The sequence below is a fragment of the Trichoplusia ni genome, chromosome 8 (genome assembly GCF_003590095.1).
Source record: "Trichoplusia ni isolate ovarian cell line Hi5 chromosome 8, tn1, whole genome shotgun sequence".
NCBI classification, from domain to species: domain Eukaryota; kingdom Metazoa; phylum Arthropoda; class Insecta; order Lepidoptera; family Noctuidae; genus Trichoplusia; species Trichoplusia ni.
Window position 1 is genome coordinate 10,594,602 of NC_039485.1, and position 272,288 is coordinate 10,866,889.

Genomic DNA, 272,288 nt, shown 5'->3' on the forward strand with positions numbered 1-272,288 from the left:
TATCTATTAATACCTTATTGTCATACAGAATAATTGTATTTGAGCTACATACCCATACATTACATAAGACAACTAAAAACAATTGATCGAATAAAAATACACACACGTTACTTAACGCATACATTCAAGCACAAAATCGATTACAAACAATATACTCTTTGCATATTCAAAACAGTTCTAGGTTTAAATAAATTATAGTTCTTTTTATAGCTTGAATTGGTTATAAAAAGCTCACATGTCGAACACAAGTAATTGTACCTTCGTGGTCAGTGTGATTGAAACGTAACCTATCGGTTGTTCTTCGAGAATATATTTTTTATGTCCGTGACTGTACCAAGCCGTACATTATGTGTGTTAGGTGTAACAATCGATAAAATGTGAAGTTTGATGTAGGTAAATAGCATGTTTGGTAGAATTTGCATACTACATCGAAAGAATTAATACCGTATTTTATAAAACGCCTTCATAATTCACCAAAAAAATTATGAAACTTTTATGGGAGCGAAAGACAGTTATTTCACACAATAATACTACGAGTACTTTATGGTGTGACGGTTGGCCCCTGATGGGTGTTACAGAATTAATGGCTTAACCGTGACTTTGATATATTTACGTAACCAATGAAAACAGAACCAAATATATCTCCAGTACTTTCGAATTTAGAACAATGCACATACACGTTCAGGTATCAAACAACTGACAAAAACTTCCTAACTTTTACGTCACCAAACTTTTTTTGTAACGAATTCAGCAAAGAGGCAAGTTGATCGAACCTTTCAAACTTCTTTCGAAAAAAGGTCAGCGACTTTTACGTTGAACCTGCATACGTAACGTCCCGTAGACGTTAACGTGACGTACGTGTGTCAATGTTTGTGGCTATGAGGCTTATTCTTAGAATGAATTATATTCAATTGTGTTAACATTTATCGTTGACAAGTCGTGATTCACAGGTTTCATAATCGGATTTGTGAAGCTTGTGGTTTTACCCCGGTTTAGAACCAGTTCATTCTGGTTCAGATTTCGTCAACAAAAGAACCATCTTGTCTTTCTGATTTTAACTCTACCTACATGTATGTTAAGCTACTCTACGGCCTTATGTATATCAATAACAGTTTAATAAAAATGCGGATGATAAAATATTTCGAATGTCTCTGCTGGATCACTTTCGATTCAATATCAATTAAAACTAAAAATACGCGTATTATTTATACCACTACTTCTAATACAGGCTTCCTGCTATAATAATTGTTATGACTGTACATTTGTCGTGGTATCAGACGATTATAATAATTTACGCGCATATAATATGACACCAACTGCGACAGTTGGCAGCCACCACCAGGTCGACTCGTTCGTAGAACTCGTGTTGAAGACTTCGTGAGAAACAGAAGAGCATCAAGTATCTACCAATACAAAAAATACTACCTAGCTATCAATATATTGAAATTTAGAGCAATGAAACAATCGAAAGGGAATTTCAAAGAATATTGTTTTTTTTTGTTAAGCGGAAGATTGTTTGTCTCTAATCCGTAGTAATGACAGTTGTTTTACAAAGAGTATTGAACAGTGGATACATTTTTCACTTACGCCCCTTTGTCGGTATGGAAAAAGTTCACTTATGCAGAATTAGTGAAACCATTTTTTTTTTGTGTAAGTTCAAAACTGGACTTTCCTTCAGATCTTATAACATTTCGACCGTGCGAGTCATTTGACATGTCTTGCCATGTCGTGTCATGCATCAGGCTTTTGTTAGGTTTCCCGGCTAATAGTACTCTATCCGTAGATAAAATAAAAAAAGTTTGTAAAAGAAGACATCTTAGTCACATACAATCAAAACTAGAAATATTTGAAAGAATTCGAATTACAAAACCGATAAACCAAAGTACCTTTTAAAAAATTAGCCGGACAAAGTACATTACGATTCGTGCGACACGAACATATACGAAGATACCCAAGCGCTTTGTTTCCATGCCAGTGGATACTAAAAAAAATACAGCAAGTCTTAGTAAAAGAAATAATTGAATACTGAATTTACACAAGTTTTTTGACCATCTCGCACAAATCTCATACATTTTATGAACATCATTCTATTGCTGGAAAGATGCCAGCGTTATTTTTAGAAACGATTTCAAGGATTCAATAGCGTAAAAACAAGAGTCGAACTAACTGATCATCGTATTGCAATGAATATAAGAAATCGCTTCATTTGAAATTGGAATTATTTTCATTGTTTGAAAGATATACGGCAATTTAAAAATGTTTTGATGACGCAGACACAATACATTAGATTAGGATTTATAATAAAAACAATATTAAAATGATTCTTAAAAATTGTTTTTTTTCTGTTAACTATATTCTCCGAATTGTATACAGACAGGGTCCATTTAAGTAATTTGAAATAAACAGTATAACGTGTTACATTCAATTCAATAAGATTATGTTGAAGATAATTTAAAAAAACCACATGAATTTTTAAAGTAATATTTTTAAATGTAACACTTACATTTTTTATATTCTTTGAAAGGTTTAGAGAAAAAAATACAAGGCAAAAAATACCTACATACATATAACTTTTTAACACACGATCGAATTTCCCAACCCTGAACGAATTTTAGCGCGATGTTTACTACACACAAAGCTACTTATAAAAGGGCCACAAAAAATGGCAAAACGGTGGCCAGTGGACATTTCATATAATTATCCCGTCATTAATGGACCGCTGAAAACAAAAGCCCCTGAAAAACCCTTTGATTTGCCGCTCCATCACATTTCCCCGGGTCAAAGGCTTCAAAACTCAATAGGGCCTGAAATTCGAGTAAATGTACTTTCACATGTTGCTTCAATAAACTTCTATAAAATTTTCTACACGTATGGTAAATAAGAAATTTACTTGACACTTCGTTTTAACATAGATATAAACAGCCATGTCTTTACTTTTATTTTGTGAGGGTTCATTTCATAGTGCTCATATTGTTTTTTAACTGCCTGTTTTATTTAAAACTTTTATAATCTTTTTAACCCGGAAAAATAAGATATCAAGCGTTTTCATGTTTTTATGACCCCTCGTAAAATAAACTTTATTTAATACAAGAACAAGTAGCTGTGCTTAAAAGACATGGGTCCAGTTTAACTGGCAGAATTAAATAAATTATAAATCCTTCAGAATTGTTTTTATGGCCACTTTTAAATATTTGACACTTCTCATAGTTAGGATGGAAAAGTATTAGATTTTTTTTTGTTTAAAAGCAGTATTGTTTCGAAGAAGGATTCATATCATTCCAAATTCATTGGAGATGAGTGATACTTTCTGATAAATCGACGACACGCTGCCACTAAGATGGCCGACCTGGCAACATGACGGCCAATTCGAAAATGGAATGTCATAAGTTTGGCAGTTACTTACGTATCGGTCGCGATGGCTGGCGTGAGGTGAGTGAATGGACGCGGCAGCGCTGGCGTCATGAGAAGCAGTAGCAGACGGCGTCTCACTAATTTTACCATCTGGCTCGCACGCACCACTAAGTTTAGCCGCCCCAAGATAGCCCCGGTCCACGACCCATCGCGCATAAACTTTTCACAATTAGACTATTATTTTTGGTAGCAAAGTCAGTCGGTCGATTATTAATAGAGGCTTTTCCGAGTTTATATTCGTTACGTGTGTTGTGGTGTTAACTTTTAGTGAATTTATACATAGACGCTTATAAATAGGATGTGCTGAAGTTTCGTCTGACGGACGGGGGAATACCTTCCTGAAATATCGTACTACGGCGGTGGTTTGCGTGTTTTCGGACGCATTGGTAAACGATTATTTATACATTGATTGTGAGGATTTCGCTCGCGGGAGTGAGCGCTACGCGGCGGCATGCGCGACCCGCTCCTGCGCTCGGTCCTGCCGTAGCCCTGGCTCACAGGGCTACTCTAGTGTCTGACCTCGGAAGTGTAAGGTTATTAGACCACAATATCAACTTAACTACATTAGTTAAAATACAACAGAACATTCAGAATTCTAAAAGAATTACAATTTTCATTTGTTTGATAACGTGTAGCTCAAGGTATTGGATCTCGTAGACCTTGGCTACGCTACGTCTACCGAATTAATCGCTAACAATAGGCTTGTTCAGAGAGTTGAAAGGATATGAAATGTAAGAAATTAGATCCTTACTAAATTTATACGTTCATTCATATGATTTATTGACTCATGAAATTAAAGGTAAAAGCTCAAAATAATTGAACGTTGGTTTGAGTAGTAATAATATCAAAATGTTATGAGATATATTCAAAATTTGAGCAGGTTACATGAACGTATTCAAATTCATTTCACATTCAATGTATATGTTTGGCGGTTGGTTACGCTGTGTGATTAAAATGTACATATTTATTGACTATAATTTATTATTTTATTTCAATTACTGTATATTGACGACCTCCGTGGTCGAGTGGCGTACGCACCGGTTTCAAGGTGTTGCTAGCTCTGAGGTCCCGGGTTCGATCCCCGGTCGGGTCAATGTAAAAAAAACACATTTCTACATTGTCTCGGGTCTCGGTGTTTGTGGTACCTTCGTTGTATCTGGATTCCATAACACAAGTGCTTTAGCAACTTACTTTGGTTCAGAACAATGTATGTGATGTGCATTTATTTATTTATTTATTATTTATTTATTTATTGCCTCTTTACGCAAACCCGTTATTACTATCCATGAATACTTTTAAGCATTGTGGTTTTTTATTATTGATTTTCGATGATTAAATGTGAAGAGTATGGCCATTGTGATCATAAAGTGATTCTTAAAAACAAAAGTGTTATCACGGGCCTAATTAAATAACTTTTTGTTAAATTATACGCGGACGAAGTCGCAAATACAGCTTGTAATGAATAAACACACAATTATAAGACAGAAAATGTTTCGGTCGTTACCATTCCATAGAGATAGATCGAGCTTTAATATATACGTGGATATAAATAAACTTCACCTATTGTTACATATAACATTTATTTTTATCTGAATAAGCTTGAACTCAGGATAATGTAAAAGAAGCGTCGGTCCATAAGTCATAACGGTCATTAGTCACCGGTTCATTCATCTGTGTAACTCTTCCACTGAAAATTAAGATTGATGGATACAACGGGCTTCGGTACGGATGTAAGCCAAAATATTGTGTTGGATATTAGAAAAATTCTTTCTTGAGGTACAGGTTTGATTTTTTTTGCATTCGTGAAACCACTGCGAAAAACCAGCGTCTCATTTTATTTACTAAAGAAAAAATTTTTTTTTGCTCCAATCATGCAATATGTTTATTATATAATTCTCACTAATATTTTTAAATACTTTAATATTTTTAGAGTTGAATATTTGTTCTGCACTCGAAAAAACTCCTTATCACAAGTTAACTTCGTTTCGTTGACTACAAAACTTCAAAACAGCCAAAAAAGGACGCACAAACATGATCGTGATTATTTTAAAAACCTTGTTTAACGAACTATGATCATACACCAAGGTTTATTGGTACAGGGTTACCGTCATTATCATTACACATTTATTAAAACTACTTCGCAAACTGTCCACCACGAACTGCCCTTTCATCATTTATAGAAATAATCGCAAGTATGTAAAGCGGTGATTGTTAACCTGAACGTTACCGGGGTCCTATAATGACCCGTTTCGTGGCCTGCAATTTGCGCCTTCTAATGAAAGACGGTACAAGGAAACGACTCCTTTCATGATCTGTAATCTAAGATTTTTATAATGTACTGAAGGACAAGTGGTTTTTGTCCAAAAAAGAAGAAATGTGACTTGGACCCTTTTGACTTCTAAATACCTAATTGTATTTTTATTCGGCACGGCCATGTTATTTTTGAACTTGACGATCACTTCTATCTTTTTTTTTGTTTTTCTAAAAATCTATTTCAAATTCTTACTTTTTTAACATATTTAAAACCTAACCTAATGTTAGCTGTATTAATTAGATTGAAAAGAGAAACTTAAATTCAAGATTGAGAAAACATTAAATTCTAAATCGCAATTCACTCAAAACATCTAAAGATCAAAGGCTCTTTACAAACAGCCATTCCATAAAATACAATACAAAAATAATCACAGCCAAACGACCCAAAATAGACCAAAAAATACATAAAACAGGACTGTCAAAAAGCATTTATGATATGACAACGAACTGCAATATAAAGTGGGAACTGAGAACTAAAGGGGGGTAGCCCACACCACCTAGGCTGACCCCCTCCCGCTAGACGGCCGAAGTATTTTAGTCTGGCCTGATGTGTCAATTTGAATTAGCCGGTGCAGTAACAGCCGAATGGCTAATTGAGACGAGGAGCGATAATGCTCCGGAATCGGATGTGCAGTTGTGGTAGGGCGTGGCGGCGTTTTGGGTTGATATGTTATTGGGAATTTGCTGATTTTGTGTGGTTGATATTGACTTAGGGTGGACGTTTGGTTTTGAGAAAATCTATTGTACGGTCAAGATTTTTCTTAAAGGAATCATTTCAAATATTAGTATACCTGGAACAGTAGGTTGGGACAGACCGTGTTGTTTTAATAAAGGTACCATTGAGCAGATATTTCCAAACAATTTTTCCCGTACCTATTTCTTTAGACTTAGACTGGCCTGTTGGTCTAGTGGTTAGTGACCCTGACTGCTATACCGGAGGTCGTGGGTTCGATTCCCACCCAGGACAAATGTGTGTGTGATGAGTACGATCATTTGTTCTGTGTCTGGGTGTAATTTATCTATATTATGTATGTATTTAGAAATATATAAGTATATTTATCAGTTGTCTAGTACTCATAATACAAGCTCTGCTTAGTTTGAGACCAGATGGCGTTGTGTGAAAGTTGTGGAATATTTATTTATTTATATATATTTTTTTAATTTTGCCTATAACATCATTTTACAAGACTGTTTATATAATTTGCAAATACGGTGCCTTGAGTAAGAAAAAAAAATCCAACTCCCAATAGAATAAACCTGAGTACCTACATATATTTTATGACGTCACAGTCATCTGCAATACAATAACAACACCGTCCTGCAACGGTGTTACGACAAAAAAAAAGAATTGTGACAGGAAGCGAACGCAGCCGGTGAACACAAAAAATACGGCGCGGTCATCGACCCGCTTGTGTACCCTCAGAACATCCTTCCTGAAACATTTTGTACCAAATGTCTTTGAATTTTACCTATTTTGAAATAATTCGATTTGAATTACTTTTTTATTAAAATCGTTAGTCGACTGTTTGTGTTGATTTTGTCCGTTTATCATGTTGTTTCCGTATTATTTCGACTAGGTCTCTCCTTCTTTCTGTTTTTATTTTTTGACGTCGCTCATTTGATTAGGCCTTTTTATTTAGACTTCCTTGTATTTACGAATACTGTAAACTTATCATGTTATATCATAAGATGCTCAGTTCTAATACCTTTTTCTTCGCTTAATACCCGATTAAAAATTTACCTAATCACCTAGTAAAATAGAAATCCATGTACTAAAATTAAAAAACAGTACTACCGTGTTAATTAATGCCGTCACCACCAAAAATTAATACATAAACCTATTGACAGTGCATAAAATTACTTGAAATGTGTTTCGAATCAATTGTCATAGCGGCTTCATTATTTCGTCGCTGTCACACACCCTCTGACAAAACCGGCGCCTGCGCACCGGGTGTCTGAAAGTCATTTATTAAACGTAGGAAGTATTAATTTGCTATGGATTTATTGTATAAACATTGAGGGGAGATATTCATTTATTAGTTTCTTTACAGTTGTGTGGTATAGTTTTAAGATAGTCTTTCTGTAACTGTTGAATGTATATCGGGGTGCGACGTGGTAGATGATGAAAATAAAAGATCTGTTTTTTTCTTGTGATGTTAGATTGCACCATGTTTAAAAATCCAGAAAAACGCTATGCTGCAAAACAACTGATTTAAGCAAAGGCGAATAGGTATAAAAAGTAGTTAATTTAGGAAAAGTCAAATCTGAAGAATGAAATACAAATTTTAGAAAAAAAACTTCTCACTTTTAAATATCTTTAAACTGATAACCTGAGACCTAATTACACATTTCAAGATTAAGACCAAAGTACATGTTAACTGCAATTTACATCGTCCACAAAAGGACAAGACAAAGTAAAACAGCATTTTAAATGCTCCTACAAGTCGATAATTATCATAATTATTTTGTTTCACGTCCGTTATTAAAGTTCTCTTTGAATACACAAGTACTGTATGAGTTTCTTTGACTAATTGTTTGTAATAGCTCGCTTTATCATTCTCTATTGATTTATACAAATGTGTCTTTACTTTGTTAGATCCGTTTTTTTTTATGTGATATCCTTGAAAAGGTCGATATTATATTTTTACGATTTATTGTTAGATAGATGAAGGCAATTTAATAAAATTAAAAGAGGCGATTGATCCTTAATGAAGTGAATGTTTAAAGGTAGCTCCAAAAAACCTACCCGTTTTGAGTCAACCTTAAATATTGACGTTTTGCAAACATTTACACCAACATCTAGTTGTTTTTTTTTTATTACACCACGCAATTCGTGAACAAGCTCGTTGTGTAGGCACAAATAATTAATACTTACAACCCAAATTCATCTACAACTTCGTCAAACTGAAACAAATCTCTCGATACCCGACAGGAAGGGAACAAAAAACATATAAAATCCGACATGCGACACGCGAGCACCCTCAGTTCCTCTCTCTCCCCCTCTCTCCCCTCTCTCCCAGTTCTCCGCCGCCCTCCGCTTCAGCCGCATCCGGCGGGACACCTGCGCGCGCGCCGTCACGCCTGCGCACTGAGTTATTAGTTTTTAATACTCTCAGCCACGGTTATGTTTAATGAACTTTTTAGTGATGATTGAATAGAAAAATGGGTTTGTAATTGTGGCTTAAGAAAGGGAATGTTTACGACAAAATTATATTTATTACTTAACGAAATGGTTTATGGATATTTAGGAGTGTTCTTAGTGAACCTATTATAAAAACACAGACTTTTTATATACATAAATGATAGCGACTGTCCTTTTCTACATCCAAAAAACGGTTTCGCGGTCAGTTTTCAGAATCCACGTATAGGAACGAACGAATTAAAACTATACTGTAATCTACTAACCTATTAATTAAAAAAAAAACAAGAGAAGCACCCAATTTTATTCTAAATTTAAATCATACTCTCAACTCAAAACGTTGCGCATTCTTTAAAAACAAAAGCTAGAAGCTACCAAACAAAAGGCGTCGTTTGAACTAGGAGCTATGCAAACAATTCTGTCTCTTCTCCTACTGTATTATTCAAGGACCGCTAAGTGGTAAAGCCATCCGGTTCTCTACTCATATATTATTCAGGCTCTGACTTGACACGTCGGCGCTGACGCTTCGCCGGGGGGAGGCCACGTCACTTCCATCCCCAATTATGCACACGCTGAAATGTCACAGGCACTTAGCGCAGAATGACCCTTAAACCTATTGGCCTTTTATTTTAGTATTTTGTGGATACGGGTTAGGGGATTAGCGGGATTGGATACATTTAGGGTTTTTATTGGGTGTCTTGTCGAATGAATTTGTAATGTGTGAGTTGTTTGTTGCGGTTTTGTCGGGTGTTTTTGTTTTGTTTTTTTTTTGGTTGATTTTTTTGCCAATTCATGTGTTTCGTGGTTGGGTTTATTTATATATTTTTTGTAGTTATTGAAAGTTCGACCAACAACAACAACAATTTAAATAAAACTGTATCACCCTCCATAAAAAAAGCTTTTTCCTATCAAATGTCAACATGTCATATGTGAACAATGCAATAATAACAATCATATCTATTCTCAAGACGACGAAATTATAATTGTGTAATAAAATTTTGCCCAAATCTATCTCAAAATAAATATAAAAAAATCCGCCTCCTAGGTCCACAAAATTCACAGCACTTTACACACTACACTTCTTAATTAAATACAAAACAAAAGAGCATCCATTACTGACAAAGCGCTACATTTTATTTGGGCCCGCAATACTTTTAATTACATCTGACGGCTGGGCCATATTCCGAACTGCATCACTTATACCGGGCTTATTTCGGACCACGGAACACTGAAAACCGCTTAACCGTAGAGTTTATTAATGAAAATTGAGCGACATCCATTGTAAGCCGACTGTTTTAGACTAGACCTTATACGAATGTAGGACAAGATATTTCTGAACTAGCTGATGTCCAGCGAAAATTAGTGAGCTTCTAGATTGTTGTGGAAAAGGGAAATTAGCACATTTGGAAGTGGAGGAAATGTCGGGTATTTTTGTTGGCGAAAATTTTAAAGTAGCTGTGTATTTTGATTTCACGTTTTCCAGGCTTTATTAACATACAATGTTAAATGTTATGCTTTGTTATTAATTAGATAACTATTTATTAAGACCACTTTTTTAGATTTTTGCCAATATCATATACGTTTCTTATACTATTTTCCAGTCTGCTCCCAGTCGTTTTGGAATATCAACTTTTATGTGGTCTTTGCTTATGGAAAAATACACCAATAATTATCAATAATTTTATCGAGGCCAGTCCAACCTCAATTGAAAATTAAACCAACAAATAACTGCCAGAATGAATTATGAAATCATAATTAAAATAACCTCAACCCAAAACAAATAATTTGTTTTCGTTTTGCATATTTACCGCAATCACAACAAAAGGATTTGCGTTGTGTGACAATAATGAATATCCACGTGTGACGGTCACATATGCGGGCATGTGACTGACCCACGGGACTATGGAGGTATTATTGCTTTCATATTAGCATATGGTACGTCCATACTAGCCAGTTGTACGGACAGGCTGTCAAGAGAGTATTAATTTTGCGATAGTTTTTAAAAGAATACTTTTTGATGTCATTTTTTATTATTTAGATAACTATTAAGTGATATATAGAACATGTTGTTATAACGTTTATTTGAAAAGTTTTCGAGTAATGATAGAGCATCAATTAAATTTATCATCAAAAGTAATTTATTTAAAATGAAGCTACTATTAGGCAGTTTTTGAATATCAAATATCAATGGACAGGATCTTGATTCGCGCAGTCTTTACCGTTTTCTAAGCGCTTTTGCTGCGAGAGAAAAAAGGGCGCAACAAATTGCTGCAGAACTGGATTCTCTAGACTAAACACATTGCTCAAGACTAAATCTTGCCTGTCTTTATGTAAAAGAAAGCACTGCATTCGTAAATTGGAAAAATAATATCTGTAGTTGGTAGCTAGAGACACTCCCATTTTGAACATCTTTTTTTTATTAATTTGGCTCACCAGTTACTATGATACATACATTCAACAAATGTATAGTATCATAGTTTAGCAATAACTTACAGTTAAGCACAACATGCATAACTTTATTAGTAACTGAAGCTACAAATAAATATTTTTTGATGAACTTTGATCTTTCCCTCCTCCTTTTGTTCTTCGATGTACGATTATACAACTAATTTCTCTTTGTTTTAATAAAGAATCTTACCTTAAATAATATACGAAAACACTGAAGTTTTCAAGTAGGCGATAATGAACGCTCGTCGACTATGCACGACGGCTCTCATTAGCTGAATAGTTTATTTCGTAGCTTTCAACGGCTTCCCTGCTAACTAGTTAAATTGTACCGTTTATGCCAAGATTGTTGCTGAATAATTATACTTAAGCGGTGTTTGTTTACGGCATTGTCCATTTTATATGGGAAAATCAATGGTGGTTCTGCATTTTAGAGTCGGTTTCTGTTGTTACTGAAATGTGATTTGATCGTAAATATTGTGTGTGAAGTAACATTAGGTACATAAGGCGATGCTGCAAATACTTATCTGCAAATAGTATTTAGTGAGAAGCGAATTATAAGCAAAAATCAATTGTAGAACTGAAAGAAAAAAAAAACATAAAAAAAAGAAAATATTAAACATAAAAAAATACTATTTATCAGAATATTTAGTACGAAGACGTGAAAGCAAAGCATACACTTCTAGAAAGTCCTCAGTACTCCTTTCACCTATCAAAACTTCCGCAAAAAAAACCTAGCAATCTCCACATCTCAGACGTCTCTATAGTTCCGGATATAGCGTCAATTACTCTAGCTTATCTGAAGTCTGAACAATCATGTGTTGCCGAACTACCGTTTGTCTGTTCATTACATTGAAAGCATGTCGGGGAGCCGGCTCCGCGTCTATAATTCAGTGCATCTTCGTTCTGTGATCGTGCTGGGTAAATTATTTTATAGTGCTATTGTTTTCTGGTTTATTTGTTGTTGGATGAATTTGTTTTGGTAGTAGATTGTTTGAAATGAAATATACGTATTGACGTGCCTATAATTTTACTGCAAAATTTTTGGAAAGTTTTTTAAAAGGCTTGTGCAGAATCGTATTTTTCTTCTTAGGAACTAAACGTGCAACATCTTCTAATATATTAAATTCACGTGACACGATGTTAGTTACCGTACTCCTCCGAAATGGTTCGACCGATTTTTATGAAATTTTGTATACATATTAAGGAGGTCTTAGAATAAACACAACATCAATTTTTCATACCCCTAAGTGTTGAGGGTTGCTCACACTAAAAAAATATATTTTATTTATTGGACGAAATTTTTTGTTTTTATTTTTTTATAATATGTCATTAAAAAATAACACAACTAGAAATAATTTATTCGGCAAAACATCGTTTGCTGGGTCAGCTAGTAATTTATAAAATAACTAACACGAAAGGAAAATAAAATATCCTATCCCAAAACAAGTATAACAAAATACTTGATGACTTTGCAATGCGTATATTTTTTTTTACCTCATACTTAACAAGAATTGAACTCTGATAGTCTTTACATCAATGTCAACCGATATGTAATAGCTACAATTCTGAAGCAATTTCAGTACATTTTCAGTCGATTAGTGTCTAAGGTAAGTGGTGTAGCATTTTTTATTCAGAATAGGCGCTTTTATCAATTGCAGTGACAACGATTTCAATTGACAAGACATCAAATGTTGAATGGAACAATAGAAATAGGTTTTATGCATTTCAATGTTGCAGTAAAAGAATCTTATAGTGGAAAAAACTTGATTAAATCAAAATTGAATGTGGTGATGAGATAATAACCAAAACAAAGAGGTACAACAACCGATAATCGATTAACAAAAACGGTAGTAGAAAACCCTCACTTACGAAACAGTCACTTTAATCATTCAATTTTAAAAGTGGAATCGATTCCCAATCAATCGATTAATTACCATTCATTTCAATCTGAACCGTAATAAAAATAGCACACAAACAAACAGTAAAGCGATTAGAATACATTTATCGCGACCCAAGACCCTATTTTAGTCTCACACGTTTCATGTAGGATATTTCAGACAGTTGGTCAAGGATTCATGCCTTCGTATCGGATGTACGGAACTCCGTACGGATCGATACTCCGATTTATAAATAAATACCAGCAGCACACATTGTCGTCATTACAGTTGCTCAGTCGGACAGTTCGTGCAGGCGAAGCGATCTAACTTTGTATGACAGTGCAATTTTATTATTACTAGGCAAGGATTTCATTGGTTAAATGGTATGTAATATTCGTCTTCAAGACGGCTGGCTTCTAGACAGTTTTTCTTGAGAATTTCACACATTGATTAAAGGTATTTGATGTGGTATTAAAGTTGATATGAATTGTGTCTTTGCGTCTTTAGTTCCTTTATAAACTGAAAGGAAATGTTGAAGTAAAAGTTTTTTTTTATTATTATTCACTAATAAAGACTGAATATAGTCTTGATTAGTGTGTAGTAAGAAGTAGTCAATAGTATTGAGATAATTAGTATGTACTCAAAATATCATAATTCAGAGTGAGATGTGACTTTATTTTTATATTAATACTGTAGCAAGTAAAATCTAGCAATTAAGTGCTATTCCATTGCTGTTAGTCCTTTCAGTCAAAAGTCATAGAATTACGAAAATAATAAAAAGATCAAGTTTTTCATTCTGAAAGAAAATATGCTGGGCGAAAGTCAGTCAATCTTTCCATGGCTGAGAAATACCGTTCAAATTGTATTATTTTCTGTTTTCCTAAGATGTGATGGCGTACTAATACGTAATTACCTTTGCACAATAATGAACTATGCAAGACAAACACATTGTTACGACGTCGGCACAATGCCAGTAGTAAAGGCAAACGTAACGCATGTCTGAAGCGAGGTAGTGGGATTCCTACGTCAACGGTATACATATAAATGTATATTATGTAGTACCTGAAATAAATATATACTATTGTATAATAAAAGTTAGACGCATATTGTAAATATGAGACATATTTATTTGTTAAGTAGCTATGCAAGCGAGTTCGTTCGCGTGGAACAGTGACTTTGGGCAGTATTTTTTGGATACACTTTTGATTCTCTACATTGGCATAGCTTTTATTTTTAAAGAACCATTTGATATGAAACAAACACTTACTGTTGAATTGAGCTTGTCACAATAAGCACAGAAAAAAGCAATTAAATCTAATAAGCGGTGACTGGGTTCATCGCGGACAAACGCACAGACAAGCTGACAAAAAATTGTAGATTAGTAATCATTTTTAGGTTTTACCCAATCGTAATACAATAAACAGAAAAGAAAATGAATAAAAGCGACAAAAAGGTAAAAGATTTTCCCGTTTCTATCGTACCTATATTTAAGAAGCTAATTATTTCGTACTTAATTATTAATATTTATAAACAAATGACGCAATGGATATTAACAATATGCTTAATTAAAATAATCTACTTAGCAGAAAATTTACCTAAACATGATAATTCGTTTTTGTTTCCTTTAAGTATGATAATTATGACAACATTAATTGAGGTTTAGGCGCAGAAGAGTTCCAAAGTCATTAAAATTCAACTTTTTCTATCAAATAATGTTTTTATAATAAACACTGATTTTCAGGTTAATCTAATGTTCTTTTATCCTAGATTCTTGTTTTATTAAGATTGAAAGGATACTAGCAGACCTTAGAATTATTTCTTAGAATAATTTTTACATGGTTAATGTAAAATTGGATCTTTGATAGCAACTGATGGAGAAAAATGAAAAATCATCGAAGTACCTACCTAATACAAAATGATTAAAACAAAACTGTAAGGCAAATGGCTTTAACGGGATTGGGCCGGTCATATTGGCTGTATGGACAGCGACCGCTGGGCAAGGGCATCACACAATGGAAGCCAGAGGATGAACGGTGCCACCTTATTCAGCCTACGGCAATTATGTAAACGCATACGGCGTGGGCTGTCCCTTGTAAAACACTGGTACTTAGCTGAATCCGGTTAAACTGGAAGCCGATCATAACGTAGTTGGGAAAAGGCTAGGCGGATCATGATATTGATATGGGTTGGTTCCGCATGTCTGTGGATGAATTTGTGGGGGGGAGGAGGGGGGCGCCGCCCGGGGGGCACAGCAGGCAAGATAAAAAATAAAAACATTAGTCAGTGTATACAATATCACATACGCATGTTTGCAACCTTCAAAACTTGTGTCGTTACATAAAAATAGTTGTAGGGAAATTCTAAAGGGAATTGATATCGATAGCATACATTGTTAGCAGAAGTCATTTGTATCAATGTTTAGCAATGATATTCATGATGTTTATTACTTTATGTCTTTCGTTTCGTTACAAGGACATTGTAAGGGAATACAATTACAATTACACAATTACATGTGTCGACGTCGCTTACAATTTTCTTTGGAATCCTTTTTTTTTATGAGTTTCAAATAATGACAGTTGATAACATCGTTAAGTAATTGTTAAGACTGAAACATTTTAACTTCAAACGTTCGACGTTTCGTATCTAACTGCATTGAGAACAAAAATGTCGAAACCAACTAAGAAATATGTTATTTTTCCTTCCTATTATATTTAATCTCCATTACATTCTTAAGATATCCAATTATACATGTACTTAACTTTTAAGTAAAATGTCACTAATCTTTCTAAAATTTATTAAAACAAAAATTACAACAACTTTTGAATATTTATACTAAAAGTTCATCGTCCTATCTTTGGTTATATTAACGACTTAAACCTCGTCCGTTAACATTGTTAGTGTTACAGCACGGTAGGGACTTAAAAGTGTTTTATAACACTATAAATCGAACTATGGTGTCAACTCGTAAACTTTCAAAGCCCTCATTAACAGTTCGTTACGAGATTAAGAAAAGTTCATCAGCTATTATTATTTAAGATGCGTCCTCGAAAACTATTAATTAGCCTTTTGGCCATGTCTTTTCATTGTGATATTGTTTATCTGTGAGTAAAAGTAGGGATGTAGATTAATATTGTAACATAAAGTTATGTAAAGTGTGTTAATACCACTGCTTAAGTATAATTAGTTTTTTGCGAAGTTTCCGAAATGAGTTGTTTTTTTCAACAGTCACAGCTTCTGCAAAAAAAAAGTTTATAATTTAAACTTACTCAAAAAATGATTTTTTGCTTATGTTATCTTATGTTGTGATTACGATTTTAAATTATTATTTTTATTTAATGTAATTTTTCTTTCATCCCACGAGAAACAAAGATCGACATTTAAAAAATTCACTTAAAATTAGTCATAAAAAAATCTTATCGCGTAACAATTATCATACACAATCTTTCTAAACTTATTTTCATGAATCATTTGACACTTCCTAGAGTATATTATGTACAGACTTACAAAAACTGTATTCATGAAAAAACAAAAACCTTATCAACCACGCAAGTACTTGTTTCATGTTCCGGCCATTTTGTCTTGGGTTTGAGTGTCCTTCGGTAGTTATCTAACCTGTCTAAGATCAACGGACCGTTGATATGTCAGTGATAAGAGAATTCTATCGGATAATATCATCTCTTAGGGTATCGTAGTTTGTGTTCCGGTTCTTAGTTGAGAAGAAAGAGAGTTCCTAGTAGTTTTTTGGTTCGCAAAAACTAAACAGTAACAGGTCTTGTACCTCCAAAATAATGTTTTCGTTAATTAAGAATAATTGTATTAAATATTTACAAAACATATTGATTAAAATTAAAAAAAATATTAATTTAAATTTATCCGCGAAACCGTACCGGCCTTCGAATTCTATTCAGATTAAGCAAAACATTTTTAATAATATCAAGAATCAATATGACTAAAATGTGTTTTCCAAACAAGTTTTTCCAAATACTTTCAAATATTTTTTACATAATGCTCTACCCGTAAAGTGTAATGTATCATGATGAACCTACTTCTTGTTCACCCTTTGACTTGTAAAAAATCCCTCAAGCATAAAGTCCGCCATTGTTAATTTTTCATAAATAAGAAGCATTAATAAATAAATGTACATTTTGGCGGATCTGAATCATTACAAGAGCACTCGGTACTCGTCACTCGGTAACCTGAACAAGGTGTGTCGGATGCTGGGCCACATGGCCACAAGACGGCTGCGGCACGCCCGCTCAACTAAAGAATTATATGGATAGGGTTTAGGCAAGTTAAGACTATCCTACTTATGTTATAAGCGCGAAAGTTTGTATGTATGGATGTTTGTTCTTCTTCTAAGCAAAAAATACTAAACGGATTAAGAAGAAACTTGGTATACGGATAGTTTATAACCAGAATTAACTCAGAGGATAGTTTTTATCCCGATATAATTTTCCCGTATTATAAGGTTCTTTTGAGTGATACGAAGACTGCTGGTAGTATTGTATATTTTGATTGTTGTATGCATTGATAATTATATATTTTCTCTAAGTATTATAATTATTGGTATTATTAATAAGTTAATTACGTCGTTCAGTTTTGCAAGTCTTGATTTACTGATGTGTTTAATATTAGAGAAAAAATGATACATTTACAACGAACTCCAATCTTTTTGCTAAAATCGATACAATTCTTTTACAATGCTGAGAAACTTGTTTTTCTCGATCACATCTTAAGAAATTTCTCGGAACTGTTATGTTCTGAGACAGACCCTTTTAGTGAAAGCGTTTTCCCTTAAAATATTAAAAGTATAAAAGGGAGGTATAATGTAGTTAACTCATTTTGAAGTTGTACAGTTGCGATGTTTAAATTCTTATCGAAGTCCATCATAAAAGACTGTTTTTTTTTATATTTTTGGCCGCGGACACCAATGGGATTTTAAGATTCATGTTGACACATTTACACTCTTATTTAAAAAATATATTTTACACCCTATCAAGAACATGTGAATTGGAATTATTGATAAAAGGAAAAATGTACACGGCCAAAGTCATATCCACATTATTCAACACAAGTAACAGTGAGTAACATTAAAAATCGTTGGGGGCACGTGTGGAAGGATTTCAGGCAAATGCAAGAGTAGGTACCGACCCGTACATTATGTTTCGGTAATGTATGACTTTAGTAATTCCTTTGTCGAAAGCCTAATTGATTTGTAATAACAGGAACATTTTGAAGGATAGGAAATTGTAACATATACGTTTGTGAAATTGCGCATTTTAAGTTTAAGAGTTTTTAAATTAAATTTAATACTTCTGGCCGATATATACTGCTTTTTAAAACTAGTAACGTAGCGTAAACATGAATAATGATGTAGTATTGAAAGATAGAAGATGAACAAAGAAACAAAAATTAGTAGTTTGAAAAAAGGCTTTATTAATGAAGCTTAAGTATGAGTACTTGAGACGGTTTTAAAATTTAAATTTAATTCCAGAATTTGTTTTTAGTAAGTTAACTATTCCTAAGACAATGCTAATATTTGATCTTTTATATTAAAACGATTTCTTCCAATCGGAGTGTGCATAAGGTAGAATCAAAGACAACATTATATTATTAAACTAGCTGTTGCCCGCGACTTCGTCCCCGTGGGTAGAAGATAAGCCTTGTTTTTTTTTTTCACATTTTCCATTGTATCTTCGCTCCTATTAGTCGCAGTGTGATGGTTTATAGCCTAAAGCCTTCCTCGATGAATGATCTATTCAAAACAAAAATAATTTTTCAATTTGGACCAGTGGTTTCTGAGATTAGCGCGTTCAAACAAACAAACTCTTCAGCTTTATATATTAGTATAGATAGATTATTTTGTGAGTAGTTTGCAGCATCATATCTCTTTTTTATCTCCCGCATTAAGGAATTTAGTCCCTGTCTCGCAGAAGGTTTCACAAATCAGCTCGCATACGTAAACACACCCAGAATTAGGACCTACGATACGTGGCGCACTGTGGGTTTGTCGTGATGACTTCGACCACTCGGCTATACATGCAGTAGAATTCTTCCAGTAACATGTGTATTTCCATTTATCTTTTCCTCATTAGACTTTGGATTAAATTATGAATAATATTCCAAATCGATTTAGGTAGCTTTGTTAACATAAAATCATTATAGTTATATCACAGTTTCCTGTCTTAAAAAAGGCGGCACCAACAAACACAAAAAGAAGCGAATCCTTTTTAACGTTTGTTTACAATACGTGCGCAGGCGCAGATGTGGTGTCCCATCGGAACACTAACTGGGGCCTGCAAATCTGCAGTTTATGACTACCATCAAGCTGTGCTCACCATGCTTCGATAAACATACTTAACTCTTGCTCTAATAAAACAACTGCCGGTTCAGTTTCGCTCTTTATGATATTTATAAATTTAAGCACAATTCTAACTGGAGTTTTAAAAATAGATTTGAAAATCTAAATACCCACGCTTTTAATTGTCACTTAATTCAAATTATCAAAACGGTCCAGCCTTTTTTATAGTTGTAAATTGCATGAGTTTGAAGCTACCCTGAAAATTTCAGTCTGCTAGTTTATCAGGAAGTGCCCCAAAATTGAGTTACAAAAATCCAAACGGAACGACAAACAAACAAAAAAAATCAAGAAAGTGAGTGTATAAAAACGTGAGACAAAACGGTGAACATGGGAAAATCATTTTTATTTATTTAACACCTTAAAGTTTCTCCTCACTAGATATATCTATCTATACATCTATAACCATCGTGAACAATTCTAATCTTAAGACAAGGTCAAATGTAGATACATGGTATCTGCAACAATTGAGTTTATTTCAGTATCAGTTGATATCAAAATCTTTGATCTCTGATCCATACACAGATGTGTTATTACAGTTTATACATACTCGTAGATTTCAAAACAGGAAAAAATACTACGATTTATGTACTTTGCAATATTCGCATAAAATTTTATCAAGGTGCTTGATATGATACATCTTCAAATAAGGTGAAACTTCATAGAAAAATTTTAACCTGTCGGGAGTTTATTCGATTTTATTAGTTATCTTCAGTGGACTACCCAGTGGTTGACTTACTCTATTTGAATGGAATATTAAAAAGGTCCAAATGACATTATCAGCCTACGCAGCGACTGCACCTGAACTGACCTTAGAGTCTCGACACGGATAGCGCGACCCATGAACTTTGCTAGCCACGCAATTTAACATAATACCTTGCAAAAACTCCTTATTATTAAGAAGCAACTTCCGACCAAACAGTTCTAGGTCTAAAATCTATATTATGCTACAGATACAACTTTCAAATTATTACATATTTCGGTTTATGTGAAACAGATAGTTATAAGGTTCTGTTTTTACCCTTCGGGTATGGAATTCTAAAGAATACTAAATTTTACAGTGATATTATCAGATATGAACGAAGTCAATCCTTTTGGAAAACGACTTTTCATAAAGGTTGTACTGAATATATTTATCTTAATAAATGATAACTCACTATCTGACAGAATCTACATCACAAATTGATAACGACATTTTGAATCATCTTAAATAAATAAAAAACAACCGGTTGGGTGTACGTACATCAATTTATTTTAAGAAAACTTAACTTACTTATATTTGCAAATTAATTAAGGACACATTCGCGTTGTCAATAGTTTTGCAAATATTTTTATAAATTTAGGCTATGATAATGCCGCACCATGGAAAACAGCATTTATTAATAAGTAGAACTTAAACTAAAAATTATATATAAACATGTACATAGCAATGTGAATTGTCCTTGGAATAGATTTCTGTGAGAAATTTAAACAAGGAAAATGAAGGATGATTGAATTTGATACATAACAAAAAACTAAAACAGTAGCTAATAAATCTACTGAATCGTTCTTATGATAATAATTGGGAGGAGTGAAGGTGGCTTAGTAATGTAAATAGGGTAACTATTAACAAAGTGTAGCCGACAGCGGTTGATGCCGAGCTGGGAGCTTCAGTGGTGGCATCTCCGTCTGGTGCTGGAGTAGTAGCAGCAGGTGCATCAGTCGCAGGCGCATCGGTAGGGGGGGCGGCAGTAGTAGGGGCTGCCGTGGTGGGGTCATTTTCATCTTCATTCCTATCCGTTATGACCCAACTACTTTCCGCATCTAAGAAATGTTTGCTATAAATATCTTCCCAGAAAAATATATCAGTGCCGTAAGGATTCACAAGCGATGATTCCAAAGAAGATCTTGTTCCTATGTCAGTGTCGGCAAGTATGTGCAGGAAATAAGAATTTACAGCAGTAAACGGTCGCCAAACAATATCAGATGTGGTACTAGTTGGTTCACTGTAAAGAAAAAAAAAACATGAGCACACTGATACATTTTACGAAGGGCCGATTTTTCAATCGCCAGATAACTTTTATTCGACGAATATGTTTGACGTTTTGTCAGCTTTTGTATAGAAAATATGTCAAATGGCCATATTTATTCCTCAGATAAAAGTTTGAAAAATCGGGCCTAAAAGACATATATTTTTTTTAGACTTATTATGATTCGAAAATTTACTTGAATTGTACTGCACTTACCCAGTTTTAGCAAAGTTACTCCATCTTTCAACAAGGATGTCACGAACGGCTAGGTCCCTTTCAGGCGCTTGTCCGGTGGTACCAGTATAAAACAAATATGCCAGTTCGTCGCTATGTGCAGCCGAATCAAGATTTAAAGGGTCTTCAAGTTCTACTCCAAGAGTTCCTTTATAAGAATATTGATACAAATATGTCGGAGTCGTTACACTTGACTGACTTGCTCGATTTCTTGCTTCTCTAACACTAGAAATCATTATCATTGTGTGGCCATGATATTTGATATATTGACCAATATGTGACAAGTTTATACTGTCATCTCCGAAGTAAAAATGTTTTATGCGTTCAGCTACACTTGCTTCATCAGCGTCGCCGCTAAATTGTAAGTCAGGTTGTAAGAAATCAGTAAAGGATTCTTCCATTCTTGTTAACCAATCGTCATTGAAGGCCTCTTCGGCCCTAATAGTACCTTCATTATGTACAAAACCTATTATGACAGGAATTTGCAAAAAAGTGCCATCATCAATGATTTGCTTAGGAGTTTTAGTAAGAAATGGTTCTACATTTTCTAGATCTGGTTTTTCTATACAAGGGGAAAAAGCTAATGAGTTATCTGTTAATTCTAGTTCGTTAATGATGCCCATTAAAGCTGCTACACTGGTTCTGGTAAAAATATTTGATAGTTCTTTAACATTAGTCACTACATGTCCAAGACCTTCAGCTACTTGTATAGCATATTTTAAGTTATCTCTAGATACAGCCCAAGGAGCCATCGCGTTTCCACTTTGAGAAATGGCTCTATGAACTAATCCTTCTGCCATAGGAGATAAGGTAACCAAATCAACAGCAGCTGCTCCGCTGCCATGACCAAACAGGGTGATTTCATTAGGGTTTCCTCCAAACTGTGCAATATTTTCTTGAACCCATTTTAATCCCGCAATGATGTCCTTCAATCCAGCGTTACCAGGCGCATTTTCCGTACCGAGACACAAAAATCCCAAAACAGATTCGCGATAGTTCAGGGAAACCACAACAATACCCTTGTCGACGAAATTTTTGAACGATAGGTCTTCTTCGTGCGTTTTATCGAATTCTTTCCCTTTAATCCATACCATGACTGGTAGCTGGCTGGTGACACTTATTGACTCCGTAAATATGTTGGCTACCAAACAATCTTCTGTACCCTCGTACCCAACTCCCAAGGGCCTTACACATTTTATATCTTTCCGATTTGCTATGAAGTCTGATTGAAAGTTAGGAGCAGGTAACGGGGCCTAAAATTATAAAAAAAAAACTGTTATGTTTACGAAATCAACATATCTGATGTTTTTGAATCATTACAACATAAGGAGATTGAAAGGTTTTCTTTAAAATCAAAATGTCCACTTAACACACAATTATCTCGGTAAATTGAAAATTGACAATAATCTAAACTGATAACATAACTTAGGAATTAGTTACCTTGAATCTGTGAATGCCAGATGTAGAGTCAGCGTAGGGAATGCCGTGGAATTCATAGTATCTTCCATCGGAGGCCACAGATCCTATCACTTTTCCCTGACGTATGGTCACTTCTGGAGTTTGCAATTGGCCTAAGGCCAATGATAACACCGAAGCAATAGAAAATAGTAATAACATGGTTCCTTTACCACTGTAAGATGAGTACTGGATTTGGTTTGAGAGAAATCGAATCTTCTCGATAAGATTATTTTGGAGGCGTCTATCTCGTTCTTTACAGATCAGTTAGATACTGTCAATGATAGTAAGATAGTGAACATCATATCTATTGAATTTCTATGGAAAATATTGATGTCATCTTTGCAAGCATTTGTGATTTTTTCTTTGAGTATCTACTATTGAAATATTGGAATGAGTAACTTCAGGTGCCACAGTAAATGTTTTTTAATCCAATTTGATTTTCAATGTTACTCATAGTTTTATCTGAATATTGTTGTATGTATGAAGATAGTTTTTACGGTTACATTTATGCCTATAGGAGAAAGTAAAAAAAAAAAACTTTAGCTAATACGTATTGCTTGGCAAAGACTAATTTTAATTATTGTTTAATAACATTTAAACCTTTGTGATGAAAAAAACGGGCACTTTGATAAAGTTAGGGCGACGTGTCTTAATAAAGCATTGAAAATAACATTGTAGTAAAATTTACGGGTTTTGTACTTAGTGAATAATAACGACTTTTTATTAGTTAGTACGATTATTTTGATGAACATCTTATTGGAATTTAAATAAAAACAACAAGCCTTGAAATTAACATTATAACAATTTAAGGGCGCGACTGTAATAAATTAACACGCATGTCATCACAAAGAAGAACACAAAATGTGTGCCAAATAAAGAGGTCAATGACCTAATCCGAATAATTAAAAAAAATGTCCCTTTAAATACCGTTATTCTATAAAATGGAGACCTTTTGATCATTTGAATGTGGACCTTATGTTAATAGACTTAAGGGCCAGAAAATATGCTGTTTATTGTGGTCGGATTTTTTCAGTGGTTCCCTTAGAGGGGGTGCTACGTGCGCGGGGAGGGTTGGCGGGGCGGTTTGAAATGTGCGCAACACGTGTATGCGCCCGCGCCGCTCAGAATTCATGAGAATTTCTGATTCATTGACTCTTGTCATATTGGAGTGAATTTTGTTTTGTTGTAATTATTTTATTTCGCTATCCAGACGTGATGATTCATTTTATGGCGCAAATTAGGTATATTAACGTTATGCGTTCAATTAATACCTCATGCTTGGGTTCAGTTTTTTAAGTAATTGGAAACATTCTTTTATTTTATTCTTGCTTAAAATTGTGTGTTTTTCACAGTGCATACAATTTAACTTCTACTTACAATCGTTAGGGAAATTCGATAGAATTATTTGAACAAAAATATATTTTTTTATTCCAATTAATTTAACTCACAAAAAATATGCTTATTATGCTAAGAAAACAATACTCATCAATCGTTTTATAGATTAGGTACAAAGTAGATCACCGAAATTGTAGATTTCAGATAACCAGCGTCTTTTCTTCTAAGAAACAATGAACCAAAGCAGATGTATACTTATTGGTATATATATTAGACTGATTCAAATAGTATTAAAATAAACGTACAAGTACCTCATACTTGTCTTGAACACTAAATAAATTCATCCTAGTAATAATAATTTTTCTTATCAAAAGCGACTGAAGAATTGGAGTTTTTATACAAAATAAACAACAATTTTCTTTTAAAAACCGAAAGTTTTTGAAGTGGAATTCCAAACCGTTTAGGTAAAAACAAATTTACCCTAAATTGTATTATCTCGTGTCTCCCGGCTTGGCTCGGGATGCGATGGTCCTGAACATGTGTTACACCACGTGGGTCTAAAGAAAACACCAACATTTAAAAACATCATACAAGACAATCCCCAACAAAGCAAATTCAACCTTAAACTCTGCATTTTAAAGTTCAGTATCTAATGTATTTATTTAAGTACGAACGATTTGCATGATTACTCAGTGTTACCTTGTGGGAGACTCCAATGAGACAGGCGAAAGGTTAACATTATGCGTACCACATTGAACAACGTGTTGCTCCGAGTCGAGGAGAAAAAATGAGATTTTAAACAAAAAATTGTATGGACGCGATATTCGAGACCGATTGTACCGTTTAAGATACAATGTATATCTTTGAATTGATATTCTGTGTATTAGATATTGCGTCGTTAGAAGATATAAGTTCGGAATTTTTGAACGGAAGCCCTCGAAGACGAATATTTTCCCCCGTTTTTGCCACATTATCCATTGTATCTTCGCTCTTATTAGTTGCAGCGTGATGTTATTTAGCCTTAAACCTGAATTTTTCAATTTGAACCACTAGTTCCTTAGATTAGCGCGTTCAAACAACACAAACTCTTCAGCTTATAGTATTAATATAGTAGTATAGATGTAGATTTACTTACCCGTATTTATCGAGGTCGCTCGACTAGTTTCGGATCCAACTGGAGTCCTTAATCATGAGCTGACGAAGCGGGGCCGCAAGTCAAAACCTACTGTATCACAAAAACACTACTATTTGTTTTAAACCATTTTTGTGACTTAAATAATATTCAATAATTGATTTTTCAACTGTGACGTTCAAATACATATTTATAAGTATTTATGTTCAATTTATATAAAAAAGTCGATACGTATTTGTACAATGTACAATAGATTTATTCCAAACTATTTTTATGACAAAAATCTATTAGAAAAACAGCTTAAATATTACCATCGTCAAAGAAATCCATCACCCTTACCTCTTAATTAAAATAACCCACGATTTATTATAATTACAATCACTCCGTAAACCCGATACTATGTTTAATAACAATAATATTGCATTTCCTCCATGAACCGTGATGTTGTTCTAATTAGTTTACAGTTTTTATTGGGCGGCCGCTAGGGGGCGCTGGGCACGTACACTGGGTTTACAGTACGGTCAGCATCAAAAGTCAAATATTATGTTGCGTTACTTTTAGTATTTGTACATAAAGTATTCAATGAGCAACGGTAGGTTCAATTATCCGAAATATATTTTGAAATATTTCTTACAATGATAGTAAGATTTCAGTTCTATTCCTGTATTACAGCAATTTAGTTTCCAGCAGCTTCGTAAATATGACAGTGTGAAACTTTTGTTGCCGACGATACTTTGGGGATTGTTTAACCGTTTTGTGTACACATACGTGCTAACTGTAATAGCGGAAACTGGCCATAAGCTGCCATATATAGGATAGTAATTTCACTGTAAGTTTGCCGGCTAAGGAAATTTTAGAAGTTCGTGTACCTTTTCTGTTTTCAACGTTGTTTTGACGTAAATTGTTGGTTTGCTTAATTTGTGGCGACTTGTCGAATGTATTTAGAGTTAAAACATCATTCGTTGTGATGATTAGTGGAGTTTCGAAATGGATTTTCATGTTTTCTTTAACCATGAGTATTTATTGTCAAGGGCTAAGATGGCAAATCAAATGTCATTGATGAGATAAGATAATCTTTCTTTTCTCCCACAAGAGTTATATTAAGTTAAATAGGTATAGACTTGCATGCATAATTTGTCAAATAAAAATGTTGATCTTAGGTTAAAACCGTGTAACTCTAAAAATCTCATTTTCTGGAGGAAAAATTAAAACAAACCGAAAATTTAAAACATATTTATTTCAAGAGCGTACTTTTCTTATGTTATTTTCTTTAATTGATATCACAAAAACCTTTTAATTTTAAGACCTTTTGATTGCCTTTTCCTTAAACTCCTTAAAAATGGCTTATAGGCACTTGTAATATTTCGTTCTTAATTTCTGAAGTACCGCTCATTAGAAAAAAATATTTGTATGATTTTTAACTAATTCCACTTATTGTATGAGAGGTCGGCATTTTTTTTTTTTTTTGGCGAAAAGCATTATTATCTTAATGTTTTATTATATTGCCTACTTCACAAAGAAATATCATCAATAATAGGGCAAATCATTATAATTTTTGACTTTTGGCAGGGGTAAGTGTGAAAATTAAATATAAGAGGGGAAAGTGATGGATGGAACTGGAGTCAATTATTTGCAAGATTTCCTTTCGTCTAACCTTTTCACCAGCTGGTTTTTGTTGATTTTTGTTTCCCAAGCTATCAGACTTAGCTGAATATTATTTTTTACAATTATCATTGTATTAGTAAGGTACCTACCAAGAATGTCACAAACAAATGATCTTATGTATTGAAGATATTTAATTAAAATTATTCCCATTTCCCAACGCCAATTCAATCCCAGATTTTCCATCCACATTTCCTGATATTATTTTTCCAATCCATGTCACTTCCAGTGCACTTAAAGTACATTAAACTCGAATCTCTTGTAGAGTGCGCTTGCGCCGCTGGCGAGGGGAAACGATCAAAAATAGAATCCTCATGGATTCCACTGCATGTATGTGCCATGGTGCTTAAGCTTCAGCACGCGCCAAGCTTAACCGATGTAATTTATGCGAAGTACTTGATGGTTTTTTTTAATAATAATGAGGAGGAAGACTTTAATACAGTCGTAAATGAGAAAGACAATATGCTTTAAGAAGCTATTTAGTAATCTAGCAACACTAAATAGCTCCTTTTGTTTTAAACACTAGTTTAGCTTCTGTTTCATACGCGAGCCTTGCAGACGTTCATTTTTTTAACGAGTTTCGAATGACTCTTGAGAAAACATTTGATTGATTATAGATAGTGATGCAATCGATACATCGTCTGCTTTCGCGAAGTAGCAGACAGAGGACCTTATACATATTTATTTATAACAAAATATATTTTAAAATAATTCCTATTATATTAACAATTTAAAAAGGAACCGATGCCTGTTTTCGTTTGTTCGGCAATATCAAAGAGAAAAGTGATTATAGTTTATCAGTTGACAGATTTATAAAGTAATTTGGTGACACAAGAGGCATATAATTAACCATCCTAATCACAATGGTTGATACAATGAAAAGCTTTGTATAATCAAAGGCTTAAAATAATGCTTACATCAATTCTGAACTTGGTGTCGGCCTGAACGATATTATGGCAGTTCAGATGAAGCGATCTGGTAGATGTATGATCTACCAGATTGTTTAATCACGGGTTCTGTTGTTGTTTTTCTGTTTACCATTTGTTGATATAGCGGCAGCAGATACATCACTGCTGAAAACTTTAAGTTTCTAGCTATCACGGTTCTTAGTTTAAAGTCCGGTGATAGGCAGCAGGACAGACAAGGGAGCATCAGTAATAAGATTCTATTTTTGAGGGTTGATACCCTAAAAGTGTAATAACTAAGTATAAATAAGGTAAATATTTCGTGACAAGAAAGCCTTTCAAAATAGAAGCCGAACCCATGTTATTTTAAATACGGGACCAAAAATATTTCCATTTAATTCTACTTTTCAGCACCGTTTTGTTCATGACTTTTATTAAAACCTAATTATAAAATGACAGGTAATAAACTTAATGAACCTAACTCAACATCATACTTGCAAAACTTTTTATTTTCGAAGTTAAGTCAACTTGCTGACATTTCTCCCACAATTATCAAGTACTAAACAAGTTGAACACGAGTATTGAACTTTTGCTCGGTTCCTGAACTATTAAACAAACTTAGTTGGTCAACGATAACCTTATGACTTCCTGACTTGTGAAATTGAACTGAAAAAAAATAGTTTTAATAATATTTTATCGATAAATACTCGATGTTTTTTTACACCTTACAATATTATACACCGACATTTTTTAGTCGTCTTACAAAAGCAGCCCAGTTCATGTATCCAATGACTAAAACACCTTCATGATAAAAAAATAGGTATTTATAGGATTCTTCCGAGCCTTGTAACAATGGTGAGGGGCGCGGGCGGCGGCGTTTTGATCATTTTTAAGAGTATATTTTAGATTTCTCTTGTTTAATTTTTCTTCGTACTTATTATCTTAGTTGATGATAAAAAAAAAATCGCGCCTAGGGGTATTTTACGACGGATACATGAACTGGGTTGCTTTTGTAAGACGACTAAAAATCACCGTGTATACTTTTATTGGAGTAGCTAGTGGATAAACTACAACTGCACAAGTTGATCGATCACAGGTTCAGCTAAGCTTCATAAGGCTAGTCTATCCATGTCATAACAAGTTCCTCCATTTTTCGAAAGGTACGTCAAATCGGAGGATGTTGATGTTGTTCCTGGCTGATATTTATACATCTTTGACAATCGTTACGGGTAGTCAGAAGCTAGAAATTCTAACAACCAGACTTACTAAGGGGTAGCGTGTTGCCCAAGTAACTTGGTGGAGGAGGCCATATAGGCTATGGCTCCTTGTACATCACTGGTACTTACTGCATCCAGTAATACTGAGAGCCAAAAAGTAAATAGTTGGGAAAAGAAAAAAGAAAATTGGTTGCGACTGTCGACTCTACCGAGCTCGATTGAAGTAAGTAATTTGCTTCAACTGCATAAGTTGCTCCTTCTTATTCTTATGATCACTTCTGCACGGATAGTCAAGTGGTTGAGGTCACCACGTGAAACCCACAATGTGTATGAAAGCGGATTTAACGCCTAGTTATTTGCCAACAGTCAACTAAGAGGTGGTGCTAAGAAACAGGAATTAGGTGTATAACTTAGAAAAGAGGCTGTCAGAAAACAAGCCTGTCAGTGGCAAGTGAAATCATCTGTGAAAACGATTGTTCAGCTTTTACGGTTCCTAGGTAAAAACGGTGAAAAACGAATTGACAATCAGCACGAAATAGAAATAATATATGTATATTGGAACACCTAAAAACAAACCCAAATTAAAATATTTTTTCTTATCAGATGCTAAAACAAATGATATTCTCAGCATAACTACTAATAAAATAGAGACCTACATTAGGTTGAAGAACGCTTCATAATTTAGTTAATTTCACACTATAGTGCCACGTGGCGCTTTCCCAACAATTACTGGAATGTTTCTTTGTTTTGTTTGTATTTCTTATCTTTGTATTTGATTTGATTCTCACTTTGAGTGATACGTCTCATTAATTTTGTATAATGTCGCTTTTAATGACTTGTTTAAGTATAAATTAATGATAAGGAATAGAAGTTCTATTTTTTAGTTTAAAAAATAGAAAAATATGTCAGTTTCAGAGTATGATGTATAAATGAAATCTCTGCAAATAAGAAATTATGCGAATTGAGAATGATAATTACATTTTCATTACATTTATCCAACTAAAAAAAAAAAAAATGATCTTCCAATAAAATAGATTTCTTCGAAAAAAACACTGTCCATGAAAACTCCAAAATTTTCGCGAATCATATTAATTGTAATCGAAGTCGGTGGACTATGTGCTCAATGTTCAATATTAATGGAACAAAACTCTTCAATATACTGAGATATAATTTTCTCAGAATTCTAAAGTTTCCTTTATCATAATCTAAAGTTTATAATACATATAAGCACTCACAAAGTTTGAAATCAACTCGTATTACACTACCAATACGATATCTAACAACTCAATTCTTCGTTATCGCAAATGTAAGCAATTTTGCAATTTTGCTTCGTATTTTTAATGTCTTTATTACTTCAATACAAACTGGCTAAGGTGTAGGTTATCACTGCACTTACTTGAATAATGAAAGGTCGCGAGATGATTATTCAAGAGGATAAAAAGACTCTTCCTATGAAAGAAAGATGTTGCTCCGAAAAAACATTTTAATTCAATTTGAAGAAAGAGAAAGGAAAGCATCAAGAGGATAATGACCCAAACTTCATTCAAAGTCTAAATCCTATTACTTTTTTATTATTAAACATTTACAAAAATGCTTACAGTCAATATCAAAAATGATTTCAACACTCTAGAATCCTTATTCCTTTCACTAACACTTTTTCTACTTAAATCTCCGATACAATTTCCTGTGATATAATTACACTAGCACATGCAAAAAGCAATTTTAACCACAAAAAAATAAAACTCAAATTCACATTTCGCGATACTGTGTATGTATTCTTGTGAGTTTTCTAATTGAGTTGTTTGAATTTGATCTTTGAGCGACTGGAAATAAAGATGAGATTCGAGTTTTGTTTTCAGTGTAGTTATGAGTACCGCCGTGGGTGTTTAATGGTTGAGGAGTGAGGCTTGGAGACAGCTGTCGTTCCCTCGGGCACCACTAAGGGTTTTGTTTACAGCACACTCTAATGACAAAGATCTCAGCGGTACCTACAGAATTGCTTTAGCGTTGCTTTACTTTGAATATTTAGTCGCTCGGATTTATGATGTTTGGCGGCTTGGTTTGCGTTGAGTATGGATATTTTTGCTGAGATTTTTGCTAAAATTTCAAGGTAAGGATAGGTCACCAGCTAGGTCGTAGTAGCTAGCGGTTAGCTACTACGCTTAGATAATGGTATTGTAATATAGAAAGCTCCATATTTAACGGGACACAACATAACATACTACATTTAATATTTTTTCTTAAATAAATAGAAATGACACATACACACATTCCTTAACTCCTCAAATATTTGTCAAACAAGCTCTACATAAATTACCCTAATAACATTGGCACTATAAATTGAATTCACTTATACACAGAGGTTGTAAATGCTATTGCCATTTGCTTAAAAGCTAAATCAAATACAGAATCACTGTGAACAATCCACACAACTAATAAACATCTATTAGGTGACATGATAGTACAGGATCCACCACAAGCTTGTAAGATGAGTCGGTTTAATTTGTGGGAGCAAGACAGCACTCTACAATTTGTAGAGTCGCATCTCTCTCTTGAAATTGTTTCAGTATTAGGTACTTAAGATGTGAGGCGTCCAACGTCGAGAACAGCGATTACTCCTGCGATCACATTTATATTAGTGACAGGACTCATCAGTATTCTGAACGGTACTACCGACCGATTAAGATAGGCCCCCGGCGTTTACCTAATGTTACAACTTCATGTATTGATTTCAGGGGCCTCAATTTGTTAGACGTTGAAAGATCATTATTTGATAAGCCTTTTTCTGGTCACGTTACGATTTATAAGGAAAATGTGTTGTAGATCAAAGGGCTGTATAAACCAGATTTATGTTTAAGAGTCACTTTGTATGATTGAGTAAAGGTAGAGATCTATTTGGTCCACGTATAGACAGCGTACATAAAATGCTTAAACATTTTTAATATGATCAGTTTCATGCGTTGACTACATGGGGTCAATTTGTCTTGCACTTTATTACTGTATTATATATTAAATTACATTATTTTTAGTAATGTATCAAAAGGAATGATAAAAACAGTTGAATGCAAGTTACCATGTCTTTTGTTCCTTATTTTAAGCGTTCCACAATTTTTCAAATTGAATAATGTGGCCGGAATTGGCTTGAAGATTATCAGTAGCAGATGGGACTGGATTATTCTGAATTGGGTATAAATTATTAGAGTATCAAATGAGACGACTAGCTTTAAATTTAGGATAAATTTATTTTCTATCAAATAAACTGTATCAGGATTGTATTTGAGATATTAAAATTACATACTTTTCCTGCGAACAGAATGTAAGTAAATATCATGATTTCCTAAAATTCAAAATCTTAATTTTTAAAACAGATCTTAAATTTGCGTTATGCTTATAAAACGAACACAAAAACCGCTTGAATAAATCTTCTTGTTCTCTGACGTAATTATCTGTTGATATTAAAAACAGGAATACCCCCAGTCTTGCAAATAAGTAAATTATTTAACATCGATTTTGTGTATAAGACGTGGCACGACAATTTTTCATAAAAATCGTTAAACTTCAACGATTTTTCGTTTTCTAATTCTAAAGAAAACTACATTGATCTCAATTCTTTTCCTGAAACAAGATTCTCGTGACATCGCTCGAACAATTCTAAGTAAAACAACTCACTAAGCCAAATAATTTTCATTAACTTTCCCCATTCAAAATCTGTGTCGACCAAATTCATTCAACATTTAGACGCTTGTATTTACAAAGTTCAGTTTCTTGTAACAATTTGTTTGTTAGTTTATGTTCGAGAAGATTCATAAATAAAAATATTTTCACTCTAGCGAGAAACTCAGAGTAATTTGTTTAGTCATTATTTTGTTAAACTAATACCTGAACTAGCAACTGACGGCACAAACAGAGCCAAACTTTCTGTTTTTCATATTTTCCTACAGGAATGAGCCGTAAAAGACCCGAAAAGTGGTTTGAAATCATGTCTTCTCGAATCTAAAACGCCTATATTTTTTTCATTCATTTAGATCATCGAATATTAACCTTTTTTGGCAATAGCCCAAAACAACACGAATCTAATCTGCATAAACCTAAAATCGTTTGACATGATCGGTAAGGTTGTGACTATAAATTATAATTATTATTCTGATCAGTTCGGTATACCAAATAAATAACAAAATATACATAATTCATGGTTCCGTGATTTCTTTCCGTGCTGGCCGCCCGCATAAGCACACGCCCTAGCTGAAGAAAGCTCTGTAGGGCGGGCGACTTCCTCGACAGCTGCGCCTCTCCCGGCCGGCAGCAGGAACTAGAGGCCGCGCGGCGATTGGCTGCATCGCGTGACGTCACCCCGCCGCCGACCAATGGGGGGGATCGCGCTCTTGCTCGGCCGCAGTTCTCGTCGCCGCGCCTTCGTATGAGCTGTGTGTCGCTGCCGGTCTCCCCCCGCGCCCCGCGACGAGCTGTCTCACCCGCATTCTAGTTGTGGGTGTCGCGCCGTGCAGTCCTCGCGTGTGCCGCTCAACTTAGTGCGCCGTTTGTGAGTGCTTTATATCCCGCACGAGTGTCAGTGTGACGGAGGATCCCGTGCCACCCCGCGGAGGATGTTAACAGCGCACGGTGAGTGATGTGGACGAGTCGTCGGTCGCTTATCTCTCTACGGCGCCACGTGAACGCGCTCTATTTATAAAATGTAAACACGCAGCTAATTTGATTTGAGACTATATTGCGGCATTGCTACTTAAAAGCGAGAGTACGCGTCCGGACAGAGCTACACTAGCGTTTGCAAATTAACAATAAAGACTCGGCGCGCGACGGTCGAGATTGCTCAGTTCCTGTAAGACGGACGTGCTAGTGACGTGTTGATGTCGATGATTTTACCATATTAAGTCTAGACTTGCCTGCCTGTACATTCGAAAAGTGGATATTCCTCTGTTAACCTTGGATTGGTTCAGGGCTGGCGATAGCACGATAACGTGACCTTGGAGCGAAGTCTCGCGAACGCCGGCCGGCGCTGGAAGCGCGCGAGCTCACGGAAAATGTCCAGACAAACAACGATAATGGTGTAGCAAACACAATGATAATTCTGTTAATGTGAGAGATTCGTGCAGGAAACACAATGAGAAAATATATTAAATATGTACTGACAGCGGAGACGTTATGGAAGAATTTAAATATGTTCTTTTATTGTAATAATCAATAATAAGATGCAAATTGGCCGAGCATAACAACAAATCATTAAATGACATTGATTCCTGTCATTGCAGTTTTGATAAAGCAAAAGAGATGTTACTACTAATTTTGGATGCGTTTCAATTAACTACGTACTGACTGTTTAAGTGAGTAATGAAACGGTCCAATGAGTAATTTAAATGAACATGAATTTGTTTATGGTAAAAGAACATACCCAAGAAATTGTAGTACAGTATTTAATTATCTGTCTCAACAAGCGACTTGCTACGAGTGTTCCCTTTTCTAAATGGCTGTAATTTCTACAACACGGTTTTCCCTTATAGCTGTTGCATTTTTTTTATAATGGCATTCGAGTCGAGTCTGTCCGGTTGAGATACCTCGATACGGTCAGGTTCGAGGCGTTGGTCCCACGCCTCGTTCCACATACTCAGTTCTTTCGATTTGCAATCGTATGGTCAGTGGGCCTGACACCGATCGAGTGATTTACGTCTCCACCGAGCACCAAGAAGTTCACTAACCGAAATACTCGGCCTATCAATTGACAAGGTCCAACTGCAAACTAATAACAATTTTATGACAAGTATAAAAAAAAAACATTTAAAACAAAACTTGTCTGAATGTTTACTAAAAACCTCATCGTGCTCCACCAAGGTCAAAAGACGTTTCAATCCGAAAAAAACTGGTAGCAAAAACGAAACTTAACAAAAATTAAGAAGATTTGGGATTCTCATTCGCACTTACGCACATTCGATGTTGAAAGAGCAGTTGCCATATGTACTATACATATGCGCATTCTGTCTAGCATATACAAGTTGCGTTTGTGCGAGTAGGATGGAGATAATTCGCATCGAGTGAGCGAACCGGCCATGCGAGATGCTCAGCCGTATCATAAATATTAATCAGGCGCTGGTGTCAACAGCCACCGCGTAACGTGACACCGCCGCGATCCGCTGCTAGCCTGGTACTCGAGGTAGTGGCCAGACACACTACTCCAGACAAACATGACAATTGGACGTAGGACTTATTACAAGGCTAGGCATAAAACGCTAACAAATGGAGTAAAAAGCACGTTACGCTTACAGTAGCAACTGCAATTATTTAAGAATATATAAGAATTTTACTTCTGCGTAAGGTAGTTGAGATAAAATGTTTGTCGTCTCTTAACAAGCTCTTGCTGCTACGAACAAGCTTGTAAAATATTGATAATGTTATCATCAACACATCCGTTTGTACTAACGCATTCAGCCATGACCTGCCCTACAACTCTCAGACATCTACTGGTGAATGCACTACAATTTTATAATACACTGATGATTTATACCAAATCGTACAATGATTGACTTGAACAAAATATTCTTACTTGTAAAATTAACATAAAATCTTCGTCTTATTTTAAGAATTTTAGTTTCTGAAAATAAATCAAAACAAAGAAAGTATTTGGAGCCGCGTGTATTGTTATTCTGAACTTTGACATTATGAATATTTCACGAAACATTTCTTTCGCGATGTATTTACTCACTTTTACTGATAAAATCATCTTTGTATCGGAAGTCTAAGGCGTCGTCGGTTCTTCGTACCTTCGACCTTCAAGTTTGACATTTTACACAAAACCACTAACTGGTTTCTCTTATTTAAGTAGAAATAAAACAAGTATTAGACACTTAATTTACATGTATGCATATTAACAATGGGCACAGCGGTTCACACTAGAAATCGAATTAAATATTCTAGTTTAAAACGATAACGAAAGTTAGCAAAATTGAAAAAAAAACTAAGCGCAAACGCTCTACATTTTTTTCGGTTTCATTTTATAACATTCGCTTACGTTTACATTAAATAACTATAATTGCACAGGAATCAATTGAAGTATATTTATTGCTCACTTTAAACACCCCTTACAATAATTATAATACAATTTAAATGAATAACATTATCATCATACTATCAGCAACGTTGGTATCACTTGCTCTACATGTTTATTATTATGATGACGACAGCACATAACAAGTACCGACTCTCGAATGAGCCCGACGATGCCGAGTTATGTCTTCAGAGCCGTTTTGTTTAAGTAGATGCGTACTTAAAATGTAATTAAAAACGAGTTACCACTACGACAGCTCAGCTTAGGGATAATAAAGATTTAATTGCACAGGTGCTGAATAGAATGAAATAAGTGAAATTATCTAAAATAAAACAGAAAATATCTCCAGGCTAAGATGGCAGACGTTTCACACGAAGAAGACTTTATCGGAAGACGGATTACAAAAGTTTCAGAGGTAATTGAAACGTTTTGAGCAAATTAAAATTAAATTCTTCAATGTTGGCGCTTTTGTCTTCAAGATATAAAGGAATTTGTTTTGTGACCACAAACAAAAGGGAGAGTAAAAGTTAAAACAGAAAGTAAAGGTGTTTAGGGAGATAACATTCACGATGATTTTCGAATAGCAAAAGAATGAGGCGAAGAGATACAAGCAAACGGGTGAAGCTACACCAACTTGAGATCAAGACACGCCGGTTGCTTTTTGCTCGACAACGATGCGTGTGAGCACATCTGCGAAGTTTTTGCTTCTGTACGTGTGTGTACCGACACGTTTTTTGCTAATGTGCGGGTGTGCGCCAGCGGTCCGCTTGTGGGTTCTCGGCGTGCGTGTTCAACTGTCTTTTTTGTTTTTTCTTCATTAATATTGTTCATTTTATTACCGACCTCTACTACTGAGTAAATAAGAAAATATTTATTTAATTCTTTACTTTCAACATTACATATCATTAGTACAACAACAGCATTGCTTATACATATAAAAATGCATACAATGCTATCACCTGTTACCATTCTAACATGTATGAAAGCCTTACCTACCTGCATAAAAGATAAAGATAATTGTTACATGAATGTCACCTTACATTAAAAAGATAATTTGAAATCACAGAGAAATGTAAGTGTTTTAACGTAGGTATTTGCAATGGTGTAGCATTGAATAAAGAAGTGATTTAAAAAGCAATTTCCGTGATTTGAATCAATTACGATAAGATGACTATTTAACTCGAATAAATAGATAAAAGAAGTCTCCGATGATTAAAAGTATAATTTGGGACTTTGCTAGGAAACAATGTGTTAGTTTTCGTGTAACAAACCAATTCTTAGGACGCCACTCTACTTTTAACTTTATATCAATATCTACATGGTATGCTTTTGTTTGGTGAATTCAAATTGACATATTACGTTCATTGATTGTGACACTCGTAATAAGAGTCACGAGTTGTTGCGTAACGCGAACGATCTCGTCCACTCTATGTAGAATATTAAAGTGGATTTATTTTCTTTGCATTTAAGCCTAATGTTCGTAATTTTTCATAATTATTTAAAATTTAGTTCCCTTTAATATCATTATATTTTTTGTTCCATAGCCTGTTTTTTTCTTTCTCTTAGGTGTTTCAAACTATTCGAAGAAAAGCCTCTTTACAAAGTTTTGCCCTACTGCTTGCTTTAAACGGAATATTTAATATTCGTTGATCTTCCGAACATTTTCAGCATTCCAGTCTTCATTAGCATCCATAATCCCGTACTTAATATAATTCTGTAAATTCTAAGGTTTCGATTAGAATACTAGACAAAATTCTTTGAATTCGTGAAATCTAAATACTCTAATAATATATTCCATTTACTGTGGATAGAAACCGTCTCTATCCATTTATTTCTCATTGCTTTAAGCCAAAGTAACTTATCTCAAGTTTAGGTAAAAACTATGATTGCATATTAATTATTATTTCTAATCTAAGGTTATATAACTTCATCAACATCAGTCACTAGTGTAGCGGCAGAGTTATCTGCTTGTATATTATTTATCTATTAAATAACATTATTAGTAATTTATATACTTTGTAGCTCTACCTTCAAGTAATAGAAATCTATAACAATTTTCTGTTATTTCCCCTATCTAAAAGAAAGAGCCTCAGGTTTACATGGTGATGATGAGACTGTTATATAATTTTTTTGTCTATTACCAAGTAACGTCAGATGTCGATGTGTGTAGTTGTAGAGTTAAAATCTTCCACGTACGCTGTCACCCAAGAGCATTCGTTGACAGACGCGCAGCGAGTGATGGATGGGCTCTTATCACGTCTGATAACCTTCCGACGTCTTCCCCCGGCTCCCCACCTCTGAGATGCTATGTTTTAGCGAAAGTGTGCCTATAAATATCAAAGAAATATTACCCATATCCTGAAATACATCAAACATTGATGGACAAATATAGAGCTTGACAGATCGTAGACGGAGATCTTCGGTTTGGCAAAAATCTATTCTTGTAAATGCAACGTAATAAGTGATATAATAACTCAACGAATTATACATTATATCACACATAATTTCTGAATCACATACTAAGACTTTGATCAAAAATGATTTAATTACGCAACGATGATAGAGAAAAGACGTGAAAAGTCAAAGATTTTTAATAACCTCTCCATTAACAGCTAATCTTCTTTAAAATTAAAGACAACAATGGAATTAAAGAAAACTAATTTCCATCACACGTTTACTTTTTTATATATCAAGATTGGAAATCAAAAACGCTTATGTAATGTTGGAGGTGTATCACCAGAATTAACTCTAAAAATGAAAACTGCTGCGTATACTTGACAACTCATTTTGCGAGGTAGGCCTTCTTTTCGGTTGCTGCAATTGCAATAACCTTACTGATCGTAGGTTTAAACTAACTTAAAGAAAGGCTAAGACTATTTGCCTCTCTACAGGAGATCACAGAATGCAAAATCGCGTTTCTTGAAAAATTAAAGAAGTCTCTTACTAAAATAGGTAAATTGGCGTTGTCAGTAGCTTGATCTACTGCATTCAAAGGTCATGTGTTTAGTTTGATAACCTCGTAACAAGTTTTTTTAGCGCTGAGTTTTTTTGCTACTATCAATATTTTATTCATGCATCATAATAGATGTTTAGATTCAATTCGAATTATATTTTTCTCATCCGTTCTATATAAACAATTGAGTGATTTTTTTAAGTCCCAAAGTTTATCTGCCTTTCTTTGTAATTTTTTGTTCTTTATTTTTTTGTTACCATCTACTTCGTATCAATAAACAATCCGATACTGGAAAAGGGACTTTCAAATGACCTCGCTCTGACCTTATCACAGCCTATAATTATACTGAAAAGGCTCTTGGCAGAAGTGAGAGGATATTTTTTTTATTTTAATGAACATCCTAACAATATTATGATAACCAAAAATAAATGCACAATACTTTTTGGAAAATTTAATTACCTTTAATTATAATAGAAAATTTTATTGTTTAATCGCAAGCAAATCCACCTAAATACTAATGGGTGATGATAAAAGTGTTATTTAATGCATCATTTTATTACGTAATTTAATTTAATTATTCTAAAATTGTCAAAAGACTAGCAACAATATCAAGAACGTATCCGCAATATATTTTATAATATACAACATACGTAGACGATTAAGTCGTTTTACATAGTGCATAAAAAATGATGCACAGTTGACGGACTCAACAAGTAACGAAGTTCATATCACAATTCTACTCTACTAAATTTAAATCACCTTTATTCTGTTCCCAATAAGGTATATTTTACAAGAATAAATTAACACTGCGACATTATTTAAACATTCACAATACAAATTTTATTCGCTAATCACGTTTCGATTCGCAGTACTAACAGTCGGCCTACCACCTCGTTTTAAAGTAAGATTGTTGCACTGTGTAAAAGAGACGAAGCACTACGCATTGTAGAGCGGCATCTCGCTCCCACAACTGCATGATTACTTCAAGAGTCGGTAGTTGGCCCCAGTATCTTTGTGTTCTGTATTCATTAGTGAACTTGTCGTGTGTTATCACACGCTGTGGCTAATGGCTCGGTATCAAATATTGACTGTTTTGCTATCGTATTACGTCATCCAGTAGTCGTACAACACTTGAGCAGTGTCTGTCGATTTGAATAATCATAAATGCCAATACTAAAAGGCCGCGCTCTTTGAAGTTGTTACATGAATGTTATAGTTATCAGCGGAAAAAATGGCTTCTGTAGTGCGTAATGGATTCTACTCTCCACAAATGCTTGAAAACATTTCAATTTTTATCCTCATTTTAATCCGTAAAAATATAAGGCGATTTTTTTTAAGATTACCTTATCTTAATTATAAAATACGTAGAGATAACGTCTACCATTCACATTTTCGACGAAGATATGATATTCTGATGATAAATCACTTTAAATTACTTAGTTACAAGTTTTTTCGTTTAGCAGTCCGAATTGACACGAGTTCAGTTATATAAATGTATGAGTTTTTTAACCGTTTCAAACTAGTTTTCCGAGTTTCGGATTCTAGATTTGAATGCACCGTTCACTATAATGAAGTCGGCAGATCGGATGCAGTCGGCAAATTTCGGCTATTCTCGTTATTTTTCGACCAATCCTAGGATAGATATTGAGAGATAAGCCCATCGGCTTATTTTCCGTAAATTTTGGATAATTTCATACTTTATCTACAGTATTTGTATCAAAAAATTATCAGTTAATTAGTATTATGATAATCATAATCAATTAAGCCGAAGGAAGTTAGGTGTGGTTTAATATATTGACACAGATAGTGCGAGCCATTCATAATTTTTTACAACTCATTTTTTTATTTAGTGGGTTATAAGTAGGTTTTTGACCTAAATACATACTAATACTTATACAGGCGATAATAAATGTTTTTAATATTATGTTTTTAGTTCAACAGGTAGATTTTTAACTACAAAATTAAATATATTCGTAAGTAACCAAGACGAGAAACATATAATATCTTTTTGAATGAAAAATAAATATGTAGATATATTATAAGTATGTTGGGAATAAGTACGATAGCAATTGTTACTTAATTTAAAGATTACAATTGAAACAATGACGTGGTTTTAATTAATACAATGATATTTATTTTTAGAAAGATAAGATTCTATATTTAATAATTACGTCGGGTTTTTGTAACAAAAATTGGAATGATACTATTATTTTTTAATATTTAACATGACTTTCATTATTTATTTGACTGTCAGTCAGCCAAACTATGGAGTATCGAAAATATTGATTGAAAAATTTAGAAGTCGTTGCTAAATTCTTCTATTATAGATGCGAAAGTAAAACCATATGTCTACAAGCTATGCTTAAGAAACTAACCGATATTGATAAATAAAGGTAAGCTTCAATTAAAAAAACGTAATTGCGTATATTTACAACGATAGCCGAAATTAACACATTATTATAAAGTTATAATCTATAACGAGTTTTATTTATACTTACTTTGCGTAAATATAACCAAAATTAACACATTATAAAGTTAAAGGCTTTGGCTAATTTTATGTATGTAAGTATACCTACTTATTTAAAACAAATAAAAGCTGACAGAAGCTAGTGATTAATCAAATAACTTTCATTTTTGCTCCAAAACATTAACTGACGTTTGACCAAATAGTTTTTAATTAATATTCATACAAAAGACCTCAAAAAAAGCTACTAATATCGTACACTACGGAAGACGTAAGACCGGTTATTCTCAAAAATTCCACTGTTTAAACCTTGAGGTAGATTCTATTATAATTATGTATACTGTAACATTAATGTCATCAGGTGATGACGTAGGAAAACAAGAAATTGCGATTCAAAAATCGTTACAAGTTTACTACAAAAAAAAATTTGATAAGCTGATATCAGGGGTTGCTCAGATATGCCCAAATGATTGCACAATTTTAAAGCAATATCAATTTTACTAATCGACTACTATATTTTTTGTATAACGAGTCAGATTGAGAATGTGGTTCTGTAGTATCAATAGTCGACTGCACGGATAGCCGAATAGTTCAGATGATCAGGCCAAATACAATGCGCGCGACGTGTTGCAGGTTCGATCCTCGCGTAAGACAATCGAGTGATCCACGAATGCTTGTTCATTTCTTGTAAAACCAATGTTTATCATTCAATTCTTTAGAGTGAAATTCTTTTGTCTAAAGTAAAGGAATATGAACGTCACTAGCTTTTTCACGACTAAACCTAGTTCCTAATACGTACAATACTTGATATCAGCCAGACTTGGTATAAACCGACGAAGTGGTTAGAGCTCTTCAAATTGAACTATCAGCTAAACAATTGACCCATATTGAAATGAAACTACTTTTACAGATTTTATCGCGGTTTAATTTTAGATTTTTTAGAAGGTAGAACGAGTAACATCTTCTGTCAAGACGAACGCCATCTCAGTCTGCCCGTGACCATGATACCTGCAAAGGTTTCGAAACATCGGGAACTAAAATCTAAAATTAAACCGCGATAAAATCCGTAAAAGTAGTTTCATTTCAATGTCTAACATTCGCGTAAACCTAAGAAACCAATTGTCCCATATACAATATACTATGTACCTCTGTTTACTGCATTTAATGTTCTGTCATATCACAAGCAACAAATCCGGCAAAGAAAAACAAATGAATTACATTACTAGTACTTGTATACGCTATGTAAGTACATAGTGTAAGTAATTTCCCGCCCTTGCGGTAAGGTGATACATTTTCTTAAGGTCATACAAATATTGATACGCTGATAAGCCGACCCTGCATTGTCTTTTGCAGGTTGCTTTTATTGATCTTCCGCGGTTTTCATACATGTTTACTGAACCTATACGACACACCCTTGGCGTATCGGAAGAATGTTACTAGGACTATTAATAGGTTAGGTCCTATTACGTTACGGTATACGGCCTTTCAAAACATTGCATTTTTTAATTCTGAATTTATAAGTAATCTGAGAACGGAGCTATAGAGAAAGATTAAAAAAAGATTGGTTAGTTTTTTCTTGTATTATTGAAATATTTTTGAATCTGTTTTAGTCTAGATAAATTCATTCGAACGTAAATAATTATTGACATAAACAAATACATCATGGCACGTCATAATACATGATTGCGCACTCAAGTGCATGCTGCGCATGATTTTAAGTGTTTTCCAAGCAAACATGTTCTCTTTTCAAACACCAACGATACACGTAAACATTCTCCTTTATCTCAATGTATTTTTTTGCAATAATTTGCACTGGCCAAATTATTTAGGACATATTGCAAACGCTGCAAGGCAATCAGCTATCCCTTTCGCCCAATTAAAGTAAACCTTAAACACCATTGGCCATGATGATAGACTGGATTTTCAATCAAAGAGAAAGGCTTGAAATCTGAAGAGAAAAAGACAACTAAAGATTAAAATGAATCGGATATTACGAAGAACACCCTTCAAGTTCCTATCATAGAAATAAATACGCTATACTTACGCTCCAAAGATAGAAAACGCTAAAAATAACTTCAGCATTATAAAACCTGTGAAACGCTAAGTTCACATCATTAAAAGGGGAAGTGGAAGCGGGTATAGTGGAAACTGAAATTCCGCCGGCTCTTACATGGCGAGCTGCGAATGAATGAACGCTTCGGATGTTTTCGGAAACGCTCGGCAGTCTTCGGCTGCCAAGGTCACAGGCTAGGGAGGCCGACCCATTTTCAGGAGAATCGATGGGACCGAGAAACGCCACCCTAAAATTTGGGTGTTAGGGCTTTCGGCGTTTTCAATGTCAAGTGATTCATGACGACCGTGCTTATGAGTTTCACGTGTATATTACTGTATGCCGTGACTTCCAGCTGTTAGGGCCCGATGACTTGCTCGCCGTTTTGATTTGCGTCCACAATCTTTTGTTTTTCTGACGGTCCTAGTATAATGTTCGGCAATTCGTCTCAAAGGAAATCAACTTACTGTTTCATTGTTCTTTTATTGAGAACGTAATTAGATCCTTTGGGAGTCTTTAACCGTTTTCACTGTAAGTTGGTGAAACTTTTATTCCCTTCAGTGTTTTACTTTTATTTGTTTGGCTGTTTTACACTTTTCTATTACTTACTGCAATAACTGCCAGCATTCGTTACTTAAAAACTTACTCTAAAAAACCCTGAAAATCCTTTCTACATAAATAAGAGGTATCAAGTGGAATAATTATACGACACTCAAAAACTGAAGATATAAACGTGTAACTTTAATATCAAAACAAAACAAATATTATCAATAAACAACAACAAATATTATCGATAAATACTCGTGTCACTTATCTTTGATTGTCGTGATAACCGAAGACTTCCTACTTCGGGTGTTGTGCGCTTGAGTTGCGAAACCGCCGTGCATTGTCTATTCACTTCCTCGGTCCTGACCTTGCGTCGCACTATATCGAATATCGACATCGTAAAATATGTAAATATTTACTGTAAATAATTGATTTCAACGTTAAATGTGATTTGTCAACCTTTTGTGGGCAATTGATTTATAATGATGACGCTGTGTAATGTTTTATGTTGATCTGATTATGTTATAGGTTTGACAATTCTCATTTTTATTAAAATATTTTATTAATGTTCGCGATTTTTTTCTAATAATCTCGAATTGTTTTTACATCACATTCACGATATGCGGTATTAAACAACACACAAAAACATTCTCATACAAATTAATGTAAAATAATGAATAATTAAGTATTTGGCGGCAACATCAACTCGAGCCAAGGTCGCGTGTCTGCGTACTATGAAAACCAATAAAAAAAACAACGGCTGAGTAAATCGTTTTGTTGAAACTGAATCACGTTTTAATACTGTAAAGAAATAGTTTTTATTTATCTTACTATATGTTGTTTATTAATTAGTTAGACGCATTTTTGTTAATATAATATTAATTTAGAAGAAAAACATTATCAAGATTAATCGTAGAAAGAAAATTTCAACGCAAACCGTCGACCTGCACCATAGCGTTGTAAACTTATTTGTTGTTCCACATGCCACATAAGGATTTCCTTTACATGGCTAGCTCCGCTTACATCCCAGCCAACCTTATATTCTAACAAAAAAATATATGTGAGATTTCCGTTCGTAAAGAAACAGCTACCAAAGACCAAACAGTTTGCACGTGGGTGGTGCTATGCTCCATGAATATTAAGCGATAACGATCACTTAATCTATCGCTCGGAGTTCAGTGGTAGGGGGGCGCTCATGATGCATTGGCGCCAACAAGCTGGATTAATATAATTTTTGTTAATTAAAACGGACTTGGAACATGTCTTCACCAATTGGTTCGCACCAATTTTGGATTCTGGAACGTCTAAATATAACATTTTCACTTGTCATGAGACTAAGAAATTTGGTTGTTGCTAGTTGCTGAACGCTTTTAATTTGGGTCATAAGTATAAAAATGATTGTTTCTAATAATCCTTGGATGTGAGTAAACAGTCGACTTTGAGTCACTGTTTGTCCTTTGAAATTATTATTAACGACACCATCGATGTTTTCTTTGATAAATATTAATTATTACTTTTTATTTCAATTATGACGGTGTTGTTGTTGCATATAACGACAGTTCTTGTCGAAAAATCCTTTAGCTGTCTGACTCTACATGGAGAACATAGTTTGAAGTTCTATACCTAGTACACTGGACTCCAGTGTATCCTCAGCAATTGCCGGGTTCCGCTTTGATTAGGAACAGCACGTGCACTCAACTAGCGCCCGCCCATTTCCTTCGTATTTACTTAGAAAATTGTCAGCTGCAATTGTTGACTCTACCTTGCAAACTACAGCTGTGACTCTATGATTATAGTCTTAATATTTTTGGAAAGAGTTTGTATACTTTGTTAGCATGACCAAGAGTGCTTTAGATAGTAATAAATATCAGGAAATATAGAAGTGGTGGGAAAATAACCTCGTAAAGAAAAATGAAAATTTATTTTATTACTAAGTGAAAGATTTATCGCAAAATCATTTGTAATTAAAGAAAATCACGGTCTATTTCATTAAACAGAACTTTCCTACTTATTTTTTTTTTTGAGGTACTTAATATTTTTTTGCAAAAAACTGTATTAATTTAATTAAAACGCTATAAGATCTCTTATTTTATTTTCTTTTCCAACTTTTCTAAGGTTTTTATCATAGGATTAAACTGATTTATCGGTGTCCTTTCGTATTTATTGCAAATATTTTCTCATTGGCAATACTGTTTCCCCGTATGTTTTGTCCTTTAAATTCTTGGCTAATTTATGTGGGTAGCAATGTTAAGCTGAATGTTATGAGGTAGATTAGAGCATACCATGTTATTATAACTCAGATAATGGTATTAATTATCATGCAAATTAGAATGAATTTTAAGTCTGTCTCGGACCAAGAAGAAAACTCGGATGATTTCAGAAATTTTGCGATACAAGTTGAGTGCAGTTGATATATTTTTTGTATTAAATTCACACATATTATCATTTTATTTACAATGCGAGATAAATTTGATGAGAATCTTCTTATGTTAATCTTGTGCAAAATTTGATAGTGCATTGTTTAAACGACAAAGCTAAATTAAAATACCGGCAAAATGCAAAACAAAACAAAACAAACTTTATACAAATTGTTATAGAGTACTTATTTATTTGTCATTCAGAGTATGTTTACGAGTGAACAAAAATTGTAAACTGACGTAAAACGACCTCCGCGTTTTTCAACGAGACTGTACTTTTCAACTTAGTTCAGAGCGGTTGATTTGCGGAAACATAATACGTTTTTTTGTAAGTCGGTGTCGTAACTTCACGGTCAATGTCGACAAGTCGGCCTTGCGACTCACTCGAGCACGTCTCACGCTAGATATCGTCCGAATAGTGGACACTAGTTACGTAACCCAGCTATTAATTTGCTAATGTACCCTCGCGTAGAGAATTTAAATCGAGTGTTAATCGAATCAAATCGTGTTAGTTGCGACGCTCATTGGTCGCAAGTTTGATTAGCAAAACTTAAATCGAACCATGTATACTAATGTATGTTTATTTTGACGATTTTTATTCGCATGTGTAATTCAGAGATAAACAGGTCTTTGTTCTGTGTAACAGCTACCGTCTGCGGACAAAAACTCTATTGATTACAATAAAGTTTTTGTACGAAACAACCAAAGTAACTTAGGGTGTTGTTTTTCTGTATAAAACGACAGTTAACAAAAAATCTACGTAAATCAAGCAGTAGTTTACCACGTTACAACGTAAAAAACAATTTTAAATTATTCAGAAAATTTAATTTTAATTTTGCTTGAGCAAATAAGTTGCTATGCTCTTCGTACATTACAATGACCTGTCTAATGGCCCGCTGATTGCCGATAACCTCAGTTACGACGTTCTATGTCAATCGTGAACAATATAACCAATAAATTGCAGCGAGTCATTGACACTGTTACATTACATGAGTAACATTAGTATTATCAAGTGTAAGCGTCACAGCCCGCGTCTACGGTCGCCGTATTTTTAGCTTAGGCCGCACTAAAAATAGTACAACAGTTATTACTGAATTAATATTTCTAAAAACGGATCGTCTACGCGCGGTGATAACGCGTCGAGTCCGATACTACGAGTGACGTATCATGCCGCCATGTTGGATTGTTTGTTTTCGTTTCTTGCTGTCGGATTTTTTTGTAAGTTTATTTTTTAAGTGATACTTACTTCTTGCTTCAATGTGAATTAAGTGAGTATGTGTTTTTATTGCCAGTTTTCGGTTACCAAAATTCTGATAGTAAACGATAATACTTTTTTAAAAACAAATGAGTTCGATTCGAATTAATAATCTAATCAGTTTATATCTCTAATTACATTGTTTTTTGTAAATAATCCTTTTTTTAATTATATTTATAGTAGGCATAATAATGAACTTTGAGGAATTTCATTTAATATAACTATTTCAACTTGATTGTAACTTTGATAAGTATTTTATATCCATTCTAGCTTCTATGCATAATAATGAATAAAGTCCAAAGGTGAAATATGGCAGATTCTGATTTTACAATATTGTATAATGTGACTGTAATGAGTTGACAGATCAGTAACATTAAAAATAATGTGTGTGTATAGTACCATCTTTCTTCCTTTCTTTTATTTAATTACTTGGTGAAAGGCAGAAGTCTTATCATATTAGTTAAACGAAAGATTGTACGGTTATTAAGAATTTCATAGTCATACGTTCATATAATATACCGTTAGATATTGTTGAAAGGTTATAATAAAGATTATTATAAAGTCATCGGTATTGACGATCAAACTTCTAGTATCACGCTCTTTAATAGTTGTTTTTTTTTTGTGTAACTGTAAAAAAAAATTATAACAAGTTTTGGACTAACACGACAGTAAATTAAAGAAGAAAACCGATCGTTCTAAATTTAATACAAAGGACTCAATCGTTTTAAAAAAGTTCCACTATTTTTCAATGCGACCTCTTTAGTAAATTTAAATATTTAGCAGATCTTCGTTACTATAAGCAGTGTATAATCTGTATCCTACTGAATTAAGAGTAAACATGACCTATCTAAAGTCGGGGGCCATGACTTGTACCAGTGTCTAGATAACTAGCATTGTGTACGTACAAAATTGATAATATTTATTACTCATATCAACACTTGTCAGTCTATTGAAATTCGGATCATGTATCATGAATATATGAGATTATTGAAGTTATAATCGTTTCACATATTTAATACCACAAAAAAACGAAATACTTAAAACTACTGTTTTTCGGCGTAAAACTCCGTCATTTTAACCGCCACCCAACTCTCATTAACAGAATAATTCCTGGCGTTTTGAAAACCCTTTCACCGATACGTCATCAAACTATACGATATTTAAAACGACACGTAATACGAATGAATGCTTAAATATTAACCGGTTAGTGTGAATGCCGCCATGACAGTTTATCCGAAATTACCTTTTGACACGCTACACTGAAGACGTAGCTTCTGAAACTAGAACTAGACTCATTAATAGACAAAAAAACTAGATACAAATGGCCTCAAAGACGTCATCTACAATCTGTCTAAAATATCCACATATCGTATCGAAACATAAGTGGATTTATGCATTTGTTTTTCGTTGTAAAAGCAACTTTAAGGCATGTACGCAAGGTTGAATTTGCGTAAAATGTGCATCTGTTAGTGCTACCGTTAGACAATAATGATTATTTTTTTTGGGCTTTTGTGTACAGGCATTTCATATATGAGTAGTTAGAATGCTTAAAATTTCGTAAATTCAACGATAAAATTCCAAATTGATTGACAATAACAATCTTATCTTTTTAAATTTTTACTTGACCATTTCACGACTGAATTACATTTTTAATTCCACACATTTTACTTGACTTTAATTTTCGAATCGTTGCAATTTAAATATATAAGTTTTTGCTTTGACTACTGTATTTTATATCTGTTTGTATTAACAGCTAGAATTAAACGTGTATCTAACTTTCAACCTAACCTGTTTAGTAGGTCGCTAGGTTTTTGGAAACGAGCTTTTGACACGCAAACTATCTCTTAAACCTCTTTAGACACGACGTATTTTTACCTGATTATAGTTGGTTTATTTTCTTAGCAATGTAATCTACGTATTCGGGTGTGAATTGATTTAAAATGTAGTTTTAAAACGGAGTAATTATGAAATTAGATTGAAATATTTAAAAGATTATATTTTAAGCGTTGATAAAATTGATTATTTTTTATCAATTACGAAACAAGAAAACCCAGTCGCTGCTAACTTTTACCAGTTGAAATTTTAATCGCAATAATTTATTACCATGACAGTAGTTTTAATTTTAATTATCTTGTTTCAGGTATGTTTTGATCCAATCCAAATGTATGCAAGACACGGTCATCTGGTCCTGTTTTTTTAAAATTGGCTGTCGTTTGACCTCCGTGTAGTCGAAGTGATTCCGAGCGTGTGACGTCACACACTACGTGAGTATGTTTTGGAACAATGCACTCCATTCAATAACCGATTGTAGAGTTTGAAAACTTTTTTTTAAAGTTGAAGGTTCAAGTTGTGTAATAGATCTGTTTATTTTATTCTGAATAACACCAAACAGCTACTGTTTGGTGTTATTGAAGTTTGGGAGTAAAGGCCCAATGAAGAGGAAGCAAAATAAGTGTCCCGTAACCCGTCTTCAAACAATTAAAGCAGACACGTAGACGTTAAAAATTGACTAACGTGGTTGAGACCAAAGCCATACAATGCCGAATACTTGCAATACTTAACTTGCACTAGTATGTACCTAGTTTACTAATCACGTATACTGGCTACCAAGTCTATTTTGTCATTCTTCTTGGTTAATATAAATCATATCCTAAAAAAGAACTTTCTTCGTCAAAAAACGTATTTATTCTGAAATCGCCGGAAGATCTAGCTTTGTAATAAAAGTGCGATTGTGTTTTGCAAGGAGTTTTACGAGAGTTCAATAATTATGCTTCTAATTGCATACAGATATAGTAGTTTCATTTTAGAATACATTCTAGTAAATATTTCGATCATGTGATTTTGCTTAATCGTTAAATGTTATCATTTAATTGTTTTCACTTATCACGAACTCTAGCGACCCATATCTGTTGTCAAAACAATATCTTATGCGGTTCGTTTCAATATCTAATTATCTGAGCAGCAATGCTTTATTTTTCCCCAATTCTGTACAGTACAGATAAATCTGAGTTCTTGAGCACTATCTGTCAACAATTGATGTCACAGAACAGATAATGTCAGAATACTGAAACAATTGACACTAGACTCTACAAATTTGCAAGTACAACGGAATAACAATGCACACACACACAGACATATACATGTATATATTAAACGAAAGATAAAAGTAATTTAATCTAATACCCATATCTAAACATTTTCTACAATCTATATCGTAAACAAATCATGCGTTTATCTGAACTTGAGATTAAGATGGATCGGTGATAAAGAAGTTAACTTTTGTCCCTGGTACTGAATGATAGTTCAAAGGTTCCGTAGCTGACTTAATTTTATTAAAATAAGATATAAATTAAATATTTTTATTTGTTTTATGTATTTTTTTGTATTAAAAACTCATCTCTCTTAGCTCAGAACAAAAAAACATCTTTGACTGGCTCTTTCCCGACCTATGGTGGTTCAGGTGGCCGAAAGTAGAGAATCTTGGAAGGATTATAGATAAGATTTTTTTTATGTGATCACTTTGTTTTCTTTTACTACACGCTTACATTCTACAAGCATACTAGCAAGAAAAGGAAATGAATACAAACTCTATATTATAGAGACAGTGCAATATAAAATTCAAGAATCTAATAATCAACTAACAACGATAATTTAACAAATCTAATCATTAAAGCCACATTTATAACGAACATTCTATTATCAATAAAATTTATAGGTATTGTTTTATTACAAAAAAAACGATTGTTGATGATTATATCTCCTGAACTTCTACACATGACATCATTGTCAACACCTTTTAAATTTAATGACAGTCATGATTACATAAGACGCGATTATGACATCAATTTTAGTTTATAATATCTTTAGTATACAATAATAAAAAAAAGATATTTTTCAGCTTGAACTTAGAAAGAACTTAATTTTTTTCTAGAAATAAGGCTCGTTTATGAAATAAAATTTAAGGGGGAATAAACTCAAAAGTAACAATCTCTGTGTTAATTTTCATTTAAATGGTATTTAACTATATTTGCTAAGAAAAACAAAAAATATCTAACTATAACAATTCCATCAGGAATGACTGAAATAATCAATTAAAAAAAAACACTTTTGATCCATTAATCACTAGTTCTTCAGTTACGTCACATCCGAAGGCCAATGACAATAACATTAAACAGCTGGTTTTTTTTCAAGGTATTAACATACAGGTACAAAATAATAACTCAGTATATAAATTTCACTCGCATACTATACTAAAACTATTATTTTTGTAATAAACTATTAATATAGATAAAAATGTTAATAGGCTATAAACTATAAAAGCCATGGAATTAATCCCTGTCGTTAGAGCCGCACCAGCATTTTATTAACTATTCATAGCTTTAATTTTCAAACTACCCTTTGATTATTAAATCTAGTGTAGATAAAGTTGGTAGTTTCAACCAGCCTGTAAAGGACGGGTATCTTAGTGGCACGGCCGGATTTTTCTGTACCGCTAGGGTTGCTACCAAGGAGTGAATTATTTTAATTGGATACGATAGAACATTTTTTTGTGTTAGTTTATTGATACGATGGACAATTACCAGTGTGGAACTCCAAGCTGGATTCGTTGAAGTTTTATTAGGGTATGTGAATTCTTACCACTGTAATTTCTAACGAAAAGGAATGATAACAATTTAACTATAGTAAATTAATGTTTTCTTTTGATGTGCAATAAAGTGGATTTGTATTTGTATTCGTATTAATAAATATTTTGCACCTAATTGTAAATCCATTGTTCGCGAGTTCGAGTAAAACTGTTCCTACAGCCAAACTTGTTTTTATCACATACATCAATTGTTGAAACAAAAAAAGTTGATAGGTGCTTATAATTAATTACTGGTACTTCTAGAAACAACATTTAATTACCTTTAAAATGATACAGGTTTAAAATTTTACAATATTTTGTTTTATTATTTGAAGCCATTTATGCATTTTAACTTACAAATTAGTTTACTTTTAAATAAAATTGTTATTAAGATTAATGCTATATTATTTAGTTGCTGGTTGACAGCCCTAAATGACAGTAGACTAGGGCACCAATCAGGCGCGCCGCGTAGAGCGCGAAGTGCGCAGACGCATCGCTTCGCAGATAGTAATTTAGTGTCGTTGCTACTTGCTACCGAGCCAGCCCCAACCGGTCTGCAAGCAATTAAGTGACACAGTAAAAGTATTAAAAATAATAACTTTTAACGCATACGTTTTACATCGCATCGTTAAAGCGATATTAGTTATCTTAGGCATAAACAATCGGTTCTCTTTTGTCTCTTTCTTATTGGCGAAGATTTATACAATCTCCATCTTTGGATTTTGGTAGTAAGAAATATGTATAAACGTTTGTTGAGTTTTAAGCTCAACGTGTTATATTTAAAAAACTATTCAGCTGGGTCCGGCAAGACTAGAAGCTGACTTCAAATGACTTAGAAAAGACCAAGCAAAAACATATTCAAAAATTTTCGTACTTTTTCTATCAAACCAATATCAACGTACGGTTGCCTAGGTAACGTGAAGCCATGAATAATATGTAGACATCCGACTTTCCTTTTCAACGTAGTTTGAACGATGTGGGATTACGTTTCACTCTTGCGTTCGGTAGATTAGGTAGGTAGCCAATCGGACTTAATAAAACTAATTGAAGTCTGACAATGTTGGATGTAAATTCTAGGAATACAATTATTAATTTGCTCTTTTATTAGTGTCTTTTGTAATGTATATTTAGGTATTCAGCTTTATCTGTTAGGAGTACGAGCTACGACTCTACTACGTTTTGTAGAGTCATATTTTTTTATCAAATTCTTTTGAGAAGTTTAGCCGAGGAATGGCTACATATAGACAGATAAAATTACTTCCACATTAAAAATATTAGTAGGGGAGTATATGAATGATGTAACTTGCGATGATTTCGAAAAAAATGCTGATTCATTTACCTACAACACGAATGTATGCTTATACAAAGTAGGTATTAAAATGATATCGTTCACTTCCACAAAGGTCATAGGCACACAGTAAACAAACCAATTAATGTTTTTTTTCATCAACACAACTCCGATTTGATTAGGGTTTTCGTACATCGATAACATCTTTACATATTGCACACAAAATTTTCGAAATATATTCATAAGCGCTAAAATATTTGAAAGCAAAATTTTATAAGATCATAAACTCAACGGCTTTTATTAAATTAATGCCTGTCATTAAAGATCTAAAGCATTTTTATAAAAAAGCGTGTCATCATATATTTTCACCAATACCCTGTATAGTAACCTCGCCTTTGTAAAATACTTTTTAATTTATAATTTTGGATAGATTTTTTTTATCTGTACACAAAGTTGCTTATTCCGTATCATCATCTTCGTTCGGTGTTGGTTAACTTTTTAATCATTGTGATTTAAAACCTAATTCCTACAACCTGTCTAGTGCTAGGAACCTAGTGACAGGTGCAAAGCCATTTATGGGCTGGCCAGCTTTTTCAGCTTCATACGGGAATTATGTAAAATGAGTCTTAGCCCACTGACATAAAGTTGTATGCGATTGTATAAAAAAATTGTAGAGCCGTTGCGCTTACGCCGTTCCCATGCGATCTTCACGTACAGTACACCTTTTTTTTCTTATCTGAAACGGGTCCACAATGAGAAGATTCTGGTTTTGCAAGGCAACTTGCAATGTCGATATTCGATATTATCGACTGGATAGGTATTTCAGTTTTGTTAAAAAACACAACATTCATGTATTCGAACCTCTTTCGATGTCTCGCAGTTGTAGTTTGCGTACTATGATATAATTATCTTAATTGTCTACGCACACAGCCACGTAATAATTGTTGCTGGTGTTAATTTATGAGTAAATATTTAATGTGATATCCGCAAACTTTACATCAAAATATTATTATTCCTCATGTACCTATGGTACAACAAGTAATTTACCTCAAGCAGATGGCAAAAAGTAATCAATTATAAAAAAATAATGTCATTATATTGCAGTCAGTAAAATAAACAACTATTTTCACAAAACATAAAAAAGAAACACGAGTCTTTGACTCTTCATAATCACACTTTTACTCTCTGGTTGTAATTTTGCATCATTCGAAGTTAATTCTCTGTGGAAGACCACATTACAAGTTTACTGCAAGCCTTATCATTGGCATCATAAATGTGAGAATTAAATATAATTTTAACGATTTTAGTCGATTATGTTGTTTTAATAGTAAAAACTTGATGCACTTGTGCGATGATCGCGATGAATTAAAATCTATTTGAAAAAATGAACATGATTTTAAAATGCTACGTTGCAGACCCTGCATAAAAAAAATGTAAATGCCCTCCGTGACTAGGACAGCTTCTTGTGACCTTGACGGCGGCCATTACTTTTTTTCGCGCGTTCAATGTTGCCAACACGACGCCGTGCGGTGCGTTCGCTATTTCGTTTTTATTTTTCTTATAAGGAAACTTGTTATGCAACTTCTTTTTATTTGAAAGAGGTATTACGGCAATTAATGGAGTTAATTTCTTTAATTATATAACTATATTTTAATTCTGATAAGGTCTAATTACCCAAGGCTCAAATAGCTAACACTGAAAATCGTAATCTTGAAAAAGGAATCACTTTAGATAATAGTGTTATCATCATATCGTTACATATTATCCAACAAAATGGGTAACTTGTGATAAACTTGTGATTTAATCGCATTTTGAACCATTTTGAAAAATATTTAGGTACCTACGTATAAGTAAAAAGCTTAAAAGCCTAATAATCCTTTAACTTTAGTTTAACGAGGTATAATTTATAAAATTAAATCAAACCTCTTTAGTGAATTTATTTTTAGTACATAATGACTGTGTAACGTAAGTAATATGTTTTGTGTCAAATTATAAATAGTAACAATGTTCTATTTATAACTTGACTTCTAAAATCAGCGGTTTGTTTATATTCATACGTGAATGATTCATCGATTTTCTAAATTTAAAATACGTAGTGTTGACTTGAAACGCGGACCACAACGTGAGCCATTCATAATTTTTAATTTTAAATCGAAATTGTTTCGCAATATCTTTATGGTAACATAATTGGTGTACGTTTTAAAAATAAGTTTTTGAGAATACGTACACCTGTTTTGCTATCAAACGAAGTAAATTACAGTGACACCGTCCAATTATCTTATCATATTATTTTGGCAAATAGCGCGTGGAGGTAAATAAATATCGATTGAGATAGGAGTTTGGCAAGGAGCATGTGATGTTATTATCTATAACGCCTGACAGGGCTGGGTAATCCGCTTCCTCGTGCAGATAGCACGTAAGACAGATTTGCCGACGAATTTTGCTAATCGAGCGTTAAGATTAGTCTCACGGAAATCTTAGTTTATTAGTTACATCGCTTTACTTACGTTTAAGGTAAATACACTGAAACTATCCACGGTATATAAACCTTGAAATAGTGTGAAAAGTACTAAGTATTTTTGCTTTTGGGTAATTTACAACTATTACACTTAGATTCGACAACTTTATATCTCTTTTATTTAATTTACATGCTAAAAACACAAATAAAGACGTTTGCTTATTTGGAAGTAATATGATTGACATTGGCCTTAATTTAAAACTCGTTTGAAACAAACATTATGTTACTTCAATCAATAACAGAAAAAAACAAGTCAACGCAAAGTCACTGTGTCGTTGAACGCGACTCTACATAATAAAACCGCAAACGTAATTCACGAAATAGTTGAAACTCGCTCTTAATCTTTCCACTTTCTTCCGACACATCGTTAGCACTATGTTCAAGGACAGACACGATACACACCTACAAGGGCGTAGTCGAGTTCCCCATGACTATGACCCCAGCAAATTTCGACTCTATGTAAAGTGGATAGATGTTAGTTTTGCTTAAAAAAACTAAAGACTCTCGGCCGCAGATTGAATAAACTGCTTGACACAGATTCGCGTTTTGGGTCAGACGGGTGCGAGAGCCCAGTAAACAAAATGCTATGCCCGTTACGACATCTCACGATTGGAAAGAAAGATTCCTTTGATAGTTACACACATTAACTTGGTGTGTTATCAACTTAAGTTTATATAATTATGAGTAGATCTTTTGATACGTAATTAATAGAATTGGGCGCAACGTGTTGTGTTATTTACTAAATATTAGGTTTTATTTCGAGTATATTGAATATTTAGTGCAGTGCTTTAAATATATCGTAAAATGACCTTATGAGGTAAATTAGCCAATTTAATAGTGATTAGTTAATACTGATTTAGATACCTACTGTCTAATACAAAATTGTATTCACTATTTAAACCAATCCATTAAATAGCGAATAAAATCATTCAGTAGCTTACAAAAAACACAACAGGGAAAATCAACACACGTAATAATGATACAAACTGTGTAATCTTTGAAGATAAGTGTTGTGCAATGTATAAATAATGATAACATTCCGCTAAAATCTAAATAAAACTAGTAGCTTCAGACTGAATTATAACTATCTCCCCTTATTCCATATATTTTCGAATATTTGCCCAATTATTGAGGCTTCTGATCAAACATTTACTACATCAATATTCCACAAGTAAAACGTATTTGCACAAAGTAAACGAAAAGAAAATAAATATTTTTCAGTCTCGTGTAAATACTGTTTTTGATGACGGTTGACTGGCCACTAAACAAATATTCCTACTGTCATATGATAAAATAAATTATACTAAAGTGAAAATAAAACATCTTCAAAGAATTTCTCCAAAGAAATAAACAAATTGAATAAAATAGAATAACACAATGTTTTGACGCCCTTTCACAGGGGATTTGTCTAGACTTTACAAGGATATCCATCTCTCAGTTGAAATATTGTATCAATGTATAAAAGTAATTCTGTCAGTTGTCTGTTATATTTTTGCGCCTGAACTACTGCGCAGATTTTTATAATAGTAGTATGGAGTGAGCTTAGATCACAAAATATAAAATATGTAGTTTTAACCGAGATAATTTTATCAGAATATAGAGTCGCGTTTAAAAGTTTTTTTCTTTTATAATATAATTGTTACATAAAGCAACTAGACACTCTTGAATGTAAAAAGCATTAAAAACTTTTTTCAAGTACTTATTAGTGTTGTAATGTTGGTCACCCTATCTTGATATCCAGTGTCGGTGGCGATACGATCGCTACTGGCGCCACTCCGCTCCACACATTTGCATCCGAAGAGAACATCTCTTAATACAATTTGACATTGTAATCTTCAACAACAAAGGAATGACCTGACTTCGCCTTATCAGTAACTTGTTCAACCATTTTATCGTTTCACCTCGACAACAACGAACGCTTTATATTATAAAAGGGAAATGAAATATACGACTGAAAATGTAAGTTTGTAATGAGTATCTGGCTACATCTTTTTAAAGGAAGAAATGAAATAATAAGTCATTTTGAGTAAGACCTTCTTCAAAGCTGTTTGAAGTTGAGCAAGAATGTTAACAATTTGTAGAAATGGAAATCCACAGCTTCAGTTTGTGAATTCCCGGATTGTGAAGCAACAGGTTGATTTGATACAGACCAACACGACGAGGGATTTGCTTACAATCGAATACTCAATTATGATTTGCTATTCAGTTAGACATGTTAATGGTATGAAGTCCAATATCTGTTGAGGAAGGTTATACAAATAATAATAAAATTGTAGCTTATTTTTTACTTTCACAAGTTAAGTTAATATTTGCACGTCATGAAAAATGACAGACATGTCGTGAGCCACCATTATTTAAGATCTTGCATGCATGTATTATTTTAATTCTGTATGTGTACACATGTTTGAACAAATAAATTTTCTTATTCTTAAGGAAAAACCGTTAAGAATAAGTAGTTAAAATGATTTCCAGTTGCGGAGGGGGCAAAAATGTAGAGTTATTTCGATATCATAAATTAAAATACCTGATGAGCATTAAACCAATTAAAATAATGATGCATCCTTTTGAATATCATATTTTTTTTCAGTATCCCATAAAGACAAAAATTTATATTTCTAATTATCACTGCGTCTAATGGCAAATGTGTCGTCGAACATGCCATGAAATAAATACAAAAAAAGGCGCTTGCATAAACCTTTATAAAACCTACCGTAAAACTATATTAAACTTTATAAAATCTATAAAATAGATGCAATGAGTAAGATAGAGATAAACGGTTTTTGATTGGCTTAGCAGATGTAAATTCTATTAGCATTCAATTAAACTTAGATTTCCTTCTTGGACTCCGCTAATCCTACCACTTAGCAAAGATGAAGTTTATTTGATGGTTTAAAAGCCTTTCTTTCGACTGTTACATAGAAATGCTTTTAAATATATTTATAGTCAGGATAAGAATATAGTTAAATTATATGATAAAAGTCAGTAAAACTAAATAAGTTAAAATAAGTGTCAAAAATATAGATAATTTGGAATAAATGAAGTAAGTTAGCAAAAATATTTTTTTCCTTCATATAGAGACGTTTTAATATCGTACCTCGTCTACAAGGGATGATTATTTTTAAATAAGTATAGAATTAGTTTTTTTTTTAAGAATAGATGGCGTTAAATGAATGGAGAGCAATTTTATGATTATTATAGATTGATGTCTAGGTATGCCAGTTTTCAATGAACGAAACTCTACATTTATATCACGTGAAGTATTTATAGGAGCATATAAAACAACATGGTCCTCGATTCCGTTTACTACACTTGTAATAGCTGCTAATGTCCTTATAGTTAGAAAAGCACGATCTAACGTTTGATTCATCATTCACGGTGCGTCGCGCGAATCACTTGCATATTTCATGCGCAGTCACACGTCTTCCGTACAATGGCTTACTACTGGCATAAGATTAAGTGCAGTGTCGATGTCACCTTCACGTTTAGACAATTTTATGCGAATCGTAATTAAAAGGATGGTCATTTAAGCCTTGGGATAGGTCTGAACATGGAGCTTTTTGGCGGTAATTATTATTCTTTATTTCTCGTAAAAATTACTCATACCATTCACATGTTATTGAATTTTGAGAGATGTGATACGCGGTCCCACCCCTTGAGCAGTTGAAACTTTAGATTTACAAATATGATATTATAAATAAATAAAAAAAAGGCTAAGGCAAGACTATAAGCTTTTCAATTACTTACTTTGAAGTGGTAATTAAGTTAAAAAACTGGTCAAAGAATTAAGCCTACTAATAAAACCATAAACGGTCTGATAGAGTCTTATAAAAAAAAATTGAAATAAGTTTCGATTTTCATTTATTTCTGGCAGTGCAGTGGGATTTGTCAATGTTATTATAAAAATAATATCTCATGGGTTTATCGTAAGTACGAATTAATAACCAAAATAGACAAACAGTGGAAATACGTAAAATTCCGTAAAGTATATAAGCTCATTTAGTTTTTACGATATTAATACTTGTCTTATAAAACGTAGACTGAGACCCGTCCATATCAATTTGTCAGTTCCAGGATTGAATTACTTTGCCTGTTTTTCGCAAGTCATAATGGCATGACTTTGGTTCGGATTTGCTCAGCTTTGTTCAACAAAACTTTCCTCTTTGCTATTTTTCATAATTCAATAAAGATTTGTGTCACTTACGTTAATCCCAAACAAGAAATACGTTTTTTAAGGTTACTTCCAAGGAAGTTCATTAATATTATTTTAGTGGTGAAGAATTAAAATATTACGGACGGTTTTCGTGTTTCAAATCGATAACGTTTAAATGGTACGCCTATTGACATTAGTCGATCGTTTTCGTTTGATCGATTAGCATTTATGATGAACTTTCTTGTGTTATTGTAAAATTAATGTGTGCTACCGGCAATAATAGGTAAATGGAACCAATCGTTAGGTGGTTTAGGCAATTAGTAATTAGTTTGTATTTTGTAATTCGTTAACGAGTTTAGAAATTTAGGTGATTTTCATCTCGCTGCACCACAATAATTTAAAGAATTTCTGCTACAAGTACGGCAAATTAGGTAAAAGATAATTCCTTCTATTACAATATTATTTTTATGAACCTAAAACACAACATCATTAGTGACCTATAACGTAACAGCTTTATGTTTTTTAAATACATTCAATAATTCAAGCACTATTGGTCTCGACCTTGTCATTCAAAACCAACAGTGTGACAAATGTTTGACACAAATATCGGTACGAGCTACAATAATTACAATCGTACCATCACGACGGTAAACGCAACAGAATGTAATCTCCAACACCCACACATGTTTGTACACACGCAAACACATGCAAACATTTGTGGTTTTCTTTATCAGTACGTACGGGACAAGTGTGGTTGTGTTGGTGAGGTGACGTCATGCAATTGTCATCGCTGTCACGGCTAACAAGCGGCACTCGGTCACCGTTCTTGGTTTTTGTTCTGCGTGAAAATTCTTATTTGTTTATCGTAACAAATGTGTGTTATTACTGTGTTTTTGTATTTCATAACTATATTACTTGAAGAAAGTTAATGAGATTATAATCTTTGGCCTGTTTTCAACTGTCAATGCAGTCATTTATTAAACTCATTGTACCTAGTTTAAGCTTGTTGGAACTACATTTTGTCCCGCTGACGAACAAGGACAATAAATTAATTATATTATGGATACAACTCGATTCCAACATTGTTTCAGTCAGTTATATGTAACATTATATTGGAGGCATAACTTCGTTTAGAAGTCCATTGCGCGGCTATCACGTGCTTCTGATTTGCGTATCTGATTAGCACCAGTAATGAATACCGTACCTCGCCTCCTGGGAAAAGAACACACTGCGAATTTTTTTGTACTATATTCATTGACAGAACTATAAAATTGTCTGTTTTGCTAATTTATGTAGATTTCAGAGTCAGACATTTCGGCATTGACTATAATTGATAAAATTGTTTTGACAGATGCCAAACGAATACATAGCACACCTCGTGAGAGAGCACGTGCTAAAGTGAACTTAAAAAAATTACTTTCTTTTTCACTGAACTTGACATGGGTCGAACGGTTAAGTGACACAGCTAAACAAAGCGTTTTGCTGATGTCATAGACACGCGACTTAGCGTAGTAAACATACCTACGATTATAACGATAACTGTTCGGTAACTTGTTAATTGTTGTTATACGCAATGAACCGCAGTTTTTTAGAATTTCGATTTTTAATTAATCGATACCTTTAAGGTCTTATCCAAAATAATTAAGGGTTAAGCTGGCTTTGAAAATAAATTACACCCATAAGTCGCATATTTTCGGCGGTATACATAATTTAAATTAATTTATAATATCCAGGGTCCATTATAATCCTAAAAACCTCTTTGGGCTGCCTTCCGCAAAATTTCAAGGACAACCCTTGATTCGGGTTTTCGATTCTCTTTTTCACTGGGAAGTGACACGGTCGTCGGTCGGCAGCGAGACCTTGCCCCCCCTCCCCCCTCCAGCCGCGTGCCGCCGCCGTCCGCTGACGTCACCCGCGCCATCTTGCGACTGTGACGCGTTGCTTGGCAACCGAACACACGCGACGCACTTAGACAGGTAGTATCGCGAATTTTATCATGCAAATCGTTTTTTTTTATTGTAACCTCTTCGCCAGTGATTCGTTAGTATTTTTTGTACCGAATTGCATCTAATAATACTTAGATTTCACGCTTATCTATTAGCAATTTGTGTACGAAACATAACCAATTTTTATAGTTTCCGTTTGACTTAGGATTTATTTTTAATGATAAATCAAATAAAATGACGATAATATTCGAATATAAATTCTCGTGGATTAATTTATGCTTTATGAAACCCATATTTCATGTTCATAAGACACAGCATTCTTCATTAAAACCGCTACAGTAAATTTAAAAAACTTGTTTTGCATCATTATATTTGCAGTTCTGCACAGGTGCCTGTTATCAGGTTTTTTACCACTATACATGTTGACAAACAGGTATTAATAAATTTTGTTAAAAAATATTCATATTCTCGTGTATATATATATATTATTTTCATAAAATAAATAGAATCAAATATCTTGTTTCGTATTCTTCATTTGGTGTCAATGGTCTAGTCTATCAAATGAGACGAGGATAAAAAAATGGATTTGTATGTTTAAAAGATAGAAAATGTTCTTAGCTATTATTAATAAGGCTTTAAAATAATGTTATTTGAGCATTTTATCGAAAGGGTTGATATTAAAATTTCTAAATCAAATAAACTTAAATTACAATTTAAAAATGATTAGAAATTAATTGTTTATTAGCAATTAGAAGGCAAGGTGTACCTTGAAAGTTGGAGAAAACATTCATCATCATCTAGGCAAAGGTAATTAAAGATGCGTCTATCATACACTGGTATGTACTTACTATCTATTAAGAGATTGTTGCTTAGAGAAAAAGACAGGAACATAATTATTTTAATTCAACTGTTTGAAATCTGTTTCTTTTTGTAATGTACTACAGATTAATAATTTTATTCTATAAATATATTTTACAATTATAACAAAACGTGTATAATCTTATTTTTTTTTAATGTTATGTTTGAAGAAAATTTAAATAGACCAAAGAAAACCAAAACGATTTGGTGACAAATAAATAAACGTAACAACCGTTACTTAACCTCGATCTTTATATCAATACTTTATTTGTCATATCACAGGAATCAATTTCTTTCATTAAAATAAGAATTTAATGTCTAATTAAGTCCTTCTAATTACCTTAACATTGAGTAGCACTTGTATTCAATACATATAAGTATTAGGCTCTAATTAGGTACTCGTATTTTTATGGAGTTTCTCCGTAATTAAAGAAATTGCTTTGGAGCTCGTTGTGTAGGTGGCACAATATTAATACGAGTAAGACGTGGTGACGTAGGCAGCTACCGAACTTACGCGCATAATTCGTTATGTAAGTGTACATGAACCGAAGTACCAACATACATAAAAATAAAAACTGACATTTTTAGTGTCAATGCACACTGGGACTAACTCAAGAGTAATGAAGACTAAATGATTAAAAAAAAAGAAAACTAGGAGAACAAAAATAAATAATGAGTAGATTTACAATAATAAATGCAGTAATATAACCTTATTTTTGAGGCCACAGTCTCAAAACGAAGGTTCTATTGCTGCAACCAAAAATTAAAACCGGCTAAGGCACCCTACAGTCCCTGTCACCGGACTGTGTCTCATAAACAGTAACAGTCAGATAGCTGACATTTTCTATTTTTCTGATATTTAATATCCCTGTGGCCAATCTGTCTTGCACTTGACCTGTTTTCTCCATAGCGCCGATTCAAGTACAATAAACGCGTTGTAAAAAGAAAACAATATTACTCTTTAAAAACAACTAGAAAGAAAATACCGTAAGAAAATCACATTTACATTGTTATGAGCTTTAAAAGTTATGACACGAAGTGTATCGTGCAGCCCCTTTAAGTAGCTGAATGCAATTAAACTATTTTACCACGCATTTATCACGGGTCGTGACCGTTTACATCGCCACATACCCTTTTAAGGCTACGTCAATGTATAAAAGTAATAAATATTCTTACCTTAATACCTGTTATTTTTTTTAGACAAGTCATTTCTGCTGTATTATAAAACGAATATTCCACAACTATCACACAACGCCATCTAGTCTTAGATTAAGCAAAGTTCGTTTTATTAGTACGAGATAACTAATACTTATATCTTTCAAAATACATACATGTTAAAAATAAGAACAAATGATCGTGCTCATCAACTTTGTCCTGGATGGAAATCAAACCCACTATTACTTGTAATGCTTCAAAAGGAAACTAGCTGTAAAAGTATAATAATTAATTTTATAAAAATAAATAAAAATACTATAAATATGGCTAAAATAAAACCTCTTTGCATGGTTTGTACCTGCTTAACCAGTACTGCAGATTTTCTAGCTTTTAACTATAAGTGTTTTTCTATAAACGCCAAGTTTGATATATGTGTGAATAAATAAAAATGTCTTCGGAGCACCACAAATAAATAGTAGTACCCACCCCTAATGTGCAATGACTGTATAGGCAAATCTCGTGCGTAGCTGGAGCCATTAAAAAACCTAAGCAAAAATCAATTAACGAAAGGAAACATAAAATAACCTTGGTCTTATTCAATAATAAGAAAACGTTCTATTTATTGGCTCTCATTATAATCGAGTACAGTCCACCACTCATATTATGTCTTCATTTCACATGAAAACCACCTTATTCCTATTACTTTAAGGTTGATATTATTTAAACATTGTCACCATTTCTGCGATGACTGCACTTTAAGCACTTATGTGGACAGAACAAAGCTTTATTGACTGATAGTAAGATAGCATGATGTAATTAATATCCCAGTTAATTATAAATTAATACATTGTGTTATGAGTAAATGGCGTCTTTTGTAGTTAATTTAACGACATGTTTGACACAAAAACCTCTAGCACATATTAAAAGTAAAGGTGTATAATTTTGCATGTCCAATTGAGAATATTTAAAGTTGTGCATTTCATCAATTCCCTTGTAAGCTCATTGGCTCTTTGTTTTTAGAGGCGAGAAATAAAATAGAATTAAATTTTGAATCGAAGCGTACTTACACAATACTGCGCATGAAAACAATTTTAATACCTTTAAGTCGATACTGTTCACGAATATGTAAAAGAAATTAAACCTTAATACCAAGGCATACGTATCAATAGGCTTTAGCTAATTTATTGCTTTTCTATGTTCGGTTTATATACCGTCACCCTTGCCCATCCACCTGCAAAAACTGTCCACAAGTGTCAACAGTCTCCGGTTGTCGATGTCCAAAATTTGGCAACTTGTCCACTTACTACTGGCATCACGCCTGCGATACTCGCCAAATATGAATATGATAAACAGTACATAAAATTGTACAGTAATTAATTGTTCGACTTAATTAAAAAAAAAATAAGCTCAAGCGTGGGTTTTTTTTTTGGACTTGGCTTTACACGCTGCCGTGTATGAGTTTACCGTTGAGAAAAAATAACTAACACCGATTTACCTATCTAGTCCTAATTTCTTATTAATTGATAAAAAAACCTTAAAAAATAGTTGTATTTTAATATCCATATTTTAAGGGCAAGTCTCTCACTACTTATTGTGTGATAAAATGATCGTATTACCAATTATTGTTTTAGCTTTAAGTCTTTAGAGTTTACTACAGTGACTTCGTAGAATAACATCAAGGCGAATATTGTTCCCGTTGAATGCCTCTCTCTGTACTACACATAACAATCAGACTGCCGCTTCCTAATCAGAAAATTAGACGGCGAAATTTTACCTTCATTTTGTAGGTAGTCATTTTGCTTTAAAATTGCATAAAAATAAATTTATTTTTTTATCTCAACTCCTAAAAATGGATGTTAATTAATTCGACCATACATCTGATTTTAGATTATACCTGTTGCAAATAAAAATAATTCTGAAAATACATATACAAGGCCTGTAATTTAATTATTACAAATTCTATAATATATTTATCCTGTACTTACTAGGATAAAACAGCAATAACAATAATCGTTGAAATTCCACTTACGTCATTTTTCAACTATCCTTATAATGTTATAGACTTTTTATCACGCGTTTTAGAAGGAACCTCAATTGGGGTAAAAATTCTGTATTTGTATGAAAATATATATAAAATTTGAAATTAAAAAAAGGAATCTTCAAACACGAATATCCTTTAAAATCCCAAAAAATCTGGTTTGTGATCCATCTCCAAATGCTCTTCAACAAAGTTTAATTTTTAATTAACCATGTGGAATAATTTTGATTAATGTTTTCTTAATAAAAAAATAAGGCATCCTACTCAGATTATAACACAATTATCTCCTTTAAATTTCATATCCTATATATAAAAAGTTCATAGTTCAAGCTCCTACTGAAAGCAGTAAACTCTCCATACACACTTTAATAATTATAATTATTTTTATACTATAATACAGCGGTTATAATTACATCTTTTTGCATGTCCAACTACGGCGTCGTCGGGACATTAGCCTTCTGACATCTGAACTACGTCATACGACCACGGATAGACCCAATTGTAGACATTAATATCCAAGTTTTCCTCGTTAGCGTGTAGTATATACATTTATTTAAATTACACGTTACAATTTGTTTCGTATGGTTTGTTTTTCAACACTAAAACGATGTTTATCCCAATTTTATTAGGCAAACGGTCAATTTTTGTACATACTATATATGAAACTATTAACTAGAAGATGATGAAAATACGCACATTATCAAATATAGCAATAATACCATGTATGATTACTATAAACTGAATCCAAACAAGGTCTTTAAGTTCAAAAACGATTGCAGGATAATAAAATTTATTTCACGTCAAAAATCCCGTTCTTCCAAATTACCTAGAAACGATATCATGACCATTGTATTAGTATAGTTCACTTGTTTTGAAATTAGTGCGTATTTCCAAGAAAATACAAAAAAGAATAATTGCTTATTGAGATGTGAGTCCGAGAAAGGAGGAAAGAGAAAAATGTATTGAACCATAGAGATTCAACTTGTGTATGCATGCGTCCTGTACAGGTAATGACACCTGTCATTACCTGTACAGGACGCATGCATCACTAGTACTAATGCTTGTAATGTCTTCAGCAAATGATTCAATTTCTTATACACGCTACCTTACATTTATTGAATCAAACATTTATTCTTTAACAGCGGTGGAATGCCGGTAAATACAAGTTACAATTGCAAATTGCCTACTATCAATGGTTAAACGTCTAATAATTGCATATCTTTACACCTTGGTGTTCCTCGCTAATGTTCTGTAATCGAAAGAAATTTCTTCACAGAATTATAGATCTGTTGAGCAAATATTAGATTTACTCCGCAGTTATTTGTTTCCCCGAAAATTCTTGGAGTTTCGACAAAATATGTGAGTCATTTAAAACTGTGGTTCATTATAATGGAAGTCCCTGTACGCCTTAATTATCAACATGCTTCGCTTTATTCGTTATGGAGAACAAAGGGAACAACATTATTCGAATTACATTTTCCAGATAAAATATCAGCTTATTGCGCACTGGAAAATGTTCGGTGCAAAAAGAATTGATAGTGGAAAAATGAAAAGTACGAAGCTGTGGAAAGCTTTCGAGGTCGGGAATTAATCGTATTTTCACATAATATCATCATCGGATATCCGTAGGCAGCAATTAACTTTCCAGGAGTTACACGTGCCGGCACACATACACGTGTCCATGTTGCTATATAACCTCACGTTTGTGTGTGCGTGGGGTGTACAAAGTACCACCCTTTCAATGCATCGCCCACCTGTGCGGTGTGCCTGTACCGGAATTGCAAACAAATTAAATGGACACGAAAATCCTGACAAGATAATCACATTTTCAGTTTTCCGCGTAGATTATTTTAATCAATTTTTTCATATAAAAAACTAGGTACAAAATACTCGAGAATTACGAAACGTGTATACTAAGTCTAACAATTAAATTTCCCTAATCGATTCAATTATCGAATCAGACTTCACAACACAATTATTGACGTAGTCTAGTCCGTCGCTTTAGATTTAGATTGTATTGTCAAAACAAACGAAGTGATTGAGTTCTGATTCCATTGCGATATCACTTTATGTACATTAGGATTCTGGACATAATAAACGCGTGGGTGTTCCCTGCCTCCCCGTTCTCCCCGCACCGACAAGGTCGCGCCGCTCCGACTAGTTGCGCGGGTAGGGTGGGCAAAACAGGTGTTTGTGGTATGTTTAATGTCGAAATTGCACTGATTTGTTTATGCAGATTTTATTCGTGTTGATTTATTGGAAAGCGATGATCCGACCGCATCAAGTGTTTGAATTAATATTATAATGTATTTAATTTGCACTATTTGATTTTGAACGTTCCTGCAAGTAATTATACAGGGTATTTTATCTGGTCTCCAAACATAATTATATCGATACTTGAGTAACGAGTCTACCTCCCATCCCTTAAAATAGAATTCAAGAGTTCTTAGAAATTAATTCATCCAACTAATAAAAAACATAATTCCTAGAAATAAAAATCCACTGGAAATCAAACGAGAACTTGACCGTGGAAAGTTTTACTCGATATTGATGTTAAGCCGTACATCCCTATTAGGCGCCACGAGGCGTTGCCATGGAAACCAGATTGTACCGGCGACGTTATTGCATCCGGGAATTCCACTACACAAAATCAATTTAGCTGATGTACTTACAAGGGCATGTTTATTTAACCTGGATGTTGTAAACTGTAGTTTTGTTTAACAAGTATCGTTTATAGGTTTTATCATGATAGATGATAAAAAAAACAATAGAATGGTAGATATTGAGGTGATTGATGATTTAATTTTAAAGTCAGGAGTATTATTAATGATTTAATAGGAGTGAATTGCTTCACAAAGTAGTATTTAATTAAGTTACAGAATTATCTTCACGACAAACACACTTCTTTGAATACTTAAGACAAAAGTAGTTAGGAACTAGACATTTTTGAGTTGAGCTTTCATAAACGGCCATCGAATGTAAATTGATACAAGATTTATAATCGTCCCATGGTTATTAAAAAAGGACGTCATCTTTAACTCTAGGCCATACCATATTAAAATTTGGAAGTCAAAAACTTTTACTATAGAAAACATCATTCAGGAATACATATTCCGTTATGTTTCCGACCGATCTCTTGTAACACTTGGCAAATTCCCATATTGACCTACAAACAACAGATAAGCCAGTGAATCAGCTTCTTATTATTTCTCGCGTGTATTAAGAGTAGGCAAATAAGACTATCGCAACACATATTATCTAATCATTTAGATTCGTATAGATGCATCAGTTTTAGAAGCTTATTATATGGTTGTAAAGGCAAAACGCAGTTTAAATATTATTATTAACATCCAATTTTTGTCACCCTGCCTTGCTCCTAAGAGAAACAAAAAGGAATCAACATCCGCACAGCGAAACTGAGTAAAACACTGAGTAAAACTCAGTAAGCGCGGGAGAAGCTCCTAAAAAAACTTCGCTGTAACTTTATTGATTGGTATTTAAGTTGACACAACCTCTAAACGAACCGCTCGAAAGCATGGATAATAGAAAAACCAAGTCACGTGACATGACACACGTAGGTGGTCTATTTCAGATACTAGAGACACCATTAACGCTCACGCTTTTAAAGTTGTCACTCCTCTTTGAAAAGTGGACATATGTTCTCTGGTTGAGAGAAGTGGACAATTGAAAGAAAAACCCTCTGCAGTAGTCCTTCTCGGAATTCGACGATTAAGTGCAAACAAATCCAGCGACCACTCGCAATATGAATCCCGTAGAAAATCCACAAAGCTCTTTATACGACTATACGTACTCCTATATATTTTTTTATATATAGAGTTCGCGTGGGAGGGAAAACCTCGCCCACGCATCGGTCGTACCGATTTTTTCATTACAAGTGAATGTTTTATTGAAAATCCGATTCGATTTTTAATATGCTTGTCTCATTTTAGTGATACGATATTGACGATTTACTAACAGCACTCAAGTTAAACGATTGCTGTAATGAAAAAATAACAATGCAGTTTACTAAGCACAATTGGAATCGGATTCAAAATTTCGGTCTCTACAATATTGTACTAGAAAACTCTTAACATTTATTCCTTTTATGTTATGAGGTTTTAATAATATATGTGCCCTACTCTATACCATAGGGTACAACAGGGTTGAAGAGGTCAGATAGGCAGTCGCTCCTTGTAAAACACTGGTACTTAGCTGAATCCTGTTAGACTGGAAGCCGACCCCAACATAGTTTGGAAGAGGCTGGGAGGATGATGATTTTAATAATACCCTATGTGTCAATATTCAGTTAATTGAAAGTCTTATTAACAGTGCATACAAATACGTAGATTGCAGTTGAAATGAAATTCAGTTTCCATGAAATCATATCGTCGTTTTGCACTGAGTAAACGCGGGCAGAGGGAATTATTAAATTCAGGGAACAGGCCAAACGCGGCACGTGTATAGTTACTCTTTTATAAAATATCTGTAGTGTTTGAAAACTCTCTCAGCTTCCTTTTATTTTAATTTAATTAAAATTGCGAACGTTTCAAAAGTTAGGTAGGTATTGTGTTTAAACATAGGTCAACGTTTTAGTTTTGTACAGTAGATTTGTGTAGATAAAGGGATATCATTTATGGTAATTGGTAAATTTGTAGATAATTAGGTAATTATAGATAAAGATAGATAAATAGAAAACACTTGTATGATAAAATTACGTCATTTTAAAAACCCACTTCCTGCCAATGTAAAGTTTAGATATTTTTCAATATATTTTAAGAAAACTAAGCTCTCGTAATTTGCGCAGATTTTCTTCCTGTTCCATTGTTCAGGTATAATTCCTTTTATTAATCTGCGCTTTAAGCTTTTCTTTTTGTGTGAAAGATCCTTTTAGTTATTTACCCCGGAGCGCTGCTAGTTCACGGCTTTACGCTTATGTTAACCTTTTAAGAAAAAAACTTAATGAGCCGTGAGAAAAAAGGGCAAGAAGGTGTCGTATTGTTTAGGCTTCACTTAAATTTGCATACACCCTGTTCCAGTTCATTTAATTAATGTAAATAAGGGTGTGGTCTTTTGAGAGTGCCTTGTTGGTCTAGTGGATGCAAGAGCCACTGTCAAGTGCGAGGTCTCGGGCTCAAATCTTGGGTTGGGTCAAAAGGTTTTTAGGGTAAATTAGTCAAAGCGCTTGGAGTGAGAAGGTTTACATTGCTGTGCTCCGCTGGGCATATGAGTCCGTTTCCGGAACGTTTTCAGTTCCATAACGCTGTTTATATATGATGATCTTTGACAGACGTCATTCAGGTAACCATCCCTGCTATGAAATTCTGTATTTTTCCTTAAAATGGGATGGAGGAGGTCAGATAGCAAAAAATGGAAGGAACGAATAATATAATGTTTGGTATTTGAGATAATTCATCGACAAAATATATAGCTTTTTTTGGAAATCCACACGTCACGTGTTTTTCTTATCCTGTTTATGTTCGATTGGTTACGAGACAACACTTTAAGGTAAAATTAATTTACCTTAAACAGATAATTCAATTTACAGTAACACCTGTAAAACATATTTTGTAAAAACCAAGCCGATAATTACACCACAATATAATCACCTGCATTGGCAACGTGATAATGCATGATTAGACGACGCAAGTGCCGCGTAACAAACCACCTATAAACACAGTGACCTGACACCCCCCACTGCCCCTCTCCTCGCCCTGCACCTACCCCTGCAAACACCCTTTGACCTACACACGGGCAATGCCAGTAAAATGCACACAAACCCACACAAGCATACTCCGATACACACGAACAAGCTTTTCATGCGTAGTTCAACGCACACATGTAAAGAAATGGGGGAGACTGTGCAAACATGACACCGTGAACTATATTTCATGCATGTACGAATTGATATGCACCAACACACAAACAAAATCGAAGTTTTTAACATTGAAAGTAATATTCTTCTCGTTGGCAACAGAAAAATGTCGGAATAAAATGTTTTGACACTTTAATTTAGACGCTTGAGGCTTCCTAATCGCGAAGCGTCAAAATGAAAACATTTTCGCTTTCATATTTAATTGCTTCCAAAGAAAATATTTCGCGCAATAAATTTAGTTTTACGGGCTTAAGTGGCCGTCATTTATTTAGAGTCAAAGTAATATGATATTTATAAATGAGTGCGGGTTATTTTTGTCTTCAAATAACCGTGCAATTATATGAAGTGAGTATTAATTAAGACCTAATTCATATCATATCTATCCAAAGGAAGTTTAGGTAAAACGTTCGTACATTCTCTATTGCCATATTTTTTATCGTAAAAGTTTAATTCTTAATACGGTCTAAATTCAAGGCACTTAATTTTTGTGATGCATTATTTAAATAATTGGTTTACGTACTTCTATTCCATTCCAATTTGTACCCACGATTGCAGTGCAACTTGGTCATCATAGCCAATTATTTACATACATGCACATTTTTACTAGTTTTACTTTCATAATTAAATTAATTAGCTAAAAATAACTGTAATCATAACAAGTGTTTAGCTTTAAGCTAAAAAAACTTAAGTAAACATTGAATAATATTTTACTGTCGCACAATTTACATGTAAGGTAATGAATTATTAAATTAGGTCGAATAAAAAACAACCTAGAACATAATAGCATCAGCAATGCCCCACAACACGCACTAATGGAGGCTTGAAGAACTAGGGTCACTTGAGAGCCTGTACAAGTCAAACCATTTAATGCAACAAGCAAAGAAAACGACAAATGTGCTAAAAGAAATGAGTATGGAGGTATGAGATTAGAAGCAAATGATTTTTTTTTCTAACTGTGGTTCTCATGATACAAAAAACAAAAATGACACTGTAAAATAAAACACTGCTGAAGTTTATAAACCAAACAGTTTTTTGTTATTTATTAATGTTGAATAAGGTAGCTATAGTTATTATCATAGTAGATAGAGTTAGCAACAGGGATAGCAGAAGCTAACGATAAAATTTACCTGTCAATAATGATGAACCTACAAATATAGCTATCAAGAATACATTATCTAATATTTTACCTGCTGTTAAACTATTTAGGACAAACAATATAGATAACATTGTTCTACAAAATATTAAATTTTCCTTTTTATATCATGTGAAATGCGGTAAACCAATAATGTTATTACATGGCTACATTGGAATTATTACGGAGCTTGGCGAAGGTGTGTATCATGAAACCTTGTAAGGAACACACGCCCTTAGCTCGGCTGACGTGAACGCCACCCTTGCGTGTTTGTGGACCAGCGATAATTTATGTACCTATGTATCGTTATGTTTCCTCTTATAAGCGAGCAGAAATGCAAGAAGTACTGTGTGTACATTGTTATTTTACACTTTATGAGGGTACAATCTACAATACAACGAAGAAATTTAATGGGAAAGTAGAAGAAATAAGAAGAAAATCGTCATTGTAATTATTTTATTCATGACAGTCCCATAGCTAAGCCAAAATCTCTCGTTAATCCAAAGGCCTCAGTCGTGGTCGCTCACTGCCCATGATTATGAAAACCAATCAAGCTCGTCATCGCCTCCCTACCAAACATAAAGTACAACCAATACGCGTATTGCCTCATTCAAGAAACACAAACAATAAGAATACAAAATGTGCCTACGAACATATTAATGAAAATTTTACGCTATATAATGTTTCCAAAAGGAGGGTTATATTTAGCGTATTTGCTGAAGGGAACGAGATGAAATAATTGAAGACGATGCTTCTATTGAAAAACGCAAAATTATTTGCTTGGGCTTATTATTTGGAAAATGCTTTTTAACTTTAAAAATCGGATGGATTCGAGCAATTCATAAAAAAATGGATTCTTGTAAACGTACTTAGCTTGCTCGATGAGTTTACCTTTGACAGCAAGATTTGCAGACATATCATTATGAGTTCATAAAATAATAATTACCTTATTGTTGATATTAATTTATTTAATATCTGTTAGTATATGATTAGCGTTATCAGTTTTACCTGTATTCTCGTTATGGTAATAACCAGAGTAATTAGTACTAATAGTATTTTCCTTTACATCTCCATAGTGATCATTAGCCGTACTATAATTATTGGCCACGTATGCGTCGACACAATATTCAGGGGTCATTATTTATATTTATAGCAAAGCCACAATAGGTTATGTGTTTCTATGAATATTGGTACTGTTGTCGTGGTGGTTATAGATGTCACCACCCACAGTCCATTCATTTTCTACCGGGCATATACTTCTTTATTTATTTTGGTCTATATACTTCGGAGAAACTCAGATATTTTTTTTTTATTTAAATCGCCTAAAAAAATTTCCTTTTCATGTTTGGGGCACTTACCAGATTCGATGCAGTCAGTAGCTTTTTTAGACCAACTGCAGTATCATTGGCTAAATCTAGGTCCTCCAAAATGTAGGCGTTCAATCCCTCTTACTCCACTCTGTACAATCCCTCAAGTGATACATTGTCAATGGCCTTAGTATCTAAAAATATGTTTATAGTAAATCTAGTATTACTAAAACGATTATACTTTAATTGGTACAGGCCAATAACTTTGTAGAGCAAAATTCTAATCATAAAAGTTTTAAAACTGTTTCCACATCCACCCAATTTAATAACCGTCAGTCTGTAATTCCAATATTACTTCCCACGCAACTACGCCACATTCAAAATAACCTGTACTAAATTCTAATAACGTCTGACAGAAAATTAATTTCCAATTCAAACATTCACAACAAGTTTTAATTCATTAATAAATGGACGCTTGTCCAATATGTATTTCGCAAATTATTCTTGTTTCATCTTCCTACTCGACAGAAAATTTGTGTACAATTAATATTAATTAATTTACTTCAAAATTTGTAGCAATAGCAAATATTTCGTACAGTTTTCAATCATCTGAGGCACCTTTTACAAATCCTTTGAACAGTTGATATTTTAGCGAAAGGTTAATGTAATTTAAAACAAAACTCAGCTGAACAACACAACGCAGTAAAAACAAATCAATAAACACTACATTCGTCAAAATCTATCAATTTAAATGCCATGACGGCACATCCGTCATCCGTCCACACGCTTATTACTATAATAACCAGTTTGGATTCTACTAAACCAGACAGAATGTCATAACATAGCCAATCTGTACGGAACGAAACATCAAATTTTCCATAAACCGTACGAGAGGTCTGACAGATTTGCATAATGACCCTACTATCAGCCCACATGACCCCGTTTTTTGCCTAACAGTAGTGTTAACATTGGTAATCAGCGTTTTCCTGTTACAAACACCGTGTCTGTCATAATCTCGTTTTAATCGTAGTTTTCTCGCTACTTTTTGTTTTTGAATTCTGTTACATTAATACGTTCCTTCATTACTGGAAGCTTAATGTTTTCACTCATTCATTTTAAGTGTCATTAACTAAAAGACTCTAAGTTTCATTGGGAATCGGCCAAATATTTCTTTGTGTGTTTGTTGAACGCAAAACGCCTACTTTATTTTGCTTTATTTTGTCGTTATTGTTGAACAAAGGTGTGCCATGAATAATGTATGTCGATATTAGGTACATTATCCACATCGTCAATGACGGCGTCAGGTTGAACAGATTAGCAAACGGTTTGATAGAGAATTTAGTTTTCATCGTTTTCATAAAAAATCTGCTATAGCCTTTATATTGATTTCAGTGTCTATAAACCTTTTAGATGTAGATTTTTCTTTTTCAACATCTTCTTTTGTTGCTTAGGTTATTACACTTTGCTTTTTATCTTTGATATTTTCTTGATCTATTCAGTTCACTTATTTTAGTAAGCTCAGGAGATTCTGAATTATTGTGTGAAACTTTTGAACTATTTCAAATTCATGAAACGGTCATGAGAAATCTACTATCAGTTTATGCATAATTAAAACTTTATAAGTTACAATGGTCGATGAACCATGTTTTCGACATCCATGAATTTACGAGTTATTTCATTGGACCTCAGTAGCTCATTGTACATGTTACGCGACTGATTACGTAATCGTTGTAAACATTATCACTTAACTGTTAGCCGCGTATTGGGAATGTGTGATGTCCGGTCGGTTTGTGTCTTTGACCTTGCCTTAAAGCTCGTATTGATTGAGCATCATAAAGTCTACACATGTTTTATATCCGATTTTTGTAATTCCATACATATTCATTGTACACAAAATAAAAATTGAAATAAATCGCACAAAATTAAATGAATTGTTAATAGCGACACTGTACACTATTATTCATCTGAATGTACAGTATTTATCACCGGCCGTATCGCGAGGAAATATTTATGTTCAAAACAATCTCTTAACGAGAATAATGCTTTAAGAATTGTGACAGATAGTGCTATCTGTTATGTCACCTACTGGATTATCGATAAATAAAGTAGCGAACGACCATCACTTGAACTGCGAGTTGTATGACACTCTATTAAACTAAGTTGAGTCGTTATCCATTCATTCTCAAGAGGCATTCCTTTATAATTGTTTACAATATCCAAAATATGCGGCTGATTTAGTATTTGCATTTATATTACGTCACCTTAACTATCTGTCATCAGCCTTGCCCCGACTATGGTCACAATCACGACCATGGTTCCAAGAGACAAGTGCGATGACGAGAGCTTTTAACCTTAACTAACGTCACATATAATAACCTTTATCACAATAGCAGTAAGGGTCACAATTGATTTACGATTTATTTATCTCTATCGGTTTACTAGGAAATGTTGTTTACTTAAAATGTGCTTTTTGATTCATGACTTAGAATTTGTTTTTGTTTGTCTACAGGAAGCAGCTGTTGACGTCCGCAGTAGCAGCCAGCCCGAAGGCAACTCTTTTTCTCGCCCCCGCTCCCCGCACCCCCTTCCAAGATTGCTGCCACCATGGGTCGGAAGAAAATACAAATATCCCGGATTACGGACGAACGGAATCGACAGGTAAATAATCATACGCTTATTTTAAAATGATCAATGTACTCTATGTAGAAGTTATATCCACATATGGTACTATTGATACCAAATATTTTATATTCACCGCATAACTAGTCATAATTACATATTAACTTGATTCTAACGCCCAACTTCGTCATTATAAGTGATTTATAGTAAAATCTCTCTCCAACTTACATAACAAAATCGGAAATCAGAAGTGTTTCGACGTTCATACATAACATTGGCTGTTTGAGTGAAATGACCTTACCATGAGGCATGACCTATCAGATGCGGCCTATCAACACTCCCACTGCAAAACATTATCGCGAAGGGACAACGACCGCTCCCGCTTGTAATTTATTAATTATACGATTACACTGTATATCAACCTTGTCCAGTTTATTATGACCCTACAAAGCTCTCCTCATCTCCCCTCTCTCAAAGTACATTTTTAATTAGAGGAGGGGAAGGAAGCTCTTTGAATATGGACTAGGAGCAGCAGCGCAGACATGTGAAATTAAAATTGCGAAGGTCAATTTACTTTCGGTATTCCAACTTCCTTTGTTCTTTATAATAAACCTAGTATAAATAAAAGAACGACACGCTATCAGACTACATATTTGAGTATAACAGGAAATTCGTGAAGTTTACCAGGACGTCTATCGACTTTTTAGCTAAGTTTTAAGGAAAATACGAACAAACCGCAGATGATGTGTTCGTACAATAATCCATTATTATATGGCTCAGAATATTGAAGTTTTAAACGTATGTTGAATGACACATCACTTTGATGAGTTCCAGTAATAATTATTACTTGATTCCGTCCGTGACCCAATAAAATGCTTTTGTTTTCATTATATCAATATCAAAATTACAATATGGACGAGTATTTAATGATAAACATGCTTTCTCGTGTAATTGTACTGGGACTCTACCTTAATTAATGTACTGATGACACCAGTAATGTTATACATGAAATTTAACACATTGAGATACTGACGTATAAAGAACAATAATTTCTATTTCATTGCCTCCAACCAAAAAAAAACAATCATCTCTTTCCATAGAAATTAAATGTAATTGACTCTTTCATATCTTCTAACGTATTTCAATTTATAATTTACAGGTGACGTTCAACAAGCGTAAATTCGGTGTGATGAAGAAAGCCTACGAGCTCAGCGTGCTATGCGACTGCGAAATCGCCCTCATCATATTCAGTTCTAACAACAAACTCTACCAATATGCGAGCACCGATATGGATAAGGTTTGTTGCAATCCCATAAATAGCTGTTGTAAAACAATTACCATTACCTAAATACTTGTAATTGTTAGTCTGAATTTTAACATTGCCAACACTCAGGCCGCTACCTAAATATCTAATGTTATCGTTTACATTAGAAGGCAAACAAGAAATTTTAAGATTTGATTTGAACATATTTCTTCTACATCATCATTTCGATCAACGACTTTAAGACTATATATTTTCTAATTTGTCTCTATATCTCGCCTACTGTATATTCAACATTGTCTACGTAAACTATACGATTGTACTTTGTCAAAATGTTGTTCGTATCATGTAAATCGATGTCGGCTTCATTATCATTTCTTTTGCATACATCTACTTTAATTGTTTCCTGTACTCAGTTGTTTCAAAAATCAGACGTTCCTAAATCAATATTTTAATTTGTTTCAATATTTCCTTCTAACGTTTGTTCGCTCCAGTACAGTCGTGGTCTACACTAATCGTTTAAAGGAAAAAAAATATTCCGTACTAAAGGTAGTGGAATTAATTTCTTATGACGTGGCTTGTGGATATTTATTGTGACACGACTAATACGCCCCACTTATAATACTAAGCTTTATAATATTTTAATGAAACTCGTCGCTATAACTACGACGCTGAGGTCGATATTTGCATATTTTTTTTGCACATTCAACAACAACATTGACTGAATAATGCGAACATAAAGATCATTAGGTTCAAAAAGATTTGACTATTTGTTATTCGTATTTAATGTTAATGATACAAAGCCAGAGAGATGTTTTACAAGAAATGGAATACTAAGTACTAAACATGATTCATTTTGAATAGAATAGGCATAGAAATTATATTTTAGATGACGTCCATAAACTTCAGTACTAAGACAGTTTTTGAAAAGTTTTTTATATTATTATTACCAGAAAATAAAACGTTTTAAGAAAAAAAGTAGTCGCTACGGCCGATATCGGTTAGGAACTCACTAGCTATTCAGTCGTTCATTAAACCATTTTCAATTTTCATCATGTTTTTTCTTTTTTTTAATTATGGGGTTAACTTACAAGACAAAAATTACGAATCAAAATTTCTATTGCAGGTTCTTTTGAAATACACGGAATACAACGAGCCGCACGAGTCCCTGACCAACCGCAACATCATCGAGGTACATTAAGTACGGCGTCATCTGTGTGCCCGTGATCGCAATGCAATGTCCATGCAAAATTGACTTATCCCATTAACCGCGTGCTTTGTACTTACACACAATACCTAATGCATACATTTGTTACTAAACAATCCCCAAGAACAAGTTGTTTGAACCTCACTAGATTATAGATGTAGATCTCGTACCCAAAGACCTTGTGTCAACGATATCACATCAATATAGAGAAGTAAGAATAGACAAACACGAGCAATAAAGAAGCATGTTTATTTCCTGTTAGAAAAAAGAATCAAGTACAAAACACCAGACACCCAGTTTTATACTAACAGTTTATGAATAGACACCCCAAATATTTATGTTATTTTTTCCTGTACCAGCATGGGTTTTGTAAATATATTTGTGTTTATTTGAATTAACCGCGCCTACCTGACTCCGATGTTTTGATACAAGGGTAAAGTCAGTGTTGCATCATTGCGTTCGACACCACACAAATGTACGCTAAAAAATTTCACGTACAATTTTACCTAGTTACACGTAGTTTTATTGAGAGCACTGTTTTTATTTTGACCCTCCACTACATACTGAAGTGATACTATCTAAACAAACGAAGCAGTAGCAATTACGTTTAACGCGATTGACGCTGATAACGCTAATGGTGTGTATAGAGGGTGTAATCTAATAATTTAACTGGATTTTAATGCATGCAAGATTAATACAGTAGGTACGCGTAGAGTATTTATAAGTTTGGCTCGTCAAGCCACCTGAGCTGTTTTCGCTGACACTTACAGGCACTCACAAAGAAAGAGCATAAGAACGGAGTGATGTCACCGGACAGTCCCGAGGCTGAACCCGAGTACAACCTGACACCAAGGACCGAGGCAAAGTATTCCAAGATTGATGAGGAATTCCAAATGATGATGCAGAGGAACCAGTTGAACGGGAGCCGTGTGGGAGTGGGCGTGACGGGAAGCAACTACAATCTGCCCGTCAGCGTCCCCGTCGGAAACTATGATCAAACACTGCTTCAAGCTAGTCCACAAATGCATACCTCTATCAGTCCACGGCCATCTTCATCGGAAACCGATTCAGGTAAATGGGATCAAAAAACAATTAAGTATAAAATACCTCTCAAAAATCTTAATCTAACCATCTTCCTCTGTTTTCAGTATACCCAAGTGGTGGAATGCTCGAAATGTCAAACGGCTACCCTGGCTCCGGATCCCCGCTGGACGCGGGCTGCACGCCGTCTCCGTCGCCGGGGCCGGCACCTTCGCCGCACCGGCACGCGCATAAGGCTCACCACGCCCCACCACCGCATCACTCACCGCGACATAATAATCTGCGCGTCGTCATACCCAGCTCTATGCCGCCGCCGCAAGACGATATATCTTACACTGGAGAGGTAATTATGAAGATATTAACCTCCATTCAATCATCAAGTTCACGTACATGCTATATTTAATTGCACAGTTTACGTACTTGAGAACGTTATTCCAAAATTCAAAAGTTTGCATTTTAAACCAGTTTCAGAATGGCTCGTAACTTCCAATTCGAGTCACGTCGAATTACGGAAGAATAACCAAAAATTTTGTGACCCTGAAAATTTGTGATCCATTGAATTTCTTATTTAGTAGTAGTATTTTGTTCATGAGTATTTATTTTCATTTCCAGACACCGCTTGGCTATTCTGGACTCGGCAACTTTGGACCACAGGACTTCAGCATCAACTCGGACATGGGCATCGGACTGACGTGGGGCGCGCACCAGCTGCAGACGCTACAGCACAACAGGTACATGTCTGTGCCCATTTCAAATTACTTCTTATATGTGTCGCTTACTAAATATCACATTAAACGAGTCAAAGGAAAAAAATACACCATAAATTGGTACTTCGTTTGATCTAACTGTTGAGTCTTGAGCTGAACTGAGTCATGAGAAGTAAATATAATTAAAATGGAGTTAATAATGATTAAAGACTCGTCTGGTGTGATTTTTGTGTTGTCTTTTAACATAAGCTTAAACAGACTAACAAGCCTACAAAAAATTGGAAACTGTAACTAAAACAAAGTAGAAAAAACTAACAAATTTTAAAAAGAAAAGTTCCGCCGTAACAGTGTGAGACACTGCCGTGACCAGGATTCGAACCTGGGTTACTACGGCCACAACGTAGGGTCCTAACCACTAGACGATCACGGCTATCGGAACTGGTGATTGTGTTGGCGAAAACAACGAACTGTTTGAACAACATTACATAATTATCACGGCTGCGTGCGCAGGAGTTACAAAACTGCGCTACGATAAATTGTTAATTTTTTTATTCAGCTTAATTTACAATAGCCGTTTAGTTCAATGTCTGTTGTAAAGAGATTTAATATTATTTGCTAAGTACTGCAGCATTGTTGTACCAAACTTTTCGGTCCATTTTAAATTGCGTTCTTTTTTAGTTCAGGAATTCCCAGAAGGAATTACATAGGCAGCCGACAGCAATTTACTACAAAAAAAACGATCTTAGTTGTTGGAAAGGCACAAAGGCTCTTTTCAGTTAAAAAAAATATCTTGTCAATTTGCGCTGCCCAAGCACTTTTTTTTTATCTGAGTCGTGATCAATTTTGGTCTAGTTTAGTTTTTAGCAACATAATAAAAATAGAAATATATTGATACCGTGTGAGAGTAAGAAAATCAGTAAGACAGTCAACCAAAAACAATTATTTAACTTTTTTTAAATTATAAAATCAGAAAACAAGAAGCGATTTCAGAGAAAAATCGGTATTGACAAATAAACAACAGTTAATAACCACTGAAAATGAAAAGGTATTTTTTTCATGTCAAGGACTCCACAAAATCAAGAAAACTTGTTCCATGAGGTGAGCCGTGTCAAATGAATGTCACGCATGATAGGAACCTGATTGGATTCCTAAAGCATTCGTGAAAAAAAGTTGATAAAAAGTTCAATTCATTCGAAACAGTTTTTGCTTTAAGTAGATAATTTGTTGAATCGTATAGAAAATCTTATTAGCATCGAGCATTGTAATTTTAAATCTCTTTAATATTGAGTAAAGTGACAATAGCAGTGTGAAAACATTTGACTGATATATTAATGTAGAAAAAAACCTGTAAGACATTCGAGTATTATTAAATTGAAATCAATCATTGAATTTAGAAAAAAAGAAAAGAAATAAAGGTTGTTTTTAATCTCTCCAAAATTGTAAACATGATATGTGTCTATAACTGTAATATCTATAATTCAATGAATACTCATTATAATAAAAAATGAAGCTCCGCCGTGACAGTGTAAATCACTGCCGTGACCAGGATTCGAACCTGGGTTACTACGGCCACAACGTAGGGTCCTAACCACTAGACGATCACGGCTACCGGAGCTGGTGACAATATTGCCGAAATAAAAGACCAATTTATAAATGTGAAAGTTCTTAACTAGTTTTTATACTAACCGTTCGATCCAGACACTGATATTTTAGTTCCTGTAAATTATTACAGATGGCGTTTAAAGAAACAAGAAAATAACGGTTTTCGAACGTTCTTGTAAATGTTTTTCTTTTTGTTACATTGAAGATGTGTGAAATTTGGTACTTTTGTTAAATAAGTAAAGTATGACATAGCAAGCAGATGAGTTTGACCACTGGGCTATCTGATAACCAGCTTCCTTTAACAATAAATTATTTGTAGATTGTGAGGAAGACTTATATCTTGTGAGACATAAATATTGCTGTATCAATCACAAGTAAATAAGTGACTTGCGGGAAGTAATTCCTATCCTTCGTTTCTTTTAAAACTCGCAAATATTTCCCTTTCACTAGTGCTCTACATTTTGCTCTTGATGTCGCTGAGTAACTTTCAAATTATGCAATAGATGGCGTTGTTTCAAGCAATTAAAAACGTTGGGTAAATAGGTCAATTTTATTAATATGACATTTAGTGGTCTCATTATTTTTGTGTACCTTATTAAATGGTTCATTTTAAACAAATAAACATGTTATTTACGATTACTCACGTGTTTCTCAGAAAAGCTCGATTGATCAATGATTTCAGCTTCCTAAATCATGAGACAATTTATATTACAAAGGTTATCACTCAAACGAAATGGAAAGATGTGCTGAATATATCTCCTAAACTTTTTCCAAAGGTACATTAGAAGCTCTATCGTAAAAGCGTTAATTTCTGAGATAATATCCGGACTACAACTTAAATTACTTCAACCATAACACTATATTAATCACCGGACTATATCTATACACCGTGATTTTTTAGTCGTCTTACAAAAACAGCCCAGTTCCTATGACTAGAACACGTTCATGATAAAAAAATAGATATTTATGAGATTTAAATAAATTTTCAATGCAATTTTTATGCAATATTATGTTGCAATTCGCAGTTTTTTAGAAACACAGCTCTGTTGCGAGCGCGGTCCGAGCCTTGTAACAATGGTGAGGAGCGCGGGCGGCGGCGTTTTTATCATTTTTAGGAGTATTTTTCAGATTTTTCTTCGTACTTATTATCTTAGTTGACGATAAGAAAATAATTATCGCGCCTAGAGGTATTTTGCGTCGGATACATGAACTGGGCTACTTTTGTAAGACAACTAAAAAATCACCTTGTATATATACAGCTATTAAAACTGATACTAACTACATCAAAAACAATACTTACTTTGAGAATACGCTGTCACAATAACCAGTTCCGATGGTCTTCCCCGCCCCCTTTAAAGTACTAAAAGGCGGTGGCAGAAAAGTAGAGCTTCTTTCACCGAAAGCTCAACTTACAATGGTTACTCGCAAGAGTGCACCAATCAAGTACAGAGATAATTACAGAATAAATTACGTTTATCGGTTGTTATAGTTGCATGTCTCTAATTGGATGTTATGAATTAAACATGTTATATATGCTTGTCAAGTTATGTATAAACCAACCGTTATAACTTGAAAAGTTTTGACAAACTCCATTTTTCATGTAAGCAGTTCCCCTATTGAAAATGCGCTTCAGTTTAAGGCGCTTTTATGTGATAAGTCTTTTGTATAAAAACCTGCTCTGTTTAACATTTGCAATTATATCGAATATTTTATATTGTGCTCGTACTTCGTTTTATTTTTTATTAACTAATGCATACATAATTAATTAGGAAGGTTAAATTACCTGCGTCAAAAGGATAAGAAACTGCCAATTTTACAAACGACACGACCAAGAATTTAACAATTTTTTCTTTTTTTTTACTTGACTGTTGTTAACTTGAGCGCAGTCTTTAAGCATCCTCACTGAACTCTTAAATTTTAAGTCATTTATTATAAAATTCAAATTATTTATAGCTGTTCCTTATTTTGGAAGTGAGACAAAAATTCTTCGTAACTAATGTAAGGGTTGTGTCTACAGTAGCAGCTTGCCAGTACTGGGCGGCGGCGGGACGCCTCCCCCAGCGGCGTCGCCAAGCAACGTGAAGATCAAAGCTGAGCCGGTGTCGCCGCCGCGCGCCCCGGACCACATGCACCGCGCCCCGCCTGCGCCCGCGCCGCAGCCCGCGCATCTCTCCGGAGTCATTGATGGTGTGTGCCTGACTAATAATAATAATGTCACCAGATTTTTGTATATTGTCAGTTTATTGTTTTCTGGGAATATTTTGAGCAAAGAGTTTCTATTTTAGATACCTAATTTCTCATCTCATATAGTCCTAATATGATATTGAGGTTTTGACTTATCTTAATCACGCAGAAAAACCATCCCACAGTATTTGTAGTAGTTCAAAATTTTATGATGACTCAAACTATTCCTAGAATGATTATAAATTAACAATGTTCATATTTAGTGACATAATTAACCTAACATATTAACTAATAGCAGAAAATTTATACGCGCATTATTATCTCTTCATTATAGCTGACTATGGTTTAAGCCGCTACACGTTCTCTTGTAAGACTCAACTAGAGGATATTAACACTCATGACGGATATGCGGAGAGTTCTTACAGAGGTCTGATATAATTTATTTTTAAAAACACCTTCGCTTCAAGTGAAGTCTAGACTAAATTAATTAGAATTTTCATTTCAATTTTTTATTTTTGTAGAAATTTCAATTCAATTCAATTTATAACAAAATTAATTAACTCAAAATAACAATGACAATTAACAAAGATTAACCTTAAAAATTACAGTGTATCGGCACGTTGCAGGTTCAGTATCTTCAAGTAACATGGGCTCGCCGGCCGGACAGGACATGCGGCACGGGAGCGCGGTGCCGCTGGACTACGAGCAGCCGCACACGAAGCGGCCGCGGATCGAGGGCTGGGCCACATAGCTAGGCCACGAGGCCTTCGGCTCGTACCCGAGGCCCCTGCACCCGCACTGCTAGGCCCGCACCGCCCCCAGGCCTCTTTCTCTCGAGCTTCGGCGACCGTCCTCCGTCTCTACCCCCGGTGCTGCATACAGTTATCCCGCGGCTCAGTGCTAACCTTATCACTCCAAAAGTCTGATAAGCAAAAGGTGCATCCAAATTACGGTGCTTAAATATTTTGATGGCACGGTCGACTATCAACGTTCTTCACCACGTGGATTGAGCCCGCACTAAGGGCGAACTAGTACATTACAAATTCGTAGACCTATAATGAGGTCCTATATTATTGAATGTTCAACTTTACACTACCCTCTATCAATACGTAATTAATTATTGTAATGCACACGAGTACACTAAAGATTAAGATTAAATGTTAAAATTAAGTACAATAGATGCAACCCTTCTGATCAATTTTGAACTTTAAGTACATGTAGATAGAATCTAATTCCCCTGTAAATAGACGACATTATATGTGCAATCCGTGCCATTGTCTGTTTAGCTTAAAGTTAGTCAAATTAAAGATTAGTGAGTGTAAAATGTAATTCTGCACTGTAAAGTTGAAGTTGAGTGCGTCGTCGGGAACCGGCGGTCGGAGTTGTGTAGTGCTAAGGACACGGACACACTGGAGTGACTAAGTGCGTGCAAGACTTGTAAACAAACGACTGTTAACATTTTGTGTTAGTGTTTTAAAAAGTTTTTTGTGCCATTTTAAAAATTATAATAATAGTGTGACATCCGAACTTGAATCTGTAAATTAGTAGTCGTAGTGTCATCACAGAAGATAATAAATTATATGTATTGTAAAATCTACTTTATCTATTGACATATTTATACATGAGAATCATAATGATATTTACATAATATGTATACACGTCCCGTTAGGAACGAATGTTATGTAAGTAAGTAGGTAATGTTAGCTAGAAATGAGTATATAAAGGTACCACACGAAGCTTTAAAATTTCTTATGATAACACTTGCACTCTAAGCAGAATTGTAAGTAAAACACCCTTTATATTGTACATTTTAGATCTCTTGACATTTCGACACGTGAGTACATAGTTTGACAGTAAGTAATACAATGTCAGAGACACATATTTCTAGAGGATGCTTTGAGCTATATTCATATAGCGAGCACTTGGGTACACGAAATCAGAAAACTACAGGATGTTACTTTATCTGACTAATCTGTTTGTATCATTACCTTATAATATAAATCCCACTCATAATATATATTTGTATGTATGGTCTTATCTCGTTACAGACCAAAATATTATCGAGTCAATTTTGAATATCATATGTAATTAATTGTTAAGTATGTGTAGGTTTATTTAGTGGCTATAATGGGTTACAAAAATGTATGGAACAACTTTGTTGAGTACATTTGCTTTTTATTTTGTTAATGTGATCTGAAGTATATTTTTATTTCTACTTAAATAAAGTTATAACTAGTAGATATTGTAACAAATGAACAATATACCTACGAGTCAGCTTTAAGCACATACAAAATTATATTTTACATTGAATATTTACACTAAAGTATGCACTATATCACGATCCGCCCTATTTTTAGATGATATTGTCTGGAATAAACTGTACATTGTGTCGTCCATAGTTCATAAAGTCCTTCATCTCCCGCTTCCTGACATGCTTGGCCCTCCCTTAGAACTCCTTCAGCACTTACTATGAGCTTTCAGACTGAAGCCATGGTGGGAGCGGGACGCCGCTATCTGTGAAGTGCGCTGTCTCACTTCCACCAGTAACAAACCAGTTTGTATAGCTCGTAGTACAGGCACAGATCACGTCTCAGTATACTGCCCTCCTATAGTTCCAAACAGCCACTGTCTCCCCTCCCCTCCTCATATCTTCTCACTGTAGATGCCTTACTCACAGTGCCTATATGTACCATTTTGTACCAAAATTTGTATGTTATAGCATTATTGCTTTAATATTCACACCCTGGTAATCTTAAGTCATATGATGATATTACTTGTTCTGGCCGTAGTGAGCAGAATGTTTGTTTCTAACGCTGCTGTACAGTCAGGGTCGGAAGTGGATAGAATATCGAACGCTAAGATTTATAGTTGTAAATTGGATGTCCCGATTAAATATATAAATGTTTCCTGCTTTCTAGTTAGACGTCCGACCCGCACGGCTGTTCCTACTCTATTTACTTTTGCACTCGACTGTACACGATGGACTCACTACCGTCAGAACGATACCTATGATATATTTCTGTACCACATTTGTCAGTCAAACTGTATGAATGTGATTATTACTATAAAATATAATATTAAGAGTAACGAACAACTTTGCATCATAGAATATCATTAGTACCTTCAAATCACAATAACAAAATGCTAAATGTACATTTGTTAAATTTGTACAGGGAATTATCCATTTTTGATGTTCAAAAGTCTGAACGCATAAGAATGTTAAAAAAAAATGTATTTTCGCATTGTAAAATAAGTACACGGTTAGTTTTAACGAATTAATATTTTATTACCGAAACATAATGAATGTTGACCCGTTTATAGGGAACTATTATAAAGATCATGTAAGTACACCTTGGATGTTAGATTAAATTGTTAATGTGATATAATTACCTACACTGTTACGACCCTGGACCCGTTCCTTGTTACTGCTGCCGTCACGGCCGTCACCCACTTTTGTATCAGAATGTTAGTATAATACTCGTGACGCCGCTTTGCTTGTTCGCGTACGATGTTGCCTACTTCTCCACCGGGTCCCGTAGTTTGAGATTCTACAATTGCGTTACTGTTTCGGTCGTTCGTTCCTAAAGTTCCTTTCACTGGAACCGTCGATGTGTTTTGTATTAAAATTTGCTCAATATGTTCGGCGTTGAAGCGAAATCCTTGTTTCTTGTTAGAGTTCATTATTTTCTAATTGTCCGTCGTAGTTGGTATGATAATAATTAAGTGTTGCATTGTACAGTATCGTTCACGTTGCTGTTACCTATATACCTATCACGATACAGGCGCACTGGTAAGAGGCCATAGCCAATAAACGCAATTTTGCACAAAAATACATTGTTATCGGATGAAAATGTTAACATTAAGTGAAGTTTTCTTTGTATTTGCGTAGAGCGATGAAAACGAATGTCATATGTTTTATCGCTTGCACATACTATTGTATCGAGTACATTGTATATTACAACAGTAAGCTGGTATTGGGAGCATGATTTCCGAGGTTGTGAGCTTTGCTATCGGGAATGAGTTTCAAGTTTAATTAATTAATAAATATATTATTATTATTATTCATTTGGACGCACAACCGTGTTGTGTGTTAGTGTAAAAAGAGTTTGTTTGATCTTTATATGTACCTACTTTCGTAATATATGTGTTTACCTATTTTATTTCGCTGTGAGACAATAGCAAAGGGCTTGTTCAGTTAACTTATAATCTAGTTCATTGCATTTAAACAGATACGTAGTAATAAGTATGAGATAACAGAAACTATTGCTGAACTTCACAGTAGATGTCGGTGTATTAACGTTCCCCGTCTTGTTTGCTATTGCACCACAGTATATCGTGAACAATTCAAATATAATATAGGAATATAAATACATATCCTTATTGAATACTCAAATCGATTTCACATTAATTTCTCTTGTAACAACAGTTGTGCAATACATATATAACAAAATGCTTAGGTAGGTATTAGGTATATTTTCGTTTGAATTTTACAAAGAATGCAAAATCTGTTGTATTTTATCGATATTTTTACTGATAATTTGAGAGAGCACCGACGGTATTCCGGAGGTGAATCTCGGGAATATTAAGTCATAATTGTGTAATTATTTTTTAAGATAAGGCCGGGCCAAATATTGCATTAGTGTAGGTCGAACGGCGGTATATCTGAGTCGCGGCAGCCATTTCTGCCCTGTGTATTATAATTGTATGATGAATGGAACATCTCAGTGGCTGAATGAAATATTGATGTTTATCGACAGTGTTAGAAAATTGTTATAAATTATTTTGATGACTGTTCGAAGGATAATAAAGAGTTGGATGTCAAGTTTCGTTTTTATTTTGTAGATACACCTTTCCTTTACAAAGTTAATTGACACTTAAATAATTTAGCACTGTAAGATGTCTAAGAATATATCTTAAAGTATGATCATTTTTAATAGAAAAGTGACGTTGTTCTATGTTCTACTGTCCTGTCTTCCAAAATATGCCAAAAAAATGAAACAAGCGAGTCTGAATAATAACATGTTTAATTAGCCACAATTCTAACAACAGAGACTTATTGACTAAGTGATTGCTCTGGTAAAGAGTTCTCCTATTTATTCTTAATAGGATCTCCAAAAGCGCAACGAGAAATAGAAGCATCATTTTCATCCAACATCTCCATATCATGAGACATAGCTCTTCGTCTCTTTCTATCCTTCTCAAATATCTCTCTGACTTCCTTATCTAGGTCAACTGAACTGGATCTCCTTGAATCAAACCTATCTGTACTGAATGTGTTATGTACCATGATGCTGTCGTTAGTAACGTTAATCACTTCTCCATCTAACGTTCCGTTAGAATTAGCTGTTGATGGTCTGCTGTCGAAATTGAGTCTGCTGTCAGTATCACCTATAATCTTTATTTCACTTTCATAGTCACTTTTTGGTGTTGCAATAAGTTGTTCCTTGGAGCTAGTACTGATTGGAGTGTTCAGTTTTTTTCGTCTAAATCTGCAGAATTTGGAGAATCCTCCGATCCATTCTGAGATTAAAGCTGTTGCAGCGATTAGAAAACCAGCTGCTAATAGCAGGAACATTCCTTGTGTGTCTTCGAGAGTGAGACCTTTTTCTTCGGCTGATGCTATTTTTAGGGTGTCGCTGTTAGCCTGTAGAGTAAAAATTTTACTATTTTCAGGACTCGTATGATACGAGCAGTGATAGGAGCAGTACTAAATAAGTTCGAAAATGGTAATTAACTAGCACTGGGAATTAATGATATCATAGGTTTATTTCAAACCATTAGACTGTTTTGGTATCAGAAAACTATCCACTTACTGCAAGCAACTTCCCGGTAGTACTTCGTTGCATTTCAAATCTTATTTCGTCGATTATTTTATCAACTAGTCCGCTTTGGATCATTCTTCCGATATCATTGCTCATTTTGGCTGAATATACAGAATTGTTAGGGAATCCTATGGTCACTCCAAACGGCACAAAACATTCATTGGAGATGTGAAGAACGGCTCGTTTTGATCTGAAATGTGTAATTATGTAACGTATTGTATATCAAAAGTTTTGTATTTACCTGCGCAATCAAAATTTTCGCTATCTCCCGCCATCATATCTTGCTGTTTTATAACTGAATGGTGGTCAAGGCTTGGACAGCTAAATCCCGATAGGCCAAAAATGATACAAAAAATAGCATCAAGAGGATGTAAGCGAAAAGCAAAAGACGGAGGATAACTGCATAAACAAAGCTGTTGATGATGACGATGAAGTTACCAATCTTTATCTTCGATTAGGTTTGCAACTTACTTAGTCGCTGTATAATTTGCCTGAACAATATACTCGAGTTCAGCCTTAGATCCTAAAAATGCATAAGGCCAAAAGAAAGCCTTTGTGGTATTCCTAATACCAGCTGCCACATCTGGTACTAGTTCAAGCTTTTTGAACAGTTTGTTGGTGTAAGGGTCCGATGAATTAAAAAACCATTTTTCCCATCCACCTTTATCTGTCAGGGATAAATAAGTTCAATGTAATCGCAAATAAATTTTAGACCACTCTATATCTTTGAAAGTAACTTTTCTTACCTAAAGTACCAATCCGATAAAATCCAGCCAATAGTTGATGTATGGTATCCACGGTTTCAGGAAATACAGGCAACGTTACAAAAGCTATGATGGAACCAGTGTAGCAGCTCGTTATAATTATTGTGAAAATCCAATACCAACCTAAAAGTGATCCATTAGTTAATAGCTCAAAATAAGGATCATATATTATTCTCCACTTTTTTTTTTAAACTTACCAATTAGCAATCTCGTCGTTATTTTGTCAGTCTTGCTCCACGAGTTTTTACCGAGAAACGTGAAGCAATTTGTAAAGGTTCCAAAGACGTACCAAAACATATTTTCTATTTCTCCAGTATTATACAGAAGGTGCTTTAACGTATGCTTATCGGAGAAGGCGAGGGGAAACATTCCGAAAAGGTAGGTGAATGTCAAGGCAACCCAGACATGCCAGTGAAATGGTCCAAGAATGGCTCGATAGCTGAGGACATTATAGAACGAATTAAAAGTACATTGGAATAGAATGGACGGAAACTTTACTAATGAAAAATGAGATATGGCAAATAGACGTTACCGTGGTAATGCTGTAGACATAAGTGTAATAAAAACTGCACAATCTTGAGAATGAGCGTAAGACAGATCCATTTCTCTTGCCCTGTCGATAGTCATGTACATTCCCGCTATTCCTAAATCAGCTCGGCCCATCATTACTTCCTTAGCAACAGAGTCTCCTGACCTAATAAATCATGCGAAATTTAATACGACGTAATTAATCTTTATGAAATAAATTATCTACTTTAGTATTATTATATTACCCCAAATTCGGCTCTTGTGGTTCAATTATTTCAATAGAAAAGTTGTTTCTTTGCGCCAATAATTTTATTAATCGTAATTCAACGCCATCCCAAACTACTCTAGGGTTTCCACCGTCAAGATCGGACAGAATCCTATACAAATAGAAAATATTATTTGAATGTCAAGTTTGAAAGTTGCCTGAGATGAATGCGTCGATAATGACATATCCTGGTACCTTCTGAACACAAATGGGGGTTGATGAGCAGCGGCGACCACAAATCTGTGTCCAGCGTAACCTTCCGTCATCTTCGGAGGGAATAAGTTTACATTTCTTGAAAACTTCCCATGTGTCCAAGAGTTTATTACAACAGGTTTACTTGCGCCCAGTCCATCAGTATACAATTTATGAGTATACAGAATGTATGGGGTTTCCTATACAAAAAGTTCATTAAAGTCAGAACGGAAATCATAGAAAGTTTACAAACGATTGTCCTTACCAAAGTCTTATCATCTCCTTCTTTAAAACTCTGCCCAATAACCAGTAAGTTAACAAACATTCTTGACATTGCACTAGATAAAAATTCTTGCACAGCCCATTGGGACGATCTTGCGACCAAGATCACTTTATTCTCCGGTTGCTTTCCTATAACCTTTGCACTGCTTTTAACGTCTGATAAGAAAATTATGAAGTGAAGGCATTCCGATTTAGCGCGAAGAAGTTTTGGCTCACTTAATTCATTGCTTTCGTTAATGAACCCATGGACGAAAGTTATTGGGAATCCTTTGAGAAGATTTTGTACTAAGTAACTTTCTTTTGATTTCACTTGACTGTCGTATAGTATCACTGGTGTGCAGTCAGTGAGGTAGGTCAGCGTCACGTTATGGAGCAATGCGATAAGCGACGGTGTTTGATCGAAATTTGTACTTTCGTTTAAAAATCGTTCATTCCATAACTCTTCTCTAGTTTTAGGGTATCCATGGAATACGGGATCTAACGCTCTTTTATGTATTTTCAAATCATTATTTGAATATTTGTCTTCATTAAATCTCCTCCATGTAATATTTTCATAGCATTCACCATCAATTTCATAAGCAACCTCAGAGGTATTAGAAATACTTTTTATTTCTCTTTTCACTTCATTTTTATAATGTGTGTCTAAAACTGATTGTGAAGGATAATATACAACTTCTTGACAAAAAATGTAGCCAGCAAGTATGATACAAAACCAAAATACTTTCATGTTGGTCGAGTTTTGTTTGATTCGTTTGTTCATACGTGAGGCTTTTTATAGGATGACAGTGACCTTCAGGCGCGATACCCCAACACAGGTGTTATGATTGAAATTTAATTTTTGATGCTTACTGCGGATTCCTTATGGTCACGGTCGTAGCCGTGACTTTTAGATTTATTTTGTGCAACCAATACTTTTTATGAGGTATCATCGATCATTTGGAACGCAATTGAATAATTGAGTAACATTTTTTTGATTACCGTTCAGCACAGTACGGTTGTGGGAAAGCACTTATACATAACAGTGGTTACTAGTATTTTCATTGTTAAAGGGTATGCATAAAATAAAAATCTCATGTATTTATAAAGTTTTATTAATCAGCACTGATCACAAAATCGTTACAGTTCTTGTACAATATAAATAACGTTGCCGATAAAAAGTATGAAAATAATTTGTTCTAAACATTTAACACTAAAAGATCTCAGTGCTTAGTCATGTCCGAAAGTCATTGTTCTAGCCGAGACAAGAGTAAAAAAGTGAAACTACCAATTTTAAATACTAATCCTATATTTACAATAAGACCTATTAAATAATGAATAACTTTTAAATAAGATTCGTAGCAAGCGCTTCCAATATCTTTAGTTGCAATAGCAGACCAAAGCATTTATTCTAATAGAGTATATAAAGTGAATTAACGTTGGAGTCATTACGAAAGCAATTAAAGATGAAGAGATTAGGCAAGAAGATAGAAATACAGAATTTATGACTCAAACGGGAATTCGCCTACTTTAGAAGTAAAAGGTATTGTTGTCCGTTCCAAAAGGGAAAAACAGTTGTATAGACATGTGCAACATCACATGTAAACTCAAATGCGATGTGGACAGACGTCTACACAATGCTAAAAACTTGTTTTCATCAAAAATAATTGATTCATCAATTTAAGATTCCTTCTCAAAATTTAAATACAATTGTTCTAGAACGCACCCGTACAATACCACCCTAACCTAACATTACTCACTACCAACTACATCTATATTTACAAATTATCAAAAGGCAGTGTCAACCACGAAGCTGGCAAGATTAGAAAAACATATTTTCTAAATTTTAATATGGCTTTCGTTTAAAATTATTCGGAAAATGGTAATCATTTTTAGGATGTATGCAACCTCAAAGGGACAAATACTGAGAAATGTAACTTGATTATCACGATGAGATAAAACATGTATCTACATGTCTTCATTAATTTATAGAGTATCATAAACTAAATCGAACACAAAATAGGAAATCTTATCGCAAAAACATTGCACGAGTATTGTTGCCTGTAGTACATGCAATTAACACTAACAAAATCGACGTAATCTTCACACTAGACGATTGAAAACACTTAATATCACAGTTTCCAATACATTTAGGACGTATTTTAATAAGAGAATTATATAATCAAAATGTCTGTTGATATGAAATTGTCATAGTTTGCTTTGTGACCATCATATCTAAATGGCACTCTTCTGTTGGTGACAAAACAATTTCTACTGTGAACTACACAAGCAAAACCTTTCTTGCCTCGTCGGCTTGATACATTTGATGTATCAAAATCTATTGAAATATCGAGGGTCGTTAGGATAAATTTATACTATAGTAACTGTTCTGCTTATTCTCCGATGTCATTGTCTATGCGTGAAGATTTGATGCCGGATTTGCCTGTCCAGGGGTAGACTTCGGGACAAGGTTGACACGTCCTCATATATCTGACTCCAGACTTGTGCCACAGGTTGCAGACCTTAGGGTTGTTGCATTTCTTCGGCCGATCCTGCAAATAAATGAAATATTTTTTAGAACACCTTAAGGTAACTTTCAACAAATCTATATGACAAGATTAAAAACAGGAACGAAGTTAATTAATCCTATACTGTGTCTAGTTCGCCATCACGCTTCCACACCTCAGATAGTAATACAATTTTTATTCAATACAAACCTGGTAGTTGCACTGGAATGGCTGGAAGTTGTTGAGTCTGTTGATAGGCGTGGGGTCTCTGACCCACTGCAACGCCTGCCAGTTGGTAACGATCCATACGTCGGGCATACGGTTGATGAAGTCCAAGAACATGATGAAGCCTTCTTTGTGGTGCGGTTGGGTGAACCACGCAGCGTGATAGAAGAGACCGAAGGGAGCCCTAGAAAGTAGAATTATTTTATTGTAAAGCACCATTTTAAGGAATTCCCATCGATGTAAATGCTGGTAAAGTAATTAAAAAAACTTACCTATTTGTAGTGTAATGTCTGTCAAAGTTCTTCAAGATCATCTTGTAAACATTTTCAGGTTCCGGAGGGTTGGCACAAGCGTCACCCATGGAGCAACGGCCTCCGTTCAGATCTTGCCACATCACCATAGGAACTTCCCATACACCTGAAAATTTTAACATAAAAACATGATTAGAACAACAATTTACAAGCATTTAAGAAAATTAAGGATAATTCTCAATATAAAGCAAGTTATGCAAAAAAAGTACATACCTGGGTAAGATTTGGTTGGGCAAGGCGGTATCATGCAGTCGTGGAACAATTTGTAGTCCAAAGTATAGGGCCAGCTTGGTGGTCTGTTTTCGTATACGGGTAGTGAAGAATCGTAGGTAAAGTTAGCATCGTACAACATTTTAAACATCTTGTTGCCTCCGACGGAAAGGAAAGGCGCTCTCATGCCTCTGACATCCTCCAACTTGACTCCACCGTACGCTGATAGGATTTCTCGTTGGCCACCTACTTCTCTGTACCATTTCTTTTGGGAGAATTGCTCTCCAAAACTATGGCTAAAATTAGTAATGTAACGTTAGTCATACGTCTCGTTTGAAAAAAAGGACCAATAAAGTTGAAAAAGTAAAAAAAGAAAGTAGTCATTGGATTGATAGATTAATCATATTATGTAAAATTGAAAGATTAATTAGAAGTCAAGAGAACGAGAGAAATAATCAAAAATTGTAAGAAAGAAATTTTGAGTAAGTAAGTAAGTATGTCTATTCTAGTCTTTCTTTAAGTAAAAAGTCATTGGTGCGAAAACTGTCAAATGTGCAGTAAGTACTCCATGAACTTACGAAATTGTGTGTGAGGCCATCTCGTGTCCAGCGGCGTAAAGGTTCTGTACTTGACTGTAATCGGTCCATTCGTGGGACACGTAAAATGTGGCGGAGATCGGGCAACCGTTAGGGTTGACACGTCCCTTCTCAAACAGGTCAGCGTACAGACCCTTGTTCAAGTCGTTTACAGAGTCGTCGAAGGTCAGTAGAACAATCTGTGGCACCTGCTCCACCGGTAAGTCTCCTATAGTCGTAGGATGTGATGTGCGTGTGGGTGTGTGAGTCGTGCCAGGAAGAGGTAGAAAAGAACAGGTATTGAGAAGGATGGAAGAGTTGAGGAAGAGAAAAAAATAAATTGATTAGTTTAAACATACGGTATTGGTTTTATAAATATAAAGGTGGCCGAAAAAACCCAGTTAGTATCGAACCTAAAGTCTTACACAAGTAACCGACAGACTCGAAGAGAGAATTCATACTTAGTGACTTACGATATCGTATGAGAGCCAAATTCGTGGCCATCTGCGTAAAGATTTTGTACTTGACTATAATCCGTCCACTCGTGGGATACATAGAAAGTACCAGTAATTGGGCAACCATTGGGATTTTTACGCCCTTTCTCAAAAATATCTTCGTAGTGTACTTTATTCAAATCGTTCACAGCATCGTCGAATGTAATTAAAACCAGTTGCGGTACTTCGTTGACGGGTAAATCTCCTAAGTCACAAATACCATTTACAGTAAGGGCATTACAAAATATTACATTGATTATGCCAGGAGGGCTTTAAAAAATGTTGATGGTTACAAAAATAAATTAGTACTTAATTCCTTAAAAGCAAACGTACCAGGTATTTCCTTTCCTCCACAGTAGCAGTCGGGTAGAAGGCAGACGTCCTTTCGGCATTTAGCAGCTGTTTTGTCAGGTGTAGGTTGAGGATACACAGGCGCAGACCGGCTCGGAGGATTAGCGTAGATGTCGACAAATTCGGTAGTCTTGGAAACGATGGCCGTTGAAGGTTTCAATGTTGGGCGGCTGCGACTGCTCAAGAATAAGACGTTTTAATTGCTGGAAAAAGGTACTGTCAATACAGTGCAGATAAATGAAAGGCAAAGTGCGAATATAGATTAGCAATCATCAGCCTATTATTTACATATTAACAAGCGTCATAATGTCTTTATTAACTAGATAATTGAAAAGAATCTTAAATAAGTAACATACGGGAAAATAATAAAGCTTTTATACAAGCGAATAAAAAGATGTGAAAGTGATGAATAAATCAGGTGATTCGCATGATTTTAATTATATTTGGTTCTAACGTTGGTGGTGTTCCTCTGTTGGGGGCTGGCTGTGACTGCGCGTCGCTCGACGTCGAATAGTGTGCTGAACCACGGCCTCGTGTACTCGTAGGCCTGCAAAAGTTTACAGGACCAAGTGAACAAAACATTCACTTAAGAACTCTCAGTTAGTATGCGTGATTTAAAAGACAAAGCATTTTGAAAATAAAATTTCCAAAAATGATAATTCAGTAACGAATTTTGATTTTCAACATGATGTAAAGTGTATAATTATAATACATTCAAATTCACAACATTGAACTTATAACCAATGCTGATAAATGATTGGCTACATTATGATTGTAGAAGTATGTTAATTATGGTGTTAAACATGCAGTAGCATACCAAACACGAACACAATTCGATACACTTATGATCCTGGTGCACTTAGAAACTAATGATGAGTTGCTATGTGGTGCAATACTAGTACGTGAAGCTACATTGAGGAACTTAATACCAATATAACTAATTGTCTCAACTATAAACATTCCACAAACTACACAAATTCTAATAGAGTGCAGGAAATGGAAAGGTTGCGTCAGGAGTTAACAATTCAGAATTCAACTCAACCGACATGAAGTCCCCCAATGAAAACAGATGTTAAGCGAAAGAGTTTAGATGTAGGTGCTATTAAACGATTGTCGGATAAGATGTTTGACTTCATGCTAGTTACTCGCGAGGCAGAAAATAAGGATATTTAAATAAACGAAGCCTCCACCCTCAATAATTAATGTGAGATAACTTCAGGCTGCTTAGACTACTGGCCGGCGAGTATTTGTACCTCTGGTATTTGATTTCGTTGCATTTTGGATTCGCTTGCAGACTGTTGTCTGATGAGCATTTGGACGACGATTGGTAACTCCTGCGCCCACCTCCAGGGTTTGTCGCGGCTAACTTTATGGCGGGATTGACTCGTGACGCTCGCGTCGGAAAGGAAATACTTTTAGTCGTCGAGGTCGTCGGTTCGAATTTGAAAGTCGTGGTCGATTTCGTAGTACTTGTCGTCGATGCAATTTCACTTTCGACTTTGTTAATTCTGTGGTTTTCGGCCTCAGGCGTAATTTTAAAGTCGTCCGTAATAGAGAGGGTCGGTTTTACAACTTCAACTTCGTCAGGTATCTCTACATCTTCTACAGTAGGTTCCGTAGTCGGAACATCGTTGATAATGTTTTGGAACTTTCGCGAGCCTTCATTAGTTGGTTTACTTGTTACTAGACTACTAAATTTAGATTGGTAAGAGTCCCTATTAATTGGTTGATTTCTAAATCCATTTGTTGAACTTTGTATTGTTGTAGAAGATGTTGGTAAGTTTGCATAAGTAAATGGTGTACTACTCATCGTAGCCATAGTTGTAGTCGTTGATGGAAAATCTTTATCTTCACTCTCGTTCTCACTTTCGCTGATGGTCTCTATACTTGGACTTACATACCTATTAACACTAGGCTCAGTTATAATTTTAATATGTTTAAGGTTACTGCGTAAAGGTTTTTCATCAACAAACTTCAACGGTTTTTTCTGATAGCCTATATTAACAACTTCATCATCGTCTCTTTGTAAAGGTGTTGTAGGTTTAGGTGTAGTAGTAGTTGATGAAAATTCTTCCACTAACTGCGGCGCTGGAGAACTTACAAAATTATTCAAAAATGCTTTTATAACTGTTTTTACTTTACCATTAAAAATTTCTGTTGTTTGGTCTGGGACTACTTCATCTTCTAATCGGTAGCTGTAATAAGATGGCTTAGAACGGGAATTCTTTTCTTTCTTCGTATTGCGATTCCGACTGGGTTTACGAGTAGTCGTAGTGGATACTGTTGTAGATGTAGTTGAGGTAGTATAACTGCGTGTATTTGTGGCATCTGTGGTTTTATATGTATTGCGTAAATTGTCTAATGTTTTGAAAGGTGAAACGGCTGGTTCGTTCCAAGTGTATTGCGATTTGTCATATTCACTTGTCGATGGTTGCTCTTCTAAAGTATCGTTTGGAGCAACACTAGATACTTCATTACTATGGGCGTTTTGTAATCCAGCCTCGATCAAAGCTTCAGTGTTAATAATGTTTTCCGTAGAATCAACGATTTCTTGATTGTTTGCTGATGCAAATGGAGTTGGTCGCGTATTGACAGATTTTATATAATACTTAGTTGAGGTAGATGTTGTTGTCCTAATCCTAGGTTTTACAGTCCTCGCTCTACTTGTGGGACGCACGTAAACAGGTATATCATCATCATCTTCACTATCATCAGGACCAAAGTCATTTCTACGCATTGACCTGTCAGACGACGAATCGTATTTACTACTAGTTTCATAAACTGGTTCTTCAGAAGTATCCCGACTATTGCTACTAGTATCATAATAATAGGTTTTAGATTGTACGTGCCTACTGCTACCTCGACTATTCGGCTTACGTGCGTTATCAAAATCTTCTAAAGGCCGCGATAAAACTGTTAACGTATACGGATTGTTGGTATTATTTGAACGACGGATAGAAAAACCAGATGTTAGTGATACAACTTTTTTATTATTATTACCATTCGACTTGGACCTCACCACTTCCACGTTATTATTGTTAGTCACTTCAGAAGAACGTCTATAAGCAGTCGGAAGCGTTTCAGTCGTTGATATCGTGTCTTGTAACCTATGTAAATTGTCAGTCCTTTCAAAGGGTTTGGCAAGGGAAGAAATGTTTATGGAAGGTAATGGTGTGGATGGGATCGACGATGTAGTTTCGTCTGAAGGCTTTGAAGAGGATTCAGGAATTGGACTTTCATCTGTGGATGATCTGTTGAATACAAAGCAAAAAATTCTTTCTAATTCAAGCTCTATAAAATACTACTTAAATAAATATTTATACTAGCCGTAAAACTGTTTTCTTTTTACACATAATATTAAGTTAGTGGACAAATTACTTAATAAACGGTTAATATTTAACTACTGAGACAAATAAAGATACCACAAAAGCTACATTTATACCAACAGATAAGAAAGTAAAGAGAGACAGTACTGATAAGATGCTAAATACTTGTAGTAAATTTCAAACAACCTTAGAAACCGATACACAAAAATAAATTAGTCAAAGTTAGAAGTATGAATCAGTTAAAAGGTTGCTCACGGAAGGTGAAATTTAAATGAAAATATTAGGTGACAGGTGAAAATGAAATTTTGATAAAATGATTGAAGCTGGGATGATTTTAGATTTTGTACTTTGCTCTTTTGTAGTACCTTGGGGTATATCGAGACGGGGTCATTGCTTCAGTGTAGGGTGCTGTAGTAGGACGTTGTGTGGTCGTGGTCGTGCTCGTGCTAGTAGTAGTGGGAGGAGTAGTGCTATAAGTGGTGGCTTCATACAAAGTTGTCCTCACGCTGCTCGGAATATGATCATATCCCAATTCATTACCTTCGCCCCTAGATCGTAGGCAAGTTCCATTGTTAATATATTGTTCGCTAATACATTTAGTAAGACTACGAAGGGTATTAAAAAAAAAAGTTTACTAACCTTGTGGAATGGCGGACGGGTGTTTGGTATTGGTTCTGGTTGTTAATCTGAAATTACATCAAATTTACTTATAATCTCATCAATATAGTTCATAGATAAAATATTGACAAAATCAAAGGCTTTGGTATTTTCTAGGTTGATCAAATCAAAATTTACCTGTGGTTGTATGAGCTCGTCATCATAGTCGACAGGTGCTGGTCTCGGCGTGTAGGTCTCTACGGGTCGGCGGGCCGGTGCGGGAGGGGGGGTACCTCGGTACGTCTGCTGCACAGCTGGTCGGAGCGAGGCCGTGTTATATTGCTGAACATAGTCTGCCAACACCAGTTAGTGGGTTACATGCATGTGAAATACCAGTTATACTTGTTATAGGTATATTCTCTATTAACAGGAAATAAGTAGTAAAGGTATGGTTACGTTTATTATGATCACCTGTTACAAAAATCAGATTTGATGAATTAATATGTTTCGTTAATCGAATCCAACCTTTTATACAAATCGTTAATTCTTATAATATTACACATATAGTTTAAGAAAAATATTCCTTTTTGGTACAGATAGGTTGTAACGTAGGAAAGAATGGGTTAGGGAGTATATTTACAATGGCGGATTCGTAGTATCAATTAGTTTTGAGTGAATTAAATTCTCACATGAATTTTCTCATGAAAATTAATATTAACCAAGGATGCCAATTTATTTTTGGAGTAGAAAACACTGTACATGTTATTATTATGATTAATCTTTGGTAATATATCTTACTTCAATAAATTATATAACTTTCGTTACCTGTATCTTTGTACAGTTCACCATCTTCGTCGTACACAGCGTAGAACGGGTCGTATTGGTCAGGACTGTAGTTCTGAGATCCATTGTACAGCATCTTAGGCCGAGGGTTGGCAGAATAGGATACGGGGGTTACACTTTCCGTCGGTTCCAAGCTAAAATACCATTGATTCTCTATAAATCTCGTAAAACAACTCTTAACACAGTACAATAAAGTTGAAATTGCAATAATACAAAGCAATATGTCAGTCTTTCTACAGTCAGAGTCAATAGTCATTGTTAGTTTAGTCAGAATACGTTTAGTGCGATAGATTTCAACATACTGAAGGAGTTCTGTACAAATGTGAGTTAGTTGTGCCAAAGATCAGCTCCAATTATCTCAATGTTAGTATATAGTTTGGTTCTTCAAATTACCTGTTTGTTTTATCGTCATGTTTAGTCTTTGTGAATCTAGTCTCTTGGTTGGTGTTATCACGAGGAGTTGTCAGTTTCATTTGTGCGACAATATTCGGATGTCTTACTCTCCCTCGTACTTGCTTGTCGTCGTTTTGAGTAAGATCTTTTTGAGTAGTCGGCTTAGCTAACCTATGTCTTACAGTATAGGGACGCAAAGTCGTTTGATTCAAATATTTTGGTGGTTTAATAGTGTTTGGTCCATTTTCATGAACGGGTCTTCTAATATGCATAACAGTTCGATTTTTAGGCATATGATGAATAATCTGATAGTTTGAAACTTCAGGACGCATAAGGGTATTTGGCGTAGGGGTACCGTAGTCTACCAGCACAGGTATGGGAATTTTCCCATTGACATTTTTGTTAAAATCTTTTAAGGGAGCTTTTGTAACTACTGACACATCGTTATGGTTTTTAGTGGCACTTTCTGGTTTATGATTGTGGTATTTCACAGGTGTCTTTTGTGGCTGAGGCTTAGAATTTACGAAGTCAGATACGTCTTCATAAGTGTCTTCGTACTCTTTGTAGTTCTGAGCCATCTGTGGTCGTTGTGGTTTTACCTCAGTACTCGGCATATATTTTGGTTTCACTGCAGGCTCGTAGTAATATTGCTCTTCATCTTCATCGTAATAATAATCATTCATTTCCGGGGATGGTTTTGGGATCGGTCTTCGTTTAGGAGGAGCCCTAGTAGTAGTAGTTACGACGTTATTGTTTTGAACATTACCTGAGTTGTGATAAGGGCTGTAATTTTTCACCGGTGATTGAGAGGGCTTGATTGCTTGGGAAAACAAATTCTCAAGCTTAAGTACACTTGCCGGAGTGCTTGATTTGAAGGATACAACGCGCATGGGAACAGTCTCTGTTGAAGGATGTTTCCAGTATTGTTGTAAAGTTGAAAGCTGCTCATTCGCTAGTGTCGTTACGGGTTTAGGGGTAGAGTGTTTGAATGCTATGTACGCTTGATGAGGTTTAATTGACGAAACTAGATACGGTTTTGCGGTCCCAACCTGCGGATGCAGTGCCAATATCTTTTCAGGTTTCAATACGTATTGTGGCTTTGCAGTTGAAAATATCACAGGTGATCCTGTCCCAGTGATCAACACGTATGGTTTTGGACTAGCAGAATATGTGTGACGTAAATCTCCCTTAGGTTTTTCGTCATAATTAGGTTTACCGGTACTACTTATAGGTCTACTAAAACTATAGCTAATTGGTAACTGTCGGTCGTCTTTGAAATTCGGTGGTTTCAGCTTTGGTCTGACGCCATCTAAAGGTGTTCCAGCTGTTTGTTGACGAACATATACGTTATCGTTATAAGATTGTTGCTGTAGTTGCTGATATTGCTGCTGCTGCTGCTGCTGTTGTTGCTGTTGATTTGGTCTAGCCGGTTCTGGTCTCTGAATAACTTGCTCATTTGATGGAAATTGTTTCATTGGTGCACCAGATGGTCTTATATTAACTACGGGACCTGAGTTTCCAGTATCAGAAGGCAATGTAAAAGGTTTTGGAGTACTCATACCATTATAACTAACTGTAGAGCTTTGCACCCGATTTCCATGTGGCGATGCTGTTGATACCTCGATAGACGGATTCGATATTCCTGCAGGTCTTGGGTTGTTATTTGGTTTTCTAGTAGTGTACTGGCCATTACTCAATTTGGTCAAATACGCATCAAAATCAAAATTAGGGCTAGCAAACGGATTTTCTATATCTTTGTACTTATAGCTTGGGTGTGTGAATTCATAAGGTGGTTTAAAATCGTCATTATGGTTGTCATTATCATCTTCATTTTCCTCTTCTTCTGAAGATTCTTCTTCATTAGAACCAGATTCATCTTCATAATCCTTCTCACTCGATGGTCTATCATGACTATTGTTTTGTGGGGCCTTACCATTTCTTATTGGTTGTTGATTATTTTGAACTAAGTGCTGGTTCTGGTTCTGATATTTACTCTTTTCCTGTTCGTGATTCCTATATTTTTCTTGAGTACGAGGTGACGTTGGCACTGGGACAGGTCTTCCAGTAACAATAGTACTAGGAACATGGGACGAGTCAGGAAAAGATATGGGATTATTACTATGGCTCAATGATGACGGCGTTGAAGATTGGAATACGTATTGAACATTATTTGGTTTATTATTGTTATTGTAGAAACCTCCAGCTAGAGAGGTAAACTGGCCGTTATTCAAAGCTGATATAGGTGGACTTTTAGTAATTATTTGTGTTGCAGCATTTAAAGGGTTATGAGCCAGTTGTTGACTAGATGGATCAGGTAAGCTTGCTTTAAATGGTGTTTGTTGATTAGCATTGGCAGTTTGGAATGTTAAAAAGGGATTAGCTACGGAATAGTAGTTGCCATTTTGATTGTGAGGACGGCGAGGATCATCGTAATAATTATTATTATTTAGATTATTAAAAGCCGCCTGGTATCGGACATTATTTCCATTAGAAACGTAATGTGATTGTGGGAATTCAATTATTTTAACGGGTTTCACATAAGCCCAGTTCTTCCCAGGGGATTTGTATCCATTTTTCAAAAAGTATCTAACTTGTCTTTTTCCTCTTTCTGTTTCATCCAGTGACGAATCACCTTCGTCTTCAAGACTAGCGTCAGTTGTCATTTCTACATATTCCATTTCCTCGCCACTATCACTTCGTTTAGACATTTCTTGGGGTTTTATAGTAGTAGCAGTTTCATTAACTCCTAAATCATTGCCTACCGCTTCCCTTTTCCTTCTTACGATGGGTTTTTCAGTTACGTCATTAGTAATGATTTCATTCGTCTCAACGTCTAATTGTCTGTCAATAGAAGAGTCAGTCACGATGTCACTTTTGTCTTCACTGCAAATAACGATAACGTCTATTAGTTCTTGATTTTTAGTCTATTTAATAGTCTTTCGAATCCCTGGTTGACTTACCTGTAAGATTGTGGCGCTGGAGTGACAGTGGCTGTACGTCTGTCGTCGACTTGGGAGCCGAATGAAAATGAGCCGATTTTAACACCGTTTTGAGGCAGAGATGCGGGTATGATATTGGAGTTAAGAGTTCTTCCGGAGCTGATAGCCTGGCCACCGTAGCCATCTCTGTCCTTTTGAACCTGGCCTATTGTAGGAGGTTGTCCTCGATAAACGCGCTGTTGTCTGTCGCTTTCAATTTCCTCAACTGGTGGTAGATCGTCAACTTCTGCGTAAAGTTGTTGTTGCTGTAAACACAATAAAATAATAGTTGCAAAATACCATTATTAAAATATGTAGTGTTTGGTAAGTTTTGTCTAACAATGCTATAATAACTTTGTTCTTGGCAATTTGATATGGAGGTAATGTTAAGTATTGTAAAATAAATGTAATAGTGATCTTACCTTTTCATACTCTTGTCGGCTATATTTGGGTTGTCCTCTGGAGGTGACAATGGGGTTGGGCTGGGCACGCGGCGGCGGGGGAGGCGGCGTGCGGCGGGGTGGCGGCGGGGGAGGTGGAGGAGGATCGCGCTCGTTGACCCTCTCCAGCTCTTCACCGCCAACCGCGCTGGTGCCGTCACAGCCTACGTTGCGCGGCCAATCGCAAGTTTGGAGCTCGTGGCTGAAAGCATTAAATAAATCATATACTTAATATTAGAAAATTTTCTACTGGCTAAGGCCACGAGACCCAAATTTGGGTTGACCTCTTACCAATTCTTAAGTGATTCATATCTCTTTAAGTTAATAAGGCTAATGAAATGATATTTCCATGTGAATTTTCCCAAGGAGATATCACCATCAAGAAGTAGCGTGTGTATAATGTGTTCATATTGCTGTAAGTCACGCATATGATGTATAGTAAATTCTCACAAACATCTTTACTGCCTTACAAGAGTTAAATAAATTTAGTCATATAACGCGTAGGATTTTAGAAGTCGCGATAAAATTTTATTAGTAAATAATATTCATCATCAAGTTTCTTGAATTGATTTTTTTTTCATTTCTGAATAGATTGCTCTTTCAAATCGTATAATCAGTAGGTGTATACCATACCTGTACATAAGGCCACCAGTACATGACTCGAGTAGTGCGCCGCCAAACACGCAAACGTAGTACAAAGTGCAGTCGGTGGGGTGGGGGTAGTAACCGAACTCTTCGGGGCAGTCGAAGTCCACGTCCCGTTTGACGTCAGCCGCCACTGGCACGCTGCGAACCGGGCCGGAACGGGACCGCGACCGGTCTGAGTGAGCGCCGAAGCATTCTGGAATAAACAATAAAGTTGATCTAGAAAATTGTTCCAATTAAATTTCAATGGATGAAAAGAGTTTTGATTTTGAAGTTAAATTAAAGGAAGATATAAGTAAAGTAATAGAAACCGACAATTCACTTTAAGAAAACGAAAGTGCAATCAATTGACCGCCACATAACGACACAGCAATAAATAAAAATAACACTAACAACGCCGGTAACCATATTGAACACAACCACATTGTCTTGCACGAAAGTGATGCGAAACTTGGCTCATAACAATTGTCGCAAGTGGTTGCAATATCACGAACAACGAAACCGTTGCCGATACACTTTCAGATAACCACACACTAATCGGAATAATAACCAGAAACCGCCAACGTAATGGTCGTACTTAACACTATAGAATGCAGTTACGACACTGTCCTTGCAGGCTTGCATGCACCGCTTGCAACCGAATTCCTGATAACACTACCTTTACAAAGTGATCCTATTATCTGATCTACGTAATCCACGGCTTGTTAATTAATTTCGCAAAGTGCGTTTCTTGGAAATCTGTCACTACAAGTTCTGTCGTCTATTCGATTGTGTAATAACGATTCATCGTAACAATACTTATTGTTTTCTTTTTGATTTCTGCGTAATACTTGAGAAAAAGTAGTAGCGATTGGTGTTGAACTTGCGGGCAACATTCGAAACAAACGAGTAATCATAATGTCGTCGCATTGTCTTACAACATTATTGAGTATGCTAGAACAATGGTTTTACGATGTGTACATGTGGTGAAGTTTAAAGCTACCTTAAACCCAAATGAAGAATCTACAAAGCTTCCGTTTCAAGTAGGTGGATTCAGTTGTTACCAAGTGTCGAATACAAAAACATTTTGATGTATATTTAAATTCACATGATGATATACATAATCATCATTGTGAAAAGCAACCGAGAGTTAAGAGGTTTTATCTTAATCGCGAACAATTTTGTCACGTTCATATTGTATCACGAATTACGTGGGATTTGGGGCAGCCGACGAATCTCGCGCACGTATTAAGACTTTAAGTAGTTCTTGATTTTAATTATCTCTTGGCACATTTTGAACTACTTGGTACATAGGTCAGGTATTCATGGACACATTTTTACTAAATGATATTTTTCATTTTCAAGTAAATTATAATTCGAGTTTAATCAAGGCAATATAATATTTAGATCTTTGTTGGTAATTTCCACTGACACACACACTCATGTTTTCCTTTTATTCCGGAATACAGAATTATATTATTTTCACTTCAAATTGCTACACTCCTATTATGAAGCCGGAAGATTGATTTTAGAAATTAGTTGCGCAGTTTTAAACTCCGTCCGACATTCAAAATCTCATAATTTTAAATCGAATAACTGACTGTTTACTGTCTACTGTTCCATTTAATTGTTACAAATTCACTTTAATGTATTTAAAGGCTTCATCGCAAAACCCCAGATGTTCGTATTCGACACATAATATATTATTATGTAAGCAAATAAATATTTATAGACCGTTTTTTGTTAATTATAATTAAAGCTTTTTATTCAAGTGCAAAAATTTAATGAAAACATTTAGGCGTCAAAATTTCTTCTCGTGAATTTGTTTTTGCATATGGCCTCTTTAAAGGTTTAATTACTTTTTGGCCATAAACTGCAAATGCTTCGACAACCCATGAGTAAAATTTTGTCAATGGAGTTCCAACAAATATAAGTAGTATAAATTCGACATCAAAGTTATATCTGGCTACAATAGCAATGACACAGGCAGGTAACCAAACAATATACAATTATCCACTAAAGGTAATAAGCGGACCTTATCTAGATACAACGCCATCATACCATACATTTCGCAACACAACCTTGTGTTTGAAACTACAATCTGCAACGAACAATAGTAATAGTAATATCCAAACAAATGCTTAAGTTTCCCACAAGTAGCTTGTCTTAAAAGCAGTTGCATTTTATTTACTTGTCAAAGAAAAATGGACCTTAAATTGAGAGGGTTAGGAATGATTGGAGATAGAGGTTATTATGCCAGTGTCGACATTAATGGCCGCCAGCATTCAGGCCGTGATCTGCGCACGCGCTGATCCGAGCCCGCGGCTTACATATACACCTATCATTTAGAGATTATCAATTTTGTCTAAGTGCTACATGTATGAAATGAAATGAAATGAAATCATTTATTCTGTAAGTAGGATATATCATCACTTTTACATGTCTTCTTATTTTTTTTTGAGAACGCTGGAGTCGACATTTCCTATCTGACTACCCTGAGAAGAAATGTCGAAACAAACTCAAGGGGTCACAGTCTCTTTTAAAGTCCAGACAATTTCAATGCGAATAGATATGTATAAACCAATGCACGGTATTTTTTGGACTGGCCTTTTGAAGAAAGTACCAGATCGATCTGAGCAAGGGAAAAAAACAAATAATCTCACTCAAATCGCCAGTTTGAGAAACTACAATTAACATATACCTGCATAAAGTTTATACTTACAATAAAATAAAATAAAAGCAAAAAAGATTGAAAAATAAAAAAATAAAATAAAATTAATAATTCGGTAAACATTATATGCAAAAGCACAAAATATGTCAAAAATTGTATAAATGTATATGCAAAAGCACAAAACATGTCATCAATTAATTAAAATGTATCATATGCAAAATGCAAAACACATGTCAGCATGCAGAAGATAACCGGGCAGCAATAGACAGCTCTATTAGCGATCAGCTCAATCCCATGCGTTTTTATCAGTAAGATAGTCAGATATCTTGTAATATCCTTTTTTGGATAACTTAGCTTTGACATATACTTTAAACTTCTTAATAGGTAATTTACGAACGTCAATGGGAAGTTTATTGTAAAAGCGTATACATTGACCCATGAACGAGTTGCTAATTCTGTGGAGACGAGTGGAGTGAACAGCCAAATTATGTTTGTTTCTAGTGTTCAAGGAATGTACATCAGACATTTTTACAAATTCAGGCTCGTTTTTGTGAACATACATTAAATTTTCAAGTATATACTGTGATGTTACAGTCAGAATGTTTATTTCCTTGAATTTCTCTCGGAGAGAAACTCTTGGCCCTAAGCCGTAAATCGCGCGAATGGCTCTTTTTTGCAAGACGAATATTGAATTAATATCGGTACAGCTGCCCCAGAGGAGAATGCCGTACGTCATTAAGCTATGAAAGTAACTAAAATAAACTATTCTGGCTGTATCCACATCAGTTATCTGTCGGATTTTTTTCACAGCATATGCGGCTGAACTTAATCTTCCAGACAACTTTTCAATATGTGGGCCCCACTGCAATTTGGCATCAACAGTTATGCCAAGAAAAACAGTTGACTCAACAGGGTCCAACTCTACTCCGTTTAGTTGAACATTGGTATCTAGTTGCCTCACATTAGGCGTTGAAAATTTTATCAATTTGGTTTTAGCCGAATTCAAAAGTAGATTATTTACATTAAACCAATGGACAACCTTCGAAAGTGCATTGTTCACTTCATCGAAATTTAGAAGTTGACGTTTAATTTTAAACACAAGTGAGGTGTCATCTGCAAATAACAAAATTTTGTGATTTTCCCTTATATGAAAAGGTAAATCGTTTATGTAAATAAGAAATAAAAATGGTCCTAGAATTGAACCCTGCGGAACACCCATTGTAACCACAGCACCTTCAGATCTTTTACCGTTCACATCCACTCTCTGAATTCTATTTTCTAAATAAGATCTTAAAAGACTAAGAGCATTTTTTTTAATACCATAATGGTGCAATTTGTTAATAAGCGTTTCATGACATACACAATCAAAGGCTTTGGACAAGTCACAAAACACGCCCAGAGCATCCTGTGAATTCTCCCAAGCCTCGAATATATTTTTTAGTAATTCCACACCTGCATCTGTAGTAGACCGACCCTTAGTAAAACCAAATTGTTTCGTATGAAACAAGCGGTGTTTATTAAAATGAACTAACATTTGATTTAAAATTAACTTCTCAAAAATTTTGCTCAGAGTGGGCAAAATTGAGATAGGCCGAAAGTTTGTGGGATCGGTTGTACTACCTGATTTAAAGAGTGGAACCACCTTACTCAACTTCATTAAATTTGGAAAAACACCGGAAGTGACACAAGAGTTGAACACTACTGCCAGATGAGGGGAGATGGATTTAATTATTGAAGACACAATATGTACAGACATTCCCCAGAGATCAGCAGTCTTTTTTACTTCTATTTGTCGAAATGACTCAAAAACATCTTTGCTACTAACAGTTGTAAATTCAAATCCCGTGCCACATTCCTCTACACATTCCTTGAGTATCGATAATGCGGCGGTTGGAGACGACAACAAGGTCTTAGTTGTTGCAATTGGAATATTTGTAAAGAAATTTTCAAACTCTGTTGCCACCTCCATATCCGCCCTTATATCAACATCATTAATTTTAAGGTGAAAGTCTGTTTGTTTCACAGAAGTTCTCCCGGTTTCTGAGTTTATTATATTCCAAGTAGTTTTTATTTTATTTCCAGAAGACGAAATTTTATTTTTAATGTACAAGGATTTTGCGAAGACGCAAGCTTTTTTAAAATTCTTCGAATAGTTTTTTACATATTTCTTAAAATGTTCACTATGGTTGTGTTTTTTTTCCTCATACAATTCATATAATCTAAGTCTGCTTTTAAAAATCCCTGGTGTTGCCCAATCACTGAATGTAAACCGATCACATACCGAAAGCGATCTTGAGGTAAAAACCTTCCTAAATATAACTATTACTCCACAATTTGCATAATATTACTTGGTAATAATTTTAATATTTTTAAAGCATTGATATTTTATGCATCAGGCATTCAAATATTAGAACTGATACGAAAACATTGTACCAGTAAAAACTCTTGTGAAATTCCCTATGAACATTTTAAACTTCTTGTACCTACGACCATTATCTGTAATGAAACTACGATTAGGAATTTAAACCACCAGTAATTGCCTTAAACAGTTGCAACAAACGACGGATGCAAAATAGACACACGCCCATCCTAATGGTTGAACCATGGCAAAACCTTCAGTCAAACGCAACCCTAGTCTAGAATTATCGTACAATGAAATCGACCCAGTTATCGCAACGACCGACTCAATACACGTATTAACTTTTAATCAATCAGCAGATCCCTTGATCGTGGCTTAGGTGTTTCGAAAGGCAATAAATCCGCAATTATTTCCCGTGGACTACCCATGGAATCATGAGATCCATAATAATGCCTGGTTGTGTGGGAAATGCTCGGGCAGTTGGCGATTTATCTGCACGTTGCAATATGACGTGTTGAAATATTCTTGAAGCATTGTGTTCATTCGATGTTCCATATAAACTAGAACCCGGCGTTTCAAGATCGTTGACTCCGACATTCTTAAGCGGTCTTCCTATCCTACGTCGATTGCGTTTCCATGTTTGTGAAATCGAAAAAGAAACTCGATGACTATTAGGCGATAACTACAGGATAGGTGTGGGTGGTATAACGTCGAATATCGCCAAGTGTTGCTAACATATTTGCATTCTGCTGCCATGTTGAGTGCATTTACTTACATTCGTACACCCACTGTGGTTACTAATCCTGAGAATACAATTTACATTGAACTTGAAAAACAAAAACTTTGAAATCCTTAATTAGAAGACGTATAATCAAAAAAATTTTATACTCCTACGCTTGGAGGCTGACTGTAATATACCCAGCAAATATTTTAATGTCTGCTGTCTAGGAAATAAATTGGCAAAGAATTGTTGAACAATAGAAAGAAATATCTGTGAAGGGAATTCCCAAGTATGAATGAAATATGTCTTCATAAACAATGCTTGAGTTATGTTCGGCGCGCTCAGACTATGCATCAAGTAAAATGAATGTGTGATCACCCTTGCATCCGTGTTAACTCGCTGTAACTCGATGTAAAGATTTTCGCAGCGGGCACTATCAGGACGTGGAGTGAGAGAGAACATGCCGAGGATATATATGAGGCCACGTGGGAGGTAAATGGACCAGGATAGTCAATAGGTGGGTGAGCCAAGTCCTAGGATGCGAGTAGGCGAGCATGGACAGACGTGATTGTATTGAATGATTTATTATATCTGTAATCTCGTAATGCTAATGTAGTTAATGCAAATAAGATCAAAACACTGAAGAAAACACTTGGATGTGGTCGGGATTTATGTGTGCTGGACATGTGAATGATACACTTAAGTGGCCTAGTATGAGCGTAGGTAGTAGAAAGGACCGATCATGAAGGCGAGATTGCTATCACTTTAATTACGAGTACCTCTTCTTGCTATAATGCAACTAGAACGATTAGGTCATTACCTTGTTACGTTTGAACATAATAACAATTATGACTATTTCAATATCTGCTCCAATATTGGGCAAGATCTATTTTGCTTACACGTGAACAATACATTAGAATCGTGATGGCGTACCCTTTGCGTTGACCTTTAAGCTTTAATTCCTATCTGCAGCCTATATCACTTCGCCAAACTGCCCATTCGTGGTTCGCCAGTACAATGTAGATAATGATACGTCAAAAACAGCCTTGGACCTCTCACTCACAATAAATTCGTTATTAACAATAACGGTCACGTGGGCGAGATTTTCGAATGTCTCACAAGCAATCCAATTAAATTAACAATCAATATTCCGTTAAATTTTTGACCCGTTTTAATTTTTACTTCGCGACCTACGTCGCTTTGTAACAGGCGGAGGACACTCTTGCAAAATAAAATGAATTACCCAATTAAAGGTGTCCAATTTAAATTGATTGTGATATTTCAACAGAGACCCATATTAATACGGCTTAAATTTTTGAGTTAAAGTATGAGATTAATTTCACAATACATTGTATGAGCGACAAGCACGAAAGTCAATTCGAAAAATTACTATTAAGTACGAAAAAATATTCGTTTTGAAGTGTAATTTATAAAGGGATAATGTTCTAAATTCATATCCTCAGATTAGTTCCATCGTAAACTTGTCTTACCGTTGAAGACAAATGGTAGCAAAGACAGATGAACTTTAAATCTAATGCGTTTTCGGTATTCTCACTAAAGTCAAATATTATGAACATAAAGTATCAAAACATCCATAATTACGAACGATTTCTGTCTAATGTTCTCGTTAAAGGCAATTCATTTGATTTCTGTATTGCCGTAATATTAATAGTTTTAACGTGAGTGGCGTGTGGTAATATCGCCTTAGGCATCGCTCCAATACTTACTGTGTACGCCCATAATACGTTATTAATCTTATTTGCTAATATGTGTCAGATGTAGACTGTTTTATCAATTAGTAAGCACAATTTTGGTACCGGAATAATTTGTTTGAGGCTACGTAAGGGGAATGTGAAAAGCGAGACTGTCGGTAGCGTGCAAAGCCAAGTTCAAATAAACTACTGGCGAGCAAAATCGTGGCATTATTATCAAAAATTCAACACAAAAAACACTACTAATTAAAAATAGTCCTATATAAGATAGATGTAGATAACGCGTTTTGCTTTTATCACTTTTTTTATTTCGCTATGGCTTCTGTCTTGTTTGCAAGTAATTACAAAACACAAACACAGTTTCTACATTACCTTATCTCTGAAAAGATATCTTGCGATTGTTTTATCTCACTAAGTCTACAGTGTATGCTAATTCTTAGCTTTACAGATTTCATGCAATCTTTCTCAATAACACTAATTCTTGGATTTTACGTTTTCTTATTGTTAAGGAATCTTACTATTTTCGTTTTTTACTACACCGTGCAATAATATGCTGTAGTTTCGTGTTGAAGTTTTAATGAAATACGTTGTTGTCTTTTTTTTTATTCTTCTTGATCCGGATAATCAGTCGTGTACGAGGCGAAGGAATAATGCTGTGATTTTCTTTGATTATAATTATTGCAATATATGCTTTGATAATATTCATCAAACATCGAACAGTTTTATCAAATCTTATAGAGATGCCTGTTCCTTCTAGCAGTTTTGAGCATTGGTATTGAGTTCCAACAAGGTAATATTCAGTATAGTGAGTACAATATGAATGATACTTGAAACTATGTGGATCTATTCGATCACTGCACTTCGTTGCGACAAAGTTTTCCGCGTCCGTAATTTGCCACTGTCCAAGACATAAACTCTTAACTAATATCAAGTTACTGTCTAGAAAGTTACAGTAGTGTCTTTGCCCTTTTGATTTTGAAGTTCTATAGGTATCCAAATGATAAATAGGTATATGGTTAAACAACATTAAACTACACAGTACTACACACCAAGATCTGTCCGAGTGGAGTTACGGGTTTAATGTAAACATTTATTCCATTCGGACGCAATTCTAGTCACAAAAGGATTTTTATGGAGACCTACCTATTTCTGAAGGAGATTTGCCAAATTAACTTTCGCGAGTTAACGTTTTATAATACCGTCATTGTAACCCCGCAAAAGACTTCGAAAAATAAGATGACGCAAATAAAAACAAGACAAAAAACAATATTCTGATAGTTTTTTGTGTCTCTTTCACACATGAACAATAACTCTTTCTTTCCTCTTCTTTTTTCATGTAGTATCTTGGTTGATATTGTCGCCTCCCACTTATATCTTGAGCCGTTATTTTACTTGTCACGGTATACGGCCTCGGTATCGTAATAGCAGTCTTTTCACTTTTTTATACAACTCTAAAATATGCCTGTACGTTGCAACATTCAATACTTAAAATACCTCAAGGTTTACGTTTTATTCTGATTGTTCTTTGAGTGAAAAAATGTTTTTAGTTTCTTTTGTTATTTTAATAATTTAAATAATGATCTTTAAAATTTAATACAGTCAACTTGAGGCAAAACTAAAAGAGGCACTGCAAAATGAATCAAAATATTACTGTTATAGAGCATTAATTTAATTTGCTGGTATTGAAACATCTTGCTTGACCCGCGTTCCTTCTTTGATACTATAAAAACGTTACCCTCTCTGAAAAAAACTCCAGACTAAACTATAACTAGATGTTTTCACAACTACCAACCTTGTCTATATATTTTTAATTCTGTGGTCAATACATGAGTGTACACAAAGTACTATGGGAAGGACGTTAGTCTAAATGAGAACTAGTCGCGCCTCCCACGTTTTAATTAAACTCTGAATCGCAACAAGAATAAGTACAGCATGTAGTTCTAATTAACATATTTTATTAATGGACTACTAACGCCTTGAATACTAACGACTGTTGTTAATATACATGGTATACAGACTCTTTTTATAGGTATTAAGTATATATTTACACATAAAAAAATATTAAAGAGAAATAAAGAAGAAACACACACCAACACTCATTTGTGGATCCTACGTGGAGATCGAACCCTTGAAAACCACAGTAAACGTAAATCTACACTTATGAACCACAATAATTCTACAACAAAACAAGCCGTTATAAAATTATAAACAGTTACTATGATTTGTAATACAAGAAGTTTCTGTAATTTTCTAGAACTATGTAATCTGAATGTAGAGCAGTTACTTAACAAGGCGACCTTGGCATTTCATTAAATGTTAATTAAACAAATATATTAAAAAACACACGTACTTGAATTTAATCGCAAACATGTAGTCAGGTACTTGCATGAAGGACGTAAAACATCCTTTAAAATCAATAGAACTAGCTTAATGAGTAATTTAATTAGGTAATTAAATACAAAAAAGTGTATTTATTACCGCTTATCGCCAATCGTTGGTAATAACTTCCTGAATTATTTAAATTACCTTGAGCAATTACGTATAATGTCATGAACGGAATTCGCTACTATAAATCAATTAGATCAAACTGTTTTTTTGTGTTCCACAGACCGGTAGTTATAAAATGATATTGTGAATTTTGTTTATTATATTTTTGACAGCAAAAAGTCTTAGGTTTTTCTATGTACGATAAAAAACGGATGCTAATTTCGCCTAGGTTGATTTGGAAAAATAACGAATACAAATACGTGAAAAATAAATTTAAGTATGATTTGATGACTCATACTTTTTACCTAGAGTAGCATACCTTTGACAAGACACTTATAGTTTGATAAGATTACTACGAAAATTAGTCAGAATTCTACCTCAAGTGGTTCACAAATAATTTGCCCTTAACATTATAGCAACCTTCATTTTACTGTCTCTACATTGCCCACATAATATGCTAATCGTTTTTAATAGTTTCCTTTGAACTCAAGAAAATGTCAAGACTCTTGGCAGGATTGTGGGTGGCTGGTCGTGAGGTATAGGCCACCACACGTCTTTACCACGAACGTAAAACAAAAGTCAACCTTAAGTCTTCGAAAATAGAGTCTATTGTAAAATCAAAATGGAACCAATCTTGTGTGGTTTATTGTACCTCATGTTTACGGAGAAGATATAAAAGATTTAGTGTAAATTATGATGTTGATACAATGTTAAGCTAAGATAATAAACCTCGTGATTCCAATCAGCAAGTGCAGTTTTTGAAGTTAGTTTTTTGTTATTATAGACCACACCTTAACATATTTGTTCTAGATACTCTGAATCTATATAAAGAGAAGTTGGTAATATTATTTTCTTTTACAAATATAATTCACAAAATAAAATAGTAAAGAATGAATATACAAAAGAAAAAGTACAATAAGGAAAATTCAAATAGAAAATAGTCTAGTCATAAAACTATAACTTTTAGTTAATTAATTTTATTATCAGATAAATTAAATCTAAACGCGATATATTATGCACAAATATAACAGAAATATCTACATTTGTTTAATAAAAAAATACATTAACGTCATTTTTAATATCCGTCACGTATAATTTACGCCAATCTTGATCCACACTGCATTTGTCATTTATACCTTTTTTAACAATAAAAATATTCTTTGCAGTTGTCTTGGTTAAATGTCAAGGCAATGTGAATGTATCCGGGTATGTGATACCTAAAATAAATGTACCTTGTGTTAACTAGGTGATTATAGGACGACTGCCCTTAACATTTTATTGGAGACGGTAGTTCAAGTTAGAGTGGTCATTGGACTTGCGATAATGGTGGTGGTTGTGTCGAAAGCTTTTTTTTGGCTTTGCCTTATACTTTATTTATGTATTATACTATATTGTACGTAATTTAATTAAGTTTATGAACAATCCTTACTAATATTATAAATGTGAAAGTAACTCTGTCTGTCTGTTACGCTTTCACGTCTAAACCACTGAACCGATTTTAATGAAATTTGGTACAGAGATAGAGTTGACCTTGAGAAAGAACATAGGATAGTTTTTATCCCGGACTTGTGGGAATTCTTTTGGAAAGCCGCGGGCGAAAAGCTCGTAATAGTTATATTCTTTAGTTTGATAATGAGGGATCTAATATTCCAATCCAAATTATTAAAACGATATGATATCCAAAAATAAAAATTATTTTATAATCAGTTGAGAATATTCCGTAACAATGTAACATACATTTAAAATAATACCTCTTTAGGTAAACGAAAGAATTACTTTGACATTAATTATAATTATTGACATTTGACTGTGGAACACACACAACATCTATTTTTACTACAAGTTTCCTTCTGAGTTCTTAATATTTTACGAGCTTGGTATTAGGTATTTTAATTTCCAAATAACTTACATTATAACTTGAAATTCCTATTGTCTGTAAAGGGCACCCAATCTCAATTTACATTCACAAATCGGTCTGCAAGGAGTCACGATTGGCGCTTGTTATAAATACCTAGGTATTAGGCGTTGAATAATTTTGACTCATTCCATACTTTAGTGCTAAGAATTTGGAGCGGTACTTTGGAGTAATAAGTATGCTATGCGGTTGTTTTATTACGACTTCTTATTGTAATAAACGTAATGGTATCGTTTAGAAACTAGTAAACTAGATAATTTTTCACAGGTGTGTTAAATTAATACACTTATATGGTTTAAAACTCTAACAAGAAGTTGTGCTGTGAACTTTAAAGTGTTACATGGAACCATACGAAAATAAGATGTGCTTTCTTGATCAAACTAGTTCACATTATTTATGAATGTATTTTGAGCATTTACAAAATTATTTTATTTACTAGCTGTTGCCCGCAACTTCGTCCCCGTGCGTAGAAGATATAATTTATGATTTATACCTGCCCTGATTTTTTCACATTTTCCATTGTATCTTCGCTCCTATTAGTCGCAGCGTGATGGTTTATAGCTTAAAGCCTACCTCGATGAGTGGTCAACACAAAAATATTTTTTCAATTTGGACCAGTAGTTCCTGAGATTAGTGCGTTCAAACAAATAAACAAACTCTTCAGCTTTATATATTAGTATAGATTTTGCGCATAAAATCATACCGACACATGTATTCCGACCATTTTGCCTCCATTCTACAATTTTTCTAAACCTCGACCAATTACTGAAGTACTTTCGACATTTACCAACATAATACCATGGGAATCTCTTTGGTAACCTTAATGTTGGCTCATCTTCGATCAATAGCCTTCAGAGCATTATAATAATGGTTTGCGGTGAGGAAACTCACCTTAATGTTAAAATATAGTTATTTTAGATTGATGTTTGTTAATTGTGTAAGGTTGTAATTAAAGACTTCAATGATATTTTTCTTAAACGTGTACTTGTGTTTTCGCCTTGGCCCTTTTGTCTCGAGATTTTCTCAGTGAAAATAGCTTTACAAAAACTAAACTCCAAATGAATTTTAAAAGTTTAAATATTGTAGTTGAGCTGTATAGCGTTTATTTACAGATTTTCTTATTCGCTATTATAAGTAGATTTATTAACATAAAATTACGATAGATACCGAAAGTGGTACACTTTCATGGATCGTGTACACTTTGGCCATGGTGTCAACTAGTGATGAGCGGAGTCGAAACTATCAGTTTCGAATAACAAATATTTTAAAATTCTGAAATCTCTGAAATGACCGGACGTTTATTGTCAGGTAGCCTATAAAATAAGGAGTAACTTAGGTACAATAAATTATTAATTTCATTTTCAGTACTGGATTGTTACACAATCCTTACGAAAACGAAGATACTGTAACGTCTATAAACCCAAATTTAATTTAATTAGTTATTTTTAATACCCAAAGTATTGCTTCAATTGGAAAACTTAACAGTCTATTTATGGCCACGGTTTTAATAACTGCAAATTTAATTAAACCTGATAGGTCAGCCTTAGCCAGTTTGCTCGTAAAATTAAATCCAAAATTATTAACTCTAGAAAATGTTTCAGGTATTGCTAAAGAATTTGCAGTGGTGTAATAAATATTATTATGCATTGAGAATAGATTGTAGAGCTGAAATGTTGCTTAGTTATTACAGAAGTAACAGTACTGGTTTACTTGACATGCATTGTTGGGAGCGTGGGTGTATTTTAACAGTCGTTGACCAGTTTAAAAATTCCAATAATTTTTTTCAACCGATTTGTGAAATGATGTTCATTTAAACTGTAGGTATTTTCTATGTTCGTTAAATGAAAACATTAGATTGGATAACCAGATTTTTATTTTTTACATTAAATGTGAAATAATAGCTGTCATGTCACACTGTTTTTTTTTAATTTGAAGTTGGTGTTTAAAAAAAAATTTAAGCCCCTTCAGGAACGGAGATATAAAAGTTTCTTTTTTGTAAGAAGACATACTAACTTGTGTTATTATATGTCTTACATGCCTCTACAATACATATTCACTCAAAACGGTAATATTGTTTGTCGCAATTCTTCAAAAAAGCAAAATAAACTTAATCTTGTTCAAAAACTACTAAATGTACATTGACGAGGTACCCACTCAATGTATAAACTTCAAAACCCTTAAAAGGGCATAAAAGCCTTTATTCAAAGAACATTATCAAACATTAATCCTCGCACAAAGTCCATTGTCCATTCGGGCCGCTTTCCTCACAGCCTAGGACCACGTTTAAACCTCGTTCAATTGAATAGTTTCGACATTTCCTACATTCCCCGTGACAAGTGGGCGCAGCAACCTGCCGGGACCCGGCGACAGATAGCGACACTGGCGCGTGACTATCGCAACACTGGAGAACGGGCAACCGCTGTGATGTAAGTCATGAGCGGTGAGCGGGTTTGCTTAAGATACATTGTTTTTGTTGAAATATTTTTGCTATGGGAATAAAAGAAGCCTAGCCAATTATATTATTATTATTAAGATGGGAGCGCCCTTTTTTAAGTTTTTTTTAACGTTTAATATAAAATAAACTGTGAGATTTTTTATATGAAAATGATACTGGCCTGTCAAAAAGATTGCAAAAGAAAAACATTCACACATTTTAACTCACAAACATAATTTTGGTATCGATGCTATCAAAATTTGATATTGTATTTCTTTTTTAACCTTACAAAACGTGAAGTATAATCCAGAATAAAACATATGCTGTGTTTAGAATTAAACACTCCATAATCTATTAAAATGAATTCCTATAACAGTGATCGGTCGTGACTATTCTGAAAACAAGTAAAGAAATAATAAATGTATTTCTCTGCGAAGCCTATTATAATAAGTACCTTTGACTGTCCGCAAAACTTGAGTATGTCGTAATACAATAGTGGGACTAAAATACAAGGGATAAATGTTAAGAGGAATGTAGGCGTTGGTCTCATAATATCAAGGGTTAATTTAGAATGTTGTGTAGATAAGTTTGTTCTATGAGTTATGGACTTGTATTTAAAATGTTACAAAGTATTGTGTTCGGTATCAGTTGTTTCTGGTTTACAAAATTAATTGATAGGATAAACCTTCAGCGGTTTGTGTATTGCCTACAATACAATACAATGTTTGATATTTTTCTGGCAAAAGTATTAGTTTTATGAAACTGTATTTTTGTAAGAATTTTGTGAAGCTAAATATTTATAGCACAGTTGTTTATCATTTTTTCTGCCGATTTGATGCGACTTTATTTATTTAAAACTTATAAGAGCTCTGCTAACTCAAATTCATGGTTCTCCATACTGATTTAAATTTCCAACTTTATGCAAAAAAATACATAATATAAATCGCTATCGCTTGTACCTTGACCGTTTTTTAAATCTAAAACCCGGAGTAGTAGCAAAACAATATGATTGTTATATTAAAACTCTTGTGTATCGAAAGTTATATCATACTCAAACTCCTTCAGCATAAATCGGATTCGGCGATTGCATTTGTTTTCTTTGCCTCAAACAATAGCTCATGAAATAGTAGCGATGGCAAACGATAAGTTATATAGACTGCCTTTTATTATTAATTTGTAATTGTTCTACATACTTTCTATCTGTATTGCGTAGATATTTAAATTAAGTCTGCATTTTTTGGAACTACTGTTCCTGCATTTAAATTAAGACAGCATTTTTTTTAACTGTTAATGCCGTAAATATTATTCGTGTGACGCGGTGGTTTCACAGATATTAAGGCACGTGCACAAAGATACCCAGACACAGCAAAAATATTCGACGATCACGAAAATGCTTATAGTAGGTACACGGGGATCGAACCCTTAACATGTTGAACACGGGAACTGGTTTTGTGTCCTCAACCATGGAGTTTAATGAATTCCTATACCTATGCAAAACCGTAGTGCATCTCTTTCCTCCTTTCTCATAGCTTATTAATGAACATTTTGTCAATGAAATTAATATTTAACCCTCGTACCTTTGTATTAGTATTTATATTGAGGTACAAAGTTAACCTAACCTAACCTTGCGTGGGCACTAAAGCAGAATTAACAGCTTAGCATTTTGGAACATGGTATTTAATTAACACGCCCAACATAATTATTTACATAGTCATTGTAAATATCAGAGTATTGCGTATAACATAAGTTTTGTACCTATAAAACTTGTACTAGATATTTTACAATCTTGCCAACATACAAATCCACGTATTCAAAAACTCGAATGACACTAACTTAATACAATTGACAACTCACTTAGGCCCACGAATAAACATTCGCTTAACATAAATCAAAGATTCGACACATCACAATGTATTTGACAAGCCCCTTCAACACAAGTAGACAACACCACACATGTGGCAATACTACATATTTGATTATACTGCGTCTTAATCCCAAAACACTAAGGTACAATTTCCTTTAACCCCTAAAACAATTAATTGCAAACAACCTGCCAGTGTTGTACACGTCACAGAAAAAAAACTAAAGAATTGACAATCGCCTAAATGCCTTTCACACGCAAACCGATACCGGTATTAAAGATAATCTAATAACAATTATAAGCCGACCAAAGCTGTTCCGTGTTCTATAGACTGATGTCAGCAAACAATCGAATCGTGACAGGACGTTAGGACAGACAAGCAGATAGACAGTTTAGCTATAGAATTACATAAATTAATTTCACCTAAAGCTCTGCTGGAATTGTTCAAATTGGGTAACGTTTAGCGATGAAAGGTTATGGTTTGTTAAAGGTTTTTCCTCCTAAGTGACAATGGATTAAAAACTAGCTGTTTTATTCACTCCATTGTAGAGTGAAATTTGATAGCATCAATACTTTTTTATTTATTTGTAGATTACTCTTTACGCTACTATTAGGCAGAAATACATTCTATGAAAATTGAAAAATGGCTGTGCTGCTTGCAATAAAGAAACTTATCATCTAAGTATCATCAGAATATGAAGACTGACGACCTCCGTGGTCGAGTGGCGTACGCACCGGTTTCAAGGTGTCGCTAGCTCTGAGGACGCGGGTTCGATCCCCGGTCGGGTCAATGTAAGAATTCTCATTTCTACATCGTCTCGGGTCTGGGTGTTTGTGGTACCTTCGTTGTATCTGAATTCCATAACACAAGTGCTTTAGCAACTTACTTTGGGTTCAGAACAATGTATGTGATGTTGTCCGCATTTATTTCTAATTTAAAAAAATCATTACCTAGCCTTTTTTTGCGAAAGCGATCGAAAATGGTAAATAAAGTTTATCGATTCAGGTTTATTTTGTCCTATAATGCAGCACCTTACGATGGTGCAATGAAGTATAAATGTGCCAAAAAACATTAGCTACATAATATACATTACGACTTTACATAACATAAGCTAAAGTATCAATATTTTAAGCAACAGCTGATTAGACTATCGCAATACCTATTGACAGGTGTACGCGAAGTGATTGATAGCTCACCTACACACAAACATACAAGCATAAAGTCTAATAATATACATAATTATGAAGAACTAATAATATAGTGTTAAGCATAAACATTTGAAAGTAAAGAAATAAAATGAAAAGGTCAGTTAGTTTGAAATCCGTGTCAATACTTGATTATGATTCATCTTCTTAGTTATTTATTTGTGGATAAATAAAATTGAAATTTACCAATGGTTTTACCTACTTGAATATTCTATAAAAAAACACTCCCTCACCCAGGTCGCGAAGAGTTTCACAAATATTCAAGTCACAGGAGATCCAGACTCAAGACAAGCATTTGTGGATTACACTAACTATTGTCCTACGCAAGGATAAGACTCGCGACACGTTGGCTTAAGTGGGTTTAGCGTTGTGACCTCAACCACATCGCTATCCTTGCTGTCATACTTTTTTTAAGTTAGTTGTTCTCGGACCGCGTTCTAGTCTTAATTGCCGTTTTTATGACGTCCAAAACCCCTTCATAAAGAGTACAATCTTTGTAATTCACACCATCCCTATCTGGCACTGAAACAATGGCAAATCCAAAAAGCGACTCCATAAAGCCTTTTAAAGGCTGTTAAAAGTTCAATGCTCTCAAGAAATCTCCCATACAAGTAGATTTGCAGACCATACACACATTTGTTAATTTATCAGATTGCACTTTAAGATAGCAATGTAACAAAAACTGACTCAGTTACAAACTTTTTAGCGGCGAACTTTTTTTTAAGGAGCACAAGTTTCATTTAAAAACTATAAGCAGGAACTCGTGTATTTAAATCAAATAAGCTCAAATTTGATAGAGTTGTGCCGATTTATTGCAGAAGTCTTATGACCAGCCATTAACTCAATGTCATCGAAATATGCCTGAAAATTTTCAGCACAATCAGAATGCAAACGGATTGAAATTAAACAGGCAAGTTTTGATTATTGACAAAAGGATAGTCGAAACAAAAAACTTGTGCTATAAAAAATGTAATACGACTCCATTAATTAAATAAATATTTGAGTAATAAAACAAATAATTACAATAAATTCACACCTCGAGTTCATTTGTAATATCTGTGACTAATTCATTTCTTGATCTTTGCTAGGGTTGTCAAGCGTTTAGTTTCAGATGGCATTTACTCGCTGGCATTTATCACAGTCCGATAATAATGGAATTTGCATAATGTGGTATAAATGCACTGGTTGGTTTGTATTTATTGAAGGTAAGGTATTTATTTATGAGAACAATAATTGTTACTTGAGCAATATCACGCCTCAAATAATGTCTATTTTAAGTCTTAACCTGTAATTATAGGACCTACTTCGATGATTGAGAAAGCCAAAATTTTGCTTGATTACATTTAATTTGCATTATTTTCCTCCAAATCAGCGACATTTTTATTTCGTGCAATTTCTCTGAAATATTTTTGACAACCCTACAATAATACCGAACAAATCGAGTTTTGCAAAAAAAAATGATGAAGCGATTATATCATTTTATTACGAGAGTCGTGACCTACGACATATTGCTTAAATATGAGATGACTCACAAATCATACAGTTCACAAGACTGTGTTATAGAAATCTGAATCTTATTACTACGTAGCACAAAGATCATTTTATAACTTGCAGAACTAATATTGATTTGATATTTAATTTATTTCATTAGTGTTTAGACTAATCCTTAATTATGAGAATTAATAATGTTTAATTAATTGGAATATTTCCAAAGTCGTTCTTTCTATAATAATTTATATTATTTTTTTAATTTCATAGTTTAGAATAATAAGTGATTAGTTGATGACAAATGACAAACATGTCTGCTGAAAATTAATTTTGTATTTTTATTTACTTTATTACTTAATAGTTATTTTGCGAGGTCAAGGTTATTGAATGTGAGTCAAGCATTGTGACTGTTCCTTAAGATTTATGAAGATATTTTGACCTAACGACCTTAATCTTTAATTATAAAAATACGACTTTACATCATCACAATATAACTATAATATAAACATTCAGTTGCTAAAGATAAGATTTTTAATAGTAATCATAATACATTTTCTTCATATTTCACACAATGCCATCTAGTCTTAAACTAAGCAAATCTTGTGTTAGATAACTGAAAAAATACTTATTTAAAACTTACATACACAATATGGATAAATTACGCCCAGAAATAGAACAACACATCGATGTGATCATCACATTAACATTTGTCCTAGGTGGGAATCGAACCCACGACCTCCGGTATTGCAGTCAAGACCAGCAACCAACAAGCCAAGTAGCTTAAAACCATCTTAATGCATCAATTGGTATTTCATCCTCATTAGGACCACCTATCACTGTCCCATGCTGAACACAGATCTTCAAAAATGCAAGCCTTTTCATCTCAACTCAGAATATGTTTTCTCTGCGGAATATTCGATAGATATTTTTCCTCAAAAATAAATGTTGACGAACAACAGAACTGCTATTTTTAGAACGTCACGTTGCAAAATACGACTATATTTGAACAATTGTTATGTCTCAAAAAGATCACACACTGATGTGACTTTTCGTGAAATTGTAAAGAATCATCAAACGCTTTCAGTAATTATGTAAACTGAATTTATTTTATACAAGTTAGTCAAACACCGCTGAAAACCTACGTCTTGGAAAATCAAATTGAATAATACCTATCTACTAACCAATATATCTTTAGTGATTTACAAACTAGGATTAACATTAACACTTCATAATTTCTTTTATATTATAATAAATTATCAATATTAAAATTAAAATTTACAAACTGCTACTTCATCACATCTTCTTGTAGTTAAAAGAAAGACTATTACAATGTGGAAGCGAGACGACGCGATATCGCCATCTCACTTTTACAACCACTCACACGTTAAGAGGAAAACGGTAGACTCAAAACACTAATACTTCTCATACATTACGTATTATTACACATTATATCATTCCTCACAAACTGCTTACGAAAATCAAGGCACATTCGCACCGACATGACCCGTTACAACTTAAATTTCTCTTAAAATGTCGACGTCAATCAAGTAATACATCACAATTACGTCATCAGTATTTAAAGATGGAATAACTATAAAGGTTTATGCAAAAAGGATGTACTTCAATGATTGAGTGTTGTTGACCTCATTGCAGTTGGAAAGGTCACCAAAAACATCAAATCATATTGTTACAGGGCCTTAAAAACATTGTATCGAACTTCATTTGTGTCATTTTTGTTAGAGAGTCGAGTAGAAAGAAGCGATGTCTTTAGGACTGATAGCGCCATGTACATGTTTTATCAAACAGTACACCTAGAGATCAATCACCTTTTTTTTCGTTTACGTTAAGACTATCTGTTAATATGTCGTGTAGGACAGTACTTTAAATGTTTTATGGCTTTTCGCCTCAAATCCTACTAAAATTTGTACGAATTTAAAAGCCTACTTTATATCTACCATATTTTATCTCACCATCAAGCCCGGTACTTCAAAGCGAGTTACATTATACCTGTCTAAGGAGGTAACATTAGAATGAAATGCGCAAGACTGCAAGGTTTGTGCGTAAATTGTGCAAGACAACACCTGCCGAGTATCCGGCAACGCTGAGAGCCTACCAATATCTCTCATGGTAATCTCAGTTGTAAGAAAGAGATGCCGCTCTAGGAGGTGTAAAGCTCTGTCTCGCTTCTACAGCTGCTATATTAATAGTAGGTAGGCCTCAGAGCTATTGAAGCTGCGAGGTTGCGTTGACCCACGATACGATAACTTGGGTTGTAATTTCACAATAATTGTGCGTTAAAAATAAAAGTGTGTTTTTTTAATTTAGAAAATTTTTTTCTTATTGTGCGTAAAAAATAAAATATGTTTTTGAATTCAGAATAGTATTATCTTAATTCAAATTGTGCAATAACATTATGTCTTCTGATGATGGCAAGAATTAGCGACAGAAAAAGATTGAAACAAGACAAATTAAATTACTTCCGCGTTTTTTGTGACCGCAATGCGCATGTATACTAGTTACAAGTTTATTTATGTGAAGTTTTGTCTGATATTTGTCACAAGACGTGACAAATGATAAGATTTTAGAAAAGGTCAATCTAGTTTTTAATTTGTTACGTTTTTAGATTGTTTAATATTTATGACTAATTTGATCAAGTTTAGTATGGGGAGGTCAGCGTTAGTCAAAATGTCACTAATGAAGGTGAATGTATGTATATTGTGTATATCAAAACAAATTAACAAAAAACAAATAAAATGTAGAAATAGTAAAAAATAGATTTAAGACGTCTCTCTGCTATTATGTTTTTACTTATTATGCTTGCTTAACTGCAACTGACCTACTGCTTTAAAAGCTGGGTTCTAGCACAAATGGGGATTGCACTTAAAAAAATATAACTAAGTACACCTTCAGATAAAATTAGGAGAAAGAACTAATTCTATAACCTATCAAATATGTAAAACCAAAAGTGTACTGATAAATGACGTCACACGTCAACTTCATCTTTGATTTTTTACGCAATTACGTTTCTTCTACTTTTTAGTAATCTATCTGACGGATTTGTTTAATCAAATATCAGATTGAAAAGTAAAATATTTTTGTAATATCGTCCATAGTAATGGAAACAAACAATAACATCTTAGAACGGCGACAGTCCACCATAAAATACAACAAACATTCAAAGATTTATGAATAATTCACCGTAATTCGTTACAAATAAGACGCCTTATTAAATGGGGTATTTGTTAAGTTTCTCCATAACAACTTTTACTATTTAAGTTTATATTTTCCGAGTATTTATTATTCAATTAGGTTTCACGTAAAATATTGTCTGTAGTAGATGCGAATCTATGATTGCGGAAACAGGCTTAGACGATCAGGTTGAGATAAGTAATTAAAGCAAAATGCATTAATAATATACCCAAAAAAGATTTTTTTTCGAACGACTCTTTCATACTAAATTAACATGTTAACATTTAACAGTCAAGACAAATAAACTAAACGATCTTCATTAAGTTATCTTTCTGTTCCAGAACCAATTTAATTTACCTTCCATAAAAAGCATAGTCCTAAAATATAAATAGTCGATATTGTGAAGCTACGGAACCAACTAATAGATATCAACAGTCCACACTGTCATATTACCGTGCTTAAGTGTATAGTAGATACAGGAAATCGGTTGCTATGGTAATTGGACCATATTTATCAGATTTGTTGCTGACAGTTATGCATTATTGCAATACCCGTGTGACGTAAGCAAACATTCCTTTAGGGCATTTGTACTTTTCCATGATAGACTTGAAAGTGAATTGTAGGCTGATGAATGTACGTATGTATCGCAAGAAGAAAAAGTGTTTATTTTGATATGTTTTTTGCGTTTAATTATGGCTACTGTTCAGTATATTCTATTATTCAAAGCAAAAGGGAATATTCGCCTTTAGTACAAATATTAGCATTGGTTTTCAAAACGCCGGTGGTAATAATGCGAACTTAAAAAGAGATGAACCCTGAATTTATTCGACGTTTCTTCACAGGATAGGCAGGGAATATTAACTAAGGCTAGCTCAAGAAAATAATTTGATAGTTATGATTTGAACAGAATGAACTGTTGCATTTAAGCTATCGTCTATATAGGTAAGCAAGTCTTAAAAAACTAGTCAAAGTGTGCGAGCTAAAGCTTAAAGTATTCCGTCTGTAAACCGATCAAATTTATGCTTTATTTAATTTTATTAAATGCCAAAGCATCGTTCAAATGATATATTTACGCTGATAAGCCATTATAGACACAGATCGCAATAAATAACAGTATTAATTGACTTCTCAGAATAAGTTAATGATATCCGTATAAGTCAGGATATGATTAATTACGGGATGTCATGTGTAAGACTAAATGTTATATATTAAGCCATGCTATGTAATAAGCATTTCTGATATTCGTTTTGTGACAGTTTATTGAGAGAATAACAGTTTTTCACGAAAAAAATTGTAACACTCTTTTGTGACATGTTTTATTTTTTGATATCTTGCTGTCTATGTATCTTCCATAATAAGTATCGTCTTATCATAGCAAAATATGTATTCGTAACAGTGTCTAAAACCCAGTACACCAAAATAATAATATAACTACGTGAATTGCTCAAAAACTGATAAAATTTTAGAAAGCATTTCATTCAATTTATTTCCATTGTTTTCACAAAAAGTCAATTTTTAGATATAATGTAACATGGATGGAATAATTTAATCCTTTACCATAAGAAGTCCTAATTAAAATCACATGCACAGACAACACAACAATATCTATGCCCAAAAGTTACAACAAAACGCACAATGCGAAATGAATTTCATAATTTATCCCAACTTAGAAATCGCGAAAGTTAAAAAAGTTGCTTAATTCGCTCTCGATTTACATATTGTACTGAGAACCTTGAGCAAGTGGTTGTAGATAATTGTAATCATTGGTTGTGCAACCTTCAGATTAATCTGCAGTCAGTGCCAAGTTGTCAGTTGTCAGTCAATTAGGTAGATATGCGAGATATCAATAAGATCTAGGTCTTGCGTCAGTTTGTTATATCTTAGCTTATTTGATATAAATTGTTTGGTGTTTGAGAATGTTGTTACATATTTATTGGTGATTTTGGAAATGCTAGTGATTATTGTACAAAACTAAAGCTAAGTGGTTAAATACTTTGAAGTTACGTTAACATTATTGAAACTGCGATAACGACAGACCAAAGATTGGGAAAATTATGATTCGATTATGTGTGCTTTCTGCCTTTGAAAATATTAAACAATTGATAATGTCAGCAATGTTTTAAAACGCCCAAACTACTTTATAAGCGACAGTTTTCATTCAAAGCTGATTCCATTTTGTCAACGAATGTAATATCTAATATACGCATAACTTTGCATGTAAAAGTAAATATTAAAAGAAAAACAATATTCCAATGACGACGTATCATGTAGAACTCAACACGCACGTCCAACACTACCTGTCACGGCACTGCACTGCACGTATGTTTTTCAAACGCATTTATTTTCTCAAGAAGTTTCCATCACTTGGGTATAAATTAATTATGACAGTAGGAAGAGATTGAGTAATAACTGTCTTCCAGTTTATTGGGGAAAATTGATTTGGGTGTCAGTTTTGGATTTAGGATCTTTTTTATGAATGATAGTTGTGATAGTTAGAAAGTTTGCTATGCATTAAGTAAGGAAAGTAAATGTTTAGAGAATCTGAGCTCTTCGGATTTCACATCAAACCTTCGATATTAAACTGCGCCTTCATTTAGGATCGCGGGAAGATGATTTTTACCTGAAACAAACAAGGAATTATCATTAATATAAATTTCACAAAGGTAATGGTTGAACACACAATACTTATAATCTTTAGAGTAATTCATAAAATCAGACAAACGAAAGTCATTTTTTACGCTAGATACCTCTCCAAAAATTTACAATTTCACACAGCATAGCTTAATGCATAATGCTCAATAAATTTATAAATTCACCTAACATTTCTCTATAAAAGGGTTTTTTTACATTCGTAAACTTCAAACAAAAATTTACAATACATATTTCATTAGAATGTCGTGTTCCATTTCAAGTAACGCCTTATAACCTAAAAAGCATTTAGCCTCGGTGTAGACAAATAGCTGTATCACGATCTATCGTAAATTACCATGCGCGCGCGCCGAATCGGGAGTGCAGTGTTATAAATCATTAATCATACGAGCGAAGCGTGGAATGGAACGGACAATGGGTTTAGCATGCTCAGTTTGCGAGTGATTTGGAGATGTTAGTGAAAAGTGTGACTCGGGTTTAAGCAGTAGAAGGGGGTACGGATTTTTTTGTAGGGAAGTCCGACATATCCCCACGTCGTACCCACGATGTGGGTTGAAGTTATAGAGTTGAGTTGAGTAGAGAGTTAACTATCACCGCGGAAAGCAAAAAAATACGCATTGATATTATATTCATGTATGACAAAACTTGAAAGCAGGTCTTGAAGAAGTAAAACAAAAACGGGCTGGAGTTTTACGACTTGCTTCTAAATCATGTCATATTGATTTATGAGTTGCCAATTTTAGTAAAATAAACTAGGAAACTTCATACCTTTGTTTAAAATTAAAAACAATGAGTTGGCCCAATTCTTAAAGGAAAAATGTATTAAAACTTCTTTTTAAATTCAAAATTAAAATATAAAAGTACGTTTCGAAATTCAAAAAGTTAAGTAAGTAGGAGTGTCAAAAATACTTTTTTGCAAGCAACCTATGCAAGACCTAGAATGTTGCGCAAAATACAGTATTTCCTTTTATTGCACATTATTTTATTTCAACTGAATTTCGCCACTTGTTACACAAAATGAAATGTACGCAAGTACAACTCGGCGTAATCCAACGAATTCCATAATCACTTATCCCAGATTGCAAACTTGGTTCTGTTGCACATTAATCTTATAATTCACTACACTGTCCATAGCGAACGGGCAAAATAAGCATAACAAAATACGGCACGGGCCGGCGTTATGCAACTGGAGAACCAGCCGATGGCCATTTAGATATATCGAATTAATTCGTTGCTCATTACGTTAAATTAACTGTAATGTGTTAGACTGTAGAACAAAGACTGAAATGTTTAGAATTGAAAGGGAACTATTCAGACGTGTGTTTAGATCTAGTTACAACAAATTAAACAATACGTGTTTATACGAGGTGTTCTAATTAAGCTTTGACAGTTTCAACATACATATGTGACTAAACAAACATAAAAGTGTGATTCGGTTTTCTTTTTAAGCTCGAATTCGGTGGTCTTTACAAAAAAAAAACACACAGATTTATTAAAAAAAAATATCAAAAACAAATACGGGCCATCTGTTATATAAAAAACAAAAGCAATGCCACAAAATACCTCAAAAAAAACCACAAATAAAGAGAAAAAAAACAATTTATATCACAATTTCAGGCATGATAACTTAACATTGTAGAGCCGTCCGTGCGCGAATACAATTTATAGAGTCCAGCACCAGTGTTCCGGATTCCATAAACTGTTCCATAATATTACGACATTTCAGTTACGCTTGTGTACTGGCAAATTGATGTAATTGACGTTTAAGTGTTGATAGCTGTAAGGCAGTGTGGGCACGGAAAGAGTGGCGCGTATCTACTAGGCCAGTAAGACACTAGATGATGACGTGATATTTATGAAAGAAGAATGTTATTTTTAAGAATTTTTTTTCTGAGTTCAATGCAAATAATTTTATACGCGTTTTATCACATAATAATGTACAAAATGTGGACGTGCTTTCACTGCAAAATTGGCTATACAGAGGGCACACCAGTGATGCTCTCAATGGACTGATGCAAGTCGCTGAGACCGAAATCGTCATTGTCATCACCATCATTATAAAATGTACTTACTCATAAACTGAGTCATATGAGTTCAATAAGATGGTGGTCTGAGGATTTGAAACAAACATTTTATACTATGAAGTTTGGTAGAGTTTGTTTACTATAATAACTGAATGTATCAACGTCAAAGTCAAAGTCAAATTCATTCTTTCAATTAGACCAGTATATGGTACTTTTGAACGTCAAAACAATTTATATATAAACAATATTAAAAACTAGTGTCAGTCTGTCGGTCAGTCTCCTATTGAAGCTACCGCTCGTTCGTATAACACTGACAATGTTTGGACCTGCTTTGACCGTCATTTTAAATGTTTTTTAACATTCCTGGTATCGGCGCAAAGAAAAGGGCGTGCACAGACTTGAAAAAACAAGAATATGCATATCATTTGAACAAAGACATACATAACATTTAAGTGACAAACACATATAATAAAAATATTAAACACTTCTGCAAGAGACTGTACCGTTCCCAATAAAGTATATTATTTACTATACTAAAACAGCAACTAAGTACACTTAAACACAGTGTGTTTAGATATCAATCGCATCGGTTTAATTGCTCCACAGACAAATGTAACAGACTCGATTCATTTGCATTTTAATCGCTCTCATTCTTGTTATGTAATGTCAGCCCGCAAGTAATAGTTAGACTTACTAAGATAAGCTTGACGGGAAAATTATCAAGCGGAAGAATTTAGGTCATTTCTTGGTTTCATTCAAGCTTGTAAGTTAATTCCTGGTGGAATTTGTTAACTAAGTAAATAGGTACACGGTACAATAAGGAAATTGTAATGAAGATTGAAATAAAGATCGATCTGAAAGTAAGAATAAGTTACTGTTACTTTCAACAACTTTTGCCGTCAGAAATTAAAGTTATAAGATTTCTCTATAAGAAGAAATATTCAAAACTTTTCAACGATTCGACGAGTTTTGCTTCCAGGCGGGAGGCAATTTTTAATCAAAAATTTGTAACGCCGCTAAATTAAAATAAGTTCTAGTAAAGTTGTGAAAATTAAGTCAAACTTATGGCGATTTTACTGGTTCTCAGGGACGGATCTAGGGGCTCAGGAGCCCCGAGGCCTCGAGGCAACAAAGGAGTGGGGGCCCCCTTGGTTCAAGTTATTTTCATTCAGTGAAATAAATACCGAGCTTTTTTTAGACGCTAGTCATAGTGGTGGGCCCCTAGGCACTGGCGTAAAGAGCCTTATGGATAATACGGCATTGCTGGTTCCTGAAAAAAACTAATCCAAGCATCCTTCTCACTGACACATAAAAACAAAATACTATACATCAAAGAGGCTGAATCAAATCAGCTACATCATCTAAATATAATAGTAACACATTAAAAAGTTTAATCGTGATACACAAATTGACCTTGACTCCTATACAACTGGAGCTATCATGTAAATCACTGAAACATTCGCAGACAAGCGTGGGATCAATCACACATCTCTCCTTAGGAGATCGTGATAAAACCTACGTACGTCTTGATATCTTTATTTAATATACCGCGTGGGAGGCGTATGTCTAGAATTTTATATTATTTTAGTTTGCGTATGCTTAAAAGATACTGGACGGTGAAGTTAAAAAGGAGGTTTTTTTCTGTTGTCATGTGGTTTACATGTCAATAATAAACCACAATCTAAGAGTAATATTTATTATTTATCCCCAATTGTTAAAAGAAAGGCTGCAAATTGACTGCACGGATAGCCAAGTGGTCACCACGCCAAAACCACTGTGCGTGTCGTGTCGCGGGTTCGATCCCCGCGTAGGACAAGTATTTGTGTGATCCACAAATGTTTGTTCTGAGTCTGGGTGTCATTGTGCATGTGATTTGTATGTTTGTAAAACCCTCCGCGACACAAGGATTAAATTCCTTAGTGCGGGAGTCGTTTTTTTTTAAAAAGAAAGAAAAGGTACTGGTTTAAAATAAAGTAATAAATAATAAAAGATCCAAATAGCTTTCTGAACTTCGGTTCTCAACTTTTATTTCCAAGTATATGAACCTTTATATTAAAGTTCCATACCTAAAGGGTAACAATAGAACCTTCAGAACATGAGGCAGCTCTCTGGTCCATCAATCTTCTGAATATCATGAACAGGGATAGCTAGAAAGTTAAAATTTTCTGTTGTAAAAATAGCAATCAATAACACTAAAGATCGAGATCAAGCGACGAATCTTACGATCTTATATAAGACTAGCTGTTGCTCGCGACTTCGTCCACGTGGTTAGAATTTTCGCCGTTTTTTCCACATTTTCCTTCGTATCTTCGCTCCTATTAGTCGCAACGTGATGTTATATAGCCTATAGCCTTTCTCGATAAATGGTCTATTCATTACAAAAATATTTTTTTCAATTCAAACCAGTAGTTTCAGAGATTAGCACGTTCAAACAAACAAACTCTTCAGCTTTATAAATTAGTATAGATATGGATATAGATGGGTAGCCAATTTTTATACGAAAACCATGATGAAGGTCCGACTCACAGATTCTTTTTTCCATTTGGTACTGAAGAGATAAGCTTTATTTTAGAAGGTGCGATGTATCAAACCATTTCTTTAATAATCTGACCAATAAATCCGTTCTCTGTTCAAACGGCACTTACGAGAGATAAGACCTTCATACTGAAACCAATATCCTCTATTTATCTGGAGCCATTACATGTAGCAAACACTGTCTATACGGCTAATCACATTTATATAGACATGAACCTTATTTCATCGACTTAAGGTTGATATTCCAAAATTATTTGTTACTTATAAGCAGTTTATTAGTAGCGACTTTATTCCCACCACATAAGATTGACATTCCAATAACATTTGTTTTCTTTAAAGAATACTGTATTCTAGATAAAAGTTCGCATCGTGTACCTGCGCACGCGCCGTTACAGTGTCGGGTCCAAGTTACATAATAATGGCGCATTTGTTTCACTTACTGATTCACAGTAAATACGTAAATGTCTAGCCGTTTAATGTAAATTGAAGACTTATTTAAATTTACACGTTGAGTGGTAAATTTGCATTTAACTAGATCGTTTTGTAGGGCAATAAATCTTAGTTGAAGTTGAATCTTAACTTCCTGGATTAAACTCTTTGACTCATTAAAATATATATTTGCCTAACTTGAGAATCTCCTTCTTTTTTGCTTTCGGCTAAAGACTAAGTAGTAGAGAAAATTAATGAAGAAGTAAAAATCTCGAACCTAATAGTTAATTAGTCGGACAAAAAGGATTATGGCTCATATAAAAATTACGAAACATAATTAATCGCGAATAGATGTCGTTAAAACTAAATAGGTTTGGATACGCGTAACCACAAAAACCTGATAAACATACTAGCTCACATACACTTTTTTTGCAGGAATACCAAGTACACCTACTAATGTTTTTTGTCACAGTATTATCAGTCAAATGACTTCTAAAAAACTTGATCTATTTCGCTATGGTTTGAACAAAAACGATTTATTAAAATAATAATAATAATCTCTAATTCAAGAACCAATCAAAGCAAAATAGTAAGTTTCAAAATCCACTTTTACAGATACAATTTTTTTACCAAACATTCTAGAATTAATTGAAGACTGGTGTACTTTTAAATCACACAAAAAGTTGTCGCGAGAATCACAGCCGCAACATGCATTCAAGGTTGCCATGGCAACGTAAACAACTGTAAAGACAACAAAATTGAATCGACTCTTACAACTTACGTCGCGAATGAAGTTGGAGCTTAACTTATAGTATATCACCTAAGCCTTGTTAAAACTGATCTAGTTACGAGCTTACATAACACCTTTACTGGAAATAATTTGCTTTATCGATGAAATTGAACGCCATATTTCAAATTGGACTAAAATTGTGTAATATCGGGAATATAAAGGATGTTAAGTAATAGTATAGAAATGTTGCGGTTTTCTGTTTCTGTAAAGTTTCTTTGGTGAATGTGCTTTTATTCTAAAGTAAATAGACGGCCAAGTTCGAGTTGGACTCGCGGTGATGAGGGTTCCCTACAAAAAGGCTTAAGGAAAACGAATCAGGATGGGTGACAAATAAACCATGACAAAAAAGCAAAAATGAGCTTGAAATAAGTAAACGATTTTTTTTTTACCAATCTAATAATATTAATAAATGACATAGCCACACAAATGATAGAAATGTTAGAACCATTTATAACTTCACCTTTTTATTACAAACACTTAAGATTATCAGCGTCATAACGATCGATATTGTAACATAAGTGCTCGTAATATATGTCCCAATAGATCAGCTGATCTATATTATTGATCTCATTTAGCAAAGGTTCTTTCTAACAACGTCATTATCCAAATCCAGAAATGTCACGTCAATCAATAGTGTAATTTGAATGTTCGATTATTCGAATAAATGCCAATGAAATTTAAAACGAATGGTAGGGTTATCACTCTGATAAAAACTTCGGGGAAAAATAATGAGGTGTTTTTATTGAATAAAAATTTAACCTACGTAAAATAAAAATTTGTTACCGTGATTCTAATTTCGAGATTAAATTGTTTTATATCAGTACCGAAAGAAAATTGTAACAAAAAATTATGATCTAACCAATACTCTTTGCTTTATGTATACACGAAGACATGTTATGATTTTCTGACTTAAATCCATTACCTTACTTAAAACCTCATTCATCACACGTAGAAATTCTCCTACACTTAGCGATAAGATCATCAACACAAGAGTCAACCCTACACATGCCTCTGTAACTCGGCGAGAAAATCTCGCGACAGATTTAGTTCAAATGATAGTTAAGTAAGCATTTCTGATATTGCGCAAAATGACTTGTACCTGTAACCGCTTATGCTAATTTAAACTGACAGTATTCACGTTTAGATTTAGCTAATCAAATGCTTGTATGTTTGGAAATATGAGCCTATAGATAAGGTTTGCTGTGGTAATATCGTCAGCTGTTGAAGGTAGTACCTAGTTCAAATCCGGTATGAATATCTTCTAATATATAAAATGCCCGTGTCACGATGTTAGTTACCGTACTCCTCCGAAACGGTTCGACCGATTTTTATGAAATTTTGTATACATGTTGGGTAGGTCTGAGAATAGAACAATATCTATTTTTCATACGTGATAAATGATAAGGGTTGCTCACAATAATTTTTTTTTTAATTTTTGGACGATATTTTTTGTTTTTATTTTTTTATAATGTGGCATTAAAAAAAACATACAACTAGAAATAATTTATTAGGCAAAACAACGTTTGCTGGGTCAGCTAGTAATACTACATATAAGTGTTAAGTATAGTTTTATGAATCGTATTAGGTAGATGTGAAATCACAGTCACATTTTAATGCGAAAGTATGTATGTTTGCCCAAAAGGCTGGACCGATTTCGACAAAATGTAGTATGGAGGTAGGTGACACCTTGGGTAATGACATTGGTTATTTTTATCAGACTGCCTTAAAAGATGGTATTGTTTTTTCAGTTATGACCGATATCCAGGCAAAACCGCGAGCAACAGCTAGTTATAAATTATTCAGTGACAAGTAAACAAAAAAATACTGAAAATAGGTTTTTAACCTAAAATAAAAAATAAAGAATTGCATTGTACCTATTTTCCAATTTAATAAAAAATCAAGTAACTACCAACCAAACATTTTTATTAAGCTGTCAAAATATCACAGAAACAATATAACCTTCAGTCAAACAGTTATATCATATCGTTTCACTATATTAACGCATAAGTGACAATACCTCTTCCTCATATAAATTGTCGGTTACCGCACAGCCATAATACTGGCAATCTAATAAATATTCCGTAAATAACCCGTAATGTTGCTCCACACTGAAATGACTTAATAAAGAAAACAATTGCGTAATAAACTGTAACAAAGTGATCGTTTCCTGAACGGAAAATTGCAGAGGCCTCGGTACCAATACAAAACTGTGGGCCATGTGGAAAAGAGATAGCTTTCTATAAGGTATAGAGTGTTATCTCCCTCGCACAACTGCAACGAAATTACTTTGTGAGGTGATGGAAGATCTTGAATGGAAAATTATGGGAATTATTTCGCGAGGTACTGTTCCGATTAGAGAAAAGATCGGTGTAGACTTATGTTCATGGACGCACGATGCTTCGCACGATTCGTCTTTGTTTGCACAGTCAGCAATAAAAGTTCATGATCATAGTCAGATTTCGGAAGGACGAAACAAAGTCAGTCTTTTTATTTAATAACGGTTTACTCACGGACATTTTTTTGGTCAGCCCGACTAGTTTCAAAAATAATCGAAGTCCTTAATCATAAGCTGAAGAGAGGTCAGGTAGCAAGTAGATTGCTCGTGAGTAAATCGTACAATTAAATTTATGGAAATTACAAAATTACTACTTCATTTATAATACCAACTTTTACATAAATATCTCATATTGTTTAGGGCCTAAAAGACGTATAAGGCCTTAACAAAAAAAATATATGAATGAATTCTTCTGTTTTATAAATCCGACCACGTCATAAACGTTTGTTGCTATCTGTACATAAACAATAACAATTACGTTGAAAACACTTTAGCTGTTAAGACGTAAGACTGGCATGGAAGACTGTGAGGGATGTTACATGCTAAGAAGGAAATGTTTGTTCGATTGATCGTGATTATTGAGTAGTCTGTTACAAATGATTACCTATTGCTTTCCATAATAGTAGACATGGTAACAGAGTGATTTAAATGTGTGAGCCATAAATGAAGCTGACTTACTGAAAATGAATGATGGAAGATTTTGAATCCTACTAATGTTATAAACGCGAAAGTTTGTATGTACGCATGTTTGTTTCTCTTTCAGGTAAAACCACTGAACTTATTTAAACGAAATTTTTAACACAGGTAGTTCATAATCATGATTAACACATAGGATAGTTTTATGTTCCCTTTTGATCATCTACGATTTGTAGCTGCATCTAGTAAAGAATATTTTAAAACTGTCTTTGAAGTGCGAAAGACAAAAGATTTGGTTTGTTTTTTTTATATTACGTGATACAATTTATTCTTTATGCTCTTGAACTTTAAACGAAGTATGCAATAATAATATGTATTACCAAAATCAATCAATCGAGATTAGAGTAGTCAGATGATAATTAAAAACATCAATTTTAATTATCATGATGATTACACCGTCTGTAGGGAGATTAATCTTCGAAATAAAATAATTTATATCAATTAAACTGGCCTACAAATTAGGTAATACTGGGTAAGATGCTCATTAAAACTTCTGCATCGAAGCAACAAAACGCCTCATACGACTTACGTAAACAAAACTATTAAAATTAACGCTAACATTACAAACATGCAATTTACTTAAAAATACACATTTAAAGCGGCTACTGGTCAAGTAGCCGATCTTAATTACACGTCTAAAGTTTATCAAAGACTTAATTTGAAACATTGACATGGTTACTCGGCAAAGTGTACACTTAGGGCCACATTAAGTTGCCACACGCTCGTGTTTATTACAAATACAAATTTACATTGCGTCCACGTTTATAGAAAGTAGTTGCAACAAACGGAAGGACAGACAGAATGATCTGGCTATGTTTATGTACGTGATATGAGACAATTTGCGTCTGAATCCTGCCTTGCGTAAGTAACTGTAACATATCGATTGCGTTCAATTTTAAGTCTTGTTTTCTATGCGGTAAGATTGATTATGTATTTAGCTAATTCTAATCTAGATACGGTTTTAATTTGAAATGGATAATGCTTATTATCTGTATAGATATTCTGGTACTGTTTCGGTTGCGTAAGATTTAACAGTTAGCTGTTGAATTCTAGTTAATTATAAACTAAAGATACAACTCCTTGTAGTTTTGTGTTAGAATTTATAAATTAGTTACGTCACAATTATTATTTTTGTATTATAAGTATAGAAATATACTCTTCGTCACTTTTTTATTTTTAGAGATTAGAGATAGACGTACACCAATGAATGGTTTTAGCTAACAAAATAAAAGTAACGAGAACGTTACGCGTATGTATGAGTATTCCATTCACAAAAAGACGATAACAATAACGATTAGAAACTTTTAAACGATTGAGCGACTCGATCGGACGCAGCATTCACCGGACGGTGGTACTACGAGTGTATGATCCAACACTTATAATTTAAATAATAAAATAATTTTTACACTTAGAAGGCATTTCATGTATTAGAATGGTATTTCAAATATAAATATTCATGCGATTTACACATAAAAAATCAATTTTTCAGGTGCAATACAAGTATTTGTAACAATTACAAGTAGTACGAATGGTTTTACAAAGCTTGGAAAGCATTCACAGGAAAGGATTCTCTATAATATATCTACACCAACACTTAAGTTCTGTATATACATATGCTCATAAATAACACATGTCAAACAGTAACTCAAATACACCAACAATATGCTACTTAGAAACCATTCCACCAACATACCATATTCAGTACAATCAAAAACACATTATTTACCGTCCCTTTTAAATCTTGCAATGATTCTGCTCCACTTACGCTTGAATTAGATTCGAAGCCACTCCGGGAATTAATGAACAACAGCCAGTGAAAGTTGCTCGCGACTGTACACGTGCGGAATATTTTATACTGTTACATTTATCCTGCACGGTAGTGTATGCTTTTAGCTTAAGTATGTTATGCAAAAGACAACAATAGGATAATGATAAGATACAGTTATATAATATTGACTATTGATAGATTGTTGTGAAATGTCTATAGCAATTTGGCTAAGTGCAGTCGGTATGTACGTGCGAAATTTGAGCCCGACTTTTATGGAGTGAATGGTTAAAATGACCGACCAAAACTAATGTGATTATCATCGCTCCTTTATGTCATGAGGTTAGACGCAACAGCTGTTCATGGCGTATTTTTCTGCTATAGAGAGTGGAGAGAGGATGAAGAATGATTAAAGGCAATGTGTTTTAGGGAATCAAGTTTTTTTTTTATTTTTGTCTTTTGGTATTTATCCAAATTTTCCTATCACCTTAAAGTTTAGAAAGGTAGCCAACCAAGACCCACGGAAAAGATTTCAAAATATCGCAGAAAAATCCGCCAAGTTGTTTTGCATCGACAACAAACACTGAAAAATAAGTATTTCTTCAACAAATCAGCAGATACTCGTACATAATAATCATTGCTGAGTACGACTCTTCTACTGACCATTTCCTTTCAAACCACGATCAAACTCACATTACACTTTATAGATTTACGTAAACGATAGAAATCTGAGTTCTGCACGCGTATTGAATATTTCTGCCGTTTTGTCTGTAAGATAGCTTACTGGACTAGAGATAGGCATTCCGTTAAGTAACTGGAAGTGGCTAGACTTGATTGTCGATCTCTGGCATTGACCGCAAGCGAAAGTTTACATATACTAGTTTTTGCAGCGACATGTGTATGACACGATGTGTGTATGTTTGTTGTCGTGTCTGCGGATGTAGTCTGCGTAAAAAGAGCATGGAGCATGTTATAGGCAGGCACTCAAATTGGAATTCAGAATTCATAGATGATGAATGAGCTTAGAATTTTATTTTCTTTTAATTCTCCTGCACCAGCTATTACTATAGTGTTTCTTATCAAAGCGTCGATTAATATATTCTCCTAGCTAGGTTGTAACTGAATTATTTGGGAAAGCGAAACCTGATAAGACCACTTTTAATTCCCTACTGTCTCGCAAAGCGTTCTTTGGTATATCCTACCGTATACTTCCGTCTGACCCCCTTCTGGTTTTATAGCAAAAAACAGAGATAGACACAAAAATACGGAATCCCAGTCCTAACAAAGTAATCGTTATCAATGGACTTATGACCATCTAGAACTAACAGGTGCGACAACTGGTCTATAAGGCCTGTACCCAACTCCTACACCAACCTTTTTATTAGAGAGAGATGCACAACACAACCTAGAGCTGTGTCTCGTTCCCACAACAGCTTCACTTGATGTCGTGGTATGTCTCTGGTATTGCACTCAATGGATATTGCTCTTATTCTGTTGCGTGTTACGACGCAATAATTTGTAACCTAATTTATTTTTACTGGTAATACAGTATGGTTATATCAAGTGTTGCAAACTATTTCGATCTGATCAGATTAAGTTTGCCAATATGACTTGGAAAAGCTGTTAATTTTTATGATGACAATTTGTAATTAATCGATTATTTTATAGTCTACTGATGCAAAACAGTAAATTAATTCATATTACAAATTGGATTGGATTAGTATTTTTCAAATTGATCAAAAATAATAAAAAAAAAAACAAGATAAGAGAACTAACAATTCCTATGGCGTAATATTTATCGCAATACAAAACAAAGGCCTCTATTTTTGTAAACACTTTCTACACACAGCCTTTATCTTGTACCATTATCAAAATGATCTTGCTTTCTTATAAAAAAAAAACATTGTGAACCAAATCTATTTAACCTACAAACAACACATTACCTAAATAAATACCAAAGTATTACCTAAATAATTACATCCTAGCGTTACAAAATACTTGAGCCTGTATAATAGGGCCCTAATTGTAGCGTTGTGTAACACGCATGCGCGCTAACGCGGCGGGCGTGACGTGCGCCCGCGCCGATGCGCCCGCGAGAGCGACGCACTTCCGACGTAATCACCTGTTACAGAACCATAGAGTAAAGAAAAAATAGATATGGATGCTCATAAATAATTACAATTCTTGAATAAATTCCTCCTTTAAAGTTTTCTTTTTTGTATTTTTTAACTTCTTGTAGGCTGAATGTAACAAGTTTGTTTGGCTTAATTTGGAGTTTAGTTAAGTATGAATATTTAACTCAGTAAGCAAGGTACTTGTCTCTCTAATAAAACCTGATTTAAGTAGCTTTGTCTTTACTAAAAAATGAAATACCTGCTTAAAGCATTTTTCCACGTTATTCTAATAAACCATAACCACTGACAAGCTAGTGAAGCTAGTTGCCTTACTTTCAAATCCGTGTCTCAACAAAACCCACATTAAACAAGCCACAAAGGAATATTAACCTAGGTTTATATAAACTTATCTACCGCTTCCTACCTCTGTGTACAGAGAAACAAACTTCTCAGACATCACGATGCGGCTGCGCGTGCGACCGTGCGCACGTTTTCATAACGTCGACACAAAACTGGGTTATTTGCCACTGATCTCGATTTCATACAATCATACAACGAGATTAAAACTTATGAACCATTAAACGAACGTGAGGCCGAGTTTTGATCGCAAAAAGTTGACCTAGGTTGCGATGTAAGGTCAGATTTTGTGGGTGTTGTTGATCCTTGTGTTATGTTGAGATCATCTGTAATAATGGTCATTGTAATTACGAAAGTTGTGTTGTTATAGATTAGAGGATTTGGAAGGAATAAAGGCTAAAAACGAAGCAAATAAAATTCTTAAGTGAGGGTTAAATCATATATCGTGACGAGAAGTAGTACCGATAGACAATTATAAAACCTATTTTATTTTAATATACCAATTTCCGATTTCTGCAAACAATCTCAGCATTTAACACCAAAGCGGCAAAAGCAATTTTGTTAAAATTAACAACAATTTATAGCTAACAGTTTCCGACCTCGTAAATTAACACAATCAGCAAGGCAATTATTTTAATTAAAATTAAAGAATTTAAAACTATGTATATAGGAAGTTTAGGCTTCGTATTAAATGATTTAGTTGCCAAATATAACAGGAACAATAGAGCGGAAAGAATCGCCTACAATCTATTACCCTCCCCTGTTCCGTAATCGATTATCGATTTTGTAATCGAATCGAATCGATGAAACGCGTGCTCGATTTTACGGTGGTCGCGTACGACCTTGTGCAGCGCCACCCCACTGCCTTCACTTATTTTATTGTAATCCCACTCACTTATATGCACGTAGAAACTTGATGAAAGTTTGACCGCATGTGATAGTCTCAAATTAAACTTTTTGTCTTGATCTACCCCTAGTTGCTCGAAAAACAAGCTATCTGCACAGTTGCAGGGAAAATGAATCTTAAGACGAACTTATTAATAACGAATTTAGCTCCACCAATACCGCAAAAGTTAATGCTTAGAATACATTACATATTAATTTACAGCAAAACACACACTTTTATTATTTTCATCAATCTCCTATCTCCGTATTTGCACCGTTTTAACACGTATTATAATACAGCAATAAATGTGCACATGTTGCTATTGCCATTACCAGATACGTAATACCAACAGTAAGTTTTCACCTTCGTCAAGCCGTAGGAAATGCTCGGCCACTGTCGCTTTCTAAGCCCACAATTACTTCACGAAAGGTGCCATAATTATTGCAAAATGTAATAACAGTTGTTAACAGCTACTTCATGAAATGCCAATAGCTATTAGACGGTAACTGTAACAAATCACGGCATTACTTGGGACATACCGACCACCTATTAGGCATTTGATTGGTGTCATATTCATATTGCAATGAAAGCTGATTTTAGAGCGCAATGATTACTTTCAAATTACGTCAATATCTTGGCGTTAGTATATTGGATATCATGACTTAATTTTGCTTATATTTTTTTTATTAATCGACCTTTATAATAGAATCTTAACACTGAAGTATCAAGTGTCAATCATTAACGTACCAGTATGGATTATAGTAATACTTTAAGTCACTCCATCAAATGCACTCTCATTTGATTATTAGATGAAGTTTCTCCTGTTTTTCGCCCTAGCTATTAAAAAGTTGAGGAATACAAAAACATACAAGTATGCAGGCATTTGTAGAAAGGACACTCAGGAAGCGCCCCTACTCGTGATGTTCGTTTTTGTTATCATAATAACTACTGCAAAAATACCATTGCAGTCTTCATCCTTTTAACACAGACCCTATTACAAATCAAATAGCACACTTTTTGCAGAGCAACAACACTCCATAATCATTTCACACTAAACTGCTATTTAAAAATTAATTATACATTAAACTTTTTGTTACTTTGTTGTAATTCATTTTCATGAAATGCAAATTAAAATAACAACGGATACTAGGGTTGCCACATGACATGCATGATTGGATCACGTCGTGTTGTAAGAAGGAATGTGAAATGAGAGACCGTTGATATGAGTACATGTAATTAAATTGATGTAATCAATTTAGGCCAGCCCTAAGGCGGTTTGCAGTATATTGTGTATCACATTTTTTTGCGTATGTAAAAGATTTTTTTTTTAAATTTTGACTTGTTGACAAGTCAAGTATCACTTGAAACTTCTCGAGTTGAAAGAAAAAGATACTCAACCAAATTGGATGAAAATTTATGGGTCCAGTTATCTCACGTAAAATGAAGGAAGAATCAACAAAATCAGTTCATCCAGTCTGAATTTATGAGGTAGGAAGCAAAAAACAAAAAACATACAGACATCCTCCTTTTAAGTCGTTTTCAAAATCATAGACTTTTTCTAGGTTTTCCTATCCCTTTGTATAAATATTTACCTATGCACAACGCATTCTCATCTTTTAGTTAATGATTGTTTGATTGAGACCTTAATAGCTTGATGGGTATTGCTATCACGAAACAGTTAAATTTACGTAAACGGGCGAAGTACAAAACAAGTACTTAAGAGTTTATTGTGCACGAAATTACAGTAAATAAGCAGTTAATTGACGTTCTCTCATCTCAAACTACTTAATATAAAGTTAACTTTACGATTGTTAATAAATACAATTATAACGTATACTATTCTGATTAATCCTTTAATGGGCTTTGAACTAATACAAACTTGCCCTTTAACTATTACAATATAAATTGGAAACCCCGCTGTGGTTAAGCTTGTCATATGGTAACGAGGTTCCTGCACAATTCATACGAACGTAACTGGCATGATAAGTGTTGCTACGTTAATAGAACTAAGATAACGAGGATATTATTATGACTTACTAATAATTTAAACGTGAAAGTTTGTTATTTTTTCACGCCTGAACAACTAAATATATTTTGATGTTATTTGGTAGAGAGGTTCTGATAATAAAAATAGAAGAATCAAAGCTATCTTCTTTTAACATAGAGGTAATTATATTTACTAGCTGTTGCCTGGGACTTCATCTTTTTTTATAGCTGTAGTGTGTATGTACCAAGCCTCGTCTAAATCTGTTCAGTGGGTTTTTCCTGCATAAATAAAAAAAATCTACACATACAATTTTCCGCAGCGCTCCTAATTTCAAATGTAAGAATAAATACGAATAACCATCACGAATTCAAATGGCAAACGAGAAAATGCGGAAACTGTCACAAGTCAACTTAAATAAAGGCGAAACTAATCTCTTCGCTTCATGATATAGTTATGCAGCATCACACAAGCATTAGGAACTACGTACGAGTTACGTTTTGATGGTTTTTCTCACACCTCACTTCCCACGGAACACATTAGTTCGTATTTTTATGATTTACTTTACGCCATTATTCTTTATGCGAGTTCTCGTACTCAAGGGTTTCCACACACATCTGATGCTTAAAGAACATAAGAAAAGCGAGACTAATATAATACGGATTTTTATTTTCGTGTCTCTTAAAAAATCGAGTATAAATATATGTGTATAATGCATTGCATTCTTTGTTCTCTATCTGAAGTTTTTGTCCAACCAGAAACAGCAATGTATTTTTTTTGTGATAATTACAACCGAATAGAATTTCTATTTGGTAATCTATTTCTCGCTTCCCGTTTACTTTTTGTACCACGAGATAAGGGTCAGTACACACGGTCAACTGATTGCCTCGAGCAGTTGATGCAACCGCAAATGCACCTTATAGGGGGCAATGAACTGCGACCGGATGATCGACGGATCATTTCAATGCATCTCGACCGATGTGTAATGCCTTCGGATGCTTAGATAAAATTCCTACAGTAATATACGATATTAGCGAGATTACTAAAGCAATTTGTAAAATACAACCTATTTTTATCCAGGTTTAAAATGGATTTAGAATCGTGTATCCAATTTGAAACTCATTACAATAATGACCCACAAACTACACACGAGTTAACATGCTGCGAATAAAACAACTGCAACTCGCTTGAACAATGTATAACCACAAGAACCCATTTGCACCATGAACTTTAAGCCATCATCAATTACCACTAAACTGGTCTATGTAACCATAGGCAATGATGGGTATTATCTTATGTTGTTTACAAATGATGATACAAAAACAAACATCAGATCTAATCATACAATCGTTAAATAGTGACACGTGGAATCGATTCGTTAGACTCGATTATAATCGATCATCTTAATATCGATTGGGTCGATGGACTTTAATAAATGTTTCGCGGTCGACATGTTGCATTCGTTGCAACACCAAATTAGCTTGTAGAGCTTTGGAGATGTGAGCTTGTTTGATGATCAAAGTCTTGGCGTGTAAGTTTTCACTTTCAGATTTTATCGATTGGTATCGATGAGAATGATTTGTAGCAATCGATTTGACTTAAAGATATATTGATAGAAAATGAATGTAAGATGAAAATAATACTAAACTAATAGACCGTGTCACAGTTCACAGAAGAAACTTGCATCTTGAAATGATCATAAATTTTAAAGTATAATTATTCTAGAAGTTATAAATGAGTTTTACTGTTTCCTATAAATTTGATTTTGCACGCAATGATTAGGCAGTTATGAATAGCCCCTAATATAAATGCGTCGCAACGTACTTTCGGATTTCAACAGTGCAGGACGGTGGTGTAATCACTGATATCGAGTTCATATTGTTTCGCCGAAGCCAATTAACAAAAGAAAAAGAAATTTGAATATTCAATGCTAATCTAGTGGGTAGTGTTACATTTTTATACCGACTATGATCCAAAAAGTTTCTCAATTCACAAGACACCAGCAATGGAATAAAGATGTTATTTAAATCAGCGTAACAGTCACAATAGCTTGCCGTATTTTCTAATTCGTTTTAGATTTTGGTAGGTCTGTATTTATTTTCATCGATTAAATGTTCGATGATTATTTTGTAACTCAGACCGGATTTAATGGTCCATTTCATGTTGTAATTGCAAGTTACTTGCTCTTATATCATGAGTTACCGGTTCTGTGCTTGCCCGATAAGCAGGAAATTGTTGATTTTGAAAATTCATAAATGCAATCTCTAAGATACATTTTATGGCATAAATCACTAGACAGCGATTGCCCAATCGATTCACGATGACATTTATCGATTAGAATTTCGGTATTGAGTTGTGAGTAGGTTGTTTGAGATAACCGTTTGTTAATCAGCCGCTGGTTAGTTATCAGCACATTGTTACGAAGTTTTTATTAACACATCAATCCATCACATCTGAGGTCTTGTTTACCTTTTACGGCGCATTTAATAAGCAAGGTCGTATTGCTACACATTGTATCAATCAATGCGGTTTAACGATTCTCAATGGGAAATCGTTTTATGATACTATCGGTAGAGCTTTGTTATACACAAAACTCATTCGATTAGATTAGTGCTGCTTTTATTTTTGATTGACACTCGATTATTAGAAATGTGTTTATCGATTACTTGATGAACGTTAAAAAAATTGTAGCCTTGAAAAAAAATATGACGAAAGGTAAGTGCAACAATTCACAATAGCAATACTGCCCTACAGACCTTATGCTCTCAACCTTGCACCGAGATTCCACGTAATCGATTCCACGCGACATCGATATTAGGTAACAGGGTGGTACTTGATGTCGCAACTCTAATGGCCGACAAGGTCGAGGCTGCGGCTGAGGTCGGCACACGACCTCATCGAGACTTCGTATAGCTTTCTATTTTCTATGACTGAGTCTCAGATTGATTGTTTTCTTGCTGACATTTCGATTTCATGTGTTTACTCGGTTTGTAGTTTTTATACGAGTTGTTATTGTTATTGTTCATTCAACTTATATAAAATTCCCGTGTCACGATGTTAGTTACCGTACTCCTCCGAAATGGCTTCACCGATCTTTGCCAAATTTCTAATTTATTGATTGTAATATTTTTTTTCCACTGCTGGGCAAAGGCCTCTCCATTCTTATTTCTTATTTGATAGACGTTACCAAAATTGTGAGTAGATTGAATTGATTAAAATACAGCTAATGAAATGATGCGTAACATTCGATTAAAACCAGTTTACATTTTCCCCTATCTTGACACCTTAATCTATCGTTCGAAATTCGAATCAAAATTACTCATCGGATCTCGAAGAAGTCTCGGTCGGTCGACCTTTGATTGCGCCGGCGCCGATGCATCGATCAGAGGGAAAGTGAACGATTACTCGATTACTGCAACCGAGTTATTAGGTGGCCTGATGTAATGATCACTTGTTGCACTTTTTTATCGATTGTAACGTTTGTTATGCGATTACGATTTAATAATGAGATGTTCGCAGTTGCGTAGTGCTGTGCGCGTTGGACCATCGCTTGTTTTAAAATGCTGGTTTGACCCAGAGCTGAATTGACGTTTAAACTATTTTTTATTCTTTTTTTCTTTATAATTACGATTATCATTTCCAGTACTTTAGCTGCGTAATAAAGTAATTATGATCTATGTAAATAAACGTGTTTCTCGAATGCAAACAGGTACAGGGCATAGGTTCCAGTGGTCAAGGTATTAATTTGACTAATTGTCTGATTGCTTTACATTAATTACTTCGTCTGACAACTTGTTCTTACTCACTGTATTAATGTTTTGATTCACGTTTTCAAGTTCTGCGATAAATTACCTGGAACAGAATAAACAGATTATTAGAAAAATAAATAAGACAGCTATAAAGTCACCTATCCGCTGCCTAAATAGGCAGCGGATAGGTGAATTTCCTATGGAATGACGATTTAAAATTATTTGTATTACTTAGTTACGATCGATAATATCAGTAATAGCCTAGTGGTATTTCCGTGGGACTGCCAAAGCAAATGTCGTAGGTTTGAATCCCGGCACGCACAAGTTATCATCATCATTTACTAGTCGGATCACATACTATTATAAGCAAATTAACATTAGCTTTACAATTTATAAAAGAATTTACAAAATTTTAAACAAGCTCAGAGTATAAGGAAAACATACAAGATTTCAATTTTCACAGCGTTGTGTTAATTACAGATAGTGATTGGTAATCACATTAATTTCCAAATATTTAAAATAATTTACCCACCATCATTGCATACTAATTGAAATGTTTACGCAAACAACATTGAGAGTTCGGTCAAGTGATGTAAACGTCAGATATTATTAAGACAACGATTCTTTCATCGCGAAATCACATACACACATACAAATGTAAAATATGCACAGATACTACCAGTAACAATTAAAGTTAAAAAGGTTTTTAATTCAAATGTAATTTAAAAATATGTATTGGAAACGGTAACTTTAAAATTGCGCTATAGTTTACATTTACTTTTTTTGATATATAGCCTGTTTTCGATCCTACTGCTGGGCAAAGGCCTCTCCTTTCTTTTCCAAACCCCTCTATCTTTTGCGATTTCCAGCCACGTGCGCCCCGCGTATTTGACTACATCATCACATGAAATTAATAACCAGTTCTGGATTAATGATTTCGATAGCAAAAAGAACCATGACCATTGATCCGAGTTTTTTGAATCCCAATGTTATATCTAGAAAATTGAAAAAATAAAAGTCAGAAACCGTTTTTTTTTTGCCTTTTCACATTCCATTTGTCGTGCTTTAAAGGTCGACAACGTGCAGGATTTATTTGTAGGTCCTTAACGGAATTTAAACACATCTTTTAGAGGCTAGGTCAAGAACAGTAAAGATTGCAGTAATAAACGCTGCAACTTTCCGTTTACCATCAAAAATCTTTGAATAGTTACTAATGATAGATTGATCACGACAAAAAAAGCCGAAACAAATTTGTTTCAAATAGCTTAATCCAAAGAGAATGACGAAGCTAAAACATCGCAAGGACATTGTGAATTGCAAATCTAACTAATGTATTCTCAAGCGAATCACAATGAAAATATGCACCTTTGGAGGCGACACTCAAGGTTCAGCACCTTCTCATTGTAATACCGCTACACCCAACTAAAACATTTGCACATACATTAACGGTAATCCCAAAAGAAAAAGCAAAACAAATAACACTAAAACTGTGTTATAATGAATAATTCAACGCAGAAACCATGACCAATTTGTTACACACAAAAATTTGGACCGACATTCTGTGGTCGACAATTGCAAACGTAGGACAGATATCGAGATATACTTGCATTTAATGTTTGCATGCTATTATTGGATACGCTTTAAAGCTTAATCGTTATATAATTTGATAATTAAGTGTCGTGACAAAGAACGAATATAAATGCCAGGCCCTTTACAAAGTGTTGAGAAGATGAATGGCCTTTATGAGGCGTTAACCATTCAACTTATGTGTTGACACATAATACAAACACTCATTAAGAGCCTAATGATAATAAAACGGATCTTATCGAAAACAATGCAAGACCTTCAAGAAATAAGATCATAAAAGCGCTTTAATGCCCAAACAAAGCTAGGTCTTCATCAAATGCGGGCAAGCAAAAAGAAGATCTAAATTAATCAACCTAAAGTCAAATGTTACTTGTCTCAAATACACGAAGGTACAAGTTGTAGGCTGTGCTAGACGAATCGCTGTAGTCAGATGTCATTGAGATAGAGCCGGCAATTGTTCACGGCGTGGACGAAGCCAACAATGGATCATGTAGCCGCATTGTACTGTCCGCGTGAAGAATAACGGAGGAAGCTGAGGCCATGCATCTGAACCTTGGACGGGTGAATAGCAATGAATGGGCTGACCCTATCGACGCTTACCATACAATAGTCATCCCAAAATGAGCCCAAGACGGTTTTAATTGATGTTGTAAGATGCAGTAGCGTGTAACTTTGGAAGCGGAACTAAATAATAATTTCCGCTCTTGTAAGAGACAATGGATCGTTATGAGGTGTCTGTTGTATAACCTACGGGTGCCGGCTTTATCTCCTGCGTACTGTGGGTACCCATGATGTTGCTAAACGGATAAAAATACAATTTGCCTCGCAATTTTCCACGCCAACGGATGCTGAACATTAGGTAATAGCCTGTCTTTTGTTTATATTGAAGTTGATTTGAAACAGAAAATTAAAGCAATTAAATCGCTGTTTATTTAAACTGAAAAAAAAACTTAGATAAGTATTTATTCTATTTCACACTTTTTATTCACGACTCTTGGTCGATTTAAGTTTTTGCTTTATTTTTAAACAATTGTATTCTATTTGGAATTGCATTTGTTTTTTGACTGATAGCCGAGGTTATTTAAATCTACTGACTACATAATACAGAGGTTTAAATATGAATTGTAATATTTATCAAGGTGATCTATTAATATTTTTAATCTAGTGTCGTGACCTTTGTGCGATACTTTCAAATCTAGACAAAAAAAATAGTTGACAAATTGCATTCTCATTGAAATATATTCTAGAACTTAACCGGAGCGTGACGAAGCTGTGTTTTAGAAATATGAAATACTTTACAAATATTAAAATGAAGGTTTTCTTACAAAAAATATTCCACAATTGTAATTTTGTAAGTCACGTAAACTTGCAAATTATTTTATGAAGGATAACGTTCTGATTACATGCAACGATTAATTTTACGATACATATAATTTACGTTAAGTTATTATAATTTAGACCTTATAATGTGTGTAGGTGAATGTTATATTGCATAACAAAATTACAATTTTTAACATCCTCTTGAGAAGCATTTGCTTATTGTTTTGTGCAACGCAAATAAAACAAACAAAAATAAATAAATATGTGATGTGAAGGATAAAATGTAATTTAAATTTAAATAAAAAGGTTTTTCATTTTCATTTCCTCATAAATATAAATGAAATAAGAAACGTAAAATTAAGACTAAATTTGAATAAATCATTTTATAAATACGTAAAAATTAATTTTCGCAAAAAATGCGAATATAATTTGAAGAATCCGTCAAAGAGTTACGATTTTGCAACAATGTGAGAAATTTATGGACCGTGTGAAATTAATAACTGAATAATTAGCTTTTCTGAATGTGAATTAATTCAGTAATTGCAGTGTTAGATAAGGATTTAAATAAACATATACTTATAAAAAGGAACTGACATAATTTTATTGTTTTCTCTTTTGTCTTGAAATCAAATAAAAGAAGACTGACATGTATTGTAAAAAATAATTAAACTTTTTGTTTAATTGTTAAGTAGAGCATTTTTAATTTAGAAAAACTTTATAATTTAGAGGCTCCATTACAATCGCATATGCAGCCAATTTGCTCAAAAATCAGACGGCAAAAATATCACAAACTAACACGTAGCGAAAGGAAAACTAAAAAAAAGAAACCTCGTATTGAAATACTCGATCAGAATGTTACGACATATTCAACTGGATCCCACATACATACAGACACGCATGATTTGTTTTTTTATAGCTTACTTTTGGCTAGCACGAGTTGAATTAACCGTTCTTTATAAGGATTTCCACAAGTCGCCAAATTAATGTCATTCACACACGTAGCGGTTTTGAATGGAATTTATTTAGTTGCCTCATACATCTGTACTACTAGGTAAAGCAGGACTGTCGTTGTGTGAGCGAGATACCGATATGCATGCTATATCGCGCTCTCTCGCTCGTATAGCGAAATTATAATTGTTTAGGTATTTTATTTATATTCATAGTGGTACTCAGTTTTAGTATTTTGTAAGTATTAAAATGTCTTTAGGCTTTGCTAATATTGTTAGTAATTAATGTTAAGGTGCAACCGTGACTAATTTATTTCCATTTGTTTCTCAATAGATGGAAACTATTGAGAATTGTACGTGTATTTATGCCTTATTTCAACAGCCTTATGCCTTATTTTAATATTTACGTTTAATTTACTAGTAGATACAGTAAGACTTGAAAGATTTCCTTAATTTCAGCTTTTACGGGGGATACATTGAGAATTTCCTAGACAGACATTTCCAAAAACTCTTTCAAACCTTGTCATTCCTTGGTTAAGCTAAAACCAACGAAAAATCTGTATTTGCAAACAAAACTGAGACATCCCGATCCTATTCTTCTTCTCACCATATTAAAATGAATTGCAGAGCATTCTTTAATCCAATTTGACTCGGCATTCCTACTTTAAAACGTCCGATGCGGTTGAGTACATTACAAAAACCACCTCATCAACATCATAAACGACCTATTATAATTTCAATATCAAATACACAAATTCATATATAAAGTTAGCCTCAATATGTCATAACAAACATTATACAATATCGCACCAAGTTCATTGCCGCTGGGCAAATGTCTCCGTGGAAGGTGAAAGTTTTACGTCACAGCTATAACCCGACCGAGTTGCGTAATACACTGGCAGATGTTGCTCTTAAGTAATGACGTGCTTTATTATTTAGTCGGGTTATTTGACATCTGATCGTGAACTTTGTGTCATATTTTCTGGTCGGAAATGTGGTTTATCGAAAGTGGATATGTTTTTCGCTTGGAAAGTTTTTGGTGATATTTTTGGGTCTTGAATAAGAAATTCATAATAAATTTTAGTATTATGTTGCGTCAATTATCTTTTGGCATGAAATCGGTATGTGAACTAGGGCAATGACAATCTTTAATTGTTTTTATTACTGTTACTAATTGTTTTGAGTGAAGTAAGTTTTGCCTTAGGTATGTATGAAGTCCTATACTGCCTCTTTGGGCAAAAACACATCTCTTTACTGTCATTTTCAGTCATACTTATTTCCAAATCTTTTACTCCCCCGTCCTTAATTGAACTTGATAATGTTTCTCCCTTTAAGGGAATACAATCATGACACAATTGCATAAATTGATAATCTTGATGATACCTCATTTATTATGACTTTTTCTTTGGTAGGTAATTATAATTAGTATGATTCTCGTAATATCGCCGCGATTAATCTTGGGTAAACCTTATTACTTTTTAATTATACTTTCCAGTATTTGGAATGTTGTACAATTTCACTTTTTTAAGTTTTTAAGTTTCTAATGTATTTAAAGAACGCAGTTCAATGCACGCACGCATTAATTGTTCCGAAATAAGTGCTTATGTGATGATTGTAGGACTCATTTAATGGTTTAACTCGCTTTTTAAGGTATCCTAGTGCTAAAGCTACGCCGTCTTTCTGTCTGGCCAGCTGCCTTGATTTGACATTAAAACACTTAACAGCATCAAAGAAGATTGGGAGTCACAGCTTGATCGTGAAGGTGAGCAATCATAGTCGGTGGATATTCACGCATTGAGAATGAAAAGGTCCTGGTGTGAAAGATCCTGGTGATAGGACCCATGAAAAACTCTGTGTTCTAAAGTTCAGTCCTTTCATGAAACTAAGTATGGTTGTTAGTAACCAGTAACAATAAGTAACTTTAAAATTACTGAACGGTTGATCCAGTCTAAATTATAAACAAAATTTCTTGACAAAGAACTTATTTCGACATTAAGAAATATACTTATGTTGGTAATACAAACAAGCAGTTTCAGTGTCGCCAACATTACAAAACGTGACACTTATTTTCAACCTCACATAAAAATAATTCACTTTAATATCGATGTCGTTATAACAAGCTAGTTTTTCGTCACTTTTTACTTGGCAAGGTTATAGATCTAATTTCGTATGTACTTATGTGGTCTTGTTAATAGTGTATCATATCATTATTACAGTGCTATTTTTTTATTATTTGGTTGACTATTTACAGTTTGGTAAAAAAATAACATTGTAGTTACCTAGCGGTTACACTGTTTGACGTTAAATCTAAAAGAGTATTCTAAATTTTTTCCAATAACTAGTCAGAAGCTAGTGTAGTTCAGAGCAAGATGTAGCTACGCGTGAAGTTCCTTGCCATATCGCGTCCACAACTACATCTGTCTCGTTAAAAACTCATACTACCTGCAGGTCTTACTATTATTTATTTATTTAGTAATGATTTTCTTACAAATAATCATTACGCGGAGTCGAACCCATTCGTCATCTAACGAACAAGGAATCCAGTTGGGTCGAAACTATTCGTGCTATATCATTAAATAAACACTTATAAATCCGCTTCACGAAAGTTCTTACTATAACTTAGAAAATATAACTCATACAAAATATATTCTATTTCGCTACAACCAAAAGCTTTCTAAACATAAATCACAACTCATACAACCAATTTATCCACAGACGGTCACCATGCAAATTTTCATGCATATCATTCACTCAATAATAGATCCTACGCCCGACGTATAACAATATACAATGTATTATTGTATCATATTAGGTAATACAGTTATGTGAACACGCATCGCCTACTTACATAAACTTAAACAATTAGATTTTCGGAAGTATCCTCATATATTATGCAAGTATTTTTGTGAACGAACAATTATGTACGTAATGCTTGCAAATTAAATTTCGTTTTCAATTATAAGTGTGTAACACATTTGGAAGTATTCACTTAGTTATAATTGAAATACGCAGTTGTAATGGTAATTGAATTATAATAACATCTCTAAGAGACAAAACGTTTTGGTTTTTGTGTCCCACTGCTTTGCAAAGACATCCCCCAAAACCTTCCCCGTTTATCTATTCTAGGCAACATACTCACGCGATAAGCTTAACCACAAGTAACATGTAGTGTAAAAAACCTACTGAAATATTGGTATATTTTTTGCAAACGATCTCGAGAGCTTAATGCGGTATCAATAAAAGTAGGCTAGTCGCAAGTGAACGGACTAGACGACCTCGGACCACGCCTTGTAAGGGCGCGTTGCCACGCGGAAACCGACAGCCTGAGAAGCAGAACAAATAACTTCACTTCATAAAATATAGCTCAAATGTTAATGACACTGGATCGATGGAAATTTTAAGTGAGTTGGTCAAAGAAGAACGAGTAAAGAAGGTTTTAATAAATGACCTGACTGTCCTCTGTATTTAAGATAGATGTTTTAGTGAACTAACTGAGGCGTAGCGTAAAGTTCATGCTTGAAGTGAACCAAGTCAAAAGTCAGTGCCTCCAAAGACAATGAGTACAACACTATTGAAAAGAATTTTGAATGAAAAAGTCACAGGAAATAAATGAAAACGAAACTAATCCAAAAATCATAAGAAATGATAACTGACAGCTAAAATTGGAAATATAAATTAAGTCGACAATACAAAACCAGTAGCTAGTGAAAGGCAGGGGATGCAACCAGTCTTCGACCTTCAAACACCCAAGGTCGTCAGGACAGGCCGTTAGCAAGACTTCCGCATACCCACATGAACGTACGCATTTAAATCGCTGAATCAACGCCACTAAATTACATACACAACAACTATTTAATTTACATCGAGATCTTGTTACAAGTATAAGATTCCATCGCGATCGCCAAGAATTTTTATGTCAAGAAAGTATATAGATACGTAGTACGTGTGAAAATATTGAACAGTAACAAGATAATGTCGTTCCGCGTAATTAGCTTGACATTTCGCTGGTGGAATACGTCATACAACCCTATATGCATACATATGCGTACGTACTTCAGGAGAAATATTTGGAATTGATATAAGTACCTATCATTAGGAATTACTGATTCACCGAACAATTTTTTTAAGAACATGTTAAACCGAATTGCATAATTCATTAAAATGTGTGCATCGCATCTTAAATTGAGTGACATTTCCAACATTTTCTTGACTTACCACGACCTCGATTTTCCATGTGTAGAGAATTAACGCTTCCAATTTATAAATCGAAGTTTATAATTACCTGGAACAGAAACAAATTGATTAACATTTTATTGGCACTTAACAAAGATGTTGACATTTCAGTAAGTAGGTCGTATACCTAGGTGTTCATGCATTCTGTGAGCGCGCCCTTACGACAATCGCCCGTTCGACGTAACATTGTACCAGCGGCTTGCATGCTTAATTAAAAACTCTTCAAATCTGAATTAGTATCGTACCGCCTACATAACAATTATTCAATCAATTAGCTTCGCAAGGAGTATAATTATGGTTCTCACAATTTGGGCTCCATATTTGGCTTTGAAACTTCGCCGAACTGTTGTTGAACAGAGGTTATTAAGGGTTAAATTATTATTTTTTACGACACCAGTTTGAAGCTATTCAAGCTATAGCGTCTACACTTGTAAGTTAAATCTGGTTCGAACAGAACCTGTCGCCCACACCAATGCGATAGATGTCTCTGTGAATGTAAATTAATTTGAACTGATTGAAATGGGACCGTGTATGTGAGGCGACACATGTCAGCTTCGTAATCACGACATCCACGCCGAGGTCTTTAATTACATGACACGCGGCGATTGACCGGACCCTTCAAGGCTAATTGTAGAATGTCGTTTCTGAGAAAAGTTTATTTACATACTTGAGTATGTTTAAACGTTTCGAATTTACCTCTAAAATAAGTTCAGCAAAGCGTATTAATTATTTTTTTAAACCAGTGAAGTTTCATAAATGTACTTTTCTGAAATTATAACTGTTTTTACTGAAAATTAAAACAAAACAGGTTCACATTGTTTTAACGAAATAAAATAAGGCTACTGTGAAAGCAGTTCGCACCTAATATTCATTTCCCAACCTAACGACGCCCTTAATTGTATCAAACAGTTACATAACCGTCATAGCAAATATTACAGGTAATAAAGTTACATTTAAATTGATGATAGAGATGGGCGCACATAATAACACACATTTTACTGACAGCACATGTCACGAAGACATTAATATCAACAACGTAATGTAATCAACTTGCAGTTTGCATAACTACATCAGTTTTACAAAAGCTCTACTTTTCAAACCGGTTACCGACCTTGTGACACAGAAGTAGGTGTTCGAGATCTGTCAAGTTGTATTAAATAAAGAATAATGTATTAAAAACAAATAAATAGACGACGTCGCAAGGTTAGCGCGTCCGGTCTGGCTTCCGGCGCGCGGAACAGAATCTCAGAGTTCAATTGACCATAATACATGGGTGTGTGACCTCGTATTGTGCTTTTGGCTCCGTTCACATAGGAAGCGTTAAAAAGCCGACAGTTATTATGAAATCTTTTTAATTGCAGCTAATGAGTGTATTTTTACGTACTGAATAGTCATAACACTCATAATCGAGTTTCAAAACGGTTTGTAGGCTCTTCAACGTATATTTTTTGTTTCATTTCTCACCAATTGACGTTATACGACAATGGTAATAATATCCTTTAAGTTTTTTATTGCTACCAGACACTTGACTTCCGCGTCGACGCGAAATATAACAAAAAAAGGTAACCCATTTCGTGTCATATCAACTTGACGTCGATTAAAATTGAAGTCAATATCAAATCGCTTTGGAAAATCGATTTGTCTCAAACTAAATATGAATATTGAATGTGTTTAATTGATTTAAGGATCAATTTAAATTGGCTCTACCTCGAGAACGCGTTTAATTGCATTTTATGAAGTGTGGTTGGAATTCAATTAAATATAACTCTGCGTCACTCGCCGCTAATAGTGCACTTCCGTCTTCCTTATATAGAACCGAAGTTTTCAATGGCAATAAGTGACTTAGAATATGTTATTATGCGACCAAAATATTTATAGAGAGAATTTTCTTCCTAATTTTAAAGAGAGCCTTGTGCCGAAAAGAAGCGACACAGCACATTCAATATTGTAGAGCGGTGTCTCTTTCGCACAACTGCAATAGTTTCCTTTAAGAAGTTGCAGTAGGCCAGTTTTTGCCCGATAGACTGACTACTATTATTAAACAACGTAATAGCAATAAGTTTACTCCATCACTATTAACTCACATAAGCAATACACTATCTAACAAAGTTATCAGTTAAATCAAAACCTATGTGATTAAATTCCTCAACCCATACCTTAACATCAATTAAATTGCATGAGTATTGCGTCAAGTGCATTCGCTTGCAATATAAGGGGTGTCGGGTAAACTTATCTCGTGAACACATCTGGGATCTCATGTTTTATAAATCGTATGCAATAATTCAGCCTCCTGCATCGGTTACTTGAGCCGAAGTAATCCGAGAGTGACCGAGTATAGCCGAGAATAGCCGAGACAACACGAAGCACTTTCGTAATCACTGTCGTGTGCGCCGTCAGCCGCTTACTTTTAATTAAAATAGCATTACGGTTGCCATAGCAACGTTTGTGGACGAAGTAATTGGAAAACTATTTGTTTAGATTGAATTTTCTATGTGTAAATATATTGCTAATAGTGATTTCATATCTCATAATTTGTTTTGGAATTGCTTAGATTGAATTAAGTCAACTTTAATTTTGTATAATCGTAAATTTGATTAAAATACTTCTTACTTTACCAATAGTTACTGGGTTCTAAAGAGTTTCAAAACAGCAAATAAATTAACCTTAATATCCACAACCAAATAAAAACTAATAAACAGCTAATTGTATTTGACATTAAATTGAATAAAGAAGTTAATTAAAGCCAGACTAGACAAAACAAACTGATTAGTGATTACACTAATCCCTACTTGACCTGGTAAACACTAACAAAAGCTAGATCAACAAGAGTGCCATGATGCTGCTTTAGTACTTTCTATTGTGCTATTGAATTTGTAATTTTTTTTGCACAGATACTTGGTACTATTTCTATGTTCAATGTGAGGTTCAAAATGTGACATTTAGCAGCCCGCATTGAATAAATTAATTTTGATTTCGTTGACAAATTTAAATCTGAATGAAAAAAGATCAAGAGATTTACTCATACGTACTTGCATTATATAAAAAGGGTTTGGCACGTCTCTTTAAACAAGAATAACGAACATTATTTTGTATCCACAGGCCTTAACATAACTTCTGGGCAAAGGCACCGCTATCATTTGGAAGCGAGATCTTTCCAAGATCTAACTAAAATTATAGATCGAATGTACATGGAAATAGCACCTAATTTTCTCCACAACTTTTCCGTGAGATTTCCGAAGATAAAATCGCAAGTACAATACCTAACCCTAGACCGCACTTCCTAACCAGAGTAGTGTAACAACCACATATTAGAGTTAATAACCGTTAAGATCTCACCACGGAAGAGTGATATCGAGATACTGTGGCCAGTGAAAATGCATTCCTTGTGCGGACGCGGAAAGCGGAGAGATCCGACCATCAATAGAACATATTGTTCACTAGATGGGGTAAATGCGTGACTGTATGCCTTTTGAATTCCAAGCCCTATTTAGTATTTGGAAGTAAAAATTATCATTATCACATCTTTAATTTTTTATTTCCCCGAATGCTTCCGCTGGCGAACCACTTAATGTTTGAAGTCAAATAACATTTTTGCGAATACTACCAACGACTCTCTTAACGATGGTTGGCTCCTAGAAATAGAATTTGTTTTACCTCTATCTGCAGTAGGCAAATCCCTTAGTAAATTGAACATTTAAAACGGCTTCAAATGTATTGAATTAATATGTCAAAGCGACGTCACTAATAAAAAAGGAACATCATTCTATTAAGTTTGTTTTTTATCTATTGTGGTTCGATGTGTCAAATCGTAAAATCCTATTTGAATGTTTTGTTTATTAAAAAGGTTGAGTTGAATGAGATAATAGTTAAGGCCATTTCTAACCAGTCTCTTCAGTAATATGTAATATTTAAAAACAAATGTATGTCAAATGAAAAAATTAAAAAGTGCCACCTGACAAGGTTAAGAATTTAAATAGCAAATGTAATATTTTATAACTATTGAGTAATGTTGAAATTGACGTACAAGACATACACCTTTTACGTAAAGGTGTTTTAAATGACAATCAACCAAAATGAAACTTTATTCCGAAACAATAGAAGGTTAAATTTTGATTGACGCCTCAATATTTAATCAATACATTGTATACAATTTGCGCTACCCATCCCATCTAGTAAGTAAATAATCTTGAACACAATGTTTCCCTAATAGCACACGCGTGATAACTAGACGCGGAAGAGTAATCTCAATGAAATAGAAACAGCTTTTTAATAAAACATTCACAAAACACGCATGTTTATAAGTGAATGTATTATTCATTATTAAGACAGAAACAAATGATAGTTCGTTCATTATTACACTTCTACTAGCTTTTGCCGTCGGCTGTGCTCGCGTGCATGTTATAAATGCAGTAAGAAACATAGTTTCATCTTCTTCTTGGGTTTCAAGCTTGGTATTTATTGATGGTTGTCGAAATACAAGCTTGATTTGAAATTGCAAAAGGTACACAATATAGAAATATATTTTCCCCTTGTAATTTTTAACACGCTTTTTTTAATATGGAGCGGCACGAATCGTAATTCTATATAGTGTTTATTCGAAATGGGAATTATTTTAAAAGACTACAATCAGATATTATAAATACATCCATATTTTACGTAAAAAAATAGTATTATCACTTCAATCGCTTCTTATAATAACAAGAGCAACAAATACAAGTCCCAATATTATTTCTGCGAATCACGAAGAAATAAAAGTCATGAAAGAAATCTCAGCAAACAAAATGCGATCGCATGACCAAAGAGTTTTTAAACTGCACACTCATACTTCCTCAAAACCATCCAATCAAGAATCATTTAAATATTTATTCAAGTTTTCTCATCGCTAAATCCTATTATCATTGATATAATATAGGTAGGTATATTTGCTTATATTATATAACATTATTTATGTACACGTAATACGTGTATGCGTGTGTAAATTTGTTAATTTTTGACCTTAAAAAATGGCTTCTGTATTAGGAAATTAATACCGTTGTAGAGACTCTACAACTCTCTATCTATGTACCTACTAAGCTTTCATGCATCATACAAACGCTTGTCCTATGCGGAGAAGGAACTCGCAACACATACCATACACAGTCACACATATCATCTGTGGTCGTATCGGTCATATGCAACACAATACATTCCATATAAATATAAAGTATGCATAATTTTATATATCTAAGTCTGTACTCTACATTATCTGAATAAAATCTGCAGGAACAGGTGCAAGTTTATGAATTAATTAAAACAAGTCTTCATTAGAGGCTATTCATTCCTTCCATATTTGCCGATGTTGACATAGCTTGGTGATTACGCATTTGACTTTGATTTACATTGAAACCAATACTTCAAGCCTGTTTGAAATTTTATAGAGGTGATAAATATCTAGAAATGGGTATGTTCATCATGTCAACAAAGTTACAATTAGGTTTCTTGTAAGCTAACACAAAGTATTCTATGTATTAAAAACTCTTTTAGTGTCGTGTAAACAGGTTCGCTTGCGAAACTTAAGTGTAGTTTCAAATTTTCCGTTTTCACTTTCCGGGATCTTTAGACAACGTCTAAAGGGAGAGTAGTAAAAAAAAATACCAATAGATAAAACTATTACTTGGGCTATTATTGGGCTTGCTAGCTCACTTACTGGCGATTTTTTATGTCAAAAGCCAAAAAATCAAGTCAGTATTTCTTTTTACCTGCCCCCGAACAGGGCTTAATTATTTACAAAACCGCTCCTTCTTAAATCAAATTGAAAATACGACACAAAAACATAACTTCTCACGTTTAGAAATCGTTCTTGCGACTATCAGGCCATATAGGGTGATACTAGACCTCAGTACTATTAAATAAAAGTAATATATACATTTGAACGGCTCACAGGATATTTCAACACCGGCTAAAACCCGCGTGTATTGGAATTAGCATGCGCTGCTTGGATTACGAAAATATCTTGCGGCTGTTCTGCACTTGGTTAAGTTATCACGATGTTATTGTGACTTGTAAGCTAATATAAGTGTATATTTTATTATGTATTTGCATGGGGAAATATGTGTAGGTTAAAGTCAGAAAATTGCCTAGATCGGTATTCGTAAATTACTGCTATCAATGCTTGATGCGCCGTATTATGATATGCCTGACAGTTCTTATATTCCTTGCTACGAAAATTTTTTAGAAGCAAACAAAAAAAAAGCGAATGAAATCATTTATATTCTTTTGACAAAAAATATACTATCAATTGACTGTTTTAAACCAGTGACGTGCAACGGACTCAATATCTAATAATCAATAAAATATTCGTAAACATTTTGGTAGATATTTAAAGGTATCTACTTTTTGAAAGTAACAATAAGTAAAATTTAAACAGTAAACAAAGGGAGTGAGTTTAACCACAAGACATCGCGCCTAGACATTTATTTTCGTGACTTAAGTTACACAATCTAGTTACAACAAAATCTAAACGAGACAAAATTAACCACAATCCTATAGGTAATAAACAAAACCTTAATCTCCAAAAAGCTTTCTAAACAAAACAACTATATTCAGGTTTTCGAACAAAAAATTAAATAAAAAAAAAGATGACATTACTGACAGATTGCAATCAATTTGAATATCCAGAGAGACAACCCTCATCATATAGAAATAAGATAAAAAATCAAAAATAAAAGAAGTACGTGACTTGGCAATCATTTTTAACCACACCCTTATCGAATAACGATTAAACGTTAAAAGCGTTACTTAAAACAAAGTAAACCAGATATCTCTTGATGTATAGTCAGCAACAAAAGTTTATGAACTCCACTCATTTGTAAAACAACTAACCAAAGGAAACAATGAATTATTATTGAAACTAAAACGAATTGAGTTCTTCGCCCAAAGTCTGCGGAAATTTTAAGGACCAAAATTTAGAGAATGTATTTTTTAAGTTCGCAAATCTGGTCGTGACTTTTGTTTCTGACTGTACTTCTCATATTACATTATGAACTCATTTTTTGGGAATGTGGATACCTATATGGATTTCGCCCTTCGTTCAAGACGGGTCGTTGTGTAACATTTCAGCTGTTCAATGATAAATGATACCGTTGTACGTTGGCTCACGTTATGCCGTCCTCATTGAGTCAGCTTGGAAGATAACAGGATTTTAAAGTGAAGAAGTTTTATGAAATAATGATAAATGAATACTTGAATTACACATTCCATAGCATGGAGTCCACTGTAGATTGCAACTGGGTAAAGCTTCAAATAAAGAAGAAGAAACCCTTATTGACAGGACTATGCAATTAGCTAGAACACAGACTTTGACCCCTTAACCTAACTATAAGCAGATACCCTGTTACCTTTTAATATTATTCAGAACAAAAAACTTTGGAAAGAAGGCGGCGCAATGAAGAGGAAAAAAATACAAAAAGAAGGTCTCAGTCCTTAACACTAATACCGAGTTCGATCCCCTGCAGCATAACCATCTACTCCAATAGTAATATTTGAAATAAAAAAGGATATAAATGAGCTCATGAACATAAAAATACCAACATATTAAGTAAGTTACAGATAACATTCGAATCATAATCTAAATGCTGATGCAACCCATCTTAGTATAAAACGAAAAAAGAAGTGACTGCATTCTAAGCATATTCTTCTGAATATGGAATCTTGTAGGACCAGAAATAGAAAAGCGATCATCAATGTGTTTCTTTAAAAACCTTCTTGTTGGTTAATGGTTATTTAAATTGTAACTTGCGTAAATTGTAAAAAAAGCCTTTGAAAAAAAATGCCCCTATAGTAAACATTTTCACAGCTTTTAAATGGCTCGATGGATTTAAACATATATATCTAAGGCCATTTGTTACTGCTTCCTTTCTCCTAAGATTTTGCTGTGCCCGACAGGGTCCATAATGGTTCTGTATTATTACATTTTAAGACCTTAATGTACATTATGGAACGCAATAAATAATTGAGTACTGAGTATCTTAAAACACTAGCAAATACTTGACGTTCAATACAAAACAAACTTAATTAAAATGGATTAAAAATAAGACCATTGAGGTTGTATAAACGAGATGGCAGACTACACGGCGTAAAGCGGCATCTCGCTCCAACGACCGCAATAACCCAACGGCGTACCCCAAGTAGGCGTACTAGGCCCTTTGCTATTATCGAACCAATTTATAACCAAGTAATAAAATAATATTTCAAATGATACCCATTTACAACATTTAAGGCAACATTTTATCATCATCAATGATTATTGCTTTATTTTCGACGATTATCACATAAATTGAAGTACATCGTGAGTTTTATTCGTTTATTAACTTATCGCTAAAAGTTCAATTAAACTTACGCAATAGCTACATTTCTAATTGCATCATCAATAATATAATAGCCTTGCCTCGATCTATTTTCTTTACATCGCATCGTAGCTTACTTTCATTTCAACGAGTGTATGTTTTTAATTACGAACTCATTGACTCTTTTTATGATCTATCTTTCTGTTTACTTCCCTATGCTGTTATTGCTCTCCAATACTAAATGCTGCCAATGTAGGAGATGAAATTGTTATAATTAGAGTAAGAAAATTTCATATCTTTTTTAAACATCCAATCAAGGCAGAAGAATTTACAGCAAACGGAGAAGTCTTTGCCTAGGACACCTTGGCCCAAAGCATGAACTTGCGTTTATGACCACTAACACCAGCAACAACTGCATAAAACCTTCATGCAATAATTCGAAGTCCAAAAATAACAAGACCATTAAAAATTCCAAAAGAATACAATCCATATCTTATCATACATGATACGAACACGACAACATGAAGCAACAGCTTGAAACAAGCCGCCGAAAGTTCTGTCTCCTTAAGAGTCAGGTGAAGTAAGCTCCAGTTACTTGCTCCAGTTGCGATATTACATAAACAACCTTATTGGACAAGTACGTGCGGACATTGCTGGCTTACAAGGGATTTGCACAATGCTATTTAGAGTGTTTCAAGGAAGTTTTGGCGGCCGTTGACCGTGCGTTGCCTCATGAGGTTGGTAATTACAGAAAGGCATGGGGAAAGACTAGCTAACGTGCTTATCAAGTCTTGACAAAAATTTGAAGGTAAATTAAGGATTGAATTTGAAAAATTGGGGAAACTAGATTTTTTTCTGTGAGTATGTCAGTTTTATAAATCCTACACGAAAATATATTTATCATTATGATAAGAGGTCAATATACACTCAGTGACCTTTTCTGTCAACATGTAAAGCATTATAAAACCATGACCGAATGAATTTGCTTCCTAAGGAAACATGGAACGAGTTTTGATCTACTTCCGAACAAAGAAGAAATACTTGTGCTCTTCCTACTCTCACGCAGCTCAACCACGCATTAACGATGACATACAAATCGCATTACGATGGCAATACACCTTGAAAAAGGGAAAGGAGCAATATCAACACCTACATAAGACCGAAAATGGATTTAGGTCTGAAGTACCGCAATTAGGGGCGGAGTAGAGCGATATTTAATAGACTGACCACTGCTTACTAGGAAGTAAAGTTCAACTATTAGAAACAAGTTGAGTCACAACTAAAGTCCAGTGGTCCACTGTGTTATTTAACAAAACGCTGCAGGTTATATTTCTGGTACTGGCACCTGTCGGTACTACAACCTCATAAAGCAGGACCATTTGTGTGGAAGTGGGATAGCGCAATACCTCGCGCATTGCTGCGTCTTACATCCACGTTAGCAACAGTTATGGTTTAGGAGGTTATAGTAAGCGCTGATCGTAGGAGCTGTGGAAAATTCGACCCAGTTCTGACAATCCCATAGAGATGGCGAAAGATAAATATCGATTTAAATGTGCCTGACGAGGAAATGAAGCAATAGGACATTTTGCAAGCCATTGTCGATATCGAACTTAAATCTATATTATTACCTATTGTCGATATTTTATTGAAGTTTTGTAATAGTACCCAAATGCAAATTTCTTGAAGGTAAATTGTTAGATGTTCGATTTTCACTGACTTGGATGCCTCATTAGAATCGTTAATTACTTCATTGCGTTCATGTTACTAATATTATGCATAAATACATATTGTATTCACGCGATAGTACATAACACTGGACGAAATATTTCTTCAGTGGCCCTAGACTTTGACTGCTTTTGTCAACGTGAAGTAATACCTAACTAACGTGATACAAATTCTATTATTATACCAATAAACCTAATTTCGAACCCATAAAATGAACTACAACAAGTCTAAATTTAAAACCAAACCACCAATTCGATTATCGATAATAACAATCGATATTTCGCAAAGGTATCTCAATCGAGTTGGGTGACAGTCAATCGATTGGTGCAGGTTAATTGGAACAAGTGAATTTTATGTAATGTTAAATTGAAACTGTTGTCTCTGGTACTAGTGACGTGACACTTATAATTGATTCGGTTGAAACTGGTGTTGCCAGTTAGATATGGTTCGGATTGTGACAATGCAAGCTGTGACCGTATCAAGCGAATTCGTGACCAAATATAAGAGTTGTATTTCTGAGGACATTTTAAACGTTTAACGTTGTGTGGTCTAGATCACACCTTGTTTATATTAAATGTGGGTTTTGTAACAGCATTGTGTCTTTAGCCCTATTGCCACATCAAGTGAAGTAAACTGTTCAATATTAAATTAAGGTCTACTCAAATTTACGTTATATGGTAAAACTGAAATTTATATTCTTTACAAAGGCCTTCAATCAACGACTTTAACTTGAACACATCAACCTAAAAGGATTTTAGTTAAAATAACATTAGAAGACCACTTTATGGTTCAACATTCAGGTATAAAGCTTATAAAAAGTGAATGGTGAAGACTGGATAAAAAAGCTGAATTTACAATAGGTACAAAAGTAATCTTACTCAATATAATTCTCAGTACATTTATGGTCACTGCGTATCAGAACAACAAATTATTTATCAAGTCGTGTCCTTTGTAGTAAAGTGGGCCGAGCAATTGTTTATAATAACACCTGACAGTCACCGGTAGGCCTTGGAGTCTGATAACGACCAGTATCAATACTATCAAACAGGATACACTGGACATTAAGCTTATAACCTACTTTACTTCGTCTATGTTCAAGCGAAGCAAACTTATACCTAGGAGATAGAAGGTAATTACTTATATACTATCATTAAATCACCCAAAGAATATTTGTATGGTCCAAATAAAAAGAGGTTACATTTCAATCGAAAGCAAGCAATGAAGACAAACAGACTGAATAGATAAACTGTCAAAACTTTTAAATACTGGCATCTTTAATATAGATCTACCGCCATTCAATCCATTGTTCAAAAATCGAATTGTATAACAGATTAAAAAAATAACAGATAATCTTGTTCCAAACCCACTTGAATAATTACGTAACGTTCAAAGAGGTTCTAATTAATGTGTTGTCAGATCTGAAAGAGTTGTTACTTTGAGTCTTTAGGCTTCAAATTACATTGATTTATGAACTCGAATAAAGAAACTGTATCTATGACAGATTGCTATCAATAGCAACTGTTGTATTCCGTTTACGAAATAAGTGATGAGCTTTGGCTGTTGTGAAATTAGTTTCGCGTGCTGGCTGTCAGGTTCCAAGAATGTTTCTTTATTGTTGTGATGGGCAATTGATGTATTTGGCCTCAGGTATACAATAGCTAGCATCAGCCATAATTCAATATACTTTTAGAAAAAAAAACACGTTTTAGAAAGTACAAATGTTATAGAATAATTTTAAACAGACAATCGTAGTAACAAAGTTCTCTTGATACATTTTCTGAGCATATTTTTTCAATCTAATTTTTATAGTACGTGTAGTCTTTCATCGCTTCCATCTCAATCTAAATAAAAGAGCTGACATACAATCGCCTAATTTATAACAATCAACAGATGTAACAAGTGTATTTTTATTCTATTGCAGCCAGACAACTATTACTCAATGTCACAAAGCTGTAATCTATAAGCACTAGGCCACATGTCTGAGTACTTACCTATGTAACATACAATGATTCGGTAGGAGCAAAGGAAAACCGACCTTACGTCCTTGTGATAAGGGTGATATTTAAGCTAGGGTGATAACTGTGAGCTGAGGTGCAACAGACGTCCAAGATGTTATCAAACATCTGTCAGCTAGAATATTGATGATGATTACCTGTAACAAAATTAAAAAAACAACATTAGTATAATGTTTTTTTGCGAAAATATTACGCGGAAGCTTATAAAGGATGAAGACATCTCCATACGTAAGTTTTGTATTAAAATAGATACATGTTTAGGTAAAAGACTTGGTCCAGAATTTTACGCGACTTGGCGCACGTTTCCGTGGTGACGTTGTACAAAGACGTAGCTTTTATTTGTGTGTCACTGGCACACGAATAAAAGCCCTTCGGAAAAAGAATCGCAAACGCACGCACACATAGCGCCGCGCGCAAAGATGAGTCAAACTAAGGAACTGTAGTTCTACATTGACAGTAGGTAAATAGGCTAAGATAAATCCACGATACGTAACAAAAACAAAAAATACAAACATATCGAATAAATTTATCATGCAAATCACATGTGACGAATACCGTACAAACAATTTCGAATACATTACCCCAATTTGTATCCAGCTATCGATCATACCTTTAATCGAGATAACTATCGATTTGACTCGCTCATAACACCATCAGTTCTCGATTCACGTACCGATACGATTCCGATGAACGGCCTTCACTTACATAACATTTGCAATACTTTGCAAACATATTTTGATCGCGATAAATCGCTGCCCTGGATTTCACGATTCGATTAATTAATCGGTTACAAGCTTGTTAATCGAGTGTTTATGTGCGAACTATAATTCATTGTTGCTGTTCATTTTTTTGTTATTTGATTAAATACTGCATGGTTATAAAATAGATTATTTTTTTTTGTTTACAAAGGACGTAAGTCTAAAACTAATCATACATTTTCTTGGAATGTTCATTGAGAAACGAGACCAATTTCATTGCGGTTATTGACGTTGATAAATGATTCAAAATAATATACTGCTAAACGTTTAAAATAATAGGCAGCTGTTAACCAACCTACTTAAAAATAATAATAGAAAGGCTTGAAACTATATGACAAGCAATTATAGCTAGCTAAATTACAACTTAAACGTAAACAATAATGTTTACGTCATGAAACTAATGCACGTTATTTTTTTAATTATCTAAGTAAACTCGTTTTATTCTTTCTGGCTTTGTATTAAAGCACCCTACTTGAAGCAAATAGGATTAAAACAAAAAGTTTATCTGTGAATTATAACCAGAAGCATAGACAAACCCTAATCACTTTAAATTATGAATCTCAGTACCTCCCAATGTTTTTCCAAGGTTTTTCAAGGTTTTCAATATTTATCTGTATTTGTTAACGCAGAACTTCTAACTGGATGAACAGATTAGGTATGTTCATCAAATTTTGCTCAGTAGTTTTTATTTGAAGTCGGTAGCAGTTTTTGTTGTTAAAACAATACTATAACAGACGATATCCTTAACCATCAATCGTCTCTTTTCCACCATCATTCTTCCAGTTGATACATCAAGACAGTCTATCTTACAACCCACGCGAGATTCAGTTTCGCATTCCTTAATTACCATATCCAGATTATCCAGTATTCGTCTTCCAGCATTTACATGTCCGTGTCATGTTCGCTAGTCAAACGGGCGACCATAAACAGCTCTAAAGTAATGTACTGTCACAGCACAAATATATTTATGTGTATAAGTTATAAGAGAGAAAAGGGATGGATTGCAATATGTCGTAACAACAAATAAAACAAAAGTTGGAGAATTATTTGTTTCTGACTTCAAAAAAAAGGTCTGATTTTTTAAGTTCTCTCCAGAACCACGTACTGAATGAACCGAATTTGTTGATTCTCTTATCAGTTTACGTGAAATGGTTGTCATATGGTCACGTTTCATCAATTTTTATTTGAAGACGAATGCTTTTGTTGATAAAATATGATATGTAAATCCAATGACGGGCCTGTTGGTCTAGTGGTTAGTGACCCTGACTGCTATACCGGAGGTCGTGGGTTCGATTCCCGCCCAGGACAAATGTTGTGTGATGAGCATGATCATTTGTTCTGGTGTCTGGGTGTAATTTATCTATAATATGTATGTATTTTGAAATATATAAGTAAGTTTATCAGTTGTCTGGTTACCATAACACAAGCTCTGCTAAGCTTGGGATCAGATAACCGTGTGTGAGCTGTCCCAGGATATATTATATAATTATAAACAGGTATATAAATGGTACACAGTCAAATGCCACCTTTTCTCATAAATAGAAGGGACAAAGAAACAAAAACGTTAACAAAAATTAAAACAACAACAAATTAACTACCTTCATTATTTCGAAATTCTCTAACTCTCACTTTATTTTTCTCCACTCACACATTATAATCAATAATTTAGAAATTACATCGCTAGCCTGATTCAAACAATCAGTTAACAAGATATTTATCGACCATTACATAACCTTGATTAGTTCATTACGTGTACATATTGTTGTCATTTGTTTCTCTATCCCACTTGTGGGCGGTCGGCAAGCCTTAGATAATTATCAACAACTTCACACTACAATTTATCATAACAAGTCGTTAGTGTTTCTGTTTTCTAAGTTTATGTAACTATATATCTGTGTTGGTATCGATAGGTACGGTCAAGAAAAGTAAAGCAATTAATTGTTATTTGTTGAGTAAGTGTGGATTATTAGCGATCTTATGCACAATTATAAGCGCATCGTGCCGCTTGGTTTTGCCGTTTTTCCATTTTCGTCGCTAGGCCTTGAAAGCGTGTGGTTTGAAAAAGTATTGATTTTGCATTTTGCATTTGCATACTGAAATGAAAGAAGCTGAAAGCTAGTAGGTACATAAGAATTATAATCTTAACAGAATCTTAACGGTATTGACATTAAGAAGTACAGTTGAATTGAAAGGGATTTTATGATGTGTGATACTATTATTTTATGACGTAAGAAATAATGATCTATTGATGTTGACTATTCGCTCTTTATTCACGTACTTAAAGGTACCTACTTAACTACTAATACTCAAAATCCCGGAAACAAACAGTTCCTTCAACATATTAAGGCTAACAAAAAATATTCAATAAGCAAGTAGGCAAATAAGGAAAATAGTTTTGATGATGATGACCACACATGATGTCACTGTGCCGGACTCATTCCTAGAATTACCTACAAACGTAAAAAACTCATTATTATAACGAGTCACTTGTACTATAATACTTTTATTTATGTTCCATCATTATGATAAATGGCTTACTAGTGTCATAATATGTTAGTATTTTAACTGGTATATTCAAACTGGCACAACTACGAGGAAGAAACGAAAAGAGGTTTCATTACGCGTTTGAAGAATTAAAAATACCATTGACATAAAAATTCAGCCTTGTCCAACCTTTTTTCAAATTCAAATTCTTTATTTGTAGAACTTAAGTAGGAACCAATGTTGATCATACATATTATATCAATAGTGTATAAATGCTATTTCTTGCCACAAACGGCATATGACACAAACCTTAGTTTTAGTTACTATGGGAACCTATCACGCGTGTTTATTTGGATAGCCCGACTAGTTAGGGATCCACCCGGAGTCCTTAATCATGAGCTGAAGCGCGATGGTCGCGTGACCCGTTGCGTCCTTTAAATATGAATTACCTCTTCAACTAGTTTTATAGAAAATAAACGCTCCGTCGACAGCTTTATGTTTATAATATTAGAATACTCTCTCGGCAACAACAAACGTGATTTAAATTACTTATTTATAGAATAAACGCTAAACAATATTTGTTATTAAACATGTCTCATAAATAGCTATTAAATAACACTAACGTTCAGTCTTCTAATTATTTGTCATAATATCGGCAAATGGTAAACAATTACTGAAGCGACTTGACAACGTAAATTATACCATTTAAACCGTCACCTCATAAGTTCCTATGCATTAATTGATAGAATGTTGCTTTCTACAACAGCAACACTGAAAAACCAACCATATGTCTTACGATTAAGGTTGATTTTCTTTTGTTGTTTTTATAAATAAATTGATCTCGTTCCGTTGTCTATAAAACTATACTTATAGTGCTTAGGTCACGGTTAGAAAGTGATAGCAATGGTTTTTGTATTTAAATCTAGTTTTAGATAACTTCTACAGCATATACTTCTGGAGAAATCTTTTATGGCCTCCTCTTGGATAATAAATGCACAATAAACAATTACAAGACGGTTAAAGTGTATATTAGTTATTACTGAACGTAAGTATAATTATACGACTTTGCTTTCAATACAGATCCTGAAAATTATTGAGGTTTTATTTTTTCGCTGCTCATGAAAGTTTACACGATTCAGTAGTTTCTGACGTTAGCACGTTCAAACAAACAAAATCTTCATAATATTAGTGAGGTTTTAAACAGTTTTTGACCTATTTCAGAGGCAATTGATAAAAACTTTAATACGTTCTCGAAACTACATATCTAATAAACATTTTTGACCGCTGCAATTATTAAATTTGAAAGTACATCCTTCCTTTAATTTAACGCATCCTATAAACATTAAAGAACTCGATTTCAAAATACTTTTAGAAAACGAAGAAAGTTTAAAACTCGTGCATATCCAATATGTAATTTTAATTTAATATCAATACAACAATAAATTGCGATCAAAACAAAATGTCTGCATATACAAGAATTTCAGTAAAAATATAACTTTAATACACGGCAAACTTTCATCATAATTCGGTCCCAAACCACCCGTGTCAATGTCACTATTAAAATTACCCAAAACTTTCTTCCAATGTACACTCTAAAATAGCCTTTATTGCCAACAACATAAGAGTTCGTTTATCGACGAAAAAAAGGCAAAATCGCCCCGAAATCTCAAGTAACAGATTATTGTATACATTCCAAAATAACCTTTATTGGCCACAACATAAGAGTCTGTTTATTGACGGAAAATAAGCCAAAATCTCCCCGAAATCTTAAGTCGCGGATTATAATCGTATCGTCAATTGCGTAAGAGTTTTCACTGCGTATGACAGTGCTGGGACACGCAGTTGTCGCACAATGGCTGCCATTAAGAATAGACTAATAAGACGATTAATCAACCTCTTGTTTCGTTACATGAGCGGATGTGAAGCTTTATACTTTCACAGTGAGATATAATACACAATTGATCGGTAAGCTTATTGTGGGCTTAGGTTACAATGACGCGGATTGTTTTTCCATACATCGTTACCCTTTTGTTTTTGCTTGTAGATATTAATTTGATTTGCCAATATAGCCGGTATAGTTTCGTAAGTGAAGGTAATATGGTTTTGTTATTACTTAAGGGTTAAAATTTCAAGCCTATTACTGAGGCTACCGTCTCGATTATATGTATGTAGACAACAACTTGTAATAAAATTAAAATTGAGGTAAAACATCGACTAGCGCGATCATAAATGCGAAGGATGAATATTTTTTCGCAGCCTTTTTACAATTCCTTTGCACTCGACAGCACTTGGTTTCATTTTATTTTCAACATTTATAATATTGTGTTAACATTAGTCTTATTCCTTATCATTATCATGATTTGCAGATTGCCCTTTTATCATACAAACAAAACACAATCGCATTATTCTATATGATTTAAATAAATTCAAATTCAGATAGCTTTTCGTTTTTAATGTTGACCTAAATTATAGCATTGCTATGAAGGATACGTCCAATTAAATAGTCGTTAGTTTAGACTGTTAATAACTTTCATATGCCTCAAACCACTCGAGCTTTACAAAAAAAATGTTACAATTTCTAAAAATAAGAGAGATGTCATGTCTTTGTTACAAGCATATTGCGTGACTACGAAAGTCATATTTAAAATAAACTAAACCTCAATGGTCTTTTACTCTTTTTCATCTTTTTTGTATCAAAAAAAGTGAAACTATCAAGCTTAGATCCTGACAACACATTAATAATAATATATCAAAACATTGAAACTGAAAGTTGAAGAGAAAACCGACAATCCAGTTTGATGTTGCCACAAGAATTAAAAGTGAGATTATATCAAATTATAAATAAAAGGAAACCGCTATTCTTGTCATAAACTTAATTCGTCATAATTATAATCAACTAGTCTTTTCCTGCGGCTTTGCCTGCGTGGATGTTAGTTATAATTGCAAAAACATTATCATTCATTAAAGCAGTCGGGAAATCATAATTGAGAATATGTATGTATGTATAACTCATATGTTAATCCAGGATGACAGCTAACTCCATACCAAATCTCATCAAAATTGATCGAGCAGTTTCAGCGTTAAGAGATAACAAACACACACACTCACAAACTTTCGCTTTTTTTTTAATATTAGTGTGATAAAACTATTTATAGAAACTCTCATCTTATAAATTTGTTAGAACAGGCTTTTCGGGTCAATAACCTATAGTCTTCCTAACAACTTTGTTGTGTACCCGTTTGAGACTCGGTCAAGAATCCCTTGCAACGAAGGTGAGGCATGAAATGTTGTGTTGACCCTTTGATACCGTATAAAATTACGATAAAACTTGTAAGTGCCTAGGTGTATTCATTTTGCAATGAGTCTTGATTTATCTAACGTTTTCCTTAGACTGGTGAACGAAGATCTCAATAGAAGTGAACTTGCACCTTCACAGTAGCAAAAAAATTTTTTGGGTGGAAAACCTATAACTTTCAATTTTTCAAAACAGTTTACGAAGCAGAGCTTCAGCAAAGTAAAATTTCCGGAGGATTATGTAAAAAATAAGATAAGGTGGTTCGAGATAGCGCAAGATATATTATATCATGGTGGACGTCACTGGGGAAAGTCTGTGTCTAGTAGCGATCCTTTTCTCTAAGATGACCGGGTGACAAATGATCATACCAGAAAGGACTTATAGTGTCCTTGCAAATCAAGACGTTCATTATCCTTCTTCGCGAAGTCGATCAAAGACCAACAAAACTTAATTTTAATCATTAAATAATTAACAAAAAAATACTTAGATAATAAGTAGCAACTAATTGCATGAAGTAACTTACAATTTTCATTAATAAAAATAAATTACATAATTACGAACTCATCATTCAATTAATACCCAATATCTCCGTTGTTCGTGAGCGAGTCAGGGTTACAATTGAAACTAAGCAGGTCATTCAACATGAAGGTCTATTATCCAAGTTTTACCTAATTAAATTATTTATTACGAAATTGTTCTAACCTCCGACACATCCTGTCGTTTCACTTCAAAGTTGATCAGATTTTAACTTGCTTTATAACTCTTTTTAAATCTAGCAATTATAACAGGTAAAATAAATCAATTAGTGAAACTATAAGCTGTTTAAAACAATTATATTGAATTGAATAGCAACAAATAAAGAATTACAAAAATAATAAAATCATTTTTATTGTGCACCAAATATTTGTAATTAAAAAAAACAACTGTGATGAAACAAATGCCTGTAGACGCTACGACTGAGTTTATGGCGAACGCTGATCAACCGTTGGATGAATATGTTAATTTTGATCATAAAATGCTTATTCGTATAATAATAATATCCAAATCAGCCTTGAAATACAAATGCATCCTAAATAATCAACATGTAATTTAACACAAGGACGGCTGATTTATATAATCTTAGTTTAGTTGCTAAGTCATAAACGAATCACTGGATCGCACTGCCTAAGAACGAATACGAAACAGAGATAGATAAAAGACGTATGTACTTTGTTTTTTTTTCTCTGCAGTCTTAAAACCAGGCTTTAATGCTGATGCCTTGTATCGTTGAACACATTCCGCCCATGACCGGGAAAATACTAAAAAGAAAGCACTTACGCTAACCACGTAGATATAATGCATAAAAAATCATATTCGGCAACATGTCACAGAAAAATGGCACACCATATTTTCGCAAACCTTCATCCCCCCCCCCCCCAACAAAAAAAACATGAAACAATTCCATCATTAAACGAAATAATAGAGCCATCAAAATCAGCTGTTCACAACAAAAACAAAAAGATTCTCCCAACGGGTCATCAGATGATTCAAAACAAGTTCACAAAAAACTAGACGCCATTACGAGTTCATCCACATTACAACGCTATTTTTTTCTTTTTTTTGTCGAAATGACGAGGAATTCAGACGGAAGTCACAAGGATTGTGCAACAATAGCTTTAGCGACAATGTTCCGACTGTCTGATTGATAATTAGCATTATTTTTTTACGTACTGTGAAATTGTTCGCCCGGAGGCGTTATTAACCTGGATTCGGGTCTAATAGACCAAATAAGCGATGGTGTTACGAAAATGAAGTTAAAATAGTTTGTTGGATTGAAAACAAGTCGTTAGCCCGCGGCCATACGGCAAGGCTGTTTCATGATTGTAGTTCAGTTGCAAATTTGATCTCGTTATTGTACAAATATTGGTAATGGTAACGGTGTATTGATTGGTAAGTCCTTGAACTAACGTATTTTCATACAGTCAGCAAAATCTGATTAAAAAATCTGCTCTTCACTGTTATTGACTTTCGTTCCTGGCCGCAATCAGGAAAAAAATAGATGGCATAGACAGGCGTCAATTTTAAGATGTCAATATTTAGTTAGAATCACATACTGAGCTTCAAAAACCCACCATGAGAATGCCCGAAGCGTATTGCATGGACATCATAAAAGAATCTGACATACTTTACTAACATTTAATAGAAGATAAATAGCTTTAACTGCGTAGCCCGTACCTACATACTCAAAGTTACGTAAACAGCCGATTTAAATGTCAACGCTATAAAGATGCGCCAAATTCAATTCACACTCACAGGTCGAAATGAGTAAGTAAAATGCCGAATAACATTTCTCAATAGACTTAGACGACCAGTCAATAAATAGTTTATCATAAGTAGCAGTCTTGTATAATATAAAACAAAACAAGAAGAGTTAAAACAATAACGGGACAGTTTGCAATGTCTAATTGCCTATCTGTATAAGATGGTCAAATATCAGATCTTAATTCTTATGTTACGTAGAAGCCGGTCAAAATATAACCCTTTTAGACACCTAAACGATTAAGCAAAGCAATAATAACACAGCTAGCTATAACAGCTTGCTTGATATTGAGGTTTATTTTAATTGCGATATAGTGAGACTACACAAATATTTTTTTTAGAACAAAGTTAAGAACAAAAATTTAATTTTTAAAATCCGGCCTAGATAACATCTATTTTGGTTATCCTTGAATATTTTTTTACAACCAGTAGCATTCGCATATGTCAATATAAATTGCAATCTTTTATAACTGACCTTTTTTTAGAGTAAATGTCAAACGAATCAGTTACCATTGCCATTGGCATAAATGATCTATAATATAGTCTATGCTCAAATAGGCTGCGGGTCAAACTAAATGTTAATTAGTTCATACATGCATTATTCAGGCTATATACCACTTGGCATATTATTATGCTAAAAATCATGAAGGCTGGCATAGAATACTTCCTACTTTGTTGGATAGTAACGCTGACCATCTTTTTAATTATAATATCATATTTTTTGTATGTATATGTATATGTATGTATGTATCGGCAATACAAAAGAATGACTTGTTATTGAAAAAGTCGATGAAGTCGTACGTGATTATCATTGTCAAAACACATTGTTTTACATGACAAAGGAGTAATTAGATGAATCTAATTTGGAAAAGAGGTATTTGTTTGCCTCTGATATAACACTGGCTTGATATCTAAAAAGTAATTCCCCTGTTTAAATATGGAATCTCTAAAACCAGCCAGTCTTAACGATCATTGGCAATGAGCTCATTTGACATCACATGACCCCTCCTTCGCCTTCATAATAAAACCTTTTTGCATATCTTGCATGCATTGACGCAATATCTATCTTTGGTCGCAGGTAGGTTTAGGGTACTGACCTTATTTTATTTTTTCTTTTACTGGGTCATTGAGCCTTGTAAAAATAAACTAAAAAGGGTTTAGGCCCTAAAAGCTGCAGTTCGCCTCAATAAATCACTTAAGATTGTAGTGGAATTCTATTGAATATTAGCTTCTTAGAATAAATGATGTAAAAATTGATAATTAATTACAACCGGCAAAATACCAACTAGGGATATACGTGGAACCAAAAGATTTGAATCCCAGTAGGTATGATCAAAAGGGGAAAAATACACGTTCAAAATTGAATTCCGAAACAGAAATTTCGTTTTGATTTTTTGTTGTGACCGAAACATTTAGGTTTTGTCAATTCCTTTAAAGACCCTTCTCGGGAAAGGCATTGGCCTTAATAGAATGCAAAGGCGAGAGGTACACCCGCCATCCTAACAATTTCATAATTATAAAGAGCATAAAAATTTATAACATTTTAAATACATACAAAATGCTTAAGGCTGTTCTTGAAATATCCTTGTTACATGTATTGTAAATAATGTTTTGACGTCATTCCAAATTATGCATTCTATTTTTAAAACCACAAATCACGTTAGAATGCTTTTTGACAGTGAATCGATTTATTTAAAATTGTGATTCCTTTTATAAAAACTTTTGAATATTATTTTTTGCCAGATATTGAAAATGTGATTTTAATTCCGCGCCATTTTTTTATGGCTGTCACTTAGATTTACATTACAATTTAACTAAAATACATACAATGTTAGTGTATATGACTTCGTATTTATACTTTATTGGCATCTGATACAGCAAACAATGAAACAAACATGTTTTTGTCTCATTGTTTGACACACATCGTCTGTAAACTATCATTAACACTCACCTACAATAGGAGGTAAACAATAATGAGGTTCAAAGTTTACTTAAAACAAGAAACTGTTTTGTATTAATTAACGTAGAGCGAGAATACGTAACCATAACCTAATGATAATAAATACAATACCGATACCATTACCTACAATATTGGTTAAATTTTGGTAGAAAAATGCAGAAAGGTATAAAGAAGTTGCTTGTAACCTGCCAGCATGATAAATTAAAAAAAAATAACACTTAGGAACTATTGTCACAATTAATACAAAAATATAATCCTCTGCCGCATTCTATTAAAAAATTGAATGTTGTCAATGTCAGTTGTGGTAACCAATCTTTATGAGACTGTAGCGTCAGTCCAATATTGAACCTATTGCCTAACAAAATATATAAGAAAAGCCAAAACATGATACCTCCCTTTACCTAATAAGTATCAAGATACTAAATCATTGATCCTTATCCTATTTCGCGATAGAATGGAACAGAGGCCTGCAAAACACACAAAGTGCAAACCTAACTATCGACGTGACATTATACCGTGACATTTGATTTGATTTTCTCGGCGCTATTCACTTGTTTCCAGTCATTTGTTCCAAGCGAAGCACGTAAATTGTAGGCTGTTTTGTAAGAACATAAATCAAGTAGTACAAAATGATTGAGGATGTTTAGAAGAAATACAACACTTATGTAAGAAAAAATATGATTACTTGAGTTTTAAAGGATGAAATAGTATTTTGAAGGATTTATTTTGCGAGAAATTGGTTCCAATAAAAATAATCAAATCAACATTAAACTTGTCAAAGTTGGTAGATGTCCAACAGATTGCTAGAGATTTTTTAAGGTAGAGCAAATATCCAGCTTCTTTAGTTTAATGCTGAATGCACAAGTAGTTGATCTGATTACCCTATTCAAGTATAAACGCTTTATCACACAATTTCTCTACAATTTTCCTTATAGACAGTTTCTAGTTGGGCATACATCCAAACACGGATTAAGTTAGCGTTACGGTAAACTAAGATCTTTGCCCGATTTGTAAGAAGAAATATTACGATCGTGACATGATAAAACACAATTGGGAAGGTGACTTTCCATGCTTCTTCTGAGAATATAATAATTTAAAGAGTAAGGAAATAATAATGCCAGCCTATAAATGTGCCTCTGCTGGTCAAAGGGATTTTCCCATATGGGAAAAAGTTGAGCATTGATCACTACGTTCAATTCCAGTATTTAAGATCAAGCATTCAAACTAATCACGAACTCCTCACGACTTTCTCTTTGCCATTTATCTTGTAGAATAAAAATCCTTAAAATAAGGTTTTAAATGCAGTGTTTAATTCAAAGGTAAAGTGGTTGGGTGCGTCCAATCCCTATTAAAACAATCTAATCAATCAATTATCAAAGGTCGTTATGACATCAGTCGTGAACCTAGTAAGGATTTGAAGGACATCTTAGAAGATAAAGCTATAAATAATGTCTGATGTTAACGTCAAGCAAATTTAAAGGAAAACACCGTTGTTGTATGCGCAGCATTAAAATGTTGTAGAGTCCACATTTTGGGAATGGAGACGTTCTCTCTGCCATAATATTAGGGGTTTTCTGTAGCAGGAGGTTAAGTCCATCAATTGGAACGTTGTCAACGATGATCTCAGGATCAACTAGAACGTTTTTGTTTTATTTTTCCCAATAGATAGACACGTTTTTTTATGAGTATCATATACTGTATTTTCTTTTTTATCTATTTCCAATTAATATAGTATTTGCAAATCGGACCACCTGTTACGATTTCTTCACCAACAGGTCAACTAATTATGTTTTAACAAGAATCATTGCGTTACAAAGGCAATGCCGCGGGGATTAGTGAGTGCTGTACATACAAGGCGATGACCCATACTACGCCTCATGTGGTCTGGTTGACCTTTACGCCTTTATTAAGACACCAGAGGCACAATAATATCGCAAAAACCTATAATTAATTTTGACACAAATAATATATGATGTACGGTCAAACACACACTAATGATTTTAGAACACAATGTCATACAAATATAAACCTTATTGCCTTTATTGAAGATGCTTGTAGAATTAAATCGATAAGCAATTAAAAAATATTATTGATGACAATGTTATACAATAATAAACCTTATTGCATTGATTTAAGGTGTTATTAAAATTAATATTGATTGGCATAAGTGGTACCCGTGTGAGGTCGATTGTATGCCAGTATTTATGTTTAGATTTCAAGTGTTGTTCGGTAAATTAGGCGTAACTAATTGTATTTTATTTTGATTGATTCTATATTAAGTAATATGTATTTAATTTTAGTAATATTAATTATATTTCTTTAAAATACTTTTGACACAATTCATGATTAATGATTGTTTTTATGTCACGCCACCATAGACGTAAAAAAATACATTTATACAAGTAGTGTCGCAGTTCACAAGTGTTTAGGTTAAACCTATCAACTTTTAATTTAATTTTATAATTGGGAATTTAACTGTTTAATGGCTTTCGTTTAATTTCCTTTTTAGAAGCAGAAGATACTTTTGCTGTAAATAAGCACTTGAGGATTGAAATATTTCAAATGTTTGTTCGACGCGGGAATCCTGTCATCATACATTTGATCTTCGTAAAATGTGCAACTAGTCAAAAAAAATGCATTTCGGATCCGCGAGCTATATCTAGTTTTCAATTATATACTAAAGTTGACGCCTTCAATCTTATCAATTAACTTCCATTACATAAGTCGTTTACAAAATGAGGTTTTGCAAAGCTTCGCGTGTAAGTAAAACTTGCTTAATGGATATTTATCACGTTGTGACATTATTTGTGAGCAATAAATAATTATGTATACCCGCCCACGTGATGATTTGGCCTACACGACATAATATGTCGGACAAGATTACTATAATGTAGCCTAAATTGTACGCGTTAGGCGAGATTCTTGTAAATCGATTTACATTGCGGGGTCGCAAGCCTATGATATCATAAGTGATTGAACATTGACGGCAATGTACTCGCCTTACATAATATTTCTCACACCACTAAATATCACTGTTTAATATTGACAAAACTGCCATAATGTTATCCTAAATAGTGCGCTGTTAGACTTGATTTAGAAGATAGGAAGAATATTGCAAGTTGACGTACACTGCGGTTTTGGTTGCCATTGTGTCATAAGTGATGGAACATAGTCGGTAATGTATTGCGACTCTCATATTTACTCGCACATAAATCACGTTTCATTGGCCCTGATGTAATGATGTCTTATGTATTAATAAATCAACGCGGTTTGTGGTCGCAAGGTAGTTGGGAGGTCTAAATATTTGTAATCTGCTTGACTCTTGGTACATACGCGAAACAAAAGATTCGAATTTTATTGTATTCGAATTTTTTATTTTTAAACGGAATACGCTGTTAGAGTACGCTTTTACTATCTGTAAGATGCTCTACTTCATAAAGTAAATATATATCTGCAGGCACCGATTACGGTTTTTGCCAATGGATAGATGAGAAGTTAAAGGCGTCAACCAGATATTTAATGAAGAGAAAAAGTGCGCAATTGTATTTTTAAGAGAATAATGAAATTAGGTTAGATTTTTCCGTAACCTATTAGTTCTTGCGGTACAACGGCAACAATGTAGTTAATACATTGTTGAAGTAGAGCATCTTCACACTGTCAATTAATTTGAGATGTTCATCACGATACATTATGTCAATATGATGGATTGATCGAAGTTTCCAAGATTGCGCCACATATAATATATGATGGTAGCTTATAGTATTATTTTGGATCTTTTCAGTTCCATAGTTAATTGAAGCGTAAAGGGATCCACGAAAAATTTTACTTTTATTTTTTTAAGTTACGGTCACTGCCTATGCATAGCACAGGCCATTTAAAAAAAGGAACTGAACGAAGTTTTATGAAAAAAAAGATAAGCATTAAATGATAGAAAAGGTTAATCTCATAGCTTTTTTATGTTTTCAATTCTAATACGTATAATGTATATTCTTTGCATTCGACATCATGAGGTCGTACGTCACCACAATCATTCTATAATCTGTAATTATAATGATGATTTTAATAACCAATATTTTATATTGTAATTTTAAAGAATTTTTTTTATTTCCTTTTTGTATAGGAATTGTTGTATTACACAGATTTTGCTTAACTGCGTATTGCGTAAGATTATTAGGTTTCTAGAATTTAAATTACATACGTAAATAAAATTAAAACTCTATTATGCGCACCACAAAAACATTTGAAATTCAATATTTTTTGTTATTTACTTAATAAGTTTAATTTTCGTTTCAGTTTGCTTATCAATCTAAAAAGTATCAGTTTCTTTGTTTCTATTGCTCTCAAGTGTTTTAAACTAATTTTAAAAACTCCTTTACCGATAGACAGCTTCACTATCACCTAGTAGCATCGTATTGTCACATACATATTATCCTAATATACCTGAGCGAACGAAAAATACCGCGAAAAACGAAACAAAATACGACTATGTTTAAATATCTTTCAATTATTAAAAAAAAATCCCGATCACTTTACTTTGTAGGATAATTAATAAACATTTACTAAGTCACATTAACGTGTTTACACCAATTAAACGTTCGATATTTTCCTGAATCAAATGACGTTGATGAATATGGATGCTATATATTATGCTCCAGTGGCCGCTAGTGATGTGCTGTTTTATCGTAATCTTAATCCCAGTAATTAGTGTATAGCAGGCATCCGGAACTAATAGTACCGTCATTATTTGGAAGCTATTGTTGTAACATGTACTAGGAATTTTTATTTAATTTTGAATTCCAATCGATGCTACAAAATGTCGTCAAAATAATCAACTCTTTACAGAAACAGCAGGCCTTCTGTCTAGCTCTGATGTATTTTTGAGCAAAATTACGACTAATCACCAAATTCAAAGTACACTAGATAAATCTCTTGACTAGTCTCGCAACTGATCATCAGTATAGTTCACCACCTCCCCTCAACAGATGGCGCTGTACATCGGCGTCTGAATCGCGCTATGGTTGTGTCACGCGGGCTCACTTACAGTACTATTACGTGAAGTACATCGCTAATGCATACACGATACTATTACGCAATACGAAATTTTTGAAGTGATCTCGTTAAATCGAGATTTTGTAATAAATTAATCATGTCGATTTGAATGAACGGTTTGAAAAGAACTACTACAAAATATTATCGTGGACAATGTTGTCTACATCAATGTAATTTTACGTCAACACACACATAAAAAAAGCCTTAATAGAAACTCCTTGCTATGTCACCAAGGCTTCAATCAAACGGAATTTTAATAACCCCATCACAATACAAGATTTCCGCAAGCAATTAATTAAAAAGTACCGCCATATAATTTATAGGGAGGATGTATTGTTCTCGACTATTGTGTACAAGAAGCAGGTACGATGTTTCTCACAGTTCGGAAGTGTATGTTACCTCACATACCGTGTTTTTGTTATCAATAGTTTGTCACGAGCAATGACGGAAGGGAAACAATACTTGTGTGAATGTTCTGGCGTTTGTATGTATGACTGATGGCTCATAAATGTTGGGAACAATCTTCAGTTAATGATCAGTATTATATCCAAGTCTTACAGAACAATGCATGTCTTGCAATAGTATTATTTTATAAGGTGGCCTTATATATCACCTTATAAAAATGACCTTTTTTTATATTATACCAACAGAAATTTAGTCAAAATCCGGTCAATGTCAATTTATTTAACTAGATTTCTTTTCTAGAATTTAGGCGCTTGTAATTTAATTTTTCTTTTATTTAAAGCAACTATTTTTTTCTTACAGAACCAGATACATATTCTTTATGTAGATCAATATCCTGATTTATAAATCTGCTTCACAATTCAGAAAATATTATTGACAATACTTTGACAATAGCGTCTAATTTAAGTCTCCTCTTGTCAGTAACCCAATTTAACCCATAAAATAATGTACAAAAACACTAACATCATTAAGTACGCTAAACACTCACTTAATAGTACTCTAGCATACATTATTTAAGTGTGTCGCAACTGTTGCGCAACCCAATGCTACGATACATCCTTGAATGAACGCTTTGGAAGACGAACACGCGTGAATCACAGCACTCGGCGGTTTCATAATACTGAGTTGCATGGAATCCTTAATAGCAACTGTACCGTGTACACAGTGGCACTGCATGGCATCGCATGACTTACATGATACAAATAAGAAAGTATTTACTCTATGGCAAAGGATACATTTTGAATTTTAGGAAAAGAACTTGGATTTTGGCTGTTAGCAACATAACTTTTTGTTTAAAAGTGGAACACCAAACACAGAACACAAATTCAAACCACATAGTTCGAAATTCAAAAAATATAAAAGGTATATAATTGTTTGCGTATTTCTATGTAATTTTGTACACTGCCCTAAATCAATCCTCATTACATATGACCATACTTCATTTCCACGATGGCCTACAATCGAAAATCACCTCTATCACATGGGATTAAAGACTACCAAGGGCCACTATATGAGTTGAAAAGTCGATTGCAATGACTACTGATTCACCTTTACTAAGATTGGCTGATTTTGTGTCTTTAAACAATATACATTCACTCCATGCGTCTATAGACTTCATATTCTGATCATAATAATATAGAAACCTATCATGTTTTTTTTATATTTGACGACCTCCGTGGTCGAGTGGCGTGAGCACCGGTTTCAAGGTGTCGCTAGCTCTGAGGTCCCGGGTTCGATCTCCGGTCGGGTCAATGTAAAAATTCACGATTTTACATTGTCTCGGGTCTGGGTGTTTGTGGTACCTTGGTTGTATCTGAATTCCATAACACAAGTGCTTTAGCAACTTACTTTGGGTTCAGAACAATGTATGTGATGTTGTCCGCATTTATTTATAATTTGTTTGTTTGCTTAACACAAAAAGCTTTTTTTTTTGAAAATTTTCTACCTACTTTAAAAATTAGGAGGTTCTCGATACGTCCCTAAGCTCAGTAGTTTTTATTTGAAGACGGTTGTACGATTTTGTAGTAAAAAAATACTTTTTAATTATTAATATTTTTGTTGTATAAATATTCTTTGACACCGAAAACCTATTTAGAATGTTTGCCTAGATTCTTTCTTGGCTATATTCCCATATACGTATGTCGTTAATGAAAAAACAAGTTTATCTAATTTAGGAAAACCGTTTTAAGCCAAATAACAAAGATAAACGATTTATTGTTTGTCCCAAAACCGTTTTATGTCTACACTACACCTAAATGAGTGAACATATATTTTATTAGTTCAACTATTCATCTGATTACCAAAAGTGTTATAACTTCAATCCCACGCTAATTAAAATGTTACTTGTATAATTATCGTTTTAAGCTGTTTCTATAATTTTCAAAAAGGACTCTTAAATCAGAATTAATTATCTTATATTCTGTCTTACAAAATCGAAATCATGAAACTCAACATATAGGCAATAGTAACATACGTTTCATCTAATCGCCGACAAACATACATTTGTCTTGATCTGACATTAAAATCGAGATAATTACAGTAATCTACTTGCCCTACCTAAATTAAATTAATGTGGGATCGAATCAAATGCGAGTTGACGATAGAACTTCAATTTACTTTGAGTGACCAGTCGCATAGGTCAGTTTCGAAACCGCCATTACCAAGCCTTGGGAAATATGCGAGTGCAGTCATCAGCGGTGAAGAGCCTACATTAAGGGTTGGGACATCTTCAGTGACTTGTTGTTAAGGGAAAGTGAACATTAAACAGCGTTTTCCTTTGCTCGGTAAGTGACCTATTCAAAAATATATATGTAAAGTCCCTTTATGCATTTAAAATGGCATAAATGTTACACTAATCTACTATTTTTTGCATATATCCTACTAATATTATAAACGCGAAAGTTTGTATGTATGGATGTTTGTTCCTATTTCACGCAAAAACCACTGAACGGTTACTGACGGAACTTGCTACACAGATAGTTTATAACCAGAATTAACAAAGGATAATTTTTACACCAAGTTTATGTTTACATGGGATTATTTTCGCTTTGCAGAGGGCAGGCCCGCGGAGCTTGACACTTAATTCAAATGCGCTGTCGAGAGTAAAACTTACTTAGCGCATTCGTTGTAAGCATTGAATTTGCATATAACGTAGGTTACAATGTTGTAATCTTAAATATTCTACTCTACGAGTTCTATAGTATAAACCGTACATAGTAATGGAAGGACAAGTCAGTATACTAAAAGGATTTAGGTATTTGCTGGTCAAGACTGATGGGACATGTAGCAATTGTGCAATAGATTGGATAGTTTGAAATCGGGAGATTTGTTATAATTTACTGAAAATTTTTTCTGATTTTTTTTTCTATATACAACTTTTGTTTTAGAATTCAGTACAGTGTATATACCAAAAAGTTTATATACAACTGTCCTGCCACTAGAGACTGACTAAGATTGGGCATCCATTACCATGCTTGCTAACTTCGCTTTGGGGATTCCAGATTCCGTACTTAAAATGTAAAAGGGACAAGAAAAATATACAGAAATAACTCGAATCTTAAGATCTATTAGAACACTTGTAACTTTGTAAGTTCTACCATAATGAAGTTTAGAAGTTATAACATTAAAATTTGTTTTGCGCTGTCTGCCGTCGCCATTAGCCTTTACCGCGCCAATTTTCTATAACTCACAATTCATATGCAGTCTTGCTAAATCAATTTATAAACATAACCTACATAATTATTCTTCCTAATTGCGTCACTAACTTGTTATTAAATTATAATCAAAAGTAAAATGTACGTTAACCTTTAAGATGAGAAAACTGTGAGGTTTCAAAACGGTGTATATGAGGCATTGTGACTGACCCGTGTGGCCGTGTGTTAATGTGGGAATATAGTTAATACTATTTTGTTCAATCAACTTTGGTTATATGTAATTGTTGGTACGTATGTATTACATAGGCAATTAGGTATTAACGTTGTTAACAGATTTAATAAGTACTACATTTGATTATTTGAAGTGTATTCGTTAGTGAACGCAATATTCTTGACTGATGAAATCATTTTTAACAGACGACAAACAAAAATCTTGAACTGAAAGGTTGTTTTAAACTTTATTTGATAAATTCTTTTACAAATTAAAATATCTATCAACTTTGTTATTATTATTTTTTTACCAACTAGAAGCAGCATTTAAAGGTCAAAATAACTACATAGACGAACTTTATAATGCCCTTTGATCTCGACTGTATTACCGCACATTAAAGGGCGATTGCGCAATCATTGTCAATGTATGAACTTCCTCGAATATCAAACATGTAAATATAATTATTGATTGCGATAGGTGTATATGGTTTAACAAAGAACCCACGAATGTCAGGTTATAATAGAAGCATCATCATTAGATTTTTAACACTTTAAGACCATCTGAATAGACGGAATTATTTAAAAAAGTTGTTTTTGTTCTTTTTTAATGTACTTGATTAAAAGGAATTTCAAGTTTTCACTACCGCTTAATTTATGAACGCATCATGCAGTAAACACTTCCAAAAAATAAACAAACAAACACGAAAATAACTAATTAATAGGGAAAGAAAGATTTAGTATCGTATCTGTTTATCTCAGTATAAATCTCTAAAGTTCGCTGTACCTGGGAATTAAATCTCGCACTCACCCACAATAAGGTGACAAACAAAATCCACGAATTTCTTTTCCATTTAAACCTTCCGAGGTTTTCTCTCACGCATCACGATCATTCAACTATTTACCTGCAACAAAAACAAAAGGTCGTTATTAGAAAGCAAAGTAAGTCACATGACAACGAATAAACGATACACTTTTTTTAAGAAAACTCAAAAAAGGTTAAACTTTTTAGAAACTCTAAAGAGGTTATCAATTTATTTGTTTTATTTTTAAACTTTATTGGATTTCCATTTATGGCCATTTTTAAATTGATTATTTATGTTGACAGATAAACGTTAGTGTTTCTTTCTAATCCCCGAATTCCGAATTTAATTTAAGCCATGCAAACGGCTTCTTACATAATCGTACATCTTAGATGTATCTCGCGATTTTGATTGCAGTTGCTAACTCATAGGTAACTACCATGTGTACTGAATACACTGATGTTTGCTATGCGGTTAGTGGTAAACCACCTTGTTTCCTACCGGGTATTATGATGTAGGTTTGTAACGAGGTAATCATTAGAATAAACTTTAGCTTAGTGATGATTTTGGTTATTTTGCTCATCTATAAGTTTTTAAGCCGGAGTCATACCGTTGAGAAAGTGCATATTATTGCCGTCTTGCTTCCACAGTTGTAAAGGATTTAAGATCTATTTTAGAGAGCTTAACAGTTCAGCAGCCTTCAAAAAAATCGATAACTACTATTCTAATAATAAAAATTGCAAACCACAGGTTCACAACAATTTAATCACCGATCCAATTATTACCTCAATAAGTATTCCCAAACTGCACACAAAATACACGTGACTACTTAATACTAGAACAAAGAAGGCTAGGTTACCTAACTCTAATACCACATAATCCATACGCAAATGACGGGCAATTTTGCAAACCGCATTTCTTATGGGAAACGGTTGAGCACATCTGGCTTCAGGGCCGGAGTGAACGGAACGGTTTGCTCAAGGGTGCTTAAATGTGAATGTTAATTGCACTTTGTTTTATATTTATTGTGGGGCAATAGTGTGGACATTCTTGGAGACTAAGTAGAGTATGATCGGTAAAGACTGTGTAACGTGTTTCATTAATGTGTTGGTATTTGAATAATGATAGTAAATGACACGTGTTTTGGCGCAAAGTCTTGATACCAAATTATTACTTGCAACTTACTATTAGTTGGTAACTGTTACTAAATAAACATAAAGCAGGGGCTTAAAACAACTGAAATTCCTTTTATCATTTAATAAAATAATTTCACATTTTTATCGGCCCAAGTCCACCCCTGTCGGTTGTTGTAACATCAAACCCAACCATAGTCACCGCTGAGGTTACAAACATTCTGTGAGAAGAAAACTAATTGCAGAGATTCGCAACCTTTGGGTGTGAAACAAAGAGTATTAACATCACTAGGCTCACTTGTCTAATTGATGAGCTCATTCATTATGGGGCCAGGTTTTGAAACAATTATTACTAAAGGATTTCTTTTCGTGTATTTCTCACGGTTAGAGTTTTAAACATTTTGTTAAAAGACGAAACATTTGTCAAGAATAGAATTTATTGCGTTTCGTGCCAGTAGGAGTTAAAGTCGAATAGAGTTTGAACATATGTCATGTATAATAAAACAATCATTTAAAATGTCTATAGAGCATCAAATGAAACTTCAATCTTGCAATCTCTCAAAAAAGAAATGTGCACACATTCTTATCATAAAACTTAGAAATTCTGTAGACTGTTTTAATTAGAATATTTTTTGAAAATAGTAATATTTTGCACTTACTCGAACTGTAGCAACTGTTAAGGAGTGTCGTAGAAATTCTCAAGCGACTTGTGTAAGAGTTGCTAATCATAGTGTATGAAGTTGTAACTTGAACCAGATAATAAGCCGATTCATTATAGACTGGCATTCGAGTTTACTATGAAATCTCATACACAGTCTCGACTATACAGTAGTCGAAATAAAATCATGAGAAGAAAATTGTATTTTTATTTGAGCGCCTATGTTGTGCTGGATTACAATAAATAGAATTTGTTTATCTTCTAAATATTGACTTAAAACCTATACTAATTGAGGTTCAAAGTTGAAACGTATCACTGAAAAGAATATTTTTGATTCGTAATATTTTCTACAGGTAAAACATTAAAAATCTGAACCGCTAACTTCAAACTCTATGTAATGTTATGTTCTAGATAAATACGCGGTTCGCACGTTGCCAGAAATCTCAAAAGATAGAGACGTCGGGAAGAAAAAGAGAAAGAAGGAGTGAGATCTGACACAGGTCACCGTGATTTTTTAATCGTCTTACAAAAGCAGCCCAGTTCATGTATCCAATGACTAGAAAACGTTCATGAAAAAAAAATAGGTATTTATGAGATTTGAATAAATTTAAAATGCAATTTTTATTCAATATTATGATGCAATTCGTAGTTTTTTAGAAACACAGCTCTGTTGCGAGCGCGCTTCGAGCCTTGTAACAATGGTAAGGGGCGCGGGCGGCGGCGTTTTGATCATTTTTAAGAGTATATTTCAGATTTCTCTTGTTTAATTTTTCTTCGTACTTATTATCTTAGTTGATGATAAAAAAAAAGCGCGCCTAGGGGTATTTTACGTCGGATACATGAACTGGGCTCCTTTTGTAAGACGACTAAAAAATCACCATGTATAAAAAAACATTTTATAACACCTATGTATGTTAACAATCCAAAATTAATTTGGCGAAATCCAAAAGTATTTATAATGGTGATTGCATTAACGTATAATATAAAAATAAAGCTTTCTTAACGATTGCGTCATCACAGAGGCCGAATTATACTGTAAATGTTTTTAGCGCATCAACATCAAGTAATAAATATCAGAATTACAATACAGATAAATGACGTCATCTGACAATCTGCAAAATCACCAAAAAACGATTTGAAACTAAACCTTATTTCAAAAGAAATAAGAGCTACTTGATCTCGAATCTAAAAGAAAGCAATTTTTTATTATTAATATCGCGATAACTTTTAGTCGCATCGGTTAATCACAAAACCGGATTTAGTAACGGTATTTATGCTTATAATTCTTTGCATTACATAGCTACACATAGCTATACTCAATTCAACTCCAGTCTGAAGACAGTTCTTCCTCCTTTTCAAGTGTATCAAGTGAATACGAAGCTAGATCTGCAATCTGCACGATTCCACAGAATATAAAATTGTTCTGACGTATGTACCGAATATAATTGCCATGGTATTTCTAATCACTTAGAGCCGCTGTTAGATATTATTGAATAACTCACACTTATGATTATGTCTCCCTAGTTACAAGTGTATTGTAGGCGATGGTTGAGTTAATGTAAATATAATTAAAAATGTCTATGTAAGTAATTGCAGCCTTTGTTTCAAAATTGGTTCATTTGAGGTAAGACTTATCGAAAGACTTTTCGTGGCATTAATTTCTTTCGGTCTTTTTGTCAAAACTGCTTATTTACTTATTTTTTTTATTAGACGCGTGATTACAATAATATACAGCTTTAGTTCAGCAACAATATTAAACAGCTCTTTCAACAGCTCAAACCATCTAACTTTAAAACCCAATACTCCGTATATTCCTTTCGATACTAAATTTACTTCTAATTCTATATTTATTCGTAAAAAACCCAACCGATCCAGGAAGTGTACCTAGCCATCAAAAGTCGTGATGAAAGTAGTTTTCATTCCCGTCCGGGCGTCATGAAACAGTACACCCGGAGACAGCTGAGACAAGTGACATCGCCATAATATGAAGTGTCGTAATGCGAATTAAAATGCCAATTTGTTCAGCTGTCTAGAAAAACATAACATAATCCCGTATAGTTTGAAATTAAGGTAGAAGGGTCGCTTATGAAGACAAGAATTTGTGACGCAAATAAACAATAAAAATGCAAGTATAAACATAGCTTTTTATCGAGTACAACTCTTCAAAATTTATAGAGCGAATACATTAAATGTGGTAAACTTTAATACGACATTATCAAACTTTTGAATCAATTAACGTCAAACAGTCTAAAAAGTGATAGACAATGTGTATCTTTATTTTCAATCGGACATAGAACTAAAATTCTTTGAAAACTCAACACATGTATTTTGAACGAGCTCGTATTAAAATATTGAGTTGCGCATTTACAGGAAGCATTTATCAATGCTGATGCAGTGTCAACATTATATATACGAAGATCTAGATATCCTTGTTTAATGTTAATTAAGTAATATACATTTAATACAAGAATAGCTCTATTACTATTTATTAAATACTAATCAGATGATCTTGAATTTCACAGGATTACGACATGTTAGGATCTCAAACTCTAAGAAATCTTGCATCGGAAAAATACAATATTAAATTAATCAGTATTAAAATGAATGCAACAGTAATTTAACCGTGTCAAGCATATTGTAAATCAATTTATTAATAATGATTTTGTCATAAAATACACTAAAATTTAACCTTGAGTAGATCCGCGTATAAAACAGTATGCAAAAATATTGAGAAATAAATATTTATATTGTTTTGTGTTCTTAAATCCATTTCAAATATATATTCAATGCTACAATTTATTTACATCCTTAATTGTATCTAAACTACGTACAATTTTAATAATTACATTTGCTTAAAATAATTAGAGCTATTTTTTTTTGGAAAAGCATTTCTTTAAAGTTAATATAATACTTTCGTAAAACTCATAATTATTGGTTTAACAAGAGTTTTCGCAAACGACCTCGCCGCATCAGCTCATGATTAATGTCTCCTGTTAAGTCGAAACTAGTCGGACAACGACGATAAATACGCATAAGTTATTATATAAATAGCTGTATCTAATAAATTATTGCAATTGTATAAACGTGACAGCACTACACGGTATATAGCTGCATCTCTTTTCCACAACGGTAACAATATAACATTCAGACGCAGACGTGGTAGTACGGTCTAAGTAATATTTCATCACAGTATTACCGCAAATTCCATTTCTTTGAAGTTGTTTCGTCAGTTGAATGTAATTAAAGTTTTCATCTTTGATACATACATGCAATATCGCAAATACGAAAGGCAATCATTTCCCGCTTCCTTTTATGTGTTTGACACAGATCTCACGGACTCTCGTTAACTTAGTAATCGATTTTATCAGCATACAAGACAAATAGAGACTGTTTTTGTGGTATTAGAATATGTATCACCCTGTACTATGAGCTCTTGTAGTATGACTGCTATTGATGTGGGAGAGAGATGGCGCAATACATTGTGTGTTCCGGCGTCTCGCTTACTAAATGACAATAGCGAGCATTGAACTTTTAGTTTGTGATTATCTTGCAATTTTTGAAAGCCCATGTTTAAATACATGCTTATAGTTACATTGGTAAATGGTGTATTCGTAAGGAATTCATAAATATTATTGGCAAAACTTTTTTCCATTGATTACATATTTCTCCAAAACCACGCCAATGATACATAATTTATGATTTTATACCAAGGGTCAACGTTTGAACGTTAACCGCGAACCGTTACAAAACGATATCCTAGACAAAAACAATAAAGCATGCAATAAATTTGATCAACGGTTTTATATTTTGAAATGTAATATTCTTTACTTTGTATTTTTATGTAGTTGGTCCAAAATTACGATGCCAATGAAAAACTTCTTTTTAAGTTATCGACTTACGACGCGTGATTTGTTGTTGTGACCACTGTTTTCTTATTTTAAAACTATTCCAAAGACTTAGAAAATGTATTTTAATCGTACCAACTTAGACCATCATTCATAGACCGGTCATCTACCTTTATACTTCTTACAATCAAAAGCTATTAAAACTCATTTCGGATCCCGGCGAAGCTAGAGATATTATGGTAATATATAAAATTGAGAAAACATTAGAAACTGATGTCAAAGTGAAACTAACGACGATGGAATTGGATTGATTTAATATGCATAATTGTAGTTTCACAAAGCAACATTTTGTTTATAAACGACTCTTACAACAGCATATCATGTAGAAAAGTAGAATAAAAAAGGATATAAAGATGATCGGTATTATAAATATACTAATTACTAGTTAATTGTTTCTACTGCTCGGTACACCATTCTTCCTATACAGAGGTTTGCGCATTGACCACCACGATTATTTTTTTCATAAACATATTACAATTAATTTAGTTCTTGTATTAGTCACTTCTACATTTACGCCACAGAAATCCTCTCTAGAAAGTAGCAATAGCATACAAAACGCAATTAAAATAAATGACACGACGTCTAAACAATTAAACATATAAATAGGTCCTAATGAGACAGCCAAACAAGACAAATTTTCTTCTAAAGCTAACATTGTTTCGCATAACCAACCACCGATATTAAAACGTCAATTGTGCGCACAAATATGTACATATATTAGCAGAACGGCAACGAACTGTTTCCTTCCTGAGAACTGAGCGACACTTTCTTTCCTTTATTAAATACTACGTATACGTTACTCGGTACTAATTAATTGCGCAAGTATTGCACAACTTAGGAACTGCACCATAAGAGACATCTTGATTGATACTTTGACTAAATTACTGTAGTTTGCATGTAGAGAATAGGACTATGATAATAGGGTACTTTATGTCAAGGAGATGACAGAATAGGCCCCGTATCGAGACATACGATCGTCTTCATTGTTTGTTGCTGAGTGCCTAATATACATATTCAGAAGGGGTATATTCTAGTGATTTATGTGTTACGGTACACACGTAAAGTGAAATTTCTTGATTTATTTATAACACACGTTCTCTTGTTCTTTTGTTTATCTTGTTAACAAGGAACAAAGTCGCATGATTTTCCAATTAAACTAATAATTTGACAATAGTTCGTCGATTGAAACTGCCAAAATACACGTATGAAGTAATTAGATGACATCCGTCGTTACGTAAGGTTGCGCGGTCTCGTGAAATGCGAAAGTGACCATTTCACCGCGAGTCAAACGCGATTTCTCGCTGACTTAGCATACAACGTTATGTCCGAACCTGATCGCGGATTATGAGTGGATATGAATCTGGTACGTTTGGACAATACCAGTGTGACTGTTGAACACACACTTAGGTTTAATCAACTGTATAATTAATATCAATGTAAAACCGAGTATCAAAATGTGATACATTATTTTTGACTCTGACTCTAGGAGGTAGGTCAATTTAATGTGATGTCAAATCCACTGATGAAGATATTTATTGGTAAAATTACAAACCAACCATCAAACTCAGCGATAAAATTTGTTAATTTTCATCTTGTCGTCTTGAGCATTCTTGTAGTGCTGAGCCACAAGTGCATACTCCCAAAAAAAGCGTTCTAGTTTTACTCTTAAAGGTAATGACGAAGTTTTCACATATGTAGTGACATTGGTAACATTTGAGTAATATAAAGCGGAAAGATCGTTAGGTATTAGATCATTCCACTAAAGCGTGGCTAAGAGTGTATTTGACTAATGATAGTATTGAATAAAACACTCAATTCACAAATATTTAGTGTACGACCTTCTTGATACTTTTAATATTGCATTTTATTGTAATAGATGGAATATCAATGCGTTTTGTTTACTTCCTGTCTCCTTAACGAGAACGTGATTAATTATAAAAACGGAAAATAGGAATCATGGACCGTAATTGGCAAATCAACTACTGTTGATTTTGTACAACACATGAACGGATTGTTTCCTTTTTTATTATCATAACCACAATATTTCATCATTGCCTAGTTTTCGAAGCATTATAAATTTACTTAACTTATTAAATCTCTGGCCACAGTAAAGCTACGCTTGATACGGTCGATCTGTGGATGGGTGATAACCTGTCATAAAACATTCGTCCTTGTTTTGTAAGTTAACTGGGTTGAGGAGATCCGACATATTTAGAACAAAGATAGGCTGATGATAACATCCTATAATTTCTTATTAAACACCTACGAATCGTCTAGTTCTTCGAGTGCTATGCGTAATCACCACGTTATTTCCAAAGTCCAGTTAAGATTAAATTGCACAAAAACCAAGTCCTTGTGCTAATACGATTTTCTTTACTAAAAAACCCAACCAATATGACAATGACCAAACCTCTTGATTTGGCGGTTATTCATGACGTCATCAAATCAAATAGTTTAAGGCTTGCATATTAAACTTGAATGATAAACATACTTATGTATGACACGTCTACTCAAATCATAAGCTGTGGTTAGAACAGCAAACATCACACGCATAGATTATTGTACGGCCAACAAAAAAAGTATACTATCACGACTTTTTTCCCAAAACAGAAGATAAAATGACATAATTTTTTAAACGTTCGAAAAACAAAGGAACAGCTATAATTCGTGAATCTTCTAGTTCATTTTAAAGCAAAACTTTTTAAATGGCAAAGATGCATAGTCTTCGGCTACTAAGACAAAGAAAGGTTAGGTTAGACGTAATTTTATCTAACATTTTTTCATTGACGACATTGTTGACGTCGGTAAACTGCCTCTTTATGGATAAAATTCTACAAGCTCTACATAATAAAAAACTTTTTGGCTGAGTATAAGTTTAACCCCAATAATCACTTTTCTAACTGACTGTACAGTCTATCCGTTTATCAAGTACTATTGCGTACACAAGTGAACGCGAATGAAGTTGTTTCTTTGACAAGACAATTCACACTTCTAAAGATTATCGTAAGAGAAAATTGAGATGTGTATATAGTGACCATATAAACCGCTCTTGTTACAAAATTAGCTGGTTTATTAGCTCGAAGAATATTGATGATAAGGTAAACACTCAAATAAATGGTCGTTTGTCTGTATTTAAGAGTTTGCGGTAAAATTTTATATTTCGACTAGCTGACACAGCAAACGTTGTTTTGCCGATTTTTTTTTCTAGTTCTATGAATTTTTAATGCCACGTTATAAAAAAAATAAAAACAAACAATTTCGTCCAAAAAATAAAATATTTTTTTTTAGTATGAGCAACCCTTATCACTTAGGGGTATGAAAAATAGATGTTAGTCGATTCTCCGATTCTCAGACCTACTGAATACGCATATAAAATTTGGTAAAAATCGGTTAAGCCGTTTCGGAGGAGTACGGTAACTAACATCGTGACACGGGAATTTTACATATTAGAAGATTAAAATCTATATTAATAAGAATATAATGCGTTGTTCTTATAAACACTGAAAAAGCATTTTAATTGAGTTGAAATATAATCAAGTATACCGTTTTTTTTTTCTATAAAACTACTTTTATGTAATTAGAATAAAACGGAACCCTATAACTGCAGTGAAAAAAAATATCAAAATCATTTTTCAACCCTCAGTGACATGAGACTTACTCACAATAAACGTATTTTCTTTTAATTCACGGTTTGGGTTTTTCATCTATATCTATTCTAATATATAAAGCTGAAGAGTTTGTTTGTTTGAACGCGCTAATCTCAGAAACTACTGGTCCAAATTGACAAAATATTTTTATGTTGAATAGACCATTCATCAAGGAAGGCTTTAGGCTATAAACCATCACGCTGCGACTAATAGGAGCGAAGATACAATGGAAAATGTGAAAAAAACAGGGCCGGTATAAATCGTAACTTATATCTTCTACCCACGGGGACGAAGTCGCGGGCAACAGCTAGTTTCAAATAATACGGGTCTTCACAGCTTTGTACTTCATTGATATTGAACGTAAACAATCAATTTGACGACCTTCTACTAGGCAATTTAAACATTTTTCTCAACAACTAGAAAATTTACTTAATTATATCCTACAATCTAAGTTCCTTCCTGTAAGGTCTCGTATATCAATAGCAAACTATCAATCAATAAAGTTGTTCGGTTTATGACGGGGAAACGGAAGCAAGTGGTACTATGAGCCGTAACTATAAATATATTCTTAAACTGCACACTTTTTTCTTAAACTGCTATTTTAATGCCTGAGATTATTATTAAAAAATGTTGATGTTTTAATGAATGTTTTTTTTTAAATAATCTTCTTCTTTTTGTTTAATTCTTTTGCCAAAAATTTCTAGTTTCTGTAGAATAGTAGGTAAGGTAATAATTATACATATATATTATAGTATCTGCAGAGCTTAAAGTGTCGTCTATAACAGAAATTAGGATAGATTATATTGCGACTAACCGAACCTTATCTTAGTAACCGAAGACTACGTCGCTGCCAAACCATATACACTGTATTAAAAGTTTTCCTTCAGAATAAATACGTGATAGACGTTCCTCGAAACAAAACTAGGATATTGTGTCCTTTCTTTGGCCACAAGCTATACCACAATAATCAATTCAGAGTTTCGCAGATCACTGCTGGACAAAGGCCCCCCCCAAGCTGCGCCATTGCACCCGTTCCACCGCCGTCCGAATCCAGTTCAAGAGAACATACGCCTTTATTTTTAAACACGTCATCATGCTTATAATAGTAAAAATAGATTTAAACAAAATCTAGACTCATTTATATGACATTCAATTTACGTTTTGTTAATTTAAATGAATATTTATCAACCTTACATAAGTGTTAATGAAAATAAAAGACGACATTATAAATATTAATAAACACCGTTATACTCTTATAACCTTTGACATAATCGGGATATTATGCAGGATATCAACATGACATTAAAATATGAATTAATGTCTCAAATCAGGTCACAAAACCACTTTTCAAATTAAATTTATCTATACTTTGGCACTATAAGATATCGACCTCACATTATTCATTGTCTTTATTTAAATTCATCAATAAAAAAAACTACTATTTTAATACAAAAAAAAAAACAAAAACGATTCACGCACCAGAAACGACAACTCGATCTAATATCGATTTACTTTTACATAATCTATTACGTAACAAATCATCTCAGTGATTAGCCAAAATTGACAACGATGACATTGCGTCACGTAGTCAACGAGAGTGAAATACACCTGGGAAACTAACACTGCCAATTAAAATAAGTAGAAAAGACCTCTAATATAAAAGTTAGGAGGAAGAGAGATGGCGTTCTACGGGTCATAGCACTCCATCTCGCCTCGTCAAATCTTACTTAAATTGGTGATTGTAGACCTTCTGTTCGGCAATACAATGCAAAGGAAAGTCATCGCACGCACCATTCATGACCGTGAAAGTAAGAACGTTGAAACAATAAAAAAATATACAATTCCGTGACTCCGGACAACGTAACTTGTGTAACCGATAATGATCGCACGAGCCAACTATGATATATCAACATTCAACATATATCAAGTGTTTTCACGACGCAACGACGTAATTAACGAAACGATTTGTTTCGAGTTATTGACGGTTAGACATTGAACTGGGCATAAACCTTTATTAGTTAATTAACAAGTATAAGTCAGTATAAGTTAAGGTAAGGTAATGAGTATAGGTTTTAAACATTATGGCATCTCTGTCCTAGAACAAGTGATATTTTTGCTCTGTTGAAGACCTCTTCCATCATAAAACTGGAGTTTGTCCAGTGCATCTCGTCTTGTCTCGTTTCGTCCTCTACAGGGTTGTTAATTGTTTTATTGTGTAGTAGTACTTCAACTATTCTTAAATGCTTTTGTTATTGGTTTACACAAATTTTAAATTTCGGTCTCAATGCTTTTAATTAAGACCCTAAAACCCTGAGAAGCCTTTCTAAGTGAAAAATGTTTGTGGTCCATATAAAAAGATTGAGTATCACTGAACTAGAACTATTATATTAAAATATCAATGGTTTAACAAAAGCCTAGTTGAAATATTTTTTTTTAAATTTGAATACTTTTCAATCCCCATACCGGAGATCAAACGGTAAATATTTCTTAACTACACTTAAACAGTTTGACCGCTTTTTTGTAAAAAAAAAACTACCTGTAATGACATATGTGACAACCATATAACATATTCCAAGGTTGCAATAACAATAAACAAAAGCGTATCCTGAAGTTACGATACTACGGTATTGTGTAGGAATTGCAGTTACATAAGATTGATTCACAAAGCTTACAAGGTTATTTGCAATTTTATGTGTCTCGATATAAACCTACATGTAATATGTTATTGGGCGTTTATCTGACCAATGGATGATATCATCAATCATTAACACACCTTGTGACAATGTTATTTAGTAACGTTTGTGTAATTTGTGAATTTAAATAGTTGAAGATGTGACTGCGCGTTATTTGCTTTGTTAACAACTATATTGCATGTAAAACCATTGAAATACTACCTACATACTTTTTTTAAGTTAAACACATTAGAAGTACTTTTATTCCAAATACAATCAAAACTTTACAAAACCTGTCCCTTCCTGCATGGAAAAATATGTTTTTTCAGCCGAGAGGCGTGTACGGGAGACTGGTGTTACGATTGTATAAATTACAAAACGTATTTATAACGGCAAGCCATAAAGATGATGACAAACATTTACAAAATTTGAATGACAATGGATTACAAAATGATAGTTTTGTAAGAATTATCTAAAATCAAGTTGACTTGGAAGACAATGAACGAAATAATCAATTCGTGACATCGACATCGTGGTATCGACCCATCTCACGACACTTACCGAGTTCTGTCACCTTGGTATTAAGTAATAGTACGTAGTAACTACCATATGAGGACTACCTCGAACACTTGTAAAAAGGGAAAGAGAGTTGAACAGAAAGACGCCTAATACATTCAGTTTTTACATAATTCGAACAAAACCAATGCCTTTAATTACCTACTTAACTTAGAGCATGTCAAGAAATCTTTGTAAACGGGATATATAGACTTCTAGAGACTATAGAGACTTCCGCTCCCTCGGGAAAAGGAACGTGTAGTGTCAGACTCTTACTAATTAAACCTAGACGCCGTGCTACGTCTTACACGCTTTTATGTTGGTGTTCAAACAGGACTTAGAGACTAATTTTCCCAAGCGAAACTACCATGTAAAGATATATACGGGACACTAAAAATATATAAATGATGCAATACGTCTTGACCTGTTGTTGTTGCAATTTTTGTCTTTAATGGTTGCATTAATCTTAAAGTTTTCACCAAAAACTCTGATACTGTTGTAAACATAATAAATCACTGTTTAGAAACATTAAACATTATTTAAATAATATGTTTTGACCACGAGAGTTGTTACAAACATGGTGTCAATTTGACTTTGACTTGATCATTTCATTTGGTAACTACTAATGAATCGAAGCCTACTTCCAACATTTATACGGTACATTATAGCCGATTTATTACGTACTACGTTAATTAATAAAATTAGTCACAGTTATTAATTAAACTTGCGAAATGTTTTGTTTAAAACTTTACATTTATGCAATAAAGCAATGTAGGTAACCCTTGTAATATAAAGTAGGTTGGTTGTAGTATATATGTACGCTACATATCTATACTTATATATAAAGTTGAAGAGTTTGTTTGTTTGAACCCGCTAATCTCAGGAACAACTGGTCCAAATTGAAAAAATATTTTTGTGTTGAATAGACCATTCATCGAGGAAGGCTTTATTCTCAAAACTTTAAACTATAACGCTGCGACTAATAGGATCGAAGATACAATGAATTATGTGAAAAAACAGGGCAGGTATAAATCATAACTTACATCTTCTAACCACGGGGACGAAGTCGCGGGCTACAGCTTGTTATGTTTATATAGTTCGTACACCTAAAGCTAGGCATACACGTCATGTGTCAGTTTTACCTAGTATAGTGTAAGTCTATAATGGTCAATTTATATTCTAAATGTAGTCGTTTAGAAGGCAAAATAGAATACATACACTGAGTAAACTATTTTTCTGCACTCCTGTAGACGCATTAGTTTTAATTACCAGAATTAATTAATAGTCCACTGTTTTTTTTAATAGTTTGAAAAATCGATTGGTAGGTACCTAATCCTTGAACGAATGGGTTATAGCTTAAACACTAGACATAACTGACTCCCACTTCTATTGTCCGGCGATTAATCTATATATATATATACTAATATATAAAGCTGAAGAGTTTTTTTGTTTGTTTGTTTGTTTGAACGCGCTAATCTCAGGAACTACTGATCCAAATTGAAAAATTCTTTTTGTGTTGAATAGACCATTCATCGAGAAAGGCTTTAGGCTATAAACCATCATGCTGCGACTAATAGGAGCGAAGATACAATGGAAAATATGAAAAAAAACAGGGCAGGTATAAATCATAACTTATATCGTCTACCCACGGGGACGAAGTCGCGGGCACCAGCTATAACAGATATTATCAAATATTGCCGTTACATATAAGGCGAATATTACATAGTCGACCTACTCTTGTTTTAATTAAGTAGCCTTAAATTATGTGACACATAACCTTGACCTCATCGGCATTTTTGTCACAATGATTATGTTAATCACTTTACTCAAAATGGGTGAGCGAAGTAATGTTGGCCGCACTTTTTACGTAAAAGCAATGCCAAATAATCAACCTTACAGCCTTGTAATAAGAGTACTGTTTTTATAGAAGTGTGACTATAAATTTGCGGTTGATTTTGTTATATAACTAATTTATGGTGTTGTAAGATTGACACATGTGTTTGGTACTTAGGCAGAGTTGTGTAAAGTCTGTAGATAGACTTTTTGTTAGCTAGAAACTTAATCATTAATTTCTCTTTACTCGTTTTTGCATAAAATGTTAGGTTTATTTATGCGTAATTTCTAAAGGCCTAGAAAGTTTTATTTAAATATGTGAATATTTATTTTTGATAATAGTTTCAAAAGTCATTCTTACATATTGTTGCGATTTTTAGCTAAGTATTATCATGTCAGGTTAGATGCTACGAGCAAGAAACATAAAAACGGGAGCAAGAAACATAGGAAAGAATTTTCTACGAGTAAATAGTAAATAGTAATAGTAAACGGATGGACGGCGTCGTCGTGGGCGACCTAGGAAGCGGTGGCCAGGCTGGGGGAGGCCTTTGCCCAGCAGTGGGACACAGTAGGCTAGGAAAAAAAATTTGTAAATCCGTAACCTTGATTGTTTGTTAACTTTTTCTTATTACCTGACATTATTATGCAGAACAATCGATTCTAGTTGAATAAAAGAAAGCCTAGAATACGGATTACATTCTTAACATTTCGACACTAAATCCTTGGTTAGGAATTTTAAGTAAAGAAATACTTTAACTTCCTTGTATTTTGTAATTATTGAAATGCTTGAAGATAGTTCAATAAAAAATACAATCTTGTATAAATCTAGTGTTTTACAACACAAGTACCTATTTTATCACGTTTCATGTAAAAAGGCTTTGCAGCTCTTCATTTCAAGGTTTTTGTTCAATTGTACCAGTTATTGTAACGAAACAAATTTTATTTTGCATCTTTATTAATCTATTATGGTTACTTCTGTATGTCATAACAGTTATAGCACCATAATAATTCACTGCTGACATTTATACAACAAATATTCAATCAAAATCAAACCTACACTTAATGGACACAAAGTACAATTTTCTTTAATCAAACTCGAGCTCATTTCTCTTGGGGTCTAGACCCAGATAAGGAATCATTGACCTACATTCTTTTGTTCCTAGATATAGACAAACAGACGAACAGACAGACACGCGTCGAATCACTAATGCTAGTGTTTGTGAAACTGGCGGCGGCCTTGGCCGACATTATCCGAGTATTGTCAGATTTATGGCTATAATACCTTGATGTTTGGTAAGATCGCATTGCACCTTATAATGCGGCTGTTCCACTATAATGTTAACGTGAAAGTATCCTGCTCCTGTATCCAAGTGCCATTACTATAATCCTTAAGGTTACAAAACACGCTCATTTGTATGGGAATGACACTTCGCGGTCGTATGCTTTAGTCACGTGACCTGTACCTGTCATTTTCATACATTTTTGTAATCGCTAAAAGGGGAGAGGTTGATTATGGTTAGGTATACGGTACTATATCTATCTACTAAAAAAAACAGACGGATATTTTGATTTCAAATCGAGCAAGACAACGATAGTCTTAAAAATATTAATGTTTCATAAAATGACCCAATTAAATTGTTTTTATTACAGCAATGCAAGAAACCATTAAAGGCACAAGAGGCACAATAGTATCAATGAATTCATACTTAAATAGATAAAATCTGCGTAATAAAAATAATTATTCATAATTAGCGTTAAAGAGCTTAAATAAATAAACCGTATAATTAATGAGCATAAATCAAATATTAACATTGGACTCGTTTTGTATAATAGTTAACTCATAAGATCGTTTGACGTAATGTATTATAATGCCATTATATTCGGATGGTATACGTCAAAGTTGAGTCAAAGGAAAAATAACATTTATAAAGAGAGTTTGTGAATAAATTGAAATCACATGAATTAAGAGGAAAACAAATGTAGGAATTATAAACCGACGCTAACGCCCGTAAACTTTGACAGAAGTGACAACTTTACTAGCGTTGACGGCGTCGTTCAAATAAATGGTAACGACATTCCGTTTCGACATGTCACGTGACTGTCACAAGACATGTCATTTCCATACATATGGGCTATCAGCGTTAGCGCTCGGCGTAATGTAATTATTAGTAGTCTACGAGATCTGATTAAAATTAATTTAGTAATTAAATATTCTTCTTCCATCTCTTTTCATTGCCCCCTGCCCAAATGATATAATCTCTATTAATAAGGCTCCACTGTCTTGCCCGTCCGCTATCAGGAGGTATCTCATAAACCGTCCTAGCTAGATTTAAAACTTTTGCAGATGATGTATGTCTTTTGCCGATATAACAGCTAAATATAAAAATAGTAGTAAGAAATTAAATCCTTGTCTCTCGGGGGCTTCACAAACTTACGAATCACATCCACAAAGACACTCAGACTCAGAACAAGCAACGACTTTAACTTTGGCCTATTTGCACCGAAACGTCACTGTCGCGAGTCTGGCTCGCATTTTACCGTTATTTTTTCTTTGTTGTATACCGGCCATTACATTTGAGTTATACGAGTCTGTCGGCAAGTGTCCACACCATAACGCCATATAGTCCAAGAAAGTGGTATCGCGGCGCGCCACATGGGAAAGTGACCATGAGTAACGCTTAGCAGCTTACCACTGCTTACATAAATGTACACTGATTCCGTTATATTTGAAAATAAATATTTCAATGTTTATTATTTTATTTTATTTTTTTGAAATGAAGATTAAATTGTAAAGGAAATATTTTGTTTTTCGTGAAACTTAACACAATGAAGAGACAAAAAAAAATCCGATTTAAGAAATATTGTCGATTTCATATATTTGGTTTTGCGAATCGTTTTGTACTCGGAAACCTCTGCAACCAAGAAAATGTTAAAAGGAGATTGTGATTAAAATGATAAATAACCAAAAATCACCTTATTTTTTGTACATACGGGTGAAAATACCCTAAACGCCGTTTTCGCCATACTACGTCAAACTACAGCTGGTAAAACATTTCATCAACGGAACACCGTACATAATGTTAGTACAGATATTAAGTATGTTCACCTTCTGTTTTATCTATCGTGAAAAATGCCCTACGGCCGTATCAACGTTCGACGCGCACATTTTGCGTGCCGCGGCCCTCTTGTGAAACGCAAGTACGCACTTAACCTTATGAAGATAATTATTATTATATAGAAAGAATATTGGCTTGGTCTTGAAAATATTGGTTGATTATTTACATGGCAACAGTGCATAGACTGTTACCAATAATATTTGATATTTATTAAGATAAATCACAGTGATACATTAAACAATTTGCGGAAAATCATAATTTTTTTGTCTAGTTCAAGTTGTAGATTAAAACTTAGACTTCATATTTACTACAGCGCTATGAAAATAATACTTGCATTTCATAAGGGTTTTTGGCAATGGTCTCACTCAAGTAGCCAGCCTGAACCCAGGCTTTGACTGCTGCACTATACTGTAAGTCTAGACCAGATGATTTTTTAAGGAAATTACTAAACTTCCTTGTTGATTTTCTGAAGACATTATCATCTGAAATTCATTATATTCTCGCGTTTGTTGTGGTTCAAAGAATGTGTGAGTAAGATTATTCACATGACACCTCTTAACATGAATAGAATAAACTCAATAATATTTACTCCATGTTTACGTTTATCGTTAAAGTTTATAAAATAGTTTCTCTTTGTTCTATTTCTTTCACTACAAATGCACATTGTTTATTTATATAACTATATTATTGTCTACATTTCTCACATATTTTAAATGTTTGTGTTCGATCCAGTAGCATTAAAAACAAAAGAATTTGAAATGATTTCCTAATTTCAAAAAAACAATTTATTTTAAAATGTTAAAAAAAAGATTGGAATAAATAAGTTAGAAGTTTAAGCGTCACAATCACTCATTAGCCGAGGATAAATTTAAAAATTTGTATGAAAAAATCTGTCAAATAATTTAACGGGAACTTACATGGCGGTGGTGAAACAGACACTAAGAATAAGGTTTTGCAAGTTTTGGGCCCGATTTTTCAATCGTCAGATAACTTTTATCTGGGGGATAAATATGGCCGTTTTTTTTTCTATACAAAAGCTGTCAAAACGTCAAACATATTCGTCGAATAAAAGTTATCTGGCGATTGAAAAATCGGCCCTTAGTGAACCTAAAAAAATGAATTTTTCCTCGAGGTATTTAACACAAAAAAAATCCTTTTCAAAATAAATAAGAAGGTAAACAATGTTCTCAATAAATCGTGTCCTTAAAAAAATAAAGCTAGGATTAAAATATTTACAATTCAAATCATAAATGTCAATATTATAATACCATTTGGACGGAGTTTTATAGATTCCGCGAACACTTTTTATGTCTCAACGACGACTCATTTGATACATTAAACCGGATTCACAGAGAATAGTAAAAAAACTTTAGGTACAATAATGAATTAATTAACGATATGTTTTTTCACACATTTCGACTAAAATATATATTATAAAATCAAGTGTTTTGTCACATTGACCCAAAGACATATTATAATACCGATTACGGGACATTCTGAATCATGTGTCATTTACCTTTTAAAGAATTTATAGATACTTTAGAGTTATCGCATTTTTACATAGATGTGATATTATCGCATTTTATTGCGAGATGAACATTATTTTATTATTAACGCCTCTTCAGTCTAGACTAACTGCGCAGGTTGATGAATTTAATTATTTCGTTATTTGACTTTGACATTACTCATATAATTTATTTGCATTAATTTTAGAGAAGACTGTCGATGAGTTAATTTTAAACTAGCCATACTATAATAAAGACTCATAACATTGCAATGCAAAGACCGAAAAATGAAATCAAATGGCCATAAGGAAACTCATAACGAAACTATTAAAGAGTTTTGACTGACTTTTTACGAATCATCATTGCGTAATATTTATAACTGACAACAGCACAACAAACATGTGTTTACAAGCTAAAGGCAATCACAAAAAGGAAAACGACTGATCAATTTTCACCGTCTGTTACGCGCGGCTTGCGCTTACGGCAGCGTTTGACGAATAAAAAAACCTATTGAATATGCGACTCAAACAATAACGAATTATAGACACAAACTTCAACTGCAATACATACAAACAGTAAAGTACGAGAGTTTAATGCATTGCCTAAGAAACGCAAGGTTTTTCTGCGCCCGCCATTTTTCCCATGCGCCCGCAATGAAAACTCTGTCAGCGCAAGCGCGACTGCTTGTAGAGAACGAAAGTGATTAAAACAAACGAATGAATTCTAATTTTAAATTTCAAACTCGAAATTCGAAAGTAAATCTTTTATTATTATGAAGTGTCATTGATGCTAACTTTTTAAATATTTATTCATTGGCTGGCATTGAAAGTGATATGGTAATGACCGAAACAGTATATTTTATATTAATTTATGTATACAATTTCGAAACCGTAGCATTTGAGTTTTTTTTTAAGTAACTATAAATATTCAGATCAAACGCAAGTTTGCTGAAATAATTTGTTCAAAATTGCTTTGTAATTAGGAAATTGTTTTTACGTAAGTATCGTACGGGAAAGTGTTTCATATGTCGTACAACAACGCGGCGTGTTCACTCGCATACAAGCTTCCTACATTATTGGATTTGATGACTGGCTATTTTATAAGACCTGCGTGATAATTAGAAAAAAAATATACTTTTGTTATTTTATGGAAAAATGAAATAAAAAAGGTGTTTAAATCTCACCTGTTATTATAGCTAGGGTAAATAGCGCCGCAGCGCCGAAGGACCTCATGTTTGCAATATAAGCACAGATCACGGTCTTTGTACAGAAATATTTTCGTACACAACACTGGCACTTGTCACCACCGACGCATATTACACAGACGACGCGCGTAAGCTCAGCGCGCGTGCGCAGAGTGATGGTGCGCCTGCGCGGGCAGCCGCGAGCCGCCGCCAGCCGCGCGGCCCGTGGTGGGGCGCTTGCGATACAATTGTTAAACTTGAAGGCTGAGGGTCGGGCGATGGTGACAGCGGGTTTGTAGATCAATCAGTACACACAGCGAGCCAGTAACAGTGTTCCGATTTCCTTACTATTACTACCACACATGCGAAGTTATGCAAGGTCCTACCTCAAGTTACACCAGATAGTACAGAAAATTAAGGAGAGCAGTTTTTACAAGTGCCTTTTAAATTTTTGTTCTCAAATCAGGTTCACTTTTTACTTCATGACAGTTTAAAAGGCTTTCCATGTAACCTAAAAACTAAATATCTAGTACCTTTTAAAATAAAATTAATGGTATTATCAAACAATAACACCCACAAATATTATAAATAGTTTCTAAGCTTCCGCGATCAATGATACCTCGCCCAAGGGTTACGGAAGCGAGGGAAAATGTCAGGGATTCGGAGTAAGGCGGATATCGGGCTGGGCGGCGATCGGCGGCATTCAGCGGGGTTCGGCGGCTGGAGCGCATTCCAACGAGACTAGATAGGTATCGCGGCATTGTTGGAAATTCACCGGTTACTGAATGTAAATGTCTTTCTTAATTTCTACCTTGCGAAAATTCTTCTCGGTCACATTGATAAAGTTTTTGCTCACACACTCACTGTCCTATTCAAGCATGCGACAACAATTGAGATTTTGTTTGTCTATCATAGAACATATTTTAAACACTAAATATTTTTCCAGGGTGCGTCATAACTTCTAATTTCAAAAACATCCTGAATAAAATAACAATAAAAAAAACTAGTTGAAAATATTAAGGACCTTCAATTTAATAATTAATAAAATTAATTAGATCACTTACATCGACATAACATGTTAAACAAGATCAAATATTTTATTAAAATACATAAAACCTTAATGATCAAAAAGACATTTAAATTCGATCCTTGTCAAACTTTTAAGGCAATTATTTACGCTATCATGAAGGTAATGTGTATTTTCATTATTTCCTGTAATAATCAAAAATAACTAGTTTCATCTCGGACACGAAAATCTCGTAAAATTATTGAACGAGGTTTTAAATGTTTAATGTGAAAAGTATGAGACATTTTCCGGTTCCTGCATGTACATATTATACTGTATGACATATATGTATGTCTGTATAGTATACAGGGTGTCCCAACGATAATCTAAGACGTTTTCAACTTTTTAAATGGATTTTCTTTCCCTGATCTGTTATCACTTGACCTTTCATCCGGTCTCAGAATATCGTTGAGTTTTGGGACACCCTGTATATTATAGTCTCAGCATTTATGGACCGCAATATTTTAAGAAGTTGTCATAATAATCATATACTAAGTATTTTTATTAAAATGTTAATGTTTAATAAAATTGAATTATGTCACTTGAATAAATAAGTTATGTTTGTGTAAACCACTACCTGTCTGCAGGACAAAGAAATCTGTTCAAAACGTTAAAACCAAATAAAGATCATAATAACTGCTATACCAGGAACTTATTTCAGAAGATTTTGCTTCATATAGGAAACCGAATTGAAATTTATTTTACTTTGTAATTGTCAAAGTGTGGTCTGCCCTTAAGGTGCCGAAATCATCAAAACAGATCAAATTTTAAATCCCCCATTAAGTTAATTCAAGCCATCTAAGTATTTGGAAGTAAAAATTTCATGCTTTAATCCATGAATTAATCTGTACTGTGTACAGGTCAAATGCATTACAGATTCAACCACAAAATTAAATGCAAAGGTTAACGAGTGCGTTGATGTCTTTTGTATGGGACACGAATCCTCCAATAATGTCGTTTATGATATCATAGTTATATGGTTATTAACATGCAATTATGTCATAAAATTACTATTATATGACAAAATTGGCTATTAAACTTTAGAGTTCAATGTCAATTTCATCGTTAGGTCTATTCATTAGTATGTTAATTAGTCACCAAAACCTTTTATGGCATGAAGCTGTTTTGGTTATTTAGAATTTTATTATGAAACAAAAGTTTGTTTTCTTAATTCAAATTGGTTATTTATGAAATGCTAATTAATTGATACCTTAGATTAAAATTAGATCAGATAACTTAAGTACGTAATGAAAATATTTTCAAAATCTTCTCAGGAGTAATGAGCCTCTTGCTCAAGACTTTATTATTTCCCTTTATGTAACGGGCAATTAGAATCATTAAGGACCGAAACAGCAAATAGTATAAAATCATTCATAACAATCACCAAAAAAAAAACCTTAAAAAAACAATAATAACCACAATTAAACTCAATAAACCGAACTTGTTTGATTTAACGTAAATTGTATCGATAATGGCCGATAGAAGACCGAAGCGACTGTTTACTTCCACTTTCATTTGAAAGTTAAGTCATAACTTTATGAGTCAATATAAACAACTTTATGGGCGACGGAACGATGCTTGAGATTGTAATGTAAATATTGACGAGCGCTGCCATCTAGCGGGGAAACGATGGAACCATTCACTCTTGTTATTATTTATTTTATAATTTCAAACTAGCAATGCTCTTGTAGAATTCGGTTGGGAATGGATTAAAATAATTTTAATCTGTAAAATATTTGTTTACGGATAAGAGTTTGTGTTAGTTTCCGGTAGTGGTTAGTGGGGATTTTTTTTGTAAAATGGTGACGATTCTATTTCTAGACGTCGAGGTTGGCAAAAAACGAATTTCACTCAGACCATTCTATATTTAACTACTACGCTATTAATATTCTATTTTTATTTATTCCTATACTGTCATCGATATTAATTCATTCAAATACATTCATTCATACGAAAAGGCCTTTTATTTTCTTCGAACGTAAATGTGTATCGAATAGTTAATTGGACCTCAAAACACCTTCCACTTTCAATCGGAACAAACGCTCAGTGCAGTAGTGCAGCATTGCGCAATACCCCCAAAAACGTGATGTAGGCCGCGGAACACTTTCGTTTTCGCACGAACCGAATGAATGCCGAGAGCAGCCGACAGTAGCCGAAGACTGTCGACGACGCCCGAACATTTCCGATGATGAACGACTGGTGAAGCGATACTCTAATTATTAAATCACATTACCATGGTAATTGACATGTCAATTTTCGTACTGGTTATTTGGAACTTTGCAAAGAAATGATGTGAATTGTGATCGAATCATAAGTTCTGCTCAACTTTAAGAATCTGAATGAGTATTATTAAACATAATAACGATGACAGCTAGAGAGTCTTCTAGTATACGAGAAGGATTGAGCATTTACTCCTTTCATTTATTTAAATAATGTTTTGTAATGTGTTGTATAAATAATATATATATTCCTAAAATCTAAGCAAAAAATATTTTTCATAAGAATTAAGCTTACTAAATTTGCATGTACTCAAATCCAAATTTCATTATAAAAATACGCCGTAAAGTATGGCCTAAAAAAAGCCTAAAAAGATTATCCTATAACGCCAAGTCCTATAGCAAAATGTTATGCAAATATAATAAAATAATGTAAGTGACCGACAAAACTCAATCGAAACCGAAAGTGGACCCTAGATCGCGGTCAGGTGACAACATCGATAGTGAAATGTTCCAAACAATAGCAATCGGTGGTTGCGATATTCTACTTTTCTCTAAGTTACGTAATTTTGTATAAATCGAATTGAACTATTTACTCTTTTTGAAATCTCTCTCTCCTACTACTTATGTTATATGCTGTGAGCGACAGGGTCCATAATTGTGACTAAATATCTAGATATCAACAACCTGTATACATTATGGTACGCAATAAAGAATTGAGAATTGAATATCCTTTAGATGGAACCAAAAATACATAGTTAGTTGAATAATGAAAGCAAACAAAATTGTTTCGAATGACCCAAAAGACAAAATTATCTACTTATGTATTTCTAAATATAACAAGATGATTGTACAGTTATTCTCCGAATTATTTTTTAAGATTGACTAACACTTAATGTATAATTAATTAATTATCAATAACCATAATAATTCTGTAGACCACCAAAAACAGTGACAGGTTAAAACATAGCCTTATCACAACCGTGGAATAACAAAAATATTGAAGGGCTTTGTTTAACTTTCACAAAGGAACTTCATTTCAACAATTATTGGTCTCCAACAAGAGATTATATCTTTCATAAAATGTTATACCATACAATTTATGAGAACATCAGCAGCTGATGAAGATCCTGGTATAAAAAATATCTGTAGAATAATTATTCTTTGAGATTGGATTGGGTATTACCTTACAAACTTCTACTCGTTAATTTGAATAACTTTTGCGTGTGAGTGTGAATAGATTTTGTCAACAAAAACATGTATATAGTTAATTCATGTCCATGTATTAGATTTGTTGTCTGACAAAATTCCATACACTGTGACAATATGATGTTAAAGTATTATACCCTAACTAGCTGTTGCCCGCGACTTCGTCCCCGTGGGTAGAAGATAAAAGTTATGATTTAAGTGTACCTGCCCGGTTTTTTTTCACATTTTCCATTGTATCTTAGCTCCTATTAGTCGCAGCGTGATGGTTTATAGCCTAAAGCCTTCCTCGATGAATGGTCTATTCAACACAAAAGAATTTTTCAATTTGGACCAGTAGTTCCTGAGATTAGCGCGTTCAAACAAACAAACAAACAAACAAACTCTTCAGCTTTATATATTAGTATAGATATTAGTATAGAAGTATAGATAACTTTAAATTTCGATTCGCACAATAAAGGATTTAAGCTTACCTTTTATATGCGTATATCAATACTGACGTAGGTCACAAGCCTACCATTAATATTTAAATGGAACAGGGATGTTCACGCAAGTCAATTGCCGAATGAGTTATATTCAAATACAAATCAGAAGGAAAAGGAAGGTCGAAATCGATTCCTTTTCTCAAAAATGCAGAATTTTTTTCGAGTAAATGCAAAAGAGTGCCTTCACGGCGAATGCCATATAACAAAAAATAACTGACTATATGCAACAACTGTGTAAGTCACAAGAATGTGTACAATGTCAAATCCCTATTACTTTTAAGAAAGGTGTTTCATACAGACTTATGTAAGTAGAGCAGTAAATTTAACTTTAATAAGATATTAATATGAAGCCCATCTAAACTTAAACAATATCAAGCAGCAGATTACAATTTCAAATGACTATTTAAAAATTCCGTGCAATTACTGTACGTTTAACATTTCTTTAGGTTTTTAGAGCAAAATAATTGCCAGGTACGTTCTCTAAAAATGAGAGCATTTAAGATAAAAATCTTTTAGAACGGTATATAAATAGTGGATTACATAATTATGTTAATTAATAAGGCTTTAAAACTGTCTATTTATTACATAAATCTGGTTACTGTGAAGATGTCCCTAGCATGGTTCTAAAAAACCTAAAATCAACCGCTTTGAGAGAAGCCAGTTGCCTAGTTGTTATCTATTCAGATGTACTGCCTACAAACGATAACCTGCAGAAGTAATAGTGAACTGACTTAGTTTAGATTAGAAACACATAAAGAATGAAGGTCCCTGATTTTGGCCGTACAAATTTCACTGTAAGATTAATTCAGGAAGGAAGATAGGTACTTGTTCCTGAAATCGCTCTTCCTTTTTTCGGTCTCGAAATGTTACTATCGAATCTAACTGGGATGGAGCAGACTTCGAGTGTTATCAGGATTATGACATGCGATTGTTGAGATCCAGAGTGCTAACTCGCTCACAATATTGATGATGACAATTTTTTTTGCAGTGTAGTTTTTTGCATAATAATGGATACGTATTTTTAAATTTGTCCCGCAAACATAAATTGACCAAATTACCGTGAATGAAACTTACGCGTGACGTCACGATTGAGTATAAATTTTACTCTATCGTTACGTCACAAGCCCCCTCTAATAAACTTTAAAACTCCTTTTTTCTAGTTTTTCTGAAAAAGGAAAAAATACATGTCTCATACTTTTCAATTATCTAACTGAGGGACTAATGAGATTTTTTCTTTTTATACCCAGTCATCATCCCTATTCGCTTAAAAAAAAACTTGCTCCACTTTAGAGTGAACCTACAGGCATTTGCCATAATTAGACGACATTTACAACAGAGAACACGTAAATTGTGTAAGCAGGTGCCATAATTGTAAGTTACAAAATATAAGTGCACGATTACAAGTTGTATAATAATATAATGTAGATCAGTTAAGTAGGTGAGATATGAAGTGATATGATATTGTTAATACATAATAACCTGAATTGGGTTACGTCGTGATTGTAACTTTAATTGCGATTAAAAATATTTTTTATATACACTCGTATGACTGAAATGTTAGATCTCGATCGGATACATGATTCGGACTGATTTTGTTATCAGCTTCGTTTATATGTGTTGGTAGTTAGTGGCAGTTTTGTTTTCTTCCAAGAATAAACTAATTGTTGATTGTCAATATCAACCACTTCTTCTCTATCGTGGATCTATGGGATGAAATAAGCACAAATTTTCTTTTATGTTCTTTTATTAATAGCAATATTTTATCCCCGTATGCCCAAGAAAACCGTACTCTCAAGTAACGTTCCTGCCAATTAGTATAAGAAATACCTAAATTACCCAACAAAAACATAAAAACTATCTGGCTATAAATTCGTTTTATTTAATTCTTTCAATATTATCTGATTTATGTAAATTTAATTTAGCATATTTAATTCAGAAAATATTTTAAATGAAACCATTGCCTGCTGTAGACACAAACAATGTTAACTCCATGGCACGGTAATTGATAATAACTATAATCAGGACCTGCTCGAAAATGTTTCTAATTCTAATTAACTTTAAACAAAGCAAGCAAACAATTGCTTAACACACATAAGCTCAAACATTTGCCTGTAATGATAGTAATTGGATCGAAGGACGCCAAACAAATTGTTTGGTAAATTACCGGTTGGTTCGACTAGTTAACCTCTGGACTACTTACCATAGATCACCTTGGTGTAAGTACAATTTAATGGTAACTTGGTAAAACGCAGGGCATTCATTGTACCAAGGATTGACGTCACGAGAAATGACAATTTAATGTATCTTGCACACTAAGAGTTTTTAACGTACCTATACGTGTATATGAGCTTAATTAAGAAATATATTATGTACGTAGGTATTGTATAAAAATAAGTTATGAATGTTTGCCTGTTGCAGTATGCTTTGCCTGTAATTTTATTTTTAAGTGGGTTTTAATCGTAAAATTGCACGGCACTTTAAAATAAATTACTTAAATGTTTAAACCATCTTAAATAGATTACTTTATTTTTAACTAAACTACATGACACGTTTCCAACCAAATGTGTTTTAGTAAAAAGCTGAAAAGTAGAGTATGTTGCATTATTGTACCAAATAAATATATTTAAAATATTCTTAATATATAATACAGTAAAAAAATCCTATCAAGCCAACGCGGCCCAACTACACACATTCTTATTGTCGAAATAATAATTAAGCAATTTGTTATCAGTCGACCCCATCTCAAAAATGACCACATAACATGACCTACACCTAAGCTAGTCTTATATCAACCCGCGGGTCTTCTATAACTGGTATTATTAAGGTATGTACCTATTGTAATAATTTCATAAACGTTAATAAATCACTCTTGTTACTTATGCTCTAAATTGACTTTTTTATTATCTAGAGTTACGCAAATCTTTTCAGATGAAGTCATTGTTTTAAGTAATTTGTTCTTACAAATTAACTAACATGTAATTTGTTAATTTCTTGCTAAATGTGTTTAAATGGTGCGAAATTACGTGCATGTTACATTGTTGCTATTAATAGCAATAAACAAAAACTTTAGTCTGAACTAAACTGTATTATTTTGTTGCAAAACAATCTAAGCTTAGAAAATAATACTTATTGGAAATCCTAATTTTATTAATCTTTAACCCTTTAACTCTACCTAAAGAGAAAAATGCAGGAATCTAATACTAAAACAATGCTAATAAACAACAAAAATAATTTAAACAAAGCCCAAAAAGACCTTAATAAGAGATAAACCCAAAACCAATTCATAATAAACAATAAATTCCATTTGGGCGTGGTTTCGAACAAAAAACCAAATGCAATCAAAAAAACTATTTAACTTTAACATGTTAGTCTAAATTGGAATTTTATCACATACACGCAAACCACCAACATATAAAAAGCTCTTTATCACAAACAAATAAGTTTTAATATCGTATAGCAGGTTAATATAAGGTCTGCAAGGTTGTCCCGCGAATCACGCGGAAATCCTATCCTGGTATTACTGGTATGCGCAAGCGCAAGTTCGCGCGTGATTCGAGATCAGCTATCGAATTCCGCACGTCGCTTTACGTTCTTCGCTCACGGCGTGACTGCAAGCCATGGGTGATAATAGTCACGGTATTTTGAGGGGAACAGGGTTATGCAATTTGCAAATAATTTAGAGCAATTTCAATGTTATGAACAGAATGTTGTATGGTGATGAAATTCTGATTTATCGCCATAAGTTCTGAGTAAGCACGACAGCTGAAAATAAATTCAATTTGATATCGAATATTCTGAAAACCTTTCGAATCTTGAACTTCATTTTAGACAAAATATACAAAAGTTTTAATAACACTCATCAATTAAATTTTGCGGTTTCGCTTAAATAAGAACTCACTTCGAAACCTTTTCCAGGAAAGTCAAATAAAACTTTCAATTTTAGAAATTACTGAAAACACTCGGAACATAACTAAGGTAAAACATTTAGCATCATAAAAAAAACTTCAAATTAAGATCATAAATCGTTCTCAATGAGAAAGCCGTAGAAGGCGTTCTAATTATTAAAATCTTTTCATAATCCTATCACAGGTGTTTAGACAGGTGGTTATGTTTAGACCTCAACAAATGACAGTCTATTACTAGAATTGAGGTCGTGAAACAAAAAACCGGTCAATTGAGATGCGGAGTCGCTATATCGAGAGTTCCGTACAAAAATTGGTTTAGAGAAAAAAAGCTCAATCTAATCTATGACCGGACGAATCTAATCTATACTTTTTTTATCTATTGTAATACCGGCAAAATTAATATAGTTTATTTGTGAAAATTCCAACTTCATAGTTATCACAGTTCAAGAAACACAGAAATCGAAGGCTAAATAATCGGTTTCTGTTTTTACCATTTACTTACTGAACCCTAAAAACGACCGCCACAATTCTCTCTGACAGCTGCCTTATTTAGTACATAACTTATGCATAAAACAAAGCTACGAAAACGGATCTGAACAGTCTTTGTAATACAATTGCTAAGTTATTACGTTCTTAAAATAATTGGCCGACCATTTTCGTACTTTAAACGGCCTAGAAACCTATTTTGTTGATAATGTCGCATTTTAATGTATTTCTGTAACTCAACTATAAAGACGCGCTGTTATATAAAAGTAAGGTGCTTAACTCATACTTGGATACTATTACTGCTACTCTATTTGCAGCTCCGAACAATCATTGGAACTCTCCTTGAACCCCAAAGGACTCTAGGCCTGTAACGTGAAGGAAGTGTATGAAGGATTGCAACGCATTGCCGTACACCGACACAAAAACGCGGATGACGTAGCACGGCGGTTCAGGTTTAGTCAGTAAAACACTGACACTACCCATTTCCTCCCCCGAGGGAGTGGGTGTCCACAAGGATTCCCCGCCATACCAAAAAACAAGAGTACTTATCAGGCTCATGAGGATCTACCACCACTATGAAAGTAAACTTATTATAGTCGACTGGCCTGTTGGTCTAGTGGTTAATGACCCTGACTGCTATACTGGAGGTCGAGGGTTCGATTCCCACCCAGGACAAATGTTTGTGTGATGAGCACGATCATTTGTTCTGTGTCTGTGTGTAATTTATCTATATTATGTATGTATTTAGAAATATTTAAGTATTTTTATCAGTCGCTTAGTACTCATAATACAAGCTCTGCTTAGTTTGAGACTAGATGGCGTTGGTTGACAGTTGTAAAAAAAAATGTTGTTTAAGATTGACAACGCAACACATGGCGCATCATCTCTACCACACGCACAATTTGTAATATTACTTTAAAACGTGATGGTAGGCCCCGCACACTACCATAAACACGTAAAATAATGTAGTAGAGTAAATAAAGCGGTTCTCGAACGAATAGAAATTCATTACTATAGACCAACGCATAAAAATACGAGCTATTAAAATGACAGAGCAAACGCGATAATTTTATTCCACTTGGTTCTAAATTCGCAACTAACCTAACTGATCATTAAGTACATAGCATACAAATTGTCGGGCGCATGGTTATTGATGCTCAATCATGAGTCATTAGAGCTTCCAGTCACCAAGGAGACCCAATTTCAAAGAATTATTCAAACATTATGATCGCTAACAGACGACCTTGCGAACGACCTCAGCGACAGAAACTTATAAACTATCACCGACTAGGTTATTCACAAGAATTTGTTTGCTGTTGAATAATTCTAACATCCATAGAATTATTATTAGATGGTTTTAGAATTAACCGCATAACTAAATTGGTAATTTTCGTATATCAGGATAAGAATGGTTTACACGATTTATTTGTTTCATTTCTAAGGATTTGTTGCGAGAAAAGTGAATGGCAAAATATTTGGTTCATATAAAATATACACGAATTGAAACTGTATTACTTAAAGAATAAGGTATATTTTCATTCAAAATTATTTCTTTGGAAAAGTATGCAACTATGGTCAAGTACGCTCAAGGGTCAATTGGTCAAATATTTATATCCGCATTTTTGTATGTTCTATAGACAGAACAATTAATTTTTCAACAAAGGGCTACTAAAGATTATTTGAAAACAAAGACATAGCTATAAACATCCAGATTAGATCTAAAGACTCTCGAACGAATTAGATATACCTTGAAATAGTTACGGATATCCTTAATCTGTACCTGACTACATGCAGTGATCATAACAGCTGGTCCAAAAGTGATCTCCGTTTCCGTTCTGTTTTGTCGGGTGCGTTTTTTTATTTAGCATCGGGACATTACAGATACAGTATTCTGAATAGGGAAAAAACTGTTAGTTGGAGCAAAAAACTCTGGTAAAACGGAACACTAAAGTAAGCACTATTATCTCAACCGGCTCTAGAACTGTATATTGCGCATTCGCGGAACATTCACATTATCTGAATACACCCTTGGCTTATTACTATTAAGATAAAAGAAATTTATTTACACATAACGAAATGTTTAACGAAAAATAATGGTTCGTGGTTATAAAACAATACAACAATATCCTATACCTTACAAAAACAAATCATTTTATGTGTAATAAGAGTATATAGGTATGACGAAAGCAAAAAACGTTAGTAAGAATACCGCAGCTATGGAAGCGAGAAAGCGCGCTATTGCGTATTGTGCTATCTCTCTTCCACTAAAACAAGCGTTAGTAGTGTTGGTAGCCGGCCGTTGCCTATGGATATATCTACATTGACCCAGCCACCATTCTCTTGTATATTATCACCTTAATTATAGTAATCTAGATATGAAGCCATTACGTTGTCGCTGGCAGACTTTACAACATTGTTCCAGCTTTTATTTTAAGTGTAACTTGACTAGTAATTTTTTCTTATGGTATTACAATTATAATTATCTTGTATTCTGATATTTTGATCACGGCAAAAGGTTTTGGGCTATTTATTACGTTTGTGACATAATGAAACTTAGAAAGTATTTGATTGACACCTAAAATATTTTGAACTTAATTTTTTTGTTTAATGGCAATCAGATAAACAAAGACTTTAAAGCGAAACTATCATTCCGAAATTTTAAAAATAAGTTCACTAAGCAGCAATGTTTTTATTTTGCAAAGTAAAACAGTTCGCAGTTGTTATAAAATTTACTTAAGCAAACGATACATAATTAATACCATACCTCTTTTTAAAGTGTCGTTTTGAAAGAACTTGCCCTCGGAAAATTAATCTGAACATAATATAAAAATCAAGACTTGAACAAATATTTGCCAAACACACAAATGTTTGTCCCATGCCGAACACAGTACGACGTAAAGTTGGCGTTATGTCCTCTCCTCTCCATTTTTCAAACAGTCATATCGTTCTCCATACAATGACTACATCTATCACTGTCCCTTGCTCACTTGTTGGGCATACATTGTAGGTAATGTAGGCCTTTACATAATAGGGAATTTGTCTCGAAAACTTCATACGTCAAGTGTCGTTCTGAAAGTTTATATGCCATCACATTTCCGCATATATAAAATTACCATACAAGTGAGAGACATTAATTCTTTAAAATTACTATCGTGATTCTTTTCCAAGAAAATTGCCATCATTTTATACAGGAATTGTAACCTGTTTAATTATATACCGACTTACACGTTGTGGAAAAATGGCATAAAATTTCGCAATTATGATTTTGCCTTTTCTTCCGAGCCCAACTCCTTACTAGTGAGCTTAAAGCAAGGTGCCACTACCTTTAGTGTAATTTGGTGTCTCGCTTCTGCTCAGCGTAGCTTTACTTTTGAGAGTTCATGGTACAGGGGCTGGTATAATTGGAATGGTAGCAGAGACAAAAGAATGTGTGTCATTGCAAGCTTGTGAGTGCTCATTAATTCAGACTTAATATTAATTGTTATGTTTCTTTGTTACAGCGGAGATGATTGCTATAATCTACAATATATTACGCATTATTGGACCAGTTGTCGTAACTAAAGGTCACGAGACCGGAGACATTCTTATGTGGTAAAGCTTTAAGTTTTGTGAACAGTGAACGATTAAGTTAAGTGCCAAAATAATTGATTCCGGATCTACTGACCCCGTACATGTCAGTTTGTGGAATTTTCTATTTAAAGAACCAGATTGCCCTGATCGAGGAATATTATGAATGTAAAATATGTGATTAAATGGAATTTATTAAAAGCATTAAAATATTGTATTCCAATTTTATTTTACAAAACAGTTTGCCTAGATATCATGATGTCTAGAATTGTGCCTTGCATTTATTTGCTTTACTAGACGTTAGGTAACAAAATTTGGTCATCGTTGTCCAGTGTTTTCGTCGTACATTTTTACGAGAGGTTATACAGTATACTAGATAAATGGGAAGTCATCGATGATCTGTAAGTAAAATATAAAAAGTGGATGTTCTGGCAATTATTTTTTCCTTATCGTTCTGAATGGCAAGCAAACCCCATATTATTGCACATTACATTTGCAGAAAAACTCAGCAAAAGTTTCCGCAATCCAAAAAGACCATAATAATATAATAACTCAACGAAATTAGCATATCCAAACTACTCGTATATTCTCAAATTATCTTATTATCCGTGGCCATAGATGTGCCGAAGCATTGTCATTATGTTGCCCTATTCGGAGTAAATTGCAGACAAAAGGAAATGAGATCACAGCCTGCAAAAACATTAAAACCGCAATTCCTTGTATGGAACATGGCGTTAGTGCTATCAAGATTATCTTCCCAGACCTACCAGCATATCCTAAAGTAAGACTGTAGCAGGTGAGGAAGGGAGACGGCACTCTAGGAGGGCGTAGAGCTCCATCTCGCTTCCACAGCTATCCTCCCAGATAATCCCTCTTTAAGAGGTGGTGGAAGGCTCTCATGATCCTTCTGTTTGCCTCAAAACTGCTAAATTATCTTAAATTAGAGGCTATTAGTGATAATAATTGCTCGACTTTATGGATCTTTGTTTATTTTTCGCGTTTGTTTTTCCGCATATACAAATACGGAAAGATTTGATAAAAACTAAAACTGTTGAGGAAATATATAAAAATTAGTTTTAATGAAATTGAAGCATTTATTTTGCATACAGAATGTAATTCTGCATAGCTGGAATCGACATTTCCTGACTGGCTTATCCGAGAAGAAACGTCGAAAAGAACTCAGGGGCCATCGCCTCTTTTAAAACCCAGACGATGTAGTTTTCCATAATAAGTGAATAAGTGTAGTGTCTTTCACTTCTTAAACTCAGTGAATTTGTTTCCTTAGTTTGTATCCATTTCTTCATTGCACTATTTTTTTTTAATTTAACACCTCTCACCTTAAGAGGTTTAGGTAAAGGTATTCTGAAAGAGACTGATCACTCATCACAGTGAGTGCTAAGGCAGTCTATATTAATGTATATAATTTGGTTGGTACAATAAAATAACAATACAATTGAAATAACCCTATTATTTCTTTGGACAATGTTAGTATAGTTGCGAAGTAAAGCTTCACTCGCCTCAGATGATGCCTTATTGAGTAACCGATGCGAATTCGTTGAAAACACGTATTATAGATTACATTGTATTGTAAAACATGGTTTCATGGATTGTTTAGACTTCTTGTGTATTATTAGACGTACTTTGCGATGTTGGTAAAGAGGAATTACCTACATTTATTTTAATAATCTCAACTTTTACTTCTGAAGAAGATGTAAATTTAAAACCTTACTTATTGTCTTTGTGTTATCGTGTCAAAAAGTTCATTACAAATAGAATTCTCGTAGGGGACTTAAACATAATTTTCCTGATCGATTTTCGGCCCTGGCACACGGGACATATTATGGTGCACAAGCCTGTACGCTAACATTGGCTTACTCTCTGTTCACTTACGCTCACAACTAGATAGAATAGACACGGAGAGATCAAGTGCCTTCCTAAAAACGGACGCTGTAATATTTATTTCTTAAACGCACATAATATTCAAAAAAGTCAGTGCGTGCCTTGGGTTCGAACTCGAGACCTTTGACTTGGCAGTCCTACACACATCAAACTAGGCTATCAAAAGGGACCAAGTACTCACGCCATCAATCATGTGAAGTTATTATAAAAATCTTTCTAAGACTTTATTGCGTGAGTATTTAAAAAACCGTGAACTAAATTGTTTAAACCTTTGATAAGTTCAATTTTGTTACAGAGTATGTACAAGAAACCACACTTGACTTTAAGGTACATTTCGACAGTCCACAACAAAATATTAAGGGCTTAATTCGTTCAACCGATTACCTTTATGGGTACAAGGGTGGAACTAAAGCAATTGTTAATGCAACTAAAACTCGTGACATGTTGAAATACAAATTTCATGTTTATACTATTATCAGGATTTGGTAACATACCTCTAAGTCCAAGTGTCTTGTGCAGTGTTTGTGAAAACCATCCGCGACACAAGGATTAAATTCCTTCGTGTGGAAGTCGTTTAAAAAAAGTGTAACTATTACAACTGGTAGACCAATTTCACTTAGGGCGACATTCCTGTAAAAAATATTTTCGGAAGATCTTGAGTTTGCAACTCACAAGACTTAAAAAAACATTTGACAATCCTATAGAATCCACCTTCCACTTGCCAAATACGCAGCAAAATAATTATTCAGGTACTAGTCTACTCAAATACAATTTACAAACAAAACACAAGCCTAATCTTACCGACACAATAACAATGCATGCGTAGACATCATAATACAAATTACATTACAATCATCAATTTTCGAAAAACCCAACCTCGACTAAAACGCCAATCAACGTTGTTTCGGTAAATGTAAATTGACCACATAACAACTGTATATTGCGACATTTATATTATACGCATATGTTGTAAACTCGCCTTGAATTTATAAGACCGAATCGTTAAAGAAAATCACTACTGCTGGTACGAGTCAGCTGATAATAATGACGGCAACTTATCAACTGATAATGACAATAATACCAGCTTCTTGATATCCACTGTTGGGTACGGCCCTTGTCTGTAGGTACATGAGTTTGCATTCTCACCCGAACTAGATTCCAGGGTGTTGTCCTTTGTTTCGGGAGCTACTTATCAGGTTACACAGGGAAGAAATGCTCGGGTATCACCATTGTGATGTTCGTCCATTGGAGACAGTGGAGTTATGCTGTGCATGGTCGGAGCACCGTCGTGTCCTTAGCGACGATCGGCAGCTTAGAACTCTCGCGTCCGCCCCTAGTACAATGTATCTTCCGAGAGGGAGTGGAAAACAGACGCATTCTGCGCTTCAGTCATGCTTTCAAAGAAGGCGGCTGAATGTGATGAGGGATGTAGTACTTTTATAAGACGAGGAGCGCCACGCTTTTCACACGAAGGCCTCCACAAAACATGCAAAAACGACCCTCCAGGTGTCTTTCCATTTAAGGAAGGTTTAATCAAAGATTTTGAGACTTTTGTTCCTTGGGTTTAAAAAAAACGACCCCGCTTATTTTTGTATATATTAGTGTTTACGCGTTCGTATTATAGTCAGATATTTTTTTATAGGCAACAAGTTTAGTTTTTTTAAAACAGTAAATGTCGTTTGAAATGTTAACTATTACTTGAAATTATGTTGGTCTATTAATCTAAAGGACAGTTTAGGAATATTATTGAGTACTTTTGGTATTTGTCTAAAAGTCGAATACTGGAGTATGTAGTGAGATGAAACGAATCGAAATAAAACTTTGTAAAGCATGGATAAAGTTTAAAAACGTAATTAATTACTAAACCAATCACTACATTACAAAAATTTCAAGAATGATTCCATTTCCATTATTTCCTCTGTAATAGGATGTAATTAACATTTTCTTATAAGGACCATTAATTACATTAGATCTCGTTAAATGTCACGTTAATTAGTGCTAACACGTACATTCAATATGTATACCTAAAAAGGTGTGTATTGTGGACTATGAGTATCAACCATCTAGAAAGCCCATTGTTTGTCAATTTTATGATCATGTACACAACGCTTATAATCTCTTTTGAAAAGCTATAATCTTTACTTTTATAGAAGACTAGCTGTTGCCCGCGACTCCGTCCGCGTGGTTAGAAGATATAGGTTATGATTTATACCTGTCCTGTATTTTCCACATTTTCCATTGTATCTTCGCCTCTTTTAGTCGTAGCGTGATGGTATATATCCTAAAACCTTCCTCGATGCATGGAGATGACGATGCATTTTCAATTTGAACCAGTAGTTCCTGAGATTAGCGCGTTCAAACAAATAAACAAACAAACTCTCCAGCTGTATATATTAGTATAGAAGTAAAGATTAGCGGTTTTCTTTATCATATTATATGTTATATTAATTAAAATTGGTAATTATTTAGCTGGAATGCTCATTATCTCGGAGGTATAATGTGTTGTTTGAGAATTTATTTTTGTAGTTTACTTAGGTGAATTATGACAATAAATAACGTGACTATTTGGTAGAGTATTAAAATAAATATATACTTATAACAAAAAAAGATTTCTTCGTGCAACTGCTGAACACAATTATTATAGTAGATCAGAGGTATATTTATTCATTGATCTATTTTAATCCCAATCTTTTGTCAATTTATTCAAGGACACTTTTTTATTCGACATTATAGGCAAAAACGCTTGTTTCTCAGATTTTACTTGAGTAGTACATGTAAAAAAACGTAAATTTACATGACCACTGTGTCAAGGTCAAACTAGTTCTGTAAACATCCATGAAATTGTTCACAATGTAACACAAAACAACGTATTGTTTGAAACATAACCGTTACGCTTGAATTTGTTGTGACATTTTAACAAATTATGAATTTCAAATAGAGAATTTGACAGAGCGATGTTTGAACTCTATGCGTCTATGTAATCTGTTGTGTCTATATAATGTGTTCTAAGTTCAAATGAAAATACGTATTACGACTGAGTTAATACTCGCTAGAAGAAAAAGTAGAAATTATGATTGAGTGTAATAAAATATAGTATTTTATAGTCAAACAAGTTTTTTTTCAAGATTTTAAGAAAAAGTTTAACAAGCTTTCTATGTCTATTTTAAGTGAAACTTGTCTGTCATATTATGGCCATGTAGTGAAATGTATATAATTAATTGCGCATGATGCATAGACAACACGAAATAAATTTACATGAGGTACGTATAATTTAAGTGCATAAAAAGTACAGTGTTCTAATCTGAGGGTCTTTTTTGGGACTCCTGTAAGTCAGGATCTATGCAAATCCTGTATGTAGGGAAGTCCACCTTACCGACTAGGTTACCAAAAAAAAAGGGTAAGCATGTACGATCGTCTTTCATAAAGAAACAGGAACAGATTCTGACTTTAATAATCAGAATCTGTTTCATTACGTTGTTACGTTTTCCAGTATTTCGAGATTATAGAGTCCTTTTTTTTAATTGTGCAATAAACAGCATGAATACTTTTGAACTAATTTAATTTTGTCTAAATGATAAGAAAAAATTGCGTGTATCATAAACGTCAATTTAGATTAATTTCAGAATCAGAATAATAACTACAAAAAATCTAGTTATTTCGGGCAATTACTAAAAATTGCTATATAATCTGTCCTTTTACGATTCAAAGAAAAAAATAGTGTCCGTTTAGGAACTACACTATGTGGCATTGGTTCCGTAGTTTTAACTTTTATTAAAAATAACACATAATAACTCTACATAAGTTGTTAAATTATTTGGCATCCATTACATTTAAAATGATTTTAAAGGAAAAGAAAAACGTTTATACATATTTGGAAACAGAGTTCACCAAGAGAAAGTTGCCAAACTAATGTGAGGACGTTCCACACATTTACTAGTATTATAGATATTCAATAAAAAAAAATACTGTCATTAAACACTCAAGTTCAAATTCAAATATCGAAACAAGACCCCAAATCGAACTACATATTTCAAATAACCATTCCGATCTATTTAATCTATTTCCTATTGCTATCTCTTTCACACGTCTGTAAATTGTCAAGGCTATGCAAATTGAACCGGCAAAAAATGTAAGAGACTTTGAAGATCATAAAAATACCGGCGACAGGAAATCAATTGATTTGTTAAAGTAGAAATAATAAATTTCTGACTTCGTCGTTATAGGCAATTATCGTTAATAATTAAAGCAACAAATTTAATTAGTGTTTTGATCACTAGTTCTCATAAGGAAACTATTATTGGAATCTGTAATAGGAATTTGACACCATGTATATTATCAAGGCTTTCAGTAAATTATAAAAGTTTATGTTTAGCCGTAAGCGAAAATTTTAATGATACCTTTTTAATACTTCGACGCATAGTTAAACTAACACCCAAAATACTTATGACACTAAGGGTTCGGTACAAATTTAAATAAGAAAACCTAATTTGATAATAAATTGGTCACCAAGCGTTGCTTTAACTTAATTTTATTTGTGGTAGACTTACGGTCAATCAGTGGAGTCTAATTAGAAGAACTTCGTTTTTAACAATTAGATACGAAAACCCAACAAAAGATTCGAAATCTGCTCTTAAAGTGCAAGCCTTATAACGATGCCAAAATGTCGGAAATATCGGAAACAAACTACTAAGGCAACGCAAGAATTTTTTAACAATACCCAAGAACAATGTCAGCAATCGCTCTAGATCATGAAACATTATTGTTAACCTGCCATTATAATATAAACAATGCAAGCAACGTGCTCTCAATACTTGAATTATAAAGCCCTATAACTGGCATAGTAACACCCAATTGAATTTACAATCGAAAGTAAAAAAGTGCTTGATTGGACCTCGTTTCATTGCGACACATGACAGTCTTTTAGTATTGCTAAACAAACCAGCCTCCGTACTGATTAATAAATTGTAACACCTGTTTATGTTTCACATGCACTTGCAAAATGATACTCAAAATGAATTAACGGCGAATGCAAATTGTGATATTAAAGTGTTAAAGGTTTTAATAGAGTTTTTTTTGTCTGAATGTTGATAATCCACAGATCACCTTACTGATAAGGCTGTATTAATGTTACGTAAGTATTCGCAGTTTTGGGTCCTGACACACATACCTTGAATATTATCGTTCATACTTCTTTATGGTTATGATCTGCAAATAAATTGACAGTTGTTACAGGTAGTCTAAAGCTTGAAAAGTCTGATAACCAAAGGGGTATCGTGTTGCCCAGGTAACTGGGTTGAGGAGGTCAGATAGGCAGTCGTTCCTTGTAAAACACTGGTACTTAGCTGAAACCGGTTGGGCTGGTAGCCGACCCCAACATAGTTGGGAAAAGGCTAGGCCGATGATGATGATGATCTGCAAATAATATAATTAATTACTGAACGGTCGATGTGGTAAATTATGTTAGTTATTGAAGGTACTGTGCTAATTTCATTCATTATCACGGTTTTTTTTATCTAGCCCACTCTGGCCCGCAGCTAGTTAGACCTCCCAAAATTTGTCACAGATTAGAACATTCTGTGAGAATTAGTAGGGCTTCATTTGTCATCCGGGCTGAATAATTTTACCCATGGGACGCCTGCGAATGTTAAATGTTAATGTTAAAAAAACCTGTTGGTGTGTCCCAGTTCTTGATTCGAAAACCCGGGGTTTCTACGACTCTTGCGTAGTTACCAAATTTCAAAGACCGAAGGCACATTGAATTTGCGAAAATTTTCTTTGTTAATTTATCACGGTCACAGATAGACTATGAAACTACAGTTTGATTTAATATCATAAATACACTTCACTAATCTACCATTAATTTACATTAATATACGCATAATACAAGCTTAACGCCTTAGTCAGCCCACAGACCCACAGTACATTGCAACTTAATCCGGGTTCATAAATCAAAACACAAAACAGAAGGCCTACAAACACCTCTTGAAATATATTCGAAATTGTGTAAAAGAGACAGCACTCCATACAGTAGAGCGCTCTCTTGCTTCTGCAACAGCAACACAATTACATGAAGAAATGTAGTTAATTATATTGTTTAAATCTATACAAGACACGTTCACTTACACCCTGAAGAACTTCCACCAACTCTGTACAACTCTTTAAGTAATAAAAACAAAATGTGTGAAAAGGAGACACCGCTATACATAAAAGCGCTCTGTCCCGTTCCCACAACTGCAATAATATAACTTTATATCGTGGTAGTAGGCTCCCTGAACCATATTGGCAAGGACACGTCGGTTCTCACATTACTTAACCTTTACCCCGCTTGCCTAAGCCATGCCCATTCAAATACAAATTACCTATTATGTATACATACCGTGTCTTTACCCTCATGGCAAGAAAATTGTTAAAGTTGTGAACATTGAACGGTTGATATGCGTAGCAATACTGCAATTGGTTACAATGAAATGTGAATGTTATGGTGCAGGTTGGGTGTGAAGTGTATTGTTTTAACAAAGTACTTATAATATAACGAGAAATAAAAGGTAGTAAACTGTTAAAACAATGGTAATATTGGAATTGTGTGCGTAGATGCATGTTTGTTCCTCTTTTACGTATAAGCTCCCTGAAATATGTTTATTTGATTACAAACTACAACACACTGACAGATAAAACAAAACATAAACCTTTTATAACGAAAATCTAATCGAAATCGGCATAAAATTGGTACAAAAACTATCTGTGCACCAAGTTTCGTTTAAATCCGTTCAGTGGTTTCTGCGTGAAAGAGGAACAAACATCCATACATACAAAAAATCGTGTTTATAATGTTAGTAGGTCTAAACATTCGAAGGTAGCTACTGTGCTGATTTACGCGTAATATCAAATACTTTTTTTACTAATGCTAATTGAAATTGTGAAATTTAGAACGTAGAATATACAAATGTGCGTAATACTCATATTTTAACGTAGGTATTGAATATTCTAATTCTGGTCAAGGAAGTGTTATGGGGTTGCTAAATGTCACTTAGCCCCGTAAGGCTTTATAAAATTACCTTGCGTATATAAGTTCCGTCATATCTATTTTATCCTTAGGCATTAAGAACCAGAAATTAAATTTAAATTCGTCAACACCTTCACTTAAAGGTGTAATGGTATATTAACGAGTTATTTTAATGTAGTTAGGCTTATTCAAGGCCTTTTATTGTTAAACGTGTTTTGATAAAGTTTGATATAGTATTATAAACCATTTCTATAAATAAAGTAATTTTTCAATCAAACGAAGTCTTTCAGCTGCATAATTACGTATCTGCTTAAAATCATTCCACCAAGACTGCAACTGAAAAAATTGTTATTAAAAAACGTCTAGAAATAAAGTATAGAATTTTTTCCGAAAGGCGGCAAATATAAAAGTATAAATCCGATTCAACCTCTTCTTGAAACACAAATATAATCCATTTTTATTGAACAAGAGATGATTTACCATGAGTTTGTGCCACCTTCACTACGAAACCAACTTACACAATTTACACCACATAGAAAGAAACAAAAGATTAATTAATGTGAATTACTATACTGCACCGTATCTACCTACCTACGTCAATCCCCCAAGGCTGAAAGCGCCATTTGATTGATATTTAATACCCAACCAAAAAGCACGGACAATTTAATTCATAGGTGCAATTTAGCACAATAGAAAAAAATGTTAATTAAGGTCGCTATATCTTTATATCGATATTTGAAAGCACTTAACCTTAACATTGCTTTATGCGCGTTGTTTATTAAACTGTTATAAAAAAGCACTAATTAATGAAATCGTTTATCAAATTGGTGATTTACTTCTTTCATTTATTTTAATTAATAATGCTTTAATGCAAAATTTATATTATGTGCCTCTTCTTAATGAATATGCTACCAATTCACATTAGGCGGTATAGTTAAAGCGTGTCTAATTTTAAACTGCTCGTAAAATAGCTACTGAAAAAAATATAGTTAATAACTAAAAAGTTTGAAGTGATCTGTGTATTAAAAACGTAGTAAGAATTATACAGAATTAATGAAATGGATGCGGAAGGCAGAGGACCGGGTGTTGTGGCGTAAATTGGGAGAGGCCTATGTCCAGCAGTGGACTATGATTGGCTGATTGATTGATTGATTGAATGAAAATCATTGAAATAGGTTGTCAAGATAATAAAAATCACAATAACTTAGGAACTTAAGAAAAGTTCTTATGCTAAGCAAACAATTCACAGTTCATTAAAATATTAAACGTCAAACCCAAGTCACGACCACACAAAAAATTGCAGGATAAACTGAATAAAAACAGCATATAAATTGTCAAGTCACTTTAAATCTAATCTATTTCCATCAATCCTATTCTAGAACCAACGACCTTTATATTTATAATTATATTAATAGTACTGTGAGAACCAGTCGAGATTAAATTGAGCTGGACACTTGGATATAGCAACCATTTTACAAAGACCTCCTTCACCCCCTTCTTTCTGGGAAAATGTAGAGTCATAAAGAGATAACTATAGTATTTGATAGTTCAAGTTACGATAGCCGGTAATGGGTCCAGTTTTATGCGCACAATGTATACGCCTTGGCATTTTAGAAGTAGATCAAGTTGCCGACGTTATAATAAAGATTGATATTTCTGACTAGGAAGGTAAGCATGCATAGTGTTTTCACCCATTTATTTCTCTTTCCTGTGATTGTCGTTATAAATGGGAATTCCACCACCAAGTCGAAGACATGTCATCAGAAGGTCTACCAGCCCGTCCTAAATTTGTATTCTTATAGTTGTGGAAGCCTGAAACACGCCCTCAGTAATTAATTATCACACGTTTTGCGCTTGGTATTGATTTCTAGGGAAACATTTGTACTCAAAATTATATGTTTTTCAAGGTATATTCATCAGGAGCGCCCAACTAGTTTCAGATCCTAACAGAGTCTTGGAGAATGAGATGACGCAGCGAATGAAAGAGAAGAAATAATTTAACTACGAATCCGCGTCACGAAAGTTTCCCGCACTATGGAATTTAATCCTTGGGTCGCGAACGGTTTGACAATGATTTCCCATGCACATGACACCCAGATTCAGAATTAGCATATTTTGATCAAGTGGGGATCGAACCCGCAACACGTCGAGCGCAGAGGGTTATCAATAGTGGCCTTTGCAAATCGTACTACCGTGGACTGCAATATAAACTCTCCCATGCGTTAATTTAATGTACGTTATAAATTATCTGTAAGTATAATTTTATTCAAATCAGTTCAGTAGTTATAGAGCTAAATGCATCCACAAATTCTTGCAAATATTCACATTTAATATATTTGTAGCATCATAAAAAAGTTGTTAGCATTCAATTAGTTAGAAAACTGTAATTGTAGCAATATAGCCTTGATATATTGATGAGATGAACTGCTTATGAAGCAATAATATAATGTCGTCTAAATTAAAATGATGAATCCGCAAGCAAATGGTTGTAAAAAGCAAATTATATCCTTTCACTTTTAGAGATTTCTTAATTAATGTTGTAATTAACGGCATCATTAAAACTTCTATTTAAATTTATCAAAAGCCTCTATTTCGCGTTTTATTTATGACAGGTTATGAATACTTTATTTAGAACAGATAGCATCTAATTTCATTTACGCTCTTTCTGCCGAAGCAGGTCACCAAAACCAACTTTTTTTGACAGGGCCAACAGCAAATAGCGTCTACCTATTTAATCCCTTATACAAACACAACTTTAATGTCCTGCAAAGCGCTGGTATTAATTATCAAGTTCCTTTAAAGATTACACTGCAACCTTTTTCTTTAAAGGAACTTTTTAGTTTACGGTTTCTTATAAAGATTGAAAGACAGAGGAGAGTAGTTTCATCGCTCTATAAATCAATCCCATTGTTCATCATCAGCATACGAAATATAGTTCTATTAAGACTTATCATACTTTAATAAATACCATTAATTAGTATTTGGCCTTAAATACAATACATTGTACAAGGAGCTATCAAAAGGTACAATAAATCACCGTCGCAGAGAACATAGCTTGTAACTGTTGCCTGTAATACTATTTTCATTATAAATAGGACCTTGCCTAAACTGTTCTAGTCACTACAGTGAGGTCGTATCGCATTATTAAATAATTTTGGCATGTCTGTGTGACTATGTGAGCTTAATACCTGTTATTGTAGTAGAGAACTATTTGTACTTATTTAGACTTCGCAAGAATGAAAGATTTTTGTAGTTTAAGTAAGTTGAGTGTGTGGCTGATAGAATGATTGTCTTTAACTGACTGTCTGTGTATGTTTAATCTGCTTGAATCAAATGGAGAAAGGTATCTGGATAAGGTATTTCCATGTTTTTGTTGTGAAGAGCTGATCTAGCTTAGTGGCGTGTCATGGAAGAGGCCAATGTCTAGCAGTGGAGAGGGATGGGCTGGTGATGATGATATTTATGTTACAATACTAGTGTGACAATGGAGTTGTTCACTAAAACTTGTAAATATTCCTTTAAAAATATTCCTGTCAGAAGCGTAAGGATGTCCTATTTTCATATTCATAGGGTAAGTTCAGATATACCATTTTTTATTTATTGTCAGATGTATCAAATCCGCAAAACATAACTACATGTACAACAATTTTCATGTCCAAAATTAATAAAATAATTAAACCCAACATGTCTAAAATTATACCTCATCATTTCTTATCAATACAATCTTTAGTGCTAAAGTTGTTTAATTAAAGGTTCCCAGACGCAAAAACGTATATGTCTCTACAAACTTTATAAGGAAACAGTCTAATCGTATGTCTATTAAATATATTAAACTTTAACAACGCTAACCAAATATAATATAGTGTTTGACACGAACGTGCTCTAATTTGCGCTTAGAACAGAGAAGTTGATGGAAGTGGCATATTCGCTATAAATCTGTCATTATTATGAGTTGACGATCAACCTAAGAGTCTATTGACACATTTGAAATGAGACCAAATGTATAGCACAAAGTTAGATACACATTTATTTATTAACTAGCTGTTGCCCGCAACTTCGTCCGCGTGGTTAGAAGATATAAGTTATGATTTACACCTACCCACATGATTTATACTTGTCCACATTTTCCATTGTATCTTCGCTCCTATTAGTCGCAGCGTGATAGTTTATAGCCTAAAACCTTCCTCGATGAATGGTCTCTTCAATACAAAAAGAATTTTTCAATTTGAACCAGTAGTTCCTGAGATTAGCGCGTTCAAACAAACAAACAAACAAACTCTTCAGCTTTATTTATTAGTATAGAAGTATAGATTATATGACATCGGTTTACTTATGCTTGTTGAGCTTCAGCTCCTAATTAAGGACTCCAGTTGGATCCAAAAATAGTCGGGCAATTCCGATAAATACACATGTGTGCTTTGTGAGTAAACCGAACAATGGTTTTCAAATACATTTTAAGGAATCTGTGTCACAAAAATTATAATCATAATGTACTTGTATTTCTACGAAATTAACAACGACTCTTTATAAGTTGCAATATTTTTCATAATTTACATAAGTTGATACTAATAAAATTATAGTTTAACAGTTTAACGGCATTGTATGGGCAATTCCCTCTATCCTTCTATGTTCTATGACTGTGTTTGCGTGTGTCCGGTGAACCCAAGGCCTTCCACTCACCTAGACCAGCCACAGATTTAGAAAACCTAATATAGTTGGCGTGGTCTCATATATCAGTTGAAGTTATTGCTTCCTTAGAACAATAAAAACGAAAAGGTATTATTAAAGTTAAACTAGATTTGAAGGGCGTTGTACAGCTTCTCAAATTACTCCTACTCAGAGACTAAACTACTACTTAAGTGATTAGTCTGTTAATAGTAGTGGAGTATAATAATGTATTTGTTTTGTTTAAATAATCCAATAAAAAAGTCAAAGTCGTAATTCATCAATGTCTAATCAATGTGTGGCAATTTAAAAAAAAATCAAGACCTGCTGCCCAAAAATCAAAATACAAAACTAAACGAACAAGTTATTCTTACCAGCCTTTAGCGTCCGAAATCAAGACAAATTCCTCCCTTCCCATTTTATATTTATCGCTATTCAACGACCAAATACTTAAAAAAAGAAAAGTTCCATTAATTTCTATACTTATTCTTAAATCCTTTACTAACTATTATAGCGATCAACATTACCCAACGTCGCCACAAAAAGTCTGACAGCGGAAATTTACCCCACGGATCAGTTTGTCGTAGTACCTACCCACCTACCTGCCTACCTATGTATGTGTACATATAGCCGACATTCTCCGTCTACCAACATGACTTGGACCAAATAACTCTACATACGGCAACTTGTAGTCTCGCGGTTTTTTATCGACAGCTTGTGAAGAATGTCTCTTGCATTTATTCATCATAATTGTAATTACGGAAAAAACTTTGTGACATTCATAGGGCATAACTATATTTTATAATTGTGCGTTTATGGTAGGCAAGTATTGATTTATTGAGTAGGTACTAAAGTAAAAGTATAAGGAAAATAGATCATTAAATAACCTTTTTATTGTGTTTGCGAAAATAAATCTTAATTTAAAGGCATTTTCGAGATTTGGCGAGGAAATTTTTATCGTCTTTATCTTCTTCATTCATTCAATACTCATACTACTCACGTTTTTGAAAAATATGTTCTCTAAATTCCGACGAAAAAATAATCATATGCCTAGTGAGGGAACGTCCATAAAAAAATGTATATGCTCTCGCCATCTCGCATGGGACTAGTATTACGATCTATGCCCAAACCTTTCTTATATCTGAAGCCCAACGTTGGGATAATTACAAGTTCGTATTATAGTCCATGCCTGTACACTCACTCGTCCTTCAAAACAAGAAAGAAAATGAGCTGTAAACATTAACATTTACGTTCACATAAATTAATTATTCTTAAAAACTCGATTTAGGGTTAAGGCTTACAATTTGCATGTCGAAAGAATTTAACCTTAATTAATTCTTGTAAGTGGTGCAGAAAGATAAGCCGATAAACTGATAAGTTATTAACGGACCATAAATTTCAGATGCATTTAATACAATTTTAAACTGCTATTAATCCTGAAACTGACCTTGGCACTTATATCATGATTTTGACATACTTAGATGGAAAAAGAGGATCCAAATTAGTCGTAAATTATGTGTTTTAAATGAGTGTATAATAAAAAAGAAATAAGATTTGACAAAGATGAAATAGTAACATGGTTCCCCAATGGATCTTTTCGCTAAGCGCAAACTTTTACAGACAAACTTTGGATGGATTTTATACTAAAGGAACAAAATTTTTGAACTAGTTTCCAACATTTTAATCTAGCAAAACTTTTATGAAATCAAACAAAACGATTACAATCGCAATTTCTGAAATCAATGAATAAAGTACTTCATTTACACAATTGAACGAAATGAAAAGTTTATTATTTTAGGCCCAATATTTACGTAATCTATTTGAAAAGATTTTATTGTTTTTGCTCTAGTTCTGAAAGCGTGATTTACAGCGTTTTTTATTATGCAAGAGTAGCGACAAAGAAATATTGAACATTGTTCGGTCGTGATCAAATAACATTACGGCTTAAATTCGTGTTAATTATTTTGTGAAACTTAAGTAATAAGTATAGTTTAGAATTGGTCACCTTATTGTGATTTATCGTTTTGTAAGATGATAAAATCGTACTATTACATTCCAAAGATTGTGGGTTGTTATGAAATTTTTGGGCAATCGTAACATTTTGGTTCATATCTAAGTGAAATGATAGAGCATAAACAATTTAATGTCTTCAAAACCTTATCAACAACTTTAGTCAAGCAAGAAATTAAGCATGAACGAAAGAAGGCCGTTGAAACAATAACATTTATAAATTCAGGCAAATAAAAATTAATCACTATTAATAAAAGCTGTTACAATAAATTAACACTTAATTAAAGAAAAATATTAACTTCCACACTTTTCACAGCCGTCCGTCGCACATGATTAATGAAAAAGGATTTCGAAACAGAGCAATCATCGCTTCGTATATAACAATGCGTACAAATGGCCGCTAATTATTCCACATTTCATTCGAAATATATGTTCCGTGTGCAGTTTCGACAGCCGACAGCCAATCGACGATTACAAACATTTGATAATACCCTATTCATCGTTATTACCTCATACGAATTACAAGCGAATATGGGAAACGTGGAACAAAAACACTTATATATTGACACAGTACAATAGAAATATAGCTCCTACCAGATTGGCAATTGTTTCGGTTGCCATTTGTTACTGCACGACAATGTTGTGATGTTGTTCTTGCTGAATGTTGACCAAACTTTGGATTGTAATGTGTTTTGGTTGCATTATTGTATAATTGTGTAATGTTCTGGCGTTCGAGTATGATGGGATTGGCTGTTTATAGATCTTCTTGTGGTGTCCATGCCTTATTGTTGGTTGGCCATTTTTCTTCGGCAAGCAAACTGCTTCTTGTCCTGTTTTAAGCGAAAATTTTAGTCTACATTGGCATTTTTGGGCATTCGTGACAATATTTATTAATACGCGCACATCATAGAAGAAAAATATATAATCTAAAATATTTCCTATAAATCGAAATTTTTAATTTTTTTATGATATATGTCAGTTTCCGGTAATCAAAGTATCAAAACAATTAAAGGTCTAAAATTTATTTAAATTCATACTTCCACGTGTTTACGCAACTCAATGGAAACAGTGAAAAATATATCAAATTGCGTTCCGGCCATCTCACGGTATATAGCCCATTGTTTCGACAATATAAAGCGCTCACATTTGTAATTGATACGGAAAACGTTAAAACTCATTAAACTGGCTTTAGAATTAATCCATTACGAGGTTCGTGATTGTAACCTATTGTACTAATGTCATGTCATGTGCAGTCAAAGGTTGAATCAATTGAAACAATATATAACATTGAACGGTAAGGTCAATTATCGAATCCGCGAAAACAACATTACATGACAGACGTAACGCTCGGTAACACACGCTAACAAACTTATCCAACGAATGTTTCACAACCCTCATTGAACAGGAGGCCACAGAAGGCTGTTTTGTACGATGTCGCAACCCCATTCACACCCCTGATATACTAAACGAATATTTTTGACACGCGCCATCTAATTTCTAACAGAAATCGCTCATGACCTTTGCGATGACAATACGTTTCGCAATGATATGAGCACGAGTCACACAAGTTCAATGGTGCATACAGTTCATAACGAATGAGTGAAGAATAGAGGTCGATAACAATTACAGCGTGAGTCCGACTTCGTGATAGTTGACAGAACATTTCGTAACGCATAACGATAATTAATTTAATTTACCAAAACGTTTGTTTCCACAAAGGTTTGAGCCTTCAATGTTTAGACACGCGTTAAAAAAGTTCATGTTTCTATTGATATGAGTTCTTGAACCTAATTTCGTTCGGATCCGGGGCAGTAACAAAGACAGTAACAGTCAATGTCGTTTCCATCACGACTCTATCCGTCATATTTGTTAGTGAATATCGATAATCGGCGTGCTGTGTCAATGATCGATATTGGATCGTACACGCTTTACTGATAGTCAAGGCTGCAAACTCTATCCGGCTGTGATTAGTGGCGTTTAATAATGAGGAACAATGTACGCACGCCATTCGATAGCGATCTATTGTAAGGATTTTAGCGAGATCTTTGCCCAGCCGTTGGACTACTTAAAAACCTAAGCTTAGACTGAGAGCAACTTTTGTTTTTTACCGGAGTCAATGTAGGGAGTAATTAAATCCTCTTTCCGAATAATCCGTTCAAAAATTGTCACTTATTTATTAACATTCCTCAAACTAGATAGAGTATTCGTTCTCTCGTATCACAAACGTATCAAGTCTCATTTGACACACAAATACATCGCAAGGTCGAACCCAGAACCACACAATGACCTTTCGCGACATTATTGTTTAAATAATAACAATAATTAACAAGTTCAAATACAAATTGTATACGCAGTTAGCAGTCATTAATCAAGTAAATAGTTGTTTAATCTTAAACCTTTGTGCGGTATCTGATTGTTTAGTTTACATGACTAATGATGGAGTTTACTGACGCAGTGACTCTTAAACTTATAACTTTATAAGCTAACTTACACCGAGAAACTTTCACGTGGCTTGTGATTATTTCATTGTTTAAATAGTGCCAGTGTATAATCCAATTAAGAATCAATCACAACGACATTTGACGAGGTAAAAATATTTTAGAGAACATGGCTTCGTTCAGAAACCATGGGTATCTTCGATTATTTTTGAAGTCGAGAATATTCTAATGATCTTCCAAGGACCAGAGGAATCGGAAGAAGTATCCATGCTAGACTTCTACCGTCCCAATGTTTCGTACGATGATATGTGACAGAGCAATGAAAATGCGCATAAATGTGAGCGCTTAGCACCTCCACAGGCTGGTACATCAAGTTGCAAAAATCGCAACATAATCTTCTCAACACACGTGCCTCGCCAACAACTCTCGCTTGTTTCCCATGCGCAAAAAGAGAAATAGGTTATTTACAATCACATCCCTCGCTACGCATCCTCGCTCATCTCTAGTTGAAACAGCCTTATGGCAGTCCATGTTGTCGTCGCGAGACAGTTTGTTTTAAATGGTAATCTCTGAGTACGACAAACAGTTTCCTAGTATAAAAGCACCATTAAGCAAATAGCTGAAAGGATAATTATCTAAGATAACGTAATTATTAATCAACGGACAAAAGTATTTGCGATTGGGTTTCGCACGCAAATGTACATTGTTTAATATTATTAAACTGGGTTATTCAATAAGGTTTATGGCAGGAAACGATTTATCTTGTCTTAGGGTCTTGGTTCTTGTCACATAATTATTTGGGGTCAGGGATATAAACCCGTAGGCGTGGAATATAAATCATTCGTCAAATACGGTATTTTTTTCGTCAACTAATTTTAAGGTGACAAAAACTGATTTATTTGTGGGTCTATAAATTGACAATGATTTTGTCACTAAACTTGTTTTTATGTGATCAAGAAACACTGCCAAATAAACAAATAGTTGTCATACTCATGATCGATATAAAATTAACAAAACATGTGGTATGTTTTAACTAACCACGAAGTGAAGCTAGTATTATATTTATATTTACAAGAGAAATGCAGAAAATTTTGTAATGTGTGTTTTCTGTTAATTTATTTGGTTCTAAATAACACAAACCCTTGAATGGAAATAAGTATGATATTTTGACTATTTAACACGCAGGGATTTATAATAGATGGTGTTACTTTATTAGCAACATATACTGCACCATTACCACTTGGCTTCAAGAACTCGCTTACTAAAGTCAACTAATTTTACCATCAACCTATCCAATCCACAGTGTATCAAATTTGCTATCAATACCATAAACCCATTAACTCAACGCCTGACAAAACAATATTAACATAAATCCTAAACAAACATGAAACCGTCAATCGTGAAACTGACCTTGATTTTAGTGCAGCATAGCACGGACTTACGCAACGAGCAATAGTGAAAGGTGAACATTGTGCAACCTGCCTTATCAACCGCACTATTTTTGCCGAATGTCGGTTACAGGGGGTCTACTATCAACTCCTAAAGTAAGGCATGCGTTGTGGAAGCAAGACAGCGCTCTACACAGTCAAGAGTAATGTAGAGCGGCATTTCCTTGCACAGTCTTATAGTAAGAGACAGTGGTAGGCCCCCAGACCTTATACCGGAATCAGGTGACCGATGTCGCAAATGTTGCGAATTGTGATAACAGGTTGACGAGATTCGAATTACGAGCATTTAAATGTGGATTTACAATTATGTAATTGATTTTAATTGATTACGACCAAATCTCTTTTGTTTTAGATGTTGACTTGTAATTGTCAGTCATTTGATGTTTAAAATAAACATTATTTTAACAGATTACTCATATCCGTTACAAACCAATTTCCTGGCAAGATATGGGTTTTATTTATGTGTTTTTAATTGCCTATTTAATTTCATATAAAATTTACAAGTATGTTTATCGTACCTCCTTAAAGGTCACATAAAATTTCCATGCCGTTAATAAGAGCTATTCACGCAAATGCTTGAATACGAATAAACGTTCACTTGAAAATAGTCCAATTATTCCCCATAGATAAACTATAAAACAAAATAAAATCGACCAATTACCTTCAAAAAGGACTAAAGAAAATAAAACATTTAACCAATTCCTTTACAAAGGAGCAAGGACCAACGACCATGACCAAGTCTCAGACCTCTCGATCATCAGAACGGCAAATGGCACGCATTCATTTGTCTAATATAATATACACTGATGCAGTGACATAATACACATTGACCTAAGCAATGTCAATGACACTAATTACATTCCGTTTGTTATAACATAATCGAGTGTTGCAAAAAGGTTGGTAGCTTATAAAGGCCAAATACATACATGTTGGTAAAGTACGGTCAGTATTGGAAGTCAATAAACAAGTCAAGGCAATAATAATACAAAAACGATTAAAGACAACAATAATACTGATGTTTAGCAAGTTTAAGGATAATTCAAATTCTCAATTTAAAAAAAACGACTCCGGCATAAAGGAATTTCATTGCTTGTGTCGCGGAGTGTTAACAAACATATAAATCACATGCTCAATGACACCCAGACTCAGAACAAGCATTCGTGGATCACACTAATGCTTGTCCTACGCGGGGATCGAACCCGCGACACGATGCGCACAGTGGGTTTAATTTGGTGACCTCAACCACTCGGCTATCTGTGCAGTCATAATAATTCTCATGTAAACGATACTCTTTTACCGAATACAAAGGACTCCTCCCGTTTTGAGTTGAGCGAAAAAGAATGTCAGACTTGTATTGGACTAAAACTCAGCTATATTTATTTTTCGCCTTTTGTTTGTGAGCCCCCCAAAGCATGCTGAACTCTTGTCGGGGAAAGCCTATTTTTATGGTCGGGCAGTGCTCCACCCATTACTTACCGATCGCTAAGCCACGCCTTCGATGCCCGAAAGTCATCACATGACATGGACATGGCTCCTGACTGCCACACTGATTTTGAGATTACTACTTCTCAGAAGGAGGCGATCAACTCTGTCTCTCTTTAGCCGTAGACCTCGGATCAAACCAAGTTGATAATCGCAATACTTAGCTTTTAAGTTTGACAGCATTCACGAACCCTGTAAATTTAATTGTTTCATCACCAACGGTACGCAAAAAATGTATAGCAATCAACGAAGGTTGTCCGGTACACCGAACGAATTTTAAACGCAATTTTCTCCTAATGTGGAAGTTAAAAATTACGAAATATTACAAAGCATAGCAGTACGTATTACAGCCACGTTTAACAAGGCGATGTTGAGAAATCACCAGTTAAATATATATTATAAGCAGGCATAAAACTCAAGACTTCCAAAGTTTAAGAAAAAAAAAAAAACAACATCGATACAATGAAAAATAAAACCGGATCTAATTTTTCACAGACAATAAACCGCAAATCCGAAACACTCAACTCAACTTCAGACTATTTTCGCCAATCCTAATTCCAAATGTCTCATTCGTATCAATGAAACAAATGAACACTTTCTTTTATTTAGTTCACAAGTCAACACAGACTATTGTGACGTAAAAACGTCTGCCGATACAAAGAAAGGTATTACAACATTACTAAGCATTTAATACAGCTATTAGTGTGGTTCAGACACCGGACGACTTGTAATTGTACTCCGACATCTTATTATTCAATAGCGTCTCTATCGGAAAACCCATTTGTTACGCATTTGCGAAACTTGGCGCAAAGTGATTCAGTGGTGACTGTTTATAGTTTAGGAGAATGCGGATCAATAATTGTTACATCCAATCAACATGGTTAGTGATAATATAATAATCATACTAGTTGTACTCAAAACGAGAGTTCTATTTCAACCGTGTTTTTATTAAGCAATTTAATCCTTGTATCGCAGAGGATTACACAAACATTAAATTCATATACAAAAAGACACCATGTAGAATTGAGATCGAGTTGTTACTCTGGATCTCGACACAAGCAGCAATACGTGAAGTCGCACCATCGACACTTACAACGCTGGTAACACTGGCTTGGTACTGGATGTTGATATCGATGACTCTTTTTTCCGGATAGAAAATCATATTCAAAAACAGAACCAAACCAGATTTGGGAGTAAGCGCGCTACTTGTGTATGTTTAACTGTGGGGTAAAAGCATCTTACTTTACTTCTGTATAGGGCAAAAGAGGAAGCGACCTCATAAGGGCCCCCATCCCCCGCGGAGCAATATTAAAAATCCAGTGAAAACTGCCGAATTTGAGATAGCTATCAAGTGGATTTATTTGCAATCCATTGATTTATTTTTGGCACCGACATTTAGCATTCTCCACTCGCTCTTTTCTAGACTTATTTTAACAAGAGTCACTTACAACTTGGTCATAAATTTAGTTTAATTCCTCATTCTAAACATATCTTCCGAGCAAAGTATTGCTTTACCCAATGTAAAAACCCGAGCAAGTTTGCATCATGCAATATGCATACTTTGTAATCCGAGCAACGAAAGCCTATCTATTGAAATATTCTCGCTCTGATAATTATACGACACGTAGTTTCAGATATATTCGTTACAGATAAAATGTAAGAGTATTGCCAATAGCTCTTAACCTAAGGGTTGGTACAAACGGAGTAGACGCAAGACGGGGACGGGTAAGAGATGTGACGCGTCTTAATAAAGTTTTCATACAGTAAATATAGAAGTGTTACGACACATAATAAATAGAACAGGCAAGACACGGACCAAATGCGGAAAAAAAATTGGTCCTTGACGTCTCTTTTGCTAGCCCCACAATTAAGGTGACTTCTATTGAATTTTTCAAAAATCTACAAAACAATGTCACTGACTTACCTAGTTTTTAAGCCCGCATAAGTATTAATATCATCGTTATTTTCTAAAATATTAATGTTAAAATACACCCTAAATATTAGTAAGTATTTTGTTATATTAGTATTATACATAAGTATAGTTATGTATTTAAAATAAATAAACTAACTAACAAACACTTATTAAAAACGAAATGATCTACATCCACATTACGAAATGAACATTTCGATCTCGCTTATCAACCACGTGATCTGATTTACATTGAAGATGTAACATGTTCAATCAATTAAAATACTACCAACTATCAATAGTATTATGTTATTAAACGTAAGCACGCAATCATTACGAAGCCTACATAACTTTATTGCAGTGATGTAATAATAGGCACAACACTACTTAATTATATTATTAACTACATAACGTTGCCATATACACTCCGTATGTTCTAACAGATCCAAGTTTAGTATGCAGACTATCTATTGCTAGATTACGATAGTATGCTTAAGGTAGATATTGCAATTAATTATTGTAATAAATAGGCCTGGAAACGCCTAAATAGGTCACCTCTTTATCACACTAAGTGTATGTTTCTTACAGTGTATGTTAATTACCCCTAAACGCTAAACGGCATTTTCCATTTCTATGAAATTCGGTATAGAAATACGGTAGCCTTTAACACACGTCTTACATTAAAACATAAGCTTTTATCCGACTTCGTTACAGAAGAGTAATGTTTTTTGTAGCCGTCATTGGTCTCTAGGTGGGAAAGCCGTGAGCAATAGCTAGTTTTTTTCAACTTTGCATTCTAATTTGGTCCCAAAGGCCAAAACCTCTGAAAGTTATATTGCAATCGTAAAAGCGAGGCGAAAGACAAGACGCGGTAGAGCGGCATCTTTCTCTAGAATCTCTAGTAACTCCAATAACAATGCTGCAAGTGGTGACGGGGAAGAAGAATCGTCATGTTCCCCTTACCACGCAAAAAAAGCCGTCAGGAAGACTACAATTAGCAAAAACGTCAATGAATTACACATAGGTAAATTACAAGGAAACAGTTATCGTCACCAAAATGTCATATCGTAGTAAAAATTGATCAATTAAACTTTAATTAGTGAGACAGGAAGTTGGCGCTAAGTAATGGAAACCTTTATTACTGTGGCCAATAATAAGAATACGATTTACTTGTTTTACAGCTGTATTTTAATTATTTGCATACAATTTTATTTATTTATGCTGTGTTATCTGCCAACTCATGATTTACTTATAGACTGGTTCAATGGTTGCCTAGCAACTTTATGTTTTGTTTTCGGTTTCTCAGGATAAGTGCAACAATGGTCCATTTGATGAGTTTTTAGTCACCAATCTCATATACCTACTTTGTGAACTTGCACAAAGATTAGGGGTTATTATTTAATTAAAAGCTGGTCCGTGCCACCTTCTCTGATTTGCTGGATGGCAATTTGAGTTGCAGCACACAGCTACACACTAATGATTGACCAAGCGTTTATAACAATGTGTGAAATAAAGTATATAAGGAAATAACTTATACAGAAAAAACAAATGAAATAATCTAAAGATTTGCTTTACACGTCATTTGAGTTCAATGCCCTTAGATGATTTAGTCAAGAGTTCAACGTTGAGGTCAAGCTTCTAAACTGACTTGACTTGGACTTCTAAGCTGTTGAACTATCAAAACATTTTGTTTAAGCCGATTAATCACATGCATCAATAATATTTGATTGTCTTTCCGTATGTTCCGTTTCTTCAAGTGCATTAACCTCATCTCTATATGCACTTCTAGAAGGGTGACAAAGCATTACACGGTTAAAGGTGGCATCTCTTTTCTACATGTAGTGCATAAGTATGTAGTATGATTAAATCTATATATACTTACTAATATATAAAGCTGAAGAGTTTGTATGTTTGAACGCGCGAATCTCAGGAACTACTGGTCCAAATTGAAAAATTATTTTTATGTTGAATAGACCATTCATCGAGGAAGGCTTTAGGCTATAAACCATCATGCTGCGACTAATAGGAGCGAAGATACAATGAAAAGTGTGAAAAACAACAGGGCAGGTATAAATCATAACTTATCTTCTACCCACGGGAACGAAGTCGCGGGCAACAGCTAGTAGTCCAATAAAAGTAGACTATAATTATGTAGTTCAGGATCAAAGACCTCAAGGCTCAGCCTTCAGAATAGTTGTTCATTATCTAGAGCCTTTTTGATCCTATCCCTACATGGATTTGCGATATTCCTGACAGGGAGATAAGAATAGCATTACATGCAGATTCTTTACAATATTTATCTGTGCATTCTTTATGCAAAAGTTTTATCCGTCAGGTTTCAAAAGCCGTTGACAATAACATCAAGATAAAGATCGCACTAGTAAACAATTGACATTCACTTGACTTTTACCACAAGCAGTCTACCACACAAGTGGTCAAAATGTGACGACATTTATAGTCGTTATTCTTTAAGTAATAGAGTTGGTTTTATGATTTGATAATCCCCGTGTGGCAGGTTGTACGAGTAACCAGAATCAACTACCTATTTAGCTGCACAAAGGTTGCAAGTTACAACGCCTTTTATTGATGGACAACTAGGCATGTGGCAAATACATGCAAAGATTTTATTTCACCTTTAAAATGTCGAATACCTTTTCGAATATCTTGAACATTTGTCATGTTCACTTATTGTATTGGTATTACAATGTTAGATTTAATGCTTAAGGCATTCTCTGCACAGACAAACACAGTGGAAACACAATGTTTAACAGACTATTTGAGTAACCCAGTATCCAGGGCCCCAATTCTGATATTAACAATGGCCGATGAATGAAGGAAAATTAGCTTAAAATGTCATTTTTTTTATTTTTCCTACAAAATAATTGGAAATCCAGTACGGGGCGGCACACTCAAACTCAATACAATGCATTACCAATTATTGCCTTGACAAAATGCTTAAACAAATAGGAATAATTTCAGATTTAATCGAACAGCTATTCATTCATCGGCCATTATAAATAGCAGAATCGGGGCTCTGAGTTGCAAGATTGACTGCTTAACCAGACAATAATTTAATTTTCATTATTTACAATGATTAATTGCTAACCTAGTCCTTGTTTAAGGAAGCCAAAAGTAAGCCAGCGGAATTGTAAAATAGGTTACGGCGGCCCCGGTACACAAAGCGAGAACGAAGGAACATGGGTGAGTTATAGTCAGTATAGGTCAGACACTCCTTTTCTCTCAACCCAAAGAGAATTCATAAGATGATTTCGCAACCGAAAAATCCTTATTTTAGTACACTACCCAATCGATACGTAAATATTACATCAAACTCGATCAAACATCGACATGATACGATTAATCATCGCTTGTCCATCGTCCGACCCACATGCACTTTCACGGATGTTAATATTAGCAAGAGCACGAACTATTTACTTGTAATACTTCCGATTGGTATACCTCGTGAGTATCCATTGGCATGCGTTGGTTTTATCGTGACTTGATTCATTAGATATCAGTTTTTTATCTGTCGTCTGGATTTACGAGGATAAAAATAAAACCTGGCTTAGTATGTTCGGACTTCAGATAAAGTCTGTTATCTTGGAAAAACAACTATAAATATGTTTTGATCCAGATATTCATGTTCAGTCAGATAGAATATTTACACCATAAAATGATATCAATGGCAATCTTTTAGCGACAAGGCGTTCTTGTTGCCAAAAGAAACACTTTGAATCGACAAGAAACATAAAATAATTAACATATAGACGTTCAGATAGATACTTTATCTTTTTCATAGACTATATGTTAATGCAGAGCCAAATTGATTCGGATGCAGAACAAAAAGAAGGTTACAATATAAATTTTCATCAATGCATTGATTAAAAAGTTGCAGGCTTTCACTCTGTTTTAATTACAATACAACAAAACACGATGCTTTGTTATTCTAACAACTACACTTAAGCAAAATGGAAACAATCTTCCTCTCGTACATCTGGCTCTGTTTCATATTTGAAACAATAGTCAAATTACATATTGAGTACAGTTATCTAATGCGATACAATTAATCGCTTTTAAATCAATCGTAAGAGTTACATCAATCCTTTCTATAAGAAATCGGTGTAATTAGAGATATTGCATATGTATCTAATATGTTAAAATTTCGTTGTTTAATTACTTAGATAAATAATGACTCTGTGTAACAACTGAATTGTACCAGTCCAAATCTTTGGAGCGTCCAATTTACGCGCTATTATTTTTACATTTGCGGCTGCATAATTGGGGTATAAATTGGAGTGTTGTAAATGGTTTAATTGTTTTTGACGTTGAATAGGTAATATACCTCTTTTTTTTTCTTCTATGATTTGATCTTGTTAACTATGAATTACTTATAGAATAGAGCTTCCATTTGTGCCGCCATTAAGAATATTTTCACATTGAAACGTCATTTTGCATCGACGACAGTGTTCTAATTTTAAAACCTTTTTCTTTTGTTTTTTTTTTCACATTTATACTTTTTATCGTAAGACTAGGTCTAGTAGTGCTCATTTCCAATTCCAACATTGAATACTTTTAAAAACCATTATAAATAGAAAATGGTTTTCTTTTTTTTTAAGCCTATAGAGTCGAGAGTTTAGAGCCTATGCCGTAGTACTCTTATACATTCTGTGCCTGTGCTTTTTGAAAGTGCGATTTACACGTAACACTACTAATAGATACTTATCTGTATCACATATTTCGTTCGCGTTAATAACGAGCTATGAACCATAATATCTAGACGTTATGTTACGAGATCTTATTCATCGAAATATAACCCAGTTAGAGAAATAATTAATTATTTGTATTACCTAATTAACAGGTACTTATGTTGTTCTAAAGATATACATTTAGTACTCGTTACAGGCACACTTCATTTTGTTTGGTATTATTACATATATTACGTAACACTAATTATGTATTTGCCATCGATATTCAAATATGGATTAAATACTTCATGGCTTTTGAAAGTCAATATTTTTTATTTAATTACTAGCTGTTGCCCGCGACTTCGTCCACGTGGTTAGAATTTTCCCCGTCTTTTCCACATTTTCCATTATATCTTCGCTCCTATTAGTCGCAGCGTGATGTTATAGCCTATAGCCTTCCTTGATAAATGGTCTATTCAACACAAAAATAATTTTTCAAATCGAACCAGTAGTTCCTGAGATTAGCGCGTTCAAACAAACAAACAAACTCTTCAGCTTTATTTATTAGTATGGATAGAAATTAATTTTAAAAAAGCAACATTTTCTAATATTTTAATCAGAAATATTACAACACTTCATTGATCTAGATAGTCGCAATCAAAAATTGAAAATGGAATAAACCAATTGAACCAATCCGAAAATCGAATTCGATTCACCTGCTGCACAACAACCTTTACAATTTCTTATCGAATCAGATCAATATTGCACCAAAATTTCTCACTTTGACCTTTAGGGACAAGTGTAAATAAATGACATACGATAATCGCCTTTCAATAAACGATAAATGTAAAGTGGTTTAGTTATAGTTGCCCCATGACCGGAGCAGTGAACGTAATGTCATGCCGAGCAAAGGTTAGCGTACCATTCGCCGGCCGACGGAATGTCCGATCCCAATGCAGTTTTGTTGCATACTTAAATGCATACTCATTACTGCAACATTACTTAGGTATCTACGTAGTATGTATTCACCCGTCATTTAGGCATAGAATTCTAGATACTATAGAGGAAAATTTTGATTTGCCGACGTTTTTAGTACCCATCCGGGCAATTTTTAAAATAACTAATTGATTTGCTGATTTTAGAAGATTGCAATTGTCTGTCTTTTATTTTGAGCATCAAGTTTGAAATCACCAACATCTTCACAAGTCAAAACAAATTTGGGATGGGAAACACCAAACTTAAAAAATTTAGGAAAATGTCTCATTCAAAGTATCAGAAAAGGACCAAGTATTATAAAAAAAGGTTTCACCCTTTTAGTTTTAGGATAAAGGCGTACAATACCCAGTAAACTGTGCTTATAGATACAGTATACTACTAAGTTTATCTTAAAATGGTGAACCTTGAGAAGTACACGACCGTGTTGTCGTCAAGCTTCTAGTCTCAAATAGAAACCACTGTTCGAGATTATTCCACGAGGTTAATAACGAAACAAAATTAAGTTGAAAGAAATGCATTTAACATCTGAATTACTGACCCATAGTAAAGTAAAAGTCTTTTCTCCTCTTAAAAGGAAGGCACTCGATTAAGATATTTAAGTATGTAAAACTTGTGTAAAGATTGTTCTCTTTATTTAACTAAGCTACTTTCGCGTCATTATCAGGATAGCCCATTATAAATCCGGTTGGGTCAGAAACTAATCGGGATATCTCGATAAATAAATATGGGTAAGTGTTACAATAAAGGCTTTTTCTTTTTCCGAAGTAATGAATAACTTTTTAAATAGTCTTTACCTTTTGAAAAAAGAATAGCTAAAAATTTGTAAGAAGTTTAAAATGTCATTAGTACTTGGGCATCAAGACTTCATGAGAAAGCAAGATTCAGGTCCTCCGCAAATTACAGAGAGGAAAGCCTCCCTTTGTTTGCCAAGCTGTGGGTTATTAAGTCCGACAACGATGACAAAGGCTTCCTTTTAATAGAATATTAATGAATAGTTTAGTTTTGAAATAGTTGAAAACGCTAGCTCTTACTATATTTACTTAGGTGTTTTTTTTAATCTTCTAAAAGTTCTAACGCTAACGAATGCCAGCAGACACTTATACATAACACCTTGACGCGGATACTGTATCTACTAACAATTCCTTTCAATCAACAACTCAAATCTTAATCCATTACAAGTTAATTCAATCCCAACTCACATTGCGTTTTCGTGATCGTGCCTAGAGTGTCTGTAGCAGTAGATAAAAAAACCAGCTTCATTAAACACAATTACGAGCCAAAAACAACTACATGCGTAAAACAACGCCCTAGAAAATCAATGTCTTATAACTTAACAATTAATCTACAATATATAGATCAACAGTTTCTTATTATTTTAGCATGCACAAGGGAAAATCACCTTTATGTAATGTGTCATAAGAGTTAAGGTGCAGTTTTAGTTGATACGTGATTGTTACTATATGAAGTACCGAAAGGACCTTGGGATTTGAAAGTGCAGGCAGCAACCGGAACATAGACGTACTCACCCGTATTACGTTCCAGGAAAAGTTCAGAACAAAAAGTAAGAAATTCATGTTAACCTTCACGATACTAGTCGGATACGGGATCTTGGAATAGTAGGCAGAGAATGCACACTTTATTTGGGCATGGTCAAGACTGACTCTTGCAATTCCTTGCAAGCTTTTGTACAAATCTAACTAAAGACTGCTCTCCGATTTTCTCGAACATATTAAGGATTAAGGACATTTATTTTCTAGCTTAGCTTGTCATAAAATCTATCCTAATGAAATGCCTTGTTATTCATGGTTTTATAGGGATTTTATAAACTACCAATTCTAGAAACTCATTCATTCACTTTATTCACACTCACTTAGGTCTATATCAGCTGCCTAAAAGCGGACCCGGTAAACACTTTTCCATGTAAATTATCGCTAGGGAGGGACATGAAAAAAATATAACGATTTCGTATTAAAGTACGGTACTTTATCAACATCGTGACACGAGATTTTTATAATACAACGTAGATATCGTGTTCTTAACAGTTTACGAAAATAATAGATTAGTTATAAGGTAGTTTATCTACTAAGCATGCCAGCTGAATCTCAACAAGAAAAAATTGCAAAAGAGACGGGTCTGATTCTATTGGTCAGGCTGATACTGAGCACCCACTCCCGGCCGCTATCCCACTACTGCCCGATACGGGGACTTTTGGCTGCTGGGTTTCCCCCCTGGCCCGGTTCGCCCCTCCTTAGTAGACCTGCATCCCCCAGACTCCTCTGGGGGATCCATATCAATACCAGGCTTAGTGTGGACGTCCAGTCAACATGGGCCACTCAGCACCACGACCCCCGACCTCAAACCATCCTCCGGCTCAGACCTCCGGGTAGCCGGATTACAGGAGACGCCACGCTCCCAGTCGAAAGTAAAGGTGAAATTAACGGCCAAGTACTACAAACGTTTCGAAGGTCAAATTCGAACTCATAATTTAGATATACAATTATTATTTTTCAATTTTGCTATTTATGGACCATAAGTTCTTTATAAATACTTCTATTTATTTATTTATTTTCTTGTGTTTTTTTCAACTTTTTAGGGACGCCATCTGTGCAGTTATAACGAAATGAGCCTTATCTTTGCCGTGCATGCAAGGTAGAGGAGTAACCAAAATTGTAGTGTACAGATGGCGCTGCCCTAAACGTTAGTTATTCCGCTTTAGAACTTGAACAATTTATAATGCATATTAAATTAGTACATTTGTAATTATTCAGGTCCAATATGTACTAAGACTTAATTTAATATTAATATCTAAATAATGCTACGTTCATAAAAACTAAACTCACAACACCATTTGACAACCGACACAGCTGTTATATTTGTTTCTTTTGTTTGAAAACTCAAGCAACGGTGCATTTTGAATATTTGAAACAGTGTTCATTGTCTAGAAAGTAATTTCATCTAATATTTAGTTAAAACTGTAGATTTCCGCCATGGAATCTGCTGGTTTACTAAATTACCAAAGGTAAAACTGGCATACAAACTTTTTACTGTTGATTTCTCATTTTGAACTTGCGCGCTATAATGTATTGATTTTCCATCCCAAAATAAGTTAGAACGATGTAAATAAATCATAAAGCGGACCTTTAGCATTTTCTTAGCATTTAGTTTACCAAGCAAGCTATAATCGGTGTTTTCGGTGTTTTGATAAAAGGAATTGTGTAATTATAGGAATAAAGTATCAGATTCTTCTAGTCTGACTCCAGTAAAGCCTAGGCTTGGAAGATTCGTCGATGTTTACTCACCCGAGCATCTAAATATAACACCAAGACCAGTAAGTTGAGTTATTTGTGTTTAAGTTATAAATTGCGACGTAATTGGCGAGTGATGTGACGGTGTTCTAAATTTGCCTTTCAGAAACCAAAACTCTGTTTCACGGAAGCTAGGGATGAGAGTCCAAATTTACTTACGCCTGAAAAAGATACCGAAGTTGAATTTAAATGCAGGTAAACAACATTGTTGTGTTTGAGAAAATAGCCCCTGGAGCTTTTCATTTAACACCTTTTTGTCTTGTTAATGATATGTTGTATGCTCATGCATACAGTGTTTAAATTTTAAATACTTCATTCTACTGAACTCTTATATCAATTAGGTACATATTACCTATGCAAGTGATTCAAGCTACTCTCTTTAACTTATGTACAGAACTGCAAAACCTCAGCAGCGTTTCAAGAATGTTTTCAGCAACTGTTCATTTGAAGGCAACCAAAGCTTCCCACGTCTGAGTCGCAAAGTCAGACCTATTAGGATGGAATTGGAGACACCAACTAAGGTCAAACAAGCTGTAGATCTCGTTAGAGGTATGTTTATTACAATAAGGTTTCATGCAACACATTTTGTCCACTTTTCACTTCATGTGTACATTTAAAGGCACAAAGTAGGCAGAAAATTAAATAATGATTTAAAAAGACAAGCTATTATGTTAGCTATTAAACCTTATTCATTTTACATGATTTTTCTTTTGCTGAGTAAATACTCATCATCATAAAATAAGCATTCTGCTATTAGCTTCCTTTAACTTAATGATTAATATCCTTACCCTTAATAACTCTTGTTTCTGAGTGTTTAACTATATCAAACAAAACTTCACTACTCTAAATACAATATTCACCAATGTTCTTTTTACAGTTGATGGGCCAAATGGGCTTAGATTCAACACTTCCCTATCAACTGATGTGGCTGGGTCCCCTGCACCGTCCCAGACTGAACGCCTGCAACAAACCATCAACCCAAGCAAGGCTGTCTTTACTATAGAACCTAATACTTCTAAGGTAATCAATCATCTTCATCTTCTAGTCACTTGCTCCATATACTCAATTAGTATGCTGTTAAAGCAACTGTTTTGGAGGAGTGTAACCTGCTTGGTTGCACCTTCAAGATTTCAAAAGCATATACAAACATAATTCTTATATGGAATGTGGATTGCATGTTCCAAAATCAAATTGAAAGTAATGCAACAATTTTTTTTTAAGGACCGATGAAAAGTTTCTAATCTCTACTTTCTATTCCAGATTCTAATAGTAAACAACAAAGCATGCTCTTTACTTGGCTATTCATCTGGAGAGCTATGTGGTCTACGCTTCTCTGATCTGCTTCGCAATAGAAACTGCAAGGCTTTTAGCTTACATGACCCGGAAGACGGCGACACTTCTGAAGACGGAACTATTATTTTGCTCAGTGGAAAGGTAACACGTAAAAATATTAGTAATTAAACTGGCTGTGTGTCTAAATGATTTATTATACCCCCTAGTACGGGGTATAATTAATAGTTTCCTTTACAAGTTAAATTAAAAAAACCATATATGGGACTTCCTTTTCTATACATAGGCTGGAGTCTATGAGTAATTGAGCCATGGTGTCTTAGAAATGTATCTTTTTTTTGTAATAATCATTCGCAAACATGTCAGTTTTTGTAAATAAAGTTCTTTTCCAGGTCGTAGAACTAATTTCGAAGGACGGCGGCTCGGTACAAGTTTCGTTGTGGATAAGACAACTTGATAACGACGGACCTTGCTTGGTGGTCGCCGAGCCTGTCAACTGCAAGAGTGTGGTGGTGAGTTTGAACTCCTTACATATTATTATTAACGATTATAAATTATTAGGTTTAAAATCGAAGAACACAAGAAAGAACAGATAATAATGACTACGAAAAGTATCCTTTTCTTAGCTCAGCAGTGGATGTCTAGTTCGCTCAAGTTACGTGAGCTGAACAGTATTTTAATGTAAATTGAAACACTATAGTGACATTTGTGTTGTGTTGTACAGCTGACGGTGGAGGCGGACACGGGCGTGGTGGTGGGCTGCGAGGGCGCGGCGGCGGCGGCGCTGTTCGGGGCCGAGAGCCGCGACAAGCTGCTGGGCGCGCCGCTGGGCTCGCTCATACCCAGCGTGCGCCTGCCGCCCGACGCCGACGCGCCCGTGCCCAGGCACATGGCCAAGCAGAAGCTCACCGGTACACTCGCATTTACTTCAACTCGTACTGCACACACACATACACATTTTGTACCAAATAACAAAAACTAAAATAAAAAAATATATGATAGGTTAGACTTAGTCTTATTGATAGTCATCCATGACATAATAAGTTCCTCCGGTTTTGGAAGTGCCATTAAATTGTGGGTCCCAGCTGTTTTTTTACAAATGTTTGACAGTTGTTTCGAATAGTGAGAAGCTAAAAATTCTGATAACCACTTACTAAGGGGTATCGTGATGCCCAGTGATATGGGTTGAGGAGGTCAAATAGGCAGTCGCTTCTTGTAAAACACTAGTAATACGGTTAGACTGGAAGCCGATCCCAACATAGTTGGGATCAAACTAGTATAATGATGACCACAGCGTCAACGATGACCTCCGCTTTATGAAATCCCGGCTCAATACAGCACTAATTCCAATTATATCTAATTTGTGCATATTACAGGCAGAACTTTGGACGGTGGCTGCTTCCCTCTGTGCTTATGGATTTCCAAACCAGACACCTCGGACAGTTCACCATGGTCCGCTATCAAATCACACAGGCCATTATTTGAGATCAATGTCAGGGTAAGCATCTATACAATCCCTATTAAACAGATACAATTGCATACATCCTACATCATAATTTTACTTGTTAGTAGGTCAATGTATGATACAAAAAAGATTGACCTAACCTACTTCACAAAAATACGCCTTGTGATCTTAATTAACGTTACCTTTCCTAAAATTCATTGACCTTTTGATTAAGGTTTGTTTAACAGAAGGTCAACAGAAAATAATATCTGACGTCATTCTTTATAGGTCACATACAACGTCAGCGGTCTTCTAGTCGTAGATGAAAGTGGTATAATAACCGCTTGTAATCACCATTTCGCAATGTTGACGTTTGGTAAAACCCATTCAGAAGTGATTGGTCATCATATCGAAGACGTCATACAGAACTTCTGTCAGGAATCTGATCTTGTGAAGATGCCAGAACGAAGTAGGAATATGACTCTCTCGCCCGTCAATAATGACAATAATGGATCAGGTATGGCCAAAAACATTTTTGACTTCTTCTTTCGAGTTCTATGTGTACGATGTAACGCTATTCAAACGAATCAGTACGGATTAAGGCAGTTCTATTTGGCAACGGTCTTGCCCTATACGTCAGTCGAACACCCACTTGCGGTTTTTGACGCAGCTCACTGGAATAACCTGATTTAATTTGTTCCATTCACACCACATAGAGATTGCTTTTATGTCAAATCGCCCACGTTGGTTTAAACCACCTTAGTTAAAAGTTATAAAAACCGAAGTCAACTGTTAACATTTTATTCACAAATTCTTTCTAGCATCCGAAACTGATGACGACGATTCGTGTGGAGCCTTCAATGGCAGTCAGAAATCAGCGTGTATGTCTCTCAACGTCCAACCCTCCCTTCTCTCAACAACTCGGGAGAAGTCCTCAAGCGCCCTCTGTCTCGACAAGTCCTGCAGCTTGGTCACTCACACGCCGACACCCACGCAAGACATGGTCTCAAGTATCAGTACAACGGAACAACGAAACGACATATCCGCCCTACCCGACGTGACATCAGGAATGTCCGGAATATCTATTGATGATGAGAACTACTGTCAAAGCAGCATATCGAAGTCTCGATCGGAGAATATCCTGCGATCTGAACAAAGTAACCCTGCGAAACCAGCGAATAAACCTACCGAGAAGTCTGACTCAATATACTACACTTCACAGCATTCTCAAGAAGTTACACCAACTGGGAACACACCCAGAGTGAGACTAAACGATCCTTCTTTAAGACTGTCCTTCGATTCCAGTAAATACAGGTCATTGAAAGCCAATATGACGGGGAAGGACGATAAGACCAGTCTGTCGTTAGATTTCTGTGATTCCAATGAAACAAGTGCTGATTTTCTGACTCCTATAAATGAGATGCCTCCTCCTGGTTGTGAGATCGAAGACTTGCCGAAGCATAATGGCAACGAAAGCATCGAAAGTTTAAGTAATGATATTGATTTGGAAACGCAAACAGAATCGGCGCCTAGAAAATTGTTTACAGGTAAGGAATTAACGTGTACTATATCATTTAATTTCTCTACAACTTTAGTCCAGTATTTTTTTGTTGTAGAAATATAAACAAAATAGTTATAAGAGAAATTGTTGTGTGTGAAAAGATGAAAGTAGCATTTAATGCCTGTGTATTTGGACCATTGGCTATCTATTTAAAACATACAAATAGGATGTACAAGATACCAAAATCTTCTTACGTCCATGAGATCATGAACAATGCCTCTGCGTCTTTCGCATACTTTATCTTTCCCTAGCCTAACATACTAAGTCGTATTCCCTGGCTCCCCCAGACGAGCCCCCGGAGCGTCGCGCGGCGCGGTCGCAGGTGACGACGTCCACCCCGCAGGCCGCGCGCCGCCCCGAGCCCGCCGACCCGCGCGCGCCCGACGGGACCTACCGCGGCCTCGTCTTGCACAAGGACGGCACGCAGCTCAGTCAGTACACACCGATATTACTTATTGGAACGTTCTACTCAATCAAAAAACTATCAAGAACATTTTTTTAATTATTTCATTTTTTAAATATTGTTGTTTGGGTACTTAAATCGCGTTGAGTTCAAATGAAAACTTTGGGATGGAAGACGAATGGGATACCTGTCCTGTGTCCGAAATAGGTATTTAAATATATTGTTGTGTGCAGACGTAGTGTACACGGTGTCGAGCATGCAGTTGGGCGGGGCGGGCGCCGCGGGCGGGACAGGCGGGCCCCGCGTGCGCTGCGTGTGGCTGGGCGTGCTGCCGGGCGCGCGCCACACGGCGCTGGCCTGCAGCCTGGCCTCCACCGCAGACAACTCGCTCGTGCTGGCCACGCACACCGCCGTGAGTCCACTGTACACACACAGGAGGCAGCGGCCGCGGGGGCGGCCGGGGGAGCGGCTCGTGAGCCCAACACAAAATGGTTTGGCTATAAGATCCATTAGCAGCAGATCGTTTAGCTGCAAAACTTTTCCTCCTGAGTCTAGTTTAAAGAAAAACGTCACAATGTCTTCTGTCGCTAACAAACTTAAACTTAAGACCAAGATTATTATACTTATATGTTATTTATATGTATATTATAAATCTATACTAATATATAAACCTGAAGAGTTTGTTTGTTTGTTTGTTTGTTTGTTTGAACGCGCTAATCTCAGGAACTACTGGTCCAAATTGAAAAATTCTTTTTGTGTTGAGTAGACATTTAATCGAGGAAGGCTTTAGGCTATAAACCATCACGCTGCGACTAATAGGAGCGAAGATACAATGGAAAATGTGAGAAAAAACAGGACGGGTATAAATCATAACTTACATCTTCTTCTACCCACGGGAACGAAGTCGCGGGCAACAGCTAGTATAATTATAAACAAAAATAATACATACTTAATATAATATTTTCGACACAGGGTAACAAATCCAACAGCAGCAGGCCACAGTCGATGTCGTTGATAAGCCAATGCGGTGACGAGCAAGTCGCCGGCGAATACAACAAACACTTCGTTACTCTTAAACAGATAGGTAAGTAACCCAATACATTTATTTAACTCCTGATTATAAAAAAAGAAATGAGTGTACTTATGACCACACAACTGAAGTGAAACTGCACTGTGTTTGTAACATATATGTAACATACTTGGCTATAAGAGAAGGGAGAAAGAAATATGTGCGCGCACTGGTTTCTCTTTCTTATATCCCCGTCAACTCGCTTACGTCACGCGTTTACCAGCTTACTCCCCAAGTCCAGCGCGCTTAAAGATGTTTCACTTCAAAAATGACAAAATGCCCAAACATCGGTGTAGAGAAAGAATTTAACAGACGAAGAAAATTTACCAAGGAATTTTTCAGCACCCTCCCTTTCACCTTTTTCCAGGTAAAGGCGCATACGGCTGTGTCAAAATGGCATACCGTCGCTCTGACCGCCTTCTCACAGTAGCCAAGTTCATCCTTAAAGACAAGGTAGGCGCACAGTTCTGGGTGGACGGGCCCGACGGACGACGCCTGCCGCTCGAACTCAGCCTTCTACTCACACTCAAACACCCTAACATTGTGAGTATGTCAAGTAATCATGTTTATTTTATATAGTTATAATATGTAAAAGTAAATGACATGCAAGTACTAGATGGTACTATGTGTTCTGGAATATAATCCAACACTGTTCATAATAAGCAGAATGGTTTATGAAAAGCTGTCAATTCCCGCTTGTAACCAGTATTACTATTTTTCGAGGGTAATCAAAATTTGTAATTCTTTTGGAATTGATCATTTTAACGACCCTGGACACGCTCAAAACATTTGACAACACATATATAGTTTGACACATTGAGTCAAGACGTAAAATCCAAAAGCTGGATAGATTGTCTCGGTTACAGTTAAGCAATTTAAAATGTAATCTCTTATAATCTACTACATACAATTTTTCTGTAAAACTTAGGTGAGCGTGTTAGAAGTGTTCGAGAACGAGAAGTACTTCCAAATGGTGATGGAGAAGCACGGCGCCGGCATGGACCTGTTCGAGTTCATAGAGCGACGTCCCAGACTCGACGAGCCGCTGCTCAGCTATATATTCAGACAGGTACACTGCAGCTTGCTATATATGTCTCAATGGTTGTGCAATTCTCAGTATATGTAGAAGTAAGAATTAAACTTATGACGACCTCCGTGATCGAGTGGCGTACGCACCGGTTTCAAGGTGTTGCTAGCTCTGAGGTCCCAGGTTCGATCCCCGGTCGAGTCAATGTAAAAATTCACATTTCTACATTGTCTCGGGTCTGGGTGTTTGTGGTACCTTCGTTGTATCTGAATTCCATAACACAAGTGCTTTAGCAACTTACTTTGGGTTCAGAACAATGTATGTGATGTTGTCCGCAAATTTATTATTATTATTAAACTTCCTATTTTATTTTTCTATCCTCCCAACTACATTTCTATTAATAAACGCCTGTTATAAAATTCACCACAATTATGCGCCGTTGAGGGCGAAACGACTAAAAGCGCTACGCTTCGGTGTTAGAGAATCTCATAACAATCTCTTGTCGCGATTTTTTTCAATGCATACATGTGGCCCCCCTACACCTAGGAAGACTTGTGGCATTTTCTTTACAGAGAATTTCAACATTCATATTCAGTGCTGTATGGTCTGATGTCGGCCATGGATAAATGTGCTGTATCCAATAATAAGCCATCCTTCTTTTCCATTTTTATTTACAGATTGGTCAAGCAGTAGAGTACCTCCACTCCCTAAACATTCTCCATCGCGACATCAAGGATGAGAATGTGATCATAGACAACAAGTTTCACGTCAAGCTGATCGACTTTGGTTCAGCGACGTTCATGAGCAAAGACATGCTGTTCTCAACCTTCTATGGGACAACTGAGTATTGTAGTCCGGAAGTACTAGCAGGAAACAAGTGAGTATAAATGGTTAATGTAAATGAAAACTATTGAAAGAAAAGAATGTACAGTCGCTAGTCGGTAAGAATTTGAACTCAAAGTCAGATTCACATAAAAAAATATTTAGTGCTTTTTTGCAGCTATTTAGCAGCTTTCATTATATTACGGGTGGTAATGTTAATTTGTTTCCTAGTCTTTATATTAAACATTTCGTTTTTCATCATCATGATCAGCCCGTATACGGACCGTTGGACAAAAGCCAAGCCCAATTACACGCGAACTATCTTCGGGTGCTCGCATCCAGCTCCTGGCAGCCATCTTGCATCTTTTAGCATTCGAATTCATTTAATTTAAAATTAGTAATTTGTTTATTGAATTTTGTTTTAATACTACCTCAACATTTTGTGTTCAAATGTTCAAAATTAATTTATTCAAATTAGGCTACTTTGCTTTTTGAAGGTCAGGTTACATTGGACAGCACCCAGTTTTGCCCACCATCACCGCTTCCTAAGTGCTTTTGCTGTGTGTATAAGTGTTTAACTTAATACTGAATTATTGCTTGCTCTTTACAGGTACGCTGGTCCGGAGTTAGAGATGTGGTCAATGGGGATAACACTTTATGTGCTAACATTCTTTGTTAACCCGTTCTCCGACATCGAAGACACCATACAAGGACCTCTAGCGTTCCCGCAATTAGTTTCTGAAGGTAAATATTGCATTTAAAGTATTTTAAGGTTGAAATATAGCTTGGCCTCAGGTGGAATGTATCTACTGGACTATACCTCCTAAAATTAATTCGTGTACAAGTACGTGAACATTATATGCGCACTTGCAGAGGCGTTGAAACTTCGGGTAGTAAAAGTAAAATTAATCTTGAGTGATCTAGAATCCTTGTACACAAATCAGACTTATTCATGACGAGCTAGGTCTAGAATCCTTGTATGTAACTAAACTTTATTAATTCTTGTAGATTTAGAGCAACTCCTCCGCTGGATGTTATGTAAGGAGCCCAGCAGCAGGTGCACTATCACTCAGCTGATGGCTCACCCCTGGATCCGTCAGCCTGTCGCCATCAGCAACTACGTGTTCCACGAGATTGTTGACTGCGGTAATGTATCAACATTATACGAGAACTAGCTGACCCAGCAAACGTTGTTTTGCCGATTTTTTGTCTAGTTGTATGTATTTTTAATGCCTCATTATAAAAAAAAATAAAAACAAACAATTTCGTCCAAAAATTAAATATATTTTGTTTACTGATTTGTTTCAATGCAGATCGTCACGAGGCCAATCCGGAAATGTACTTCAGTGGTAGTCTTGGCTCACCTCGTAGCATTTCTCCTGTGTCGTTAGCAGATCCTCTCATTAAAGGTAATATAAAGAATTTATATGCACTTCTTTCGAATGACACTCTACTTTGTGCACTAAAAAAATACATACTAATGTGAAGCTTTTGATATTAGGGATTTTATTTGTGTCTGTAACTGATCCTTTATTTCACTTCGATCAGTGTTAAATCAACATGCTACGACCTTCTTATTTAATGACAGTTTTTTTTTAAACCAGTCGTTGCTTCGCGTTTGTTTCTCTTCTCCAAAAAGCTTACTTGCTCGCTTGACTACTGAGTTATAAATCGACATTTCCGTACATACGGCAAGAATGATCTGACAAGTCTGTCCTCGCTGCCGGCAGAGCGCTCGCACCCGTCGGAGCCGCTGGGCCGCTCCGAGGGGCGCGCGGAGGCGGCGCGCGACGCGCACAGGCGCGCGCCGCCGCCGCACGCGCCGCACGCGCCCTCCGCCGAGCGGGACGCGCACTCCGACAACTACAGTCTGCGCTCCTCCGCTGATGTAGGTACCCTGCGCTAACCGGTACTAACTATTAGGAGCGGCTGACTAAACGTCCACTCGCTGATAATGTTATGGGTAGTTTGACGAGTAGTTTCCTAAAACTTTGCTATTTAAAATTGTTAGGTAATTTAATTCACTAAAACTAATTGAAAACATATTTAGTAAATAAATTTTTACTTTATTACTTTTTGTCTTTTTTTTTTCATTTCAATCAATAATTTTTTTCACTATTTATTTTTAATCAGAAGAGAAAATATTAATCTGAAATGATAATGTTAGCGAATTTCTCAGAATAACTACCATCTCCTAACACTGCAACATTACCACCACAACATTATCTGTACCCAGATCCTGGACATATCCTCGAAGCCGGTGTCGGACGCAGCGCTAACAGACATCAGCTCGGACGCTACAGGCCACGCCGCCTGTGACATCGACTACGACTGCGACCAGTACGAGTGCGACAGCTGGGACGAGTGCGAGCAGGATAGCTTTTCTTAGAACATACTCGCTTCAAGGGTATACTAACAAAACGATACTAAAGACAACTCAAACGTCTATTAGATGTGACCGTTAGAACTCATGCTGTCTCTGTCACCCATTAATAAATCTTGTGATGCGGGCTACGTCTTAATGTTACCGATAAACTCCCGGAATGTTAACAAGCAACGTAACAGACTTTCTTTAAATATTAATAAGATGGTGGCTATTCAAAACTCAGAGACAGCAGGAGGTTGTAGCGACATAAAAGTGATCCGTGTATTTCTTTGCTTGATATAGTCATGATGCAACAAGTCAACATCTAGTCAGTGACAATGAGATTTAAGGGCTGAAATCAACGTAACAAACTTAATTACAAAGAGGTTTTCACTGTTTTAGTCCTCTTTCTGCATTGTTCTTGATGTAACGCTCTACAAAAACAGCTGGGCAATGTGAGTGTCCATTTCTTAATTAGACTATAATCGTTTAATTAGGGCGATATACTATCTTAAAGGAGCTTGCAATTTCTTCACTAACACGATATTTATAGTAAGCCTTCCTGCTTAATACTAGCACCAATTAGGATAAGAACAGCCGCGTAATTATGATGATTAGCTGTTGCTCGCTGGTTCGCCCGTCTTTACCACAGTCGTCGAAGAGTAGTCTATTATGTGTTAATCCGAGGTGTAGGTTACGTGCAAACCAAAGGTCATCGAAATCGGTCCAGCCGTTTGGACGTGAAGAGGTTACAAACAGACACATAAGTGTAAACTCACATACTTCAAATATTAGTGTGATACTTGTACCTGTGACCTGTCTGTATAACCCAGAGCATAAATCATAGTTATGATTTTAAATTGTCCATTATAAATCTTGTTGCTTCATGTACTATTCATAATTTATAACTGAGCATATGAAAACTTAAGCCAAATATTGGAAGAGACTATTCTATGTATACATTTAGATGCTGATTTTTCGGAGTCTAGATATAAATTTTTAATCTGATAACAGAGACGTCGATGTAAAAAGCTTTATAAATGGTAATAAAAAATGTGCTCCAAAATATGTTATGAAATTGATAAATGTCGAATCAATTATTTACTATTATAATATTCTTAATATTTGGTTGATTAGATTGTATTAAATCAGAAACCATTTAGAATTTTAGATTGGTGCGAGAAGCGAGACCAAAATTATATAATAGGCGTAGTTTTGTTGGAATTTATTTAAATAATTTGTTGTGTGTAAATTAATGCAAGAAAGGGCTAATAAACAGCATATTCTGAATGAGTTTATAGGCTTATAAAAAAGGAAAAGAAGTATTTATACTTTACTGATAATTATAAACATTCCTAATTAATTGATCTCAAGTAATTAATAATTTTAAGGAATTGCATAAACATCACTAGTTTACTGTTAGAGCACCTCGTGGTTATAATTACGACAACTTGCTACAAGTTTCCATGACTTTTTTACTGTACCTTAAATCTCTATGTCTACTATATTAAAAAAAAAATCTATACACAAATCCTGATAGACATAAAAAACTACACGAAAATTATATAAATTATTGCACTGTGTCTGTCTAAAAAAGAAACTATTTAAGATAAGTTCATGATACCTCATAAAAAGCAACTTAGATTCTTCCATAGGTACTTGTTGTTATGACCTAGTGTTGTTTACTTCACATAATGCACTACTTTGGCTGAATGTTTAGTTCATTTTGCCACCTAGTGCGTCAATTTGCCAAAACTATTGATTTATACATTTGTTAAATTCGTAATTTTCATGAAATCAAGTGCTTGAAATACATCTTCATTTAAGAAGAAAAACTGAATGTATAATGACAAACAAAACGCAAAAGTCATCACCATTAATTAGATGTACTTGAAGCATTTTGATTGTACAGTTAATTAAAATTATATAATTAAGATAGCTTACATATATTAAGGTAAACAGGAGTGTACATGAACTCTTATTGCAATATTTCATTCTGATCAATCCATATGCCAAAATCTGAACAAAAATTGCAATAAAATTTCATTGTAGCGCGCCCTAACTCTTATGACTAAAATTACCGAAAATCAGTATTAAGACAATACATAAGATTATTCTTACATGCTGATCTAGTATAGAGAGATTAGAAAATCCTAAAAGAACCAAAATTATTCACTTTATTTGAATAGCATTGTAAATATCATGAAGTAAATTTAACATATCTATGTTGGGTTCAAATTAGTAGATTCTGAAGGATTCGCACTAATATTCGAAGCTGTTTCATACGGCTCTTCTCACGTGAGAATCCTGTAGACCAGTATTGAATTGATAAAGTAAGGATTATATTTTTGTAGAATTTGATGATTACTTGAGTTACTTTAATCAAATGTAGGAATTATTTATGTCCGGTGCGTCCGTTTCTTACATAGTGCCTTACGACGGACGACGGGTTACGTTGCTCGTGTAGGACGCTGTGACCACTCATCGTAAATAAACGATATGAATTCCCAACGTTTGTTTCAATGTTTGCATTCCAAGAACTGGGTAACTTATTTCCATAAAATTTATATATTTGAAAACCTTCATTACTACTTGATCGTTTAAAGCGAGATCAAAAAGCGCTTTATGCGAAAACTGTAAGTATGCACGATCACGAGGTGAACGTCCTGGGCACTCCAGGATTGAAGTATTTTGATTACAGTTCAAATATTTGTTATTACTTTATCAAATCACTGATTAAATCCCCTAGTTTATAAGATGTTAGTGGTTCAGTACTGAGTGCTGTGTGTTTTGCAGCACATCTTCGGAATAAGTTTATTACAAAGTATGCCTAGTCTAGGCAACAAAGCATTTTCTAGCCCAGCCAAAGGAACAAAAAGAGTTGTTTGATTTAAGTTTATAGTGGGAATCTGACCGACATCAAAAACTACTAAATGTCGTATTTTTTATTTGACATCACAGTTTATTGAAATTAGCTGGCAACACCGATTTCACAATGTCAATTTGCATGGCGGTGCGTCGCTTTTTTGCTAATCATTCCCGTATAACAACAAATTTATCCGCATTTACGACTAAAACAACGGAAAATATATACTTGTGTGAAGACTACACCTCAGTTTTAGCTGACAAAAGAATATTGGTAAGATTTGTTTTTGTTTACATTGCTAAGTTGGGTGCAATATGTGAGTGACTTTTACGATGAGAATTTGAATTTAAACCTTTTGTATAGTTTTAAAAGTGTACTTGTTTTCTTGGGCAATTTTATTTTATTAACTTAGTCAGATTTTCAAAGATTTGTTGTAATTTTAATGTAACCTTAAAATTGTTTGAAATAGTCGGTCACTTAAGAAGAGTCGTTTCCCTTCCAATAAGTGCCATATCCGTTACGGAGTATCTCGTATTGTGGACCTTATCGCTTTGGCAATAAATCTTGTTTGCGCTGTTGTAAGTGCTAGGAGCGTTAACTATCAAATTGAGCTCTCCCTTATTGGAAGTCCAATTTGATTCTCATATGAATTGATTTACAAGGGGACCCATTATACTGTGTGTAGGGCAGTTATATCTAATTAAAACCAGCCTTGTACCATTTTAGCCAATGTAACTAGTAATATTTTTTTAAGTTGTGCTCATTTATAATAACTGTAGTTTTAGAGAGTTCATATACACACAATAGTGGATTTTATTCAAAGAAGTATTGTCCTCATTTTGTATACTTAATCTTCTTTCCCCTGCCTTTGAATAATGTTACCTAATTGATAGTCCTTAAATGATTTTTTAAATAATAGACAAAAAGTTATTCGATTTATTTTATAATATTAAACTCATTAATTATAAAATAAATAATTGGAGGTAGGTTGAGAAGTAATTTTCTCCGTTCTATCAATTTATAATTATTTGAATTGTTTGTTCAGTATGCAATGTAAATTAAGTCTTACTTTTTTTAAAGCATTGACAAAGTATAAGATGTAGGTACAAGAGTAGAACACTATTTAAAAAAAACAGCAAGAATCTTTACTCTCATAAAATAAAATACCAGAGGAAAAGATACCTGCATAATAATAAGGCTAAATGATATATTGTTTGAAAACAATAGCCTATGGAATTTTTAACAATACTGTTTAACCTCATAAGTACATTAGACCCTTTTATTTACATCCAACTAAATTGTTTAAGTTTAGCTTGCTGAAGGTAAAATGTTTTTGGATTTACTTGTAATAAATCATAAAATTATGTTACCTGAACAATTAAAAACTAATTTACTAGACTTCTTTAAAAAATCTAATTTTAGATTACTTTGATTACAGTGCAGTTCTTTAAAAATAATCATAAAAAAAACATTACAATATTTCACTACCTTTATTTGTGAATAAGAACTCCCTATCTTTACTAGCACATAATATTTACACGCGCAAAAACCGAGTCAGTACTGTTTTACGGTATTTAATAACGTCTGATAATAAAATACGTGTTATCTCTCTCTATTTATAAACATTGCTCTTTATCTAATGAAACATTTATCTCATTATTTGCTTCACTTATCGAGCACGTAGGAGCCGCAATTGTAACGAACAGTCGTTTGCCAAGCGAACATAGTGCACGTACGAGGTAAATAACTAATTATATCAACACTTTCACTTATTTCGTAACTTCTATAAATAATGTAAGTTATACAAGCTCAGTAATAGGTTTATTCTAGTGTTTTATTTTTGGTACATAATGAATATACCGGTCGTGGTGGCCGTGCGGTTCTATGTATGGATTTGGATGCACGAGGTGCAGGTTCGATCCCAACGCATGTCAAGTACTAATTGGACTTTCCCACACTTTCATGATCTTCTGTTAATTATTCTAAGATATTACTGGAGATATTACAGACCAAGGTGAAGGAAAACATCTTCAGGA

At 34.2% G+C, this 272,288-nt stretch overlaps 5 protein-coding genes and 2 non-coding genes across 18 annotated transcripts; 2 read left to right on the top strand and 5 right to left on the bottom strand.

Moving 5' to 3' along the window:
- Window positions 1-20,775: 20,775 nt before the first annotated feature.
- On the bottom strand, window positions 20,776-23,439 carry LOC113496606 (venom carboxylesterase-6-like). The gene is made up of 3 exons (XM_026875878.1): window positions 23,230-23,439; window positions 21,772-23,042; window positions 20,776-21,531 (listed from the first exon to the last, which is right to left on the bottom strand). Exons 1-3 carry the CDS (start codon window positions 23,404-23,406, stop codon window positions 21,096-21,098), a joined length of 1,884 nt encoding a protein of 627 aa, XP_026731679.1. The 5' UTR covers window positions 23,407-23,439; the 3' UTR covers window positions 20,776-21,095.
- A 10,420-nt stretch (window positions 23,440-33,859) lies between these two features.
- LOC113496530 (myocyte-specific enhancer factor 2) lies at window positions 33,860-90,568 on the top strand. 12 transcript variants are annotated; one of them, XM_026875774.1, is made up of 10 exons: window positions 33,860-34,118; window positions 77,635-77,783; window positions 78,904-79,041; window positions 80,132-80,197; window positions 80,983-81,283; window positions 81,361-81,596; window positions 81,866-81,990; window positions 85,580-85,749; window positions 86,081-86,173; window positions 86,355-90,568. In XM_026875774.1, exons 2-10 carry the CDS (start codon window positions 77,730-77,732, stop codon window positions 86,495-86,497), a joined length of 1,326 nt encoding a protein of 441 aa, XP_026731575.1. In that variant the 5' UTR covers window positions 33,860-34,118; window positions 77,635-77,729; the 3' UTR covers window positions 86,498-90,568. The 12 variants fall into 12 exon arrangements, with proteins under 12 accessions (XP_026731575.1, XP_026731577.1, XP_026731578.1 ...); XM_026875776.1 differs by having other exon boundaries at window positions 85,583-85,749; XM_026875777.1 differs by having other exon boundaries at window positions 81,866-81,984.
- Window positions 82,319-82,390, bottom strand: Trnah-gug. The gene has a single exon. It is a non-coding gene; the product is annotated as a tRNA-His (tRNA).
- Window positions 83,495-83,566, bottom strand: Trnah-gug. The gene has a single exon. It is a non-coding gene; the product is annotated as a tRNA-His (tRNA).
- Window positions 89,660-94,609, bottom strand: LOC113496531 (ionotropic receptor 21a). Its single transcript, XM_026875788.1, has 9 exons — window positions 93,583-94,609; window positions 93,321-93,517; window positions 93,106-93,237; window positions 92,865-93,026; window positions 92,530-92,771; window positions 92,315-92,455; window positions 92,040-92,235; window positions 91,560-91,758; window positions 89,660-91,390 (listed from the first exon to the last, which is right to left on the bottom strand). The coding sequence occupies exons 1-9, from the start codon at window positions 94,357-94,359 to the stop codon at window positions 90,836-90,838; spliced, it is 2,601 nt and encodes an 866-aa protein (XP_026731589.1). The 5' UTR covers window positions 94,360-94,609; the 3' UTR covers window positions 89,660-90,835.
- Window positions 94,610-94,674: 65 nt separating this feature from the next.
- LOC113496529 lies at window positions 94,675-213,038 on the bottom strand. Its single transcript, XM_026875773.1, has 17 exons — window positions 212,635-213,038; window positions 107,459-107,666; window positions 106,808-107,027; window positions 106,368-106,651; window positions 103,408-106,290; window positions 102,997-103,148; window positions 102,370-102,524; window positions 102,214-102,260; window positions 101,940-102,122; window positions 99,502-101,499; window positions 98,703-98,795; window positions 98,231-98,424; window positions 97,407-97,632; window positions 96,832-97,124; window positions 96,580-96,724; window positions 96,293-96,491; window positions 94,675-96,127 (listed from the first exon to the last, which is right to left on the bottom strand). Exons 1-17 carry the CDS (start codon window positions 212,681-212,683, stop codon window positions 95,969-95,971), a joined length of 7,488 nt encoding a protein of 2,495 aa, XP_026731574.1. The 5' UTR covers window positions 212,684-213,038; the 3' UTR covers window positions 94,675-95,968.
- Window positions 213,039-256,881: 43,843 nt separating this feature from the next.
- LOC113496595 (PAS domain-containing serine/threonine-protein kinase-like) lies at window positions 256,882-268,611 on the top strand. The gene is made up of 22 exons (XM_026875867.1): window positions 256,882-257,119; window positions 257,326-257,428; window positions 257,512-257,600; window positions 257,800-257,954; window positions 258,283-258,425; window positions 258,666-258,839; window positions 259,088-259,207; window positions 259,420-259,606; window positions 260,072-260,193; window positions 260,428-260,656; window positions 260,961-261,686; window positions 261,988-262,131; window positions 262,337-262,515; window positions 263,076-263,187; window positions 263,540-263,715; window positions 264,101-264,241; window positions 264,877-265,076; window positions 265,632-265,765; window positions 266,030-266,167; window positions 266,335-266,430; window positions 266,752-266,909; window positions 267,258-268,611. Exons 1-22 carry the CDS (start codon window positions 257,088-257,090, stop codon window positions 267,408-267,410), a joined length of 3,711 nt encoding a protein of 1,236 aa, XP_026731668.1. The 5' UTR covers window positions 256,882-257,087; the 3' UTR covers window positions 267,411-268,611.
- Window positions 268,612-272,288: the final 3,677 nt, after the last annotated feature.

Excerpts from the sequence above, each read along its gene's own strand:
- LOC113496606 (XM_026875878.1), bottom strand. The coding sequence starts at position 23,406 with ATGTTATTACTATTTTCTATTGCTTCGGTGTTATCATTGGCCTTAGGC. Across the intron at positions 23,043-23,229 it reads CTGGCATTCACAGATTCAAG|GCCCCGTTACCTGCTCCTAA; the intron begins GTAACTAATTCC and ends TTATAATTTTAG. Across the intron at positions 21,532-21,771 it reads AGTAACTTTGCTAAAACTGG|TGAACCAACTAGTACCACAT; the intron begins GTAAGTGCAGTA and ends TTTTCTTTACAG.
- LOC113496530 (XM_026875774.1), top strand. The coding sequence starts at position 77,730 with ATGGGTCGGAAGAAAATACAAATATCCCGGATTACGGACGAACGGAAT. Across the intron at positions 85,750-86,080 it reads TCTCTCCGGAGTCATTGATG|CTGACTATGGTTTAAGCCGC; the intron begins GTGTGTGCCTGA and ends TCTTCATTATAG. Across the intron at positions 86,174-86,354 it reads TGCGGAGAGTTCTTACAGAG|TGTATCGGCACGTTGCAGGT; the intron begins GTCTGATATAAT and ends TAAAAATTACAG.
- LOC113496531 (XM_026875788.1), bottom strand. The coding sequence starts at position 94,359 with ATGAACAAACGAATCAAACAAAACTCGACCAACATGAAAGTATTTTGG. Across the intron at positions 93,238-93,320 it reads CCCCCATTTGTGTTCAGAAG|GATTCTGTCCGATCTTGACG; the intron begins GTACCAGGATAT and ends CTATTTGTATAG. Across the intron at positions 92,772-92,864 it reads ATGTCTACAGCATTACCACG|CTATCGAGCCATTCTTGGAC; the intron begins GTAACGTCTATT and ends TAATGTCCTCAG.
- LOC113496529 (XM_026875773.1), bottom strand. The coding sequence starts at position 212,683 with ATGAGGTCCTTCGGCGCTGCGGCGCTATTTACCCTAGCTATAATAACA. Across the intron at positions 102,525-102,996 it reads TGAACTGTACAAAGATACAG|ACTATGTTCAGCAATATAAC; the intron begins GTAACGAAAGTT and ends TGGTGTTGGCAG. Across the intron at positions 98,425-98,702 it reads AACAGAGGAACACCACCAAC|TCGCAGCCGCCCAACATTGA; the intron begins GTTAGAACCAAA and ends ATTCTTGAGCAG.
- LOC113496595 (XM_026875867.1), top strand. The coding sequence starts at position 257,088 with ATGGAATCTGCTGGTTTACTAAATTACCAAAG. Across the intron at positions 259,607-260,071 it reads GGCCAAGCAGAAGCTCACCG|GCAGAACTTTGGACGGTGGC; the intron begins GTACACTCGCAT and ends TGCATATTACAG. Across the intron at positions 266,168-266,334 it reads CCACGAGATTGTTGACTGCG|ATCGTCACGAGGCCAATCCG; the intron begins GTAATGTATCAA and ends GTTTCAATGCAG.